This window comes from Melitaea cinxia, chromosome 14 (assembly GCF_905220565.1).
Source record: "Melitaea cinxia chromosome 14, ilMelCinx1.1, whole genome shotgun sequence".
Taxonomy (NCBI): Eukaryota; Metazoa; Arthropoda; class Insecta; order Lepidoptera; family Nymphalidae; genus Melitaea; species Melitaea cinxia.
In genome coordinates this window covers 6,584,788-6,873,145 of record NC_059407.1, presented here as the reverse complement: position 1 = coordinate 6,873,145, position 288,358 = coordinate 6,584,788, and the positions used below count along the sequence as shown (strand labels likewise).

The following is a 288,358-nucleotide window of genomic DNA, read 5'->3' as shown; positions in this document are numbered from 1 at the left end:
TCGGAAACGGCTCCAACGATTTTCATGAAATTTAGTATGAAGGGGATTTCAGGTGCGGTAAATCGATATAGCTAGGATTCATTTTTAGAAAATGTCGTTTTATCCCTGTTTTTAGGCAATGAAAAAATATCTACAATATCGCTAAAATACGAAAATAAAGGTAAGGTAAATTTCGCATTTGTCAATAAAGTTGTAATAGCTCAGGTGGGAAATCGGCCGGTCGGGATCGACCGAGAAGACTACGGTTCAAATCTCCATGTCCTATATGTTTCTAATTGCACTCATGATTTTTTACTTAAATAACCAGTTTATATTTTTTATTATTATGTCGATAAAGTCGGGAAATATTATCTATATTTTATCAATATGTAATTCGTATTTAAAAATAATTTCCAAAAAACACGATTTACTAAAAATACCGAGCTAAGGTCGGTCACCAAGGTACTAAATGTTTATTTACAGTATGCTGTACATCTGCCCATTTGTTGACCATCTGCAAACTCTATACGTCCATTATATTCTCAGAATTCTTCTGTATACCCACATTTCAAATACCTTTAATCGATTGTTCGTATTTTGAGTTAAAGTTCATGATTCGATACCGTACAGAAGAATCGAAAAAACGTAGCATCGCGCTAAACGCACCCTAGTGGAAATCTTTAAGGATCAGTTGCAGAAGGCAGCAAGTGGCGCAACTTCATAAATGCGTTGCGTACCTACTGTATCCGGCACTTAATTTCTACGATAGGATCATTTGGTCATTCTGGTCAACATTTATTTAAAATATATAAATTTAAATTCAATTCTTTAAAAAATATAAAGTGAATGTGTGAACATATAAAAGTTATTGAAATCGTTTCCAATGCACATATATGCATATGTCATCATCCAAAAATCATACTATTATGAAAAAGTCACTTGTCTATAAGCAATGATATCAAGTGTAAGCTGAAATATTATATACCTTATGATAAATAAGCATAGACTTTATTACCTGTTAAACCTGAGTGGGTCATACGTACGTCGTAGTTTACAATTATAAGAAGCACAGCAGTTGGACTGTTTCAGGTTTTCTCAGTGTATGAAGTATTTTCACGTCTGTCACTTTACTTACCAGCAACTATTACTGTATAAACGATAGTACAATAGGTTGAATACATAATTGTTATCCACACTAAATAAGTTTTTAAGTTTTTTTTTTTATTTTATTTTTAATTTCTTATTTCACGATATCAAAATTATTGTCGCGATTAATAATATGTATTTGTCAATAAATGATTTTTTCTATATATGACATGCCTTGATTTGACCTTAGTATTGTATCAATTGTAATAACTTTAATAGATCAAGTTAAATAAGCTACTAGGAGACATAGGTGTAGGTTGGCTTAGTATTTTTTTTTTTTTTTTTGTATCATACTTCAATGTACAATTTAGATTATTTACAATCGCTAAATCTAATTTGAAATAGACTTATTATATAAACATAAAAATAAATAATAGGATTATTTTAAAATATGTGTAAATGATACAATAATTTTAGAAATCCTATGTGAAATGGTAAATTAAAGCTTTCATCAGAGATTAACTAATCTTTCTAGTATCAATATGAATTTTGATGAAAAAAAAATATATATATATATATATTAGCGCTTAAGAATTCTACTTGTAAAAAGTTCACACTGGTCTTGAAAACTACTCTGTGAAAACTTAGCCTTTGGACATCTACAGGATGTAACCTAACGATTTCTTCACTATGTTTGAAAAACTTAACAGTTAATATAAAATAATGTATAAGTAATGTATAATACACCTCGTATTTCGTATTATACCTCAAACATTTTACATAATATATATTATATAGGTATAACTTACTTATTTCATATACGTGTATGATCCGCATCTTTGCGTGCAAGACGCGGGCAACTAATTCCACCATAATTTCTTTCAATTCAAACGCACACAAACATACAATCTTGTGTGAGTGTAAATGCGATTACGTCCACTGAACCGCGAGATATTTAATCTAATAATGGACGGCCTGATTGCTTTTCTTGTGCTTACTTTTATATTTATAATTCATATTTAATGATCGACACTAATGGCGCTGGATTAAACCGTAACATCCAGTTCACGTTGAACCCAGATTTTTGTGTAAATAAATTTATTTCTACGGCGTCGTGACGATTTGATATGTCGTAAGAAATTGGTGGACGTGAACACGTTAATTTCAGATTTAAGCATTTTCGTGTCGGTGTTACGAAACGATCATTCTATTTTGTTTACCATTGTTAAGTGTGCGACCTAATGTCTTTAAGTGGCGCTGACTGGCTATTAATTATTATTTATTTCAAGCCACTTGGATTGATATAACATTCATTTTATTACTATCAACTATTTATTCTGTTAAAACATTGTACTGTCGAGTTCATTTAACTCAACATCGTTACGATAATTCATTAGTTGTCATACTAAATACATAAAATTTGAGAAAGTAATACAAATGTAATGATTTTTATTATAAATATATTATGAAACATAAACGTGTTTTAGTGCTATGATGAAAATCACAAAACATATATATTTTTAAATGCTGTAAACAAAGTCGTTCCAACATTTATTTGTTGAGATATCACTATTTATTAATTTTTATACACGCTCCCGTATCGCATATTAGTGGCCGAGAATAATATTATAACCGCAATCAAAATATATCGCACGATTCGTTCAGATACACTTATATCATAAACAATATTAATTCTGTCATCGGTCAGGTGATCGTTATAAAACAGCTGTAAAATTTTTAGTGTAGACTCGAAAAATAATCCACATACTACAATTAAAAACATAAAATATTCTTAATATAAACCTGGAACGAAATATCATACGGCAGAAGAGTAATAACATTAATACTTATACATTGGGGCAGATGTGCCAATATTCTATTATTACTGGCTTTTCAACGCGAACGGCGCAAGCATTCCCGACTATTTCTACATCCCTAAGATGAATCATTAAATAATAAAATCCAAAGCATACTTAATGCGCCACAACACACGTACAGTTTTATTCATAACAACACTGCACTTACACGTTGGCACTCGCTAATCAGTACCAGATCCCTCGCGTTACTTCTCAATCGGACGCATTGCACACCGACGCACTAAAGCAACACCAATACATCAATGGATGATCTAATTGCGAACACGTAAACATACGTCAATGTGTTTGTTACGTTTGTAACAATGTGCGTGATCCCGTGATTCCGACCGGCTTATTAGAAGTAATTTAAAAATACAAACTAATTATAAACACAGTTCGAATTCGAATTTGGAATATATTGGATTTGACATATGGAACATTGTAAATAAGGGGTTCTTGTCCTTTGAACCGACAGCCCCGATGTAGACGTGGAAATCGTAGAACGATATATTTAAATGCTAGAAGTTATTAGCCACAAATGTCATATCGTTTGATGCATCAACTCGTACTTTGTTAATGTTGGCCGCGTCAAGATTATTTACAGGCGTAAATTAGGTTCACGTGCGTTTTAATGCATCCCGCAAGTGTTAGTGTTCTAGTTCGATATTCTTCGACGGGCGCATGGATCAGTCGGAGATGATTCATGCCTAATGTTCCATTCTATTGTTAGATTGCATATGGCACGCTGTAATTATGCAATGTCCAGTGCTTTGTTAGCCATTATGGTAGGGGTCGATAATTATACTCGCGGTTTGTATCACTCAGTCTGTATTGTTGCATTCTTCTCAAAAGTTTAGAGACTTTTAAATCGAGCGATATAATAAGTAGATCTATTTGATATGAAATTCCAGGGCAGAATAGTAAAAATCTCTAGCAATATAATGCTACGATCCACTTATAGATGCTATTTCAGCGCAACACATTAAATTTGATCGATCAGAGCTATATTTTTCATGTTTACCAAATATTTAAGTAACGGCCATAAGTCAGACAGTAAAATAATTCAAATGTGAAATTTCATGAACGCTCATAATGAACTTGGCAGGCGACCAAAAAACGTCTTATTTTCGATGTGGAATCTGGACCAATTTTTATTGCAACGCTTTGGAAAAGAATGATACGACCCTCTCATTGACTTAGACGATATATAGACATTAAACACGAAGTAGGCGGCAGTAAAATGTATTAAGATCAATATAAAGTAGGAGCGTAATATGTACATCTTCGTCGTACTTAAGTAATATAATATTGTTGCCAGTTGCCAGTGTTACCTGGTTACCAGTATCTCCTTATAATCGTTAGACATCGGTGAAATCCAGTGTGAATTTTTATCAGTTTTCTATAGGTATTGTATTTAAGTCTAACCCAGCTCCTCTAATACAGGCATAGTTTGTATCCAGAATGCAATAGCCTCGTTTACTATCGAGAGTAATCTAATGTAATATTCTAAGGAAATTTATCCGCCACTAAATTTAGTTGGTAATCTTCCGCACAGCCTATTAAATATACAATGTTTATTTCTTCATCGGGCAGTTTGTTGGTTATTACGAATACTGAAAATTTTATTTCTAACCATTTCATAATAACAGATACATTAAACGGTCCTCAATCATTTTATATCGCATGGCGTTTGGCTAAATTTTTGTTTTAATGGCATTCCTTCGCTAGATCGCGTCAGTGAATTACAATAAAAAACGCCCCGATCTCCTCACCTATGCTTTGAATACTCATAAGATTTATTTCTGTGACTTGAATCAGTTTTATTGCTCCTTCGTTCATCTGTACTCATTTATAGACTAAGATATTATTTTTTACGATTCGAAACGCTCTGTTTATTTTCGTTTTTAATTACTTCTTGCGTAGGCAGTTAGAAATGACAAAAAGCATTTGACCTAGAATAATATTTAAAATGTTATTATGAAATCTATTTTAATTTGCTTTACGGCACTAGCGCCAGTGAGTAAGACAAAACGAGTCGTCGAAACGACGCCGATATTAATTCGCTCTAAACCGGTGTGAACGTTATTCATCAAAATTAATATCACGTTAAAAGATATAGTGATTTTGTATATCCTGACAGTTTTGATAGAAGTGTTTGTGCCAACACTAAGCTTTCTGATAATAATTTCGAGCTTAATCCCAGTTTTTGAAAACAAACATTAAAGCATATCGAGATAACGGTTACTCGAATTCAGCCGCGTCATCAGAAAGCTAAATGAGCATTAAACCTGTTCAAAATGAATTACTGCATTGAATTTGCGAAGCATTAATGCGAGAATGCAAGCCGCCATCATCATTAATGAATGCATCTTCATCCTGCACGATCCAATCAAATCTCGCCTGACTCACAGAATCGATGCGTTCGCGTTCGCGCGTTACGACCGTCGGATGCGCCGAAGTGTTCCAGAGAGATTGTAAATATTTCTCTGTTTCAGAACACGACTAAAATAGAATAGAACGCGTGTTTCTAAATCCCCTTTGAAGATTACACACGCCAGCATTAGCTCTGGCAAATTACCCTCTAACAAAGATTGTATTAATTACGCGCTCTCGATAGCCCAATGTAAATACTATTTAAATTTAGAATTCAGCGAGTGCCGAGCGTGTGCGCAGCTTTTCGACGCCTTATATCTGTCATTTTTAGTTGGAATCTATCAAGTTTTTGTTATCGTAATGCGGTATTAATCGTTACTGACATCGTCCGAATGTTCGATTTGAACCAGATACAAAATGATTACTATTTTTCATATTAAACAACAGCTTCAGAATTACAAGTAACATTATAGTACAACATTTTTATATGTATCATGTTAATAATGAATGGGTGCTTTGATTTTAGTTTTCCATCAAATTCCGTTGTTTTTTACGTCGAACTACATTAAAACGGAATTTTGAAAATATTAAAATATATCCTTAAATAGATGTTGTGAACCGTATTTTGGAAATTAATGAATGAAAATTACATATTATTAAAGAACTTCAACACTCCACGGTAACAAAAGATAAAGAGGTCGAATTAAGGAATCGTTCATAATGTTACATTTTGCTTGATATCCACGTTATTTGGACTAAGGGTGGGTTATCTGATACCAAGATCTTGCGATCGGCAGCGTCGATTGTTTCGTTCTGGTACCTGCAGGATGTTTTAATATAAATATATGATTCGCCCGCGGCTCCAACTGCTTCGTCTACTCGTTTAAGATGTAATTATGAGAGATAGATCTGTAAATTATGTATTTAATTATTCAACAGAGAAAAGAGAAATATAATAAGGATCATATTTATTTGATATCTTTATAGTCAAACACTACAAGACCGTCCTGATGCGTCATTAATGCCAAAGATCGTAGTTTAATTCCCAGACTTACATTTATATTCATTTTCTATGTATTCATTCGGTCTGTGCTTATGGAATTTCCTAATGTGCTCTGGAGACAAGTCGAAACCGTCAATACGAATTGTTAGGTAATTGACTGTAATTGTTAGGTAATTGGTTGTAACTGAAAACGATTGAAAATCTCTTCATGTATAGAAATTATCTGGAAAATTTGTTAGCAATCAGCAATTATCAATTATTAGCAAGAGCCTCTTTTCATCGGTCAGACGGTTGACAGGTTCTTTTAATTCTTTAGTTGGTAAGACATACCTAAATTTAACATTTACAATATTATTCATGCAGAAATGGATACTGTGAAAAACTAACCTTGATTGCTTAAATTAAAAAGTAGAGTATACTACATTTTGAAATATTTTGCACGAAAATAAAAACATCTAAAAAATTAAAATTTGCCTTATGAAAGCCATTCAGAAGTACGTTTTTTTTTCTGGAAGCTACTTTTTTATATAATTAAATTTTCTCTAAATTAACAGTAACAGTCTATTAGGTATAAGTACTACATATACTATTTTCATTATATTATACTACATATAGATAATTATATAATTCTCTCATTTCAATTAATAAAACATAAATAAGAACCTATATACAAACATATTACGTAAACTAACTACGTTAATTACAGTCATAAATAATAATCCAATTTAAAGATATCTATCTTGCACACAAATTGTAACTTACACTTAATTACCCTCTAATATAAAACACCATCGCTGCCATATCTTCATTACTGCAACACAAAAATCCAGATCATTTCAATCGGATGCACTGATAACCCGAAATTACGATACATAACCCTGTATTAACAACACAAAAAGCAATAAAACGGCGTGAAATGGTACGAGAGCATTAATTCGATTATCAGATGGAGGTGCGAAGCGAGTTTCGATGTTTATCTAGGTATAAAGAGGCGCCGTATAAGAAATTATTTTACAACTGTAAAATAATAAAAACTCTCATTAGCAGTCATTAAGACCCCGCCTCCGCGATAGAGGGTTAGATATCGACGTACTGATGTTTATTTTTCTTAATGACAGGGTACGTGTTGTCTATTTATCGCGTGTCGTTCGAATGTTTCGTTTCGAGTGCAATGAAACAGGTTATGAAAAAAACGTGACAGAGGGCTGTTAGTTTCTATTGTAAACACGTCTTTTTTTACAAATTTTTGTGTTACATTTTTTGTATATTTTCTGTTTCAATTCATTCTTAAATAATATTTAAGCAATCCTCAAAGCCTGTGTGTATAAAAATGCCTAAAATGAAAATTCTACTTCTAAATACTTGTTGCATGTGTGCTTACCATGTTTTGTCATGTTAAAAATGATACCTACTCTGTAAGAAAACTCTTTTTCTTGTAATAAATAAAGAAATATGTTTTTTCGATAAATAACATAAATACAAACAATAACTATAACTATAAAAAATACCTGATTCAACGCTTTTACACATCACAAAAGATTACAACAAAAAAAAAAACACCAAAAAAGTGTTTTCTTGTTACCAAATGTTCTTGTTTATTATAAAAAATCGTATTATTATCGTTCACAAAGGAAGTCTTTCGCGTCGTTTTAAACCACAGATAATGACTCTAATTACTATTACAATACAATTAAAACCACAACAAAATAACTGGTATCTCCTTTATCTTCTAACAATACAACCTACTAGTAATTGGAGATTAATTCGATCCTTGTTACAAAGGCATTGGTTTTTTTTTATTAAATATGAAAAAATACAAATTTTTGTTCAATTTAAATACCAATTATATCAAAATGACTGAAGAAATCTTTCTTGTATAACAACAACATTCTTATATTTTTTTATTGTACAAAACGGGTGAATATTTTAACTCTTTTTAGTAAACTTAACATACAAAGACATAAAATAATACATTTGAAAATGAGGGATAAGTCTTTATATTTAGTACTTAATACTAATTTGCACAAGTTACGTTAGAAATGTTTAAAATTATAGCAAAATTTTAGTTTTTTTTTTAATGTCACTAGGTCGACAACCAAGCGTAAGGCTCACCTGATTATAAGCGATTACCGTAGCCTATAGACGCCTGCAACACCAGAAGCATCGCAAGCGCGTTTCCGACCCAATCCCCAATCCCAAAAATATTATAAGCTATAAGTTTCATTTTAACTGAGGTAAGGCATAGTGGGAAATTTCCTGCTCAAAATATGGAGCAGTCCGACTGGGGTAGTACCTCGAACTTACAGAAGATCACAGCTAAATAATTCTGCTTTCAAGCAGTGTTGTGTTCCTGTTGGTAAATAAGGTGACTAGAGCTCCTGGGGAGGATTGGAAATAGGGTTGGCAAAGCGCTTCGTGCTTCTGGTGTTGCAGGTGTGTATAAGCTACGGTAATCTCTTACAATCAGGTTAGCCGTACGCTTGTTTTCCGACTTAGTTAAATGAATAAAAAATCACAGATATACATGTAAAAGATTAGAATAGCAAATCGTTTGTGTACGATATAATTTTATCAGATAACTTTTTTCTAATGTTAATACAGATTAAATACGAGTACTAAAATTGTACAGCGTTTCCAATGAAAATATGTATAGAACTCATCAAGAGTAACGTTATGTTAGTTTTGACTTTAAAAAATTACAAACCCAATATTAATAATAATTTACAATTTTATGTTTTACGAATTACACTATAAATTGTAATATAAAATCAATATTGTGTATACGTAAATGTAGACTTCATCGTTCCTACAAAAACAATTGAGCAAAATATAGCCCTTTACAATTCCTCACCTTTTTTGTGGATATTGTTTGTGTAGAGGTGTGTGTTAACAGTCACTCACAATTTACCGGAGGGCAACTTGCAGGATCAAGTGAAACGCTTTACTTTAAATATATTGGTAGAAAGTTTACAATTTTTATTTTATTTTATCCTAGTTAACGTATTTGTGATTATTTTGTTATATAAATTACTTAATATACTGGTTTGGTTCTGAAGACCATTTTGTGAAAAAATGTTGTGCTAACAAATACACATAATATCGTAAATATAAAATAATAAATCATTACATGCTGGACATAGGCCTCCACAAATTTACGTCAAAAATAACGTGAACTTATGTGTTTTGCCCATAGTCACCACGCTGGGCAGGCGGGTTGGTGACCGCAGGGCTGGCTTTGTCGCACCGAAGACGCTGCTGCCCGTCTTCGGCCTGTGTATTTCAAAGCCAGCAGTTGGATGGTTATCACGCCACCGGTCGGCTTCTTAAGTTCCAAGGTGATAGCGAAACTGTGTTATCCTTTAGTCGCCTCTTACGACACCCACGGGAAGAGATGGGATGGCTATATTCTTTAGTATCGTAGCCAAACAGTACAAAATAATAAATATTACTGAATAATTGCTGAAAATAAGTGTCACCTAATTACATCAATACATATGTACATTTTTCACTATATAAATGCTAAATATAATGCAAATGTACTCCGAAATTAAATAATAATAAGACAAAGTCGGGTAAGATGGTACGGTATCGGTCAAGAACTCCGTTTCAGATTTCAGAGGTCATCAAACTCTTATAACTAGACATTCATACTTTCACTAAAATTGAATGTCGTTTCCATTTACTTTGTATCGACGACACTTAACCCTTACAATACACACTTGAACTACAATTAACCGTTTTGTATACGACGTAAGCCTCAATTAAACCTCTTTGCTTACTTGTGTAAACGTAATAAAGACCTCGTTATTCATATGAAACCGCGATACATGCTTTACACTGTCCAAATAACAACATACACCTTAAGGAAAAGCCGAAATTTAAAACTAAAGAAACTACAATTTTTGTAAGTAAATTGATCCTGAAATATCAATAAAAATTGACTAGCCCGTTGGCGCAGTTTGTAGTGACCCTGCTTTCTGCTCCGAGGGTTGTGGGTTCGATTCCCACCCCGAGTCTGGGTGTAATATAAATATTTATTTATATATTTATATATGTATTATTTATAAGTATGTTTATCGAAAAAAAAAATATGTAGCTATATACCAGTCGGCTGTTACCTATAACACAAGCATTAAGTTGCTTACTTTAGGAACAGACGACCGTGTGTGTATTGTGTAAATGTAAATGTATGTAAAAATGTTAAGGGTAGTCCACCTTAAAATTAAATTAAATTAAAAAAAATATTGAAACGTAATGTCAATTTTGTTAAATGTTGTCTCTAATAAGTGTTACTATACATAACAGTTGAATTTTTAAACTTTATGCCACGTCATAGAAAAAAAGTAGTTGCTATCTTCCATTCCATCTTTCCAGTGAACGGTAAAAGCTGTCAAGCATAAAAACATTCTTAATTAAATACAATAAAATGCAAAGTAGACAATAAAGCAAACAAATTATAAAAGCATTATCAAATCGTTTACAACATTAAAATTCTATTGTAATATATCAAGAAACGCGCCTTCCCCTTTCTCTAGTAATCTTAACAAATCTAAACATACGTCGAAATATTTATCTAAAAAAATATTAGTCCTTATTCCCTTGAAACAAGAATGTCATTTAAATTTTATTGAGTCTGACAATTGTACTTTAATTTTTGTTGAGTATAATTGGCGTTAAGTGTCTGTTATGATATAATGAAAGTTAAGTAGATAGCATCCGTGCACGTTTTATTGTACATGCAATTAGTAAGTATTGTATGTAAGGTGGGCCATCATTTCACGGACCGGGTTATTCGTACAAAAGTGCAATTAAGATAATGACGGAATTCTTGTAATTACAGTCAATCGAAACGTGAAATAATTATTTGTGTGAATAATAAATGTGTGCTCTGTTTGGTCATTTGCACTTCGTATTGTTGTTATAAATGTCGGTTTCACTACGTTCAAATTAAAGTATAGACGTTTAAAACACTCGTCATTTATGTTTCGTAATAGTGTTTATATTTAGCGTCATATAAAAATATTTTATTTCTAACATAGTACGTAAGTTTTTTTAGATAAATTTTATATAATTATTTGTATAAAAACATAATTAACGACCTTACTAAGGTCACGTAATTAAACTATAAGAGGCAAACGTCTTATAACTTTTTGTGCTGATAATTTAAACCTAATGCGTAGTTCTTGCGTCTTAAGAAATATATAAATAAAAGTATAAATTAGTCAATAGCAGCTCGAGAACACGTGCTAACAAAAGTAATTAAATCCTTTGATTGGACATACAAGGTCGGCGCACGTGTGATTTTAAAGAGCTTTGTTTGTACACGAATTTGAATACATTTATAAACTTCAATGTAATATTATTAATCTTCCGGACTTAATATTACAATGTATAATATTTTGGGTCATTTATGTCATAGCAACATTTAAATTTTTAGGGGTCAGTTTTACATTTGTATATTTTAGTGTTTGTTTATTTTGTGTTCCAAAAAACTATAGACTTTGAAGAAACTTTTAATAACCAAAACATCTGATGAATTTTTTTTTTTTTTTTTATTCTATCAACCTGTATAAAAATTACACTATGTTTGTAATAATATCTTACAAAAATTACAATTTTCTTATTTGTTTGTTATAGGCTACATAATACATTTACCAATTAGTCAAAGGAGCTAAACAGTAATTACATTCAAGAATAAAAGGAGTAACAAAATTAGATGCAGATGAAACTGGAAGATATTTCAAGACACAAATATGTTTATCATAAGTAATATGTTTTTAACGAACATTTTAGTAAACTTATCGAAATCTTTATGTAATAAAGAATGATGTAGTATTGGATTTCAAAATCAATAACTCGTTTTTTTGCCATATAAAATTCCAATTTAGATTAATAGCATACCAACGTAATAGGTTTTATAATTAATTAATATCCCGGGAAATGGGCAATAAAAAATAACATTTATTCAAATAAATGTAATTAATCATGGCAGTGATGACAACCCGTGTGATGCACTTTCACTGATTTAAATTAAGAATGCTTCCTTCACACGAACAAACGACAAACGATTAGTAATTAATTTGTCCCATAATTATCATTTCCTCCAATAACGTTGCTTCACAATGCCGCGGATCTCAATCCTACGCTTCTTATCAATAATTATAGCCCATTATTTACAACCACATAAAAAAAAGTAATTATAGCCGTGTCACAAAAAATAAATAAATATCGACTTTTCAACTTCTACGTTTTTCACTCTCACAAATTATCTATTCAAGATATTATTTTGTGCTAATTCCCTTGTGAACCACTTTGGTAATTTTTGTGCTTTGACCCGAAAACTTACATTACAAAAGATAATTCAATTTTCGTTGGGCACCGTATATTATAATGACTTTTTAATAATATTATAATGAACTCGAACTTTTTTCTTAATTGAGATCATCCCTAATACTGTTTGATAATTCTATATATCGTATGATGTAAATATCAATTATGTAATGCTATTTTACGCTTTTTTAAGTATGCTAATTTTTATGACTAATCTTATATATAAAATCCCACCAAAAACATTTTCATGTAAAATGTTGCCAAGACGAGATCATATGGCTCGCACTCAAAAAGTTATCAGATCTCATGTAGAGCCAAGCTTCTAACTCTACACGCCCTAACTCTACAAGCCCTAACTTCACAAACTCTACACCTTAGTCAAAATATGTGGCTTGGCCGTTTCGCTACCGTCACGTGGGCGAAGGTGAAAATTTTTTTCACTGTTTTTTACTTTTCTGTCATACAATAGTTCTATTAAAGAAAAAATAAAAAGAAGAAGAATAATTCATATACATGTAATACAAATAAAAATAAAAAGAGAAAATATATTTATATAAATGAGACAGGAAAGTCGTCATCTACAACATCGGCAGCTGGTAGTAACGAAACGGCCAAGCCACATATTTTGACTAAGGTGTAGAGTTTGTGAAGTTAGGGCTTGTAGAGTTAGGGCGTGTAGAGTTAGAAGCTTGGCTCTACATGAGATCTGATAACTTTTTGAGTGCGAGCCATATGATCTCGTCTTGGCAACATTTTACATGAAAATGTTTTTGGTGGGATTTCACTTCTTTTTGTAAGTTGCTTATGACAATATTATAGTTGCATTTTACCTCCGACACATTTTATACCATAAATATCATACAATCTTCACCATATTCGGTTTAAGCACGCTGCTTTTGATTTTATGTTGAACTGATATGCAAACGGTGATCTCCGCCAAAACTTAAATACCAAAATTACAAAATGTAAATTTTCGACATAAACTAATAACCAATTTTTATTTTTTATGTATTTTATTATTATTATTAATAACAAGGAGTCCCTATATCAATTTTCAGACCTCTAGCATCAAAATTTGCGGAAGTCTCATACAAACTTCCATCCCCTAGTTTAAGGGGTTGGGGGGGTAAAAGTTCCAAGTTTTAGAATTTTTTTGTTGTTTGTGTACTAATACTAGCTTACATACCAAATTTCAGCTTTCTGGGACTTCAGGAAGTACTCTAAGAATTTTGATGATCATCAGTGAGTGACGAAATCGGGGTTTTTTAGATATCAATAAAATCTAAAGTATAAGAGCTATGCAATTGAAACTTTATATGTTTAATAAGTTCACTATTGACATCATATCCCCAGAATTTTGTTTATCTAGTATAATCCAAACCCAAGTTATGAGGGTTCAAAAAAACGACGAAGCACTTCGAGAAAAGATAGGTAGTGCTTTTCGTTTTTTTTTTTTTTTTTTTTTGGTTCGTCTTGGCGGGGGCACTACCGTGCCCCCAGATTATCGCATCACCATGTTAATTACAATATTTCCCCGAAACAGCTGGACCGATTTTTATGAAATTTTGTGTGCATATCGGGTAGGTCTCAGAATCAGCCAACATCTATTTTTCATACCTCTAAGCTGGGGAGGGAGAGGGGGGGGGGTTAAGAGGATTAATAAAGTATATGGCAAAACAACGTTTGCAGTGTTAGTTTGTATTTTATAAGAATAACCTACAATGATAATGACATAAATATAAAAGTATGTCATTGTCAAGTAGGTATAATATAAAATCAAACAAATATCTGACAAAAGTTAGTATATTACAAGTACGTCTAGCAAGGTATTTTTAAAGAGTGTTCTTTACCTAAGGATAATATTAGTCTTTGAAACAGGTAATTCAGTTCATAACAGCAAGTATCTAGGTAATGAGAATGAGACGAAATTAACATTAATGAAACAAAATTGAATAAATACAATAACGCCTTTAATGTACGAATTGAATAAAACTTCATATGCCTAATGAGGTCATACGGATGAAACATAATATGCAGTAAACATATTGTATATACTAGCCGTACCCTGCGCGCGTTGCTACGCTTTATTATTATTATTTATTTATTTTTGTCGTACCAACTCAGAAACCTTTGTGGGTTCATGTATAACACTTTGCTGAAGATCATGACATGATCAAATGCAAAGTTTATGATTTTATTAAGGACATAAAGACAAACATTCATTTATATATATATATATGTGATATAATACATTCTATTATATATGTATTTGATAGAATGTCGCATTGGATCTGTCCTATGGAAACATATACTATGTGCTACTAAATGTATCAAATGAATTATGTTAAAAGTAATAAAATAGCTAAATAATGTCGTACTACCCTTTTAGAGCCACTTTTCTAATTATGACTCTCTCTTGTCTAGTTAGAAAGGAAACTAATAATTAGCGACTTTTCGATAGGTATGCATCAATAATTCACCTTACATATCTCCAATTTCATCTTGGAACATGTATCCTTTTATGACAGTATAGAGACGCAGTAATCAAAAACTCAAAGCCTGGTTTTGAACTCGCAATGTCAATTATGATTCACGTGTTCTCTTCACTGGAAAGATCGATCGAACCCGAGATACAAAGTACAAACGTAAGAACTTAGTAATTAAACGTTCACGGTTAACAGATTCATATTTATAAAACTGCTATCATCGATGTTTCTAAAACCAGTTTACTAATCAAAACAAACAATTTTTGTACAAAGGAAAAGGTTTAGGTATAGCTTTCTAATCCTCATCCATTTTTTAACATTCATCCCATTGTAGTTGTACTAAGGAAGCCTTGTAGACACAGGCATGTTTATTATAATACATCTTCAATGTACTCATGGCATATAAGTAGTCAGTCAAGCAGAGCTACTGGCATTTATTATAACCGCAGCGTTCTTTTGTTATTTTGACACAGGAAGTTATTAAAGCAATTAACTGGGGCACGGCTCCGCCATTATCATCTCCACGAGTGACGTGTTAATGTCAGACGGATAGTGATGTGACGACATCGATATAATTAAATTAATAAAAGAACATAACAGTGTATTTAAGATAAGTCAAGATAGTAATAACTTCGTATGAGATAAATCGTAAAAATTTATCAATAAAAAGACAAATATGACAAGTATCGGTACTATTATAGCATTAAAACTCTACTGAGACTTTTTTGATGACAACGCGTTGGCGCAACAGTCACAGCACTGGTTTGTGGTTGTTGCGCTGCTGCGGATTCGATCCCCGCACGTGACAGCCATTTGTATTGGCCATACAGATGTTTCCCTCGCGTTAGGACGGTTCGGATACGCTTAGGCGCAACGACCGTCCACAACTCGTCGCAGCGCTCCGCATAGCGCCTCCTCCATTCCGACGACGTTCTAAGCCGAGGTGCGATCTCACTAGGCTACTAGACACCCTTAGGACGAACGTCACCCCCGTGTCCTCCAAGGGCCCACATCTTCCTTGTGTGTGGGTCTTCCTGACAGGCCCGAGGATCTGTCTGGGTACAGGCCTCGAGGTTGCCCTCTTTACCCGGGCTTTCTTCACCGGGGCTTCGCCTCCGGGGTCACATCATTTCGGCCTAATTGAGCCAGGGTCTCAATGCCCTTGGGGCCTTCGGCTTGTATGTTTACTAATTTAACGTCGGTCAGTCCTTTAACGTCGGTTAGTCCATTTTACGACGGGATGTCCTCCCCCGCGTCGTAAGTATCATATAGTAACCGGCCCCTCTCACCGGTGGCGCTGTAAAGGCCAGTAGGGCCAACAGTAACAGCCATTTTGAAAAAAAAATACAGATGTTTGACATGGTCTGGGTGTTTGTGCAGTCCTTGTGGGTCTCCCCACCGTGCCTCGGAGAGCACGTTAAGTCGTCGGTCCCGGTTGTTATCATGTACACCTGATAGCGATCGTTACTCATAGTAGAGAATATATCCACTAACCCACATTGGAGCAGCGTGGTTGATTAAACTCTAATCTTTCTCCTATATCGGGTAAAAGGCTTATGCCTAGCGGTAGGATATTACAGGCTAAAGCGAGACTTATTTTAAGCATGTTCCAGGCATAACATTTTTGCGCCTAAATTAATTAAAAATTTAATTAAAAAAACTTCAACAATCGTTTTTTTTTTTTTGTTATTTATTGCGTTCCTTGAACACATCTCAAATAATCGTTAATTGTGAACATAATTTAAATAACTGTGAAACGAACACGGATTCTATTTTACTGTATCAAAATGCAAAATGAACTCAGCTGCAATCAAACGTATACTTTATCCAGAAAACAAAAAACAATTATAAAGAACTTCGCGTAATGCTGACTCACAATCTAGACAGACATCTATTTAAAAAACCAATTACAAAATTGTTTTGACGTTACGATTCACGCTTTCACATCACTAGTTGATCTCAAATTATATCAGTTCTTTAATTTTCAATCGGAATGACCGAACGAAAGCTACTGTTCGATCACAATGTACTCTCTCATACACTATGGACATAATTGATAGTCATACAGCCTTAACAATAATGAAATCACGAATATCATCTACTAGAAATTGAACTTTACTAGATTAAAAATAAGGTTCATTTTTGTGCTATTGATATGTGGTGTGGTATTCAAAAAGCAACAACCAAACTTAAGTTGCGTGGCTCCCGTACTTACACCGAACTAATTTCTTAGAGATTATTATTGTTTCTCATGATTAAATTTCATTTTTTTATCGCTGACAATAGACGCACGTAGTTAAACCGTTTTTTCTTTGATACGATGAATTTAAAAGTTAATTTCGTTAGTAGACCATTTTCTTTTATTATTTGATAGACAAGAATGATTAAATTAATTATTTAAGTTGTTTTTGTATGTAGTAAATTAAAATATATAAATGTATATTATTATTTTTAATCCACTAAAAGTTAAACCGATTTTAAACATAGCACGCATTTAGATGGATATTGGTATAAATTAACCGGTAAAAAATATTTATCCCATTTCTAACCGATTTCATAAAAGGAGGAGGTTTCGAGAATTCGACCGTATATATTTTTTCAGAATCACGTGGATGACTGTATATCCATGATTTTGCTTAGAAATTTTTTAAATTGAGGCCTTCGCAGGCGAAGTCCCAGTCACAAACCGATTTGTAAAACTACTTAATATTTTATCTTACTTTTTAATATGTAAATTGAAACATTTCTAAACTTAATACAGATGTACCTTTTAAATCTTAATTCATTTACCTAATTTATTTAAAACTCGACAAAAATATAATAATATCATAATATCATGGTATAATGTGAAATCTTTATCATTTAAAATGATTTATTATTAAAAACAAGTTTGTATTTGTTTTTATGTCCTAAATACATTTACAAACTGCCACTTCTATTGACATTTATTTGATGCATTTATGTTGCCACACACTGTGTAATTTAATACTAATATTTATATTTAAACTTTATTTATGCAAATTGATTTGAGAAAATATAATAATTACTATTATTTAAAATTATTAAATTGTCACTTTGTTTACTTTAATGAACTTAACTTAGGTAAAAACAAAACATTTCAATGTTATAGCGATTACCTCTAAATAACACATTTACTTATTCGAGTATTACCGTGATCTACCGAAGTCATGGTCACTGGCAACTATAACCCATGGTGTATTGTCAACCTTCGTGTTGTCGAAACATCGGGATGTTTCAAAATGACAATCGCGGTAACTTCCGTTTCTTGTATGTAGAAGTGTTTATAGTAACCCTGAAAATTATATTTTAATGTAAAACTGTATGACAGATGAAAAATACCCAGATATTAATCTAAGGTTCGATTACCTTTTATTAAATTATCAGTAAAATTTTATATTATCTCTAGAAATCACAATTACAACCGTCAATACGATAGAGGCCGATCAACACAAGTGTCGGTCACGCAGCCTTATTTTGGAGTAGTTTTTTTTTTTCGACTCCACTCTCCGTGGCCACATTAATTTCAACTTCTTTTTACTTGGTTTTTATCCCGACATAATTAAAGAAGTCTCGGTTACGTGTAAAAACTGGTGAGGTAATGACATTTTAATTGTCTGAGTGATTACTGGTCGCCGGTTCGTACACTGGGCCTAACATCCTTCGATAATCTTAGCTCTTATTACGATAGACATAAAGAAGGAAATGACGGAATGTTATTAGGTTTGTGTGGTCGTCCGTGCTGTCGCATTCATCCTGTTATTACGAATAATTGCATTACGCTTCGTTACGGAGGAAAAAAGCAAGTAGATTTAATTGACACGTTACTCTCTTTGTTCACGCCTAGCACGTGTTAGTTCACACGACGTGCTATATTTCAAAATATTTCCATACAGTAATACATGCCTCGCCGGTAACAATGTTAATAAATCTGTTTGATATCGACTGACAACAATTACAGTGATTTTAATTCCGTAAAACATAAAGGTGGTTAGTATACGTGTTTTGTATTAAGTTATTCTCGCTTTTTAGTATTTTTATAAATGTTTGTAACATTAAAATATTTTGTGTAGTGTTACATATTAATAAAAAGCATGTGTAATGGTAAACTTTTTTTTTTGTTGAATTTGTTAAAAGTAATGGCTTTATTCATATTTCTTTTCTGACGTAGGCTTCAAAATCACATTATTTTAAAATTGTAATTATATTAATCTATGAAAAATAATTATTTTAATACTAAAATATATAAAAGAATTAACTTTTTAATGCAACATATACCTTGTTATATTTTACTGTCTAATACGTCACTAACACAATGAGAAATTTTTACATTATTATCCAATTCCATTAAGTTATAATACGTATAGTGTCATAATACGCTAAAAATGATAGGGTTACGTGTAGTGCAAGTGTCACCCTTTAACGACATCTGTCTCGAGCTAACGAGCGGTGGGAAACAGAATGACTTCCTCCTACACTTGCAACTGATGACACAATTAGGATATTATTTTAAATTATAATATCATTATTTTATGACCTTAGGAGCTATTTATATTTTAAATCAGATGACAAAACATCTAAGTATTATAAAACAGAAAGATTCATGATTATGCTGATCCTTCAGGGAACCAAAATAAAAGAAGAAAAAGAAGAAAAAAATTATGCTGATGATTGTGTATGAACAACTTCGTTAGGTATGGACAGCAGGAAACGTCATGGTAAAAATCTGGAGCAACCTGATTAGGGAAGTCGACCATACAGAAATTCACAGATAAATAATACTGCTTTCAAGCAGTGTTGTGTTCCTGTGGTGAGTAAGGTGATCAGAACTCTTGGGGGGATTGGGGTTAAAGTCAACAACACACTTGTGATGCTTCTTGCAGACGTCTATAAGCTACGGTACTTACCATCAAGTGAGCCATACCTAGTTATATAAAAAAGCCATGCTGTAGCTAATTGTCTGTAATTTATTAACAGCTTAGCTGTTAATATTTCACTTCATATTTTATACTATATGCAGTAGCCCATAGTAGGTTTAGTACAGAGAATTAGAACAAAGTCAAATTTCTTTTCTTCTTTTCCTTCCATCCTGTTCAAGCCAGCCACACCTTTTGGCCCCCGTTTAACTTTTATCGCATATACAGTTTAAAAAAAACACGATTTTATCTGGTTTCCTTAAAAGTATCAAATGAAATAAATTTCTCCATTTGTACTCTTCATTTTTTATTATTGTAATTCATAATATTGCCCTGAAATTATACTTAAACAATGAAAATTTTCTGTTAAGTTCATACGAATCAATGTATAAAACATGATTTATTTATGTTGTACATTTTTATTATTACAAGAGAATTTAAAACTTTCACAAATTTACTTCATGACATGACATGAAATATATCATATACATTTGTTGACACATTTATGTAACATTATTATGTATACATATTTCTAATACACCTCCCTCCCTGAGAATGTCATCTCATGAATGTTTGTTGCCAAATCATTATCGGCTGTCCACAAACGACAACAGGCACCGTTTACATAAGTAATTAGCCAATGTCGGAGGGCAGATTGCTATGGATTACTTCATTCAATGTTTATCTACGTGCTACGAGACTACGGCGTAGCAACTTACGCACCAATACTAACACAATATTGAGATACTTAACAAACCAGTATTTATGTTACATTTTATAATAAACTAGCTTTTACCCGCGATTTCGCTTGCATTGAATTTTTTCAAATAAAAAGTATCCTATGTTACTTCTATACCTCCAAGAATATGTGTACAAAGTTTAAGATGATCGGTTAAGTAGTTTTTTCGCGTGAAAACGTAGCAAATAAACTTATATTCACATTTATAATATTAGTTGGGACTAGATGGTATGGATTCCGTTAAATTACCAAAGACGTATTTATTTAGCTCGATAGTAAAAAAAAAATAATTAAACAAAACTCAATATTTAACATAAAAAAAAATATTAAATTTATTTTACTTATGTTACTGTATACGATTACACACATGTGTTACTTTATTTTCAATGAATATATGGAAAATGCGATATATAGAACTTATAAGTATTAATAAACTTTTCATTTATATAATTTTTTAAATTAACTGTAAAATTAACTTTAAAATTTTGTGCTACTACTTAAATTTTGTAGTTATTGACAAAAGTTTTTTTTAAAACGATTCATTGATATGGATAATAGTAAAAAACTGTACTACACTACTTGAAAACACTACCAATAAATAAATAAATTTTCTATACATCTAATTCCGACTTCGTTAAGCTTTATGATCCAATATCCCATACTTCCAGACCTTTTTATCTTCTTTGGACAAAATGTATACAATTTAGTACTATTAGTGAGTACACATGCCCGCTTGCTGACACCGAGGGCAATTTTTTTTAATATTAATTATGTACGTAAAAATGGTAACTAATTTTATACATTTTCTGCTCCTGCTTCAGCCTGTGGGATATTTCCCACTACTGGGCATAGGCCTCTTTCCCCATGTAGGAGAAGTAATCTACCACGCCGCTCCAATGCGGGTTGGCGGATATATTTCCTACTATGAGTAACGATCGCTATCGGGTGTACATGATAACAACCGGGACCGTCGGCTTAACGTGCTCTCCGAGGCACGGTAGGGAGACCCACAAGGACTGTACAAACACGCAGACAACGGTAAACACCTGTATGGCCAATACAAATGTTTGTCATGTGCGGGGATCAAACCCGCAACTGCCAGCGCAACAGGTACAATCCATGGCTGTGACCGTTGCGCCAACGCGGAACATGCATTTTCATAGGGCTAAAAATAAAAAAGGACTGAGGGGCTTGAAACCTTACTCTGTTATACCTGTCACTCGAAATACTAACAATCCGATATCTATAAGGAACTGTTAAGACAAATACTATTCGCTTGTACTAATAACTTTTTTACTATTTGTATAAAATACATCAATTTTTTCTATTAGTGCTATCTTTACGTTGGGGTAAAATAAAATTAAAACATCTTACAATTACTTTTACACATTAAGTTACATCATAACCACAGTCATTCATATCTAAAATAAATTACTTTTTTAGTCTCCCATTTTTCGGAGTTCTAAACTTAACTGTAGTAGAATGTATTTAATTTCTGGCTTCCTTTATGATACTGCTCTAAGTTCTTCTTGAAATTCCAGTATTCCATTTGCAACTCGCTCTTGTACCTTTTTAAAATAATTACTTATTAATTATTACATCTTCATTTTTTTTTACCTTACGGCTTCGGTAACAAAATAATATTGAAGATGATTTGTCGTATTTGACCTTGTAAATATTTCCCTCTTTTTTCAAAAGTTGCCATAGCCCCCCATGCCCCCCCCCCCATAAATTATTTAAATTTTTGGGTGTTAATTACTCTATATATATATTTTTAGAACTGGACGTGACTGTACTCTATCGCACTTGAACAACGACTGACGAAACGTCAAAGTTGAAATTAACAGATTCTCTCTTTCCAAAGATCGATGTGCAGTATTTATGGCTGGTCTCTATAATATGATTTTTTGTTTCTTATAACATCACATGAAAGGCATTTGACTCCCTGACGTAATAAGACGTATGTGTTAAAACAACTCGTACAAGAGACATTAACCGAAAGAAACAAATTACAGCAAGCCGAGTTAATCTACCAACTTTTTATATATTTTCCTCGACTCGCGGCTATTAATACGAAACAGTGTTTAATATCTGACATCTGTTACAAAAACTTTTATTATAAGACTAATCCATTGCACACATATTATACACACACAGGCAAAAGTTATTTTTCCGGCGTAAAACGAGCTCACTCACACATAAGTGCCGGCACTTAGTTTAGGAACCTTGTTGGAGTGCAATGGTAAGTAGCTGTTAAATACTTTCCTTCTTTTTTTAAAAAAACTTTTAATAACATAAAAAATTATTCAAGATTTTGACAATTATAATTTACAATGTAGTTTCAAACTTATTTAAATTAGATGGTTATTAAATTTAATTTTAACTGTATTTAGGAAACATACATTTTAAGGTTATAAAAAATAATAAAATTAAATATTAAATGATAATAATTAATTTTTTATTTCAGCAACTACATACCACACGGCTCACTCTACCGCCCGTCGGCGCCCACTCTCATCTGCTAGTTCTTAATTAAGTTAGCTTATGTAACGAAAGATGGTCTCATTTAGATAACACCGTAACTTTCAGTCTGCAACTCCAAGTTGGGCTACTTAGCGCGTTCTTAATGCCTCTAAACTTGCTACCGAATCTAATTAGAAGTTGCTTCGCTTTATGACGCTGTGGAGGCAGCTGGTTACCATTGCGACAGTAAAGTTTTATGTGAATTTTGAATTTATATACGTGGAACAACAGGCTTGTATGGTGTGTTTGTGTGTCAATGTAATTAAATTTTATTTCAATTTATAACTTGTAAATACATTGTAATAAAATTTTATTTAAATTTAATACGTATATTAAAAATCCGTTTATTATGTGCTAAACATTGTTAAAGTTGAAATAAAAATCCTTCGAAAAGATTTTTTTATTAGCGTTTAGTTTTATAAAAAGGATACATAGTCGTAAAAGCAAGTAATACAAAACCTATCGTATAATAAAAAATTTAAGAAATTAAAACGTTAATTCAAAAAGCTTTACACGTTACTTTCATTTTACCGTTTATTATATTCAATAACATATTACATTCCATAATATTCAACTGATTTTAGAACATTTGAATAATAATAATTAGAAAAACTTAACTCACCCCTTCTCATTCTATATAAATAAATTTAAATCGCCGAAACGTATATAAACACGTAACTTCCGAACGATTGCACCAAACTGTAATTTTTTTTATTCGTTATCGTCAGAATAAGGTTTAAATAAAATAAAAATAAAAAAACGACGAAATTCAAAGGATCAGCTAACCTAGAATAACTAATAATTAACTTTACTTAATTTAAAATCAATGGTTGGAATATTATACATCTCTTACGTAAAGTAGGTATATATGGTTAAAATGAAAAGTTGTCTATTATCTAATATGTCCAATTGTCTATACCTTTAACACATCTGTCTTGGGTCGGCAATGGTCCACAATTTCGCAATGTATGTCAAGGTTGTTTAGCTTGAAACAATTTATTACTGATCTATTTTCACTTGGAAGTATAAATTTTATTTTATATCAGAGAGATGCAGATAAAGAATGCTTACAAAAGCCTTAGTTATCGTATATAATATAAAACCATTTATTTAACTGTAAAACAAATTTATACAATTTTACATAAAATAGATAAAATCTTCCTCTCTAGTACGTGCTTTTTTATTTCATCTTCTTGATTATTTTTTATTTTTACCTTATTTTATATTAGGAAGGCATTATTAATATTTCCGCACTTCATAAACTATTTTAGTTTCGGTAAGATGTCCTTCCAGTCTGCATTAGATATTCGATAACAAACCGTATTCAATTAACACCTTATATTTAAATTAAAAAGTTCATCATATGAGATTACTATAGTTACTATAGTATATTATTAGGGTAAGAAAACAATTCAAAGAAGTGTATATACAATATGGATACTTCAATAACGTAATTAATATTATCAATTACAAGTCATATCATGTTGCAGATACTACGTAAAAATATATTCTTGAAAGCAACCAATACGACTGAAATAAGACTACCGATAGGTAGGTTTCCATCAATTACAAGATTAATACCAATTCTAATCGAGTTTTCTCTCATTAAGTACCACGGTTACCGAGCCCTCTTTATTATGGTGGAATAATACAGCGGGGTAATATTGTGGCATAGTTAGTTAATCAATTCCTTTGTTGGTTGAATCGACCCCCGCAGTGGGTGGGGTTGATTAAGAAGAATATTGCTTGATTATGCCCTTGAAGTATAAAAGTATGACGTACGAAGATGTTGACGCTAAGAGCTGTTCGCTGGAACTGTCTAATTAATGTCGATCGTCTTCAAGGACTTTGAGTGGATCGAAGATGTTGCTTTCTTTTTTATTATGATACGGCAAACGATTTTGTTTTCGGATTATTTAATGTTTCAAATTAAAAGTGGTGAGTATATTTCTCGTATAATTTCTAATATGAACCTTTGCTATGCATAGTATTTAAGACACAGCATTAGTTTGTCGGTAAAATGTGTCTTAGCTAAAATAATATATTTTTGCAAATAGCTTCGTTATAATATTATTTAAAATATTAAAGTATGAACTTTTTTAGGTATTTTATAGAGAACTACACATCATACACGTGTCCCTTCTATTAAATTATATCCATTCGCATTGTCTCAGTCATACGCAATATTTATCATAGTGAGGTGACATCGCACTAGTGTGCGTCTAATGAATGTCTGACATCGATGAATGTCTCGACGGAACTTATCCAAGAACGAATATTGGCGATTTAGACACAATTACAGAACGAATATCCGATTACAATGTCATGAAGCTATTGTGTATATTAGATTGCACTCGTTTACAATTTGGCTAAATGATAACATTACCGTTTAATCACAAAACCATTTTATATTTTATGTCTTATTATGTATATTATGAGTTTAGGTGTCCCCGTTATTAAACAAGTATCTGAGTATTGAATTTATATTTAAAATCTATCTCAAAATTGATAATATAACTGATGATCAAGATAACTGAGGTAGGGCACAGCAGGAAATTTCCTGCTCAAAATATGGAGAAGCCCGACTGGGATAGTACCTCGACCTTACCGAAGACCACGGCTAAATAATACTGTTTTGAAGCAGTATTGTGTTCCTGTTGGTGGGTAAGGTGACCAGAGCTCCTGGGGGGATTAGGGATAGGGTCCGACAACGCGCTTGCAATACTTCTAGTGTTGCAGGCGTCTATAAGCTACGGTAATCGCTTAGCCAGGTGAGCCGTACGCTTGTTTGCCGACCTAGTTATATACGAAAAAAAAAATACTGACGGAAAATGTTTAAAAAAAAACTTTTGAAAAAAATGTTTCAAAAAAGGCTTTAAAAGAAATCTTAGAAATATATGCCAACTAACCCGTAACGGAACTGCGTAACGGATTACCTATACCTTCATACTCGTAGGAGCATGCCTTTAAACAACAGAGGAATACTTACTGGCTGTTACCAGAAGATAGTATCAGTTCTATAGAGTTTGCAGATAATAGCCTTCCTAAATCTGCTGGAAGTTTTTTTATCATTTAGAATAAATTGTACTCTGCGTAATTATTTAAAATGCGACAATTTACTTAAACTGTCATCTAAAAACTAAACAATCAATAAAAAAAACTATTTAACCCGTAGTTAACCCCGTTAACGACAATTCACAAAAAATCCTCCACATTAATAAAACGAAGTAAATCAGTTAATGAATGGCCTAGAAAATGACATCGTCGAACACAAAAGGTCCGCTAAACGTACGCAGGCAAAGATTACACCGGTTCTTTGTATGAATCCTTATCTCGCTGGCGGGAAATCTCACTAACGACATCCACTCATCTCAAAACGACACAATGGCCAGACGAATTGAAACTCTCCTTAGACAAAGCCAATCGTGGGGAAGCGTTCAGGAGCCTCGTGTAAATCTGACCTAACGATAGGGTCCGATAATTTGGTGAATATGATCGGACTGAGTAATGGAAATTTAGGAATTATTATTATTATGCTAGATGTCACTACACCCGTTTAATATAGTAGTACCTGGGTGATCGAGCTTAGCTCGGTATTTTTAGTAAATCATGTTTTTTTGGAAATCATGTTTAAATACGAATTACATATTTATAAAAAATGAATAATATTTTTTTTACCGAAAAAATAAAATATACAAGTAAATAAAAAAAAATCAAAAATTAAAAATTATTAAAAAATAATAATGATAAAATATGAAAAATATTTTTGTCATTTTAGCGACAATAATAAAAAATAAAAACTAGCTATTTAAATAAAAAATAACGAGTGCAATTAGACAAAAAAGAAAAAATAATAATCGATTTGGAGGATTTGAACCGTGGTCTTTTTGGTCGATCGCGACCGGCCGATTTCCCACCTGATCAATTATAACTTTATTGACAAGTGCGAAATTTACTTTCGTATTCTAAGGATATTGTAACCATTTTTTCATTGTCTAAAAACTGGGATAAAACGACATTTTCTAAAAATGAATCCTAGCAACATTTATTTATCTCCCCCGAAATCCCCTGCATACTAAATTTTATGAAAATCGTTGAAGCCGTTTCCGAGATTCAGATTTTATATACTCGTATATACAAGAATTGCTCGTTTAATAGTATAAGAGGACCTGGGTGACCGAGCTTAGCTGTACAGACTCATCACCGATGACTTAGTGTGATACACGTGAAGTTGCGTCATAATTGTGCGAACTCTTCTGTCCAGGGCATCAAGTTCTGTCTGAGTCCATCTGAGTACCACAAAGGTGTACAAAAGACTGGGCATAATCCAGCCATTATAAGCTCGCACCAATGCTCCGAAGAACTTTTGTCCGAAGAACTTTACCGGAACTCCGAAGAACTTTTGACAGCCGTCCAAAAAAGACTTCGCAAACTACCTCTTTCATGTCCATCTCCTTCACCCACAAGAATTATGACATACTCAAATACCTGTAAGATTCAGTTACAGAAAGGGTCTTGAAGGATGTTAATTCGAGACTAAGCTACGCTGATTACGTCACCTGACCCCTGTCTACATGCACGACTACATACTTATCCACTCCAAGCTGCATCCTGATGGAAAAAAGCTAAAATTCTGTGGTGATTTGATGCCAGCAATTTGAGGTCACCCATATAGAGAAGGTGGGAGATTTTAGTACCTCCTCTCCAAAACTAACATCCTGTCCCCGAATGCTCCAGCAGGGTGCTTAAAGGGTTCAAGGACAAGCAGAGCTCAGGCAAATCACCCTAGAAAATACCCCTGCTTGACTTAATTTGGTTATCCGCGCCCATTAATCGCTCGCCCTGGAGACAAAGGATCGCATTCCGTAATTGTCCTATACTCCGAGGATGTCACGAACTGCAGCAAAATATTGAACTTACCAATTAATTTCAGGAGATCTTACAGCTCAAAATGGACTTCAGTATCTTAGAGATCAGATTCGTTAAAGGGCCATAGTTGGAAGGATCGGCGGTATTGGCTGACTTAGGAGCTAAGCGTGCTCGCTGGTTGACAGTTGGGGGACTTCGGCCAGCCGGACGACACGACCACACACCTGTGATGGATGGCTTTGTTGTGGGCGAGGCCACCCGACCTTTGTGCCGGGGCCCGGATAATTCGTCAAGACCTACTGCTGGGGCGAGGTGACGAACGCTAGCACGATCCGTCTCGCCCCATTCAGGCGGAAGTTTGGTCATACGTGGTGTTTTTTGGTCAGTAAGAGTGTGATATAACCCCCTTGCCGCGTGGGGTTTTTCCCACGTAAAAAAATGTAACGTAAGTGTGTGATCCCATTAGTGAAAGGGTTCAGGAGTGTCTTCTGATCTATTTCCTCTTGGTATTGTCGAGCCAAAGTCGCATGTCAGACCAAAAATCCTTTCAGCCAATAGTGATCCAGTCTGTCGGCTCCCAGACTTTTCCAGTTCGAAGCCCGCAGTATCGCACCAATTACGTCCTTCGTAGAGATAGCAATCGGATACATCGGTTCGATCCAAGGGTCCTTCACATGCTCCACAAAAGTCAACGGTACTAAGTTTTAGAGAAACAGAACAAAGTATTGGGTTCTCCAGCTTTCTATAGAACCTTTTCTGATCACTCACGAAGAGGCACTTTTTTTTGGAAGCGTTCTACTCTCTCAGAATACCTGCGAAGGCCCTTTCCCCATGCAGCGATTTTCTGCTTCATGCCTTCGATGCGCTTCATTAGTCTATTGGCCATATTGGGCTGGCCGAGGTTGACGCCTGGCCCGTTGAAAGCCATTCTAACGGAGCGCACAATCCTTGTCCTTGTGTTGCCCAACCTGAAGTATAACAGCCTACTAACGAGAGCACTGGCCAGGTCGATTCGGCATTCTATTTTCCCCTTCCAGGCTGGTACATTGCTACTCTCATGAGTAGCGCGTCCAGTCTCCTAGGTCTTGACTACAATAAGGCGGTGCACCGCCAGAGCGGCACCGAAGAGAATAGAACCCGTATCATCTAAGCCGAGGCTACCTCCAAGTACGGAGGTAACAGCCTGTCAATGGCACTCCGCGTCGCAGCATTGAGGGAAAGACGGGAAAGTCGTGGTCTCTGTTCCAAAGGAGCGCCCCGAGTCTCAGAAATCGCCTCTTGCAAGATCCCTCTCATTCGTTCTGCTTTATTATTATTATTAATTATTATTTACATTACAATGACATTTCAATATTTTATTTGTTTTATGCCTTTCACAAAATATATGACCGGAATGCACAATATCTCCATATTCATATCTGGTTCCAATAAAATCATTAACACGAAAGAAAACACAATAGATATAAATATTACTAAAATTTAAATATTAATACATATTCAGTACCTCTTCTTAATTTATGATTATGTATAAGACATTAGATAAATTATAATTTAAGAACTATGTCTTGTCTTAACAAGGTGATCGAGATACTAAAATACTGAGCAGTGACGTAACAATACGAGTATGAGTGTTGTTTCGTGGGAGTAAATGACTGAATCACGTCTTAAATTCCTCATCGCCCGAAGATTGATCTATCACCTACCTGTAATATAAAGAGAGGTAATAAAATGCGTTATTCTGCTTTACGTTGAACAATAAGATCTACAAAAAACAGTCACATTCATTTTGAATTGTCAATGTATCATAAGCAATTATAATAGTCCATTTTAAAACCTTAACTTTTTATGAGTCTATAACTCAGCACAATACGAGTGGCCTCGGCGAGGTTTATAATTAAAGTGTTATTAGCGAAATTAAAATAATCGTCATTACACCGAGGTGGGCGACCGAAATCCGTGGAAGGCCACAGTGGCAGTCCACTAATGAGAAATAAATTGTCGCCGAGCAATCCACAGTAATTAGCGCAGAGTTTGCTCATTTGAAGCGAGCGTGACACTGCCGAGGTTTATTTAAATATTTGTTGTGGTACGTTTCTTTTGACGTTGCAATATTTTTCATATAATTAAGAATGCCTTTAATCATCGACCGTGGGAATCAGATTGCTGGCCACTTTCTACGTTACAGTCATTAAGGTTCGATTGTAAAACGGTTTTTCAATTAACTTTGTTAAGTAAAACTAATAAAAAAAATTCTTATAAGAAAACTAAGTTGTACAAAGTAAAATTTTAACACGGATATTTAAATGTTTAATTTTGTCCTAGTATAAAAAAATACATTTTTATTTATCAACTAAATAATGCATTATTATTGAGGTTTACAAATAAACAAAGTTTAGCATATCAAAATAATATACACATTTCAACTGTTGTGTATTATAAAAACTGCGGAACCGTATAAAAAATAATAATAAAAAAATTACACTGAATTTTATGCATGATAATAACAGATGGAAACAAAGCTTAAGCGGCATAGTTATTAAAATGTTTAATTACAGGAACGGTAAGCGGACGTAATCACCGAGTGTGCGCTACAGTTTTATCTAAAACATAGTCATTACGGAATGAAATTACACATAAGTGTTGCCCGATTACAACCGTAATTAGCCGCCAAAAATATTAAAAGATGTATTGTGAAGGTCGATTTGATCATTTGTCTTATTGAATGATGAAAACGTGTGTGTGTCTGTGTGTTTCATGAGTGCGCGTGCGTGTGTGTTTAAGTATAACATCTAAGCGGGCGAATGATTATTATTAATATGATAGATATAGAGTCTATACAGGCTAATTTGCAGTATACCATGATGGAACAGCATTGTGCCACGTACGAGGCATGCTCAAATATCAACAGCATACTTTTGTTTCAGATTCATAGTTGATCAAGTCGAATATTTAAGCTAGCTAGTAACCCATGCAAGTTGGAGAACGGTACCAAAATATTGGTGGGTAAAATTATTCTTGGTTCTGACCTAGACCGGTCATAAAATGTCCTTACGTAAAGTATTTGCCGAACTCAAGGAGCCGTTCGTCCAAGGTCACCTTGCCAGCTTAAGGACTATTCCTCAAGTATGTAGTATAAGGGAAGAAATTTAGTTACTTACTTTACTTTCCGTATTCTACTTTTTATAATTCACTGGTTACAGGTACTTTTAGGTAACTAGTCTTTGTGTCAATATAGACCACCGGTGGATACAGATGTTCGTATTTAAAAGATTATTTGGTATACATCCTACCAAGGTTCCTTTACAAAATCGTTCAATGAGGTCATACCACCGTTGATTTGTATGCTGTAACAGCACAATTAATATTTGTTGCTTATTATTTACTTCGCGTACGCTATCGAAAGAATTATTGCTTAAAGTAGTGGGAATGTAGTGTACTCTACGATTGATACCGTACACTGATGACTTTTTTTGCCAATTCAGCCAGCTACGATTTAACAAGGAAACGTTGCTAGCATTTTAGCCTAAAATCTGTGAAGTCGTAGTCTGATATCATAATTGCTGTGATTTCTATGTGAAACTATGTATTTATAACACAAAAGCGAATTTTTATAATTATTTTAACAACCGCTCTGATATAGTTGTGCGTGTAGTTGTCTAAAACACCGATGGTTTACGGATTCGATTCCTGCTAGGGATGGATATTTGTATTTGCTCAAATATATCTTTCCGGTTTGGATGTTTTTCCTTGTGGGTCTCTCCACCGTACTTCGGAGAGCACGTTAAGCCCTCGGTCCCGGTTGATATACCTGATAGCAAATGTTAATCATAGTAGGAAACATATCCGCCAATCCGCAGTGGAGTAGCGTGGTGGATTAAGCTCCAATCATTCCCCTTTATGGAGAAAAAGGCTTATGCCCAACGGTGGGATGTTACAGGAATGCGTAAATATTTCATCGTTTTTTTTAGTCAGTAGTTAACATCTCTATTAAATTAGTCCCAACTGATAAAAATGTTTTTTTTTTTTTTTTTGTTTTTTCTAGCCGCCGTTACCACATTACCCAACATGGAAACATTGTTTGGAAGAAATCACTCATACTGTGAAAGCGATGCCTTTTTATTATACATTAATATTTTGATTGGTATTATATTATAATAAAGAATTATAATGTCTTTTTTATATTTTATTCAATTTCATATATATTATATTTTATTAAATTATCGATTTCCATGGTTTTTTTAATAATTAAAAAAAAACGTTTTTTTAAAGTTTCTGTATAAGTGAAGTTAAACACGTTTCATAAAACACATTCTTTGGAGACAGTACACCTTAATTGTTTTCTTTCGGAGACACATGCAGATTTCCTTAATAATAGGTACTAATACAAACCTAGCACAACAATTTTTTTGAAGAAAGCTTTGACAAGTAGGTAATATATGTAGATTTCTTGATCATACTAAAACAAATACAATACGCAAACTAAAAAAAGCTCAACTAGAATTAAATCAACGATGTTATATAAGTAAAAGTTTTGATCAACGTGCCATCATTGAAATGAAATTATATATATATATATAAACATATTTTAAACACAAAGTCACCGGTCATTTAGCAAGTAACAAAGGCCCTTGATAAAATTAATTGCACGCAATCATATTTTGTTGCGAAAATGATACATTTTCTCATTCAAACATCACGCTGTGACGTTTGAACAATACGTTGAATCAGAGATGTAATTATAGTGCAGCTGTTTACAATGTGAATAATTACTACTGTTGCCCCCGTGACTGAAATCGCTCAGTTAATGGCCATTCAAAATGGAACGGATGACGAAAAATTGCTGACTCGTAAACTAGTTTCGATTCTGTTGTGACAATTATTATAATATGTTTATACTATATCGGAATATATTTAAAAAAATCGCTAATTGTGATATCATTAAAGGTCAGACAATAATTATTGCCTTCGGGAATGAGGTAAGATTTTGCAAAATGATAATTACACATAATTACAGTTATTATATCGCATGATTAACTAGATATATTTTTAATAACCGTACATTTGTAATATAAAAAGAAAATTTATTGCTTAAGTTACAAATCCCAAGCTGAATACCTCAATCATAATTTAAACATTAAATCTAAAGGCCAGAACAGAACCGATACATTTATCACATAATCCGATAAAGATAGAACAGAAAAGTTAGCATTCCTCCGAGATAACCCTCGCACCGTCTATATTTTAGTAAAGATGTCGTGTCGATGACACCGCATTGTGAAATATCGACCACTGTGCGAGGTGCAAACAACTCACTAGGAACGCCTACAGGCTACTATCTCGACAAAAAAGAAAAGCGAGTCCGTGCAACACACTGGGACGCAATATAGCACAATTTTTATCTTACAGATTTATACCGAGCTATGCACACACAGGCGTGCAGGCTGCAGCGCGCCGTGGTGTGCGTGGAGGCTGTGTGTGTGGCGAGATGCGAGCGCGAAAGTTTTGCATATGTGTAATGTTTCGAGATATACAGGTGACAGAGGCGATACGCGATAGGCGGGGCCAAGGGAGGGGTGAAACCTATCGGAAAGAGATGGCGGACTCGCTATGATAATGATGTTATAGCTTTCTTGATGTTCGCTCTTCTTTAGTTTTATTATTTCTCGATCTACTTATAAGGCGATATAAATGTTAAGTGTGAGCGCTTATAAAATACGTTTATTGTGTCGTTATAGCCTCGAGATGGAAGGAACGGCGAGGAGTGAAGATTATGGATTTAATTTTTGATAGTATAAGACGAGTCGTTTCGACGCCTGAACGAGATAAGACAAAGATGATTAAGCTGCTAAAGATGCACGTTTATAAATATAAAAGAGGTAAAGAATGGAAGATGTAAATGCTTATTTTGTAGCATGTAATGAATACATTGAATTTTCTACAGTAACAAATGAGAACCATATACCATGTCATAATTAATAGTAATTTATGTATTGCAATTTCGCTCTTATTTATTGTTATAAGCATAGAAAACTTATGACCACTTTTAACGCTTCTAAAAACACGCAACGTTTACGAGGTTAAATCTGTATAATGTTTTAAATCACTAAATAATCGATATGATCATAATTTATTGAATATTGTATAAGGTATTTAATGAAAATTCTATGAAGAGCCAAGTTTGTGCAAACTATAGGTATTCTGTAATTGACATTCAAACTATTATTTGAAATCTGACGTAATTCACAAGATCGCTTTGTTCTTTGTACAATTAACTTTAAATTACACTTCAATGTTTTAATATTGTAGACAACATTTATACACACGGTTGTCTGTTTCCAAGTTAGTCAACTTAATGCTTGTGTTGTAAGTAACAGCTAACTAATATAAAACCTGTATTTTTTTATTTATAAATATACATGAAAATGTACCTATGTTACACCCAGATACCAGGTGAAAATCAAGCCCTTGAATCAGAAAGCAGGCACACTGCACCAACGGCTGGCTCCTCAAATTTAATAATAATAATAATAATAATAATAATAACAGCCTTTATTAACAATCTTATATGTTACATTTCATCTTATAACTACTTATGCACTACTTACTAATACTGTAGTAAGAGAACAGAAAAGTGGACGAACGAAGTGATGGAAACCCAAGATAGGTATAAAAAAGAGAAGTAAAGGTAAGCAGCATCGAAGATGGGAGGATGATATCAAGGAGGTATAGCAGGATCATGCTGGATGAGGATAGACAGATAAACTTGGGGCCTATGCCAAAGATCAGAACAATCACGAAACCGGTGTCTAATACAAATAATAAAAAATTTAATTACGTGGCTAGTCAAATAACAATGATAAAAAATATACATATATAAATATCATACGCATTGTGAGGAGATTCCTCAGCCTGGAGTCTTAAATGCCCGTTTTCAGAGCCTCAACTCACCACCGGAGCAGTACTGTTATTATTTTTTAGAATATTTTTGTTTTAATTTTTTTAATGTATATAAATATATTTAAAATATTATAAAATAATACCTACTTATAAGAGAAGGTATGTATACAAATGAAAGCAATAATATATCTGTAATCGAATACGAAATGCGAAAACCATGGCCAAGTTTAATGAAACCTCACCTCAAGCTATCACAGAGAGATGTAAAGCCAATTTTAATTATGAAGATCCGTTGGTTATCACCGCACGAACCGACGCGTTAAGTAACCGCAGGCTAAATGAGTCGCAACACAGAAAACACGTGTACACTCCGACTCAATTACACCTGAACTTGAAATATTATTTCTTTTAACAAGTCTGATATAAGTATTAGACTTCATATTTGATTTTTGTTATAAAAGAAATATGTTTGATGAAATTTTTCTATTGTAATTTTTACAAATTTTCCATAACAACCGCAGTTCGCGGATTCGATTCCGGTTTAGAACGGATAATAATCTTGTCACAAACATTTTTCTGTGTTATGTGCTGAAACTGAAATAAATACAATCACATTAGTACTTATTAACCATTTATTGAATAATCTAGAAAAAACAAATTTAAATTTTTCACACTTTGTTCACTACAACATGTGGTCGAATGTATCTTTGCATTATAATATTACCCTTTGTGTTGGAAACCCTCATTAATGAATGTGTCCGCGCTGATGTGATGCGTTTTGTGCCTTTTTGTTGATATCACGAAACTTACACTGACTTGCAAATAACAATCAACTTCGTGATTATTACGATATTCAAAAGATTTTAAAAGATATATCGTTGTATTTTTAAAAATATATAATTGTATTAAAGTATATATTTCTAAATAGTAAAACATGAAACTAACTACATATTATATTTTCTGTTCTACTAATCTAAAGTTTGAAAATTTCAAATTTTGTCTTAATAACAGTATTTATACTCTAAGTACAGCCGCAAGGAAAAGCTGGTTAATATATTTATGAACGTTTACCTCATTGTTTTCGTATTTTTTCCTCCAAACGATACACTTCGTAAGCAGTAAAGACAGTGTATCTGGGCCACCTGGGACGGCCATCAATTTTGCACTTTTAATGTTACTCTTAAAACTTACTTTGTAACATGGCTTTGAAGGAAAACACTGTAAGTACAATAATTTTTAATTATAACAACAAATTTGTTATCTTGATAATTTAACATATTCAAAACAATTTGAGTTGAAAATAAATCAACAAATCCAGTAGTTATTTTTAAAAGGCCCGTTTTTTCTACATAATTACAGAAATATTAAATAGGCTCACAAAACTTCAAAGGTTTATGTAAAATAATCATAGAGTTAGGTATATAAATTGACAGTAATTTAAGTTAAGAAATTTAAAGTATAGGATACTATTTATTATATTATTTTATATCAAACAATTTTAGAATAAATAATAATAATAACAATAAAAATTTACAACATACACACACGGTCATCTGATTTTAAAGTAAGCAACTTAATGCTTGTGTTATAGGCAATAGCCGACTGGTATAGCTACATTTTTTTTTTGATAAACATACATATAAATAATACATATATATATAAATTATAAAATACCCAGACTCGGGGTGGGAATCGAAGCCACAACCCCGGTGCAGAAAGCAGGGTCACTACAAACTGCGCCAACGGGCTAGCTTTTACAAGCAAAGAATATTTTTCTTACTGATCATAATTAAAATAAAATTGGTTAGTAGGGTGTTATTTCTTCGAGCAGTATAGGTACTGTGTTAATTTTGCCTTATCTCCAAGAATTGTCGGTTTTGCGGACTCTGTTTTACGATTGCGGTAATTTAATAATTCCAGTGCAATGTGTGCTTGATGATGGCTCGAACTAAGTGCTTTTCGTTATTGACTAGTTCACTTATCATCGTGTTTTGATATTTTATGTGTTTTCAAACAACGCGCTATTTTTATGAGGCTCTATAGCGCTACATACTTTCAATCTGTTCCTTTAGTGATAATAATTTTAACGAGTGAGATAAAAAAATATTGCAAGTAGCGAAAATATTTTCTAATAAATTTTTTGAACTACTTATAATTAATATATGGACTATTATTATTGAACTTTAGTTAATCCTTTTGAAATTTAATATTAATAATAGAGTCATGTCATTAAGTAACTGAACTTGAGGATAGGAAAAAGAAAATCGTTAAATATAGTGTTGCTTTTATATCCGTTAATCTCAATCAGCCGCTGACATACATAACATGAAGAATATTAAGCACAGACCTCTGAAACCTCCATATATTTATCCCGTCCAGACAATGTCAACGTGAAAATATTTTTAGCGAGCATTCATCGTGATCCCGAACAATACTCGAACGTTTCCAACAACTGGACATTGTTATATTGTTTCTTTAAGTTATTTTTTTAAAAGGTAACGTTTAAGACCGGCCACCCCAGTGGCCCGCGCATCCCAACATTTCGACACTAAAACTTTGATTTACGACTTTCGCCCGACGATTGCGTACTAAAACAGCACTTACGTCACTTTCAATTTTAAAGGTAGCCAGCTTTAGACCCACGCGTAATAAAAATGAATACGCAACTTCATAAAACTAAATGGTATTTATAGTCATATGAATATCGTTATTCTATTTTTTCATAATAAAGTGAGATTAATATGAGATGTATATTCTATTCTATTTTGTATATAATTATATGGACATAATTCGGTGTATTCTGAACATGCCCTGAAGTCTAATGCTCTAGTAATATTTATTGGTGTACAAAATCTTTACTAAAGATTTTTAGTCAACAAATTTGAATAATAATATTCAGTGTGCTATCATATATATTTAAAATTTACTACAAACTGTTAAAGTTTGATTTTCATTAAATGTCATTATGTCAACTACAACTACACTTATTTATCAAAAAAAAAATTATAAAAACACATACTTTAAACTAAAATAGAAGTACTCATAATTCTTACCCATTTTCCTTCACCAATATTTTGTTTACATAGATAAAAAAATATCTATAATTTTCAATACGGACCACAATTACAGCGCCTTGTAACTGTCAGCCTTGACGCGGAGCTTTAACCGCTCGTAATAAAAGCTATGTTGCGATTGTCCGCGTTACGCAGTAAAAAGTTCGATTCTTAAGGGCTAATATATTATTCATATTCTAATATGACTTTTAGTTCGCGTCTGATCTATAAACGTTATAGTTACGATTTTTTTTTTTTTTTTTTTTTGTTTTTTTTTTTTTTGATATCGCAGGGTAACCCATTTACGGGTGATATCCAGGATGCCCGGGTAGGCATTCCTAGACCGTATGTCGGCTTAGCACTTGGGGGTGCACTACCGACCAAAACCCCTGCGGGAGCCTTCAGCCGCTTTAATTGGAGGGTCCCGGAACTGCAGGCAACAGGATCCCTCCAGCGACAGGCTGGCCTCGGCGAAAAGACCAGACTTCTCCTCCATGGGACTGTCCGGCTCACCTCTGAACAATCCCGACGACGCCATGTCTAGCAGGACCGGGTTCCCATCCCGGCCCGACAAGGGCACAGGGGCGTTACTGGAGACGCATTAAGTAGCGCCTCCTACGCACCCCCGTTCGTCGCCTGCGGACGGAGGCCTCGTCGGCGGCCCCCTCTCTCATCCGCTCGTCGTTCTCCTTCTGGGACATTACTGTCTCGCAGAAGGAGACCATCGCCTTCCAGGACTCGTCGTCACCGAGCATCGCGGTGATAACGCTCGGCAGTGACAAGTCCCCTCCGAGGACTGTCGTCAGATCGCGACGTAGCGCCGCCCATCTCAGGCACACCTCGAGGGTGTGCTGGGCAGAGTCCACCGCCGCGCCACAATCGTGACATTCAGTCGTCGGCTCCCTTTGGGCCGTCCGACACAAGTATTCACCAAAGCAGCCGTGCCCGGTGAGAACCTGCGTCAGACGGAAGGTGAGGGGTTTGCGCTTACGGCGCATCCACCGCTCAAGGACCGGGCGCAAGGCAGCCGTTACGCGTGTGCCATACGGCTGCTCCACCAGGTCCTCCCCCCACCTCCGCATTAATGCTTCTTGCCCCATCCGGCGCACCCGTAGGATCCCGTCCAACGTGAGGTTCTCACCGAGAGCCCTCCTACCCGAGACGTATGAGTAGGTCTCGGCAAGGACCTCCGCCACGAGCTCCCACGGGGGGTCGCCAGCTAGAGCAGTAGCTGCAGCCCACGATACCGTACGATACCCCCGAATCACCCTCACTGCGATGATCTTCTGCGCCGACCGCAGTGCGGCCTTATTCTTCGCAGTGAGGCGATCCGCCCAAACCGGGGCACCGTACGTCGCCATACTCCGGAATATAGCTGCCTGCAGGCGGCGCTGGGTCCTCCGAGGTTCGGGAGGAGTCTGCCCAGTGCACTCGCCACCTTCACGACCTTCGGTCCCACCATAGCGAAGTGTGGACCGAAGGTCCACCCTCCGTCAAGGATGAGCCCCAAATATTTCATTTGGGAGCTCATCCTGACCCTCCCCTCTCCGATCTGCAGGGTAGCCCCCGGTGGGGATCCCTTGCGTCCGGTCCCGCGAAAGAGGAGGGCTTCGGTCTTTTCAATTCTGACACGAAGCCCCAAACTCTTTATGCGGCTGATCACGAGGTCGAGTCCGACCTCAGCCAGCCGCGCCGCCTCCTTATAGTCTCGTCCCCGGGAGTAAACGAGAGTGTCATCCGCGTAGCAAATGACACCCATCCCGGAGAGGAGACGGCCTCGCAGGACCCAGTCGTATCCGATGTCCCACAGGATCGGGCCCAGCACCGATCCCTGTGGGACACCGCAGCCGACCCGCCGCCACTCCACGGACCCCGACCGATTTTCGAGGCCTACTTTGCGATCGGAGAGGTACGCCTCCAGCAGCCTCCCTAGATACGGGGGTACTCCGAAGAATTTGAGTGCCTCCCGAATCACTGCATGCGGAAGGCTGTTGAAGGCGTTCGCGATGTCCAACGACACCGCGAGCACCACCTCCCTCTTGTGTTCCGCTTCACCCGTCACCGCCCGTAGGCGTTTGAGGGCGTCGATGGTCGACCGGCGCGCTCGAAACCCGAATTGGGATTCCGAGAGTCCGGGTCCCGAGCCCTCCTCCAGGTGCTGAACGAGCCGGGAAGCCACTATTCTCTCCAAGAGTTTCCCAGCTTCGTTCAGCAACACCACCGGTCGCACCGACGAAGCCGAGTCCGGGGTCCGCCCTGCCTTAGGAAGTAGGCAAAGCCGACCCTCCTTCCAGGCCCCCGGGAACTGGCCAGATCGCAGGCAGCGGTCAAACAGTTCCCGGAGGCTATCGCCGAGGTGCCCGAGAGCGATCCCAAGTACTCTCCCGTGCACCCCGTCTGGACCCGGCGCCCTCTTCTTACTCTGAAGGCGGGACAGAGCTGCCTCCATTTCAGCCTCTGTGACGGGTGGCGGAACACTCTCCTCCTCGTCCGGCGTCTGCCGAGCCATCCTGGGGGGCATGAAACCCTCGGGTTCGTCGGGAAAGAGTTCCCCGACGATCCTTCCCAGTTGCTCCGGCTGGAGCGTTTCGCTGATGGGGGCCGACTGGGCGCGGAGCTTGTTCCGCGCCCAATTATACGGTCGGCCCCAGGGGTCTCTCTCTAGACCCCCAAATATAGTTACGATTAGACGAATAAATATTATTTATCATTTATATCAATACCAATAACTGACAAAATAATGAAAATTTACAATTCTTTTAATATCCATATGATGTATTTATTTCCATTATATTTAGAAAACATGTAGTAAATATATTTCAATAACGTCCCTACATCTGTTATGTTTCGTTGCATCTGTGTGTAAAGCTATATTTTAAGAAAAATTTTATGTTTCATTTCATACAGTTTATTTTAGTGAGAGGCGATAGTGTCTAAAATGTATTTTGGCTATTTTTTAACCATACATAACTATTATATCATAAATTCCAATATAATGATATAGACTAATTCCTGTAAACATTAGTTAAAACAAAAAATAATTAAATAAAAACTAATTAATTGTATAAGAACTATCATTCCGTAAGTAAATTTTCGCGTACAAAACAAAACAGGATCGAACTAAAGTATCCCTCCGGATGAGACGTCAGACGTGTATCTCATCTTCATTGTGATGGTCACTCAGGAGCACGTTTCATTATAATATTAAAGGGCCATACGATACCGACTTCCGCGGAACGCCATATGGCGAATATTCTATTTAATTTTTGTACTTACGTAACTGGTCGAGTGGACAACCATTATGAAGTAACTACTGGGCGCATTGTTGAACGAAATTATACGATTTCCTCTGACGTTAAGTAAATACAAGTTATAATGTAAGGGTAACCTTATTAAATGAATAAATTTATATTATGGCCGTTTTTCGTGTGTATTTCTTAGTTTCTTTTTATAATTTTGTGTTTTGATATTCGGTTATTACTATATGATACATAAAATGGTATGAGTCTACACAGGACCCCATGTTGAGTATAATTCTATTCTCCTACTCTGTTATGAATAGTTATAATTTAAATAACTATTCTCTGTTAAAGATAACTGTACTGTAAAACGTGCATTTTTTTTCACAGTGTTTATATACAAGACCGACGAAGGAGACGATAAATTTTTACCCGCGACTATTTGTTGAGTGCTGTTTCCACTGGACTATTTCGGTAATCATTTTCTATTCTAGTCTTTATAATGAAGCAGATGTATTTTATTAATTTATTTAGTTTTGTAATACATATTACATCTTAGTTATGTACAAATATTATTTATTTCCCTTTTCAAATGACCATAAACAAAATTCAAAAAAAAAAAAACTTAAGAAAACAAACCTCTCGATAAACGTCAGAAATATCCTCGAAGAACGGTCTTTAATATTTAATTACGTCCATCATTTGTTCGATCTGCCAATAAAACACATTCACTCACTCATTCATTAATTCTTTCGTTCGTTCACATGCGATCATAAACAAAAGATCCTTTATTCGCTTAAGACAGGTTAAACGGCCGGTAGTACTTAGATCTGAATGTTGGGCGGGGACCCGTGTGTCGGTACAAAACGGAACGAATAATTAAACGGTCTAACTTATAATTACCAAGTATAATGCGAGTACGACGTTTTTTGTTCGAACGATTCAATCAAATTTTACTTAATGTATGGAAATTCTAATCGTTAAAGATATTTTTTTTTATTTGGTTTTCATGATATACCATTTAAATAAACTTATTTTGATTGGTCGGATTAGTATTTTCGCTTTATATTTGATTATGACTGCCTACAGTATTTACGGTAACTAGTGACTACTAGTTTTTATTACCAATTATAACCAAATTTTTAATTTTAATTTTTTTTATTGTTTGCATACTATTCGATGAATTTAAGACGTTTATTTATTTATTAAATAAGTTTTTTAATAACAATATTTTTTTTATTCTTTAAATAACATCTATTGAAAATACTTCGGAATTTATTTTAACAAATCAATTGCAAGTCGAAATGAGTTCCATCATAACAAAATACTTTTCATATAATTACGCGCGTCTACAATATCTTTTTCCATAAATACCTGGCATAAAGTATCGTACAATTTCATTCGCGGACGAAGCCGCGATTTATCAGCGAGTGTTTACTCATATCTGTATCGAAACGAGATGAGGCGAAGTGAGATTTATGATTCAGAAAAATCTCTTAATGGACCCGTGGCCCGCGCATGCTCGTACGAGATAAATGTGCAATTTCAACTTTGAGAATGCGACCCAAGTTTTGACTTAACATGATGCATGTATTTGTGCAGCCATTGTTATTTTTTTTTTTTGTTTTTAATACCAGAGCACTTGGATAGTTTTGTGCTAACAAACGTAATTTTATTACATGAAACTATAGTTCTCAGTCAAACTTTTTGTTTGTTGAATTTGTTTTTTTATTCCATTATGCCATTAGGTCTTAGTAAAAACACAAATATTATAAAAAATGACAATAGGAAGTTAATGAAATGCAATAAATAAATTTCGATATTAATTTCAGTGTTTGTTTGAATTTACGTCAGCGAGATAATAAAAGAAGACCATAACGACTAAGCATATTGGGAGACTTAAGTGCCCCAGACCGATGTCATAAACAATGCGCATCGTTGTTTCAGGCAAAACATCGGTGGACTATAATTTTTCCACATTCATACAATAAGGGCCGCAGTCAATGAGTCTAGCCTCCTACTTCTACAAGTAAACTTTATACGCACACCGACGCACGCCCCACTCGTTTAAGCCTGAAGAGATCGCGTGCAGAAAGCTCACACACGCACACATCGCCGCATGGCCGGCGCCCTAAGCTGTGGTCAGTACTAACGCAAACTGTGTGACGGACACACGAAAAACGAGCTGAAAACGGAACGCAAAACGGACAAAATCAAAAGAAGATTATTCCGGAACGCATCATAACGTACCGGCGTGACAGACGTCGCCCGAGCGCGTATGTAAATGTGAATGCGCCTGTGTTCGTTCTTTATGATCATCTGTCAAAACTCGGATACATGTGACGTTTCGTATCTGAAATGTAAACAAAAGTTCACAGTTACAGTTCGAAATTTATTTAGACGTTATTTACGACGTGCGATGAGGGAGTTACGTGAGTTATGAACTTGAATATGTTAAATTAATTGCACCGCAAAGTGTCGCAAAGGAAGACTGTTTATTTGGATTATTTTGAATGAGTAAGTAATGTGATGTTGCTTGTTTAAAACGTATTATGAGCGATATTTCAAATAAACATCGTTATGAATAGTTGATAATATTATTAGAAGATGCAAAAAGTTTCCCGAACAACTGAAATATAAAGTATAAGCAATGATGAGTCACATATGAGAATGAAGTACTTTCGCAATTTCAGGAAACGATTTATTTTCTGCTTACATTGATAGCAGCTTAAACGTATGAATATTATTATTTATATCTATATAAAGACATACATGTTTTCAAATGCACACATGTTTTCAAACGCACACATGCTTATTTACGTATACATTCAAAAGGTTAAAACAAAGTCTATGTATAACCTTTAGCGAAAAAATTTGAACTTTTTGAATGCGTGAGACTATACTGAAATATTTTTAGTTAATACACAAAAGTTTATATGTTATATAGTTTTTGCATGTTTATATAGTTTTTCACGGTAAAAAACATTATTTATCATTGAAAAACTGGTAGATTAACTGTAAATATATATGAACGTAATCAGTAATTCTTCATTTGTGGCCAATGTGGTAATCCTATAGTCACGCCGCTAATCCTTAGGGGTGACGTCCGGTTACACAAAAGTGCCTTGTAGGGTTAACACTATAAGAGATGTATTAAATTATTTAGATTTTGATTCCATGTTCTATGCCTATAGATGTCATGCGATTGTTATGTAAATTTATTCATAAATAATGAATTATTAATACTTATAATAAGATAATACATAACTGGTACAAAATAATTAAATTGTAGTACGTACAATTCTTAAACATTGACTAATGCGCTATTTTATTTAATTAACTAGCGACCCGCCCCGGCTTCGCACGGGTGCAATGCTGATACTAAATACACTACAGAATATCTTTATTTATAGTGTGAAGCTAGCTTATAGCATGGTTATTAACATAATAACAACAACATTCAAATATGCGTCGTTAATCACACGTTGTTACAGAATGTGTTGAAGAAAGAAAGGTTCACTGTTCGTTCGATTGATTGTAGATCACCCCCCAAGTATTATTTAAAAAAAATATTCAATGAACAGTTTTGACGTTACTACCATTTCAATATTATTGGTTGCTCAATACTGTTGTTGTTGTTTTTCATCCAAACATTTGTTGTTCGACAAACATTTTTAATTATATATAAACGTTGTCTCAAAGATAACTTTCTTAATGCTCAACCCTAACACAGTTGTATACGTACAAATATTTGAATGTATGTGCAGACGACACACACCCCTACAAGTACACCAGTTGACACCCTGGACGGTTATAATTGCATTCCGCTAAAATATCATTTCTTATGCGCTATTAACTTTAAAACTAGACCCAAGTGTTTTATATTAAAACTAAGAAAGTAAATTGTTGAAATACAATTTGATGTTAAGACTTTGTAGCGACTTTTTTGTTTTTTCGCAGTTTACAAAGATACTGATGGCTTTAATTTCGCTTATAAGTGTACGTTTTATTTACATTGAATGTACTTATTATCAATAATGTCCCACTGATAAACGATTTTTGCTTCTTCCGTTTATTAAAAATAATAAAACTACGACTCTTCTATACTAATACTATAAAGCTGAAGAGTTTGTTTGTTTGTTTGAACGCGCTAATCTCAGACACTATTGGTCCAATTTAAAAAAATGATTTCAGTGTTTGATAGCCCATTTATCGAGAAAGGCTATAGGCAATTTTTTTTTCAAATTAACGCGTGTGAAACCGTGGGGCACAGCTAGTTTATAATATAATTTAATATCTGTTTTTTTATGTATAATGATGTATTCTAAATTTAAAATAAAATTACACATTAATACATCAACAAAAACAGTCAAAATATTTTATAAATATTACTATTTCGTAGAAAACTGTATTAATTTAATAGGCTAACTACGTATACGATCCATTATGGCACATTTCCCAAATTTTATCAACAACAGAGATAAAGAGCACGTGTTATTGCTCTCATTAACAAAACTAAGGGTTTTATTAGAAGAAAAACCATCTACGAAGACAATATAAGCAGCTCTTAAGTGGTTCGCAGACGGCGGACGGAGTTTTCTTAATTTCTTAACCGCCATACTCACGCGGCGGGGAGAAATTAAGGAAACATTCCACTTATACCGTCCGCTGATGTTCTTGTACATCTTCGTGATAGTATTTAATTTAAATTATGAATATGAAGAACGTTTATACGAATGATTAAAGTAATATAATAATTTTAGTTTAGGTAGAGGTGAGTATTATGAACAATAGGGTTTTCTGTAACTTTTGACAAACCAAATGTGTTTACTGTTAAAGACACTGGTTAGTTATCTCACGATGATTTCCTTTGCGGCAAAATTCGAAAGCAATCAGTGCTAGCCCGGGGTTTGAATCTGCAATTGGTATTTATGAATAAATTGGCTATCTATATGAGCGCTACACAAAAGTATTCTATATCAATTATGCTATATAGTTTTCGCATATTATTCCATATGTGTATGTAAATTTGTTTATTTTGAAACAAAAGTATATATGTGTATCTGTGTATGTGTATGTGTGTGTGGGAGTGTGTGTGTGTGGTGTGTGTGTGTGTGTGTGTGTTTGTGTGTGTGTGTCTTCCTTTTATTGCCTTCATTATTTGACTCTTTATAATCCTAAGCTGGTTCGTCTTCAGATGTCGTCAACAGTCTAAAAATTGTTAAACGATGTTTTTTTTTAATTAACGAAGTTTTCAGAGATATCTTTGGAAACACATATAATATATTCCATACCACTATTTCCCCAAAGGAAAACTCCTTAAGCGTAGACGTCTTAGCGTCCAGCCACGAAAGCAATAAAGAGCACAGGCTTCCACGTTCATTAATTAACCCCCGGTAGCCCCATCCCCCTCGCACTTAGGGTAACTATTTGTAAATGAGCATACCTCTCGCTTGCACCAGCTTTGCGCAAAAATTAACTACTACATGTTCCGCTTTCGTGCTCTCACACATCGCCCGCGCGTTGCATATGCACATGATCTCACACGTGTAAACGTCCCAACTTTATTCGCCGTTTAGGGAAATTGACGTTAATGGCATTCATAATACGATACGTTTTTCATTGTGATAATTTATTTGATATTTCCAGTGTAAGCGGCGCGGTCACGTGTGGTTAGTTTCCTATCCTCATGCAATAAATCTTGTAGTCCTCGTAATTACAATGTTCTTGTTTGTTGTATGTTTTCATTAGAGAGACACTTTCTTAACCATAACAATACGCTACATCTTCTATTAGAGATATATACTTGATACCATCGCTTAAAATAATTAATATGAATAAAGTGGCAATTTTTTAAAAATTAATTATTTTATATAACGTTCAAGTATGTTAAAGGCAAGTTTAACTGAGGTAGGGCACAGCAGGAATTTCCTGCTCAAAATATGGAGCAGCCCGACTGGGGTAGTACCTCGACCTTACAGAAGATCACAGCTAAAGAATACTGTTTTCAAGCAGTATTGTGTTCCTGTTGGTGAGTAAGGTGACCAGAGCTCCTGGGGGGATTGGGGATTGGGTCGGCAACGCGCTTGCGATGCTTCTGGTGTTGCAGGTGTCTATAAGCTACGGTAATCGCTTACCATCAGGTGAGCCGTACGCTTGTTTGCCGACCTAGTGACATAAAAAAAAAGTATTATTTTCTATTATAAATTGTAATTGATGAGAAATTAAGCAAGAATATGTCTTTGTCACAAATAATTAAATATTTTTTAGTTTAGACGACTGTAAGTTGAATTGTGTTAAAGGCAAAATATGTGTTAATGTAACAACCTGCAAAGGTCCCACGACTAACCCTTTTGCGATGAAAACAGATTGGAACTCAACCCGTCACACTACTCCTCAACTGGCGGTGATTATAAGTACAAAACACCCTGTTCACCGTGCACACCGTGTTCCTTATCAGATTAATTTTAAGGAAATTATCCACAATTAAAGTGCAGCTTAAAATTATCAAACGCAAAAACTTGTCTATATAACTTCGATACTTCGAAACAATACTATGAATCAAAATATCGATAATTATTCCTAAATTTCTATTTTTTTTTTTTAATCAACATGTATTAGTAGCTCAAAGTAGTAGGAGGAACATAATATTTATATGTTAATGATTTTCTTTCTTATGAACAGAAAATAACTAAATCTTACTTGTCATAGCATTCCTTGGCACCTCCATCTCTCCAAGATTATTATAGTTCACTAGCTATTGCCTGCGACTTAATCCGCGATGAATGGTTACTTGAAAAAGAAAACCCGATTTTGAAAGATTCTTCATTAGCGCTCCGCTCCTATTGATCTTAGCATAATGATATATGGCCTTTAGCCTTCCGCGATAAATAGGCTATCCAACACTGAAAGAATTTTTTAAATCGGACCAGTAGTTCCTGAGACACAAGTGAGAGCGCGTTCAAAAAAACAAACAAACAAACAAACTCTTCAGCTTTATAATATTAGTATAGATGTATTATTTCCACTAGACCGTTGACGAAGTTTGCACTGTCTCTACTTCTTCTGGGTTTGTGGTGTCGATTCGTGCCCCGAGTTTGAGTGTAAGATATTTATTTAGATATTACATCTATCAAAAAATATATATTGTAGATGTATCAGTCACCTGCTGTTACCTATACAGGCATACCATTGCCGTTCTTAGGAGCAGACTACCGTGTATTTGTGTGCGTGTCAAAGATAGTTATTTATTTTTTACTAGTACTTTAAAAACTCGTTGGCCATATTGGTCACAACAAGTGTCTGTCACACACAGCAAATGTGCTAGTCGCGAGGACTATTCCCGCACATGACTGATATCTGTGTAGACCATTAGATATTTGTCATGATTTGTGCTGATATGTTGTGATAATTTCTTGACCTTCAATATACCTAGTACCTATTCATACTCTACTGGGGCCTGTGAGAGTCAGACAGTTAATTATTATGATTTTTTACTTATTAAAAAAATAAGATATAACCTATATGTATAGATGATATGGGTTTCCCCAATGTTATACATCGTTCAAGAAACAACATTTAACATACAAATAATGTTACCCACTTGGTTGGACCCTTTTGCTTTATATTATTAACTGGGGTAGGGCACAGCAGGAAACATCCTACTCAAAATCTGGAGTAGCCCAACTGGGGAAGGAATGATACTGCTTTCAAGCAGTGTTGTGTTTCTGGTGGTGAGTAAGATAACCAGAGCTCCTGGGGGGATTGGGGGTAGGGTCGGCAACACGCTTGCGATAATTCTAGTGTTGAAGGCGTCTGTTGTGTGGCTATGGCATTAAAGAATATAGCCATCCCATCTCTTCCCGTAGGTGTCGTAAGAGGCGACTAAGAGATAACACAGTTTCATTACCACCTTGAAACTTAAAAAGCCGACCGATGGCGGGATTCATCCAACTACTGGTTTTGAAATACACAGGCCGCAGACGGGCAGCAGGCCTCTTCGGTGCGACAAAGCCAGCCCTGCGGTCACCAACTCGCCTGCCCAGCATGGTGACTATGGGCAATATACATGAGTTCACACCATTTTTGGCGCAAATTTGTGGAGGCCTATGTCCAGCAGTGGACTGTGATAGGTTGAAATGAATGAATGAATGAGGCGTCTATAAGCTATGGTGTTCTTGTGGTATAAGTGAGTTGTACGCTTGTTGACCGACCTAGTTGTAGAAAAAAAAATTACATATATGTAACACACCAAAGTAATTTATATTATTAATCTTAATATTGTTAACATTTTTAATATCATATCAAAAATCGACCGTGCCAGCGGGGATCGAACTTGCATCTCCCACTGACCGTGTCGGTGCTCTAGCCAATTAAGCTATGGGACGATGTACCCGCTAGATCGAAATTTTTAATATGATGATTTTATATTCGGTCTAAGCAACCGTGGTGCCGTCTATAGTGAGTTCTTTACAGAAACCCGTAATTATTCAAAGTTTCATAGGACAATGAAAATCTTAATATTGTTTATTTTCTATTTCTTTTCTCATAACAAGGATCGTTTTTTTCTTAAATATCACTTCAATATTGTAATATGTCGACAGTCTGTATCAGCTATTCATTAAGCTAGTCATACCCTTAAGTCCATTATCGTACACAAAGTTTTACTTTAAGAGTAAACGCAACCCGACCAGCACTCTATACGGGTAACGTACTTACGTCACAATCAATCACGCGAGCGCCGTCATGACGGTCACATCTAAGCCCATTCATGCTCTCGTCGCGAATTGTCTCCGAACTTATCACGCGGAGCTGCTTCCGCGACGACGGCGATAAATTTGCTTTCATCCTTTTCCCTACCGTGCACTCTAATTTATTTATATCGTTAATTTTATTAATTTTAAACCAATAACCTCACTAGCTGTCCTCTTCTGTCGATACGCGAACGCGTTGAAAGGGTTAGAATCTCAAATGCATTAAAAAAAATAAGTATATTTAAATTTGGAATTCAATGTCAAAGCCGTCTGCTCGGCATGCCGTCCCTGTCGCTCAGGCTGGGCGTCGGCGCGCGCCTGGGCGGGCGGTATGCAAATGCTATCAGCGGTGGTGAGGGTTGAGTCTGTGTGGGTGCCTTGTACCATTGGCCGCACTAGAACGGCTAACTTCGCCACCAGTTACGGTTGTTTTTCGTTCCACTTCTAATTAACTTTCGTATATTCTTGAAGTAACTTTTCTCATCTCGCTTCCTTATTTTTTTTTACAGTTTGTTATCGTTAATGACAAGTTATAATGTGGAATACTTTCGCGTGTGATATGCAAAAATGCGCTCTAGAAATAATTCGCGTGCGCCAAGAGTTTATTTTGGAACGCAAGCGTGACGGGTTTCGTTTTAATATATGTAAATACGCCTATTTCAGCGCTATCAACGTATTAAGCGCGAAGCTGACGTCAGTTCTTAGTGTCACAATGTTTACAAGTGATTTCTGAATGCGAAGGCTTTAACTTAACGAACGCCATAATCGTGGCTCGTGTTGCTAACTTTGCTAAAATGTTACTTTTATTGCTTAAAGAGTGAGATTTTACGAGCTTTAAAAATAAATTACTCGGCTCGGACGGTTCAAATCGTAATTTCCGAGAGTTCGCGGGTGAATATTTTATCCCCGATTAGTGTTCGGCGAAGGTAAATAAATCGTTTCAATTACGTTACTGTGCAATCTTACCAAAAATATTACAGACGCTCACAATCAATATCCATAATATATGTATATTATAATTAACAGCATTTACAAATTTCGATCACGATTTAAAAAGAATAACCAAAAAAAACTTATAAAATTAAAAAAGTTTTTATGTGAGTATTAAAAGAACGATTAAAATATTCACCGCGTGTTTTATTGCAAGGGAAATTCTAATTTGACGGGCATAAAAAAGCACGTCGGAAGGGCACACATGCATACACGCGACGTGCGAAAATGCAAATTCATATTCAAAAGGAATTAATCCCTCGTTTTATTGCAACATCAAGCACCTTTAATTGTTCTTCTGACGGACGTGGAAGGGCCGCGATTCGCATTTCGGGTGTGGTCAGTACTAAATTGAACATTGACAGTCGCCAATATATTTTTATAGTTTTTACGGAGGTGTTGTTTTTATTATGTTCCAATTTACATTTCCTCAGACGAACCGAAATGCAGATTAGAAAGTTTATGAACGGCCAACGATATATCGTAAATTAAGTTCGCGGGTTAGCGACTGCGAGATGCGAGTTTTTAAGGGTTATTTTAATTACACCGCAAGTGATTTATAAGTCATCAAAGCAAGGCATAAATCTTGATTGTGATGTTCAGCAAAACGAAGTGGGAACGAGTGGGATCGTCTCCACTTGGCGTCGTTCATTAATATTTGATGAAACGATGTAGCACCGTCCCGTTTATTTTAAGTTTTGAAGAAATAACATTTGAGGAGGTTTAATAAATAAATTCCATTTATACGCTGTTATTATCATCGATACAATATTGTATCGTTTAATACAAAAAAAATCCTATTGAAGCAAGTGTGAGAAAATGTAGTTAGTAATTAAAATAAAGCGGTACAAAATATAATAGATGTCTATTCTTATAAGAATTTTGATATTATTAGAATCGATGAGTAAATAATTTCTGTATAATCAAGTAGCACAAATACAACTGTATTTCCCTTAGGATTGTTTTGGAATCTTTAGAAAGGTTTTATTACTTATTTCCTTTAAAGACCCTCTCAATGAAAGTATTTATCTACTTAAGCCTTTAAAGAAAATATTTATAAAAAATTATTACACTATGCAATATGTGTAAATAGTTACTCTTATTACCTAAACTAAAAGGTAATAATTATTTTTTGTATAATTTTACTGTATCAAAAAGCACAACATCAACGAAAATGAAAATAAAAATAATTGAAGCGAGTCTATTGTTTTAAAAGCTCAGTTAATAAAATACAGAATGGTAAACGTAACATTTCTTTAACTTACGTTAAAAAGGTAATCGTGATCAGGCGACACGAATGATTCATATATACAATTTATCGATAAATCGCTTAGGCCAGTATAGTTCGATGAATAAAATAATAATAAAAAACGTGAAAGACGCCAGGCGACGAAAAATATTCGCAACGGAATGCATTTTTGCATACACAATGCCCTTTTGTTTAGAGAAAGTATTTCACATTTTAGCCTCTGAATGATTTATTTTTATATGATTTATAAGTCCCTACACTCTCTTACCTTCATTGGGGACTTATTGGAATCCCGGGAATTCTTATCGCTTTTGAATTCCTTACTTTTCTGACAAACATATTGTAACAAAACAATAACGTATTTCACATATTTTGTAACACAATTAAACTTTAATTAATTTTTATTAATAATTATAGAACTGAAAAAGTTATAGAATGTAATAAGTGTATAAACTCAGAAAATTATTTGGACATTTAATTTTATAAAACTATTGTTTATAAAGTGTTTATGGACAAAAGTGTATGACAAAGCAAGAGAAAAGTAACGCATGGCTAACTTAGGATGGGCAAACGCTGTTTTTTACCAGGTAAGCTTACATTTTACCCAAAATATTTACATTATAAATTAATGAACATGTAAATAATTAAGAAGAATCAGGATTCGTTTAAGCTGGATACTGCGTCTTGCCTTTGCATTAATTAGTTATTAAATTAGGAAAATAGACAGTTAATAAAGGAGTTATGGGTGACCAAAAAGATTAAAATATTGGAATTCTGAAATCAGTGACAAATAAAGGAGCTATGATTAATAGTAGTTACCAAAAAGATTAAAATATTGGAACTCTAAAACCAGTGTCATCGATTTATACATTTTTGTAATAAAGTTAAACTTATTATAATAACGTAACGTGCGAAACGTACATCAACTGAAAGAGATTTAAGCCAAAATATTTAATGATAAATTGATAAATATTGTCAGTCTTTGATATCGGTAATACCTATCTATAAATTACTTAAGATGTAAATAAGCTGAATAGTATGCTGGCTTTATTCGAATGTTCTAATCATAGGATTTTTTTTTCTGAGAAAAACTTGAAATTTTTCAATATTTTTTTTTTATTTATTTAAGAAAAGTGACATTTATTGTAAACTGAATTACTTTTCGAATATTTCTGCACTTTCCTACAATATATTCCGAATCAGTGGTAGCTTTACTTCTACAAATATAATTTTAAAGTTTTAATTTGTAAAATGACGATTCGAAAGTGCTCATAAAGCCTATTTTAATTTTTTTTTATTTGTTTATTTACAGAAGAAAAAAAAGATACAATTTATGTGATAAACAGTGCAGCAAAAAGCTGCTATTGATTTTGATTTTGATTTATAGCAGTGTAAACCTAATGTGTTAAATCATTGATTCAGTCGACAGAAAACTTTCAAATAATCTGTTTATTGTCACTATTGGTATTTTTATTTTTATTGAAATATAATCTGAATTTACAAAAGTGATTTTCATATTTTCTAATAAGAAATAAAAATGTTCTGAAATAAAGACAAATTTTCGAAATTACATCGACAATTTCACCTTAAATTAATCAATTTTAAGGTCTCGGGCGAATCCAGGTATAATTAATTGTTAGGAAAAATTAAAAAGTTGTTTCGGATTCACTTAGACTATTGGATCGGATGCACGCGATGTCGGATTTTATTTCTAAAAATTTTATTGGCAAAAGGTTACGTTGTTTTGCTTAATAAAGTCATTGTACTTTAATTCTTCAATATTGTATAAGAGAATTTAATACATCTCTCGCGGTTTCATTCTTGTTGACGGTTCCGCAAGTATGAGCGTGCTATTTCGTGCCTATATTGCTTCTGGATAATGTCACAGTTAAATAGTGAAATTTTAGTATCGATTGAGTAGTTAAAGAGTTTAGTGACTGATAAAGGATACTATTTTTCTTTTTAAACCAACTTCAAAAAAGGAAGAAGTTACTCAATTCGACCGTATATATATTTTTCTATTTCATTGCAAAGGTTTTGTTTGGGGATAGCTTCGTCTTTATGAACCGATTTTGATATTTCTTTTTTTGTTGGTAAGGAGATATCCCAAATATGATACCATGTTATCATGGTACCATGGTACCATGAACCAGAAATCAGGATGTGAAGATAGAATCCCAGAGGAATCGAGGGAAACTCTCGAAAATCGTAGTGACGACTAGTGCGTTTGTTAATTTTTTTCGTCTGCTTACGTTGTATTACTTGTCGATGTAATTGAAGTCGTTTTTTTTTCGTTTGCGAGCAAACACAATTATACGATATTAAGATAAAAGCACAAATATTTCTCGCAGAAAAAATTTTTTTTTTTGTTTTCTCTAAATAACAATTTACGTAAAACGTGACATTTAAAATGTTTTTGTATAATTTATTGTTTTATCTAAAAGCACATACAAAATTAATTAAAAAACTTATATTATCTTGTCAGTGTAAAATTAAAACAACGTTTGTTGTTTTTTATTCTAGAAATTATTTATATGTACCTGTTTTTTTATTCGTAAAATTAATTCAGTATGGTCGCAAAACTGTTTATATTAAAAATTAATTAAATTCATTTAAATAATTTAAAATTTATCTGACAGACTAAATCAGTTAATTGGTAACATTTTTCTTAAACAAATAGGCATAATTTACATATAAGAATCTTATGTAAACTAAAATTTTTTTTATTAAGCTATTTAAAAAACTTTACCAACCCAAAAAAAATTATGTTTTTTAATCAAATCAATCATATTTTTTTTCAATATTGTCTAACTTCCACTCAACGTTCTCACAATATATAATTGTCTCTCTACAAAGCATACATTATTTTAAAATTAAATACCGTTTTTGTAAAAATGCGAAGTTATAACCGATTCAAAAAAGTTTGTGATGAGTAGAATCAGTAAGGACCTCAACGTTTCTTAGAATCAGCAGAAACTTTAAAAAAACGTAAATATTATATGCAATCATTAGAGCTTATCAAAGTAAATTGCTTTAAATAAATAAAACCTATTCTCAAAACCAATGAACTTCATTATAATAATTGTATATATATATATAATTAAATTTGTTAAAAATATTAATTTACAAGAGTCATAAGGTGGATACAAATGACAGTAGGCGCTAACGCGACTCGTTATACGATAACCGATGGCTATAGAGTAAACAAATAATTAGATGCGACACTAATTATTATTCATAAATCGAACAGACATAATAATCGCTCGCGCCATCTTGCTAGCGGCGGTGGCCAAATGTTTCCGCTTTAATTTCTCCAGTAATTTCGAGTTTCCTGCCTCAGCCAATCCGTCCCGTCAGCCGACCGTAATTATATTATTTCGGCAATAAATTATCGACTTTTGAATACAGTAGGTTAATTTTGGTTAGACACAATAGTGCCGTATTTGAAGGTATTCTAAGTTTTTTTTTTTTAATAACAGTAGCCGAGATGCTCCTTTCATGTTTAAATAGTTCGTCAACTTTGCACTTGGATTTTCTCACTGCTTAAAATCAAATAATATTTCTACGAATAAATATAATTTCAAAAATTCCAAATATGATATTTAAAGTCCGCAAGAACTACTTGAGAGTACCTAGTATTATTTTGCAATTATCTTCTATAAAGGTACGGTACTTCTCCAGTCGGGCTACTCCAAACTTCGAGCAAGATATTTCCTGCTGTGCCCTACTTAAATTAAATTGAACTATCTTTATAGCCTTTTAATTATATATTTTGGTCCCGATTATTAAAAATCCTGTATTGGTGAAGCATAGTGAAGCACGTCAAACGGCACACGCACTAAAAATCGATACCAAGCGATAGTTTGATTCGATTAATTCTGTTCGAAATTAACGCGATGGGTAAGCAACGGGTATCGACACGGACGCCGTTGCCATGGCGACGCGCCCCATACTTACAACTCACTAATTACGCCACACTGATTGCTTTTCGCTTTTTTTGCCCCACGAGAATCTGACGCCACCCTCTCCTTCATAGTGTTTGGTATCGATTAAAACGTGTGTCGGTTGTTTTAGTATTCACTATCTATTAAATTATTCAAAAAGTTCGTATATATTATTTACATTTTCGGTGATTTGTTCCTTTTTAATATCTGGCACGGTAATATAGTACTAATTTTATCAATATTTTAAGATAAATAAAAAACCAATTTCAAAGTTATCTTGGTCTTGTGATCGCAAACATTATAACTAAATATCAGCATATTTTGTGACAAAAAAATACAAAACTATACAACCCTTCCAGTATTTTTATTTACATTTACTTACATATACACGCTCTATTTATCTAATTGTGATCTCGTAATCATTTTACTAATAATAAATATATCATCAAAACTCTTAACATCACAGAAACGTTGCATTCTAAATTTGATGACGTCACGTCGATCGATGGTAGGAAACAAGTCATTACTGTTTTTATTCGTTACACTGATTAATCAAGTGATTAATTATAGTTTGTATTGGGCCGTTTTTGTTAGATTTCAACCGCCCGTTGCTATTATAAATGCTTCGATAAAAAATAAAAATAAATTAATAATCCTAAACGTTGTTTCCTTTTTTCTGTTTCAATTAAAACGATCAAAGTAGTATCTTAATAAAATGTTTTACTAGATAATTTTTGAATATAGAATAAGTAGAATCGATTTTTAACTGCCCGTTTTGCGAATGAGGTTGACCATTGATCAGATAGCGCAGCCCTGACCTTGCTCAAGCCACTCACACACGCGCCCTACGCACGCAAGGTGCACACAATGCGAAAACGATACGTCAGTGACGTATTGCGTTATCATAATTATTGCTAACTTTATTATAAATTCTCACTCACGTTCTCAATTACAGAATAGCTCTCAATTATATAATTAGGAAATCTTATTAAGACTGAATTATAATTCCATTAAAAACTAGCTTAACGATAAAAACATAATAAAACTTAGAATTTACAATAAAATTAACATTTGATATATTGTGATTTCCAATTTATCGCGTGAGAATTAAATTTCACTAAAATCATTTTATTAATATTTTAAGCGACACGATATGTAAATTAATCTGTTATAAATTATGTGCACAGTGTAAGACTATGTTCTACAAAACTTAGTCGAAAACTAGTCTCATAACGACATGTTTACTTAAAAGAAAAATAGAAGAACGAATTCGTTTAGTGTAAATCAAGTCGTCGACAAAGCCACAACGCCCCTTTGCAAAAGTTTCCTTACTAACCCACAAAATAAATTCCACTACAGTAATGAGGCTCTAACGACGTTCGCGACTCAAAATCCACTCGTCACGACCAAGTTTCGCACTAATCTACCTTTTCACAAACATTTCGCTCAAATTCGAAGAAGTCAAGTCACCCTTAATAAAATCTCCCGAACCGATTAACATTTCAGGAATCACAACAGCTGAGAGACACGCGATCGACTCCCTCACGAAACAAAGAAAATAACTAAATCCCTTTAATATCCATAATATGTTATCTATTATTATTGATTTGATTATTTTTTCCATACTTTTAATGCGGGTTAACACAGATACGTGTGTAAAATTTTAGTGTATTCACAGCGCCGCGTCGTCGTGTGGGTGTATGCATTCGCAACACACATAATTAGTGAAATGGGGGTCGATATTATTAATGAGGGGGGAAGACGGGGTGGGAATTGTTATCTAGTCGAGCTTTTGTGTTCTTTTCTATAGATCAGCCGTCTATTGATTGTTTAGTCGATACGTTGGTCGCCGGTCTTTAATTATAGGGGCTAACAGGCTAACTGCCGCGAACACCTCGCTTGACACACTAATGGCGTCTATAAAGGGACGGTTATAATTTTCTATAATTATTCATTTGAACACGGTAAAGTTTCGATAGTTACGAGTCGTATTAAGTTTTAATTTACCGCCGTGTTTGTTATTACCAACGTACTATTAAACTATCCGAAGTGTTATCGACGTATGTTATCTGTTTTATTGATAGTCATTTGTCGTACACCAGTTATTATTTTTCTAATGATATTCACTTTGTACCATTTTGAAGACGATTAAATGTTAATGCTCGCATGATTGTTTTGTCCTACAAATAGTATCTTTCAATCTAGAGTTAATGAGAATGTTGGACCTTACAATTATGTTTTTATAATTGTGCTTCAATTATTAATTTATTTAGCTATATATAAGATCGCTGTTATCATTTAATAATTTATATCGAACGATATTGTCATTTTTAAATAAATGTATTTATTAATAAATTATAATGCAAGCCGATAATGACATCGATACTAAAATCGGCTACAAAACCTAAGCTAGTAAGACACGTCCGAATTCAAACAAGACGCTATGTTTCGTACAAAACAGACATGTGAAGAGACCGCTGGTACTTCACTGATTAATAAGATGGGGTTGCGAGCAAGGGGTACCCGCCACCCCACGCTGGCTCCCTCGCGCCTTACCCACAAAACAAAAAAATGTGACTCATCAACCCACACTGAGAAACAACAACTCACACTATTACCGTCAAACGCATAACGCATTACGTACCATTTATATATTCAAATTATCGACCTTAACACAAAGGGAAAAGTTCCTAATTTCAATAACACCGAAACGAGCAAGACGTTCTTAAGTAAAGTTAGGTCTCCTATAATCGTTCATTATCGCACACAAGCAAAGATTATTCACGTATTGTCCAGCACGCATACACGTAAGCGTTAATTATATCGGAAAGTAGTGGGTTGGGGGTTAGTTGATTTGATTAATTCCAGCTAGAAGAAATGGTTTTGCTAGATACGAACAAAACATCAACTCTTATATGAAATCAAAACGTAATCGTGTTGGAATTTTTTAAACTAAAATAATCATTCTTAGGCCCAAACTTTTCAATTTTTTTCTTAAAGTGAATATTCATCTTTTGTTTCTATATTGTTCGCGAAAATTACTTTAAATAAAAGCGACATGCTAGTTACTAAATACTTACAGTGAAAACAAAGTGAAGCAATCGAAAGAACAATTTCACCAAAATGAGGAAAGTATTTGTAGTATTCAAGCATCGGAAGGCGTTCGCGATTCTTGGCAAATTGCTCGAAGATACAGGGCAAATTCTATTCAGATACAAGGTCTATGTTAAGCCTTTATATATCCACATTGCTAATAATCCTTTTGTACTCAGTTTATGTTTGAATGTATGCTATTGTCTTAGTGTAAACTAATTTGTTTATAGAGTTTTCTCAAAAATTATCTTTTTTAGGATCTCTTGTCTGTCTCAGCTTATTTACTCGCAACCCACTGAACTATGTACATTGCCAACTACTCCAAATCGTACCATGAATAACATAATATATACAAACCTTAAACATAAATACTTCCATAAAGTTACATTCTCATATTATATCGTTTACACCAAAATTGTTAATGCCCGTATGATGATGATAATTAAAATATACTTTATTTAGGAGACCTGGTGTCCTGAAACACAGGACTCGAGCCCAGCTTAGGCACCAGTCTCTCACAATATTAGTGCTCATGTTACTATATACCTATCAAAAGTCATGTTTGTAATATTGTGGTGAGAAAATAAATAAATCTTATTATTATTATTATAATCTTGGTTTTGCGGAATGACATAATAAAAAAGTAAAAAAAGTACTGGTTTCTTGAATATATATTTTTTTAGAATAAACTCATAGGTTTAGGTAAATATAGCGAACAATACATAAGGTTTGTCAAGGAATGAACTACCTCCTGGTCTTACTGTAGGTAAAAATTACGATATGCAATACTGCTTCTCCTTTGCGTCTGTGATGCAACCAGGTTTTTCCTAAACACTTATTAGTGTCATATAATAATTTCAATAAGAGTTTTCATTGTGTACGTTTTAATCGTTGTTTATTGTTAAAATTAAAATTATCACTAGATATGAATTTTTTAATATCAATATTTCCAAAACTAAGATTTTAAGTTACTTTGGAAATGCATCGACCGAAAACCAACACCACTCTGAAAGAAAGAAAATATACAGAGTCATAAATTCATTTAAAGTGATTCGTTATGTCCACTTTAAATGCTCTTACTTCGTTACTTTGCTTTGTAAAAATATTAAATGTAACTTAAATTTAGTAAAACAAATTTGTAAATAATTACCTAACCTACCTCTATACGTATTTCTATAACAAGAGTCCTAGTTAAGCGTAGGGATACTTGAAGTCTATTGGTTAGATGTTTCTTGTGGGTCAATTATTTTCAAACGGAGATTTAATAAAATTGAGTTTTCTTCTAAAAATAGGTAGACCAATATGGGATTTAGAATCAATGGTTAAGCTTGTAACATCCCACTGCTGGACACAAAACGCTCTCCATGCTGGAGCAGGATCGAAGCTTAATCCACAACGCTGCTTCAGTGCGGGTTGGCGAATATGTTCCTTACTGTGAATAACGATGCTATGAGTTACCTATGATAACAATCGAGTTCGACAGCTTAACGTTATGTCTAAGACACGGTGGGAATTTCCACAAGAACATGTACTCAGAGTTCAGACCTGAAACAAATATCTGTTCAAACACAAAAATTCTTCCCGAGAAGGAATTGGGCCCGCTACCACTGGTGTTTAGGCGCGTACACGGCACACACACTACTACATCAGATCAATTATTTGTCAGTAATTGAAACAGTAACTCAAGATTTCAAATTTTTAATCGTGCAAAAATTAGTAGATAGTGATTATTTGTACGTAAACTTCCACCGAGTTTGTTATTTAAATACAATTCAGATTTAATTTAATAAATATACCTTATATTAATTACGCTTATTCATCACACGTATCAATCCACTATCATTGGCATAGTTTTAAAACAAATGTAAATATTCTTACATTTAATACTAGTCCAAAGTTAGAATCAAAATATCAGAAATGTTTTAGCAGTCGTTTTATCCGTCAGAGGATCATAAAGTTCCTTTGAAGAGTTCTGAACAATTTATGACGAGAATCTGATAATAAGAAGGTGAACAATTAATACCCTGAATTTTGGGATATTTACAATTTTGGGTGATTTAGCCTTTTGTGACGTTTTTTTTTCTAGAATATGTTTAATGACGTTAGACCAATGAAGAAATTGAAGTACAATAGATTTCTTAAATATCTGTCAACTTTTCTATCACTAGTTATTAAACCTCTTAAAATTATCTCTTAAAATCATGGTTCTTTGACGGAGATGTCACAATAAAGACAGGAGGTAGATACAAACGTATTACTGAAATGACAAGAGAATTATGGTGCAATAAAATTCCTTTTTCAATTTCATGAATGAATAGTTTGCAAAATAATACAGCCAAAACCTTAGGTCAAAAAAATAAAATAAAGAAAACTATAATGTTAATGTTCAGTACATAACATTTAATAGCCATTTTCATGTAGCAAAGCAATGAAAAGGGTTCTTTCTATCTACGAGATTTGAAGCCTAGTCTTCGTAGCTTTGCGTGTTTAATATTGCTTGAAGATGAAAAAAGAAAATGACATCAGAAAATTTTTATTATTGACTGAGCTCGACCCGATACGGAACAATGACAAATTGCTATTCTTTGAAAAAAGAATTCACTTTTTGTCTTGAATTTAGAACGAGTCGCGGCGCAGTCGCGATAAATACGTTGTTTTTTTTTTAATTGCATGTCAGCGGATACAGTTTAAATAGTGTCGACGTGTCAGGCGATTTGTAACCGAAAGTTTGCTTTTAGTTTTGCCAAAAATTTCAACAATAAATTTACGAAATTTAGTCAACCGTATCGTAAATTGTTTTAAGCGACTACTTTACATTACAAATTCTCATTAATGTTCCCATTTATTGTGCAAATATTCGTAGTCAACTTTTACGATTATCATAAAATATTAAAGGTATAATGGAACTGATCACGTGCGATTCACCCCTACACCTTAATGTAAACCACATTCGGAGAAGCGTTATCTGCATATGCAAAAATATTAGCCTCGTGCCGGACTTATGCAAATGTCATGCAATACATGACACGTACTTGCTTTAAATAAAGTATAAATTTGTGGCCCGTGCCGTTACGAGGATGTCTAATGTATGGTAATGCAGTATCTTAGATGATAGTCGATTTTACGAGAAGGTAATATGCTAATTCGCACGTGGACTCTTCTTATGCTAAATAACCCAAGGCCTTTGCCCTTCAATTTAGTAATATAATATAATACTATTGCATATAAACACAAAATCGCGTGATAAAATTACGTAGTGGTACTCAACTGAACGACACAAACGCATTTAATATTATAGACAACACAAAAATATATTAATGTAATATAATAATTTTGCCGTAATACACAATTTACAATATTTTTGAATTACTACCTCATACTGTAAACTAACAGCTTCTACTCTTATTTTCATTTGTATAAAACATATTAAAAAAGTAAGAAAATATAGTATTATGAAATTTTTCGTGCGTACATAATTTGACATATTTAATCCCAGACGTTACAAGCTACGTCGAGTCGTATCGCGTAGTTTGACAGAGAAGGTCCCACCTGTCCCTACAATCGTCACACCCGTACCTATACGATCGGTACAGCATCGATATTCTCGAATTTTGTATGTGTATCTCTAATTTCAATAATACCCTTCGCTACCTGCCATCTCATCTACATATCAATGTTCGCGTCTCTGAAATTTCTTTTCTCTCGCTAAAGTATGCAACGCCCGTGCTCCATATCATTACTATAGGAATTTCACTAAAATTGGATCACCCCTTACGCTGTCATACCCTTTAGTAATACTAACGGTTTCTTTTCATAACGAACTTTTTGTAATGCGATATTCGCGTTGTTTCCGCTAAGGGCCGGATTTGTTACCGTCGATCAGCGCCGCGACGCCTCGGCGATTGAATTACTAAGGTACTAACGAGTCGTGTGTCTAAGCAACTCGAGGAAACCTCAAATCCAGAAAATGTTAGTCGCATAATAATATAATGTAATGTACTTCGATGTTACCTGTAGTCACGGCGCGGGTATCACAAAGTGATCTCCAGATGCAATAATTCGTAACAATTATTTGATAAGTATCATCACGTTTACCCTTCTTCCCACACGAAGTCTGCGTTCAATAGTCATTTTGATACATATCCTCTATTATCATTAGCTTCCTCTTAACCCTTCAGCTCGTCTACAATGAGACGCCTTAAATTTATGCATGTAGGCAACAATGGTGCCATCGGTTGCATAATTTGATTACGGAACTTTTGTCGGCTAAGGGCAGGTATCGGATCGTAAAATTAAATTTAGACCTATCGTTGGTTAATTTTCGGAATATTCCAACCTCTCGATATCGAAGGGGACCGTGTATCATTCGCAACAACAGCTTTCAATCAATTATTATTTCTGGCGCACCTTTGATGAAATTTTTAGTCGCAACGATAACGGTCGTCACATTGTCACTCGACGTACGCATAATGTCTTTTAACATTCATTTGCATATATCGGTTATTGATTGAATAAATATTCAAATTCTTATTTTAAATCTCTCGGTCGCTTCGTTACGGTTCTTGTTATTCGAAAGTAACAACGGAAATTTCGGTTACTCAATAATGATCATATAAAAAGGCAATACAATGCATCGAATATATTATTATTCCCTTCAGTTAGCAACTTTGCAACAATGGTTAGCTTTACAGTAGACAATAGTTAGTTATTGTGAGACAGTGTACAGTCGGGCACAAAACTGTACCCGCGTCATACTGAACTGAAACCTAATTGTGACAACACGTTCGTTGAAAACCTTGCATGAAAACACGTCATAGTTTCCCGACGGCAATCGCGATATTTCTGAATGCCTTTTGTTCTTGCTTGTACAATACTGCGCGATATGAGACCAGTGCAGAACGCATCTAACACAAATCATAATAAAAATATCCATTTTAACTAGCTATTATTCCCAAAATATATCTTACGTGTTATGCAAAGATCTTTTACCCTATCAAGAGGAAGAATTTCAACAAAAAAAAGTATTAGTTTCATACATACGCAAATTCGTTACAAGAAAAAACAAATTATGCGCGCGTGCCTAGACCGCGTAACGACTCGTGCTGTAACTAGCATAGTCTATGATTTTCACACACATTATCATATGAAGAAGAATTTATATCTTAAGTACTTTGCATGCATTAAAAGAGACGCGTGCGGCCATCACATGATTTACATAATACTGCCGGGCGTGCTATGTAAATTGTTACAGTCTCCTAACGTTACAAATACGATAAATTGAATAGAAGGTAACGCGGTGGAAATAAAATATAAATTATACGCATGTTTTTGTGACAAATTTTATCAGAAAAATAGAATACGAGCTTATTGGATCTTCTTGAAAAAAATTTTTAAAATAAATATTCTTTAATGTACTTATGGATGTCGACTTAAATTAATTTCTTTTCATTGAAGAGATCAAAGCTTGTTGTTTCAGAATGTTCTTGTGAAATAACGTGTGATATGTTATATACCTTATACTTACTTACTTAGGCTTACTATATCTTATAAAAACATTGCTTTGTTTTAATATTCAAAAAACCATTATAACATATTTGAAAAATATACGTATGTTCAAGATAAGTTATTAAATGTCATTGACTCCATGACTTGACTCATAGAGAGATAAAACTTTCTGCTTTCATAATAAATAAACTATTTTGCATAACCATTTAACTTCTTTTTGAATTTTAAAAAAATCAGCCCCATCTTAGCCCATCTTCAGATAATTTAGCATAATAAAAAGATATGTAAATGATTTCTTACAGAGCAATGGTATATAGGAGCCACGTGACAAATTTATACAAGCTCGTGCAGATAAACGTGTGTTAAATCATCACTGCTATTTAGAATATACAATTGTCGTCATTATTGTTATTTAATCGCTACACTTTGTACTGCATTTTTATTTAACTGCAAAATTATTTCAACTTATTATATTTAATAGCAAAATAAATTTAATCATATTAAGAAATATATAAGGAATGCAGTTTGGATGGATGTAAACTAATTACTACGTTTAATTATAATATGTACGCATTACTAGTATATCTGAATTAGACGGACGCCATTACCACATATAAAACGAAACAAAATTTTTATAATCACTATGAAATATTTGATTCACTGTTTTATTGGATACGTTCAAATTAAAAATTACTTTAAACCTTATCTTTTTAATGATAAAACTACAACACAAAGTTTGACAACACGATTAGCGATGGACTGGTGCTCAAAAAAGGTATAAAATACCTGTACTATAAGTCACCAGGTCCCCCCGAAAGTTAACTAAATTAGTCGAAATGGAGACAAGTCTCGAGATAAACACTGATACTAATAAACTGCAATTAGAAAGCTATATATCCTCAAATAGTGTTAGGTATCGGAAGTAGTGATACGACAGTAACAATTAATATCGAAGCCTATTAAATTACGAGTTACGTTTCTCATAAATAGGTATTATAATCAATTTAACACTATAATTTAATGTTATTGTATAATGAACGAATTTTATCAACGTGCTGTAAAAATAAATATCGCGAAAATGGCAAAATTGCAATTATAATTTTTCGCTTTACAAGTCCCAATTTAAGTGAGGTTTACGACCGTAAAAAGCACCCATTCGAAAATACTTTTCACAGAAACTAATTAAATGAGGGAGCGAAATATCGTGCAAAATGCAAACTGTATTAGACCTGAATATTGAATAATTAAACTTTGACTTAGCGAATAACTATTTAATTACTATTATTAGCTCAGAGCTAATTACTCCTATTACTGCTTTTATATTGTTTAGTAAGTTTCGTCTATGATTCATCATCATTATTGCAGTCCACTGCTGGACATAGGGCTCCACAAGTTCTATCTCTCTATGATTATCGTCTATGATTACACTTTCTAATTATTATTAGTAGTCTCCTATAATTATTTTTCTCTAATTTATAATTTTATTCATCTAGGATGCATTTTTAGATTTTTTTTTTATTTTATTTCATCATTACAGCCTATACAGTCCACTGCTGGACATAGGTCTCCACAAGATTACGCCAAAAATAACGTGAACTCATGTGTTTTGCCCATAGTCACCACGCTGGGCAGGCGGGTTGGTGACCGCAGTACTGGCTTTGTCGCCTCGTCGTTGTATTTTATTTAATTGAACAATAAAATTTGAAAGTGTAACTAACACTAAAAGTAATGACCTATACCGCCTAAAATTACACTATTTAGTGTAGTAGGCCTTGGTTCGTGTTAACTTACTAATTTTATTTTATTGTTGCACAGAATTGCAATTTTCTCCTATAATCATACAAAATACTTAATGGAAATAAAGAGTGAAGGTAATATAGGCTAAGACTAATATAAGTTATTTTAAATCATAGATATCATACATAAATACAAAATATTTACTTCGTAAAAGATGCATACTCTGTTTCGTGAAAATAACAACAATAACAAACCAGACTAAAGCTTCAAATAAAAAAAAAAGTAATAATACAAGTAGTAATTCTAATCTTGTTTTCTAAACATATTTAGTGTTAATGTCTAAAGCCTGCAACAATGTCGCAACATAATCATAACTAACACATGCAAGTGTAAATGAGGCCTGAAACCCTATCGTTGCAGCGCCACAATAGGGCTTCGCAAATTACCTAGTCCAGTAATTAAATACACTATAATTACTTAATGCAATCAACCTTATATCCAACATTATGACGTCGGCTTCAGAATACCGCATCGTATAATTAATTACGTAATATTCTGAAGGTTGTGTTTTTAATTCTTCTATATTAAAAGGTGGATTATTTCAGTCTTGGTACATAAGTATATGTGTCATTGTCATGATCAATTGTAATGCGTTATCAATTCTTAGTTTGATTTATAAAAACTTAAGCTTGTTGATACTAATATATTTTAAATTACTTCTTGCAAGTTCAAACCGATTTTCAAAGATTCGTAAAGGGTGCAAGGGTTGGCAAAAGCAATATGGGACGTCCTCCGGCCCGCTTGACGGACGAACTACGTAAGATTGGCGTTGTAGACTGGATGAGGATTGCAGAAAACCGGGATGTCTGGTGCGAACTTGAGGAGGCCTATGTATGTGCAGAGGACTATAATATGCTGAACTGATACTTGTAAAGGCTGTTATACATTTTACCGATGAATGGAAGAATAAAAAGAATATACAATCTAAACAGGCATTGTCAATATGAAATGATAAGATTATTAATTTAGTTCAAATGTGAAAGAAATGCGTGATTTGTTAATATACTTAATTTCATATAAAAATAAGTCACTTTAATTATTCCAATCATCACCATCGCTTCCATGTTACGACCATTCATCAACATTTCTCTACCAACATAAATAACCAATAATAATGACATCCGGTGTAACTGAACTATTCGATTCATATTCGTATATATCATTTTTATAGTTAATTAACAAAAAGACACCAACTATTGATCGATATTATAATGGTCCGATCGGGTCCGGCGCCGGACGATCCATCGCGTCCGGTTAATTCCGGTTGTCCAACCCATGTCCGTCATCGCGTCTATTGTAAATGTTCCTATAATAATTGTCAACGTATTGAACTATTGAACAATGGATGGATTTCTTATATTAATTATTTCACTGCTCATTCGATATAATATAATTCAAAATTAATTGTTTCACAAATATCATTTAATAAGTATTAATTTTTGGTACGAAACTCTAAAAGTGATCGTAAATATTAAACCTATCTTAGGTAGGTTGGTTAGCACAAGCTATATACATACAGAGAGGATATTGATCTTAAAACTATGCTATTATTTTATTTATTATGTGCCGAAGTGAGTCGACACTGTTTAAACGCTGCCATTTTAATATAAAGCCGGCGTAAATCTCTGCGTAGGAGTGTGTACAAGTTCCTTTATACAGAACTAGACACAATATACATTATATAGGTACCCATTTTACGATCGACAATTTCTTTTATTTATGTTAAATAGCTATTTTTATAATATATCATATATTATTGTATAATAATAGGTTCTTTGACTTTAATTCTTAGAAAACATTAATTAAATATAATAAAAATATTATAGTCGAAATTCATTCGATGTCTATCTATTAAATAAAATAAAAATCTAAAATAAAATCGTATTTTTCATATCGTTACTTCCTATATAGTAAGGTTTCTAAATTTAAAAAAATAGTAATTTGATATCGAATTCATGGAGTGGTCCACGTACGTAAAAAACTTAAACCAAAAAAATATAGGGTAATAAAGTAATTTTAACGAAGAATAACCCAATACGTAACTGCTACTACTGTTTACTGCTATGATAGTTTGGTACTTATAATCTATTTCACATAAGAAGGGTACGGTGACATTTGATATGTTCCAATACACGCTCACTATTTTCAACAAATCGGATAAATATACATTTTTAAAAATCACCAATTAGTTTCCAAAGCAAATAATAATGCTTGATTAGATTGAAATTGTATTTATATATGCGTTTTTACATTTTAAACAAAATAAAAAAGGTACAGAAAAAATGATAACTTAAAATTACAGGCATGAAACGAAACGTTTAATGATAGGGATTGACACGTAGTAATCGGCTAAAATAAATAATCGTAACGGCTATCTTGTGAATCGCGTCATCTCACTGACTCGAGATATCTCAATCAGTACTTTCTGTCTCTTGTATGCTTCCCGTGTTTTGGTTTTGCCAGTTGCTAAAGTTGTATTTGTTGCTGTTTTATTGTTGTTAAGTTCTGTTATTATTTTTTTAGTTATTCATTTTGTGTGTGTGTACTGTTCTCTAAAATGCCGAAAAGAACAAAAGAAGACCGTTACAAACAGTCAATTGGTTGTCCGCTTTCGGGAATACTTTGAAAGGGAGTGAGAAAATAGCGGTCTATTACTATCTGCCAACCACATAGTGGATCGAGTTGCACAGGCACTTGAAATTAAGCGTAATACAGTGTCACAAATTACTTCAGCCTATCGCAGTCCACTGTTGGACATAGGCCTCCACAAGCTCGTGCCAAAAATGGCGTGAACTCATGTGTGTTGCCTATAGTCACCACGCTGGGCGGGTTGGTGACCGCAGGGCTGGCTTTGTCGCACTGAAGACGCTGTTGCCCGTCTTCGGCCTGTGTATTTCAAAGCCAGCAGTTGGATGGTTATCCCGCCACCGGTCGGCTTCTTAAGTTTCACGGTGGTTGTGGAACCTTGTTATCCCTTAGTCGCCTCTTACGACACCCACGGGAAGAGAGGGGGTGGCTAAATTCTTTAGTGCCGTAGCCACACAGCTTAGTGTCAAAAATAAGTAAAGAAAAGTATGGTGACACCAATATGGAAGATAATAAGTTATTGACTCCCAAAAAGAGGCAAAGGAAATAAATGTTTGGTCGTTGAGGTTGAATATGATTGTTAACGGAGAAATGAGTTACCCACAGTTTTACAATAATTAATGTCTTTGAAAGGCGCTAAATTATTTAATGGAAGTGTGACATCGTTATGGCGACTTTTAAATAAAATTGGATTTCCATAAAATAAAAAAAAAGTTAACAAACGGAAAAGTGCGTGAAAACTTTGAGACATTCTTAGAAAAGGCGAAAAACATTACGGATTGGAACAACGTAGTATTCCTTGACTAGACATGTTTGAACGCCAATCATACTGTTGGCAAAGTATGGACAGACGACACTGCTCATTCTTCGACTAAAGTACCGGAGGGTAAAGGCGAACGACTAATAATTTGCCACGTGAGCTGTGTTAATGGTTTGTCGATAGCTCATTTCTCGCGTTTAACACCACCCTTAAAATATTATTTATTCACTATAGCGATGATTAATTTTTAATAAGCAGTTAAAAAATTTTTTTATATAGTCGATTAAAGGTTAACCGCATTTGTACTCGATAATCGAATTACATCAATTAATTATGCATGGTCACCTCACTATAGAGTTAATTTGACATGTGTCACCGTACCCATCGTACGTGAAATAGACTATAGGCAACAATTTTATAAGTGTAATTTTTTTTGGTCATAGATCCAAATGTGTTTTGAGTAAATGAATATTGATTAGTACCTAATGCTTATTTTAAAAACTTGAGCAAATTATTTTAAATAATCTTATAGTTCTTTTTTATAAAAATATCTAAAGGTTTATTTTTTGTCACTAAATAACTCTTAACTATTATCTCAGCAATATATTATGTAGTATTTGTTTATGTAGTATTATGGCATATGTATGAAGTAACGTATGAGTAGTGTATATGTATATATATTATCTATGTGTATGTATGTATGTGTATATGTAAGTATATTGTTTATAGTTTTAAACTCCATACCAATTCTTTATCAACTCTTTGTACACTTTCCTACCGCTTCTCATTTTCTACGCCCTGTCCTATACCCTAAGGTTGTCTGGAAGAAATCGCTTTTAGCGATAAGACCGCCATTGTACATCTTTCTTTGAATGTAAAACTTTTTTGTAACTTTTTTTGTGGTGTTCAATAAAGAGTATTTATTATAATTATTGGTTCAATGACCTTTGTGTTCTAACAATGTTGCCATTTTTTAAAGTGTATATACGTAGTAGTGCATCTAGTAAGCAATATAAAGAAAAAAAATTGCATTGTATATTTCAAAGCCCTGACCTCGCGCTTCATATATCGATTACAATTGACTCACACCTTACATACAAAGTATATTTACTTTGAAGTAAACTGAACCCTTTGAAATGATATATAAATATAGTTAGTAAAAAGTGTAAAATTATATTGTTAATAAAACTAAAAATTTGATGACTGATGAAGTTACTTAAATTTTTTTTAGTATAAAGAAAAAAGTTGTCCGTATCATATTACATCTGCTTTAATTTAACTATTTTAATACATAATGAATACTCCTATTACCTATGCACCAATCTTTTATAATATTATAATGATATATTTTATAATGTTATAATGAAATTTCGCCTACAATTTGAATATCACTCGTACGAACGGAGGGCCGGTACAGGTGGGGCGGCTATCTCCAATCTTGACCACTTCACGCGTTTTTGACGCGATACGACCATCTGATACGTTAAAACACGTGTTTTTATAATAACCATTTTATCTATGTAATTTAAGTACTTCGTAATTTTGATAGATCGACCCAAAATGACTGTTTTGTCAACTACTAGACGCTTGTTACTTTTCGTTTTAGTTTTCTTTTTTTTTCGTGTTATGCATTAATTGAGTGTGGAATTAAATTGATAGTGCGGGGTTTATTAACCGTTTCTATTATTAAATAGCCATGGTTTTGAAAATTTAGAACGTTCGAAATTTTAAAAAAATATACATAAATATAGATACTTCTTTTGTAGGTTTTGCAAACATACCTTCCCTTGTTTTTTTTTTAATGTAACCTAAAAGTAACAAAATATTAATAACGGATTATTAAAAACATTAAAGATGGATATATCCGTTGTTTACATGACAGTAAAGTATAACTGTTACATTGAAATAAAAAAAAATGGATTTATCACCTTATTTTTTATTTATTTATATTCTATGTCCCTTAAACAGTATTTATAACTTTATTTGTCAAATAAATATAACCTTGTCTCATAAACTAAATAATATTTCACAATGGCGACCAAACAATCAAATATAGTTCTATATACGAGCTGTTAATGTCTTATTTATGGGTCCTTGTATGTCGAACACACTGTTTTCACATGCTTATAGACCCCAGTACCTGAGATGTAGCGGATTCGCGGTACATTATAGATCACATAGAGCTATAAAAATGTCAGATGTTTTCATTTTTTTTTTAAACTTATTTTATTAAAATTTAATGATTAAAAACTTGTAATTTTTATTTCATTTTACTTGATTCTTTTTTATTTTTATACAATAAGATTTATCATAACATAACTAATACGTACATAATGCACGTTCGATGAATCTTTTCAAGGAATAAAAATTTGTCATTATAACGTTTTATCCGTCTACGAATTAATGTACAAAAAACAATAAAATTCCAAATATCTACTTCATTATAATAGCTACTAATATATGTGTACTATAATGTATTTTTTCCAAAAAAAAAAGACATTAATTATAATCACTGTCTATTTTATCGTAAGTCTATGACAGCCGTGAGATTTTTTACGGTTTCCGAACGAGTGGTTTGTATCAGTACTATTTTAATACACATTTAGACACCCATTTAACCCTACAACTATCGGTACCTTATGGCCCATATAAGATGTCAGGAATGGTTATTTTACGGTTACGCTGGGGTGCCTTAGCGTTACTCTGTCATAACATTTTGCTTGCTATCTCAAATCCGTGACATGATAAAGCTGCCTTATCTAGTCTATGATGTTAAGAGTCTTGGTATTTATGCATATACAGAATATAAATTAATTGAATTATATATATTTATAACAATTTATGTATAGTGAATAATTTTTTAATCAATCATTTCAGGTGTTCTTTTCAAATTAAATGGCGTATTATTGAATTTATTGATGTTCAGTCAAAATATGACGGGATATATTATTCTACGTGTATATTTTATATACCGCTTATGGTACTCAATTATAATTTTGATAATAAAATGTTGGTGAATTTTTCATTTCTTAAATTCTTTATTTATAGAGGTGATTATACGATTTTAAGGCTTATTCTAATTAAATGAGTAAAAAAAATAAAAAAAAAACATAGAATTTCTTATGTATTGACCATTTATTTACAAATATTGCTATATTGTTATATAAGTTATACATAACAAATATTATAAACGTATATAAATTAACAATTATTATATACCCATACTGATTTTTTAAAAAAAATGCTAAACTACCGTCTCTATAATATTTAACAATAAAACATAATTAATCAACACAAAAGTAACGAAGTTAACCAAATTGTAATTTTTCAAGGAGAAATATTTACTTTAACATACACATTGAAGAAATTATTGAAGGGGGATTAAAACTGTAGCAGGGGTCCAAAGAAATAATATAAATATATCAGTTTACAGTACTAAAGCAAAGTTTGGTTCTCATTGTGGTACCAATCAATAGCGACTTTTGATTTCTATCAGTTGTCTTCAAACTTCTATCGTAAATTAAATGCATTTATTTAAACATCTAAATATTTTTAGTTATAAAACACTAGCTTAATTATGAAAATTTTGAAATATATATGTAATATACCTAATCAATACAGTCTACCTAAACAAGAAAGTTGAACAATGAATGAATTTGTAAAAAAAAAAGTTAACAAGTGTAATTACATATTTAAAATTTATTTTATTAATCAAATTAATTTAAGAATGGTGGAAATGGTAAGAATGGAAGAAAAAATGATAATTAATGAAATTGTACTTGTTAATTTTGATTTTATTTATCTTTTTGTGTAAAACTTTGAGAAACACATCGACGCTATACATTGACGATCACCCAACATAATCCTCGCAAAATCTTTACGCTTAGTGAACGCCGTTCAAAACACTTTCAGTTTATTAAAACGTCTTGTACATTGACGACAAAAATTACATACAAAATTCTTCAAAGGATAATATTCCCTATAGCGATTTAAATACATGCTTTATTCCTACAAAATTTTATCATTCAGTGCTACACTACTGTACTGTATTGTTATTAATCCGTTACATTATTAAACCTACCTTAACGGTAAACCTCGGCAAATATTTAAGCATTTGTGTTTTATATTAAAAAAATGTATTGATTGAGATGAGATGCTTTTTTTTAGTTTGAGAAGTACCTGCGTCGTCTTATAGATGGATATAAGTATGTACGCTATCTTTAAAAGCATTACTTTTTAATTTTCGCATTTCGAACTATATTTTCTTTAAAGAGATTGCATATTCTTATTTAATAATATTTTGCTTTCGGTACAAAACAATTTGTAGAGTCAAAAACGTGTCGAATACGCGGTGTATTTTCAATCGTTATTATTTTATAATTAAAGCAACCCTTTAAAGTAATAACACTGCGTGAAAGTTCTCAAGCACCGTGAAAGTAAAAGAAAACACACAAGGGTGCGACACATTGCAGCCGATAATTAAGGCGTATTCAAACTTCGATCGGAAACTATAAATAATAGAAATCCGGATCGACCGGATCTCCTTTGTGCGCAATTATTATAAGTTCCTTACAACCCTTACCGATCGATCGGATTGGTTTAATAACAAGGTTTAGATTTTTCACCTCCTATCCCGTCACAGGTGTGTGGAGTGAACGCAATCTTAATATTACTTATGACAAACATGCCTATACATTTAGTATGTTTTTCTTATGTTATTATTGATGTGCGCTTCAGCCTGTAATATCCCACTACAGGGCATAGGCCTCTTAGGGTCCATCTCCTCCTCATGAGTAACGATCGCTATCAGTTGTAGATGATAACAACCAGGACCGACGGCTTAACATGCTCTCCGAGGCACGGTTACCACAGGTCACCTTATTATTGGTATATTTTTTTATTTATATTTTTTCAATTTTTTTTCAAAAATACAAAATAAAATATATACACAAAACGACAGGGAGTGTTGTGGAAATCATTCTAAATATTTTTAAAATAGTAAGTAGGTACCTACTTACGTTATTTAACAATATCAAAAATAAAAAAATAAAACAATACTGCAATACTTTAATGACAGAAATTTATTTTTTGAAGAAAAAGTTTGTTGCCAGTACTTGTTTAAGACTATAACAGACTATTTTTATTACTATAATTAAAAAGCATTATTAATTTATATTGATGGTGATTTTTAAATAAAAAAAGTCTTATTTATCAAAGAGAAATTTTATACTGTAACTGTATAAAAATATGAATATCTTATTCTTCTATAGGAAGTATCCACTTCTTAGAATTTAAGTCCAGTGTCATTGTATGATGCTAAAAATAAACCATCAATAGTGTAGAATGTCAATCTAACGGTTTAAACAGAGCTTAAGACCGTTTTATTTTTAAAAAAAGGTTACAATCGAAAAAATAATCGACCTTAAAATTTCGCAACAAAAAAAACTGTTACAATTAGACAGTTTTTGTTCGTTGCATTGAATTAAAAAAAAAATCAATGACAAAAATAAGGAACACGGCACAAAGAGTGACATGTCAGGTTGGGGTAGATTTTTTTCGTCTCCCTGCGAAAGTGTTGGGTGTCAGTCGTGATTGCGTTTCTTGACGAATAGCATTGTTATTTTTTTATGACACAAAGCGATATCGTCTTGCATAAATTAACAGATGCGTATTAGAGCGACATGAATATTCCCATGTCTATTATTAGATTGTGCCCACCTTGATCGATTGTATGAATGAACGATCGGTGCATGAAATCGCACAGAATAAATCGACCACAAAGATAACTTTTTAACCGACTTCCAAAAAGGGAACGGTTCTCTTCTTTTGGACTAATTATGATAATTTTTTTTTAATCGAAAGTACTTGACTATTTTTTTCATCTTCCTACGTTGCATTATACCGCATAACTTTTCACTAGATATACCGATTTTGATGTATCTTCTTATTTTAATCAAAACGTGACTTACACGTGACTTGCTTTATAGTCCTATTTAAATTTGATTGAGACCTGGTCACTACTTTTTGAGAAATCTTTGATAACACGTGTTTACTTGACTATGCAAGCAAGGACAATTATTTTGCTATTAATATAAACACTTTTTATTATTTTATCTCTCCATAACAGTAATGACATGCACATGTATATAATAATACCTGCATGAATGTTACATTGAAACCTATTTTTTCTATTGTTTTTTTTTTTTTTAAACTAGAGTTCAATTAAAAAATACCATTAATCTTACTTAATAATAAATGATAAAAAGATAATTTACCTAGAAAGTTCGTTGGGCAAACAATGACTTTGGTTCCATTCCGTTTTTGTTACCAGAGCAAGCACGGTAACTATCAAACTTTTAAATATAATGCTAATGGCTTTAGCTCAACTACGTTTGTTTGGAGACCTAAGCTTGGAATGGGTTAAAAAAACCTGTATCCGTTTCCTTATCTGAAACGATACAGGGAAGGTATCAAATTTGACAAGTGACATAGATAGTAAAGTTTAAGATAAATATCAGCAAAATACACATATTTTATTATCAAATATAATTATTATTTTCTTTTAAACAAATTATTTTTTAATTATCTAATCCAGATTTGTATGTTTAATTCAGGCCCTGAATCTGAATGTAACATTTATACATGATGTATATTCAAAAGGTATTTATATCAAGTATTTATAGATGTAACGTAAACCAAAGTTTTAGGTTGCATATGCTAACATACACATGAACATACTTATATATCTATGCAAGCCAATGAAGTTATATAATTTTTATAATATAATCATAAAATAAAAGAACTGAATAAAAGAACTAATACTAATACTAACTGAAATAAAAGAACTAATATAATTTTTATAATATAATCATAAAATTAATTTTTAAAATAATTAATTTTATAACATAAATTTTATAAATATATTTGTTTTTATATCGTTCGGAAATCTTAAACAGTAAATTATTCCATGTTATATTTATTTGTTTCTTACTTAAATCTAACATTACAGATAGAGTCCAATTCATTAGACACAGAAAAAAAAGAAGAATAGAAAAAGACACATTGATAATTATATTATTAATTAATTAATTTACTAGTTATTGTACACATAAAAGGAAGATTACAATTTATAAAAAATCGATCGCTAAACAGCGATCTCTTCCAGACAACCAGCTTGGAGGAGATAATGTGAAAATTTATATTGATATAATATAATGATAATGTTACGTAAAATAAAGAATATTATACATAAGTAGATAATTAATATAAATATCTATAAATATAGCAAAGCCCACAGTCCGTAGTTTTATAAATTAGATAGCAGTGATCCGTTAATGCTCATTTGATGTTTCTTTCAGAAATTAAGACTTAAATGAAACCGAAAATAATACAAATATGATACGGAACGAAATACTGACAATGTTGCCAATATTTATTGCTCCCCATAGTCTAAGTGGACAAATTTATGACGCCCCGTACATAATAAATCATTTTCCACGGCGACGTTTTAAATACATTTTTATAAGCAAGCAAACGTACACCCGGCGACACCAACCGAGACGTCTATTTCGAATCAATAAAGTCTACGTTGCTTTAAATTTCCTATTGAGAGCATGTCGCCGATCGTACGAGAGTTCAAATTTATAGGTAATTCGCGAATAAATCTTGTCGACAAAGGGGATTTTTTGTCCTATCTCTCTACTGTACAATGTAAGTCGCTATTAACGTCTTGTTGCGATAATTGTCACACATATTTTAAAATATCTCCCTAAACGAGCCTCCTTTGTATCTGTGTGAAACAGGGATTCATTTACTTTTGTAATAATAAAATTGTGATTTTTTTTGTTATTTTGTTAAATTAAATGTACCAAAGTCTGTGAACTTTTTGAATAAATCGAATATTTCCTTGTTACAGAAGGTGAGTGAACACAATGCTGCTTATTAAGTTAATGTGAAATCCTGAATTGTATGGGTAAGTGTATGTTATAAATACAATGCAACAGATCTATTTATTAATTTCCATATTTATTATTTTTTAAGGATTCTATTGATTGGATATTATTCTTATTCTAATCTAAATGTAAGTCTAAAATACCCCAAATAAGTTTTATTTCTAAATTTTATTCTATAAAACTACATATTAAAACTAAAAAATGATCATCTATATATCTCATATATAACATATACATATACATAAATGAATGCCTGTCTGTATATCCTTTATAGAATCGTAAACTATGCATTCGATCATGTCATGATCTTCAGCAAAGTGTTATACATAATAAAGACAATCTGAAAAGAAGTTAAGGAAATCTGAAAAGAAAATTTGCAAATTATCATTTTTACATACCATTTACCCTTCTTTTTATGTGTACTCAATTTACCTATTTAGTAAGTTATATCTTAGTGTTGCTAAATTTAATAATAAATAAAATTTATATACAAATAAATGAACAAAATAACAATTTGAATCTAGTCTAAATTATCACATCACTATAGATTTGGAATTCATCTGTAACGGGCAGGAAGCATTTCTTTGTTTTACACCATCGGCCCCATGACATACAAACACACACTGCTCTCCATTCGACCGTACTCGATACATCCGCGGTATTGTTTTCTAAAACAATCGGACCTGCGACGGCTATAATAGATATTGTATATTCTCTTCCTACCTGACTAGGCGTTACGACACATTATCAACATAACATCATCAAATATATGATATACTTCTAGACTAGCCCTAGTGGTTGCCTAGCTTAGGAATAGGCAACCATGAGTGTATGTTAAAGACACTTTGCAATCGTTGGCGCAGTTCGCAGGTTTGCAATGATCCTGCTTTCTGCTCCAGGAATTAAGGTTTCGACTCCTGCCCCAAGTCTAGGTGCAATACATATAATTACGCCTATATACATCTTAACAGAGTAGATATATCAGTCAGGTGTTACATATACCATAATATACCATAAGCATTAAGTTTTCTAGCTTAGATACAGACGACTTTTTTTATATTACATTAGATTTATATATTTATAAAATTGTATCGATCTTACAAGTTCAGTAAACAAAGCGAAACATCTCATTAAACGATGGAAACGGTAACAGAAATCGCTACTAAATAATAGTCAATTTCATGTAACGACCGAGTCAGTTACAACAATAAACTATATACGGTATTATAGAATTAGACGTCGCTACGACGCCTGTTTAATTCGTAACCACCACGCCGCCGAGCGCAAGACGAGCGAAGCGTAAAGGCGAAGAACCGCCCCGCCTCACTTCCCTGCGAAATCGTCTCTATTTACGCAATCACGGTGCGTAATGACGATCGTTAGTACTACGCTTGTACTGTAATTGACATTATTTTACAATTCATTTTTTTCTTCCTGCATAATGAAATCGCGCGAAATCGTGCCCACCCGCCTGTGTACCGATTTCCTATGGAAATTTAACGCAACGTCTGTTACTTCTAGCCGTTTGTTTATTCTCCTCTACGATAAAATTGTGATTAGTCTGCCTAGATGAAAATAGTAATATGACTATTTATTAGATTTCTATAAATATGTTTTCTTCAAAACATTTTACAATAATTCGCAAAAATATTTCCAAAAATTTGCTCTTGCTCACAGAGTTGTCAAATGAATAGGACAATTTAGCACGGCCGAAACGGCGTGTAAAAGTATAAGAATCGACGTTCATTTAAGGAATTCCAATAAGGATTGGAAAGAATACAGACAAAAGGCGTCTCGTAATATCCACTACAATCTATCACCTACGAGCCACTACGAGGAGCAGTTAGCTCTCTCTACATATAATTTAAAGCCATTAAAGACATCTGCAGACCCCAATGAGCTCCGCTTACTTGGGATGCGTAACGTCCCTTTGGTGCCCTTTTTTGTGTTACGTGCGGGGGTGACTTTTTCGAGCAAGGGGTGAATGTGTGGGGTGGTATGTTTATGACTCCGATGTTCTTGACTCATATACCTCGTTTTATGAAAAATTCTGCGTTGAATTGCCGTTTTGAGTCATTATGTACTCGTATTATGATGTTCTAAGATCTCGAAATAGGTCAAAGATTTCTCCTCTTAACTACTTATCTTTTAGGTAGTACCTATATCTTAAATAAACATACAACAACAAAATTTGAAACCTAGTTACGCATCATTGCCATAATACAAAATAAATAATTATTACAACAACAATTACACTTAATCGCGTAAACCATTGTTCTGAAATTATCTATTTTTTTTTAAACTATGACTTTCAAAGTTCACACTATCGTTGTACCCCTGAAATTACGATCAGTAGGAAGTCTCGGTTTTCATAGCAGTTTAGATGGGTATAAAAAATGGGAATATATAAGAACCGTGGCGGATAGTGTTTAATCACATCGAACCCTGATTAAGGCGACCCTCGGCTATAAAAACATTATCGTTAGATCCCTCCGTAAAAAACATAAAGAACAAATACAATGGCTGATCTGATGCATCAGATATTGGCAGTTAGTAGCATCCATGCGTCTTCGCTGATTAGATCGAATAACGCCAATATTCCTTATAAATATTGCCTGGCGAGTTTAAGGAAATATCTATTTCATAATTTATTTCCTTACTAATGGACCACAAAATAACTAATTTACGATTCAAATCTCTGAATCTAGAATATTGAAAGGATTTTTTTATTGGCATTACGAAAGTAGGAACCTACTAGAAATAACTTACAAATAATTTAACCGTCTATTATTTTCGTTATGCCTATCACAAAATTGTTACCACCTAACTTCAAAGTACAATATGAGTATAAAAGAAGTTGATAGAATTCATTTTGTCAGTATATAACAGAATTAGTTTGTTTATCAAGAAATTAATCTCAAAATATCAAGAAAATATTTTTAAACAAGCAACTTAAGGTTTTGAGCCTATGCGCCAGATAAATTTTAATCATATAGACTGCTGCAGACAAGATTCGGTAGCGCGTGTGGGCTTTTTAGTTATTCATTGTTGTACTTAGAGTAATTTAATTAAAACTGGCGAGATGACCAAATTAATATGCATGCTGTGATCAATTGAAGTTACATCTTAAGAAAGTTTACAAGAAATATAAGAGAAAATTAGAATATCGGTTATAGGTTCAAAAAGCCTTATGTAAAATTAGTTGTAGGCCTATCAATTCATTGTACATTGTCATAATCAATTCTACCTATCATTTAATATTTATTTATGTACATTATATTTATTTTTATTACACATATATTTAACTATTATTATTTAATTTATAAAATATTATATTAGAGGTACCCGTAGTATTTGGTGGATTTGACATTAGCTCTTTGTCTCGCGATATTGATACAGACATTTATTTATTCATCTTAATGGAACGATCTAGAAAAACTTTACCATGCATGATCGAGAATTTTATGCGTAATTTTGTAATACAAGATATTTTATTATTAATAGCTAACTTATTATTTAATTGCTAAACAATATTTGTGCAACGCGTATAAGATACACAAAAAAGTTAGTGGTAAAGATACAAGTTATTGTTCTAAGAACCCAAACAATTGAAAGGAGTGTCGCACGTGGCAGCACTTTCAGATGTACCTACCTACGGTTATGTAACTAGTTGTATGTTAAAAGAACAAAACATCTGGCTACTCAAGAATTGAGCAGTAAATATAAATGTAAGCGATATCAAAATTCTCACCTGTTTAATTTAAGCCAATCACCATAACTTTTTAATCACTTTATGATATATTTTTTATTATTGTTTTTTATTTTACCGAGTCATTTGAGTGGTTAATAAAGCCTTTAACTTTTCACATTTTTACACAGATTAAAAAATTGATAATTGTATTTGCTCCCAAATGAAAAAAAAAAACGACTACAATAGACAAGTAATACAGCGTAAGTTGACGAAACAAAAATTAACAAATGCACTAGTCGTCACTACGATTTTCGAGGGTTGCCCTCGATTTTTCTGGGATTCCGTCATCAGATCCTGATTTTCTTATCACGGTACAACCCTTGGGTCATTTTCTTTCCAACAAAAAAAGAATTATCAAAATCGGTTCATAATCCCTGAAAATACATTTAATATATGTATATATATAATGTATACAGTCGAATTGAGTAACCTCCTCCTTTTTTGAAGTAGTAGTATTTGAATTTGATGATTAAAAAATGTTTTAAAATAATTTATTATTGCAAATGTATACCCATTAAACTAATTTATCAATACACTACACTAAAATGAAGAAATATTAGTTTCACATCATGTACCTATTGAAACAAATGACACTTTTCAATTGTGAAGTCGTTAGCCTTCATAAATAGGTTACTTAGGTTTTATGGCTTCAGTTTATCTGAAGTTAATAGCTCTCATGTTGCGAAAATGTCAATTAATACTACGATGATGTACCCTATACCTTATTATTTATTAGTTTACCTCGTTCTCTTTATTTTAAAGTATATTGAACCTGCATGCAATTTGAAAAAATGATCCATAAGCGCAACACGTAATTATTGAAAGTCTTCTAAGACTGTTTTTACAAGAGTTTACATTTAGGGCACACACCACACTTTCTCATTGAATATTTTCTTCAATTACAAAGATGGCCAACGTGAATAGCCTGAGGGGTGGAATCTCAAAGCGTCGAGAAAAACAGTCGGACACATTTCTGACGATATGCTTAATGCACCCCCACACAAATTATCGATTAGACGCTTTTTTATGCAAGAGGGAGTGCGTGGGGAAACTCCTGGGGCGAGTGGCTGAAACAAAAAACACGAAGAGTGAAATAAAAAGTTTAAACAAGTAATGTAATGGCCCCCAAGACGTAGGAAAATCAATAGTCGATGCCGCCGATGCAAATCTTCTGCAGATGCAGTGAGATTTGAATTTCAATTCGGTTGATTTGAGACGATGTATTGTTTGCCGCTATCTTATATTTATTTCGCATTAAAATTCCGTATACCTATTCAAATTAAGCTAAAATACAGTCCGTCTATTTCACGTTTGTTTTCTTTTTAAAATGGATTATTAAGAACTTGGAACAAATAGTGAGAAAATAAAATATTTTTATAACTGTCAATTATGTCTCATAATTAACGTTTACCTATGATTAAATTACCTACAATTAATACCTATTTGGCTACATTATTTCTACTAGTGGTCGCCTAGAGGTTGGAATTCGACCACAATTAAAAAAAAATAAAAAACCAAAAAATTATGAAAATAAAGAACCTTTTTTTAATATTTCAATTTGACTACAGACTTTGACAATCAACAAAAAAGAATAATATGCGTGTTTTGTCAAATACATGGTAGTGTGTAATGTTTTTTTATTATTATTATTAATTTAATATATTTTTATGCATAATTTTAAAAAATATTAGCATTCGGCACTCCTTCTCTATATAAACTATAAGTGTACGAAATTTCATACTTCTCCGTCCGCACAATTTTCGTAAAAAGGAGTACAAAGTTTTAGCTTCACGTATTAATATATAGATATTAAAAGGGTAACAAGCAATTTTAGCAAGAGTTCCATATTTTCCATTTTTATCCAAATTAATTGACACAATGTTCCCACTCGATCTTGTATACTGTGTAGAATGAATACCATCAATCAACAAATATATAAGTATTCTGGGTACAGAAGCAGCACACTCGGCCCAATTAAAGCACCCCCGGGCTCAGATGTGCACTCTTCTTGATCGCTCGAGCGTCATCTTTAAATTTCCGTCGTTAAGATTTAATTTTTATCAAGACCCGCCCGAGGAGAGAGGCGAGGGGCAACCTGTCGCGCCAAATATTTTCCTCCGTAGTTTTTTCCTTCGATGGCACTTACTCCTCCCCTCGTACGCATTTTTTTATCATTAAAACTCCGAGGGTCGCCGAACCTGCGTTGCCAGCTCGCGCTGTCATAACAAAATGCAATCATACAACCACGCTCCAGATATTGCAACATCGTGTTAATTTTTTATGACAACCTGAGTCTATTTCAACCTTCAGTTTTCCCTTACAACTAAATTTTAATTTTTCGTGTCTTTTTTTTATTCTTAAATCTTCAAATAGCTTTATTATAACAACCTTATCTTAATATCTAAGATTTTTATTTTTGTGTTACCCACATTAGGAATTCTAAACATTTTGAATATCATATCAAAAATTGACCGCTCCAGCGGGGTTCGAACCCGACACGGCAAGTCGGAGACGCGGGTTCGAACCCCGCTGGACCGGTCAATTTTTGATATGATATTCAAAAACCTTATCTTAATTTTACCAAAAACAATTATGTTTTAATATAAATATATCAGTGGAATTTCGTAACAAAAACACAAACTTCGCTCTGTACATCGCGCATTCGTTATACGTAGTTGGTGTGTACAATGTCGGCAAGGTCAAGTGAAGAAAACATTGGAGCAGATAGCAGTCTAGCTCGCACGTTTCGTCGGTAAGCTCTCGAATTTGCTCCGCTTGGAGCCACTTATCACTCCCCCGGTCCATCGAGCTTGGCCACTAATTGCGTCCGTTAATTAGGAAACGTCATGAGTGTTTATCGAGAGAGCTAAGTGTGAAGTTCGGCCCTCGCTAATGCTGGCGTGAAATTACTTCCGACCAAGTTGAAACTTTTTGAGAAAATCAACTTGGCGGGATTAATTAGCTGATGGGTGGGATTAGACGCTGCGTCTGCGGTCTAATAAGATTATGGAAGTTTTGTTTCTTGCGAGTTTCCAACTTTACTTACCTTAATTCGACTGGCGCCTGTTTAATACGTACCGGCTGTTGATAACAAACAAAAAATTTACTCTTTGTTATTTTCAAGAGTAATTTTGCAAACACAAAAGTATAATGTGTAATAAACATCGAACCGAACACTGAATTAGTTTCGAAATTCAAACAACATTTAGATATTTTTATTAATTGTTATTCGTTAAAAGTACGGCCACACGGATCGCCTTAATAGGGAACACAAATGAAGACGGCTCGCGGAGGAAATGGATCGTGGAGGTGTGTCGTGGTAATTAACACGTAGCGGCTTAATTACAGCCCGTATCGAGGCCGAGTGTAATGTGTCATCGTGGCACACTTTATTGACTCGTGCGCTTAAATTGACGTTGCTTTATTGGAGGATTTATTAAATCTACTGAGTTATTCGTTTTCATTTATCACGTCCAACAGATATCTCGAACGAAAATATTCAGTCGAAGAGAGCGAAATGATAAAACCGCAGTTATGAGAATTTCCATCTTAATTACGTATTCATTGGTGTCCATCGAGACTGACAGAAAAACAGCACTCATAGTCATGTCTTATTAACATTCCACCCCCGTGCCTTTTCCGATGAGTAATTGCTTTCTTAATTCGCGTCATCCATCCTCAAAATAGGGCAATTTTTCATTCGGCTACACAAGACTTATATGGACGTAATAGCTACAGAAAAAACTTCCTCCACTCATATTTACTTATAATTCCCAAAGATTTATAAATGTCGTTTCTTGTGAGTTTAATTACTAAAGTAAAAAAGAAATTCGCTACGTATTTTTAAGCTGTTTCAGTGTCGCGTAAAAACTGAAGTAAACATTACAACTCGTAATAATGGTTGTAAGGTTAGTGAGACGCGGGTTTTAACAACGTGAAATCGTTAGTCGTTGTTTGCGGACCGGTGGCTTTCTTTCCCTTCCTAGGCCTTAATTTATTCCCCAAAAATATAAAAGGATTCTGGGGAGACGGCGAACGTCGTTAGCGATATTGTAATTTTATTATTTGTGTTTTTTTCGAATACTTTTAATCACTAGGGCTCAATTCAATGGGCGGGAGGGAGCAAATCAGATTTCAATTTCAATTAGCGAAGGTTCTAGAACGATTCAAATCAAGAAAATAAGTATTGAGATGTTCGGTGCTTAATATAAATGAGTTATTTACGAGTAAGTACGATGCTCAATCAAGTCTTTTGTTTCAGAGCCGTTTTGATATTACAAGATTCTAAACGTCTAAGTTTAGAATCTTGTAAGTAAGTAAAGTTAATTTTTTAATTGTGTAATTACAATTCGATCTAATTTCACTTGAATGTTGTCAACAGTACCTACTTATAGCTTCAGTACAGACTTTTATTGTTAAGATTTAGGAACAAAAATTGCAACATAATATATGAGACGTGAAATTAATATAAAATTCCATACGTATATCATAAACATATCAGTCGGCCACCACACTTTTTTTTACCACATTAGTTCTCATTCGATATGACCTGTAGATACAGGTCATATTGAATACGAACCAATTATTTTTTTTAACAACTTTACGTCATTGCAACAAGATAATTAAGAACGATATCACGCAAAGCACAAATAATTAATTAGCAAAGCCATTCTACAATCACTTTGACTGTCATGTGCGACTTTTAAAACTGAAGTAATTACTAAACTGAGGCAACTGAAAGGTTAGAAATAATTGGATAATAACCGGTTATGCGCTTAAGTGACGTGAAGTTGCGATAGTAATGTGTCGCTTGTGATAAAAAATTTAAAACTTTGATTGACATTCATAGTGGAGGTTAATCACTTCTTACGAGACATTATGTGAAATTATAAAAAGTAGTGCATTTTATAACATACACAATAGGCTATAGCATATTTTTATAAATAAATAAAATTAGACAAACTCCTTTTACATGCTGTATAAGTAGCCAAGCAAATTCGGGTAAATGAATTCATATCAAACATGAGACAGAAACAATTGTTATTAAATATTAAAAACATGAGATAATTTAAAATTAATACACCAAAAACATTTATTTTATTACATCCTTTAAAATAAGCAATTATTGATAAAACGATTCAATTAAAATTTTCAAGTTTTAAAATTAAAATAATCACAAACGATTTAAAAAATCCCTCACAAACAAATTACAAATCGTCTTAAAAATGTTTAACGAAATTCAATTTGTCCAAATCGTCGACACGAACCAATTAGAGTACCGGACGTCAAGGAAGCCGCAATTAAAAGGAATTCTCGAATATCTTCCGACTTAATGACTTCTTTGCTTGTTAATTCCTTGTCGCGAAGGAAAAAACCGAGTCGGATTAATTCCAAGTGCGAGTCGATTGTTTGCATAAGCCGACGTTGGGGAAGCATCACCTCTTCGCCACCGGCTTAAAAAAATAATTAAAATTCGTAATCACTCTTGAGTCGCCCCGCGGGGGCGCGTCGTCTTCCGTCGTCTTTGCGGGATGGAATCGTGATTTGAGAAACTTCAACCGCTCGCCGCTTTACATTACACAAATGACTTTGTTACGAGCCACGAGTCACTTCGCGACAGTCTCGTAGTAATGTTTATAGTCGCCTTAAAATTTTTACATGCACGCTACTTCGGAAGTTTGGCCTCTTCGTTACGGTTACCCGCAAAATATGAAAGCTCATCCTCGCATGTTCGCCGGTAGTTTTCTGCCCTCTTAACAACATATTTGGGCATATTTCGATTACCATAAAGCGCTCGATGTGATGTATAGTACGTGCATTTATTGTTTTGGCATGGAATGGCATGAAGTTCATACGTGTACGGTTATTATAAAACATCTTTTATCGGCGAGACTTTAAATTTATTGTATTTTGTTCGCAGTCACGACAACCGTAGGCAGTGGATGGATGCGATATTATAGTTTCATACATTTATATTATTTTATACATTTAGTTTTTATTAGAATACTATTCAACTTTTAATTATTTTTTGAGTAAGCATTTTATTCCCATACACAATTAACATAATAATTGAATACGACGTGTATTCACAGTTTTGTAAGTATTTTATAAAAGTACACATAGTTTTGACAACGATTATTGGTTTTTCAATGCAATATTATATAATTTGAATTATTTAAAAGAAATGCTGTAAATTACTTGATTGTAAGTAATGAGATAATTTAAAACGAAGGCCCTGTATTTCAGTGGTTACTTTAGAATTTTCAAGCGAACGCAGCATGTAGAGCGACTCAATAGAATGTAAAATAGCCAACAATGGGCAGACATTTCCATGCTTCATTCAAAAGAATTCGGGCTTATCACGGTCTTAAATTAATAAGCATTCAAGTTGAGCCAAGTAAAAATGAATAAAGCTCGTAACACCGAACAATAGCGTAATAAGGATGGTGCATTTTGTCCCTGAGAGCTCGCTTGCAAAACAACAATAATTCTTCTCCCCGTGAAAAGATTTTCAGCGTTATTCCACTTGAAATTATTATTATTTTTTTCTTGTCGTCGTCTTGCCATTGTCTCGGCGAGGTAAGTAATGAAAGAAATTGGGGGTTCTTAGCTCGGACGGAGGGACGCCAAGATTTGCGTGGCCGCGCGCCGTCTAATGCCGAGTAATGAGACAGCTTTAAGATATCCCGCTCAGCGGTCGGATTTATTAGATTCAACCGAACGGAATTAGCCATCTTGCAAATATGAATGTTTCATAAATTATAAGTATTTAATTCTCTTCTGTATACTGTTATAAATTTATAATTTTCTAGTGAATTTCCCGGTATTGCGGGGACGTAAGATGCTTTATACTAATGACGCCGCGGAGCTACCGTATCATTTTAAATTTGAGTTTTTTTATCAAGCGCGTTAAAATCATCTTATTTTCTACGTGTTCTTTAAAATATTCACGAGCAGCTTTAATTCCCAACAAATGTTTGAACTGTTTGATAAACTCATACAAAGTCATATTAATCTTGAATGAGAGTAAACAGCTTTACGAAAAGTTTTTTTTTTTTTAATTTACGCCGGTTATTTATTTTACAAATAGTCACTACATTTTAATATTAAAAAATAAGCAGAAACTACTACAGACTCTTTTCTGCGATTTTGTTACGATAATTTTACATCCCACCAAAAACATTTTCATGTAAAATGTTGCCAAGACGAGATCATATGGCTCGCACTGTCAAAAAGTTATCAGATCTCATGTAGAGCCAAGCTTCTAACCCTACACGCCCTAACTCTACAAACCCTAACTTTACAAACTCTACACCTTAGTCAAAATACGTGGCTTGGCCGTTTCGCTACCGTCACGTGGGCGTAAGGTGAAAAATTTATTCACTGTTTATTACTTTTCTGTTATACAATAGTTCTATTAAAGAAAAAATAAAAAGAAGAAGAATAATTGATATACATATAATACAAATAAAAATAAAAAGAGAATATATATATATATAAAAATGAGACAGGAAAGTCGTCATCTACAACATCGGCAGCCGGTAGTAACGAAACGGCCAAGCCACATATTTTGACTAAAGTGTAGAGTTTGTAAAGTTAGGGTTTGTAGAGTTAGGGCGTGTAGGGTTAGAAGCTTGGCTCTACATGAGATCTGATAACTTTTTGACAGTGCGAGCCATATGATCTCGTCTTGGCAACATTTTACATGAAAATGTTTTTGGTGGGATTTCACTTCTTTTTGTAAGTTGCTTATGACAATATTATAGCTGCATTTTACCTCCGACACATTTTATACCATAAATATCATCCAATCTTCACAATATTCGGTTTAAGCACGCTGTTTTAGATTTTATGTTGAACTGATATGCAAACGGTGACCTCCGCCAAAACTTAAATACCAAAATTACAAAATGTAAATTTTCGACATAAACTAATAACCAATTTTTATTTTTTATGTATTTTATTATTATTATTAATAACAAGGAGTCCCTATATCAATTTTCAGACCTCTAGCATCAAAATTTGCGGAAGTCTCATACAAACTTCCATCTCCTAGTTTAAGGGGTTGGGGGGTAAAAGTTCCAAGTTTTAGAATTTTTTTGTTGTTTGTGTACTAATACTAGCTTACATACCAAATTTCAGCTTTCTGGGACTTCAGGAAGTACTCTATGAATTTTGATGATCATCAGTGAGTGACGAAATCGGGGTTTTTTAGATATCAATAAAATCTAAAGTATAAGAGCTATGCAATTGAAACTTTATATGTTTAATAAGTCCGCTATTGACATCATATTCCCAGAATATTGTTTATCTGGTATAATCCAAACCCAAGTTATGAGGGTTCAAAAAAACGACGAAGCACTTCGAGAAAAGATAGGTAGTGCTTTTCGTTTTTTTTTTTTTTTTTTTTTTTTTCTCGTCTTGGCGGGGGCACTACCGTGCCCCCAGATATCTTTTAAAATTTTATCGAATCAAGTGAACTCAAAAAAATCACGTTATCATTTTCGTTTAAAACAATTCAATCTATGTATAGAGGTATATTTATTATATGAAGGTAAAATCAATAATTATTTGATGCGAATACGTAAACAAAAGCATCTGAAAATACACATTCAAATTATAAAACATTCAAGTAAAAATCCTTACGTACGTATCGATTCTATTCCTATATGTCTATCCATCACGTAAATCGCAATAATCCGACTAGAAGAGCGTCCCAAGTCAAATATTCCCGCTGTATACGTATTTACATAGAAGGAAAGCGGTTTTTCGTACTCCTATTTCTTGACTCGACTACCATACAGCATTTTTAATCTCGTTGCCAGAACACGTGGCCCTACCCTCTATGTTTACCTTCTAAAATAGTTTAACGGGAACAATTTGCATATACCAATGCATGGTCCGTCCTCGCTTGTTAGCTATGCCCTTTTTTGTTTTGCGAAGCCGAAAGCAAATTTTTTGTCGAACGTAAGGAATAACGATGATTTTATTTGTTTCGTGACTTATTGGAGGACTAGTTATCGTGTTTATATTGATGATATTTATTGACGTCGACTTATTTATACTATATATTTTAGACTTTTATATTTTTATTTTTTTATACAACTAGATCGACAAACATAACGTACGGCTCACCTGATGGTAAGCGATTACCGTAGGTTAAAACTAGGTAGGACTTGGAAATATTGCATACACATTTACTATTTTACTATATAAATATTTATGCAAATAATTTTTGTTGGAAAAATGTTATATTTTAAAATATTTTAGTACAATAAGCAACAAACAAAAAGTCAACTTAAATCATGTAAATACGTTTATCGATAAAAATATGGAAGTGGGCGCAATCCTATGTAAACACAAGTGCTCTACAAAGATATGGGCAGGTTAGAGACGTGGGTCTAATCGATATCCTTATAATGATTGCCGGAGGAACTCGCATACGAAATAAGGAGGGAGCTTGACGTCGGAGGTGTCCGGGGGGCGGAGGGAGAGATATGAGACGATTTAGATTTTTTCCCTCTTTTATTCTTTCGTTTTTTTTGGGGGAGCCCCCTCGGAAAGGGTGAGGAATTTAAGACGGGCCGATCGATTTTTCGCGTATGCATTGGTATTCTCGTAATGTCTTATTCGAGATTAGAATTATGCTTTTTATGTCCGCCCTTCGGCGGTCCGCTGTGCGTTTAGGCAAATACGATTCACGAACATATTTGAATTAGGAACGGGCTATTTTTATGTATCTATTATAATACGTATTGTTGTTTCTAAATAAACTTACTTGGCAATTCTTTGTTCCGATACTAAAACATTACAGCCTGCCAAAAAATTTTGCGGAATGGCTATGAATATTCAATTTATGAAAACTATTCAGCAATGGATTATTTATCGATACATCATTTTTTATAGATATAACTAGATCGAAAAACAAGCGTACAGCTCCCTTATGGTAAGCGATTACCGTTACCTATGGACGCCTGCAGCAACAGAAGCATTACAAGCGCGTTGCCAACCCTAACCTCAATCCCCCCAGGAGCTCTGGTCACCTTACTCACCACAGGAACACAACACTGCTTGAAAGCTGTATAATTTAAGTGTGATTTCTGTATGGTCAAAGTACTTCCCCAGTCGGACTGATCCAAATTTTGAGCAGGATATTTACTGCTGTGCCCTACCTCAGTTAATTAAAAGTTGCTTTCCTATACTTTTGTATTTTTCAAAAATCCTTCATATATTTAAAAAGAAACAATTTTTGGCACGTGTTCTATAATAGTGTATTAATATGCTACTGCAGAGTATCGCATTCAGCCTGTAACATTCCACTGTTGGGCATAGGTTTGTGCCTTCATGTAGGAAAAGGGTTAGAGCTTAATCTACCACGTTGCTCCACTGAGGGTTAACGAATATTTTCCCCACTGTGAGTAACATCGCTATCAGGTATTTATGATAAAAACCGGGACCCACGGCTTAACGTGCTTTCCGAGGCACGGATCTCTCTCACACCACTACACCAGAACAGTTGTATTGCAGAGTATACGTTTTTATAAAGGGAAACAATTACAAATCACACAGAGCCCCTGGGGGGGATTGGGTATAGGGTCGGCAACGCGCTTGCGATGCTTCTGGTGTTGCAGGCGTCTATAAGCTACGGTAATCTCTTACCATCAGGTGAGCCGTACGCTTGTTTGCCGAACTAGTGATATAAAAAAAAAAAAAAAACATTGACACATTCTTAGAATTTAAAAAGAAAGAATGGTGCGTCTTCTAATGTTTTCCTAATATGTTATAGAAAAAAAGGGTTTTAGTAACCCGGATTTATGTGAGTCTTGTCCTTCATAAGACACATAAGACATACCTACTTATCACTAGGCCATCCCGACTCATTGTTTTCTTAAACATGCAAGTAAAATAATGGATAATACCTAGATCAGTAAATATTATGTTGAAATCGAAAAATATTACTGTAGGTCATGCGCTACGCAGTCCACTGTGGTTATAAGTCAAAAAATAAAACAATATTTTCGTTCATTAATAGATTACCGGCGAGCGAGCACAAAAGGCAAGGCGCGAGCCGCGAAGGGGCTAAAAGCCTTTCGGCCCACAAAAAGTCTCAATTAAAAACCTGACGGAAGCTTTTAGAAGGTAATCCTTCAAATTGTTTCCAACGCCCCCTCATTAGCACCGAAAGTGTTAAAAAATAAACTTTTTAATCTTTATTACTCGACGACTACGTTAAACGACTTAAATTATTATAGGACAAGCGGTATCTCATTTTTTTTCACTTTTTAACCCTTCCTGATATAATTTATCGGTGGCTGGTATTTTCTTTGAAAATTTTAAGCCCATGTTTTATTCTGTCGTCCTTTGTAACTGAGGGTGGTTTTTGACTTGGATTCATCATTAACATTCTTTCACTAAATCTTAATTTAGAACGATGTTAATGATCTTCGTTATGTTAACTTTAAGTTTAAAATATTTAAGTATATGTTTTTTTTCTTTTGTCAAGTTGATTTAAAAAAAAATACTATTCGTAGAGTAACTTAAAAATCGGCATATTAAAATATATGTATATAAAGCAAAAAAATATGTACCGTCGGCCAAGAAAGTGGTGTACCACCCTAAGGTTAAATGCCGCTTGCAGATTCATAGGTGATAAAGATTAGTTTCGCTTGCAGTTCGATCTGACAACTTCTATTGTCGTCTTTACCTGATTAACGATATTATTTATACCTAATAGAGTTTAAAATGTCATGTATAATAATGATGTATGAATACTTATCAATTAGGTTTACGTCATTATTACATGTCTCTTTCAGTAATATCTTTTAGTAACGAACCCTGTTTTAATTTTCGTTGACCAGGAAACGAAATCAAAACTGGTACACCACTTTTTTGGCCGACCGTACCTATACAAAAACTGAGATTCTTATCGCTTCACAGCGATCTCTTCCAGATACACGTAACTTAAAGTATTGTATGGTAAGTAATAACTTACATTAGTACTGTCAAGTTATTATAATATTGTTTGCCAATCGTATCACAAGCAACTAATCCAGTAACTAATCTGAAATGGACAAACTTCGTTAATTACACGAATAAACCCGGACAATTCGCGAGCGAACTCTCTCGCAAACAGAACGAACGAATTAAAAAGAAAAAAGCATCACCAGATGGAAAGAAAAAAAATATACTTTTCCTTGACAAGTTTTATTTACCACAAACATTGTTACAACAAGTCGCCGGGGCTGGCGATGAAAAGTTTTACGTCATTAAATTCATTAATTAATTCAAATGAAACCGCGAGAAAAACATTTGAATTCCCCGCTTCTCTTTTGTCTTGCGAAATAAATAAAAACTAAGGACGAACGCAAAGTGTAGACCGAATTGAATTTTACCTAATTTCTGTATAAAAAAAAACTTACTACTTACTTTTAATTTCAACACAACTCTTACTTTTTTTGAATTTAAATTAAATAAAAATAACGATTTGGCTAAAAATGTTAAAAATTTCAAATTTAAGAAGAAAGTCCTAATACTTATTTTTTTCTTTAGATGCTTATTTTTATTATAAAGAGATATAGACATAGATGTTGCCTTATTAAAATCACTTCTTAAAAGTTAAAAGTTATTAAAAAATAACCTCAAAGAAAACATCGACCGACGCGTCTTTATGAGTAGTAGTTAGTGAGTCGCTGCCCTAAAATTTTTTTCACAAAAAATCTGCGAAATGGAAATGAATCGTTTAATAAACTCGCCAGTGTCGACTAGAATTAATTAATACTCCGGCTTGTCTTGCAAGTTTTTTGCCCCTCACACTCGATATCATTGCTCAAGGGTCGGCGAGGGGAGTGGCTGTACTTTATAATGGTGCAATAATTAAGACAAAAGCCCTCGTTTTGCAGATAATTCGTCTAATTATTCATTTGTGTTCAACATAGACATTTAATGATACGATAATTTGTATTTCATTTACGAGCTCTGTATTAAGAGTCTTCAATTAAAATATTCTCGTTTTTGTTTTACAACAAATCGTGTTTAAGTTAATAGCGCGTATGTCCCGCAACATGTAGACAACATTTTTATTTGTCAATAAAATTACCGAGGTAACTGCGCGCACGCCACACTTTTAGAGTGCCTTAAATTGGTTTATCTACCGCTCGTATAAGGAATTTCATGGCTGTTGAAGGTTGTTTAGTTTCTTAATTAGTGTCTCGACGTGTATCGTTCTTAACTCACAGCGCGGCCGCAGAGATTAGTTCGACGCTAGTTTAAGTAATGTCGTATTAGAACATTTTATGACTATTCATTTTTTACGATCTCGTTTTACAGATAAACGACGCATATATCCTGAAAATAAAAATGATAAAGCTATAATAATATAGTAACATCTGCCACGGGGAACATAATCTTAGCGCCTACGCCGCATTGAGCGAGCTTGCTTACATCACGACGGAGCGTGAAGGAATTAAAAAATTCCGCACACAAAATTATCTTCGCATAAACGCCATGTACGAGGCTCGATCTGATAATGTGGCCCATTAATTTGAACAAAGTTCGCGTCGACACACCGCCGTTCGCCTTATAAAGGTGAGACGACAAAATTTATAAGTTCGATTACTTTAATCTCGGTTAACTTATGCGAGTACAATTTCAAAGCTGACAAAAGAAATGCACGCAATAAATCGTGACTCTTATCTTTTAAATATGCCTGTATTGTTTGTAAGGGGGGTGTCGTATAATCTAAAACTAACACAGGGTAATTAATTTAATGAGGCATGTGCCAGACACGCGAAGTTTTTCATTCACGGCTGTTTGTTCCGGCGGGTGTCTTCGTGTTTTCCGATTTTCGGACGTGTACACCGTGTAAACTTAGCATTCCTTAAACTGTAGATGTCTGCCCTGTATTAATACTCCTTTTTTATTATTTTTTACAAGAAAGGCGTACTCGTTGACTGAAGAACATACCGAAGAGCTTATACTTAATCAATTCAGCACTAATGAGGGCAATACGAATCGCGCTTCTTAATCCCTCGCTGGCAGGTCTGGCGTAATAAATAAAGGCATAAAAGCACGAGCCATAATTCTCGATTAAGTGCGAAAGTGCACATTCGATCGTGGCAGTACACGAAAGAAACTGTTCAAAGATGTTGTCAACATTTCATCGTGCGATGGCAACAGCATTGACTCGTCTCATTGCTTGCTTAACGAGCGATCTATCATGCGTGTTACATTGTGTGCGTGAACGCAAGCATTCGTTCGGCTTCGTTTTGTACACAGCACAGTGGTAGGCGACTCATTACGGCGCGGATTGGTCACGCGAATCAGATCCTGCTGTCCGCGCAATTATAATCACTGCTTTACGGAACTCGTAATTCTAACGTAATCAAAGGTTCAGTCATCTGTTTGCAAATGTAGATGAAATGAACCGGTGAAATGATCTACTGTCTATGTGAATGCTATTTAGAGAAAGCTGTGTACAACTAAGACACACTTTCTTATGTCTAATTAGTAATTACTAAGTATAATCTTTCTTCCTGTAGTCATTTTTTTGGTTCATTAATGCACATATTTGTATTACGTTCTAAATCTTTTCATTACAATTATTATGAGAACTGTACACGCCGTACGCATTGTGCTCTGCATATAAATAAGATCGAAATCTTAAAAATATGATCATTGTTGACACTCCATCTCCATAATCCATAAGAAAGCTTCTTATCATAAATAATACGTGTAGTGCTAACTATAAAAGCGATGTGCGTGGGCGCGGCCGGGATCGACAGGCCGATCCTGATTGTAAATCAGTTGCTATCCCACTCTATAGAACTCTATAGCTAGAATGACGCTTTAAACATACAAACATTCATATCGCTTCATAAAAAAAAATAAAAAATAAAAAACAATTTAATTTTCCATATTAAAATTTATTAATTTTACAAAACAACATCCGTCAACTAAAATTATTTTAATATTTAAAAAAGACATTAATATAACAATACGTAAAAAAATTTAAATATGAATGCCATAATGTATCCTATAACAAATTAATAAATAAAGCTATTATACCATATATGAAATATATAAAATAAATATTATATATTTCATGTTTATGTGAATTTGCTTAAAAATTGCATTAAAATAGTTGAAAAGCTCACGTAATCCGACCGACGCCGGGACACGACCGGCCCGTGTCCGCATGAACAGCTCTGATTAATGCGTTGTGTACTCGCCTTAATGTTTCCTATAATGTTTTACGAGACAAACGAATGAATTTGTTTCACCCGTAACTATTACTTTTATTTCATTGCTAATATCACATCTCAATATACCATAAAGATTGTCTGTAGCGCTTTATTCATTATCACATTTATTCGATCTTTAAAGTGGACCATCGGAAATGTAGATATTACATTCCTAATTTTTTTTGCTCAATTGATATTTGAAAAAAATCTGGCGCCAACAAGGTAGTCAAACATAAATATTAACATTGTTTGCGGAACGAAGCGAAAATAAATATGTAACGGCTAACGCAAAAAGTAGGGTCTTCCGGTCCGATAATTATAAAAACCGTCAATTATATACATAGATAATTTCAATTAAAACATATTAGTTTCTATATCAATATAATCTACTTTATCTTAAACACTCATTTAAGAATTTTAATTTGTAATAATTAACATTAATTTAAATAAACGTCGAGATAATATGAGGATACGGATATAAATGTACTTTAAAAATGTGCTTGATAAAAACTGTCAAAATACTATTGCACCTCTTAATAAAGTGATCTCATCTGGTCACCGTGATTGGTATTAACCAACTTTACTTAGCATCATAATACCGGAGGGCGTTGAACTCGCCTACTTATTACCATAAGAGAAGGAACATTTATTTAACAATAAACCTAATTTTATGTTTGAATGAGAAAAGGACACATATTTTATTTTTTATATCTCATGTGAGAATCCAGGTCACCTGGGCCAGTGTTGCTCTCGCAACAGTTAGCTTGGGTCAACTTTTTAACCTGCTGTATTTAAAGAACAAGAAAATGTTTTTAATCGTACTTCAAACTCATATTATAATGAGTTTTCAATACCTTTTACAAAATACTTATAATAATTTCTATATATCAGAACACGTAGTAAATGCTTTATTGGTTTATTTCTTCATTTAACTTTTTTTTTTTAAATGAAAAATTCCAATGACAAATTATTTTAAAATCAAATTCTTACTTTATTATTTATACAAAAATCAGAACACACAAAAGGCGGAAATAAAAAAAGAATTATATAAAAAAAATTTAAAAAAAAATTTCATCAAAAGCTTTTCGTATAGTGTAAGTGGGCAAAGATAAGTACTAGGGGCGTGGGTGGTTAATAGAGAAATTACCTCGCTATAAAATAAACATTTAGCTGTATATCTGCGAATTGATAGCGCTCTCCACGTGCGAACGTGTCCGTCGTGTTGATTGTAATTTGTAGTGCGCGAGCGCATGTCCACGGGGCTCTGCGCCGATGAACATATTTTATAAACAACAAAAATATATTTATTGTTTTCTATTATATTATATAGTTTGATATTATTATATTTATTGTTTAATGTTCGGTCAATATTTTACTGCGTATCGTTAAACTATGAACTAGTTTAAATTGAAATTGTGTGCTAAGTTGTTTGCGATTTTATTTATTTATTTAAAAAGCACTCATACTCGTACCTACAAAATTTACAATTGGATAATATATAATAATACGAGTAATGTATCTAATATACATGCCACTTATAAGTGTACAAAATACTTTAGAATTCAAAGATTAAAAATATAAAAAATGACAAATATTTTATATAATATAATATAATATAATCAGAAAATACTGACTAATTGATTATATTTTATTTTTAAGTTATCGTCATTAGTATTCTTTCGATATAAATATTTCATGATAGACGCTAATGAAAATCTATTGTAACTATTAAAAAAATTAAATACGTTAAAAACGTTTAAATACATTTTTGATTATCATTCTCGTGCATATTTAATGTTTTAATAATTAATATCATGGACTTCAATTTTTTTTTAATTATTTTAAATTTTTAAAGTAAAAATAAAACAAAAAACTTATATATATTGCTATTTATTACACTTTAAGGAAATTTACTATAAAATGCTGTATGATGTTGGTATAAATTTTATCACAATATAAACAAAGGTGTTCTGTTACGGAATGAGTCCGGAGAACTTAATCTGCCGGGACTTAAGACGTTATGTACCACTATTTCAACTCGTTGTTAGCTTTATGTAACAATACTCCGAGACAGTTTTATATACTTCGACTATGTAAGATTGCATAACATTTAACATAACCTGAAGATGTTACTTTTTTGTTTAAGGTTTTTAATTAAGGTTGTCTGGAAGAAATCGCTTACCTAGCAATAAGACCGCCTTTGTGCATAATATTGTTTTGCAAATTTTATTTTTAAAGATGTATGTTATGTTTGCTTGTAATATGCACAATAAAGTATATTTCTTCTTCTTCTTCTTTTTTTTTATAATGTTTTAAAAGACAAAAAAAAGTATTTATTAATATAGTACATTATATATTATCTACAATATAAGTATATGTATTTTTTATGTGTGAAATACCATTGCATGTTTGATTACAATTTTTTTTATACCTGTATACCAAATATTTAACCGAGGTAGGGCACAGCAGGGAATATCCTGCTCAAAATCTGGAGCAGCCCGATTGGGGAAGTACTTCAACCTTACAGAAGATCACAGCGAAATAATACAAAGTAGTAACTTTCCAGCAATGTTGTGTTCCTGTGGTGAGTAAGGTGACCAGCGCTCCTGGGGTGATTCGGGGTAGGGTCAACAACGTTTGCGATGCTTATGATGTTACAGGCGTCTATAGGTTACAGTAATCACTTACCACCAGGTGAGCCGTACGCTTGTTTGCCAACCTAGTTAAAAAAAAATAAGATTAAAATTAGTTGAGAATTTTTTTTCGATAGAATTTTAAAAATCTAAACATATTTAATTTTCATGTTGGTAACAAAGAAAAGCGGGTTCTCTCTGAAATCTTCGTTTCATGTAAACAAACTAAAAAGTTAAGTAACAAAAAGTTCTTATTATAATCTGTGTAGTTACAAAGTATTTGCTTAATCTTTGCTCTAGAGTACGACCCTTGACGACCCCTCTAGAACCTAGACAGTAATTTAGAACTATTGAGGCTATCTTTGGAATTAGTTCGTTAGGGGATGGGTTTGGAATAAAAAAGCTTATTCATATTTTGTATGAATTGAATCAACCTGTAACGCCCCATTGCTAAGCTATGGCCTCTTTGTTCATACAGGAGAAGGGTCGGTACTAGTTCGTTTACGTCTTATACTAACTATATTTTCTAAAATTAAAGAAATCGATGATATACAAGAAGGTACAACTGTGTAGTGGTTGGTTGTTAGTATATAAACGTATTTATCTGAATTAAAGTTATTACTGCCCTAACAATGTGCTGGTAAACTTTTACATACGATATTAAAGAAAAATTGTATCTCTCCCATTACTTCGCATTCAAGATTCTATTTAAAAGCTAAATTATAAAATACACAAATGTATAAATAAATAAAGTTACATTTTATTGACGTGACGGACGTTATGTCGAAAAACACGGCACACCCAGGCTAAAAAAAGTCGTCGCAATCATGTTTACAGTATAATTACAAACGGAAATCAAAATACAAGAAAAAATTAGCACAAAACCAGTCACAACGATTCCAGTACGTTCATTAATTAATTCATTCACTTCTAGAATCATTGATTATAAAATCATTGACTAGCCCAATGGCGTAATTAGCAAATAGGCTTTCTGCTACAGGCTTGTGACTTGTGAGTTAATACCGCTCTAAATTAGGATGTAGTATATATATATATATATATAGTAGTATAGTAGTTAGTATATATATATATACTAACTACTTTATAGATATACTAACTACTATATACTATATATATATATATATATAGTATATAGTAGTTAGTATATATATATATATATATATATACACTTATTACAAAGATATAATATGTATAAATGTAGATCATCGGCTGTTATCTGAGGAACAGAAGACAGTGCATGTATGTTCATTTATGTTATTTTTGTCTTTTACATACTTATTCCTTATTTAGTATGTACGATTTTATTTTTGTGTTACCCACACATTAGGAATACTAAACATTTTTGGATATCATATCAAAAATTGACCGCTCCAGCGGGGTTCGAACCCGCGTCTCCGACTGACCGTGTCGGCGCTCTAGCCAATTAAGCTATGGAACGATGTACCCGCTAGAGCGAAATTTTTGATGTGATGATCGCTGATGATTCGCTTGCATCGAGATGATGATTCGCTTAAACCTAAAAATAAAAATCCTTATTTAGTGTTTTTTTTTTGCTATCATACTTTTATTATTATTGGTATCACACATAATACTTGGTGTGTGTCAACGTGTTACTCGTAACCAGGTAATTTAACGCACGTTACAAGCTGACAATGTAAACTGGCAGTGGTCTTAGAGCTCCGAACAAATCGTCTTCATATATCACGGTGAAGACTGCCTTTTATGATGTCTTAACTGTTAAGATAGTCTTGTAAACTTATTTACTAGCCGTTTAGAACTAGTGACACTGTAATGGGACGGTTTCAGCTCTTTTTTAGTGTTCTTAGATATATTTTTTTGAATTTTGTTTACCCTGTGTATATAAACATGTGTTTAATTTAAAACATGCAAAACGTAACTAACGAAAATAAATTGATATCTAAAAACTGATAAAAATTTAAATCCTTATATAATAATTGACACCGCGTTGGCGCAACGGGATGCGGGTTCGATCTCCGCACATGACAAACATTTGTATTGGCCATACAGGTGTTTGCCGTGGTTTGGGTGTTTGTACAGTCCTTTTGTATCTCCCCACCGTGCCTCGGATAGCACGTTAAGCCGTCGGTCCCGGTTGTTATCATGTACACCTGATAGCGATCGTTACTCGTATAGTATATCCGCCAACCTGCATTGGAGCACTTATGACTAACTAATGTCCATAGGTGTGTAGTACAGCTATGATCAGAAAAGAGATTTGTATCGTAAAAAAGCACACATAGAACAAATGCAAGATGAGTGAAATTAAAGTATTCAAGTTTCATAACCCTTCATAATAAATTATAAAATAAATATAAATAAGGATTGGAAGCACCGACTTTCAAAACATTGAAATATTTTTAATTTTTCGAATTGTCGCATAAGGTCGGTGGGTCATCTTCTTAATTGACTACAAATTCATCTGAATTGACTACAACTAAAACCAAAAAGTCCTAATCATTCGTAAATAATAAATGGGTAGCGACTCGCTATCTGTTAAGTAGTCAAATATGAAAAATATGAAATCTTGTAAGAAAGCCCGACTACACAGAATAGTATAAACAATGTTTTCTGCTTTAAAAGTTCATGGAGATTCAAAACTAGAAAGAGTTTTGAACAAAGATGTTATAAATTCCTAATAGAACAGTACGTGTGATATAAAAACTAAAGGATGCGTTATATAAACCCTTCTTAATATTTGTGTCAAGATGAATAGTGGCAATAAAGTGCTGGGCTACCACATCATTTTATCGATAATGGCGGATCACGCCTACATACGAATTAATTAACACGTGCGTGACGTTTTCAAGAAACAAGTTCTCGATATCGATGTCAATGGTCCGGTGAAATGGAACGGAACTATAAAGACAACATCGACATTTTTATGATACTGGATTAATCTTCAATGACTCATTCTATGTGTCCCGGCGTTATGTATAGGTGTGGCGCAGTACCAAATCAAGGATATTTTTGGACTAAGTGCTCAGATGAATGAAACGAGTTTACAGTTACAATGGCGTAAAAGAAATCGACGAACATAAGGTTTTACAGCAAAATTTTACGACCGGCTTAAAATGACATCATTTGACATCAAATTATTTTGGGCATGCAGCGAAAATATTGATGCAGTTTCTGATGAAATCCGTCACGAGATTGTAGTACTTATATCTAAAGAGTAAAGATGATATTTGCGTAAGATACTGTTAATACTGAGTTGCTTTCTTTCGCTTAATTTAAGTCATAAACCGAGAACGAGATTATCGCGATTCAAAATGGAACCTGATCCCCATCATTAAACAGGTAAGTGTGCCAGATATATTCGAATATCCTGACGTTAGCCGAAATTTTCAATTAAAAAATTCAAAATTCGTTCTCATTTATTAGCTTAATATATCGTTTTGGAAACACCTAAAAACTCATAAAATAAATATCCAATTACAAGAAATATATAAATACAACATGGTTACCATATATTTAGTGTATAATTACAAACTACATTTAAGAAGTTGTAACTAACACCGTAGTAGTTTATCGATAACAAAAAAAAATGGTTAGAAACTCGAATAATAGTAAATATCAAACATATTTCGATGTTGTAAAGACCACTAAAAGTTATGAATGAACCGAGTTGACGGGCCAGCCGGACACGCACACGGACGCGGGCGATGTGTGCGTGTCGATTTTTTGTGAATGGTCTCCGATATCCGGTCCTACGGTATCGGCTACAGGTTTTCTTATCACCTCTCGGGTACTGTCTAAACACGAGATATAAAAATGGTGTTTTATTACTTTTTACAACTCTTTCGAACCATGAATATCGATGAGGCGAGACGAATAATAGGGCCTTCGAGGATTGAATATAAGCGTAGGTGTCAATGAATGTCGCGTACGTTCATTTGAGCTTTAATTTAAGGAATAAAATTTAAAATTTTATACATTAAAAAATGTTGCGCTTGTGTATTGGACGTTTGTTAAATCAGCTTTTTTTTTTTGGAGCTCGTGTAACGTATTTGAGCGCTGCGGCAGTGCTGGCCCTCCACGCAAACAGAGCACTCGAATATTTGGATTTAAGTAAAATAAATGAAAATCAACACATACTTACGATGACCGCTCTGTTGCAATGGTGCGTGTGCCGTGTCGACGGCGCCTAAACACCGACGGTTGCGGGTTCGATTTCCGCTCGGAGATGGCATTTGCGTTTATACGAATGTTTATTTCCGGTCTGTTTCTTAGTCCTTATGGATCTCCCCACCGTGCCTCGGAGAGCACGTTAAGCTGTTAGTCCCGGTTGTTAACATGTACACCGGATAGCGATCGTTATTCGTAGGGAATATATCCACCAACCCGCAGTAGAGCAGCATGGTGGATTAAGCTCTGATCCTTCTCCTACATGGAAAAAGAAGCCTATGTCCATCAGTGGGATATTAGGAATCTACGCTTGATTAAATCGCTAATATCAATTGTTTTCTCATTTGCTACATTTTAAGTATAGAATATTGAAAAATATAAATATGCAGTTTATGTCTGTCTATTCATAATTTAAAATTATTTCATATTTTAGTAAGAAAATTAAAATTAAAATTTTCTGCTACCGTGTCGATTCACTAAGATATCAAGAATTTACAGAACCATGCATTTTAGTATTTTGATATAAGCTGCTTCATCATTATTCTAAAGGTAAGCAAATTTAAATCTGAATTAAAGATTCAAAATTTAGTAAAAAGCAGATTTGAAGAGAAAAAGAATTCGTCTGCTAGACCGTTCGTATTTTATCCAACGTCTCGGTTTTTCTGCACTTCAAAGATCAATTTTTTCATACTCGAAGCTAAAGACTAACAATGTAACTCGAAATCGTATCAACGCAAAAAAAAATCGAGGCGTCAAAACGCAAACATCCAATCATCATTCGCGATACCATTTTAGCGAAATAATAAATTTAACTTTAGCACCAAGAACAGACAGCAAATCGAAACAAAAAACCGCCACCCTTACCAAATGAAGTCCGGACGGGAGTTAGAGCAAAACAGGGACTTGCCTTATCAAAATTTAAATTTGGGAAAAAAGCGGGGGCCATCTCATTTCAATAACCGTTATACGGTCCCCCCCTCGGGCCCTGTCGCCGAGCGCCCGGACCGAACTATGGGTGATTGATGGCAGCACAGAAACAATAGCCACTCAGAGCCTAACCAAAACGCGAATCCTAATAAGCGCTTTGTTTTATTTTCGATCGAATAACGAGACGTATATAAATATCAACATCGCCTCAGACTCCGGATAAAGCGCAGCTGCTGGATTAGGAATCGGAATAAACCCGAGACTACTTATAAAAACTAAATGATGTAGGTGGCTTCTATTCTGTTTAATTTTTGAACGTCACCTTTTTTACTCGCTTTTGCGAATTCACAATAGATTTTTACATACTAAAATTGTAAAAGGCTTATAAATGTTTTTAACGTCTGAATATTATATTTATTTATGCGATTTAATTTATTAACGTTCGTTTTAGTATTTTTAATAGAACTATCAGAGCTATTGTATCTATAATCTATACTAATATTATAAAGCTGAAGAGTTTGTTTGTTTGAACGCGCTAATCTCAGAAACTATTGGTCCGATTTGAAAAATCTGCCCATTTATCAAGGAAGGTTATAGGCTATATATCATCACGCTAAGACCAATAGAAGCGGACCACCAATGAAAAATGATTCGAAATCGGGGTTTTTTGTCCTTTTGAGAGCTTCCGCTGCGTGAGCTGCGTAAACAGTTAAGGTTTCGCAAAAGTCATGTATGACAGAATTGTTCCTATTCCACGCAGACGAAGTCGCCGGCAGAAGCTAGTACTGTATAATAACATACTTTCCTCTAAAATGTATCTTATAAAACAAATAAAATCTACGCATTTAAGACACAAAGTTTGAGTACATTGTTACATACATGTACATATATTTATTCAGGTAACACAACATCATTCATTATCAACATGTTATGAGGCCATTCATTAAACGGATAGTGATGGCAAAGTGCGGTTACTTGAAACACATTCTGTTATTAAATCTAGCAATCTCATAATATTCTTAGAATGTGTCATCAGCTTTCAAAAGTTAAGTATGTAAACGCATCACTTACATTACCAATTACATCTATTTTCCTGTTCAGTTGCTATTAAGTGGTGTAAAAAAACTGCTAGTGTAACTACCTCATGCGTGTAATTTCGCGTCTTGTGTTATTCGAGCGCATCGCGGTAGTGTAATTCTTAGTTAATGTAACGACAATGTATCGTCACTGTTTGTTTTATACCTAAATAGAGATTATTAAGGTAGAGCACAGCAGGAAATATTTGCTTAAAATCTGGAACATCCCGACTGAAGAATTACATAAAAGCTGTGAACCTTATAAAGGAGAATGACTAAATAATGTTTTCAAGCTATGTTGTATTCATCACTTCAGCCTAATACAGTACTGCTGTTCACAGACCTCCACAAGCTCGCGTCAAAAATGGCGTGAACTCGTGTTTTTTGCCCATAGTTACCACGCTGGGCAGGCGGGTTGGCGACCGCAGGGCTGGCTTTGTCGCACCGAAGACGCTGCTGCCCGTCTTCGGCCTGTGTATTTCAAAACCAGTAGTTGGATGGTTGTCCCGCCATCAATCGGCTTTTTAAGTTCCACGCGTGGTAGTGGAACTGTGTTATCCCTTAGTCGCCTCTTACGACACCCACGGGAAGAGAGGGGGTGGCTATATTCTTACTGCCGTAACTACACAGCACATGTTGTGTTCGAGTGATGCTATGCACGCGAATAGAAACGCTTATACGTCAAAACGCTACGGTAATCGCTTAGCATCAGATGTTCTTTTACCTAATTTATCACGCTAGTAGTAACATAATATTTAAAATACTTTCTTATTATAAACCTGATAAAGATTTTATGAATGAGTATATGACACATATATATACGAGAAGTGCAACAGTTTTGTTAACCTTGTCGTTAAAATTAACAAAACTATCGCACTTGTCGAACTTGCTGCAACTGTCCGCAAACAGAAACAACAATTTACCTGAGATCGTCTGATTATTTTAATTTTTTTAATTTAATGAACAAATAAAGAAACAATATTTACAAATTCACAATTATAAGTAGCTAAAGAAAACCACTAAGGCTTATACAATGCTTCAGTTTGAATTTCATAATGGTAAAAAACGTTGTTGTTGTTGTTGTTGTTGCTGTCCTAAGGTACCCCAGTGGTACAAAGGGCCCTCGTGAGACGTCTCCATCCGCTCCTGTCCTGTGCCTCTCGCTCCACGTCCCTCCAACTAAGCCCGGCCGCTCGCAGCTCGGCGTCGATAGTCCGCTGCCACGTGTGCGCCGGCCGGCCCCGTCTCCTACTCCCGCGCGGCCTCCACGTGAACGCGACCCTGGCGGCGCTGTCCTCTGGTCTTCGGAGGGTGTGTCCTATCCACTTCCACTTCCGCTGAACAATTTCTTGCTTGATCGGGATTTGGTGGCATCGAGGTAAAAAACGTAGTAGTTAATAAAAAGTAGTTAGAACGTACATAAACCTAATAATGTATTACATAAAAATTACTGTATATCTTACAATAAAACAATTAACACATTTCTAAACAAATTTGTAGGTGTTGGAATTTCCCATACTAATAAGCTTCCCTTAATACACATTAAAACAATTAAGCACTTAGTTCAGCGATAAAATCATTAATTTAAATATATTAATTTGAATTTAAATGGACATCGTCTCCCATGGATTTACAGATATTTCTAAATTCGATATAAATTAACAATAATATTTTATTATAATTAGCAAATGACAATATATTATAAAATAGTATGAATAGATCGGCGCACCTCTTAATGGATCATAGGTCAAATAAAAGACGATTTGCTAAAAACTTGTCCGTTACGAAAGCATCTGATAAAGGAATTCCGTACTTAATTAAAATTTTAAGGTGATTTAGAAAGTGGACATTTTTTTTCCATAATTTTGTCACCCATTCTTATTGAATATTGTTAATATGTTAAATACATAATAATATATTAGTGAAAGTAAGCCTATAAAAATCAAACTAACGTGTATTTTATTTTATTAGGCAGATGTAAATGTTGTTTATATTTATAAAAATTATTTTTTGTCTTATAAAGAATATATATACAAATTTAGGTATTTAAAATTGACTGCTCTATACTTCTACAGCCTACAAATTTTGACATACTATTTTTAGTAAAAACATAACTGATGTGTAATTCACAAGATGTGCCACTTGAGGATAGACAGATCTCTTATATACATTTTACCTAAGACAAGCAGGTCAATCCTTACCGTAGAATCATAACGTGAAATAGACTTGAATTCAATAGTTTCAGCTTTAACTTATATTTTCAACTTTTCAATCCACATTTCATTTACTTTAATCACTTCACGTATAAACAGACAAGAAATTTGGTTTTCTCAAAACAAACCATTTACCAAAACAGCAAACGCATTACCGTAATAAACTTTATTTATAATCCATAATAATATGAATTCCATCAAAACAGTATATTTAAGATTCTTAATAATTATTGACGTTTAATATTTGCTATAATTGGCAATAAAATATAAAAATTTTTTGAATATCGATAGATATAGAATTTTCATCGTCGTACCACCTAATGAAGAAAATGATTAACATGATAATACAATAATGACTGTACCTGTAGGCTATTAAATATTATATTACGCAATTATATTCCTTATTACCTGAACAATAAACGACAAAATGAGGCTCATAATTAATACACGTCGTCGATCGTATTAATGACGAGCGTAAGGCAATTAAAATTTTTATGTTAATTTCTTGACAATTTTCGTCAGACTCAGTGTGAGACCGGTCTAACATGATTTTTTATTATAAAATTTATAATTAATTAATCAAGACAATGTATCGTTGATGACTTCCATCTCTATACTTCATTAGAAGAGATAACATTTTTATGTGAATACCAAAATTATATATGAGATAAAATCGTGGGTCAAATGACAAACGAACACGATAAAATCGGGCTATATTTCTTGTAACATTATCATAAGTTGCACACGTGACAATATTTTTCTGACGCCAAATTCCTAATACAATAGCACTTATAAAAAGTCAATTAGTATGACAATAAAATTAAAATATTTTAACAGGTTTAACGGAACTCAATGGAAAAACAATCGCTAAATGATCATAAATATTAAACGATAAAAATCGTATTTAAATATTTAAACAAAGCTCTCAAGTCATTTAACTTATGTCTCTAACCAGGGCCGTGCCTATATTGAACGAATAATACATTTTTGAAATAAAATTATGTAGATAATTATAATGATATTAATAAACTCAGAACTTTCCGTCATCAATCTTAACAACGTAAGCAACACAAACAACGATAAAAGTGTCCTAATTATTTAAGCGTACGTTATGATAGTAAATTACATCTAATCAACGTTAATCATTGTATCTCAAATTGAGGCTCGCAGTTATTACGGTAATAACTCGGGTGGAACGTACAAACAAACAAATATGTTGGTAATTAAAGAAAGGGGTTCCATTTGATAATGGGCCGATAATTTCGTTCTGAGAGCAATTTTCTACTATTATAAGCGTAAGTGTTTGATTACGTTTGGATGTTGAACGTGATAGATTGCCATAATTTTAATACACTTACACGTTAACCGACATAATTAAAAGTAAATTATGTATACACAGGCAACGATCTCAAATATTTCTCAGGTATAAAATGATACGAGTTTTAGCAATATTTTTTCTTGAATTTAATGTCTCAGTTTGAGTTCATCTTGATGGTTTCTTCCTTGAGATATTATTATAGCTTTGTTTTCATCTGCGGCTCCACCTAACATATTGTGTATGTATATTGGATATGTTGTATATTAGATATATACGGTTATAGTTTACAAAGTCTATTTACACTTTCATACACGTTCTGATGTAACTTGCAAATCATTTAAATATTAAAGAATAATATAATTTTTCAAAATAAAATTGTACGTAGAATATGTTTACAGTAATCATTATTGTAACTTAGTAGAAAATAAAGTACTTTATCGCGTCAATCCCAACACATACCTGCACTATTTTTCACCCAGTTCTTTAGCTGTACCTAATAGTCCACAATACAGGTAATTTAAATCACAATCATAAATACATTCACAGCCTTATCCATCAAAGCTTTTCTTCTTCCATTGTAAATATAAACATCGTAAATGAAAAAAAAATCTTTATTCAAAAAACAAAAAACGAACAATAATTTTAACGATGTAATTGGAAAGCTTTGAAAAATCCGTGACGTAAATACAATTAATTCATTATATCATCAAGCAATTAAGGCACGGACGGTGGCGCTCGAACAAAGGATCTGTTTGAAAATTTCATTCGTTCTCAATTAGGTCGCTTCAAAATTGAATTTTCTGACAATTATACCCGGTTATCCGGATACGGGCCGGTTTACAGATTCCAGACGAGGAAGGGAGATGGAAAGCGAGAGGGAAACGTGCAACAGGTGGCCTTTCGAGCAATTAAAAGCGGGTTTTAATTAGTGGGGGAAGTTGATTATTAGCAAATCTCGGCGAGTTTAGCGCTTTTCAGTGGAATGTAAACCACTTTGGAACTGGGGTGCGCTGTTGTTCTACGGCTCGGTTTCGGGGTCGGATGTAAAGATCTGTTTAGTGACAATTAAGATGTTTATTTGTTACAACGAATTAATTGATATTTGTAATTGTTTCCTACTTCATAATGCAAGACATATCGTCATGTTATATTAAGTTGATCCTACTTGTATACACGAAATGAATATGTTAAAACTTTTCGACAAATAACAAATTAAAAAAAAACTTTTTTTTACTTTTTTTGCCAAAAATGTAGGTTATATATAATTTTAATTATTTGTACCACATACAATACTTTTGTATCTTAACATAAGTATATTAAAAAGAGTGCTGTAGTTCACATAACATTTCCCAACACTGTAAAGCCTTACAAAAAAGATTTCGAGATCCAAGCGAATGTATTTATAAATGGGCCCACGCGTAGATTATGACATCCTTCCCTAAATACCGGCACTCTGCGTTTGAATGCTTATTCGATACTTAGCTTTTCTTGAAATGTCTGCATTTCCTTATCAAAGGCCTCCGGGGAGAGGGGGGCTTTTTAAAGGAAGGGGTGTCGGGTGGCGGCGAGCGTGTGTGCGTTCCGCGCGTGTGTTACTACTCATCTATATGTGTTAATGCGTTTTCTTTTTACCAATTTTTGGGGTGTCCATAACGTTTTATGAAAATATGGAAAATTTTGATATTATAATTTTATTTTGAGTTTTGTTTATTAGAAATAAATGATTATATAAATAATTATGTTTATAGATATAATTTGTTAACAATTAGATACATTAAAAGCGTTGTTTTTCTTAAATGTATTATCAGATGCGTAGGTACATTGCAATGTTATAATAACACCTTTTAATGTAAAACTTATGTGACATGTAGATACCAGTATGAGAACTCACATAAATCAGTGTGCTATGGTTTTTTCATTTGATACTATATAACGCATTTATTTATTGTAACATCATCATAATAAGCTTTCTTACTTTGTTTAAAATTACAGTATTGATTATGTTATTTTATTTAATCGTTTAACAAATTATAAAATACGTGTGTTTATTAATACTTGTAAAACGCATTTCATGGTCACCCTACCGAAAGTCTTCGCCTCACACGATCGAAGCTTGCATATTATTTGGCCGCACACACCCCTGGCGTGTGTGTGTGTCAATCGCTATTCACGATTTTCGCATCGATGGTGTTAGTATTGATTTCGTATTGTCGTTAGATTGCGACATGTAAAAGAAAAGGGGTTTTAGGAACCGTATACACTCAGACTTAAAGTAAATTTACAAGAATTAATAAAATTTTAGTAGACTTACATTTTTAAACTTGATTTAAATCCTCCTTTGAAGGTAACAGTGAAAAATAATTTATAGGGAAAAAAGATCTTAAATGTTAATAATACACATCTAAATAATAAATACTTGAATGTGAAGATACTATCGTATACTAGTTGTAATATATTAATATTTCAAACAATCTAAAATTAATGAAATATGAAACTTGTGAACAGTCCCTCTAAAGAGAAAAAGGGTCTCAAACACGAGCGCCATTAGAAAAATGTCGCGATAAGGATGTTCAATCATTTCGCTACCAATAAGGGGCGCTATCGATTTTGTGAAAATGTCACCCAAACGATATCGAATGTCGTAAATGCGAACGCCACCCTTCTAGACTATTTTTAAATTATATTTTTTTTCACGATTAACATACGTTTGTGACCTGCATAATATATTACCACATTATCGAACGTAATTTTCGATTGTAATATCGATATATAAATATATTCATATATTCAATGCGTCCTATAACATGCCTTAAGAATAATTTCATCTAAACATATAAATTTGGAAACAACTATTGTTAAATTAAAAATTCACATTCTAATGAGATGTTATTTCTGTTTCAGGTACTTTCTACAAACTTACTCAAAAGTTACTAACTTCAATTGAAGCTAGTTACGGTAAGAACGCTAAGAAACCCCAAAATGTAGACAACCATAACAATAACTGCTATAATGTTACGATTCTCTCATAAAAATAACGAATAAAACGATCTCGTCTACCCACTAAGAGATGGCAGCACATGCTTACTTAGTAGAAATGGTTCATATCTGTGTTCCACACAAGCTAGACAATATGCGGATGAGAGTTTTCTTAAGTTTTCTTTTTGTTTGAAAGGGTGGTTCATTACTAGACGGTTATTAGTTTAGGAATTATCGTATAGGGGGCGGTAGTTGTTCGGTTTTAGGTGTGCCCAGTGGTTTCGCCCGGGTTAGTTAGAGAAAAAAAATACTAAAATATTTTTTAACCATTACTGTGTAACTCGAGTACAAGTACATGCGCAGCGAGACGTAGCGTCGTGTCATTTGATTTTACATTATCTCCTATCTATTATGCGTCCAAATTAAACGCTAAAGACAAAGTTAGTCCTTCCAAAACTTCCTTGTCGATGAAGTATCTTTCATTCGTAAGAATTTATATGCCTGGCTAATACTAATGCAATAAAATCACCTTTTCATTTTTTGTGATCAGTGATTTTTTGTAGAGTTATTTTAAAACTATGTTATCTTCTAAGATATTCATTGAAATCAAATGACGTCAGGGACAATTTTGTTCAAAAATAAGTACTATTAATGAATAAAGTATTTATTTGGATAAGGATATATCATATTTATGAAGTCAGTAAACATTACCTATTAAAACAGAAGAAAAGGTCTTTGAATGGATTCCTAACAGCTATGTATATTTCTAAACATATCTTTATTCATCACATAGTATTCTATTTCCGTGAACGTACGTCGCTGTTTAAAGCGTAAAGTCACGGTTACATCACTCGGTACAGTTTACGATACGCCAAGGTCAGGGGTTGGTTGGGTCAACGGCCGCCCGCATTGCTTTGTTGAATAGGCAGGTCAACTCGCAGCGCGCGAATATTTTCAAATTTCGATTTTCGAATGTGACGTTTCCGAACGGTTCAGAAATGAAATGAAATGCATAATTATGTTAAACAATTTACACAGTTTATAATTAAGTATAAGTTAGTTATGTTTGTATAACTATTAGATACACGGATAGTTAATTAAAAAAAGGAAACAGTATACTAAAATAATTTCATTTTTATTTTTTGTTTAAAACTAGTTTATTTACAATCTACAGCCATTTATTTATTTTGCTAGTCGCTTGTATAAAAATATTGGCGCGTGTGCGTACCTAAGTGTGTCAGTACATGATAAATAATCTAGACTCGTAAATAAGTACCTGTCATACCCTAGTTCTTGAAAAGTGCACAGTAATTAATACGTTCCCTTTACTAATAAATTATATATAAAGTAGTTACATTTACTAAATGAAAATATTGTTTAAATATTATTTATTCGTACGCTTTGGCTGAGTAACATGATATTGTACACAGTATGTTTTTGATAAAAAAAAGGTAAAAACTGGAAAAAAAGCACTTAAGCGCTTTTAAAACGATACGATCGATCGCGTTTCATTATTGACAACGGGGATTGAAGTACAATTGGTATACCTAGTTTTGTTTCACGCCTTTTTTCTTCGTTGCGTCTGGACTTTTGTTCTAATACGTATAGATACTATACTATATTCCCTTATTAACTTAAAAATAAATCTAATTCTATTTGAATTACCTATGTTATAAGTACATAAAAATAGTCATAGAATGGAATCCCACTTTATATAGACTTGTAGCTTCGTGTTTTTCAATGATTGTCAAATTATTTATAAATATAGGTAAATAAGTATATTTGAAGTATTTACTATAAGTCTGTTACGTCTTAACATTTGATATAAAGTACTTACCTACTCGTCACCTTACTACCATGAAAAATGTGATAACAGATATTTATTTTTTTGCTTAATCAAGACAGATCGATTAGGTCTAGATGGGCCCAAAACTACTTTTGCACTACCTTTGTTCAAAAATATATTCTTATTAGATTTACGTGGGATTAAAAAGTAACTGCTTAAACTTTCACGATCACTAACACTATTATTAAAACGCAAAATGAAATATTTATTATTGACGTTACCATGACGGCTGGAATATTTCGGAAATATCGGAAGCACAGAAAGAGTAACGATAAACTGTATTATAAATTGATTGAGGTAGGGCACACCAGGATATATCTTGGTCAAAAACTGAGGCAGACCGTGTGTGAAAATACCTCAACCTTGCAGAAGATTACAGTTAAATAACTGACAACTGCCTTTAAGCTGTGTTGGGTTCCTGTGGTAAGATAGCTTCTGGGGAGGGTCGGAAATAATGTATTGGTTAATATTTAAAAATACCTACCGCATTTTATACCCATATTTGAAGTAATAATTTAAATATTTTTGGAATAATAATTCTAAAGATAGAATCTCTACAACGTAGCGGTTACCCGCCAACCTCAAGAAAAGTAAATGCATTGCCCAGCTTTGGAACACTTGAAGTTACAATAAAATAGAAACAGTATAAAAACAAGTCTGTTACCTAATGTGCATTTTAATTAATTTGTCGTATCTCCTGATGTACCTTAAGCCTAAGTAGAATTTACGTTATTCAAAACTTTTGGCTAAAATGTGGATGTAGAAATTTTTAAAAAAAATATACGTATTTATTCTAACTTATTAAAGTAAAACTTCTTTACGCGCGCTTGACTTAGGGGTAAACTGATGAATAGATGATGAGGGCGTTACGAAAGGTGTGATCGGGCGAGGAGAATGGAGAGTGAAAGAGAGAGATAAGTTAGTGATGATATAAAGAGAGTTACGCATCGTAAATTTTACTTCAGTCGTGTGGTCTAAAGCAAGTCGTTTTTTTTTTTTTTTTTTTTTTTTTTTTTTAATATGTATCATTAAAAAGCAATAACTTTAATTCAGTCAGCCCAGTATTTTCCATTTTAAATTTTAAAACATAGGTAAGTATTTGTACAATTTACTCAACAGTTACACTAATAAAAGGTATCCAGTATAATATTTTTAAACTTTTTTCAAGTTCTCTCAAGACGCTTACAATATCAACTTATATATCAACAGCATAGTTAATACCAAATTAAGAACACTTAACTCCTATTTTAGGGATAAATATCTTCGCATTGAGGTGGTATTTTCCACTGAAGGTCGTTCCTCAACCAATAACACTCTCTTACCGCAGGTGCAATGAAGGCGTACTGAATATTAAGTACAACTACAAAAATATTTTTTGTAACAAACCAATATTGGCAAATTGATATAAGACCTAAATTAATTTAATTACTATAATCTATAACACTCGAGACATTTTGGATTATAAAATTTTACGTTTATTAGAAATAATTGGAACCATCAATTAAGCTGACTCGATTGATATGGTGCTAATAATGTATTTATTTAAATTTAGTTTCGTAATTACAGATAATCTGCAAGTTTTATAATGTCTTCATTATAAATTCTATATACGCCAATAAAAATTTAATTAGTAGAATTTTATTATTTTTCTAGACATCGCAGTCGACTTGTTGAAGTAGTTTTTTTAACAAAACGGCTAGCACTTTCATTGAACGATGATATTTAAACAAACGTCTAAATGACTATTAACCGCGTGATAGAACACTACAGAACACGCGATGATGATGACCAGCTAACTCGATTGAATGTCAGTTCATAACTTTAGGTTCTCCTTTACACTTTATTAGGTACTAAATTAAGAAATATATGTATTAATTAAATGAGCTTGTGGCTTTATTTGTGCCGTAACTATAATTATATTCCAAAACTAAATGTTTTCGAGTTAATGGTATTGTTATTCAATGGAAAGGCTAGACGATTAAAGAAAGGGCTATTTAAATTAAATGACTGCGGCATAGTATATAATTAGGTATACAAAAGTAAGGTACCTGTAGCAGACATGACATTACAAAAATATTGCAACTGCTGATGCTGTGTTTATTAGTTTTACAGATACTAAGTGGAGGTACTCGTATCTTGCGGTTACATATGAATGAACTTATTCATTTATTTTAAATATTAAAACTTTGTTGCATACAGAAAAGATACAATTTAGAACCATTAGATACAAAACAAAAAGTATGCAAAGGTGGCCTTATCACTTAAAGCGATCTCTTCCAGACAGCCTTTAATAAAAGTAGTTTAGGAAAAATGTGCCGGGAAGAGTGCGTAAACAACAATGCCAAGTTTATTACACATACTGAAATACACTTAAAATACTAAACATAGTTATGTTATATAATATTCATACATCAAACGATACATACAAACATATCTACATACATATAAAAATACACATAGAAACAATATACCACATATATTATTTAGGATAGTGTAGGTAAGACATAAGTAGTATTTGTGCAAACGATTCTTTAAGATTTTTATAGACTCTGCTTGACGGAAATTAGTGGGCAGGGAATTCTAAAGTTAACACTTTTTACTTAAACATAAATCATTGCGTGATATATTGTAGCATACTGATTTAAATCAATAGGTTTTACAAGAGAGATTAAATTTTTAGGAATTAATAAATCTAAACAATAATTTCTTGAATCAAGTATCTTGTATATTTCTTGTATCAGTATTAAAGGGATTATCAAATTGTAATTTTACAAGGTATTTATAATTATAAAATGTAGTAGTAGAATTTAGATTCTATTAAGATTAATTTGTATTATATATTTAGATTAGTATAAAATAAAAATAAATTAATCAATTCGATAACAAAATTGGTTAATTTTTGACGTGACAACGTACGCTTGCGCCGCATCTATCTCTCTTCCTCTCGATTGGCCTATGCGACCGAGGAGATGTTTTGTTATGACGTTGTCATATTAAACTATCGTCCGTGAACTTTACAGACAACCAATTTTTTGAAATATAGATCTACTCGCATACATTTATCGAGATATTCGAGAGGTGAGTTCTTTAGCGCAAAACAAACATTACTAACAAATACGGGAGCCTATTCAAACAATGACATTTTCTGACAGGTGGCGCTAGTGGTAAAGTTTTTGCGCGCGCGATGGGTGGCCCACTCGTTTACTTATTTATTTATTGCTGCCACTTGATATACGTACTATGTACTAGTAACATAATATGTTAATATTACATATATAAAAACAGTGTTTGTTTGTTGCACTAAAACTCGAGAATAACTCGAGCGATTTGGCTATTTTTAGTCTTCAAATATTCGTACTTAGTTGTCCAAGGAAGGTTTATAATGTGAAATTGCAAGGAAAGTAGTAAATGTATTAATTTCATTTTCCCATACAAACTGTTCTTAGCTGCCACCCTGCGTTCAGTAATTGTAAATTGTAAATCACCTATGTATTTGTTTGTTTGTTGGAACACGCTAATCTCGGTACCTACTGGATCGAATTGAAAAATCATTTTGGAGTTGAGTAGTCCATTTGTGTAGGCTATAATAGGCTATTTAATATTTTACTATACATCAGATATTACATTATTACGCAATGTCTTTCAGAACGATCGCTCTAGAATACCGTCGATTTTAATGTATGTAGCGTTACCATGGTTTATTTATTTTTAATGGAAATGTATGAAGGGGGTATGTTGTTGTGTTTGTTGTTTTGTAAAATTATCGGTGACGATATCGCATGCCGATATTTCTTGTGAGATATCGATATTGTTTTTTTTTTAATATGAATACTAAAAATATATATCCTATTTTTAGTATACAAGTATATTAAATTATTTTACAAACATTTGTACACTTTCTAATCACTGTTACTGAACCGTATACAAAAGAATGTCTGGAAGAATTATATTTGCTCTTTTAGCGAAAAAATCGCCTTTGCAAATTTTACTGTAGATAGGTATATATTATAAGATAGGTACGTACTGTGATTATTTGTGTATTGTATACCTCATTACGTTTTCAAATAACACAAAGGTTTAATACCTTACTTACCTTATGGATTATATAATAATATAAATATATCTAATAAACGTACTACACCAAGGTTTATTCCTACCTACTACTCTCCACTATTACACCTACCTTTTGTTAAAGATAATAAATTTATCTTGAAAATATTAAATTTGAACTCCATTCAATGTTAAATATGTTTACGCGTTCCAATGAAATATTTACCGTTACTTACAATAATAATAGATCACAATAAAAAACTCCAATTTTACTTCTAAACTTTTTTATGAATCACGATCGAACGCGTTTAGGCGTTAAATCGAAACTAATAGGCTATGATAATTGTTTATTACAGGTATATACTCTATAATATATATTTATAATATATATTTATAATATATATCAATATCAATTCTGATCTCAAGAATGGTCAGCGCAGTCATATAGTGTAAACAAATGGGCTGTAGTATAAGCTGATGCAAGTTCGATCCCACCCAAGACATATTATTTATTAATTTTATTTATTTAAGTTTGTTTTAAGTGTCACAAGCGCCAGACACAAAACGGCCGTGTACCTACATGTATGCGCTTTTAATCATTATAAAAAATATTTTTCAATGATATTAAAATATAATAAAATACTAGTATATAATAAAGTAACAAAAATAAAAAATAAATTAATTACTAAACAAATATTAAATATTAATGAGAGCTAAAATCGGTTAAATTTGCGTGAACTTGGGGAGGCCTATGTTCAGCAGTGGATTGCGATATGGTATTATTGTTTTTATATATATTTTTTGTAATCTACGTATTTTATTTTTTTATTTAGATAAATATTACTTGTATGTTCGATTATAACTAGTCAAACCGTATGAAATTATAGTTTGTATCAAAGATTTGTACATTGTTAGGTTAATATCATATGGTACCTACCCTTCCGTTTATTACACGAAACGTGGCTAACATCGCATGTTATTTATCACATACTATATGTTTGTATCTACTTAGTGACAGCAGTGTTGTGCTCCTGTTGGTGAGTAAGGTGACCAGAGCTCCTGGGGGGAATAGGGGGTAGGTTTGGCAACGCGCTTGCGATGCTTATGGTGTTGCAGGCGTCTATAGGCTAAGGTAATCGCATACCATCAGGTGACCCGTATGCTTGTTTGCCAACTAATTTATACATATAAAAGTAGGAAAAGATGTCTTCCTGGGTCTGAGTAAGTGTGAGTGCACTCATTCATAGAGATAGTTAAAAAAATATCGTTATTTTGTAACATAACAATATAGCTTGAGAATCGTTTTTATTTTTATTCTGGGGGTTTGTGCCTCTGATTGTGTTTGTGTCTGATTCCAGACTCCGGACACAGGATTTTAATCGTACTAGGGTGAGTTTTAGGCTTTTATTAATATACCTACAATTTTATATCTTATATAAGGTTTATGTAACTGACACGGTATGATAGGAAAAGTTTACAAATTAATTACCAATATATAGCGGTATCTATGAGTATATAGTTATTTATATAAAAGATCAAAGCTACAAAGGAGCTATTGGGTGTAATTGAACCGAACATTACGTTTATTGATTGCTATCGGAATTTCATACAAACGGGGAAATTATTTTATTTAACTGCTAATGCATTCCGGTTTTGTTTGCATATATATTTTTTTATTTATTACATTCTTGCATAAATATAGTCAAACACGTTTACATAGAAAAACTGAAAAAAAACTAAAATTAAACAAAAGGTAGTTACAATGACAACATGCAAAGGCGGTCTCTTACTGCTCTTCCAGACAACGAGGTAAAAAATTATTTGTAACAAAGTGCGGGGTTGTACAAAAGTAGATAAATGTAAAAAGAATTATAAATACATAAAACCATATATACATACACATATAAATGAATAAGATAAACATACAAAATCATGTGAATAAATAAATTTACTTAAACCTTACGTAAGAATATAGATATTAAAGACTTAAAATATACACCCAAATATATACATATTCATATACATTATTATTATATTTATATTATTATATTCACAATATTATATATATATTATTATATTCACATACATATACAACATAAGTACACAAATGCATATCACAAAATAATATAAAAAAAATTTAAAGAGATAGATAATGTTTATATAAGCTATTCTTAAAAATTGGCATATTTATTAATTATATATATATATATATAGCAAGGTAATTGTTTGTTTTTGTATTGTTCTCATGCATATTTATAAATTATATATCTTATAACTTTAATCTCTTCGGTAAAGCAATAGTATAAATACCTTTTAGTAAGGTACCTACATAAGTAATGTCTAACTTTTATATATTTATTCTAATTTAAAATTTTACTAACTGCAAACATTAAAGGGAAATTCGTGTTATGTCTATTTATTTCTTTCTACCTTACACAGGTGACTTGAATACTTTTGGAACTTATATTTTAATTAGCTTCTGCCCGCGACTTCGTCCGCAAGGAAGAGTTACTTTGGGTTTGCTGGAAAGTTCCCAAAAGGAAAAAAAAAAACGATTTTGAAACATTCTTCATTAGTTCTCCGCTCCTATTGGTATTAGCGTAATGATAGCCTATAGCCTTTCTCGACAAATAGACTTTCTAACACTGACAAAATTTTAAAAATCGGAACAGTAAGTAGTTCCTGATATTTGAGCGTTCGAGCAAACAAACAAACAAATTCTTCAACTTTATAATATTAGTATAGATTTTAAGACCCTATAAAAAACGTAATAAGGTAATATTTTATTTATTTTATTTTCTTTAATTCTTTTAAGCAAAAATATATTTAATATGTACCTACATGGTACATACCTAAAAATTGAAATTACGAAAATTCGAAAATTCGAAAAGTCAATTTTAAAATAAATAAAGACAAAATGAAATTATCGTTAATAAAATGAAGATTATAAAGACCTAAACTTTTTAAATATAATTGAATAAATTGCTTGTAAATTTTACTCAAATAAAGTTCAATGTTTTATTAATAAATACATTATACAGTAAAACTAGATAACGAACGCTATTACTCTCGTTGTTCTTCTTCGATGTTTTAATTTTAATCTATGTACTTTATAATCTATGTATATTATTTAATTTTAATCTATCTATATTATATATTATTTAATCTATTTTACTTATTTGGTGAAATGTTTTTGTGATTACTTCACCACTATATGCAACTACGTCGTAACGTGCTGTTTTAAAGCCTATGAAATTCTGTGTTAAACAGGGTTTTAACACCACCATAATTTTTACGTAATAATAAGTAAATATAAGTAATTGAAGTACTTTTCATAACATTTATTGATTAATAAGGTAGTAATACCTGAGTACCTAAACGGGTGTGAATAAACTCTCTTTAAATATTTAAGAATATAAATATAGATGCATGCGTGTACGTAGAGTGAAATATAAATGTATTTACAGGTGATATACCTATGTGTCGGTATAGTGTATGCTCACTTGTACCTAATCACTAGGTAATTTCATAAATTACTAAAAACGTTTCTAATATAATAGTCAGATTTTTTAATGCTTGTCTTTCACAGATAAACATACAAAATTCGCTTTATATACCTATATTTGTCGATGAAAACGATCAACATCTTTTCTTAATTACGCTTATTTATTAAATATTGTATCTATACGTAAGTAAATAAAAACCTAAAATAAATATAAGTTGATAGAATATAGGAATGGGTTAGAGACCTATGGTTAGGTAGTCCTACTTCATACGGGTAGAAGTTGTCTCATTCATCTTAGTATAATAAGTAGGTAAATACTGTCTGCAGATAGGTACCTACCTGCAACATGACCTAGGTAGGTAGGTAGGTATTGTTTGTTATCTTGCTGAAATAAAATTTATATAATAGACACCTACATATTTATTTATATCTCGTGTGTGCTAGATATTTACATATAATTTCGGTTAGCTTTAGCCACTTATGGGTATTTTATAATTATATCTACTAACGAACTGGTAGTTAACGAAATGCAAATTTATCCGGTTGTAAACTAGTTTAAGAATCGTTAAACAATTAAAAAATATATTTAATTAATATCTTCTTAATAAGCGTCGTAAAATTTTTCGACAAATTTACGGCATTCATTTTTATTGTGATTTTATATTTCCTAATTGACATAGATTTGCATAAACCAGTAAGCGTTTACCTCTTTACTACATAGTAAATAAAACGATGCTGTACGACAGTTTTATGGACAATTTTAATTTACAATCCATTGTGTCAGTAAAATGATTTATCTCGACTGTGTCTCAGTGTACTAATTTGTTGTACGAAGCTAATTATAAATGCCATGTTACATTTTTTGTCCAATTAAAGCGGTACGTCGACCGTCTTGTGTTATGATCGAAATAAATTTCGAATCGCGGAATCCGCGTAAAAACGATTGTGCAAAAATCCTCTTCAGACCACAATTACCGCGCGTAATTAACGTCGAGGCGGGGCCGTGCTAATGAGGGACGCTCCGAGGCGGCGGCGGACGTAATCAACATTAAAGATTGGCGGGAGATGCGCCCCTCCACCCTCGCCGTCCCGCGCTCCCCTCATTACTTATACAAAATACTTAAGACGAGCGTCGTCCCGCTCTCCGCGCTAATAGCTCGCGCCCACTCTATCGCCGTCCCGCTTCGCCCGCTAAGCGTAATTAAGCTCGCCTCGCCTCGCAGCCCCGCCCCCGGGCGCGCGGGGGAGAGCGCCCCGGGCGGGGGGCCTCGGCGACTCGGCGCTCAGTGTGCCGGCGACCGTTGATAGTGCAGTGTCGCGTGCGTCCGCCCGACAATCGGAACGATACAGAAAGCGACAACACCCTCAGTTCCTCATTAACGGTTCAGTGTTATCGTGTCCCGAGTTTTGTGTTTTGACTGACCACCGAGTGTTGTTTAGTTTGCATCCGAATACTGGACGAGTGCTTGTGACTGCGTGAAATGTCGCAAATACGTGTTTAGCGGCGTTCTGCGGGCGATGCTCACAGGTTTATATTTACGTTTTACAATTACAAGGGATTCCCACTTTGCGATACACTTACTATAGTGACTATCCGTTGGTCTCTTTTATTTGAAGATCATTTTGTAACGAATTTAAAGTTGTGTTCGACTAAACCACGTTGTTCATTAATCGAAAAGTTTTGAAGATAAAAAGAAACATGTCTTATTTTTAACTAATAAAAATCTTATTATTAATAGTGTCAATGGGTTGTTATTCATTATTTTTATTAAATTTCGTACCTCAAAGAATAAAGTTTAAATACATAAAAGCAGATATGCTAAGTCTCATATATAAACATTTTACGAAAGATTGAACATTTTTATAAAATGTAAATATCCTGTAATGTGTATTCTCATACATTGTCTACCAAAACAAGAATTTATTTCTTATTGGAATATAAGGAATATATATATATGGAATAAATATATATATATGGAAATCTTATTGGAAACCAATTATTAACGACATTAAGACCTTAAAATAGTTCATTTTAAAATTTTAAATACTATTTTGATAGAAGAAAAAAAAACATGCAAAAAGGTTTCATATCTAATAAAAGTGGTTGAATAAATACTTTGTATTGTTTTTTATAAAAAGTGAATGTTTGGCGAAATAATCTGTAATCGCCGTCGCAATCTTCAATAAAAACAACGTTCTCCATTTAAATAAGATATTTTAAAATGGAATTGAATCACGAACGGAAACATTTTAAAAAGTTTTTTTTTTGACTAATAAAAGCATGTATTAAATCGTAAAAAGTCAATTTTAAATTTTTTAATTTGATAAAGTAACATTCAATTCTAATTGGATCGAATGATTTTAATTAGAATCAAACAAAATAATTTAATGACGAAAACAAACAGATACATGTAATAAGGTTACGGGACTTTTATTGTACCTGTATTTGTCTTACTGATACATTTTGATATTAATTATAATTATTATATACAAAGGGCTATAGATAGCCAGCAGATAAATATATAATTAGAAAAATTTGTCAAGACGTTAAAAAATAACAATATTTGTATAATACACCTACCTCAAGTTTTTCTTACTTTGTTTGTGTTGTTACTCGTGGTGATAAAAAATCATTCATTCTCATCTCACTTCATCAACATTTAATATTTTATAAAAAAAAAAAAAAAAAAAATACTATACTTTTTTTTTAAATGTCTTGTATTTTGCAATCATGTTGACATCAACATAACCCGTATGTCACCCCAAAAAAAATTTTAGACATTATAAAACGTGGTCTTACCGTAGTATGTCAAACTTTAACAATAATTACTATTATGTTTTTATTTAAAACAATTTGTGGTTTATGAGTTTGTTGATTTAAGAGGGGGACAACGTTTTTAAAGATTCGAAGAAGACAATTTAGAGAATTGATATTTATTTTTAATGCTTATGGTCTGCAAATAGCAAAACTAAGTGACTATTGTTTTTCCAAAGTCATTTTCCAAGTAATCATCATCATCATCGTCTTCTTTAGATAATATTTTGCACTTCAAATCTCTCACCTGTTACCTAATTCAAAACAACCCACCAGAGTTCACGTCAATGATCATGTATATCTTCTATTTTAATTTTAAAGCATGGATAACCGCATAAAAATATCTGTTTCAATTATAAAATAAATAAATAATTACAATCCTTTGATTACAGTTAACAGTGCTATAAATAACAATACGTGTATGTACAACGGGGCACAATGTAGGTATTCCTGTAACTAAAAAATGTAAAAAAAAATTAGAAAACATCTCGAAAAATTACTGTATTATTGGAAAAAAATTGTGATTCCTTAACATAGTAAATAGTGTTATGTATATAAACGTGTTTTTCGTACACTATGACACTTTTTGTCTTGTATTAAGGACCTTTTGGACCTGTGAAACGTGTATAAACAATGATTAAACAAAATGTAGAAGGGTGCCGTTTTATTGATGCGATGCTTAGCTTTGTTATTTTTTATATAGGTATGCAATATTTATATCTTAGTGCATAGTTATGTATTTATTGTTGTAATAATTATAAATAACGTGTAAATATATTTATTAAATAATATAATTTTAATTTTCTTATATAATTATTTCATTAATAAATTTCTTCACTATAATGCATAATTATGTAAAAATTATGTTAGAAATATTCTATCTGTCTCTATCTGTACTTAAAATATTAAAGTAAGATTATTTTTGTGCATTTATTTCAGTAGGCTGTATATTAAAGGTTAAAGGTTATAAAATAAACAAACGCTTCACACTCGACGGCCCACAGTAGAATTTTCTCCTGTGTCGGGGGTCCGGAAACATACACAATACACAAGCACAAACGCCCAGACTACGACAAACATCTATATGGCTAATACAAAAGTCCGTTGTGAGGGATCGAACCCGCGACCGCCAGCGCAACAGCCAGTGCTGTGACCGCTGCGCCATCGCGTCGTTACATTATTCTTAAAAGCAAGGTCACCAAGTTAACAACATGGGTCCTATAGCATCTTTAATATTGTACATACTTGATATTACTGTGATATGTCAGAAAAAATCCAAATATTTTTAATGTTATTCTAAATTCAATGTCAGGAGTTTTTAATTTCTTATTTCATACAAATTCTATTAAAAAATAATTGTGTTTGCCGGCAAACGAAAAAAAAAAACCGTCTTCAATTGATTCAAACCGTCTTGAATTCGATGAAATTTAAATGTCACCACGTGACAAACATCAGCTTTCGATTTAATTAAAAATTATCAAAATCGGTACACCCAGTAAAAAGTTATGCGAATTTTCGAGGGTTTCCCTCGATTTCTCTAGGATCCCATCATCAGATTCTGATTTCCTTATCATGGTACCACACCTAGGATATCTCTTTTCCAACAAAAAAAGAATTATCAAAATAGGTTCAAAAACGACGAAGTTATCCGCGAACACACACACACACACACACAAATATACATATAATATATATACGGTCGAATTGAGTAACCTCCTCCTTTTTTGAAGTCGGTTAAAAAATGTTTGCTTAATAGTAACATTTCTATATACTATTATTAATACAAAGCTAATGTTATTTAATGCTGAAATTATTAATATCAATTTCTACGTATTTAACTTGACGGACAATTTCATACAAATATTTTGCATACAAATTTTTTATGATATCGGTGCAGTTTGTATACCTTACCCTTTTCTTTGTTAGGTTGGTAATACAATACAGTATCAGTTTCAATGTTATTTTTTTTGTTTTTTTTTTCTTTATTTGTAAACAAGCATAAAACCATAATCCAAAAGATCAAGGAAAAAATTTCTTTCACAAGTTTTTGTGCATATTTTTTTTTATTCATTAGTAGTGATTTAAGCTTCTAACAAAGGTCTATTGTTACTTCGTCGCTTTGACAGTTAAAGCTACCGTTCTGTCGATGTTGGTCGAGTTTTGGAGCCTATGTTAGAAACTGGATGTTTTAACTGTCTAAAAGCGTTATGTAAACAAAAAATGCAATTAGTAGCTTATTTATAACAAACAAATTTATCATTCTCTAAATTAGCAGGTATAGGTAGAGAGTAGGTAGATATACCTATCAATCTAAACATGTTGTTTTCTAATAGTCAATGAAAAAATTATAAATGAATATTATAGGATATGTTTATAAATGTTTATTTTTAACTCCTAATAAAAAAACACCAATAAAACAATGAAAAAAATACTAAGTTGTTTTCAGATACGCTAATACATAGATAGATAGGTACGTAAGTATTTTATTTTATTTTATGTACGACCAGTAAATAATATCTACCATATTTTGTCTAAATAAAAAAAGATGAAAACATAAATAACTTCTTACAACTTAATTCCATAGTAAAAAAAGGGTAAGTTAAAAAAAACGATAACATTTCAAATTTAGAAACATTAAAACAAACGTTGCGCGAGCGTCGCATTCTTTCACAACGGGGCGGCCATCTTGCGAGATCGTTTCGATCCATCGATAGCCAGACGATATTTGGGACAGATATAGTCATTAATCAAATACGGAGAACGATATTGATCAAACAATATTAAATATATTACGGATTGTATAATTGATAAAGTTGGTAAACGTGCGTAGGCGCAAGCTATTGCGAATAGCAACAATAGCGCCACCGTCGCTATGCTAATCGCTATAGTTTGCATTGTTTTGTTACAAATACAGATCACTATGAATATTCGATCAAATCAAATCAAATGTTACGAGTGAAAGAGATCAAACTGGTTTCACTAAAAATAACTTCTAATATTTGTCATGTCAAGTGGGAGTTCCATTTTTGAATTTCAGGTTTTTGTTTTGTATTGTTGCTATTGTACTGTTGGTATATACTTAGAGCAATAATTTTACATCACATTATTAGGTGCTTAACACAAACGTACTAAGAGTACTACATACCCATATGTAGTCTAAAATTTTATATTTTTACGTTTTAAAAAATATTTTATTGGATCGAAGTTCCTTGCGGCAGGCTTGACATTTGGCTGGGCGACCGAACTGAAAAAAATGTGATACTAAAACCGTAAGAAAAATATATAACGGAAGTGACGTACTATTAGTCACACGACTGTATAATATGACGTTTGTAAAACTAAAATATTACTAGTAAACTTTTTTTAAAATTATTTATGTAATTTTATACTATCAACAAAAATAAATAGACATGTTTTTTATTTCACTTAATAGTTTGAATTATTATTATTATTTTCTAAAATAGTAAGTTTCCTAAATACTTTTATGTACTTAATTAAAAACCAATCAACAAAATTAAAAAAAAAATCAAGAACTAGAAAATATATATAAAATTCAACTTTTCAAATTGTGTTGCTTCTATACTATCCTAAGGAACTTCGTTCCTACCTGGTGTCCCATGACACCACATAATTTTATTTGAAATAGTCAAATTATATTTCAAAATTGTTAATGAATCAACAAATATATTTAAGAGTTTCATAAATTTGATAAGAGTTAAATATAGCACATCTACGATGTATGAAATATCTCGAGATAAATTATAAAAGTACATGTTATATCTATGACACTGCGTATGAGATAAACTAAAATTTGTCAATAATTTTTACAAATAATCACCTCAGTGGAAAATTTACGAATATTCCAACCAGATAATTGTTATTATTGTCGAGAAAATGTGTTTTTCTTTTAAATATTTTTTTTATTCATTACTTAGGTACTATAGGTACTTGTTATAGCTAACACTTACAAATAAAGACAGTAAAATATATGTATAGTTGTATGCATATTAATAAATATTTACTAAAATTATGCTAAAACCTAAAATCAATTTTATCAATAACAGTACGTGTAGTCTAACTAGACAAAAAAAGTATTTCAACTTAGATATTTATTGATTTCGTTTGAAGTCATTATTGAGATTTGTAAAATTATATACTAAAATAGCTTATTTAATATTCTATAAATAAATAAATACAAATTAATTTTATAATCTATCTGACAATTCTCCATGACGCCTAGCGCCATCTGTCGGGCGGTAGTGGCACTAAGTTTATCGGCCTGGGAAATGCGCTGCAGACACTTCACAGATAAGGGCCATCGTGACGGCTCGTTGAGATGTTTCGAAGATAGGCAGATAACGCTTTTTAGTGCATATTTTGTTTTTGAGAGTAGGTACTTAGATTAAAAATACTTTTTAAATAGTTTAAGGTAAGGTTTTATTATAGAATTATTTACAAACTCATTTAATAATATTTATGTAAAAATATTAAGATCTTATCAACATGTACTACAAGCCTCATTGTAAATTAAACACTTATATAACTACCGAATCTATTGTATCTTTGTCAAGTAGATCATCTTTAGTTGATAAAACTTGCAGTTTCCACGCCTAAACATAAATGCAGCATAAATAGGTTATTTAAATTGTTTGCCTGATAATACCTTCAAGTCACCGACCTGAGGACGTCGGCATTTCGCCTAGATACATAGTACCTATTACACGCATCCACAATAGCGTTCGCAGATTCAACAGATCCCGAACAAACCTTCGGAGCTAGCAAGCATAATGCTACACGAGTTTACATAACAGGATGAGGTCGGATCTGAGGTCGATCGTACAATATAACCGACTGAATGAATTCCGAATTTCAATTCGTGATGTAAGCATGTAACCGAAAACCGTTGGCGCGTGTGACCCGTTAACATTTGAAAAAAAAAAACAAGCATTCTATAATCGTTGTTGCGTTTTCCAAATTCAAACGCGAGATCATAAATTTTTGTTCCACAACGGCCGCGATCGGTACACAAATGTCAACAAACATGGCTGTCGAACGAATCGATTACCGAATTTTCAACGCCGCGTTCTGACGGTTATTATTTACTAAGTTATTTTTTTTTGCATAGTGTTTTGTAAATATAATATAGTATTACACGCATAAATGAATAAGTAATATAAAGTAGATTGCCAACAAATTTTAACAATATGTTATTTTACTGAGCGCCTGTTATTTGAAGATGTCATTGAAGTCAATTGTCGAAGTAGGTATAAGAAAATTTCAAGGAGATAGAATAATTCTAACGGTTCTTGCGACGAAACGTCTAATTTATTATTTATATTGTTTGACCAACGGCTGCATATTCAAGTAAATACAGTGTCCACTCACCTGTTCCATTTTCTCGTTTAGCACCATTTATCTGGGTCCGGTGACATCAATAATTTTTTCGTTTTCGTACGTGCTTATATGGGTATGATAATTTGTTTCCGGTGTGTGCGGCGCGTGCGCATGCCTCGACAAACTATTACACACATTACATTCATGGCGTTAGCACGATTTGCATTTGAAATATTTCGTATGGCTCGCGCCTAGGACTCACAATGGCGGAGAGGCGTCTCGACAGTTAATGCCCTGTGCCATATCAAATTTCGTGGTTTATTTTTCAGACTCGTGCCTCGGGTAGAAGGTTTCTTTTGTAAGAATGTGTGATAATGGGGCGCATATCGTGACACACGTGTCCGTAGAATAGAGCCTTACGGTGTGTAAGGAATCGTTCGCTGAGGCATTGTGACTGATGATTATGTACTCCACTTAACTGGTTCCAAATAATAAATTTCTTTATCCGTCCATAACTAAAGTACCTAAGTACTACTTACATTATTATATTTCATTTGAAAACTTGCATTTAATAATATTTTTTGTTAATTATTCTCTTGGCTAGTGAAAAACATTAAATTAAAATGCATATTTTCATTCTTAACGAATCTCACACGTAAATAGGGAAATAGTTTGATTACATCTCTCATCATCAATTATATACCTAACACATACGTCAACTCTACTTAGCTAATCAGGACACAAAACTTTAGACTCAAAATATACGATACACATATTTTTTACAATTCCTTATACGTATTGTAACATGAGTAAGTATTAAATAACCCAAATGGTTAAATAAAGAGCAGGTGAAATTCACTAATTAACCGAAATTAATCTGACAGCATTTCTCGTGACGTAAAGGTAGAGATGCTTTTGTTTTATTGAATAATTGCCGCGAGGTGTTTCGGACGAGACGAACTGGTTCCTCCAAGGCCAGCCGTCGAACTTGCCGGCCGATGCCACTATTCTGTGAGATCGATTTCATTTCGTACGCTCGATTGGCGAAAATTACAACGAACGCCTATCGTTATCCACTATAGCGTGACATCCTTATTCTGGAATAGGATGTAAATATAAAAGCTCGATGACTCGATTAACAAAAAAAATAGGAAAAAAAAACAGGAGATCAATCAAAATACTAAAAGTATAAGTGTAAACGATGAGACTAGATCGTAAATTTAAAATTATCCCGATTAATCGTCTAGCTCGGTTTAGGTGGCATTAAATAAATTTATGTATCCGAAACAGCTATACACGTATCTCAAATAATAACTGTTCTGTTATTGAAATCGCCCGCGGCGAATCGGCGTGGCGTGGAGCTTCTCATTTCGCGTTGACACCGTGCTAACTTCGACGCCTCTATGTAATTGCTTGCTTTTTGATCTGATACGCGTTGAAGTTATTTTGTTTTCATGACATATGACGTCACATATCATTAATATTTCGCACGTGCAACGGTAAAGTAGTTTTTGTTTTACACGATTTTATTAATAATACATGTAGAATTAAAATTCAGTATATTTTTTTTATTTTTATAATCAGTGTTGAACGTTTTATAACATTTTATTTTGTGTGTATTTTATTAACTTAAGTACTTTATGAAACCGTTGACCATTTTAATATTAACCAGTAAATAATTCAACGTTATAAATTGTCAAAATTATAAAATGTAATAAAACTAAATAATACTTTTTATGAATAAAAAAAATCTAAGCTTTATTTGCAAAAGTGACATAGTTTCTGTGTAAAAAAAAAACTAATTACATACAATTTTATGTGCAATATAATAAAGCTGTTAAGTTTATTCTCGAGAGTTGTTAAGAGAAGTTGATCTCGAGAGTAGGTAACCTGTTCATTTAAAAAAAATACCATTATATACCTAATATGTTAATTGAAAAAACGTTAATTAAAGTCATAAATTGTCCTAGTATGACTTATGCAAAAGTACACTAGAAGATAAAAAATTGCTATAACTATAAATAGATACATGAAAAACCGAAATGGAAATTTAGTTGTTAATTCAGATACAAAAAAAAGTCAAATGACACGCATATAAATTTGTAAAATCTAATTCTAGATAAGACACATAATCCCTACTATATTGCCGTTATCAATTGATAGATATCGGTTTATTTGTTGTCGCGAGTAATGTAAAGTACTAATTGCATTTTAATCCTATTTAATTGTTATTTTTTTTTACTTTTAACATTTTTTTGTCATAACAAATATTGATATTAATTTAAATTTCGAAAGTTATAAAGATATTAATAGCGATGACGATAATTGTGTACAGTCGAGAACTTGAAACGAAAATATCCCGGAAATTGTAACTTGTTGAATTCCTCCTCCATTCAGGTATAACTAAAATATCTGACTATCCTTGTATCTCTAACACCAAAATATCGATTGCAAATTTCGCACTTACAACAAATTTATTGATACATAATAATTAAAACAATGTTAAGTAACCATTATTGTTGAAATGGTTGTATCGTGCTAAACAAACAAGCACGAAAGCGAAGCAGATTAGCCAAGTGGGCACATTGTCAAGGCACTTCACTGCTGTAATAGCTGGGTTATCTCCCAATAATTATAGATATACGATAACTTCCCAAAACGTTATCTACAATATTTGCTATTAAATAATCGATACCACGCTATGTTCGTATTCGATAAGCGGTCACTGCTTGTAACAATTACTAAAAGTATTGAAAATTAACCGTTACTATCTTATAACCTTTTCCACTGAAAATATTTCTTTAAGTTTACATTTATTTATTTCAAAAGTCTAAAAGTAGGTACTTACATTTTTGTTCTGTCAATATTAACAATACCTAAAAAAATTAAAGCCTTAAAGCGACACTGCACTACATAAAGAAAACTCTTTAAATAAATTAATATCAACGACAATATTTTTCACGACGCATGCTACCACCACGTATTGACAATAATTTATAAATTCTATTAATTTAAGCTGCCGTGAGTGGTAATAATGTCAAAAACGCATCGATGAGAATATATATTGGTATTTTTTCATTCGAACGGCCATCTGTTACAGCTCTATTATAGGCAGCGAGGGGGTAAAAAAATTGAAATTAGCAGCTCAATTTCATTGTTTAAGTTAATAATGTCCTTATAAGCACGTCGAGACGGGTCCGAAGACAGTACGCAATGAAATTTCCGCGGCGCATTGTGTACGTAAACGTAGCTCTCGATTGAACGCGAATAATTTTATTATGCATGCGAAGTGTCAGTTTAATTAAGTTTTGTCGGCAGATGCGGTGCTCTTAAAGGTCTCTTGTAATAGTTCATTGCGAGCATCGTAACTATGATGTACTGTAGTCAGTATTGGCTCTGCCGTGTGTCGAGGTGACGAGAAATCGGCGTAAGCAAATATCAAAACGAATGGTGTCAACTTGATTAAGGTTATTTGCTCTGTAATTAATAAAGTTGACGTCACCGGTATACAGCCGTAATAAAGGCAGATGGCGGGTTATAATATTTTATAACACAATTAATTCATAAAATAAATAACTAATCAGCTTAATTTGCGACACGTATCTCAATATCGTTCGGAATTTTACATTTTTATTGATAATTAATATTGACGGCAATTAATAGTTAAGGCCCATAATTACCTACAGCTAATTTTAAATTACGTTGGATTAGCGTTCGCTTCGGCGTTTTTAGTAGTAGTTACCTTTATCTTAGTTTATGGTTTAATTACACGTTAATATTGGGGCTCGTTATATCGTATCGGTGCGGACTGGAGGTGTAAAATTGAATACGGCTCTATATTTTAAACTAATAAAACTGATCGCTCCGTCGTTCCGCTGCTGAACGAGCGCCTCGCTAAATAATCGCTGGAATTATTGTTAACGCTCCTCGTTAAAATTTTGCGCGAAACAAATTCCAAACAATTGAACTAAGTTTATAGTTACCATCTATTGATCAAATATCATAGCCACAGTCGATTTGCGTCGTTCGTAAAAATGGCACGGTCCTTGAAACTCACTTTTTACGGTACAAAATTTCAAAATAAACGAAAAGAAATGTTGCACATGTCCACCGACCGCCGAGAGCTAATCCCGCCCGACGATTACCCTCGCGGCCGCCATTGTTCAGGGTTGGCGAAGCTATAAAAACTACCTTAAGACAATAGCACCCCGGGGCTGAAACAGCCGCAAAATATATTCGCATGATAATTATTTTTGAAAGTGTACGCCTCAAACGCTCCTTGCTCCGAACAGGTGTGGTTTTAATAGCCATTAAAATGTCCGTATATTTTGAATACCAACATACTAAAGATTTTCGGTACGAGCAATATTTGAACGGATTGCATTAAAAAATTTCGATGTTCTCATTCACTTCGATATTGCTCTCCGAATTTAGTATCGTATACTTGCCAAAATGTATGTTGATTCGACTTTTAACGTTACGATAATGTAGATCTTACAACTTAGCTTAATTTAATTTGTATCGAAGCGTGGAAAAATCGTACTTAACCACTTCAGTATGCGGTTTATATAATTGCAATATGGTTCCATAAAACGAGTTTGATATAACGATTCAAAATATAAACAACCAACATTCGATGTATCATATTTAGTTAATATTGATCAAATGAACGATTTTGATCCTAGACTTCGATAGTTGATGTCACACCTCAAACTTGTTTTTAATTTCGAGAAATATTAGAAATTAATAGTAAGTTTTCTTGTTATATTAATTAAAGCTATCACTTGTCTCATGGCAAAGAATTCTCAACGGGTGTTGGTTAAGTGCGTTTTAATAACGTTTTCGGTCGCAGAGGCTCGTAATTACACTTTATAACATCAACACTGACCCACCACAATTAAGTTAGTTTTTTGAGAATGCGCGACAATCACGTTTTGATTACCGTCTTCTATTGTTGAAACAGCTACGATTTTTCTTCGTAGCAATATATATTTCGAATATTACATTTGAGAATTATAAATATAATATTTGTTAATTTATAGTTATTGTAAAAAATTCAACAAAGTATTACCATTTAATATGTTTAAATATATTATTTGCAAATAAAAAATATTTTCACGAAAATTGAATATACATATATTTTTGTAAATTTAAAATAAAGGTATTATTTTAAATTTACAAAAAGAAGCAGTATTTTATTTTAAACTCTCAAGTCAGTCAGTAATCAACATTAAAATTAATAATTGAAATTAAAACGCGATACCTATATCCACCCTATTACAAAGCACAACAACATGGAATCTCTATTTACTAATGCTCGTTTGTAAGTACAACAATTTAGTTTTCCGTCACATTTAGCCGTTACGTAATTGGTGTTGAAAAAACATAATTTCGTGTCCCACGAAATTGTCCACATGGAGATCGTATCGTGTGAACTGAACTTAATATTAATAGTGTGTGATCGCCTGTGTTGTGAAACAATATTTAATTTTTTATGAATTTTTCCACGGATGCTCGTGAGTGTAAACAAACCAGATCATAGGAGGAATTAAGTGGATTCAGTATGCAGTTATACTTGTAACTTATTATATTGGTTGCAGTAAAACCATTAGATGGATATTAAATAAACTTCAAACTTATTTTCCTAAATATAAGTCACATATTCCAACTATAATAGATCCTTCTAAGTTTCATAATTAATACGATATCCAATCAAAAGATTAATTAGTGCTGTCCCTGCAACACTTAACCGCTATCAATCTAATAATTAATATCTATAAACAAAATCAATTTAAAACTAGTTTTCGATTCTAAAGTGGATCCGAGGCGTCAGTGATTACTCTATGTAGATTTATAGAGATTATAATCTTGCTAATGATGAACATATTCGCATATATCGATTTGTGGTGAAAATAAATTAGCGTAAACTTTTAATTAAACTGCCATTCGACGCGAGAGCGGAGAAGGTAATATTGTTCGCCTCAGCCGAAGTAACGAACACAATAAGGATAAGCATCGAAAATATTTATATATGTATATTCATATTTTATCGATACTTATTAAGGCCGGCTACCACTCGCGTCGCGAGGTGAGAACGATGGCGCCCCCTGCTGGGAGCGTTCAGAGCGAGATAGGAACAAACCGAAAGGAATTCAAAATAAAATTATGGCCCTAAATTATTTTTTTTCCTCGTGTTATGTTTTATTACATTATTGTGTGTATGTGTATAAAAGACACTTGTGTTTCGAAGGCACGAGCGAATCAAAAGTTAAAGTTTAAGCGAGCCACATTAATTACAGTAGCGAAGCGGTCGTGTGAATCTGACGCCGGCAAACAAGTTGGCCACTACGCCATTAGCTCACGAGTTGTTCAAATATCGAGTCACTGTTTGCAGTCGTCGTGTAAATATCGACAACAGAGTTTGCGTTACGCATCACCAGCGTGTGTTTGTCGACGCTCGCGTGGTACACGGGAGCAGGCGTAAAGGGTTGCCCACTCGAAGAAATCATGATGATAAATATCCTCGTTTACCTTGTTACGCTAAGAAAATAATATTGTCGAGTACGAGTTCATTTGAGTGAGTTCTAGCGATGCATTGACTTTCTGCAGGAGCTAATCACACTTCATAGACGAACGTACGAGATATTTATTTTCTTGTGCGTCGTCTTCGTAGGAAAAAGGAATCCTTTTATTTTCCATGCGACTGAGCAATCATTTCAAAGGTTGCATAAATCATAATAAAGTAAATTTCATTTTATAGATTATTTTATTTCGAAACGTAAAAAATACAATTTCACGTCGATTGTATAAATTGATTTCCTTTGATTCGAATCAAATTTAAAGAATTTCATTTGTAAAATAAATAATTCACGAGTCGTTATTATTGTTTCAAAAAGTAAACGAAATGCTTAATGCAGCGATTTAGATAAAAAATTGTATTAAGTATTATGTCACTTGTCTAATAGATTTATTATTTAAATGGGAATCGTGTTTGGCTTTAATGCGTTTAATCAATCATAAGCCACGATTAATTACTTAGATACGTCCATCTCTTCGATTGTTAGCCGAGTGTTTGAGCTGTGGATATAAATAACGAGGTCCATTGTCCAGTTCTCAGTAATCAAAAGTTCAAGGTTTTGTAATAAGATGTTTATTAATTAGTTATGTTGAAATAACCGGCTGTTTAACTCGTACGAAATTACCATTGTGAAGATAACAAAGACGTGACACGAATATTCTGTTACAACATTCGAGTGTTGTCACGAAGTTTTAATTTATTTCGATTATATTAATAACGGATTATATAAATTTTTCGTTCTGTACAAAGGTGTGGCGATCATAACTTACGAGTTACGGCACCGATGCGTGTTTAAACATTTTCTATTTTAACACTTTTATCATTTGAAAAAGTATGTATTTCTAAATTAGCTAAAATTATATGGGTAGGTATTAGCAAACTTAATACAATCAGAAGAAATAAAAGTCGGTTTTAAAAGCTAACACAAAAAAGTTAAACTTCTTAACTCGCACAATTTGATAATCAATTTATTCTTATAGTAAGAGAATGCCTACATATATATTATAAGCGTGATGGATGAAATGAATTTTCTTTTAATTATAATTATAAATCTAATGCAGACAAATCAAACATTAAAAAGTTTTACAGCAACTGTTATCTCGTAAGAAATTAATTAAAAGATGTTTCGATTGAAATCACTAAGAATGTGCCATGTAAGTATGGGGCGCGCAGACATTAGACAAAACGATATTAATCACATCATAGAACATTTTTATACTTAATACTATAAAACAGAAATGTTGTCTTTCAGATTTTTATCTTATTACATAGGAAATGTTAAATACTTATTTAGAATCAAAACGTTTCAATATAAGTTTTTTAACTAAAATAGCGACAATTGATTGTAGATATTAAAGAAACTAATACGTCAAACTAATTTAATAGTAAATCAATGCGATCATATCACACGCTATTAAGACATCTCAACATAGTAACACTGATACAACTTTGTTTGTCTAATGTTTACACAGTCCTAACGGTACGAGACTACCGGCTTTACGCCATGGATTTCTTATTACTTCGTTACAATCTCATTTGTCGAAACTATTCATCCTCCTTCATACTTCTGCTTTGATAGTTATTTTAAATAGTATGTCGGGTTTAACATTTTGAAGGCTAGTGTTTTTTAATTAATTAATTTAAATTAAATTAATTATATTAATATTTATGATCAAAATAATCCCATTAATAGATAGGTCCATTATCACATAGGTATAAAAATAAAACCTATGTGGTAGAGTATTCTATTATAGAATCTGTACTTTTTTGTGTTTCTACTTCTACCACAGTAGGATTTAGATATAGAAACGAATTCGCTACATTCTTTTTTGTTTACAAAATAATATAAATTCTTATACTCTTCGACTAGCCCGTTGGCGCAGTTTGTAGTGACCCTGCTTTCTGCTGCTGGGTAATATGGTGTATATATATATATATATATATATATATATATATATATATATATATATACATATATACCATATTACCATATTACCCATATATATACGTATCATTTATAATATATTTATCGAAAAAATATAGTATAACACAAGCATTAAGTTGCTAACTTTAGAAACAGGCGACCGTGTGTATATTGTTTAGATATTTATTTCTCTCAATTCGGTTTTACGTGTGTTAAAAATTGCTACATAAGTATTACCTATCGAGTAGGTAATCTCACAATAGATTATTTAACTAGTCCTCGCTAAAATGACGTCATCGAAGACATAATTCTTATATGTAAGAACGTGAACGTGTTTTACTACTGTCTGATGTTCCATACTTAAGTCCTTTAAATACCTTTAGGTAAACGTGTTTGTAAATGCTTCACGCGTCGTTCATTCATGTTACACACTAGTTCATTGACAAACTTGTACTCGTAGTTTGTCAAAGTTAGGCAACGTATAATATTGGTAGCAACGTAAAGCAAGGTACCCTAAAGAAGGGACTAGCAACTGTTCATTCATAGACAATATTTTCTTACAAGAATGCAACTTAGTAAATCGCACATAACAAAAACTTACGTTTAACGTGTTACTTAAAATATGCTTTATTTCTATGCGTGTAAAGGGTAGTTTCCAATATGTTTCGGTCAAAGAGCTATGCACATTGGTAGTCCAGTATGAGTCAATGTAGGTCGCTATAGATTAACGGACGACGTTGGTGGCTACGGCTACCGGTTTTACGTCCAAACCGTCGCCGTATTATCAAAACACGAAACTCCCGTGTCAAAACACTTACGATCAAACAAAATAAATGCAAACAAATTAACCTACAACGATTTCATGGTTTGTATAAATGGTAAATTTTATTATTTGACAGTGTTCAATATACATTTTTTATTTGACGTTTCGTGCCAAATTTTTACGCTTTTGAAATACCTTATGTTTATATTTTTTATTACACGTAAAATAAATTGAGTCAATTTAATATCCCTTATACGAAATTCAATAATACTTGAATAGCAACAACTTTAATTTATATAGCATGAATAGGTAAGTACGTGTTTATTAGCTGACGATAAACGTAATTTCTAAATAATTACCTACATATATATACATACCAGTTTGAATGTACTTAAGAGCAATTATTTACACACGTTATGTGAAAACTCCTGCTGTAGTCTGTGACAACATAAAATTACCTCTCAAATTATATACTGTATAATGATATAATAAATTAAAATTTCAATTGTGAGATCTTTTATATCTCATTTGAAATATATTTCTGATCGATAAATTAGCAAATATATCACGTACTGTAAATACACTGAATTGATTACGAAAGACAATGAAATGGTCACTTACGAATGACATAATTGTCCCGGCGAGCTATATAGCATTTCAATCATAATATAAACACATAAATGATTTATTGGACGTAAGATATGTATCGTACCTTATTCAATCTATTTTTTTAAAAAAAAATTTTATCGGTACGTTCGAACGAAATTACAAATAACCTGCTATTTATTATGTAGATGCGGATTTAAAATCCGGTAGCTATGGTACCGCGGCGACCATCAATTCAAACATTTAAATTCGTCCGACGGAAATATCACGCAGAGATAAATTATTTACGATCTTAAAAACACTTAGAAATATCAAAATCCATTTCCATTCATAAGTCCGAACGAACACGGACTCTTTATAACCCGCGAGCGTTGCTCATAAAACCAGTTTAGATTTTGATAATTTTATTAACGATCGAACGCACGGTGCGGGCACGCCAGCCGTGGACCCCTGAAGTCTCATATATTACGGCATTAACACAAATTATACGAGTTTAGAGCCACAACATAGAACGCGTGGGTGTCTTAATGTTAAAAAGTGTCGTCTGTAATTATTACGATCCGGGGAACTTTAACGTCTTCGAAATATCACCTTCTTTATTACAATAGGATCTCCACTAAACTGGATATATTGGATCTATTATTGTATCACAACACATTTGTTTAATGTTGATAATATAAGGCCTCGGAATTCGATCTGAAGCATTTTATTATTCGTTCTAGTTTGAGAATAAATAACGCGACGATACGCACCGAAGCTTTAGGTACTGTGCTCCGTAATTATTGTTGTCCATTCACTTTACATCATTACGTGGTCTCCTACATCTTCTTTATGCGTACCCATATTTGTAACACTGTCGTTGGAGCTCTGTGTAGCGTAAATAATTTCTTCAACCGTCCCCACATTCATTAAATGCACATTGTCTCGAAGAGATTTTAATAGCGCTACCTTCGAAATAACGACCCACGTTATTACGTAAATTAATTCTATTTTGATGTCATGCATCGACCAGTGAACAAAGTCTGACTAATTATAAATACGACTTTCCGACCTTGGTAATGATGTGCTAAAACGTACATCACAATTAGGTAAACACAATACGTACCTAGCACTATTAGTATCCACTTACATAACGACAGTATCAACAAATAATCCGCTAATCATCACTCGCTTTGATCGTTGCAACAGTTAATTCTTCAAATTCCTACCACAAACACACGGGATACTGAGGCTGTTTGTTGCCACACAGCGAATCAATTGAACAAACTGCTTTCGGGCACTAATAGGAAGAAAACGATCCAATCGTTGCGTCAGAAGGCAGATTAATTAAACTTCTTACGACCAACTATACGTTATTCCATTTAAGTCTCGGCGGAGTAAAGTACTTTAATTAGTAGTTTTCCATTTATCGGACACCTGGTAAAAGCTATTTGACTTATTAGCTGACTGACGTCTATCGTCACACTCTCGACGTGCGAAAAGAGACCCTACGTTGTAGCAATAGTGTACAAAAGAGCTTGTTTCCTTGTTCGTTTTTATTATTAAGACAAGTACAGTTTTCAGAACGATCCCATTGGTTGGCGTCATGTTAACGCGACAATCACGAGTTAAGCATACTTATAGTCATAATTTGATAGTTTTACGTGATTGTCAATTGTGGGTTAAATAATATTTGTACGCGAACATCGAGTTTGTGTGTCATCCCGTTCCGTCCACTGAATTCTTTGAATATTTTGTTCTCTCAACAATCGAAATGGATCATCAGTCATTCGTGACGTGGTACTGCGTTTGAATATATTGTCTATTAGTTCCATGTGAATCTGTTATTAAATTATTTATTATTATATATTTTTTTTCTTATTAAATTGATTTCTAAATATCGAAAGAGGTTAACATCATTTTGATCTTAACTTTTTATTTTATTATGGGCTTCTTTTATGTGAACGGCGGTTACATTAACTGGGCAGTCTAGTCAGTTTCGGTGTCACTCTAATGTTGATAATTACATTTTCGAGAATAGACACGTTTTCTCTTAATAAGTGTTACACGAAACATTGACTTTTTCGTCGCGTCAACAACAATTAGCATTAGAATGTGTTAATATAAAGAATTTCTATTATCGGTTCATTTCAAACCAAATGATGTGATGCTTGTTGTCCCCGTTTAAAGAAAAACTGGAGAGAACTATTTTGTGACGAAACAGTGAAATATTTTAAAACGCTGAACATGAAAACCGCTAAACTAATCCACTGTGTAGCTTAAAGATAAGATGTAGAAATCGTCTTGTTTAGTATTGACGAATATCACGTATTGGCTAGAAAGTTAAAAATAAACAAACCCTCCGTCACGAAGCTAGAGTGGCCAATCTGTAAGCGCACCCATTGAAATGTTAAAGTACGCGGTAACGGTAAAATTAATTACGCGTTACTCAAATCGACACGTTCACGAATTTATAAGGCGTATAAAAGTGCGTAAAGAATAAGTCGTGAAGATTTCTATAATTTTTGAATGTAGAAAGAGTAGAAAATGATTGACCAAGGGTATTTTTTCCATGGGCCTTAACTTCCATAATGATAGTAGATTTATTTAAGATGAAACCTTTATACATTTTTATCTCTGCTTTAAAACCCGGATTTTATCGACGTTTTTTTATCAATTCAGTGTTTTATTTAGCTTTTACAAAAATCGTGTTACATTTGAGAATGAATGCCCCATGCGACTTTCAGAGTATTAAACCTTAGTCGTTTGCATTGTAAAGAGATCGTAAGGACCCATAAATATTGCTTTATCTTACGTCCGGAACACCAAAAATGTGGGACGATTTCATTTCGGCATTACGAAGTACAACGTGACTCCGTAGGGCTGCCAACCTTGCATAGGTATCAGTTATGGCGACAAAAACCGATCTCATTGTAGTTTTACCGGTATCAACAAATCGTGAAAGGTAATTTTATACTGCATTTTTCGTTTTACACGGCTTCACAAGCAGTCACTCGCTCTAGTATATTTTTCACGTCAACAACGCTATTGCTACTAGCTTTTTTATTTGTAGACTAGCTGACTGACAGACGTTATATTCTCTTTGACGATATTTGCAGCACGCATTCTGTCAATTCTGTCAAACATAAACGCTAAGCTTAAATTAGAAATAATTTTATATGGTGGTTAAGTTATTCTTAAATTTAATAATTTTCCGCGCAGTTTTCTTATTTTTTTCTTTCATAAGAACCTTCTCCTGACAGTAACAAACACAACAAATAAAAAAAATTGGTGAAATCGGTCCAGTCGTTCACGCGTGATGGCATGACCAAGGGAAATAGGGTGAATCCTTATATATATACATAGATTTTTGTACTAATTTATGTTTGATACACAAATACCTATTTTGATTTTCGTAGTAAAGTTATAAATTTTAAAAGAGATGATAGTTCTTTTTCATTTATATATTTCAATGTTCAGTGAAGAATACAGCAGATGTTATATTCAATAATCGTATTATGAAATATCCCAATTAGTTCCAAATGCAGTAAAAGCACACACATGTGACATTATCACTATTTTGTCTTATTGTTGAGCGAAAATATGAACCCACACAATTTGGGGAATTTGTTATAATCCGCGCCGCGGCTATTGTTATGCATCGAGTATTAACGGGGATGATAAAACTGAGGGGTGCGAATTTAATCGAAACGAACAGAATATTACTATTTACGTTACTTTGGAAACCGATCGATCTTAAATGTACACTAACTTTCAATAGGTCTTAAGATTCGTAAAATTGCTCGCATCGGTGTAGTCATTAAAAGATGCTTTGAATAAATTAAGACGCTTTATGGTACAGGTGGATGACGCTTTAGGCAAAGAGTGGGATGGGAGTCCCTCAGACCGCGACGCGTTTCGAAGAGCGGGCGAGTTATTAATAATCCGCATTCACGAGCAGCACGAGCGCGGCGACCGGCTCGCGACGACATTCCATCGCATTGTCCCGCCCCGCTCCGCCCGCGACACTTTTGTCTATTCACACCGATAAATCACGGTCCATTTCAATGTAGGCATTATTTACCTCTAACGACGATCTCGTCGCGCTACATCGATTAATTAGTGTAACACTATAGATAAGATAGTGGGGAAAGCGATCGTTTTCAATTTCCTCTCGAGGGGCACTCGGCGTAAAGTACGCGTTAAGTGCGGACAATCGGAGATAAAACGTGCGAGACAAGACTTGTCCTTAATCCGGTGATCGAAGATTGCGAGAAAACGTTTTGTCGTGGGGTGGCACGGTCCAGTCGGTCGCATTGTTTGCGAGCTGGCTTCTAATTTGATTGCTGCAGAAGAACGCGTTAACGTCACCAAACTCGATACACGTATCGAAATCCAATGAAGCCTATGAGACCACATAACAGAATATTTTACGATGAAATCTATTTTTATAGTAGGACGTTTGTTGTGATATATCAAATAACATGTCAGTAGTTTCATAGTTCTAAACTACATAAAGAGAAACAAGAAATTATTTATAATTTTTAGCCAATTTTCACTAATTCATACAAAATAGTAACCTTATTAAATAGCCCGATAGGTCGTCGCCACACGCGATGTGAACTTCCCAGACGCAGTGTCGTACTCGGTACAACGCGAGAGCTTAAATTGATTGTAATTTGAATGTGTTTTGAACAACTGTGATTGGAGTCAGAAACGTCTTCTGACTTTCATTATACGTTTACATGGTCATTCCTCTTTGACCCCGCAATGAACGAGAATACGTAGTCACGTGACTTACTTCGCAAACAATATTATTATAAGCCTTATAAGGTATATAAGCAAGAAAAGCCCGAGGCGAGTTACTTATCTATACCATCGGCCTGATTAATATGCTTATTAAATTATGTCGATGGCAAAAACCGAGTCCCGCCAACCTTAGCTTTAGGGAGTAATTAACAAAATGAACCTTATCCTGAGATTTAATCACCGCCTTTAATTATAACTTTAGGACACGAACTTGTACATAATTAAGCCTGTAAAGTTTAATGTGACACTAATGCTTTTAATATAGAGTCATTTATTGAATCATAACTACCTATATCTAAATTGGTAACACAGTTTTTATTTATCTGTAGCTACTAATAGTATAGACAGATAATACAATGAACTTTATAAAATAGATACAAGACCATTTAAACTACATATACTAAAATTTTGTGTAAAACAAAGTCCATTGAAGTCAAATACTATTGTTAGAAATGAACAGTGATCGGAATTAGGGTCAAATCTTATTGATTAACGAACAAATAATTGTGATCCTGGGAACGGTCGCTACTGTATTAACAAACTTTGCATATCAATACCCGTTTTAATATCGCCACGCATCATTACATTTAATTACATTTCCTGAATGTCAGTACGTACATCATATAAGTATTAGTAACTATAGTTTAGTTTGTACATATTAGTCAATATTAATCATGCTATACTCGACTCATTAAATATTTATAATGATCTCCACGTTAGTTACATGTCAATTAATTTAGCTGGAAAATAATTGACATAAAAACGTAATCAAATAACGGGTCTAGGTTTACCATATACGATTTGCACTTTGAATATTGACATGCATTTACCAAAAGCAGTCGCTAGAAGTTTTTTTGCCGCAATTCGATCGAACATAATTCGCATTTCATTGTAATTTTCACTACTACATAATTCAATAGTTGCAAATTTTACAATGCCAATGATTAGTGCAACAACATCAAACTCATAAATGTGTCTTGATTATGCTAAATAACAACAAAATTATCTTGGCCCAGTTTTAGTATCCATAATTTTTAATAACCCGCAATCTGACCATAACGCTCTAAGTATATCGGGAACAGTACCTAATACGGCCTGTCATCCTTATTATATTAATTGTCATTACATAAACTTCGTAGAAAATCGTCACATTTTTGCAATATGATTAACGTAATCCCTTATGTATAAATCTAAATCCGTGTTTCAGCTGTGCACTTTGTACCCTGTATAAAATTACCACCAACCGACATTGGAATCTGTTCAAAAGTGTTAAATCGGTTAATATAATGATGATGGATGCCGTCCCGGCCAAACAGCCCACAGCGGGGGTGTTTTTACCCCACTATACAAATAAAATATTTTTATTATTAACTTGTCTTCTGTCCTTCTTCCACCCACAAAAGAGCCTAATCAAGTCCTCCCTATCGTACAATTTAATCGAAATCATATTTCTGTTTTGTCATTATAGTATCAAGTTTAGAGAGTTCCTCTCCTTTGTCCCGGCTCGCTAGTTTCTTGTTACCGATGCAGCTTTAGTTTTTATCTTGTTTTCCGATAAATAAAACTTGTTCACACTCCTTAGAAATATGAATCTTTCGGATAATCGACTAACGTTTGATTATCGCGTAAAAAACTGCACGGAGACATTGCCATCTGTTGCCTAGTAGCCGAACAAACATTTTTTTTTTTTTATTTAATTTTACCTATGAATGACACGCTACTAAAAAGGTGCAACCGTGACGGGATCGAGCGACGTTGTTTAAAATCTAAGACAGTCGCTTGTGATTTCCTTTCATCATCACGGCTATACCTGTGGGGGTTCACAAAAAACGCGGCAGGTAGCCCATTTGTTTGTTATTAATTCTCGCGTCGAATCTCGTTTTTTCCTCGGTCGCCTGCTTTAATTCTGTAAGAATATTAATTATAATTATAAACGGGGCTCGTCGCGTTCGTTATAAGGTGCTGGAACCTTAAGTTTTGCTCCTAAATTTAAATCTGATCATTTATCATGCGACACTGTCGGTTATCTGTTTCTTTTTTATTTTGTTATTTATAATTTTATACTCGGGAGTGGGTGCCTGATGAATTACAACCTAAGGCTATGTTTACAATGATATTAAATTAACAACTTTTTTTCAATTTATAATTGAGGAAGAGGTTTTATCAATTTACTGTGCCGATCTCTTATGATTGTTACATTCTGCTGCCATAATTAATTCTTATACATTTTTTGCCTATTCTTAATTGGAAGATATACTATTATGGGACAAAATGAACAAGATGTTACGGTATGTACGCAAGCGCTGTCGACAAGTCACCAAGTGAATTATCAGAATACGCCCGCGCACGCTTTCTGAACACGGTAAAGAGTAAAACTAATACTTAGTAACCAAATAGTAGACTAGTATGTTCTGTGGGCCATTATATGTTACATTATTACGCTACTACTTATGTATATAAAGGGTTTACAATGTACCGTCAATGGACTTAAACCTTTAAGCAAAGGTTATGCTAACTTGAGCTGTGCGAACTCGTGAGCCTATGATAGCTCAATGCATTTTACTATATGTATGTATGTAATTGAACACTTTTCGTATGAAGTTTATGTTAATAATTTTATATATATAAAGCAGAATCTTATGCACTTACAGAATGATACTCTTTGATTTTTAATTTCGAACTGTAAACAAATCTTAAGACCATTATTGATCACAATTTAGTTTAAAATAATTAAATTTTTCGACATAAGACTATTTTTTGTACTTATTTTGCAAGTTCTGCCACAGCATATGTGCGAGTTTTCTATGTATTGTACCTTTAACAGTCTATAGGTAAGCGTCACACTGCTAGGAAAAGGTTTTTATTGTCTATATTGAGATAGATCACACAGTCTTACGTATTGCTCCAATGTGAGTCTAAAAACATACGAGTCTAAGAATTACATCCTAAAAATGCAAGTTTTCCATGAATCCGAGATGTAATTATTGACAAATGCTCAAATCTACAACTCAAAACTTAATTGTTCCATTCAATATTTTAACATGCAAAAGTATAATATTATGATTTACGTGTTAGATAAAGTCTATCCTGGCACTGAATTTGTACTGATAATTAAATAGTAAATTTCTTTATTAAAAATTTAATGAAAATTTAAATACCAGTTATGAATAGAATATACATATTTAATTTAAAAAAAAAAAACATGCATAATATTCTATAAATGGTAGATACATTCATTACATACAGGTAACAAAAAAAATTAAAAATATTAAAGTTCATATTTTTATATACCTAGGTAGGTAGTTTTACAACATTTGTCATTTAAAACATTACTTGTAATTGTAACATGCATGCTGGTGCAGCGATAGTGCCCACATCGACAAACGAAACCTCTATACCTTACATTACCTTAATTATTTTATTATTTATCATTCATGCAGGTAAATAGACAATCTCACCTTGATAAAAACTCCAAAAGTCGAGAACTATGACCTTACCTTAGTTTTATAATCACGATGTACAGAGTCGTGATCGTGACAAATCGAAACCGAAGACCTATCGATATCCTTGACTTTAAATTTAAACAATACTATTATTTAGTTCGATGTTTTAGTCGCACTATCTCGTCATAAAATAGATTATAATTAGCACAGTCATTTGTTATTTTGCATAACTATATCCATATATTAATTAATACGTGAAGCAAAAACTTTGTGCCCCATTTTTTGCGTGGACGGAGAAGTATAAAAATTTTTGTACACTTATAGTTTATATAGATAAGGAGTGCTAAATGCAATTATTTTTTTAATTATGCTTAAAAATATTTTATATATTATTTAATCGGTAAAAAAAAACATTTCACACACTACCATGTATTTGACACACACACGCTTATACCTATACTCTTTTGTTTATTGTTATAAAAGTATAGTCTTTGACAACAGAACCTTAATAATGTTTAAACTTATCAGTTAGTCAGTCAGTTCAGCCTATTGCAGTCAACTGCTGGATATAGGCCTCCCCAAGTTCGCGCTAGAATTCAAACTTATAATTTAAATTAATAATGATCGAATTTCGACCACTGAGCGACCAGTAGTAAAATCAATTGTGTATTTAAACGAACTGTTAAATTATCTGTATATATAGCAAAGAAGTATAAATCTTATACTAATAAACGAGCAACTCTCGTATATATATAATATAGAATCTGAATCTCGGAAACGGCTCCAACGATTTTTATAAAATTCAGTATGCAGGGAATTTCGGGGGAGATAAATAAATCTAGCTTGGATTCAATTTTGGAAAATGTCGTTTTATCCCAGCTTTTAGGCAAAGAAAAAATGGCTACAATATCGTTAGAATACTATATAGGTAAATTTCGCGCTTGTGACTAAGGTTGTAATAGCTCAGGTGGGAAATCCATGGGCCAGTCGTGATCGCCGAGAAGACCACGGTTCAAAATCCTCAAATTTTCGGATCGATTATTATTTTTCCTTTTTATTTTTTCTAATTGCACTCGTTATTTTTTATTTAAATAGCCAGTTCTTATTTTTCATTATTATATCGGTAAAATCGAAAACTATTTTTCATATTTTATCTTTATTATTTTTTAATTTCTTTTTTATTTTTGATTTTTTATATTTGTTTAATTTTTTTATTATTGGCGGTAAAAAAATATTATTCATAATATTTTATATGCAATTCGTATTTTAAATATGATTTCCAAAAACACGATTTACTAAAAATACCGAGCTAAGCTCGGTTACCCAGGTAACTTACACTAAAACGCAAAATAGAACCAAATCATTAAACCGTTTACCATCAAGTAGACATTTTATAAAGAAATCAAAGTTCCTTATACATTTATTGTATGTCATTAGTACTCTATACAGAGGATAATCCTCGGCATATTCGGAGCATGTGCGCACTGTGCACCCAAATATTTATATACTCACTAACTGTACCTTGGGCGTGTAGCTGCGTTTTATTTATTTATTTTTTTTTTTTTTTTATTTTTTTTTTTTTTTTTTTGTCGTACCAACTATAAAACCATGATAAGAAAACAATGATCTGACGATGGGATCCCAGAGAAATCGAGGAAAACTCTCGAAAATCCGCATAACTTTTTACTGGGTGTACTGATTTTGATAATTTTTAATTTAATCGAAAGCTGGTGTTTGTCATGTGGTCATATTTAAATTTTATCTTTGATAACGCGTAGTTACTTGACTATTTTTTCGTCGATCTACGTTGTATTACTTGTCGATGTATTTGAAGTCGGTTTTTTTTTCGTTTGCCTGCAAACACAATTATGTTGATCAAATGTGTGAATTTGTGCTATATTTTATTTATAGTTTTAAACCAGAATCACGTCGAATTATTGAACTTCTATTTGGGTGGAAAATGTTAATACATGAATATATTAATCGTTTCCAATTATTAATTGACGCCGTTGGAGCAACGGTTACAACCATGGATTGTACCTGTTGCGCTGGCGTTTGCTGGTTCGATCCCCGCACATGACAAACATATTGGCCATACAGGTGTTTGTCGTGGTCTGGGTGTTTGTGTAGTCCTTGTGGGTCTCCCCACCGTGCCTCAGAGAGCACGTTAAGCCGTCGGTCCCGGTTGCTATCATGTACACCTGATAGCGATCGTTACTCATAGTAGGGAATATATCCGCCAACCCGCATTGAAGCAGCGTGGTGGATTAAGCTCGGATCCTTCTCCCACATGGGGAAAGAGGCCTATACCCAGTAGTGGGATATTACAGGCTGAAGCGTTCTAATTATTGAGCGTTAAGGCCATGTTTACTAGCACTGTTTTATTTAAATTTATTTATTTGTTTAGTTAAACCCTTTTGCACTATAAATACTGACAAAGTGTACGACTAATTAAATAAAATCAACTGCAGTGACAAACTCGCAAGCAATGACTCAAAAGCTTTGAACCACAGTGCTATTAGATATGTGCATAAAACATTCGTGCCATATGAAATTTATGATCTATCTGTTTTTAATCGTTTACTGTATTCGTTATTCTGAATTAGATATTTATGTGTAGGTACGTAAAATGATCTGTTATTTTTTTGTTTGTTACCTTGTGACTCTATATTTCGCCAACAGTAAAAACTGGTACATAAATATCAACTATTGCTGATTCTAATATAAACAATAGTAAGTATATAAAAAAGAGGGCGGTTGACGCTCGACGTTACTTCTCAAATTGAATATTAGATTGAAATTACGTACTCGGGTGGCACTCTCCTCCACCTTTGTTACGCGAATGATATATAAAGCGTGCGCGCATACAAACACGGCAATAAGAATTTTAAATTAGCATTCTTTTTGTGCTCCACGCCACCCCAACCCTCGCCCCGCCGTCTTAATAATATGAAGAAATTGAGTTGTTATACACCCTTTTCGGAGGAGGCGCGGGTGCAGCGGCACACCTCGAAGAGAAGCCTTTTTGTAATTGAATTTAGATATTCTCCCGCCGTATATAACGACAGGAAGGTGAAACGCTAGTTCCGCGACTAGAATAAGTACTCGTACATATTTTTGTGTATAATAATAATGTGATGTGACATCTCCTATTACCTTTAAATATATTTCTTTATTCATGCGAATAATAAGAACGATTTAAATGAAAATGTAAATAAATGCGTTGTTGTTGTTATTGTTGTTGATATATTAATAACGTAAATTTAATAAAACTCACCGACTGAAAAGAAGGACTGTTCGACTGGATTGATTTTGAGTGTCCCAATGTAACTTCTGTAACAATGGTTCATCTAAATATATTCTATTAATTTGATCAACCTTCCGAGAACGAACGATAGCATGATACTGCTATGTAATTACAGAAGGCTACCTATTAACATCGTCCGTGTACAAACATGGCGGCTGATTGTGGGTTTCATTTTAATTGCGCACACGCATCCCGATAGCAAGTTAGACCTCTCATTGATTTTAACCTACAATATTGTTGAAATCGTGGGAATTTTAATTGCTATCGATTTTTGTTGCCCGTACAACGAAAGGAGGCAGATAATGTTGGAGATAAGCCCATTCCCATCGACCTTATGTCAATAACACATCATAATATGTTTGATCAACTCAATTTCAAATGATAACAAACAAGTCAAAAGAATTTTCGCTTAAGCTTTCGTTTTAAGCTCAGGGTACTTAAAACCTTACAAATTCAGACACTACTTTTATACGACGATTAGAAAAACCTATAACAATTATTTAAATTATCGTTAATGACACATCCTAAGCAACGTGCCCGCGTCACGCTCATCATCGAGAAATAAGTTTAAAAGTAATTCGAGGTCTCCCTAAATTATAGATGTCCAGAGCAGCGGATGTCGTCGCGGCTTCAGCGGCGCCGGCGCAATCAAAAACCGCACGTCATTGTTTTTTGTGTTACAGCCCCAGGCGCCTTAGGTTCCGATCCGACCCCGGCCGCTAATTAATTATTTCACATGTATCGATCATTAATTACATACGACGCTCCGGCCGATACCGTCCACCCGTTATCTTTTAATGACGCCCGGCAATTTGTCGGCAGTAATTATCTTACAAATCAGACGAACAATAATTGTGTTTGCTCGCAAACGAAAAAAAACCGACTTCAATTACATCGACGAGTAATACAACGTAGATCGACGAAAAAATAGTCAAGTAACTACGCGTTATCAAAGATTACTCAAAAAGTAGTTATCAGATCTCAATAAAATTTATATGTGACCACATGACAAATATCAGCTTTCGATTAAATTAAAAATTATCAAAATCGGTACACCCAGTAAAAAGTTATTACGGATTTTCGAGAGTTTCCCTCGATTCCTCTGGGATCCCATCATCAGATCCTAGTTTCCTTATCACGGTACCAAACTAGGAATATACCCTTTCCAACAAAAAAAGAACTATCAAAATCGGTATATCCAGTAGAAAGTTATGCGGTATAATACAACGTAGGTCGACGAAAAAAGCGTCAAGTAAAAACACATTATTAGATATAACTCGAAAAGTAGTTGTTAGATCTCAAATAAATTTAAATGGGACCAATTGGCACACACGACCTTTCGATTAAAACAAAATTTGTCGAAATCGGTCCACACGGGCAAAAGTTCTGATGTAACATACATAAAAAAAAAAAAAAAAAAAAAAAAAAAAAAAAAAAAAAAAAAAAAAATACAGTCGAATTGAGAACCTCCTCCTTTTTTGGAAGTCGGTTAAAAACTGAATATAATGATTTAAAATTTTAACACGATCGAGGCATTATCTGGCATAACCATTAATAGCAGAAAGCATCGAGATCGAATCAATCTTAATCTCGTACAGAAACGTAATCCAGATTTATTTATGACGGAGCTGCGCGTGTGCTATTATACTCGTCTGCAGCAATTTGCCTCGGAAATTGTCTTAATCGGCCGCTCAAGGGACTATTTATGTATAATTATTTCCAAATTCGACGCTCCGTTTGATGCCTTTCCGCTCTCTTTGAGGTGGTTCGACAAAAAAGTCATCTGTGGTAACAATTAAGCGTCGAAAAAATAGAAATAAGTATCGAAGGGTCTGCAATAATTACAGACGCAAATTGAAGGTTCCTAAGAGTATATCGTTCGAGCGGCGCCTGCCAGCTTACCTGCAGCTCCGCGCGACGAACATCTAAAACAAATGACTGATCATTCATTCATTCATCAAATGAATAATTATAGATAATCAGTTGCTAAAACTAGCAAAATCTTATTTATATAGCTACACTATTTTATACAGTCAATCTTTCATTTGCTATGCAAAAGTAACATTGACACTGAAGTGTGGAAGTGCAAGTGGTTTTGCACGTTATTCTTTCTACTTTATTAAGCCATTTTCGTTCGTTTTTTAAATATATCTTAAAAGTGATATCACTTCAGTCTACCGCAGTCCACTGCTAGACATAAGCCTCCACAAGCTCGCGTCAAGCGCTTTGTCGCACCAGCGCAAGGCGCTGCTGTCCGTCTGCGGCCTGCGTACTAAGCCAGGCAATGATAAAGTGATATGATTCTATTAAACACTTTTACGAAAAAGTGAATATTAGTTTTTTTTTTTTTTTTTATTAGTTCACACACACTCAGTTCCACTACTACCTTGGAACTTGAAGAGCCGACCGATGGCGGGATAACCATCCAACTGCTGGCTTTGAAATACACAGGCTGAAGACGGGCAGCAGCGTCTTCGGTGCGACAAAGCCAGCCCCGCGGTCACCAACCCGCCTGCCCAGCGTGGTGACTATGAGCAAAACACATGAACCCACGCCAGTTTTGGCGTGAACTTGTGGAGGCCTATGTCCAGTAGTGGACTGCGAAAGGCTGCTGTGATGATGGTGATGATGATTTTAATTAGTTCTTTTATTACTCCATATAATCATTTATGTGTCTTATAATTGAACTGAGATCTAATTACGTTGGCGAAAATGTTTCAAAATAAGCATATGTACATATTTAATTAAATCTACATTCGTAATGAAATAAGCAGCCGCCATTGGACGCCTAATTGTCGTAATTAGTATTATTCGTCTTTAAGCGCTTTGTAATTACTAACGTACTCGGGTTCATGTGTGATTTCTGCTACGTCACTGTTTCGAGTAAAAGGAGGAGTTATTTTAATTACAACTTTCTCTGACTTATTTAAATACGAAGCAAATAACTCATATTTACCAGCACCTAATGAATGGGTAATAGCAAAATAATTCTCGTAAAATCTCTTTTCAAATTCTTTCTTTTTCTTTCTGTCGTTGTGTACTTGTGAAATCATTCCAATTAGAAATATAGTTTAAAGTTACGTCATCTTAGGCAAGTTATCTAAGGCATTTCTAAGGGATTTTATTCTACAATTCTGATGTAGTGTTTTATAAAAATTTTAATCAAAGCAACCATACTGATCCCGTAACATAAATTCAGTCTCATTATCATAAGTGGTCGTCTTATTTAGACCCTGATGATGCTTAAGTCTACCATGTAGTAGCTACACCACCAGCTTTCCCACGTGTAACAAGACTATTTATTACAAATAACATCGAACTGTGCTTGTTACTGTAATAATTTCAAGTAAAGCTTAATATCCCCTTTGTTTTGTTTTCCCTATTTCGAAAATTTCGGTTTATTACTTGACAACGCGTTTGCTATAGAATTTAGTTGGTCATTATTTAATGATCTTTTACGACATTTTCGTGAAGAAAGCTGGTTGAGCATAATTATTTAGCTGTGTTCTGTGGTTTCGTGCGGAATCTCGTGACTTAATGAGGGCCTGTGATTATTAATATGGACGTAATTTACCATATGTCTTGTTACAGTGCTTTGTTTTTTTATTGGAATGTCTAGAGATTTTTCTAGCGCTTATTTTTTCAATGTAATTTATATTCAAAGTATACAATCTAGATGACATTTACGAGATTTTGTTTAGCGTTTGGGGACGTGATGGGAGGAACAGGGTGTAAAGTCCCTTATCCACCATCGCAAAGGGAGGATCCTCCGAGCAGACGGGTGATGTGTCTGGTGAGCTACTGGGGTGCCGTGGATGCTGACTGGCTTTATGACTCGCTGCTCGAAAGCTTGAAAAAGAAATGACGTCACAATAACGTAGCTTTGCGAAGGCTGCGCTGACTTTCATGCTCTGTGCTGTGTGGCTACGGCACCAAAGAATATAGCCACCCCCTCTCTTCCCGTGGGTGTCGTAAGAGGCGACTAAGGGATAACAAAGTTCCACTACCACCTTGGAACTTAAGAAGCCGACCGATGGCGGGATAACCATCCAACTGCTGGCTTTCAAACACACAGGCCGAAGACGGGCAGCAGTGTCTTCGGTGCGAGAAAGCCAGCCCTGCGGTCACCAACTCGCCTGCCCAGGGTGGTGACTATGGGCAACACACATGAGTTCACGCATTTTTGGCGCGAACTTGTGGAGGCCTATGTCCAGCAGTGGACTACAATAGTCTGGAATGATGATGATGATGACTTTCATGTTCGGGGTCACCAGTTTGGGCGTGTGTGAGGAACAGGGTGTACAGATCTTCATCAATCATTAAAAAGGGAGGATTCTCTGACCAGCCGGGAGTTGGGTCTGGTGGGCTACTGCCCCCCAACGGTTGTTGTCGGATTCTTATATATATGTTGTCTTCGGATAAGGTAGTTCGTATTTTGCGAGATAGATGTCGCTACAATAGTGCCAAGATGACGCAAACTATTTCGCCAATGTCTTTCTTTAATCTAACATTCCTAGTTGGAATCTTTCATCCTTGTACCGAATTAGCTACTAAAAAGTGTACTGAAAACGTAATAATGTTATGTGTACAATTAAAATGGTACGTCTGACATCTCTGATTCCAACTGGAATTCTATTATAAAATAGATTTTGTACGCTAACCAATTTAGTTCCTTTTTGTTCATTTTGATTTTTATACCAATTCAAAAATATTCTCAATAAATAAACGAATCGGATTAGCTTATGAATACAGTTATTAGACGTAATTGAACATCAACAAAAACGATATACATATATACGTTCTTCCTATCAATAACATTGTGGGAGCCTCATTACCGAATTGAAAAGCGCACATCTTCATTATGACGGACTTGATAACTATTACAGGAGACTAATCCGATGCGGGCACTTTGTGTGTGCGCGTACGCAGAGTGCGCGTGTGTTGATTAATTTCAAACAACGCACACTTGAAAAAACTGCGTTAGTGTATCATTTGCTAGTACAATTTCTCACGCTCCCACATATGTAATGAATATATAATCAGCACTTATGTATAGGTAAACTTATGAATTGGAACTGATTCATATGTGGCTGCTTTTGAGAAATGTCCATGTAAAATTATTACTAAAATTGAAAGCTTTTGCATAGTTTCCTATTTTAATAGTATCTTATCGACTTTACTTTGTATTCATTTTATTTGTTAAACGGAAATTGTAATTATATAACGATTTTCATATACCTATATTGCTTTTAAATCTTATTAATATTACTAAAATAATGTTTTACAATAGTTTGAACAAAACATATAAGTAGAAAAAACTATATTTATACCAATGGAATTTGTGAAATATATTTTTTTATAATAAAAACAGTCATATCACTTGTAAACTTTAAACGTTTTTAAGATGACTAATTTTCTTTATATAAGAATTTGTTACAGAAAAATGAAGTCGTCATTATGATCTATTCAACACTTTCTAATAACTATTCCTTCTCATAGTTTTCGCACTCATTGATACTGAGAAATGATCTATACTGCAGTTGAGTGAAACAACTGCAGCTGTATGACTAAACATAGGTAAAAGTCATTTTACAATATCATTATTATATGATAAGCATCTTTATACATACACACATACATATGCATTTTATAAAATTAATATTTCTAAATAGTTTATAAAGTATTCTATAAATGAATAATACGAGTGATCCTCGATAAATTTAATCGGACAAGGGGCTTCTTTCATATAAAATAACTGTCGTCGGAGTCAATATTGACATTGTTATCAAATTTTTATGTAATATAATTTATCATTTAATCATTTACGGGTCGCGTTAGACCGTTGGAAATGCAAACAAGTCAATAGGAGTGTCTCTATGTGAATCAAAGAATCGCTCAAGGTCACTTAATTGTTGAAAAAAATTTATCCAAATTTGTATAGTTTATCTTTAATGTTGACATCCGTTCCAATGATAGAAATAATATTTATGGTTAACGTTAATACCGATACTCATTATCGGTCGCACATCCTGCAGTTATTCACTCATTAGTCAGAGTGATTAGCAAAATGCGAAACGTTACTTAGTCAGCTCTACATAATATGATATAGTATATAAAACATGATAAATTAATTTAAAAATCATCTATCATATTAATCAATCACAATTCTCTATCAGCACTTGTTCTAAAAATTAACACTATTTGTAAACAATAAAGCATTTTTTAAATATTGTGTTAGAAAATTAATGAATGAATTATTTATCAATACGAGATTATATCTAAATCTAAAAACAATTGTTGTTTACTTTTTTAGGTAGTTTTCAATTCAAATAGGTATTAAAGTTTATGTTTTAAAGTATATTTTTTTTTTACTAGATGTACCTACTGCTAATCAAATGAGAACATCGATAAGCATTATATTCAAATCTTATTTAGGTATGAAGCGTGTAGTGCGTACCTATAGTTATGTGTACTTGATAACACCTTAGATAACAGAGATGACGGCTTAATCTCATTTTTTAACAAATTTTTATTCTAGATTACGTACTATTTGTCGATTTTGTTATATCCACTTAATGTTAATATATTTAAGGAATAAATTCGTAAAATTGTCTGATTCATAATCGTGTAATCTATATTTGTCGAGTTCCTTTAATATTGGTTGCTTAATTGTAAAAATGTCGCTTTTGACAGCGTGGACAAGCTGTCATTCGGATAAATTGATCACAGTTGTTTGCGCAAATGGTAGATAAGCGATTATTATCAAATATTTTAATTTTAACAACGACACATCACATTTTATTAGTTCTCATTCGGTGAAACGAACGTTTAATCAAGAATTTTTTGAAGTTTCCTAACGTTTTTTTAGTGTGTATATTAGTATAAAATAGGAAAACAAAATAACTAGGTATATATATAGTATAAAAGGTTATCTCCACCTATTTCCGTTCACATTGTTGCTTTATACAAATGTATTCAATACTCACCTCTAGTTGAAACTGGTCCGTGAGAAAATAGTTTGTTAGGTTAACACAATTAGATTGAATATGCATTGTGTTGATTTAGAAATTTGCATTTTCTTAAGAGGAATATCTGTTTACAGGAGAACATGTGATGCCGGCCCTTGACGCCCGGCGCCATGCCCACGCCGCTGCAGCCCGGCGGCCCCGCTAGCGGCCCGCCTCCGGAGCGCAAGCGGCGCCGCAAGCGCGACGATCCACAAAGCTCAGCTGCGCTCGAACCTGACGACGACGACGACGGCGAAATGAGCCCAGAGGAAGAGCCGCGCAACGCTCCCGCGGCCCCAGCGGCGCCCACTCCAGCGCCTTCCTCTGCACCAGCACCCACCTCACCTCCTGCCGCTCCAGACGCCGTTGACCTCACCTCGCGTCGTGATTCTCCACCCCTCTCTTCCGATGTTGAACATTTCGATGGCAAGATCGTCTACAATCCTGACGGATCTGCGTATATCATCGAAGATCCAGAAATTTCTGAAGGTGAAACGAGTCTTTCAGACTTGCCGAAAATTGAGCCCGGATGTATTGTTGACAGTCGGGACAGCAACGTAGTGGAAAGGCAGCTTGAGTTTCCTCAAATTGCGAGTGCATTCTACGTGTCGAGAAATCCTTCTTTGTACGGCGCTTTGTATGGAAGATTAGCAGCCGAGCGAGTGCGGGCGAGGCCCGATGCACCTGTGATGCATAGTTATCGTGTGTTTAGTTTTCGTGGAGGAAAAGACGCTCCTAGACCGCAGTCTCCTATTCCAGAGTGTCCTGTTAGCGTGCCAGTGAAACCGATTCTTATGTGTTTTATATGTAAATTGAGTTTCGGATATGCTAAGTCTTTCGTAGCCCATGCCCAATCAGACCACAGCTTATCCCTTCTTGACTCTGAGAGAGACGCTTTATCCAGGGAAAATGCATCAGCAATAATCCAATGTGTGGGTAAAGACAAAGAACCCCTAGTCTCATTCTTAGAGCCTGTCGGAGCAGCAGCGCCACCACGTGCCTCTGTTTCAGGGAGTCCAGCAAATATATCTGGACTATCAAGTCCTTCAATAGAGAAAAGGCCAGACACGTTGACTCCAGAAAGAGAAAATGATTTATTGATACCCAATGGATTGTGCGACGAAAGAAGACCTAGTCCACCTGCGTGGAGACCGCCGAGATCCATGGCTGAATCTTTAATTCCTCAACATTCCATGATCTCTGTGGCACATCCTCATACAATAAATGCTTCAGTTCAACCTCGCGCTAGTCCAAATTCTTCCCCACCGTTCCAAACAGCGCCCCCCGCATTCCTATCTGGAACAACAATAGGTGTGTGTCCAGATCATCTTGGAGGGCGACCGTCTGGTGCTGATTGTCCGAAATGCGAGCTTATTTTAAATTCAGGAAGACTTGGTGGTCCTTTGGCTGGAATGCACAGCAGAAATTCTTGTAAAACTTTGAAATGTCCGAAGTGCAACTGGCATTATAAGTATCAAGAGACATTAGAAATACATATGAAAGAAAAACACCCAGAAGCCGAAACAAGTTGCATTTATTGTATTGCTGGTCAACCTCATCCTCGATTAGCAAGGGGGGAGACATACACGTGCGGGTACAAGCCTTACAGATGCGAAGTTTGCAACTACTCAACGACAACAAAAGGCAACTTGAGTATTCATATGCAGTCTGATAAACATCTAAATAATATGCAAGAACTACAAAACGGTGGTAATCCGGGAGAAAGTAATTTGCCACCAGCTCAACATACACCACCAGGAGCACACAAACCTCCCATACCACACCACTCTCCTCTGGGCCAGAAACCAAAGCCAACATTTAGATGTGACGTCTGCAATTACGAAACCAATGTTGCACGAAACTTACGAATACATATGACCTCTGAGAAACATACTCACAATATGCTTGTCCTTCAACAAAATGTTAAGCATATGCAAACTTTATCAGCTTTACACCACAGGCAACAAAGTCAACAGCAACTGGAAAGTTTGTTGCACTTTCACGGAGGAGATGCTCCACCGCCTAACCCAGAAGCTGCCTTAGCCGATATGGCGTATAATCAAGCACTAATGATTCAACTTATGACTGGTGGCCCAGGACCATCGCCACCGGAACTAGGGGCACACTTGGACGTTGGATTAAATCCAGAAGCAATGGAACCTCCACCAGAACCTGCTGATCCTGAACCCGAAAGAACCTTCCATTGTTGTATATGTAATTGCTTTTCGACGGATTCTTTGGAAGCTTTAGGTCATCATTTAGCACAAGATCGCACAAAAATTAGAGAACAAGAAATATTGGCGTTAGTGGCCGGACATTATGTATGTAAATTATGCACATATAAAACTAATCTAAAAGCAAATTTTCAGTTACATTGTAAAACAGACAAACATCTTCAAAGGCTACAACACGTTAATCATGTAAAAGAAGGTGGTCCAAGAAACGAATGGAAATTAAAGTTCTGCGGTGGTGTTGGCACTGGTGGTGCAGGAGTAGGCGGTGTGCAAGTGAGATGTTGCGCTTGCGACTATTACACAAACTCAGCGCATAAACTGCAGTTGCATGCTGCTGGCACCCGTCATGAAGCAGCAACACTTTTATTAAGACATTTAAGGGACTGCGCTTCAAGGATACCACGAGACCGACCCCGTGTTTATCGCTGCGCATTGTGTGGTTTCGGTGCACCACATCGCCTGCCACTCTTGCAACACGTACGTTCCGTCAAACACTTGCAAATGGAACAAATTCACCAGCTCCAACGTCGATCGGAAGGCAAAGACCCCACCCCTGATGTTGCGGAGCTCTTCCAAGTCATCCCTCAGCCACCTGAAATGCCGAGCCCGTACGATCAGCAAGAAAATGGTGAGTTTTTTAACTTTTCTTATTGGAAAAAACCCACTATATTAAATATTATTACTTCATTCTTATAAAATTATTCTTATATATTCGTTCGACCAACCTTTGAAGTTAAATAAGTTACGTAAATTAATTAACGCTAATCTTGTGCCTATTGAGTCCGTTCATTGTCTTTTTTCATGTTTATTAGAGTAGTAATAAGGAAATTGCTACTCGTGTTTGCACTAGTACCTTACCAACCGTGACTATCCTATTGTTATTATTATTGTGAATTTACTTCCTCCAGTCATTGTCTCTTTAAGTAACAAATTTTAATTATATCTGAGATACGAACAAAACATTCCTATGAAAAAATACCTTTAGGTACAAGAGGTACGTAAAAACTTGTGGAACGTATTCATAATCAGATGCGCGTGCGCTTATCACTTATACTAGATAGATAGACATACTTTTACAAGAACGTTGTAGGTAAAGTGCGATTGAAAAAAAAATTAAATGACGAAAACATGCTATAATATTACATTTCGTAACCACATTTCACAATTTATTCTACATGGCATGGAAATCCTATTAAAATTAATTTATCTTAAACTATTATTGCTGGTCATATCGATAAAGTAATACTGAACGAACTTATGAATGTGATTTCAAAACGTCACTATCGGTTTCCAATTTAGTACGATTCGTTCCTTAATCAATTTTGTACTGCATTTTTTTTTATAAACATAGCCTTTGTGCATTACTAAGAAAACCGAATATTTAAGTGTTGTATATTTTATTTTTATAATTTCGTAAACGAATACAATATACTCTGCTCAATTATTTTCGAACGCTTCATCAATGTCACATAGGAATTTACACGTAACAGTCGCTTCGCATCGCATTCGAAAGGCAATCACCATTTAAAGCACTGAACATTTAGCGAAGAATTCGTAATCACAATAATGAGATAATTACACACGAACCAAAATTTAATTTAAAGCGCGCAACATTAGAACAGGTTTCTTTAATAACGTACGCCTTACACGGTGTCGCTACAGTCGAAGTCGTCATTGGTCGGTGGCGGCACGCCCCGCGCGCGAAGGAGACGGATAGAAGATTTGAATTGAGAACGCGAATTTTCCATAAGTACCGCACGCGGGACAATGACTCGCATTACGTATGTGGCCGTTGCGCATTAAGGATGATTGCTCCCTTGTGATGAGGCAGCTTCATCATCTTACAATGTCGCCGGCCGCAACGCCTGTAGTTTGTTTATTGCCACATAGACGTTAAACTGCGAATGAAATGTCTTTAACACACATTACTTAAATCTAAACATACATAACTTCATTATAAACAGCCCTTTAAGAAAGGCCGTTTTGGTCCATCTTAAATAAACAATCAAAGAGTAGGTACCCACCGTATAATGTATCCAAAAATATTAATTAATTTAATGTAAATAAACTTAAAATTAAAGACAAATGATGAAAAATTAATAATTAAATTATAAGAAAATATAGGTATCTATCATCGGATGCATGAAAAAGAAAATGAGTGTATCGAAGCGTTTTTGCTCTTTAAATAAATCCTTAAATTTGAAATATATAAATAGTATTAATGTACATTATAAGTAGATAATGTTTTATAAATATTTTATTTATAAATCTTGAATTTAGATTGCTAGTGAAATTGCTTGCGTGTAGAGTTAGCATGACAGGTTGGCGCAGTGGTCACAGCTTTGCACTGTTGCGCTAGAAGTAGCGGGTTCGTTCCTCGTTCGTAAAAAAGAGTGAAGTAAATACGCATTATCAAAGATTACTCAAAAAGTAGTCATCAGATCCCGATTAAATTTAAATGGGACCACAAAACAAGCATCAGCTTTCAAATAAAATGAGAATCATCAAAATATGTATGCCTAGTGAAAAGTTATAATGTACAATATATCGTAGGTCGACGAAAAAGAAGTCAAATAAATACGCATTATTAGATATAACTCGAAAAGATCTTGTTAGATCTCAATTAAAATTAAATGGGACCAAAAGAAACAACACCATACGATAAAAAAGTCATCGAAATCGGTACACCCATTTAAAAGTTCTGAGGTAAAATACATAAAAAACCAATCGAACTGATAATCTCCTCTTTTTTTGGAAGTCGGCTAAAAATACAAAACCAGTAACCAAAACTTCATAGGCAAGATGCCCGATGTTTCGGATACTTTACAGCAACCATGGTCACTGGAGGACCATGGGAGAGTCCTTTAAAAAAACTTAATAAACGTGATAAAATCTGATAAAGTTTGTTTCATTATAATGAGTGAAATTCGCGTAAACATTAGAAAAAAAATATATTTTTCATTTGTGGCGACATCTATCGCGCGAATTACGAACGACTACAAATTACGTAATTAGAGAAAAAACTGACGTATGCTACATCGCGCTATCAGAGTTTTCAAAGTGATTAAGTATATATACAAGATCCCGACAACAACCGTTGGGGACGTTAACCCACCAGACACAACACCCGTCTGGTTGGAGAATCCTCCCTTTGCGATGGCGGACGAGGAATTCAACACCATGTTCCTCACACTCCCAAACTGGTGACCCCGAGCGTGATCTGGCAACTGGCACTGGCCCGGCAAGCATCAGAAGATCTATGGACTATCGACCTCCGGTCTCGGAAAGGAGTGATGTGGCGACATCTATCGCGCGAATTACGAACGACTACAAACTACGTAATTAGAGAAAACTGACGTATGCTACATCGCGCTATCAGAGTTTTCAAAGTGATCAAGTATATATATATATATATATATATATATATATATATATATATATATATATATACAAGATCCCGACAACAACCGTCGGGGGCGTTAGCCCGCCAGACGCAACTTCCGTCTGGCCTTTTCTATGGCGGACGTGATTCTTCACACCACGTTCCTCTCGCTATCCAAACATTAATTAATTTCATAATTTGATAAAAAGTCAAATCTCACGAGAGCACGGTATTTGATTTATTTATTAATAATATTTATTTTAATATAATATATATAATATACTAGCGGATCCGGCAGACGTTGTCCTGCCCGGGAAACAGCGCCACCTATCGGGTCCAATTGAAATAAAAAATACCCTATCTCCCAAGTTGGACCAATTTACAGGTGCTTACAAAATTAGATAAAAATTGATTCAGTAGTTTCGGAGTTACATCCCGACTAGAAAAAAGGTCAGGCTGAATCAGATCATGTATCTAGACCGGATTAGGATAGAATGAGGCATTCCAGATCCGGCAAGCTCTATCAGGACCAGGTCTGGTCCAGATCAGGATAGCCCAAAAGAAATTACGCAGACTGAGCCTGAATCGCGCTATCGATGTTTTTAAGCGCACTTAGTATATATTCAGTTATCAGGACAGTCTAGCAGGGAGTTCTACACAGTGGAGCGGTCATAAGTAGTAGGAAGTAGTTAATTACTAGAAGTTAATAAAATTTAATTAATAATACAAAAACAAATAAAAATAATCGATATTTAAAGTAAAAACAAAAATAAATAATCCATTGGAAGAAATAAACGGAAATTAATATAATAATAATTATGTTAAGTAATATATTTATAATATCAATTCACTTTTTTGTCATTAAACATTTTTTTTCAAGAATATACATTCGTATTTCTTAAAAGGACCGGAACGGGCATACCCGACCCGGACCAGGCAAGGTATCTTCTGCGTTACATACCTTATCCGGTCCAGATCGGTCTGGTCCTTCTAAGGAACATGAAAAAAATTTTTATTCGGGATACCGATAGCAGTGCCACCTACCGGGTCCAATTGAGATAAAAACTACCCTATCTCCTCAGTTGGACCAAATTACAGATGCTTACAAATTCGATAAAAATTTGTTCTGTAGTTTCGGAGTTTATCGCCCACATACATTATGGCACGAAATTCTTACATATAGATACATTTTATTATTTTTCTGTTTAATTTTATAAAATTATGAATTACGCGTGTATTCCATCATTCATTAACATAAGTTTATAGCAATTGAAGTTCTCGAGCGTCCTATATGTTGGTATATTCAAAACTTTTTTTTTCAAAGTTGTATTGTCTTTAACAAAAGAGCGGTTACGTTTTGTAACTGATACGGTACGTACATAAATAGAGTCAATAAAACGTTTAAAAATCTCATTGTGCTCCCAATACCACGTTGTAAATAATCGTAAACTATATATCTCGAGAAACAAAACTCCCTTCACAATACCTATTTTACAACGCTATAACGACGTGCCTGCCGTCTTCAAGAAGAGACCCTCTGTACATGAAAAAAAAACGTCGTTCCTTACTATTTTCGATTTTCGTCCAGTTGAATTTGTCACGAAGTTTTGAAACTAAATAATTTGCGTACACCGGTCACTCCAGTCTTCGATTAGGGTCAGTTGCGTTTTGATGATTATTATTATATGCCCTTCTCACTTATCCGACCTCCCCTTCATTAGATGTAACGGTTTTAACTGCTTAAAACTATGAAACAGGTTCCCAAACAGGGGACATACTGGTTCAGCTGCGCCAGACTGTGAGATAATTTCAAGTTTTAATTAAGTAAAAAATTGATTCATTTTTACACGTTTTTTATTACACAACAATGTTTTATATTTTTTTTTTTTTTGTCTAATTTACTACAGATCAATATTGATTAAAAAACAACAGCAAAACATATTTGATTACTTGATAACGTTTATGAATAATTTTGATTGTTTTTTCATGGATTTTAGGATTTTTCTATTGCGAAGTATTTATCCCGTCACTCGTTTCTTTTACCTTCCTTATTTGAGCGTAAACGATTCGGGCCAGCTTTTTTCACACGCTGCTGTGGACACATCCCTGATCAAACAATAATTCCACGCATACATCCTATTTTTATAGCATCGCTTCTCACTCACACTCATTGTTATGTATTTCGATCATCTAAATGCATTTGATTCGATACGAAACTAAAAATTTGAGACCTTTTGTTGAAATATATAGTGATTGTTTGCCGGTCCTATATGTCCCTTTGTACACAAAATTACAATATTCTTAATACGTCGTGAGTTTACGTGTGCGTACGGAATGAATATACCGATAACTGTCTTGTTGGGATGTTGCAAACAAAAAGAGACCTCCTAATAATATAAAAGAAAAGAATTTTTTGCTAACTTCAATACTGAAAGTAACAAATGCTTAACGTCGAACAATAGCTAGTTTTCTTTATAAATGTAATATTTTTTGTGGATAAATCTCACGTAAATAATCGAAGGTAGGTACACGTTGCCGGTTATATATGACCATGCCCGACTGATAACTATTTATTATATTTGCGGATTTCGTAAGAAGAGGTTTGTCGAACGTCATTTGTAAATTATGTTTAGTTTGAATGTAAATTAGTGTTGGGTTTAACTTAATATGCTTTGTCAACAGATAATAAGGAGCCAATCGATCAAAAACCAGAACTAACTCAAGAACAGAAGTTGTTGCGATTTTTAGAGCAACACCAACAGCAACAACAACAGCAACAACAACAGCAACAACAACAACAACAACAAGTTCAACAACCACCACAACAAAGTTGCAATGAGAAGGAAGAAGAACAAGACATGCCTGGACCACATACATGTCCGTATTGCAATTTTAGCTGTGGAAATGAAAATAAGTTGAATTCGCATGTTAACTCCGTTCATGGTGATACAGTACGACATTTTATCTGTCCTTTGTGCCAAGACGCGTTTAAAGAGAGGCCGGCACTGGAAAGACATGTTATGCAAATTCACTCAGTTAACTCAGAAGGGCTACAAAGACTTCTTCTACTCGTCGATCAAAGTCATTGGCTTAACGGTGGAAGTCAACAACAGAGAGATGACCCGAGACAAGCAGATGAAAATGACCGAGAAATATCATCTCCTCGTTCTGAAGGCAGCGTTGATGGAGAAACAGAACGCTGTTCAACGTGTAATCGCACATTTCGTAACGTCGATGAGCTGTGCCAGCATCAAAACGAATCTGGTCATCTGGAATTGAAACAAACTCCTCAAGGACCGGGCTACGTTTGTTGGAAAAAAGGATGTAATAGATATTTTGATACCGCGCATGCCTTACAAAACCATTTTAGAGAAGCGCATGCCCGTAATTCAATTGCAAACATGTCAGTATCCGAGAAACATGTATATAAATACCGATGTAATCAGTGCAGCTTAGCATTTAAAACAATAGAAAAATTACAACTACATTCTCAATATCATGTTATACGCGACGCTACTAAATGTGTTTTATGTGGGCGCAGTTTTAGATCTGTATTAGCTCTTCAAAAACACGTTGAAACTTCGCATCCGGAATTATCAGAGGATGAGTTAAACGCTTTTAAGCGTAGCCTTGCGTCTAATCCTTTGCTACAGCCCGGACACGGTGCGGCACTAGACGCCGCAGCCGCAGATTTATTGCGAAAGGAAGCCCTTCGAACGCCAGAAGACGAACTTGGCGAAATGGAAGACAGAGATTCGAGTGCCACTGCTGCCGATGAATCTGGTCACAATGACGCAGAAAACTCCGATGACTCGATTATTTATAAAGACCAACAGTTTCTCGAAGACTATTTAAACTCTCAGGCTATGGCTGAAGATTCCTATAATGATCCTAATAGAAAGTATAAATGTCACCGATGCAAAGTTGCCTTTACGCGGCAGTCTTATTTAACTGCACATAATAAAACGCTTTTACACAGAAAAGGAGAGAAACTGACTTATCCTATGGAAAAATATTTAGATCCAAACAGACCGTTTAAATGTGACGTTTGCAAGGAATCTTTCACGCAAAAGAATATTTTGTTAGTTCATTACAATAGTGTGAGTCATTTGCACAAGTTAAAAAGAGCGATGCAAGAGCAACAAAACAATAATAATCCTCCCGTTTCGCCCAGTGCGGGCACTGCGCCCTCGAATTTAACTTTAACACCTAAAAGTACGTCTAGTGAGGAGGAAGATCGTAAACGCTATAAGTGTAACATATGCAAAGTTGCGTATACACAAGGAAGTACATTAGACATTCATATGAGATCAGTTTTACATCAGACAAGGGCGGGAAAACTACAGGAGCTGGCCGCCGCGGGCCACGTAGACTTAACACGCCCTCTGGTAGAGCAGCCGGAAAGAAACGATCCCGCCAAAATGCTACAAGACGTATTGTCGCCGAAAAATACATCCCCTTCTAGTACTAGTAGCGGCGGACCGCGCTCGTCGCCCCCCGCGCACCCTGCTAGTCCTCGGTCCCCTCGCACAGGTAGCACCGCCTGCGAACGCTGTCACACGTCATTCCCTAGTTTAGAATCACTCGATGCGCACCGAGTGACGACGTGTCCATTTAACGATGCGCGTGCGCATTCGCCGCTCGCTGACGCTGAGGCGGCTGCTATTGATGAAATAGTGGCTAAAGGGAATCCGCCTAAACGCAACTCACAAATGTACAAGCAATTACTTGAAACATTCGGGTTTGATCTTGTAATGCAATATAATGAAAATCAGCGGCGAAAATTACAAGAGGAACGAGAATTGGCCCGAGTACCTAGTCCGCCACCGCCGCCTCCTGAGGAAAAACCACCCGATGAAACGAAGTCGACGTGTCAATTTTGTAATAAAGAGTTTTCAAGTGTTTTTGTGTTGAAGACTCATTGTGAAGAAGTACATAAAGATAAAGTACCACTCGAATATTTGGAACAGTTTGCAGAACACTTTAAATCAGAATATGAGAGGAAATCTGGTGCTCCGAATTCGCCCCGTGCCGCGTCTCCTGCGCCTCAGGGCGACAGGTCGCCTTCTCCTCGAGGTGAAAATAGTGGGAACTTCAATGAGAATGCAAATGGCGCGGGCGAGGCACAGGCCGGTGCCTTGCTCGCGGCCCAGGTTCAAGAGATGCAAGCCGCTCTTAACATGCTGCAACTACAACAACTGGGACAATTACACCCGATGATGGCTCAAATGCTGTCGCTAGGTCTTCCATTGGGGCTTAACATGGGTGCGCTAGCGGCCATGAACCTGCAGCCACCCCTAGTATCACTCATGTTGCCTCCTCCGCCGTTCGATACCATGCCATTCTCGCATGATGCTCAGCTCAAACAACAGCAACTTATTCAGCAACAACAGCAGGTGGGCTAGTGTTTATTTTATTATATATCTATAGTATTTTTTACGTTAAGTTGTAATACTGTGTCTCTGTAAATAATATTACACAATATGCCTACCGAAAATACTAAATAACTAAATAACAAAACTAATTAAATAATTGTTTTATCAAACTGTTTACTTAGTAATTTTAACAGCGTAGTGATTAACGTGTATTTAATTCAAAGGTGATATTATTATAGTAACAGAACGTTAATGGAGCTATTTACACACAAGTTTAGGTTTTTTTTTTTTGTACAAAGTAAAACAAATTTTAATAACTATTTTTGAAAAAACACCGATCGACTTACATTTATATCTATACTAGCTGACCCCGCAAACGTTGTTTTACTATATATGTTATTAGCCCCCTTAATACCCTCCCCCTTATAACTTAGGGATATGAAAAATAGATATTGGCTGATTCTCAGACCTACCCGATATGCACACAAAATTTCATAAAAATCGGTCCAGCCGTTTCGGAGGTGTATTGTAACAAACATTCTGACATGACAATTTTATATATAAGATATTAATACTTGAAGTAATAACTTTGTAACCCTTTGGTAACGGAGGAGTGTGAAATTTCGTACACTTATAGTTTATATAGAGAAGGAGTGCAGAATGCTAATATTTTTTTTCAATTAAAAAAAAACATTACACGCACTACTATGTATTTGACAGAGATGCATATTATACTCATTTGTTGATTGTCAAAGTCTGTAGTCAAATTGAAATTTTTTAAAAAGGTTCTTTATTTTCATTATTTTTTGGTTTTCTTTAATTTAAATTTTTAATGATGGTCGAATTTCGACCTCTGGGCGGCTACTAGTATTTATAAATAAATAATGAATGTTTTTATTACTGTTTCCATTAAGATAATTGATTGAAAGAAATATATTTCTTTGATTTTTTTACATGTTTTATGTCACATTTACGTTATGTTATTATAACTGTGCCTTCGTTCATTGCGATAGATACCTAAATGAAATTAGACTGTCATATGTGTGGAAAAATTTGATGTACAGACATCATACATCGACACATATTACATATGTTCAGTATACGTATCTTAGTGATGTTCTAGAAACTTCTCTCTTAGAAATGTTCTATATGAATAAGAAAAAAATTAATAATATCATACGTATATTATTAACATTCTATACATACTTTACTATAACAATATAACGATATTTTGCAACAATAGTATATAAAAATAGTTAAAGTTTAAATTGTATTATTTGTTGGCCACTATTATTTATTATTTACTAGTGATCGCCCAGAGGTCGAAATTCGACTATAATTAAAATTTTACATTAAAGGAAACAAAAAAATAAAAAGAACAAATAACCTTTTTAAAAAAATGACTACAGACTGACAACAAAAAAGTATAATAAGCTTTGTGTGTGTCAAATACCGTGGTAGTGTGTCTAATTTTTTTTACCACGCTTAAGTTAGCCTAGGTTGTATGTATGTAATGGAATCTTTGAGCATAGTTTTCACCAACTGCCAGAAGTTTGATCAATTTGAAACTTTGCACACCTATCAAGGACCGATGACAATGCCATAATTCAATAGCAGTATCCCAATATTCTTATTAGAAGCGCCAGGATTAATAAATTCTTTCGTGGATCCCCTGTAAGGAAGTAAGAGAGATAAAGCTAGCGCGCGATCTGCGCATGCCTGCAGTTTCGGACTTACTCTTTCGCTCGGGCACTCGGCACAGCACAACGGAGGCAGATACTTTTTCAGGCTAGTTGCATTTTTACCTTGTTTATTCCTTACTAGCTGTTTCCCGCCCGCTTCGCGTGGCATAAGTTCGTGACTTCGCTCCGCGCGGAATAGTTATTATGTTATCGTTTATATTAATAATGGAAATAAATAAAATTTCTAAAAATAAAAAATAAATTATAGTTTAAAAAAACGAAAAAAACACGTATTTATAGCTAATCGAACTAACAAGTAGAAAATAATTTTTAATAACAAAGAGTTTATATTACAGTAGTAGAAGATCGAACAATCAATCATAATTAATTACTTCAAAATAAAATTATATAATAAAATTATAATATTGGCGCTTGAAATACCTATTAAATATAACAATTATTCTACTTGCAACTATCTATCTATGTACGGAGTTATTTTTTTTTTTTTTTTTTTTTTTTTCAAATTCACCTCGTATATAAACTATTCGTATATAACTACTAGTGTGCAAAATTTCTTACTCCTCCGTCCGCTTAATTTTTGTAAAAAGTTACAACTTTTAAGTTACAAGGTACAACGTTTTTGCTTCATGTATTAATATATAGATTTTTATATTACCCACACATGAGGGAATTCTAAACATTTTTAATATCATATCAAAAATCGACCGTTCCAGCGGGGATCGAACCTGCATCTCCGACTCACCGTGTCGATGTTCTAGCCACTTAAAACTATGAGTATTGTATATGTTTTACTAATTTTTTTAAACTTTATTATATTTGCACTAGTCATTTAAAATTACAAAATTAAAAATAAAACATTTTTAAGAGACATAAACTGGCCCTCGTAACAAAGATAATACTAGTATAGCGGTCAAGGTCAACCTCAATTTCAGTGCATATAAATAGTAAATAACGATTTGTGACTTTAATATATGCATGTGTGTGTTGTGTTTTTAGAACAGCAAAGCATTATGATTCAATGATGATGAAGTATTCCGTACCATAAAGCTTATATGCCTAAAAGTATTTTCTTTATTTGTAAAATGTTTTCACAGAACTAACAAATATTTGTTTAATTATATTTACAAGTTTAATTTTTTTTAAAGATATCGAATCATTAACGCTTTTAATGTAATTCGGACAATATAGAATATAAAATATCGAAGATTTTTAGTAGTTTTTATGATTATTTATATTTTTACTTTATTGCATGCTAATTACATATGAAATTTTTAGCCTTGCATTTTATCAGTATATATATATATATATATATATATATATATATATATATATATCCAGATACATTTTTGGCGTCAAGCACGAACTGCGTTATTACGACGTCCCTCAGTTATGCTTACATTTTATATGTTTTTTCTGCGAATGTTGCTTATTTTTTTCATTTTAAATTCCGTGGGTTATATCAATTTCTTTAAAGTTCTTTTTTGAGAATATTCTGCTTACAGTTGTGCCCAACCATTTATGAACCCCTTTCGTGATACTTATGTTATTGCTTCCTCCATATATCCATATAACCTCACTTAATGCACCGATTATTTAGCGTCCTATATAAGTAATGATGAAATGAATGAGAAGTAAGCTGAAATGCGACGTTGCCAGTTTTCTAGTAGGTGTGATCATCTATCGTTAACTTAAGAAATAATTCTATAACGCTCGTTGAAATTTTAACATGTAACGGTCATAGGAACACCTCCAATTTTTCATCTTATAATAGCTCTCTTAATAAGCTGCAACATATATTTTATTTAGGCTTTTAACATTTTAATTATTGACGACGTAGCACATCATCAGAATAATAATATAATAAATAATCATTTATCGTTGTGTCCATTTGTTATAAGTATTCTTTGACTCAAAGAATAATAATAAATAATGTTCCCTTATCCTGCCACGGATACTTTCTGTACATTGAAGATATTTAAAAAAAGTGATACGGTCTATGAATACAGGTTACTGAATCGAACATTTTTTTTTATATGTTTGTATGTGTCGTTGTGTCTTCATCACGCCAAAACAGCTAAACGGATTTCAAGTAATTTTAGAACATGGGTAACTGGGTATCCAAGAATACGAGGATATTATTTTTTCTTCTTCGCTGACGAATCTTATAGGTTAATTAAGTTTTATAGCCACAAATAGTTGTGTCACCTGCTTTTACAAACAACATATTATTATCATTTTCAATATAAAAATGTCTCATGGCTAAAATATTTTTTATACAGACTAAATAGTCTAACTACTTAACTCTATTTCACTAGAATGATTTACCTAAGTCGTCGTCTGGCAAATTTAAACGACGTCAAACAATATTTACTTATAAAATATAAAGTATATCTTTTAAGTAGGTTTCTAATTTTTTTTAAGTGGATAACAATAGTTTATTAAACATTATACATATTTACAATTCACAACTTAAGAACTAAATATTTACAGATAGTTTTGGTATAAATCATGTCCGCGTGGAATCGTGTCAAGAATGCTGACAGTATTTTCTCGTTGAATCGATATGCCGATTCTCTGCGCAAAAAAAATGCACCAGCCCTCTTGTCACCAGTGGAGGCAATAAGGCGAGGAGTTATCTCATTTAAAAAAAAATTTAGCACTGCTACTTCAAGGTCCAAGTGTTTCGACTGCAAATGGCACAAAGATGTTATTTGAAATTAATGACGAATACTTGTGCCGTTTAGTCGTTTCAGCTTTTTCCGCTGTGGCTCCCGCTTTTAAGGCTGTTTCCCTGACATGAGAAGGAGCAAGTGTGTCAACGCAGGTTGCGTCCCACAAAAGCGCCCGTCCCCTTTCCCAGGGAACCAACGTCAATCCATCAGGTCTCTTGCCATCATTGCGACTAATTCCAGTAGGCTCGATAAGAGCAGGAACGTCGATGGTGGCAAGAGCTTTTTTATGGTATCGTTTAGGGAACCGTGGCGGGAAAACCTACCTGAACTCTTGTTACAGGAAAGCCCGTGTAGTCCGAAAGAATCGACCTCTTCTCCGCACGGAGATCTGTGTTCAAAGCACAGTGGAGCTCCCAACCGGAGACCGAGAGCAATTCTAAAACTTTCATTCTCTAAAAGTGTCCCAAAGTTTTTTGAAGGCATTGCGTGTAGCCTGGATTGGGTCAAAACCCAGAACAGCTGCAAAAAAAAAAACTTCGTATCCTTAATAACAGTATGCGTCAAACTAACGTCCGTATATGTGTTACGTATTGCGTAGCCCTTACCTTATATACGGACGTCGTAAACCTGTATACCTACTATTCGAACCACTACATATTCGACGTCCATGACCAAACCGTCACTAAACAAAAAACACAAATTTTCAGTAGGGGCGCTCAGTAACCAAATAAAAAATCATTGAAAAAATGTATTAAATGTAACAGAACCTTTGTTTTTTCAAATTCAAAGACTGTTACCCAGCCTGGCTTCCATGTGCATGCAAAAAAAGTATAGATAATGTATATTAACTTATAGAAATATTTTTATTTTTATGACAAAATAGTGTCACTTTTCCGTTTAATATGTAAATTCAATTCGTAAATTCGTTAAAGCCTCACTTTTTCCTTTTAAGTGTACTTTTATTTTATTTTACTACTTAAGCAGTATATTGCAACCGAGCGTCAAATAAGCAGCGACACGTGCGTAGCAACTTCGGCAAACTGTTTTTAAATAATTTGTTTTGACTTAATTGAATATTTCAAAACCTTCAAATACAGTCAGTTTGGCAACGTCGCAATAGGACGTCAAATAATCGGTTGTATCGGAAGAGTTTTAGTAGAGTATACGCTCTGTCGATATACGCGCTAGACTAGCGCTGCACCGTTGGTGCGGAATTTCGCGGAAGTTTTAGTTATACAAATGCAAATGTCTCAACGATTTTTTGGCTTCCGGCGATTTTTGTTGTACAGGTAGCTAGAGCCAAAAGGACTCATGGGACATCGATTAAAAAAGTGGCGTCCGATATGCGGACGTCTAAAGGAGGTGGACGCCAGTTTAGATGCATTTCGGCCCATGTGGGACGCCTAATTATTAGCAGGATGTATATATATATATATATATATATATATATATATATATATATATAATCTGAATCTCGGAAACGGCTCCAACAATTTTCATAAAATTTAGTATATAGGAGGTTTCGGGGGAGATAAATCCATTTAGCTAGGATTCATTTTTAGAAAATGTCGTTTTATCCCTGTATCGTTAGAATACGAAGGTAAATTTGCATCGTTTAATTTAGTTGCAATAGCTCGGTGGGAAATCGGCCGGTCGGGATCAACCGAGAAGATCATGGTTCAAATCCTCATGTCCCTGATCAATTATATTTTCTTTTTTTTTTCTAATTGCACTCGTTTTTTATTATGTCGGTAAAATTGAAAATATTATTCATATTTTATCATTATAATTTTTTAATTATTTTTTATTTTTTATATTTATTTATTATTATTATGTTTTTTATTATTGTCGGTAAAAAAATATTATTTATATTTTACAAATATGTAATTCGTATTTAAATATGATTTCCAAAAAACATGATTTACAACAAACGTACAGTTCCTATAATTTTAATCATATTTACATCATTAAAATTATAATAACAGAAAACAACTTAATAGTTGTCATTTGCTGATATTTATATTAAAAATAAATACCTAATTATGTTAAATATATTTCATACTAGACACTTATCGATGAAAAGTTGTGTGTGAGTCCTGTTTTAAAAACAATTTTTTCACACAACTTGTTATTTAAGACTAGTTCTTGTAGTAAATAGGTATATAACAAAATAATTGTTAAATAAGCGTTAACTATCTATTTATTCACACTGACAGAACGTCCATTGTCACCTTTCTGAGGGACAAGGTTTATTGAATAAAGAATTCGATTGTTATTCATAGTTCTCTGTAATCAGTAGACTCGTATTAAGCCTATATTTGTTCGTTTATGTCAATATATATTTGTATATATAAAAATATAAAACATGAGTTATCGGTCATGTTTGTAACATTTATCATATAATTTGTTATTAGGTAGTTAAATATTTCAATGTTTTATATTTTGTTTTGTTTACAGGCAAATGCTGCAGCTGGTCAGAAACGTGCTCGCACTCGCATAACAGATGAGCAACTAAAGATCTTACGGTCACATTTTGATATAAATAACTCACCAAGCGATGAAGCAATTGCAAAAATGGCTAAACAATCTGGACTTGCAACGAAGGTAATTAAACATTGGTTCAGAAATACGCTTTTCAAAGAACGCCAGCGAAACAAAGATTCACCTTACAATTTTAATAATCCACCATCTACAACCCTAAACCTGGAAGAATACGAAAAAACCGGTGAAGCTAAAGTTACAACATTAGATTCCTCAGCTAGTTCTGATGAAGGTAAACCTCCACCTGAAAAAAAACCAAAAAATGAAGACGTGTCTTTGATAAACCAGCAAGAAGTAAAATCCGAACCAAACGACGAACCTTCAATGGAAGAGAAATATAATTCTTACGATGATCGCCACCAAGAAGATAGAACATTTAATTTTCAACAACTTCCATCTCAAAGTCCGGCCTTGAATAGTTCTGACAATCTACAGAACATATCAAGACCGCATACACCGACTCATATATCGTTGAATTCTTTAATTCAGTCACAATTGGACTCAATACCTGCGACAAGTATACCTCAACCACCTCATCCATCGATGCTTCCACCAAAATTAAATCCGAATTTCACGTCCCCAAACTCCGCGCCCCCGAACGTCCTACCTTTGACCCCAAATCGCAGCCTCAGTCCTGGCAGGGGACCGGCCGATTTCGGACTTTCCGGGGGCAACTCGAACGGATCCAACAGCTCGGGGTCTTCTGGCAAACGCGCCAACAGAACTAGATTTACTGATTATCAAATTAAAGTATTACAAGAGTTTTTTGAAAACAACGCATATCCAAAAGATGATGACTTAGAATATCTTTCAAAATTATTAGGATTAAGTCCAAGAGTAATTGTAGTTTGGTTTCAAAATGCGCGCCAAAAAGCAAGAAAAGTCTATGAAAACCAACCAGCCGCTGATCCACCAGCGGGATCAATGGATGATGCAAATAGATTTCAAAGAACACCTGGCCTTAATTACCAATGTAAAAAATGCCAATTAGTTTTCCAAAGATACTACGAGTTAATAAGACATCAAAAAACTCATTGTTTTAAGGAAGAGGATGCGAAACGATCAGCACAGGCTCAGGCGGCTGCTGCTCAGGTCGCTGCTACGCTAAGTAGTGAAGACTCAAACTCAAGTACCGTAGAACATCACGTTCCGCATGTGCCAGTATCACCGGCACCACCTCGAACCCCTACGCCTGCGACCCACCCTATATCACCAGCTCCGCATACACCAGTTACACCACTAGCACATCAACAAAGAAAAGAAGACATAGAAAGACAGAAGGTTGAAAAAGATGGTAATTTTCAATGTGATAAATGCAATCTAGTATTCCCGAGATTCGAATTGTGGCGAGAACATCAACTAATTCACATTATGAATCCAAACTTATTTCCTACATATCCACCAGATTCCCCTTTTGGGATCTTACAACAACATGCTCAATTACAACAGCTAAATGCTTCCCTTACGAATGATGAATCACGACATCCATTAGTAACAACCACTCTGCAAAATGCAACAAAAAAAAAATATGATGAATTCGAGGAGGCAGATACTGGTGAACAACCGAAAGATAAAAGATTACGTACTACGATTTTACCAGAACAATTGGACTACCTCTACCAAAAGTATCAAATTGAATCTAATCCTTCACGAAAGATGTTGGAAAACATAGCTCGAGAGGTCGGTTTAAAAAAAAGAGTAGTGCAGGTTTGGTTTCAAAACACACGAGCTCGGGAAAGAAAAGGGCAGTTTCGAGCTCACGCTCAGGTCATAAATAAACGTTGCCCATTTTGTCCAGCTTTGTTTAAGGTGAAGAGTGCACTGGAAAGTCATTTAAGTACTAAACACGCCGATCAATGTATCCGTGGTGAAATTAATGTTGATGCTCTTCCAGATGAAGAATTAAGTACAGAATCGACACCAAGCTTTGGCTCTCAACAAAGTGATAGGCAGCAAAATTTTTCCCAAGCGGGGGCTCCCATGTTGCCCCCTATTTTTCCGCCTTTTCATTCAGACATGGAGAAATTTATCAAGCAGTATAGTGAAGAATCAATGAAACGATATGTAAGTGAGCTACAAGTACTACAGAACTGTAATGGAGGCAACGAAGCTGAAAGACGTACAGAACATGGAAAATCGGAAATCCCATTAGATCTCAGTAAGCCTGTAGATTTATCACGACCAGGATCAGACGCTGATGAACGTTCAGATACCGCTTCTGAAACTATGGAGTTCTACGACGATGACGAACCGACTTCGCCTTTACCGGGTCAGCAACATACGCCTAGGCCACCTGGTAAACGTTTTCGGACTCAAATGTCTTCAATTCAAGTGAAGATCATGAAATCTTTGTTTAATGACTACAAAACTCCGACAATGGCCGAATGTGAGGCACTCGGACGAGAAATTGGATTACCAAAACGTGTGGTTCAGGTGTGGTTCCAAAATGCTCGAGCTAAAGAAAAGAAAGCGCGTCTCGCTGCTGGACTATCAGAAGTGTCAGACGCACAGCCTCTGGAGGAATGTAGGGTGTGTGATTTTAAATACAGCCATAAGTACTCCGTTCAAGACCACGTGTTCACTCGAGGTCATATTGCTGCTGTGCGTGCACGCCTAGAAAGCAGCGCTGGCGCTGGAGAAGATAGCACACTTCAACTAATGCAGATGGCAGCACGGCTGGAGGGCGGCCTTGGAAGCGAGATACACAACGCGTTTCTACGACCGCAACTCGCCGGCAATGGTGAGTGCATTACTTGACCGCGGTCCAAGTCGTCTAGTACTTGCGACTTTAAATTACCTCGCAACGGCGAGCTTCGCTCACTCAAAGAGTCCATATTTTATGTTTATTAACTTTTATAATTATGATACTGCTGTTTGGAGCGAAGCTCAAATAGTGCCGTGACGGTCGTTGATTTATATCCTACTAGAGAGTCATTTTGTAAATAGTTAATATAGTACGCGATATCGTTACAATAAATTTTTAAGTGATGTTGAGAGTTCAATGCGTTTAATAATACTTTGTTTTCTTTTTTCTTTTTGAATCAGTTCAGTTCTTAACGTCCAATATGTGTGCTTTAGATAGGTTGTTCTGATGTAATCCTCATTGTACTGTATTAACAACACGTACGTATCCACTTCAATCTAAGAAATTATTTCGTAACCCTAATTATTACCCGCATTAAAATGTAAAAAAGTTCTTGTTTTTATTTTGTTTATAAAAATATTTTTTGATAGATGTCAAGAATTTGTATTTTAAATTCTCCTTTATTATTAATGTTTTACATTTTATTGATTCTATTTTATATTTACGTGTTTTGGAATTTTATATGTATTTTGCTAGGAGTACATTGTTTTATATCATTATTATTCTTTAATAAGGAGATAGCGAAGATCTTATCATTACTTCAACCATCAAAAATCTCATTCGCTAAACTTCTCCTACATGGGGAAAGAGGCCTATGCCCGTAGTTGGCGTATTACAGACTGAAACGTATTCGAATCGTAGCAATACCGTGACCAAAATGGTATAAATATTACTCGAGAATAATTTTTTAACCGACTTTAAAAAATGAGGTGGTTACGCACTTCGACCGTATATATATTTTATGTATGTTCGGGGATAGCTTCGTCGTTTATGAAACGATTTTGATAATTCTTTTTTCTTAGAAAGGAGGTATTTCTGGTGTGGTACCATGATAAGGAAACCAGGATCTGATGATGGGATCCCAGAGAAATCGAGAGAAACTCTTGAAAATCCGCATAACTTTTTACTGGGTGTACCGATTTTGATGATTTTTAAGTTAATCGAAAGCCAATATTTATCATGTAGTCACATTTAAATTTCATCGAGATCTGATTACAACTTTTGGAGTAATCTTTGATAATGCGTATTTATTTATTTATTATTTATTTTATACTTTATTGTACACCACAAATATATTACAAACAAAGCATAAAGATAGTTACAGACAGTGAAGTACAATGGGCGGACTTATGGCTAATTAGCCATTTCTTCCAGACAACCCATACATAGAAAGGAAACTTATTATCTAAATTGGGTAGGTGGTGTAGATGTATAATAAACTTACATACAAATGTCTACATTCAAATACTTATAATAAAATAAAGAATTTATTATTATCATTAGCACTATCATAAAAAATACATAAATAAATAAAAAGAAGAATAAAAATATAATATATATATATTCTATTATAAACTAATAAAGTATGTAAGAAATGAACGTAAATTGAAGATAACAATTAAGTGAAATGATATAAACACAAATATACATATATTATAAACAAAATGAGAAGAAAAAAAAAGAAAAGTGTAGCATATATTTTTAATAGCACGTAGTTTCGTTCCTGCTGATGTATAATAGCACAGTTATGCATTAGCGTTGCTATTTACTTTTTTTTCTAGGCGACTGATTTAATTTTTGGAATACCCTCGTATTGTATTACGTCGCGGTTCACCTTTGGGGGTAGTAGTGTCGCGTCGCGCTGGGTTTGCTGTATATAAGCCTCAGGGCGAGGGTGTGCGGGCTCTTTGTTGGATTCTCTCGCCGACTTAAGATCTGGGTGCTACTGTACTGGGGTAGTACCTCCAGTCGGGCTGCTCCATATTTATGTCACCCGGTGATAGTGTAGCTTCCCAACAGTGATAGAATTTTTCAAATCGTTTCAGTAGTTTCGGAGCTTATCTTTCCTCTTTATAATATTAGTATAGATAAATAAATAGTTTAAAATGAATTATTAACTAGTAAAATACTATATTTTATTGCAATTTGAAAATATTAATGTTACATTAGCTTATAATTAAGTTGTTATTGTTTATTTTTTCTTGATACCCACGAATTAATGCATCGAGAGTTGTTTAATCGATTGCGTAGTTTACGAATCACAAGCGATGCTTTCGAAAATAACCTCTCGTCTTCGATGCGATAAAGATGGCAATGGCATCTTCATCATCCCGGTGATGATTGGTTCTTCGATAGGTTCTCGTAGTCGATAGTCTTCATACAACTGTTCAAACCGTCTTAAGCTTATTTCACTTTTTCCCCAAGGCGTCATATCAAAAGTTTCCAGTTTGTGTTTTTGATCTGTAATCAAGGTGGTGCAATAAATCTAATTTGTTTTTGTATAATGCTCCAGCATCTTATCTCTGACAGCTTGAAACCATAAATTAGCTGTTCATCAATCAATTCAGAGCGCGGACTTTTGGTATACAAGTAATACAATCATTCCTATAATAGACTCAGTCCTTCCTGTCATAACCCATATTTTCAACGAATCCCTAAGTTCCAATACATTTCCTACTAGCTGGAAAGACGCTCAAATCATTCCCCTACCTAAAAAACCTAATTCCTCTACGTTTTCCGATCTTCGTCCGATAGCATTCTCCCTTTCCTGTCCAAAGTTTTAGAGCGTCTTGTCCATCAACAGCTAACTTTATTCCTTTCTTCCAATGATCTCCTAAATCCTTATCAGTCCGGTTTCCGTAAAGGTATAGTACGGCAACGGCCCTTGTGAAAATCACTGACGATATTAGGCGGGCTAGACTTTAGCAATGCGTTTAACGCAGTGGATTTTGATTTACTGCTGGCTGTTTTGTGCTCACTTAACATATCTATCTCCATCAGCAATTGATTGGTTTCATAGTTACTTGTTTGGTCGTCGGCAGCGCGTTCGTGTCCAGGATTCTTCCGCAAGGTGGCGTGTTGTCCCCGCTCTTATTTTCGATCTTCATAAATTCAATAACTCTCCGCATATCTTCTCTCTACCACTTGTATGCCGATGATCTTCAAATTTATTCTCACGCTAAGTTGACAGATTTACCTACATCAATAAGCAATTTAAATAATGACTTAAAGAACATATATAGATGGAGTAACTCCTACGGATTATTCTTTACTACGGAGATATTCTTTATTGCTTTATTCTTTACTACGGAGATATTCTTTATTGCACAAAAAAAATCATAATTACAAGTCATTTTTACAAAAAATGTTGGTAAGGGCGAACTTATCTCTGTAAGAGATCTCTACCAGTCTACCCATGGTGATGAGAGAACATGTTATCGCGGGATTCATAAGCGCATTTGTGATAAAGTGAAAAAAAAACTGAACAAAAAGTTTAAAAAATAATAAAAAAAAGCCATATACTTAATAATAAAAAAAGCTATATACATTCAAAATTAGTGATATAAAATACATATATACTTAAATACATACACAGTTACATGCATACATACCCACATGCATACATACCCACATACATAAAGACATACACATATACATACATACACATATACATACATAAATACATACATACACGCATACATACACATATACATACATACACATATACATACATACACATATACATACATACACACACAAACATACATACATATATTGAGAGTACAGCAATTATGAGAGGTTCATAGCTTCGGAGAGAAGATGTTTCCTTAGCCTGTCCTTGAAAGCATAAATTGAAGTGCTGTCTTGGATCACTCTCGGTAAATGATTCCAAAGTTTTGCAGCGCGTATTGTGAATGAATTGTAGAGGAAGTTGGTGTTATGTCTGAGGACTTCGAGTATCGATGTGATGCAAGACCTTCTAGATCGTGTTGGGGTAGGAGAAAGAAGGAAACGGGCCGAAGGTAGGAGGGAGCATTTTGGTCATGGAGTATGTTATAGAGAAAAGAAAGGATGTGCATATCACGGCGAAGTTGGATTGGAAGCCACTTAAGTTGAAATTGGGTGATGTGATCGTATTTACGTAAACCAAAGATGAAGCGTATCGCAAGATTTTGTAGACGCTCTAATTTATTAAGTAGCTCCTTTGTCACATCTGAATAGCACACATCTGCATAATCGAGGATAGGTAAAAGAAGGGATTGCGCAAGCAGAATTTTGGTTTGAAAGGGAAGAAAGTATTGGAGACGCTTAAGAGAGTGGAAGGTGTAGTGCATCCTTCGGCTGACTTCGTTGACATGAGCTATCCACGATAAGTTTTTGTCCAAAATCAAGCCTAAGTTTCTAACTTTGTCGCAGTATGGTATCAGTGTGCCACAGTACAAGACTGGAGGTACTGTTTCCCAGGCAATACGGTTTCTCAAACGGCTGCTACCGATAATTATTGCTTGAGATTTTGCTGGATTTATAATAAGTCCAAACGAATTGGCCCATTAACAGATTGCAGCTAGGTCCTTGTTAAGGAGATTGATAGTCTCATGCAACTCAGCCAGTCCAAAGTGACGGTATATTTGTAAATCGTCTGCATACAGGTGGAAGGGAGAAGAAATATCACTGGAGATGTTGTTAGTAAATATAGAAAAGAAGAGAAAAATAGAGTAACGGGAAAAGTACGCCGCCTTGTGGGACACCAGCAGTGAGGGTCAACCAATTCGATGAGTTAAAATCAGTCGTTACAGACTGCTGACGTCCCGAAAGATATGAGTAAAACCAGTCAATGCAAGTGGGGGAGATGTTAACTGCACGAAGAGTGCCAAGAAGTATGTCATAGTCTACAGAGTTGAAAGCGCTACTGAAGTCTAACAAAATCATTGCAGTGAGCTTGGTGCTATCCATAGCCCACCGAACATCCTCCGTCACATTCAAAAGCGCTCTAACAGTGCTGTGAGAAGGACGGAAACCGGATTGATAGGGGCATAGTAGAGAGTTGGAAATAAGGTAAGAATAGAGTTGTTGGTGAACTATAGATTTCAGGACTTTGGATAAAATGGGAAGGATAGATATAGGATAATATTGAGCAGACAGGAGGGATTTGAGGTTTCAGGTAGTGGAATGACAACTGTCTTCTTCCAGAGCGAAGGAAAAACATTGCATGACAGTGAGAAGTTAATTATGTGCATGATCACAGATGCAATGTCCTCCAGCACTGGAAGAATCATCTCAAGACTGAGATTGTCACTACCAATGGCCTTGGTGGAGATAGAGCGGACAAACTTCTTTACCACTTCTGCATTGACTGATTTGAAGAAGAATTGAGGTAGGTCGGTAGGAGCCTGACTATTTAAAATGGAAAGAGTGGATGATTTCACATTGGCGTCTAAAGTGAGAGGTGGAGTGGTGAAGTGAGTGTTTAAAATATTAGGATCCACTGAGCTTTGACAAGCATCAGAGGGTTTGCCTACTCCTAGCGACCGTAAGAATCTCCAAACTTGCGCTTGGGTACGATTCTGAACTGAGTTATGAATGTAGCGACGTTTTGCATCCCTACACATCCTGTTGCAGAGGTTACGTAGAGTTTTATATTTAGACAAATTATCAGCCGTCGGCAATTTTTTATATGCAGATTTGACCCTGTCACGTTTAGCCATGGTCTTTTTAATGACAACCATGGGGCTGGCGCCCGTTTCATTCGTACTGGTCTAATGGGGGCATGTACGTCATAGATCTTAATCAGTTCAGCAGTTAATGATTCAACCATGGTATTGATGTCACTTGCATTGTATATAGTTGACCAGTGGATGTTCCTCACATCCTCTCTTAAACGTTCCAGATCCATCTGCTTAAAATTCCGCTGAAGGAGAACTTTGTCTCTGATTTTGGGAGGACGTATTTTGTATGTTAGATCCATGAGATGATACAAGATTGGGGTTAGAGGCAAAGGCTAAGTCAATAAGGGATGGTCTTGAGTTAGGGAAGTGGTGAGTAGGAGCAGATATAGGTATCAGGTGAAGATCAACAGAAGAGGTAAGCAAAAGTAATGTTTGTGCTCTGCTGTCATTTTTTAGAAGGCATGTGTTAAGATCGCCCATGCAAATTATATGCTCATAATTAGGAACTAAGCTCTCAAGAATATCCTCCAGGTTGTTAAAGTAATTAACTTTGTCATTTGTCTCTGATTTTGGGAGGACGTATTTTGTATGTTAGATCCATGAGATGATACAAGATTGGGGTTAGAGGCAAAGGCTAAGTCAATAAGGGATGGTCTTGAGTTAGGGAAGTGGTGAGTAGGAGCAGATATAGGTATCAGGTGAAGATCAACAGAAGAGGTAAGCAAAAGTAATGTTTGTGCTCTGCTGTCATTTTTTAGAAGGCATGTGTTAAGATCGCCCATGCAAATTATATGCTCATAATTAGGAACTAAGCTCTCAAGAATATCCTCCAGGTTGTTAAAGTAATTAACTTTGTCATTTGTCTCTGATTTTGGGAGGACGTATTTTGTATGTTAGATCCATGAGATGATACAAGATTGGGGTTAGAGGCAAAGGCTAAGTCAATAAGGGATGGTCTTGAGTTAGGGAAGTGGTGAGTAGGAGCAGATATAGGTATCAGGTGAAGATCAACAGAAGAGGTAAGCAAAAGTAATGTTTGTGCTCTGCTGTCATTTTTTAGAAGGCATGTGTTAAGATCGCCCATGCAAATTATATGCTCATAATTAGGAACTAAGCTCTCAAGAATATCCTCCAGGTTGTTAAAGTAATTAACTTTGTCATTTGGACTATAAAGAACCCCCAATAGGAGTTTTCTGTGGTTGATGATAAATTCTACAAAAAAATATTCAAGAGTCCCTGATACATGCGAAGTTGAGCAACAAACTAGAGTAGCTAGGATGCAGCTGCGAAGGAAAATTCCCACGCCTCCGCCACCCTGATCCGTACGATTATTACGGAATAGTTGGTAGCCAGGAAGAGAGCAACTAGTGGACGGGATGGATGGTTTAAGCCAGGTTTCAGAGACAAATATGCAATCAGCAGTGCTAGTGCTAAAAGATGTGAGAAGATCAGAATAGTGAGCAAGTATGCTCTGCGCATTGATATGCACCAAGGATAAGAAATTCCGCTGATTCATAAAAACATGAGATATTTGTCTGCTAGTGTTTCGGAATCAGAAATAGAGGTGTTGCAACTATTTTCCGCACTCTCGAATTCATCCGAAGAACAAGTGAAATAATCATCTTCAATCATATTTTCTCCCAAAATAATTTAAAAAAGATCATCATCATCATTATCATCATTACAGCCTATACAGTCCACTGCTGGACATAGGCCTCCACAAGTTTACGCCAAAAATAACGTGAACTCATGTAAAAAAAAGATATGTGTATATAAAAAAATAATAATTTATAAATATGAAATAAGAGACCCAAATAAAATACAAAAAATAAAATAAAAAATAATAAAGTATAAAAACGAATACTGAAATACTGAAACTAAAATACACTGATACTGACTGAAATACAGTATCCTCACCCATGGGTTGACTGCAATAAATGCAGTTAAAAACAAAAAAGGAAGAAAAAAAAACAATTAGTACACTAAATTATCATACGTATGTGTGTGATGTATTGTGCTGTATATGTATGTGTATTTGTACTCGATAGTTGATGTTGTTCTAGGTGACACTAATTGTCACTTCTCTGTGTACACTTCCCTACCGCTTTTTCACTACGCTGTGTCCTATATGCCCAAAGGTTGTCTGGAAGAGATCGCTACTCTAGCGATAAGACAGCCTTTGTACACTGTTTTTTTTTTTGTAATATGTTATTGAGTTGATCGTTGTTGTGTACAATAAAGAGTATCTATCTATCTATCTAAAACAAGATAGGTAGACGAAAAAATAGTCAAGTTAATATGCATTATTAGATATAACTCGAAAAGCACTTGTCAGATCTCGGTCAAATTTAATTAGGACCATTGAAAAGTATCACCATTCGATTAAAAAAGAATCATCGAAATCGGTGTACCCAATAAAGAGTTATGAGAACACACATTAAAAAATACAATCGAATTGAGTACTTCCTCCTTTTTTGAAATCGGCTGAAAATAATAATAAACAACGAATAGTTTATTGCAGTCTGCAGTCTTGGTCTTGGTCCCGCTTTTTCGCAAGGCCAAGACCAAGACCTTTGCTGGCTGAAAACGGAGGAAGTCCTCAATTCAACTGTAGTTTTTTTACTTGGTGGTTATGAATATTCTTGTTTTTTTTTTTGTCATCTAGTGATAGTGCGAATTTGACCTCTCATTTAATTACTTGTCAATATAAATTGAAGTCGGTTTTTTTTTTCGTTTGCAAGCAAACACAATCATTTTATACCTTAGAGTGCGAGTGGCAGACCGCGAACCTTGTTCGAGAGGTGAAAGAGGCGTGCCAGCAAGTCGTCAGGCTGGTGGGCCGGCGGGTAGTCCTCTCTAAGTCGCCGCTATTTAAATCCAAACGAAAATAATTGTATTTGCTCGCAAACGAAAAAAAAACCGACTTTAATTACATCGACAAGTAATACAACGTAAGTAGACGAAAAAATAGTCAAGTAAATACGAGCTATCAAAGATTACTCAAAAATTTGTTACCAGATCTCGATGAAATTTAAATGTGACCACATGATAAACATCAGCTTTCAATTAAATTAAAAATCATCAAAATCGGTACACCCAGTAACAAGTTATGCGGTATAATACAGCGTAGGTCGACGAAAAGATAATCAATCATTATTAGATACTAGCGACCCGCTCCGGCTTCGCACGGGTATAAAATATAATTATAGCCTATGTCATTCACTGAAAAAATGATTAAAATCGATCCAGTAGTTTTGATTAATTCATCGCTGCCCGTGGCCCGCACGCGTTAACTTTAGAGTAAAAGCCAGCCGGAACCGCCGCAAACGCTACGTCCCGCAATTTTTAAATCTGTAATATCTTCGAAAATATTCATTTAAATTATATGCTGAAAAGGACCATATAGATCTATATTAAATCAACAATGTATTTAAGGTATTTAATTAGATAAGGATTAATGCTGTATTGGTTAAAATCGCTTCGAAAATTAGCCATTATTTGTCGTAAAATATAAATGACAAAAAAAAATGTTATTGTAGGATATCCATAAGAGATAGACATATACCATAGCGGAGCTTTCTGTAGACCTTTTCAATGTGTACAATACTTAGTACATTATTTCGATAAATCTCAGGTTCAGGCTGCGTTTGCAATGTAAGCGGAAATAATTGTGTTTGCTCGCAAACGAAAAAAAAACCGACTTCAATTACATCGACAAGTAATACAACGTAGATCGACGAAAAAATAGTCAAGCAACTACGCGTTATCAAAGATTACTCAAAAAGTAGTTATCAGATCTCGATAAAATTTATATGTGACCACACGATAAACATCAGCTTTCGATTAAATTAAAAATTATCAAAATCGGTACACCCAGTAAAAAGTTATTACGGATTTTCGAGAGTTTCCCTCGATTTCTCTGGGATCCCATCATCAGATCCTGGTTTCCTTATCACGGTACCAAACTAGGGATATCCCCTTTCCAACAAAAAAAGAATTATCAAAATCGGTACATCCAGTAGAAAGTTATGCGGTATAATACAAGGTAGGTCGACGAAAAAAGCGTCAAGTAAAAACGCATTATTAGATATAACTCGAAAAGTAGTTGTTAGATCTCAAATAAATTTAAATGGGACCAATTGGCACACACCACCTTTCGATTAAAACAAAATTTGTCGAAATCGGTCTACCAGGTCAAAAGTTCTGATGTAACATACATAAAAAAAAAAAAAAAATACTGTCGAATTGAGAACCTCCTCCTTTTTTGGAAGTCGGTTAAAAATGTAATTATTTACGACATCACATTAGAAACCTCAAAACTAACAGTATTTCTCCACTATTTAATGGATGTTATTATACATATAAACCTTCCTCTTCAATCACTCTATCTGTTAAAAAAAAACCGCATCAAAATCCGTTGCGTAGTTTTAAAGGTTTAAGCATACATAGGGACATAGGGACAGAGAAAGCGACTTTGTTTTATACTATGTAGTGATAACTCGAAAAGTAGTTGTTAGATCTCAAATAAATTTATGAGGACCAAATGACACACATCACCTTTCGATTAAAAAAAATTCGTCGAAATCGGTCCACCCAGTCAAAAGTTCTGAAGTAACATACATAAAAAAATACAGTCGAATTGCGAACCTCCTCGCTTTCGGGAAGTCGGTTAACAACAACGGTAGGAGTTAAGACGCGTGAAAGACGTCGTATATCTAATGAGACCTATCTGGCGCACATGCATTTCTTTCTACATGAATTATCAATTATTTAAATTTTTATTTTAGTCTCTTGAAAATTTAGCATATTATCTAATTTCTTTATCTCTATATATGTACGATTTTATTTTTGTGTTACCCACACATTAGGGATTCTAAACATTTTTTGAATGCCATATCAAAAATTGACTGCTCCAGCGGGATTCGAACCCGCGTCTCCGACTGACCGTGTCGGTTCTTTATCTCTATTGTATTATTAAATCGTCATATTTAGCATTGAAAACCAACATCACATTCTTGTGACAAAATTTACTAGTAATATGTCGCATAATATTATTATTCACACTTGCTCATATTCAAAACTCCTATTAGGTTTTAGAGAGTTATCAATGTTGTAGGAATTAATAATGACCAAATTATATATTATAGAGAATTTAAAGTCAATATAAACCTTTCTTAATAAGATAACGATTGTAAATTATTAACGACATCTAAATTGTAAATATTTCGTGATAGTGATGTAAAAGTATACTATTAGTTTAATTTTAGATTCGTTCGTGGTTCATTACTTTTATTGTGTTAATATTATGTCAAATATAATTAAATAAATGTATTGTAGTTCAATAGATTTGTTCTAAAAATTTGTGATATAACTATATCTAAAGGCCTCGTACAATCTTACACAACAGTAACAAAAATAAAACAGACATAACAGAAAGTTTGTCACATTTAATTAACTGATGATTATTTCGGTTCCTAACGAATTTACATAAGATTTCAAGTGTGAGCTAGCATGCCCTATTTATGCTTTCAAATGCAGATATTGCACTTTGGAATCGTCCACATACTTTAGGTACAATTTAAATTATTATTTTTTTCGGTTCTTTTTGTTATGTTTGCATTTATTTTTGTTATTTTTTTTATTTTTTATTTTCCTCATGTTATTCTTTAAGTTATCAAGTAAATACATTTACTGTATTCTGCATTTACATTTGTGGTATAATTTCGAAATGTAATTCAATGCTAATCAGTAAATCTTTTTTTTTATAATTTAAAATATCTGGTTAACATCACTGTAAAAGAAAAAATCTTATACAGTGAAGCTATTAATAATTATATTATCGAATTGTTAAAATAAATAAAATATTTATATATTTTTTTTTTTTTTTATTCCTTGGTTCCTTTTCCTTTTATGTGTTATAGTTTTGTTTTTTTTGTTCTTGTTATTTTTTTTTATATATAAAATAGTAACAGTAAATTTACTTCTATATTGCTTGTTTATCGATGATCTCCAGCTAAGATTTTTAAAAAAAGAACTAAAGAAAGGTGACCATTGAAAGGTAAAGTAAGCTGAATTGAATACAACTTTAGTTTACGCATTATAAGTCGTAGTTTACCTGTAATTTAAAACAAAAGGTAAACTCTTAAAGTTGAGAAGACATGTGACAAAAGAAAATTAAAATATCCACAGCGAGTGACTCTATCAGAGAGTTCTTTTTTTTTTAAATTCATCTTTATGATAAACATAACAGTTTCTTTGTTACAATTGTTTGTAACACATTGACTAAGCCAAACTTAGAAAATAGAACTCTAGGTACAAGATATTATAATTAGGTAACAACGATCGTGACGGCATGCTTAAAATATAATTGCTTCATTTATTTTAGTGGCGGAGTGTTATCAATTTTTTATGCCTAAAATTAATATTATAATTAAATCTGCTACACGGAACAAATTTGATAAATCAAACGAATTAATCCTTAAAATTGAAAACAGATAAGTAATTGAATCGTGAAAAGTATTTACGTTACTCGCAATCAGAGTTGAAATAAATGTAAGAGACGTTTTCGTATCGATGAGTACTATTCGCAGTCATCGATACAAGATCGGCAGAACTTCGCTCAGTCTACAAAAAAGATAAAAACTTCGTGCCCGCTTGCAGCTGAACGACTAAAGCCAATAAGTTTGTAAGCGATATCACCGGCTATCATTAAAAATTCCCTTACTAACTGAACGCACATTTTTTTAGTCACCCACACAGTATTCGTGATTACAAAAAATATTAAATTACACAACCAACAAAGAAATAAAGCTAATGTTGAAAAAAATCTCCCGTTACCGAACCAACTAATTATTTCATTGTATAACAGAATAATGTAGACGTGCTCACTGGAAAACAACTCTTTTTGTTAAACGACAAAAGATTTTTTCCACATTCCAAAACGATATCATGACGATATTAAACTAGGCACCTACCTATATCATTGAGAAACCACATAAAATTAGTTTTTTGAATTACTTTTTTAGAGTACCGTACTTGAAGGGAGCCGTCGAACTCTATTCGTAAAGCGTGCTCTTCTAATGTGGATCTATCATAGGATTGTATCGTTAGAAATGGGATAGTCTGTTGCGAATTACGCGATTTATGTACAACACTCTAGGGCCGCTTTAACAATAACTATTAAAAATAAATAAAAAATATGTAATATAGTTGTCGAGGTATATTTTTCTGATGTTTTGAGTCAATAATAAAAATATATGTTAAACAGTTCAAAATGTTACGAGCCCTGCAGTCATAACGAACTTCGATGGATAGGTTTTTTTAAATTAATTTATTTATTTTCTAATACGAAGAATATTTATGTAGGTACCTATATAAGACTAAGAATTGGACTTCGAATTGATACGATTTGAAAACGGTACAAGTCAAAGTTTTTAGAAATAACTTTTATGTATTTAGAATAAAAAATGAATACGCAAAAAATGTAATTAACTGTGAGGTTTATTGTTTGATTTATAGCCTTTGCTCGGCCAGTATATAAGGCGACATTCGCCCTCTAGCAACCTGTAATTTTAGATCAAAATATACATATCTACACTTTTGCTCGTTCTATCAATAAATGAGATTTATTCGCTTATGTTCCGTCAATTTTATTTACGAATTTATCAAAGTCTGTAAAAAAAATAGATTTGACATATAATTACTCCATATCGTTAGTAAACATTTTTTATAAAGATTTACGATCATCAGAAATCACTAGTATAGATGCATTATTAAACCAGTCAGTAAGTACAGTCTTGCAATTGTAGGTAAAATATCTTTTCATTCTTTTTGTGATAAAATAGGTTTGTTACTAAATGCATATTCGAATTCAACTATAGTTTTAATGAAGGTAGGTACTATTACCTATTTGTAACTATTTCTAACTATTTATTAACGCTATTCTTATATATAAAATTCTCGTGTCACAATGTTAGTTATCATACTCCTTCGAAACGGCTGGACCGATTTTTATAAAATTTTGTGTGCATATCGCGTAGGTCTAAGATTCGGCCAACATCTATTTATCATACCCCTAAATTATAAGGGGTAGAAGGATTAAGGGGTCTAATAAAAATATATGGTATAACAACGTTTGCTGGGTCACCTAGTATATATGTATAATTATATACAACTAAATACTACATTGATCGGGTGTAATGACAATCGGAATAATAATAAACACCTCATACACTCCCGCTAGGATTTCTCCTGCTTCGGAGAAATCGGATACAAACAATACAAAAATACAAAAGCCCCAAACAACCTGTGTGGCCTTTACCAATGCTTGCCAAGTCGGATCGAACCCGCGTTCCTTAGCGCAAAAGCCAGCTATGTGGGCGCTGCCGCTGTGCAAAAGCATCTTCTAAAATTTACGTAAACTACAACTGTACCTATATAGCCCTTTATTCATCAGAAATTTAATTTAAAAAAGAACATAAATACGTTAAAAATTCATATTAAATATAGTGCAGTAATAAAAATAATTAAAAAAAAAACCTTTATAGCTATTAGTTGGTGATTAAAGATCTAATAATTTTTAAGTATTTGTTGTTGTTTTTTTTACATAAAGCGTTAGCTTGTACTGGGTATTTTGTTACGATTTGTCATCACAGAATGTCGAGTAAGGTACTGTACTGAAATATTTAATGTAAAATGCAGTCGAGAATTTAAATTTACAAGACAGTAATATAAAAACATTAACTTTTAAATATTTAATATACCTACAGACTACCCTATACTACTTTTATTAAGGATGCCTGGAAGATATCGCTATAAGCGATAAGGCCGCCTTTGCATACATTATTTGTTTTTATATCTAATCGTTCTAAAATGTATCTTCTTTTTAGTGTGCAATAAAGTTAAATAAATAAAAAATTAAACGACGACGCGTACCGCAGCGGTAAGAGCACTAGCTGTTGCGCTGGCGGTCACGGGTTCGATTCCCGCTCACGACAGACATTTGTATCGACCATATAGATGTTAGTCTTGGTCTGGGCGTTGTGTTTGTGTATTGTATGTTTTTCCGGACCCCCAACACAAGAGAAAATCCTACTGGGGGATCTGAGTGCGAAGCGTTTGTTAATATTAATTAAAACATATTTAAAAAATTAATACAGTAATAATTGAAAATAACTTTTAATGCAGTAGTACGTCGCTAGCTCCGATTGGGTACAATAAATACGTAATTCAATTATTAGCAATTTTTATATTGTCTTGATACTTATAGGAATACTATTTATGATAAACAAGGCGATGATAATGATAAATTACAACAAGAAAATGAAAATGTTGCACATTGTGAAAATGTTCTATTACGAACTACGAACTACGACTTCGATTATATTTTGAGACCCCTTCCAACATTACGATGTACATTGAACCATATACAGACAAATAATTTAATTTAAAAAGCCTAATCCGCCACGTTGGTCAACTATGAATTGACAAATAGGTATAAAAGTCTCGTAGGGACAGAGAAGTTTAATATTTAATAAATCAAACAAATTTTCGAAATATATTAAAGCTTAATAAGAATAAGAATTATAAGATTTTGTTGTTTTTGTCTTCTGTATTGAATTCGGTATTCGACACATAATGAGCTTATTATTTTAGCTTGTTCAAATAGATACCTATTTATCATATATTGTACGAAATTGCTTACAAACTAATGATTATTATTAAAACTTAGCTCGCGGCATGTCAAAATTTAGGTAATACTAGCGGCCCGCCCCGGCTTCGCACAGGTGCAATGCTGATACTAAATATACTACAGAATGTCTTTATTTAGCTTATAGCATGGTTATTAACATAATAAGAACATTCAAATATGCGTCGTTAGATTACACGTTGTTACAGAATGCGTTGAAGAAATAAAGGTTCACTGCTCGTTCCCCGTAGGTGATAGCGTGATAATTTGTAGCCTATATGTTGACCCGACTTCTTAATAATATTCGTGCCAAATTTGAAGTAAATCAATGCAGTACTTTTTGAGTTTGTCCCGGACATACATATACAGACAAACAGACAAAAATTCTAAAAACTATATTTTTGGCTTTGGTGTCAATTGTAGATCACACCCCAAGTATTCTTTTAAAAAAATATTCAATGTACAGTTTTGACTTTCCTACCATTTTATTATATGTATAGATTAAGTGTCTCGACAGATCGCATTAAGTAGCTGACGAAGATAGTCGACGATACCAGTAGAAGTAGACGCAACTAATATTAACGAAGTTAGCACCGTGGGACATGCATTTGATTGTTATGAGGTGTAATTTACATTCCAGTCTAAGTTCGCACATTCTATTTAAAGTTTAGTGGCGCGCCGAGTGAGCTGCAAATTTAGCTAAATTGTAATAATGCGAGGGCAAGCTTGCGGCTGGAGGGGCCGGCGGAGTCACGTCGGGTCCCAGCCCATTACCCGTTCCAAACCGTATCGACAAATAACGCCAATTATTGGATCGCTCTACAATCTTTTTACAATTTCTTCACCGTCCGTTATTATATTTCTATTAAGCCTTTTTTGTAATCAAACTACTAATGATTCGATTCCATTTCCTAGGCGGACGTGCCGTCCCCGCGATGTTAATGACACTATGTAATTAGATCCGGATGGTTTGAGGGCGTTGACTTAACGCGGTGCTCATCTGCTAGATAATGACGAAGTGTCAATTTTACTAAAAATATGGTAATTTACAGCGTTCTTTTAACGGTTAGTGATAAATAATGCGCACACAACGGAAAACAACGGGTTTACTTGGGAATTAAATTCTACACTAGAAGTAATTCGCAGTTGTAACAATTTTGACATTAACACCTACTATTCCGTAGTGATTTTGAATTTTGATGGTATAAAATAATTTACTTCTGAATAATGCAATTAGTCAATTAGTACCAGTGCTTTTAGCTATTGAAACCAAAAAAAAAATTATAGTTGGATGAAACCCATTGTAAAATGAAGAGAATACAACGGAAATGAAAAGAAAAATAAATTACAGGTGATCTTAGGTCGGGAAGTGATAGGGAGGGGGGTTAAAGAGCAAATAACGGTTTATCTCGATTTCGAATCAAAAAAATTACAATATGTTTGGAACATAAAAAGGTAAGTTTTTACCAAATTTCGTAACAATATTTTTTTTCATGTAAAAGATAAAAATGAAAAACCAATTTTGAGGTTATGTGAAAAAAGTGTAAATTCAAAAGTCGGAAATCGAGCTAAACTGTTTCTACCTTTAAACCCCTCCCTACCCTTCCCGACCTCAGATCGCCCGTAATTTATTTTTTCTTTCATTTTCGTTATATTCTCTTCCTTTTCCAATGTATTTCATCCTACTATAATTTTTTTCACTTTTTACCATTTTCAAAAGCTAAAAAGCACTGTTCTAAATTTTCTGATGGAGAAACAACAATTAAATAAGTTTCGTTTACTGTTTACAGATATAATGAAATTCTCTTTATAATAATAGAGTACATCGATATAAAATTATCAAGTATTTAGTCCTCCTTCATATATATATCAAATATAGTGATAGTAAACGAACGTTCAAAATATTAAATTAAGTAAGGACACAAAAAGTTAAGACAGAAATTAACCATTCGATACCTAACATCACCTAGCCTTAATTACATATTTAATCGCAATAACAATAATTTGTTTTACTTTTCTAAATTCTAATATAAAATGAAACGTAATAACGAAAAATTTAAATGAACTCTACGAAGTTACTCTACATGTAACTAATTCCGCAGCTGCGTGAGTTAAATCAATGATAAACACCAACTCGTAGTTCAATCACCGTCGTGCAGTCAGATGAAATGAAAAAAACTAAAGGCGGTCATGTTTCAATTTGCCAAATTGATTTGTGGTGCGAACTTGCGTTACAAGCGTTGATTCTAACGATACTGATTTACAAGTACGAATTAAACGTTTTACTCAAATAAAACTCAAATAACTCAAAAAAAAAATTTTTTTTGTTAATTTTACATTCTTTTCCTTTCCGAAGCGACTTTCTAAAAAAGTGTAATAACGTTTATTATAAGTGAAATGTAAGTACACATTTCATTGAAATAAGAATGAAAAAGTACTCTGCTGATTTAGAAAGCTGCTACAAATGCATCAAAACTTAGTGAAATAGAAATAAAATCATAAAATTAACACGAACGTAGGCTTCATTGCTACCACTCTTAAACAAACAAATTAATTTTGAAACCGCTTGATTTATTTTATTACACGCTGAAGTAATTGCATTCAAACCTTTTAAGTTAAAGAACTCTTATTACAAACCGTACTTCCGCATAAACGCTCATTTATTTGCTAAATAACAGGTTGACAAAGCAACGGGCTGGGATAGACACCTAGTTATTACTAAGGGCGGGTTTGCACGGTAAGTGCGACTGTCTACGATTTGTCAAAACACTGTATAGATATATATTCTTGTCCAACTGATTTCTTTTTTTATTTCTAAAAATATTTTAATAAATAAATTATATTTTCAAATACTTAGTTAAAAATTTGTTTTTTTTTTTTGTGAATAAGGGTAACTACGATATTTAAGGCACGTGTTTTTCGTAGTTACCGTAGTAGTTAGTATAAATAATAGTTTAACAAAAAAAAAACACTTTAAAAACACACAACACAGAAATAACACATTAAAATATACCTATTTGTTGTATTTATATAATTATATAAACAGTTGGGAAAATTAATTAGCATTTACATACTTAGATTGTACAAAACCTTAGAGAAGTTCATTTCATATCATAATTTTAATATAATTTGTTTGGTACTCTATAAGAAAAAATACTAAAATTATATAATTAATCAGAATTATATACATTAAAAACTCCTTTTCCCAAGGTTTCTAAGGAGACGTAAATGACGTCGTTGAAATCATGAAAAATTGAACATATTGAAAAACAATATTGAGATAAGAAATATTGAATACAAAATAACCAATTATAACTTGTAGGTATTGTTTGCACTTTTCGTCACTAAGCGTAAGACCGAAGTCGCACGCAATCGCTATGTTCGCTCGCGCCCTAAACCTTGTCTAAACTGAAGAACGTCTCATTAGAGTATATTAAAGTCGTGATTTTTATTTTAATCGTTTGCCTAACAAAGAGAAATAGCTGCTTAGATTAGCGGTAATTATCCGTACAGTCGCCAAAACATATACACCATGCTATAATCCTTATCACATAAAGGGTATATAAAAGGCGACTATAATCTAAATATTTCGTTCAGTGTATCACTTCATGACGTGAATTTTTTACAGGACCTCATATACGTTACCGGTTTTATCTTTAAAAAGATACTATGTAGCTTAATTACACTGTTTGAAACTTAAATTATCAGTATAAAAGTAACTTCAAGTTTTCTAGAAACAACTATTAAATAATACATTATAAGAAACGTGAATAAAAATATTAATAAATATTAATAATTAAAAAAGATAAAATTATCAACATTGAAACTAACTACAAACATAAACTATAAATATAAACTATAATAAATACCCATGAACTAAAATATGAATGAATGAATAAATGTGAATGAATATTAATGAAATGATATGAACTAAAATTTATATCACATGTAAAAACTTTTTTTTCGGCTTATACTAAATTACTTTTACACGTGATTAGAATTGTATTACTCTATCCGAAGCTTTATTCAGTTGGCAACGGTTAACAAAAATTTTTGAAGCGTACGCGTGTTATAAATTAGTTTGGCTCATATCCCACTGATAAGCCTCGTCTCGCCTTGTCTACGTACAAAGATTTACAAAACAGTTAAATATTTCTCAAAAGCAATATTTATCGAAGTAATTTTCATTGCAACAAAGCTTACACAATATTAGCTACTTAAAATAGTTTTAATAACTACCAGTACATTCTTTGTTGTTTAATAACAAACCGACGCTACTTTGCTTGCTTCATGATTTATGGCTACCACTCCGTAGCGTAGTCTTCAAACCAAGGCTATGACCAGATATAAGTGTCAATATTATGCTTTATTTCCTCAAAATCATTTAAGTATTATTTTATGCTTCACTCATTCGAAATAACTAAAAATGACTATATAGCTAAAATGTTTAGGTAACATTGATATAATTTCTACGTGCAATTATTGAATTCGGTGCAATTTTATCATAAGCAACTCCATTACAGTATTACAAAATAATACCAAAGATTTAGTAAGTAGTAGTAACCAAGAGATATTGAAATAACGAGACAAAAAAAATGTGTTCATTCGTAGGAACTGATCAAAATTAATATAAAGAAATCGTTGTACAAATTAAAAAATCGGTAACAAAGTAGCACAAGCTCCCGCGAACGAGCGAGCGGTTAACGCAAACCGAGCCCCGCCTGCAATATTTTCATTACCGCCATAAATACCACGCAATCTTCGACTACCATTGAGGTTGCAACTTAATTACCTTTCATGGTATCCAACGCGTCCCGACAATAAAACGCTTGACGTGACATTAACGCCTTGAGTACGTATTGTTCTCGAAAAGAATTTCGATTTACACACAATCTCGTCAATAACAGCCATTCTTAAAAAGTTATTTAAATGATAAAATTTAAATTAAGAATATTAAGAACATACGAGTATATACATTTGCTATGCTGTGTGGCTACGGCACCAAAGAATATAGCCACCCCCTCTCTTCCCGTGCGTGTCGTAAGAGGCGTCTAAGGTATAACAAACTTGGAACTTAAGAAGCCGACCGATGGCGGGATAACCATCTAGCCGCTGGTTTTGAAAGACACAGGCCGAAGACAGACAGCAGCGTCTTAGGTGCGACAAAGCCAGCCCTGCGGTCACCAACCCGCCTGCCCAGCGTGGTGACTAAGGGCAACACACATGAGTTCACGCATTTTTGGCGCGAACTTGTGGAGGCCTATGTCCAGCAGTGGACTGTAATAGGCTGAAATGATGATGATGATACATCAACGATCTAAGTTTTTAAATTGCATGTACCTATTTGATTATTTGTATACATTACATTGAAAAATCAGCAAAAGGATAAGATGATATAATAAAAGATGTTATAACAAATTTTCTTCCCACGACCTTGACCGTGCTATTGGAATACTCTACTAGTTTTGTATTTATTCTAGTATAATAAGGATATGATCATTCGCACGCGATATTAAAATTAAAAATATTTTTTTGAGAAATCGATGTATCCTTCAGGAAGAAAATTTCTAGGTTCCTATATTAAGAAAAAGAATATTTTTTAAATATTCACGCAACGAATCATTAAAAATAACAGTTATAGTATTACTAGCACCCCGCCCCGGCTTCGCACGGGTATTAAACAAAAATTTCAATATATTTTTTTCCTAATTTTTTTGAAAATATAGATATCCTATGTCCGTATGTATACCCGCGGTTAGAGTAGCTTCCCAACAGAGAAAGAATTTTCCGAATCGGGTCAGTAGTTTTGGAACCTATTCAATGCAAACAAACAATCACATCTTTCCTCTTTATAATATTAGTATAGATTTCATCATCATTACAGCCTAAACAGTCCACTGCTGGACATACGTCTCCACAAGTTTACGCCAAAAATAACGTGAGCTCATGTGTTTTGCCCATAGTCACCACGCTGGGCAGGCGGGTTGGTGACCGCAGTACTGGCTTTGTCGTTCATAGTAATATGATAAATATCTAAACCAACGTAGGTGACACCGCGACATTCATTTAGCCATTAACAAACTCTAAGTTAATAACAACATGCCTACACCATAAACAAGACTTAAAATAAAAACATAAATAATTGTTCCAATATTCAGCCAGAGTCAGCTTTGCACCTGAATTACCTCCGAGGGTATTTAATTGCTCCGTAAACGGCTTACGTGACTCCAACGCGTTATATCTTAAGTACACATTGTTCACGAAAAAATATTGCCGATTTAAACTTAAGACACGGATTTAAAAGGACTTTTAAAATTTTTGGTAAAAAATTTATACGACCGGTTTTGTAATAATCACGGGGAACCTGTTAAAGAACGTAATGAATAAAGACATTTGTAAATAAAATATGTTTATAACTTCTTATAAAATAAATTAAAGTAAACATGCCATGAGTGTAGTTCTTTATGCAACTATCTCTACGTATTGTTTTCACATAATATGACACAGCGACTTGAATTTTTCCAACATTTAAATAAAAACAAAAATAGTTACAATCTCTACTTTTATCACACAACATTACCTATATATCATCGATCGCAATATCTAACCTTCTATGCTTTATTAGTAAAGAGAAAAATAAGGTTTGCCAACCAATTTTAATATCTATTGTAATATTAAAGAGTTACATCATCCAGAAGTAAAAGAAGCCATATAAATAAAAAAAAATCATCTATTTAATAAGCAATAGTAATAAAATCATATTATTTACTATTGCTTATTAAATAGATGCTATTTCAATATAAATTATCTTTTCATATGTAGTACAAAATTAAATTTTCTACTTCATAAATTAATTGCGAGCGGACTACTGCTTATTTAGTGCCTCGACTAATAAATGATCTACCGTCTAAATTGATTGAAAGTATTAAGCCAATTGATTTAAAAAGTAAACTTAAAAATCACTTTCTTGATACAACTGTGACTTGATAGCTCCGATATATTTGATTGTGGGCATCTTTTTGTTTTGATTTTTTAGTCCCAGCTTGCTTCTACAATAGAAGGGTGGGTAAATGTGTGATTATTTTATATTTGTTGTCTCATTGGTTACTAAATAACATTGTAATAAACCTGCGTAGTAAATAAGTTACATTATTGTTTATTTAATAAATAAATTTTAAAAAATATTATTATCATAAGTACTATTATATTATTATGAGATTATATATTATAAGATTATTATTATATTATTATTATTATAAGAACAAATATGAAAGATATAACTTACAACCCGACTACAAAACCGCATAACCGGTGATCCCTTTATAAATATTTTTTGCTACAAAAATGACTACTTCCATTCAAAAACTATTTTTTAAAAAGTACACCGATTGGTATTGAATTATTAAATAAATGTACATAAATTAATTCCTTCCGCCTTGTCACGGGCGTACTATCAATAATGACTCAATTTCAGACACAAATTCAATTTTTTAAGTGAGAACAGATTAGCCGATGATACTCCGTGAAATAATATTTGCCACAATAAATTGAAAAATCTTTATTTGACATCTTATTATCAGTACGATGAAAAATATAAGGTACGAGTGATTTAAACATTTACAATAACACAATAATATACTTAGTTATGATCAGTTTATGTGATTGTAATATGAGGAAGTAAGTAAGGATTTACTAATCCTAATTTACCGTTGTCACGCCATAATTTGAAAACGACTCGATCACAGTCAACTTTTTTTTGAATTTTCTCTAATACTTTGTAGAATCTTACTAATTTAAAATTAAGACATTTACGCAGGAAATTGAAATGTTCAACCATAATCTGTTTGTACTCCAGTCTACGTGACATTGGCGGAACCAACCGTGCTCCACTGGCACAACTGAAAGCCATTAAACCAATCATTCTATCAACTATACTCTGTACTTAATATTATAAAGCAGAAGAGTTTCTTTGTTTGTGTAAACGCACAAATCTCAGGAACTGTTGATTCGAATTGAAAAGTTATTTTTGTGTTGGATAGTGCATTAACCGAAGGCTATAGGCTATATAATACTATAATACGCGGGTGAAATGGAAAAGTAATTATAATAAGTCGTTAAGTAACATTAATTAGTTAAATTGGCCATTGTTTGGGTAATTGGACTTTAAAATACGACAGTATAAATATTACAGAAGTAATCACAAAAAAGCATTACAGTACAAAAGGCAAAGGTTTCAAATATACTTACGAAATAGTTATCGTTAGAAGAGAAATACAGAGTAAAGAAAATAAAGAAAAATATTCGCTTAGTTACTGTTTAAGAGCAATAAATGTTAGTACCTGAGTGACCGAGCTTAGCTCGGTATTTTTAGTAAATCGTGTTTTTTGGAAATCATATTTTAATACGAATTACATATTTATAAAATATGAATATTATTTATTTTACCGACAATAATAAAAAATATAAGTAAATATAAAAAATCAAAATAAATATTTATTAAAAAATAACCAGTGCAATTAGAAAAAAAAAGAAAAAATAATAATCGATCTGGAAATTTGAGGACTTGAACCGTTGTCTTTTCGGTCGATCGCGACCATCCGATTTCCCACCTGGACTATTACAACTTTATTGACAATCGCGAAATGTACCTTCGTATTTTATTCGATATTGTAGCCATTTTTTCATCGTCTAAAAACTGGGATAATATTACATTTTCTAAAAATAAATCCTAGCTAAATTTATTTATCTCCCCCGAAATCCTCTGCATACTAAATTTCATGAAAATCGTTAGAGCCGTTTCCGAGATTCAGATTCTATATATACATATACATACAAGAATTGCTGGTTTAATAGTATTAGATAAATACTAGTGGTTGGTATTAGAAGTTCTTTACAGTTAATCGTTTTCGAACTTATATCTATAACTTTACTATCTGACCCGAAGACTTGCAAACCGTCAACCGCGTAGAGTTTAAATAGAAAAAAAATCTGAATAGGGACACCCTAATTATCTAGGGCTATAAAAATCACTCTACGACCTATTCTGATAACTGCCGGATATATACAAAAAATCATAAAAATCATTCAAGTCCTTTCTGAGGACAAACGTCGTTTCACGAGATTTTTATAACATAATGAGAAACCATACATTTTTAACAACGTGACCAAATTCAAATTTTGCTTCATAAATAAATATTCCTATTAAATATGAAATCCGGTAACATTCAGGACTGCAGTATGGTATTTTTATAGGAATTTAGTATATTCTTAATATTTAGTGTTAATATTGATTACAATAGACCGAGTTATTTATTAAAAATATTTTAAAAATTAATTTTAACTTTAGTGATTACTAGAATGTATAGATATATGTATCATCATTTATATCTTTTTTCGTATAAATCACTATTTGCAAAATCTTAGTCACATTAAAAAAACAACTATCATTTTATATTAAATTTTAAAGAACATGAAATATTTTAATTTACTTCAGGCAACATATAATTAAACATAATGAACGAGGCGTTCCACATTGAACAGTAGTAGCAAACTGCTAGGTATATTGACTGAGTACAGTGTAAACAGCCCTCGACTTTTGATATCATACACATAATATAATAATGAATAACGATCAGCAGGAGTCGCCGTGACGGCAATATGGCCGCCACACATTGATAGTCAGATTGGTGATTTGCAGCTGCATTATAATCGATTCTGTGTGTACTTTATATTCCTTGGATATTAAATGAGCTACAAAATCATCACAAATTACCGTAAGATTTGACTGTGAGATATATTTATGACGTGTCGGCGCGAGCGAAATGTTATTTTTGATTAATTCATAGTGGAATATTTTGGTCGAGTGGAACGTTCTTGCGATCGAAAATTCACGAGTTAACTAAGTTGTCTCCAAAATAGAACGTGAATGTTAAATGTTAGCACCTCGCTGTTTACACAATATAACTGCTAATTCCTCGTCCCTCGGAATCTCTACTATTCCGATGACTCTATCTCTTACTGAAACAGTTAAAATTACGTAAACTTAATTATATATCTCAAAAATTAACTTACATTAATATATTTTTAAATAAATGTTAAAAAAAACAATCAAAAATTAATCCTGTAACAATAACAAATAAATCTAAAACAAAGTTTAACGTTTCTTTAATGTAGCTGTTGAAATCACTCGTACACTAATAAGAGCGGGAATCAGTGCCGTGTGCGGGCTTAAAATGTAGCATCGTTATTTATTGCTACAATATTTACTTTACTTGAAAATTATTACATACATTTGCTTTTCTTGTAAAAAGCAATTGATTGACCGTGTTTATGTTTAAATATTCCTATGGTAGCTAATAACGATAAAATTCGTCATCGATAAATATCTTTGAAATGATAGTTTCAAATAAAAGCATCTATTATTTAAATATTTGCAGTGGCACGGTATGTATTCTACACAACAATATGTGAGATTAAATTGTATTATTTGTAATAGAATCATAATTTTTTCATCTTTGTAACGTTTATTTCATCTTTACTCTATCGTGAACCAATTTTAAGATAATACACAAGTTTATTTTTACCATAACTATTATAGCAGGCCTCGTTTATATTTCTTAGAGAAACATATAAAACTACCCATATGGACAAAATTAAAGTTAAACAAATCCTGTTTCGATATTATAAAGTACATAGTAGATAATTAATAACAGTTGAAACATCGTGTGACATTTTAGCGGTTCGTCGTAGCAAGGGGCCCGCATATCCGCCTGTCCTAATTGAACCCATCGCGCTAAATAGTCGAGCGAGATTGTGGCGGGACGGATTGTTATCTGATTGAACGGTTTCAGAACGATGCAATAAGGAAGTCCTGTTCGCTCCTTGCTCGAGGATATTGAAAATTAGACGTATTGTTTTTTTGTTGATTTTATTTTCTTTACTTAATTATTTATATTCTTAATTTTAATTCAAATTATTTCCAATGACAGTAATGAAAAGAAGTTCCAATACCATTTCTAGCAACGACAAAGTTAAACAACAATTAATGTATGTAACAAATAAATAAAAAACACTTCACTCTCAACTACACACTAACAGATCAACATCAATCAATTCTTATGATAAACTGGACATTAAAAACATACGTAGGTATATCTTTTATTATTAGACTTGAAATTGTGAGATTTCTTCTTAATTTTTTTAAAACTAATTTTTCTTTTTAAAGAAAACGAACACCCTGTTACGAATTAAAAACCGTTATTTTTTTTTACTGTGAGAAAATATCATCCATTTGACGTCAAAACTAAACAAAGTTAATCTCTGCCAACTGCCCATTATAAAAAAAAAAACATATTGAAGACGCAATATCGGCTTGATTTTAAGGGCTCTTCACACAATACCCTGGCCTCATTATGAGGGTCCTTTGTCCTAAGAACCAGTTCTTTTATTTCATTCTTTTATTTTGCACAAGCTACGGGACTTTCAATAAGTGTATCAAATCAAAATGTCCCCTACGAGCTTCTTTATTCATGACCTCTTTAAACTCACTCGCCCTGAATGGAGACTTAACTTACTTTTAATTAAACAGGATTGTCTATTAAGTATTATTATACTGCAGTTGATTTATTAAATATAATATAACTATACACATAAATAAAATTGGAGTGTCTGTTTGTTATATTATAATAACTGCTTTTTACTAAATTCATATGTCATATATACCAACCCGCCCAGCGTGGTGACTATGGGCAAAACACATGAGTTCACGTTATTTTTGGCGTAAACTTGTGGAGGCCTATGTCCAGCAGTGGACTGTATAGGCTGTAATGATGATATGTCATATGAATTTTTATCTGTCTGTCTGTTTGTTCTGGCTAATCTCTGAAACGGCTGGACCGATTTTGACGGGACTTTTACTGGCAGACATTCAGAATAGTGCACAGGCAACTTTTAATTCCAACATTCGCACGGGTTCCGGATACACGAGGGTAAAGACGCGAGGCGTGGCTATACAATAATCACATGTTTGATTACTGTTTCTTTATGGTCCGTATAAGAGTACAAAAATAAGTTAAAAATTATCTTTTGGTTTTGTTCAAATGTTAACTGCTAAAATATTAGGTAAATACGCTTCTATTGTAATGTAGGTTAAGTCACGAATAAATACACGTTTTAAATATACATATAGTCACTTAAAATCAAATACTGAATTCTTGTACACAAGCCAACTTTTACTATAACAGAACATTGTCAATCTCTTTGGCTAGAGGCCGGTAATACAAAGTAGCATAACTGTTAATACTTACCATACAGAATTTTACACATTATATTTACTTACAAGAAATAGCATTGAATATAACATTAAGCAATAAAGATATGTAATGTCTCTTCAAATTAAAGATTAATTCAATAAGTTAAGAGTCTTTATAATACCAACATTTATTAATTTAATAGGATTTGAACACTTCAGTTTTTTCTAATTAAATTCATTGTTTATTTTGGACAAATGAAATAAACTTAAGAAAAACTTAAAAAAAAGACCTTTTTAATCATAACTATTAAATTCTTGTTTACAAAACTCGTAATTCGTAAATGATTTCTTTATTTACTAGCTGAGCCCACGACTTCGTCCGCGTGGATATTAAAAAAAGTTATTGTTCAGTTCGCAGAGTTATAAAATGAATTTTCTATAATAAAAGTAGTCTTAGTTACTCCTTACTACATCAGCAATCTGCCAATGAAAATCCCGTCAAAATCGATCCAGCCGTTTCAGAAATTAGCCGGAACAAACGAACAGACAGACAGACAAAAATTAAAAAATGTAATTTTGGTAAGTATACATCTGTACCGTGTACACGTGAATTTAGTAAGAAGCGGTTATTTTAATATTACAAACAGACACTCCAATTTTATTAATTTGTATAGATTTACTCTTTATTATACACTTATAATAAATTAAATGAAAATGAAATAACATATAACAGTTGCGTCTTCCTTACAAGTCGCGCCCTCACATTTTAGTCACAGATCGCTAAAACAGCGATCTCTTACTTTAGCTTAGATAACTAATAATATAGAGATACAGGGATTAATAAATGGTTAAAAAAATGCAAATCTTCATATTATAACACACGTTGATCAAATAATTATCTACCGTAACAAAAGAGTAAATTCCTATACTAGAAGCTATCATTAAAAGGCCTCGTGAACAGAACGACGCGGTCGCGATTAATTGCACGTTTAGCAAGTTTCACTTCAAACGGATACTACAAACAGACAAAAGCTAAGACTACGGTCTAATGCAAGTCAGCGTCGCGTGATTCCCCCATCACATTATTGTTTACACAGGCTTTATTCACTTAATGAGCCCTGTAATGAGGTCTTCGTGACACTGTAATTAATACTCCTCTACTAACATCACTCGAGTACTTTCACACATTTGTATTTATCGATACATTGCGTTTTTCCTGTACATAAATTTATAATGAGTTCTGAACGAGGTGCAATGAATGTCGCGTTATGCATTTCAATCAGCAGAAGTAACAGTGAATGCGATATTACATTCATACGGTACGAAAGCTTAGCGCTCCATTTATCAATCTGATCACGCAAATATGAACAAGGATGCATTCGAATACCGTTCTAATAGCTTCTAAATTGCTTTAAATCACTTGATTTGTTTTTTTCTCGGTTGGATGTACACTATACAATTCTGGAAAACTCGTTGGCAGTGTAATGAATCCAGATGAACGTAAAGATTGTTAAGTTCAATGAAGAAAATTAAGTAAACCTACAATTTTAATGCAACTTCTTAAAATTGCTCCTTCTCTGTATTTAATTTCATTAACAGTTTCACAACCTATTGATAATATGTGTGACAAATGCCTCGCAAAGGAACTAGTCTATGTAATCATACCTACGCCTCTTAGTTAATAGCCGTTGCATAAAAAACGTTTAATTGCTGTGTTTTTGTCGCAATTACACGCATCCGTGCATCGAGGGCGACTGCGTGATAAGATTTCACTTCTGACCCGATACAGAAACCTAATTGTAAATTAACGAAACGTTTAAAACACTCGGCCTCTAATGGCGAACGCGTCTCGGGAATGACTTTTTTCACAATTAACACCTGTAAAATACGCTATTGACACGTTCGTATTGTTACACGAAATGAAAACCTTGGACGTAAAAAATCCTCAGTCAACAATAACAATGGTCGCGAATTTGTCGTTACCGGAGAACGTGACTGTAACTCAACCAGCGCGAGCACCACGCATATTTCGTTTATATTAATATCGCCCTGAGTTTTTGCTATTTTAGATAAATGTTTTTGTTATTTTTTCAAGACGACGTGATGTCCTCGTGTTTTTTTGAAATCGGTAAAGAATAATCGAGTGTCATTTCGCGGAACCTTCGGCGAATCTACGTGGATTAGCATAGGACCTTGTGATTCACTCACAGCGCTCCGCCGCACGAGCCGCCGCCACGTAAACACCGAACTAATGAAACTTTCATAATCATACACGTGTAATAGATTTATACTTGATAGGAAAACTTTTATCATATAAATAATTGGTTAATCTTTTTTTTTTCAATTTTCTTTAAGAAAGTTTTTCTGTTTTTATTATTTATTAGTTTTTACATAGTCTTAATTATATATATATTTTTTAAACAGATGTATTTTTGTTTGTAAGATAATAATCATATGTAATGGCAAAAGTTTTAGTTCAAGTAATCATATTGTATGAAAAGTATAGATATATTAATAGCACTATACTAAAAAAATAAGTATTATATTAAAACCATGAAAGCAGCAGATGTCAAAAGTATACTCAAAATTAATTTTTAAAAACTTAAATTTAATATTTTAATATATAAATTAATAAAGTAATAATTAGTTAAATAAAACATTGTATATTAAAGTCGTAATAGTAAGTAATTTAAATATTTTATTTAATTTATAATTACTTATGTTCTTCTTTTTTGTTTCATGTACCCTCCTATGACGTCCATTTTAGTATAAGGTACATACCATTCAGATTTATTATAATTTCTTTTAATATATAATCGTTATTTTAATACATGACATTGCATATAATATAATAATTTGCATTATAAGCGTCTACAGATAGGAAATCTTCAAAATAAATCTTAAAAATTAAACAAATATATACGAGTAACACAAATATGCGATGTCAAACTGTTTTGTTTTCGAGGTAAAACTTAAATCGTTCACTTGTCAACCATACATACCGACTAATAAAAAATGTCTGAGGTGAATTAGCATTATCTAGTTTATTCTGAACACTCGTGCTTCTAGATTTATGATTAATCGATTATTCAAACAGTTGAATTTTTAGTAGATATGAACGTAATCATAGCCGTATCACACGCTGTTGTAATATGTTTTTTACATCTTATTACTGTCCTTCGAGATCTTTTGCCGTCATTGTAATTTATGTTAAAACATTTATTCATTGGAAATTGGTCATCACGTTACATGATCAGTTTCAAGTGAATAAACAGATTCATGTTCAAAACATGTGTCGTAAGAGATCTAAACTCTACCTAAAGTTCTCCGAGATTAATAAAATTCATTTATTGTTTTATTAAATGTAATAATGTAACTCATTTAATGTAATATAGGCATTTTAACATGTATCCTACATTCGAACGCGGCGCGGAGTCGGCTAGCACGCCGCAGCCTGATTATTTGATGAGCGAGCGTCCACCTGTTAAGCTCGCATGTTTCTAAGAACGAATAATTTTATTTCACATGCTAAATACACATCGCCGCCACAACTTTGATGTCATTTAGCGAAAACAATGGAAAGATCCGAGTGCTCAGTTGCATACTAATTTGGACATTTTATTTAAATTAACTTATTCTTATTATAAACGTGACACTCCAGTCCAAATGATAAGACGTATGAATCTATTTTTACGCCAAAATGAGTCACGTGAGATCGTCGCCAAGTTAAAGAGACCACCGATCAATCACCATTTGGCTGAGCAATTAAAAGTCATTTACCTTTTGACCGATTTGCAAGTCGTTTTCCTTATTGTCTCCTCACGGTACTTAGATGATTTCTCTACCGTTATGAAGATGCAGAAGTCGCTACGGTCGGTCACGCACATGTAACACTAGCATCCGTTATGCGCACCTTAATTCTCGATTTGCATCAGTACCTTATGAGCTTTCCTGGCAGTTTTCGCTATCATAAAGTGATCAAATAAGTGATCAAACGCAATAAATCAGTCGCTGTGGGACTTTCCCCGACTGTCGTTACGATTCGCCGCGCTGCCTTATGCTGCATATTTTCTGACATTTTGCCAGCTTTTTGTTCTACGTTTTTATGCGTATATATAATGATGGGCTGTTAAGTTCTCATAGAGTACTTTAGTGGCGCTAAGGAATGTTAAATGAAACAGTACATACATTTGTTTATTGGTTTTGTTTTCTTACGGCAAGTTACTATAGTCACACAAGAGACTGCTAAATCCTACTATTATCTCTCTTATTTATATTTATCATATCAATATACACTTAATTCTTCATTTTATAACCCATATATATGTATGATTCATCTTCAATTTTAAAAGTTTCAATATTAATAGTGGAACAAAATTAATTATCATAAAAACGAAAAGTCAATATATGTTAGCCTGTATAAAACATTACAAGAAGTATGTTAATATTCAAGCCCTATACGTCGATAGTACATTAGCGAATAAATATAGTTGATACACGGAATATTTAATTGGATTCAGATCTAACGCGACAAATGAACACCGTCTTGAAATCTTGATAACATTACGATTGTAAAAATGTAGGTAGTTTGTTTAAGCCTTAGATCATTGGTATGCGTCTTACGAACACACGAACAAAAGACGTTATAGCATCCTGTTCCCGCGACATTACTTCAACTCTTATTATTATACTAATGACAAAAATTTATAGGTCCTTAAATTTGCCGTGCTGCAAATATTAACGCCTTTTTTGTATAAGAGAAATGTGTAACCGCAATGCTAACACAGACAACCATTCTGTTTCTTGTATTCAAGATAGATTTGTGTAATGCTGAAATGCTTCCTATCTTTGGGGTAGTTGAACTTTTAACAAGCCAAATCAAAGTTGAGGAATTACAGTCAATAAACATTGACGTGTGTACCTCAGTATAACAGTCAATGGAAAATTACCATCGAATAATGAATTTTATTGCTATTCTATTTCACGAAGTATTTTTTCTGTCTACTTACCAAATTTTATTTCAATTAGTTTTGTAGTTTTTGCGTGAAAGAGTAAGAAACGTCTATCTAAACTTTTGTATTTATTAAAACCGTTCCATATAAAAGTTCCATATAAAATTAATATCATAGAAAAACTAGATTCTGGTCACTGTTATTTCTTATAAGTAGTAAATCATAATACATTAGCAATCATAAATCTTATTCTTAATCGCACCATATTATTTGATACTTATGTTACAAATGTTATATTCAAATGAACCGATACATATACATGATTTATACCAAAACTATCTGTAAATATTTAGTTCTTAAGTTGTGAATTGTAAATATGTATAATGTTTAATAAACTATTGTTGATTAATGAACCGTAAGTATGAAAAGTAGTGACGATGACATCACGCGTATCTTTTCCGAATAAGAAGTAATCAAAACTTTTATTATGTTATACTTTCAGAGCTTTAGTTGATACTGTAAATGACAGTTGTTAACAAAAAGCAATACATTACGAAACTTTAAGTAACAAAATGATACCTACTAAAAATTTAAAAGTATAAGGTTATCGTTTGATGGTTAAAATAACTTAGTAATAAGAGAAAATTTAGCTGAGCGCTTTTCTCAGATTTCATTATCTAAAACTGTTATTAGTGTAAACATTTCATAACAAACAAAATTAGTTTGCTAAAATATATTTTGTCTGGATAATTTTAGTCGTGTTATCAATGAAATAATAATGAGGTGCAGTAGTTTATTTCAGAACGACGGAATTGTTACACATATTATATTTTCATAAGACTGAAAGTTGATAACTCAAAAGTACTACTCTTACTGTTTAATTTAAAAATCACATTCACAATTCAATAATTAAGTATCCTTTACCGCCATCACTCCACGTTACTGTACGTTAAATATTTCCTGTGTTTTGATAATTCTTGCCATTGTTTCTGAAAAAACAATAAGTCTTTCAGTCAGTCAGTTCAGCCTATTGCATTCCACAGCTAGACCTCCCCAAGTTCGCGCCAGACATCCCAGTTTTCCGCAATTCTCATCCAGCCTACATCGGCAACCTTACGTAGATCGTCGGTCCAACTGAAACAATTAGTATTTACTAATCCTAAAGATGCTCTAAGATTGAAATCCGTTTTACTAGCTCCTTTCCCAATTACTTCAATATGTGTGGTAGGTACCCAAACGCATTATTGATATTTATATAAAGATATTTGTCTAACCTGTTAAATAATTATCTCAGCTCTGAATCTTGAATTATATCCAAAAATTTTAGTTTTACAACTTAACCGCATTGAAATCTATTTTACTTAGAATCACAGGACATCTCCATTCCATTCAATTTTGTTTAGAACATATAGTAACTAAATTACATGACTAAAAAAAATTAAGAAAATCCGACTAAATTCAATAAAACTATCAAATACAATAACTTTAACAATTTATTTAAGACTATCATCGTTGCTGCCATAAATCTGTTAAGCCACCTAAAATGTAATTCATGTATACTTTAATATTACTAGTTTGAAATATAATATTTTCACAGTACATGCGATAAAGTACGAGCTACTTGTATAGGAAATATCATTTTTATGTTATTATTAAGTTTAAACGTAGTACATATAACCGAATTTATTAGTAGACATACCTATATAGATATGTTTCTAAAATGATTAGGCTTAGGAAAATCTTGGCTTTGTTTTTAAACGGCTGTAACATACTTATACCTACATCGTAAGCTTACAATGGTATATATCGAACGGTCAAGCCAAGCTCACCCCCGAGCACGCAACATATTAGCGATGTATTTCATATCAATGTCCTCATCGTGCTCTCAGAATCTGCATCAAAAGCGTTGCGACCGCTCCAGTGCGCGTATTTTTATGCAAATCTCATACGATTCGAGATTGAATGTCCATCACTCGTCGGCTCGGATTGTTTTCGTCTAATTTGAATGTCTAATATATGCATCACATTAAAGTTTTCTCTCATACTTATATCTATTTACTTATGTATCTATGGTACATTCGTTTAGTATTGCATCACAAAACAATTTTGAAATAAATTCAATCTGGGCGGTCTTCGATTTTACTTTATTATTAGGTACGAATTCTATACTCGATAAAGTAACCTACGTCTACGAGGATCAGATTTCGCATATTTCAAGATAGGAACTGTTCTGTTTAATTTGATAATAATAATAATAAATACTCTTTATTTTACACCACAAAGAAACATTACAACAAAAGTGATACATGAAAAGAAAGATGTACAAAGGCGGTCTTATCGCTAAGAGCGATTTCTTTCAGACAACCTTTGGGCATAGGACATAGCGAAGAAAAAAAGAAGCTGTAGGGAAGTATACAAACAGTTGATAAAGAATTGAGAGAGAGACAATTGAAAAGTTGAGAAAGAATAATTTCGCCATGTATAAACTTTCGAAAATATCAAATACGCTATCTCAATCATATAATCTGAATATTCATAATGAGAGTTTAATTAAACTAATATAATAATGAATTAAACTAATATAATAATGAATGAAACCATACAGAGCTCTGCCTACACGATGTATTCCTTTCATTGGCGTCATGTTACGCAAAAAACAATTTATTTTCTATGTATGCTCGAGCCGGCGTTGAAAGAGCTGTTTTCTTAAAATTCCCGTTGTATAATCAACGCTTTCCTCGCGTATTTTTATTGATTCTACGGAGCGGGCTTCTCCCACCGCCTCCGAGGAAGCTGGGCAGGGAGCTGCCTCCTACCGCGCATTCATAATCGTATCGACACACACGACACGTTTAACACCCAAAAAACTACCTTAATTTTAGCCCCGTACAGCCTAGTATGGTAACGCAGAAAATCGACTAAAAGAATGGAACGGAATCGTGCGTTACCAGCCACGAGACATTAAGCGTCATATAAATTACATTTGCATATAAATAAAGTATTTTGTTGTCGCTCTGGCCGTAGTACTGGCTCGGTTCTTTTACGACGTCGGGCAGGGTTAACCCGGCTGTTCTTGTTCTTTTTAGATAAATCCACGATCTTAACGGCCGAACGCAAGTACATGTTATTGATATACATTTATTGCTTATTGCAACTCATAAATAATTCTCAAAATAAACATGAAATTAATTCTATCGTAGAGACATATTACTACCTGTTCCGGTGCCTCTATGTATCAATGAAATAATAAAAACAATAAAGCTAAATAAATATCATTTCAGGAAATTATAAAAACACATTTCTTTAACAAATGAGCGGATTATTTAAAACCTCGCTCGTAACCATCAATAATTATTCCACAGATTTTTCGTTTCATTATTCACGAACAACACTGTGAAGTGACGAAATGATTTTTACATATTTATATAACATGACATAATCTACAGTATAATTAAATAAATTAAATTGTATATGAATTAGACTTTTATAGTTAACTCGATAAAATAAAATGATGTAACACCTACGTATATTCCTGCGTGTATTTTGTATATAACTTGTGAGAATTCCATATAACGTAATTAAAGTTACAAAGTTACCGGTTGACGAGAGTAATCCTGAATATCATTATATTTTTTCAAATAACCCGAGATTGATTTCGCATAGCTACTTATCGTTAGGTTTGCCAATAAGCTATTACTTTTAAAGGCTTCTACGTCATATTACGTATTCGAGTAATAATATTGGGTAAGAAATAATACGCATTTCGTTTAAGAATCAAATTGCCAATTCAACTAAAAGATAATGTGTAACCCTCGCGGAATATTCCCATAGGTATGACGCTTAATCATTGACATTTTTTTTTTCTTTTTTCTCCGTTTTCTCTTATTATATGAGTATAAAAGGGACATTTTACATGTTCGGCGAGCTTTTTATAAACACTAAGACGCTTAGACGACATTCCGTGTGATCAGATATCTTCTCAGAGATCAGATTCTTCATTTACTCGTTTATAGCATGAGATGGTCTTGATGTAATACTTTATTGTATATCTTTTTTAATATTTTGCTATCGAAGCAAATTATACAACTAAAACTACATACATATGATCAAATCGAAACGTTGATATCCGAATGTCATTTGTCGATAACTATGAATTATACATAGGTACAATCAGGCAAATACAGTAAATGCATAATAATTGTGTTTGCTAGCAAATGAAAAAAAATCGACTTCAATTACATCGACAAGTAATACAGCGTAAGTAGACGAAAAAAATTAACAAACGCACTAGTCGTCACTACGATTTTCGAGGGTTTCCCTCGATTTCTCTGGGATTCCATCATCAGATCCTGGTTTACTTATCATGACAAGTAGAGTCGAATTGAGTAACCTCCTCCTTTTTTGAAATCGGTTAAAAATAATTCAAATTTAGTGTTTTTTGAATTTCGAATCTGAATAGTTTTAGTAATTGACGCTATCTTGTTTCAAACTTTTACAACGTTCGTATATCTTAAGAAAAATTATAACCCTGATACATTTTTGCGAGATCGAAATCTCTTTTGTAGCATAATTTGGGTTCGGGCGCGACATGTAGACAAATGAAGGTCGCGTATATCGGTCGCTCCCACCCTACACACTTGATTGAAGGAAAAATGGGTTCCGATAGCGATTAAATGTTAGATGTGTTGTATTACAATATATGACTTGAGCGTGTTTTATTTACTTTTAGATGTATTGAAAAAAACTCTCGGCTAAATAAGGAAATTTATTGAATTTTCTTCTACTTAGTTACTTTTTATAGACAATTGGTAGTGATTTAAGTGTAATATTGTTGTAGTATGTATGTAAATTGTATTGTAGTGTAGATGTCGATTAGTAATGCAAAATATTATTCAGAAATTATTAAAATGTTTTACATACACGAGCCATAAAAATTCTTATTCTTTTTTTCCGCGGACAGCTTTCTATGGCAATAAACAACTTAATCGAAAATCTTTGAAAACGCCCCAATAAAAATGAAATATTCAAACGTCCCTAGAAGTCTTCATTATAAGGAGAACACACAAAGACATTGAACATTGAACACACAAAGACATTGAATAGGCGAAAAAATTGCCTAGACGAGAACAAATCAAAAATATATGCACCCTTCCCTTACGTGACTTGTGTCTGAAGGTCTACGTGTGGGTACCTTCAACTCGCGTGCCACGATTTTTTATTTAAATCATACTATTTAGATATGTTACAGGGGAATTTTTCTTCTCATGCGACACCATGGCCTAAGGCACAATTTTTGTTTCATTTGAGGCGTGAATTGAATATATTTCAAGAAAAAATCCATATACAAAAATCTTTTGAAACTTACGTTAACGTTGGATTTAGCGGGCTTTGTTTATCAGTACTAGGTTTTACGTTTTATGCTAAAATATAAACCTCAAAAAGTTTAATTTTCTTTTGAATTAATCACATTACAAGTCACTTTGTCGTTAAAACTACTTTGCAAAAACTTTTACTTAATCTAACTGAATGTCTAAATTATTCCATTTAATTCAAACGTAAGACGATATATAAGGAAGCTAACGGAGACGCGAGAAAAGTTCAAAAATCCCATCCCCAACGTATTTCTCTTATAAGCCTCTTATCTACGATTTCAACGCCATTACATTTGAATGTTATGTCGTACATTTTGCGTCTTTATTATTGCACTTCCATCATACAGTTTACTATTTTTCTTTTTCTAATATTATTATTTATTAATATATTTTAAGTATATATACTTAGAATATAAATAAACTTGGCTTGACTTCGCTTGTTCGCGTTGACATGTAAAGCTTTAGGCACTCTACAATCAGAGACATAAGTGCGGCGTCATCAAAATTACTCAATTTCCCGCCTCTATATAGTATTAATTTATATCATGACACCGTCTATCTAAATAAAAATTAATTGTCATATAAAATTGCTAATTTCCTAAGTATACAAAGCAACATACCCTTTTCATAAATACACTGCGATACCTATCTATTTTGGTAATACCTAAAGTGTGCAAAATCACACCCCATACAATCGCAAGCCTATCAGCGCCTTCCTAATGAAGGCTAGGCGTCGATGAGTCCTTGTTTCTTCTATAATTAAAACGCAGCACGCATGCGCAAGCCACGCCTACACAGCCTCCGCACCCCCTCGTCCCCCGCCCTTTAATTACTGCCAAGACATTACCTCCGTACATAACCTTCGCTTTAAGGGAAATGGAATTACCCTACTTTCGATCCGGATATATGTAGCCATTTCGCTTTTCGAACGAAGGACATGTGTAAGTTTATTTAATTTTCTAACTGTCAAAGTTATTTGACTAAAGTTAAGTCGTAATAATAATTTTCATTTTAAGCTACTGCATATAATATTTATGTGTAATATCATTTTTCGTAATAAAAACGTCACAAAATCGTGTAATTAAATACTCAGTAGTCAAGTCATTTAGGTCAACTCAGGGCTAGTCAAAAATGTAATAAACATATGTGCGGCGGGAGCAGTACAGCGACGGAGGAAACTCTCATTTGTTACGGGAGCAGTAGCTATGCGGCGCACGTCCGTAGCTTTCTCATTTTTCACTACATTGGTCTTAGGCGTGAATTATTGTTTGGTGCTCTTCGGTCTCCTTCTTTAAACGTCGGGAGACGTTTGTTTTACAATTTCCTCCCCGTCTCGTTTGATACAACGCGGTAGCACGGAGCACGTTATTACCATCATTCTTTGTGGAATTTTGTCGAGACTCGTTATCTTGCTTGCAATATAACTCAATGCTTCATCGAAACAGGAATCTAGTACATGTCGAAAGTTTAAATGTCACGCAAATAGATATTTAGTTCGACGTGATCAAGTAATTTTTAATAACGATAATCGATATATTTTTATATACCCAACAGTAATGACCAACATTACACAAGTAATGATGAATACCTACCGATAAAATTAACATCGCTCGCCTATAGAAATAAATTAAGCACTTTAAGAATATCAGCCCCGAATAGTAATGACAGGCATTAACAACGTAATCGAATAAATTCTTTAATAATGCAATAAATTAACCGAAGAAAAAGGCTAAAATTGCCACATTAATATTTAAAAAGGCCATTTATGTTTCGCTATGTCCTAATACGAGGCGAACATACTAACGTATTCACGCGCCGAACAAGAATGGTTCCGCCAACAAAGAGGCTGAGCGCTTAACTGTCCAAACTCAATCTAAATTTCATTTTACGCCTCAAGTATCACGTACGGGCATATAGAATAGACTACCGTTCTTCGTAAGAACGTTCGCTGTCAAATTTTAATTTCTCTCTCAAATATTTACCGAAGGAAAAAGGATTCCCCGGCGGGCCGCGCTCTAATAAGTTTTCCATAAGCGTAGGGGGGCGGGGAGGTGGAAGGACACGGGGGACGAGGCCGAGAAGGCTCTTATTGTGTTTGCTGAAACCAGCGCATCCGAGCGCATACCTAACAAGATGAATATGTACTCAGCCACCCCTTTCGGACCGCCCTCGTACCGTCTGAAATACTGCACTGAAATTGCATTTTCGAATACTAATTCCGCCGTTCTGTTCGTATGTCATTCTCGATCATGTTCCTTTTGTGTCGTATTTCTGTTTAACTATATTTTCAAGCTTCGATTTATATGCGTATTATTATTTTATGTAGTTAAGATTTTTTAAATTATAATAAATTTAAGCATAAACGTAATTGATAGATAAACTTAGTTGTTACTCAGATTTTTGGTGTGACTATTACTTTTTTATTATAAATATTTCTAGTATTTACTTTAAGAGTAAAATAAGTAAAAATTTTCTAAGTTACAGTTACATTATAACTTTAGTGCAGCTCGTGAGCACTTACTAAGTCTCAAATGACCGACGACGTGTTGAAATTATAAACGTCGCAGTAAACTAATCTACTTTTACAACACATTGGTTTACTGCAGAACAGAAAGTAGTTAATATTATTGTTTTGTTTCGAAGGTTTTTCCAAGAAAAATATTTCATGAAATAAAAATAAAAATATAAATAACTAACAAACTGTAGAGTACGTACTGGAGAGTACGTTTAGTTTTTACTGGTGATTTTAAAAAGTTTTAAGCGTAATAGGTTTTTATTCCCCTTTGTGTTCGACGTTGTTAAGTATAATATTCTCGTTTACAATATCACTTTTACAGAAATTTATCAATTTCAGGCCAAGTTTTAAATAATAAAACAATTGCTAAACCGAAGTTGAAAATCTGACACAATTTACACTTGATTTCTAGAAAATGCCATATATATTCAGTTTAAGTAAACTTCTATAGACTCGGTCAGATTTATTTCCTTATTCTTTAACCAAAAAGATACAAAAGTCTCTGTAGAGTCACGTCCTCGTGCGATTGTCACCACCAAATCGGTCCAATATAGCTTTTTCCCTTACGATTATTTCAACCAGTTCTTAATGTTTTTATTTAACGCTGAGTATTGAGTGGTGTCTGCTTTCGCCGCTCGTCCTAATTTATGGCGCTGCCTCGCGATCGCCGCAGTTTTTGTTCACGTCCAGACCGCCCCAATGAAAGAGACCAGAGGACTGAGAGCTATCTAAAAAGTAGCTACGTATACAATCCATTGAACGCCTGGAATTTTTCACCGATTTTTGATCATACTCAACGTTTTATGGACAACGAACTGCTTCATTTATTGCCTGTTTGTGGGATTATCGTGATACAAAAAGGCGATCGTGAAGCGAAGACTGCGCGAGCCGTGAGCGAGTTTTTGCTTGCGTATCGCTTTAATTACCCCGTGGGTGCAGGAACGCGTCGCGGAGATATTTTGGTATGTGCCTCCGTTCACACAAAATTCGGACTAAAAACGTCCGATGTTTAAGAACTTAATTACTTAGATTTAGTGGACTCTGCGCTGTTACTTTATTTAAAGAAAGGACGAAAACCAAATAAGTCATTCCAGCTTTTTATAATTTCGCCCAAATACTTACGTTTTATATATTTATAATTGTATTTTCAGGAAAGGTAGTAAAATTAAACTAAAAACACTACTAATTGAAATAAAAATAAGTCTAAAACAAATTCAAGTTCCTAATCTTAGATTGTTACTGAAAAGGTGTGGATGTCTACATACATGTGACATCGTCCAAGCAAAACCTCCCCTCAAGGAGGCCTCAGAAAACATACATTTTTAACGTCCTCTCCCGACGGAGGGTGAGAAGGGGGAGAATTACAAAAGAAAACAGCCTTAATTTCCAATGTCATCTCCGTTCCACCTAATCCTCTTATCGTTTTATATTTTTGGCCTTTGAAAATTCATTTATTTTCGTTTGTTTAAGGAAAACGCCCTCGGAGTTTAGGCATTTCGCAACCTGTTTTATTGATTTGATACCAACGATCTACTTTTTAGTGATCCTGGAGAGCTTGACAAGAAATTAATTAGATCTGACGTTTATATCGTTTTTAGGAAATGTAATAATTATAAATTAAACGAATTGTTAAGGGAATTCAATACACATGTAGGTAAAATAACGTAGTTTTTATTTGTATTAGCTATTCATGGCGTAGGTAAACAAAAATATATTGGCACGGGATACTGTGTGCGTCAAATTTATACAGCTACAGTGTAGGAGTGCGTGAGCGCGTGAAGAGGTACATTCAAGTGGGGTTTTGAAGATTTTTGCATTTTATGTAAATATTGCATGCATCAATATTTTGCTTTAAAATAATTAATTTCCTATGTTTACCTATTTCTTATAAGACTGCTACGTTACTGTAACATAAATCATAGTAGTTACACGCAAGACAAGTTGAACAATCTACGAAAATATGTACCTATCTTGATTATGATCCAATGTCGGATACAAAACAACCATAACGAAGATACTCGTAACGTTTTCTAATTATTTACGAGTATTTTATTTAAATTGCACTCTTCATTATTCTCTACAATTATAATGTATAGGAACGTGTTATTATGAAAAATAAAATTAAGGACGTATCAAGGAAATATCCTGCTCAAAATCTAGAGTAGCCCGTCTGGGGAAGTGCCTCGACCTTACAAAAGATCACAGCTAAATAATACTGTTTTCAAGCAGTGTTTTATTTCTGTGTTGAGTAAGGTGACCAGAGCTCCTAAGGGGGATTAGGGGTAGGTTCGGCAAGACGCTTGCGACACTTCTGGTGTTGCAGGCGTCTATATGATTCGCTTGTTTGCTGACCTTGTTGTAATAAAAAGGCAAGATAGGAATCGTTAAACAACGCACCTTGTTTAACGATTTTTTTTTTTTTTGGGTCACACAAATGATGTAAATTCTATTTTCGTAACAAATGTACGTATCAGTAGTATAGGTACTATATAAATAAATCAAACGTAAAATATCCCAGGCTCAGGTTGGGAATCGTACCCACAATACTGAAAGCAGACTCATTGCAAACTGCGTCAACAGGCTAGTCACATATTACATATTTGTAGCTATAGTTACTTTTCTAATAAACAAAGCCTTAAGACTATGGGATATCTATAAAATATCACCGATACGATCTTAATAGACAACTAAGCTGTGTGAAAATGTAACACTTGGCTCTACAAATTCTAGTATGTACAATTGTACATTGTGTTCGAGCAGGAGTCGAATATTTTGCTCTGTACCTGAAAACAATGTGCGACCCGACTGTACATTGTATCCAATTATTCTTTACTAAAAGCTACAGATATATAAACAGGAAGTACTAAGGACATACATCATCGTTGTTAATTTTGTGTAACTACAGAAAATATTGTTTTAAATCAAAATCTGTTATTTTTGGGTTTTCTTTAAATGACTATTATGAACATATTCTTATATTTTTTTATCTCTACTAACATTATAAAGAAAAAGGAACATTTGTATTTTCGAATGTTTATAATGGACAGACTCTATCTTTAAAAACTGATCGACTTCAAAAGTTCTTTCACTATCAAAATCACTGATTGACATAGACTTTGACCAGATGAAATGAAACAACCAAAGTCATAAGCATAAAGCATAATGATAGTTTGTTTTATTTGGGTAATCTTTTTACTATTGTCTATTTCAATCACAAGATTTGTACGGAATTACTACAAATCATAAAAAACTCGAACATACAAAACTGCTAATAAGCAATTCAGAAATAAAACCACATAGGACCTATAAGACAAATCCCGATACTAACACATTCCGGTCGATCGTTCTTTTCCATCTTATTGGACGATGCAGATCCAAGCAGACAATAGCACGTCAGTGCGGGATGTCGCATTAATCAGCTGTAGTGCAACCATAATTCAATCAATATATAGGCACCGCAGTCACATGCTGTACGTATGGAATGACCAATGTAGGAGATGCGATAACCGTGATGGATACGTGGTTCGACGGTTCTTCGTCATCGGGCGTATGTGATAAGATTTTAATCTTCTCAATCGATTGGTACAGTGCGTCAAAAATAATTCAGAAATAATAAATGATTGTTTCTTTATACACTTATGTGTACTGAGTATATCTAACACTTATTAAATTAATTCTAATTAGTCAAAAAATATTTATAACTACGGGAACTTGAAACTTGTATATTTATAAATTCTGACTTCTACAGCTTTAAAGCCTTACCCTTACTCACTCGTAACGAAACAAAACATAAATTCATATTAATGAGATTGTAAACTTAAAGGCATATCTTAAACAATTTATGTCTGACATGACACAGGCTTTAAGTGTTTATCCCCTAGTTCCAGTGCCGCATCCATCTCGGTAGTTATCGGGCATCGGAGCCGGGAGCGGAGCGGGTTTCATATTTTACATAGAATACGCACTGCCAATACGAGAGAGTCCAGTTCCAATCATTCAGCTCGATATCTATTTGAGCATTTGCAAATAGGGCCAATGATAACGTTTCCGTCTGACTACTGATTGACGGAGACCATGCGTCGGACCCCAGCGGACCCCAGGACGACGCTCGAACTCTCCATTTGAATTTCTAATTGTGTCGTACCATCTCCAAAAATTGGATTTATTAGTGACGTAACATCATAAGCCGAAACGGTAAACAAAAAGTAAAACATCTCGTAATTTATTACCGCGAGGCCGTTCCGAGAATTAACGATATTAGACGTCATTAATTGGACTAAACCAATAAAGACGACATCCCGGGACACGTGTAGAGCCTTTATAATAGTAAAAAATGAAATGGTGGCCGCGGCATCGTATTCTAAATATTTCTTTGGGAGGCCGAAGCTGGCTTTTTAATTGTTGTTTTTATTCGAATTCCGTTTTTTGTGATTGATTCAGCATGCAGTTGTCATTGTGTTCGTTCAAGTTTTGATCACGTTTTTTACCGGGGGTTTGTATATTTTGAGGAACACAGCCGGACTCGTTCTTCATCTCGGATTTATGGTAATGCAATATGCTTAATGAGTGACGGATTTAAATTTTAAATGATAACTGTTATCCTATTGTTTGATTTTACTATAAATAAAACAATATATTCTTGTCTGAATGTTTATTTATAGTATTACAAAATGTACAAGACAAATGTTAATTGGATACATTCGAAGGCATATATGAATAAAATTAATGGCAACTACAGCGAAAAAAATCTTTGAACATTTACAATATTAATAGGTACATATATTTATTTTCATAAAGTCGCATTAACAAAAATATCACGCTAAACGGGAATCGAAGTCGGGACATCGCCAGTCATCCAGCGAACATTCATCATATCGACGCGGCTGCACCCTAGCATTAATACTGCCTTTCATAATATTCATTAAATGGTAAAGCTTCACGATACGTGATCTACGGCAAAGGCGAAGGTGCATTAGCGAAATGTACTTTTAACCAAATTGACTTTATGGAGGTTACGCTTTAGAAAATTTTACAATATAAAAAATTGTGTTCCCCTATTTCTTCTTATATGGCTGTGTTTTATTTTGCATCGAGTCAAAAGAGATTTTACGAGGAATCTACATTTTTATGTATAAAGATGTTATTGACTAGAGTTTCACTCTATAAGCAACATTTCATATCATTTTTTGGTGATTTTAAATAGATAAATGTAGAATTAGTATTTCGAGTGAACTATTAAAGTTAACGCAGCTGCCTACACTTGAAACAGCCATACACTTAGAGGCCTGTTAAAATATACATTTTTACGACTAATCGAACGCAACAAAATAATCATTCCGTATATTTGCACGAACAGATCTGGGCCAATTTAAAAGAGTAATCGTAGTAACCAGAACAAAACATAAAGCGGTTTACGACTGCCCCCGTTGATTTATTCCTCATTCATAATTTGATGTTTCGGTACATCAGTGGATTTAATAACTTCGGATAGAGATCGCTTAGAGCGACGTAAAACTGTTCGCGTCTTGTGTAACAATCATAAAATACACATTAAGACGCATTAAGAATAAACTTCAGCGCGCGCAGAGCCCGAATCTTTCACTCTTAATCTAGTTATTTTAAAACACAGATTCGACGCTTTATTGACTGACGTCATAACTGCTTTTATTGCTTTTGTCGTTATTACGCCTACATTATTTTATTATGGCTATTTCAATATTCTTAGTACAAAAACAAGATAAATATTATTATCTAATCAATATTTTAGAGATGAATCCTCTTTTCGATACGGTTACGACTAGTTTAGTACTTGGGAGTTAATTTATTAAATGAATAAATACAATATTCGTTTGTGTACGTCTCGTTAGGTGAAAGCGACATGTGACAACAATTGAAGGACACGGATGGAACTCTCGTTGCATATGTCAACATCACCTCCAGCGAAGGTAAACATTTAATTAACATCGTAAAGTACCAAGACGCGGCAATCTCCCAACACTTATCAAACGTCCATAATAATTTGAGACGCGTTGTTATGGCGAGGTGCAAAAGTGCCTGACCTGGCATCACGCCTGTGACCCTCGCAGTTCAGCCGTCCCGCTCGCTCGCGTTCGCCTCTCTCGCTCGCACATCACGCCCCCACCTTTCATAATCATCTTCTTAAAGTCACATGTTTTCGTGACGTCTTTAAATTAATGAACTCTAAATCATTGAAGGTAAATACGAATTTGGATCGAGTTACACGGCCGGCCGGAGTAAATGTCTTCGACCATCACCGTCCTCTATTGTTGCGTTGTTTTCTTCGGCTTTATAAACAATCTTTTATTTTCACCTACGAATGTAATCGGCGCTCGTGGAATTTCTTCTTTATTCTTATCGGGTGGTCGTTGCGCCGAGATGTACGAAGATTGTTCGATGCCGAGCGTGTACTTGACGGTCCCTCATGATTATATTATCATGGCGCAGTTACCTTAATTACAAATACTTCTAAGTATTTCTCCAGCTCTACATGCCAAAAAAACTTCATACAGTAACATCAATGTATTTTTGACTACAATAAGTAATAACAATTAATAAGTCTAGCCGTATGTGCACTTAAAATCTGCAGTGGCAAAAAAGTTCTTTTATTTCACTAGCTCTTTGTTATTATATATCTTAATAGAAAAAAAAATTAGTTTTTACATTTAATTTCAGTGATAAGGTAGTAAACAAAAGTAAATGATAACTTCATCCTTCCCCCCTCTCTACCAGTTAAAAAAATTATTGTTTTAGCAGGTAGAGGATAAAAAAATAGTCTGAATGTATCCTTTTCGTTTTTAATGAAAATAGAAAGATTTTGTGAAAAAAAATGTACATAAGTACATTAATTGGTAAAATGTCAATAAACAATAATACTAATAAATCTATTATTATGTGTATACATACTTTGAATAAGAAACGAAAACACGACTAAAAAAACTAAACAAAAAACTTGTCTTTTGTTTAGATTCTTTTTTTTTTTTTTTCTTAATTTGAATGACGTTTTCATACTTCGAATGACTTCTTGCTTTACAAACCACAAGACACCTGAACTTGTTGTAAGACCTATCGTCCAACAAGTTTGCCATCAAGCAGTAATATTTGACAAACTCGTAAAATTTGACAAATATTAAATCGCTCGCTTTGAAAGAAAATTTAAAATGTCAACAGTACAATAAATAAGACTGTTCTACAATATTGCTACTAATGTTTTTATTGCATGCAATTTGTCATCTATTCAGCTTAATTCTTCTTTGTTTTTGTAAAAGTGTATTATCTCATTTTAATCGCATTCGGAGACATAAAGTACGGTGCACACTTGGTATAAAAATATAAATGTTTGAGTAAAACATAAAATTACAAAAATATTGTTATTACCTATCAATATATCAATAAAATATTAACTACAAAATATTTGTCAATGAATATATAATAAAATAAGTATGGTCGGTCATGGCATTGGCTGCTGCGCTAGCGATCGCGGGTTCCATCCCCTTTTGTGACAAATATTTGTAGAGACGATACAGATATGTTCGTGGTCAGTGTTTCAACACAGGATTGATTCTACCAGTAAGAGTACCTTTGCGTGTAAAGTATTTAAATTGTTGTTTTTTTTTTAACATATTTCTTAAATTTTAAATTTGGTATAGACTCAATCAACACTGATGTGTCTGTAGTCGATAGCTCCCGAACGTAATCTGTAACACCTACAGAACCCCCCATTTGAAGAAACGCAGTTAGGAGTCGAACACACTGCATAGGATACATTATAAAAATTCCTATTTCAGAAAAAATACATTTAGTTTGATTGTTGCTTCAATCGCTTTTATTGTATATACTTTTTTAATATTTTCAATATTAATGAGTATTGACTAAAAAAAACCGATCATAGTAGGTATGCGCCACCGTTAATGCTGATTCAAGAATGCGTCTATAATTTGTAATGAGGCAGAATCGTGAGATGCTTCTCTACGCTCCGCCTCTTAATCGTTTCGCCTTGTTACACCGTTCCCATGCTCATATCTCCGGACTCCCGGAATTTTAGGTTAAACTTCTTGTTAACATCTCTTTACTTTGTACCTGGATAGTTCAGATGTTCAAAAGAGTTAGTGGTATTGAAATTCACATTTTTTTTATATCTATAACGAAAAAAATAATAAAAATAACAAAAGAAAAAAGTTACGCTCTGATTACAAAAAAATAGTTTTAAAAAATTAAACATTTCAATTTTGACTTTAATAATACAGTTAATTAAAATCGAATCAGCTACACTATAATTGTAACTACCTCTAACTATCGTGAATTTATTTAACGGCTCTACTAGAAAGCTTGCGAACAATTAGTTCTAAATCAAAATATCGGAAAAGCGTGATCAATTAGTATACTCGAGCAATTTAACCTATTTCCTACAGTGTTCCTGTTTTATATACATGTACTCAACACCGCAAGATAACGGTAACTGCACTGTACCTAACTGTACATTCTCTGAACATTATTATTTAACGTTATTTATAATTAAAAAAAAATCATTAAAAAAACGTCTATTAAAAATTAATTATATATTATATGTAACAAAATATTTTGCTATATTGCAACATAATGCATAATACATATTAGAAAAGTAAGCACTATTTAACTAACCGAACCTCCATTAATATTGCAAATCAATCTTTTATTAAAATTTTAATATAATTACGAATTTATTCGTTCAATATATTATTCTATATTTTTAGTATATTCATATTTCACTCACACGAAATGGGGGCTAATCGCTAGTTACAAAAACCAAACACGACGTATAAGAATAACTAGCATTGTTTAAAAGTCTTATGTCTTTAAAGCAAAGCATCGCCATATTGAAACAGTCACGAATGAGAAGTTAGAAAGAAATTAAACACGATTGACGTTTAGAAATTTCGTTAAATATTTAAAGAACTCGTCCGAATAGTCTTAATACCTTTTCGTTGAATACAAATATAATAAGTTTGTTCTAGAACTATGTAAAAATTATGTAAACCTGACTAAGGTATATGTAATTACAAATTATAAATACATTTTATATAAAGGATAAATTCTTTTGCAAATATAAAAAGCCTAAGACAAATATTTGTATGGGTCTTATAATTTGTCATGAGTCATTTATCCAACCATCTTGAGGTAAATTTGACAAGGTGTAAAATGTATGATACCGCAGCTAAAAATGTATAATAACAAAACCATCAAATGTCAATCTAGAGTCCGATCAAAAAATAAAAACAAAAAATAAAAAAAAATATTCAAGTCAATCCTAAAACCAATATGATAGCACATTAATCCACGCAGAAAGCTTACAGCGGAATGTATTAAAAAAGTCGAAGAATGCTTGAGACGTCTCGCTACGTGTCTATCAGTACATACCGGCGACTAATCGTGTCTAATAGAGATTGCCAGCAGTAACGTATTGTAGGCATTCTGTAAAATAAGCGGTCATTATCGTTGTGTTCTTAGACTAGATGATAGTGCTTTCATTATTACATTATACTAGTTTTTGTTCACATTTCTACGTTGATATTATTTGTAAGTATTTTAATATAATTACCATTAAGTTTTAAATCAATGAAGTAAATGTAGGAACATTTAACAACAACGTAATGCAAGTTACATGGAACAGAACCTACTAATGTAGAGTCAAATAAAGCTAAAAGTGTAGTACGTAGAGTTAACATGTTCACACTTACATTATATGAATATATATTTGTGAGCATTTCAATACGACGATTACTTTTGAATGTATGCATATTAAACTAATAATACCTTTACTACTAATTTCATTTTTCTTTTCCAGGTACGTGTCTTCAAAGTAATACCAATTCAGTGCTTTTTGTAAGTAATTAAGAAATACAACAAGATAATTTATTTAATATTTATTAAAAAAATAATTTAACGAGAAACTATATGAAAACATTAAAAAGGTATCTTGTATCTACGGTATTGCAAATATAAAACAAAATTTTCATTTTGTACATTTCAAATATGAATAATATTAGAACAAAACTCGCACAGTTACTACGTAATCTATATATATATATATATATATATATATATATATATATATATATATAAATGAATGTTTGTTTGTATGTCCTTTGTAGAATTGTAAACTATGAACATTTAAGCAAAGGTTTGTGCGTGAGCCCACAAGGGTTTCTGAGTTGGTGCGACCAAAAAAAATAAAAAATAAAAAAATCGTAGCACCGCGCGCTGGGTAGTATATTATAAGAAATATTTATTCAAATACGTAATACACTTTCTTCGTTATTCTTTCAATTTCAAATATTATACAAACATATTTACCTATCTACTAATCTAATGTAATATTTAAATGTAATACTTTATTCATAATCACATACTAAAACAATAACATAAAGAAATACTTTTAACAAAGCTTACGCTAAACTTTCTTAATAACGGCAAACCTTTTACTCCATACAATCATTTGACGACGCGTTGGTGCAGTGGTCACAGTACTGGCTGTTGCGCTAACGGTCACAGTTTCGATCCCTGCGCTTGACAGGTGGTTGTTTGTCGTGGTCTAAGCTCTTGCACGTGTGTGTTGTGTTTGTTTCCGGACCCCCGACACTGGAGAAAATGCTACTGAGGGCCGTTGAGACGGAAGCGTTTATTTATTTATCATTATTTGCGATTTTAAGTGGGGTTTGTTAATTATTTTATGTTAAAAATGAAAAGTTATTAATAATATTCATCGCGATAAATTAATAAGTAAATAAGTACGTACATGTGTATGTATATCATGACTATAAAATAGGAGTGTGCCTACCACACGAGTGAAGTAAAACTTTTTTAGCTCCATCTAACTTGTATCTCCCTCTCAACTTCCGTTCGCGTCGCCCGAGCACAATTTCGCGCCTTAAAATTTATTTACCGCCTTAAATATTTCTTATACGAAGACGAATGTATATATATAATTACACATCAAGCTGCTGCCCATACTAGAACAGTAACCATTAATGTCAAATAGATCGAAAATATTTTTTCTTAAAAGTTTAGGTGAGTAGATTTAGATAAGTAACTACGAATTATTAAGATTTCGTATTAAAAAGTCCAAAATACAGTTTTTATGATCCATACAAACAAATTATACATTTATTTCTGAATGGCGAAGCAGTGGCAACAATATTGCGCGGGCATCAACGCGGCCATTAGGTGTCAGGCATCAGACGCATTGTTCTGGAAGCAGGTCCCCTGAGTTAGTGCCCATAACGGATATAAATGTTAATTATATAGCATACTCTGTGGTGTGCGAGAGTGCTTCGCTCGACGTTGTTTATGGGACGCGGTTGACCAATGACTTCGACACTTTATATAATATTTTTGAATATGTGAAATATGATTATATAATTTTTATAGTAAATGTTTTCTAGTCCTCTAATAATGTTTGCTATAAGTGTTACAATTTTGTACTAATTTACTATATTACTTGTACGTGTACGAGCCTCTCTATAAAAAGGTAATCGTTATAAAAAATGTCTACATTTGTGTAGTAGTGTTCATACGATAAATTTTATTTTAAAAATAATGCATTGTTATTTTAAAAACAATTAAATGCCTACACACAAGTACACAGTGGAAAACGCATTCTCAGCTGAAGAATTGTCATTATTTCGGATATAATTTCGAGAGTCGAACGTCAGACGATGAAAAACCACACACGACTTTTACGGCGACAGCAAGTATGCTTTATGTTCCCGCGTCAGCCCCGATCATTCGATTTACATAAAAACTGCAATTAGCCGACGCATTCATATTGTTGCAAAAATATTCTTACACATGCCACAGCTGATTAGTAAACACCATAAAAGGTGGTCCAAATGAACCTAGAAGCCCTCAGTATTAAATTTACGTTTGTAAGACTGTCATTTAATTTAATTTAATATATAGTTTTTGAAGTTAAAAAAATTTTTGCTGTTAATTAACAGTACGAATGGTTTTGTACATTCGATTTTTTCAATATTTAAAATTTAAACGACGCTACACACGCTTGAACGTGCAGCTTAAAGTACTTGAATTAGTGGCCTACATAACTCTAAGAGTGACAATTAAACAAGCACTCGAAGGGTTAATAAAACACGTCCTCTCGGTGCTAACAATGCATCGAGCTAGCTCTGAAACATAAAAACTCTTGCAACGTAAAATATTAATAGAAATGCACGTGTGTTCATTGTCAATAAATTACCCAAGTGACAGGGCAATAAAAAAGTATTTTTCTTGTGGAGTGAATGGGAGGCTGCGAGGAGGCTTCGATGAGAGGTAGCCAATAAAAGTGGCTGGCAGTCGGTCGTAAACTTCCGCCGTAGACTGCGTGGCGAGACGCGGTGCAAGGCCGCGGTATCCTCTTCACTAAAATAATACTTAGACTTAGACCCGCTTCAAAAAAACTCCCTTCCACCATACCTTACAATTCGAATAAAAACAAATGTCACGCGATCTATTTACTGAGGCGACGATCGACATGGCACAATAACAATCATTAATTCATTTCGGAACCGACTAGATCTACTTCGCAATTCATCTCTCGCGCTATCGTTATACCGCGACGTACTAGAATCATCCGCGTAACATCGCAGCGGCCGACGCTTAATTCGCTCCCTAACGTAATACAATAAGAAGCATGAATGTTACATGAGTCACGTGTAGCGGTTCGATAGGTTTTTTCCAGAGCCAAGTGCAACACCGAAAGGTCAGGCGACTTAAATTAAATTAGACTAAATAAATAATTTGTAGAACTCGACAGTGGATGGACGGTTTGACGTCCGCGAGATACGATCATGACCCGCCGCACCGCCTCACCTTCTAATCTCCACGATTCATCTCATAATAACTCGTCATGTTTCGTTACCGAACAAAAAATATTTAATGCTTTTAATTAGATTAAATTGATTTATACTGTATCGATCGGCCGTTAAGATAATTTCGGATGGCGAAGGTAATTAATCTCTGCAAATAATGACCGTAGCGAAAATACGATAGTCTATTGTTGAAAGATTCTAGGGATAATTATTGCTGTTTTATCTTTAAATGAGCTTTTCATTTACATACAAATATGTAAGGAATTCGATACTTTTACGCGTATTAACTTTCTATGAGCAGGTACGAATCCATAGTCTTTATTGTTCCCACTACAGTTCGAAATTTATGGTGCCCCAGATAATTAACAATCATTTGTTTGGCAAACCATGCACACTGGTTTTGCGCTTTGTCGATGCCGACAAAATGAACAACTATGTCGGTTTCTAGAAAAATAGAATTTTTATTTTATCAAAAATATAATCTCTATATAATGATATGCAAAGCAACAATATGAAACTCTTTTTACAAAAATTGCGCAGACGTAGGTGTATAAAATTGCCAACACTTATAGTTTATATAGGGAAGGGGTACAGATTTTTTTTTTTAATTATCCATAACATAATACATTCAATCCATAAAATAAACATTACACACACTACATGTATTTGACACACATACGCATATATAATCTTATTTATTACTAGCTGACCCGGCGAACTTCGTATCGCCTAACAGTGACTTTTAAGTATTATCACAAATCTTTTGTATGGGAGTATAGAAAAGTGTTGTTTTTAGACTTTTTCAGGAAATTTAAATTTTTTTTTTTTTGAATTTTTCTCTCCGTAAGAACCATCCTCGTACTTCAAGGAACATTTAAAAAAAAGAATTAGCGAAATCGGTCCACCCGTTCTCGAGTTTTGCGCTTAGCAACACATTTTGCGATTCATTTTTATATATAAGATATATTTATTATTATAGAAATAAAGTCTTTGACAACAGAACCTTAATAATGTTCAAGCTTATAATTTAAATTATTTATGGTCGAAATTCGACCGCTGGGCGACCATTAGTTTTATTAAATAAAAACTTTATATAAAAATGTTTCGTTGCATTCATTGTGTACTCTTTGCGTATTTCTGAGAATAAAACCAAACTGAAGACAATATAATACAATACATACGCATATATATACTTGTCCATTAAGTTTACAATAAGATTACCGTATTCAATAGAAGAATTGTAAAAAAATTAGAGCAAGCTTAATAACAATTTATATAAATCTAAACCCGAAAAAAAAGACAATACCACCCAGTTTTATTGACAAAGTTTCTCATGTATTTGACGAAACAATAACACACGTCCGAACCCTCGATCGTGATCCATAAAGCGCGAACTTAGCTAATGAAAACCAAAAAAAATAACAACAGAGAAGTATGCTTTTGCAAATTACGAATCAAACTAAAAATCATTTTCGCCTTTGAATTTTGTTACTTATGGCTTTAAAATAGAGCACATCTTGTTAGCGAGGTAATTTAATGAGGTGTTGAATTTAATTTGGTTCTGTGCGCCTACCTGCGTGCGCTTTAAGCACATTGTCTACCTAACTCCGCTGAATGCAAACTTAGCAGCCGGCGATGCATCAATATCATAAGGGTTGTCGATTACTTGTCTTGAATATCAGTATAATTTTTAATATATTTTTACCATCACACTCCTTACTCAACTTAGATTCCATTATACAAATCTTTTAATAATGGAACCTAAATTAATCTTTAGTTATTTGTAAAAATTAGTCTTTTATATATATAATTTAATAAAGTAAATAAATTTTATTTTGTTTTGTATTGCCCAATTTCTTAATAACTTAAAACAAAACAGATATTTTATATTTTAGATCATTGGCCAAATATCACGTGATTAGGTATAATTGTGTTTGCTCGCAAACGAAAAAAAACCGACTTCAATTACATCGACAAGAGTAATACAACGCAGATCGACGAAAAAATAGTCAAGCAACTACGCGTTATCAAAGATTACTCAAAAAGTAGTTATCAGATCTCGATAAAATTTATATGTGACCACATTATAAACATCAGCTTTCGATTAAATTAGTAACACCAGTAAAAAGTTATTGCGGATTTTCGAGAGTTTCCCTTGATTTCTCTGGGATCCCATCATCAGATTTTGGTTTCCTTATCACGGTACCAAACTAAGGATATCCCCTTTCCAACAAAAAAAGAATTATCAAAATCGGTACATCCAGTAGAAAGTTATGCGGTATAATACAACGTAGGTCGACGAAAAAAGCGTCAAGTAAAAACGCATTATTGGATATAACTCGAAAAGTAGTTGTTAGATGTCAAATAAATTTAAATGGGACCAATCGGCACACACCACCTTTCGATTAAAACAAAATTTGTCGAAATCGGTCTACCCGGTCAAAAGTTCTGATGTAACATACATAAAAAAAAATACAGTCGAATTAAGAACCTCCTCCTTTTTTGGAAGTCGGTTAAAAAGTAAGTAAGTAACATTCATTCATTACGTAAGGATGATTTTGCCTATTTTTGACCCCCCCCCCCTACCTCCATGCAAGGGTACGTAAGATTTATCAAACCCCTTTTCCCTATTCTTACGTAAGATCCAATTTCGTTTTTCAAAATAATAAAATGTTATTAGAAAAGAATCAGTTAAACTAAAATTTGCAGTTTAACGTAAAGCAAAGATTCTTAATTTTCCGTGCGATTTCTAATATAAGATATCGAGCCCTCGGGACCCTTAATTAATGAATGGCCCTTAAGTATTGTTATACTTTAACTAAAAAAATGAATACATCGGCGCAACCCTACAGTTGTTCGCAAGAACAAAAGATTGCGTAATTTTACACTTTTGTTAATCATCTCCTGAATTAGTTACATAAACCAAGAGTTTTTTTCATCGAAGGAAATAGTTTTGACTTGCATATAACTTACTAATGGGCTTTATTAGTAGGTCATAAAACTTGGTTGACTAGCCCGTTGGCGCAGTTTGTAGTGACCCTGCTTTCTGCTCCGAGGGTTGCGGGTTCGATTCCCACCCTGAGTCTGGGTGTAATATAAATATTTATTTATATATTTATATATGTATTATTTATATATGTATTATTTATAAGTATGTTTATCAAAAAAAAATATATGTAGCTATATACCAGTCGGCTGTTACCTATAACACAAGCATTTAGTTGCTTACTTTAGGAACAGATGACCGTGTGTGTATTGTGTAGATATTAATTTAAAAAAAAAAAAAAAAAACAGCAAAACAAAAGCAGCGTCTTCGTTGCGATAAAGCCAGCCCTGCGGTCACCAACCCGCCAACCCAGCGTGGTTACAATGGGCAACACACATGAGTTCAAGCCAAGCAATAATATAGAGAGAATAGAGATAAACATCCATGAAACTTTTTCATCATTTTTCATCATCATTTCAGCCTATCACAGTCCACTGCTGGACATAGGCCTCCCCAAGTTCACGCCAGTCACCCCGGTTTTCCGCAATCCTCATCCAGCCTACACCTGCAATCTTACGTAGATCGTCGGTCCAACGACGGGCCGGAGGACATCCCACACTGCGTTTGCCAAGAAGCGGTCTCTACTCCAGGACCAGTCTGCTCCAGCGGCCATCGGTCATGGCCAGCCCACTGCCACTTCAACTTGCTAATTCTGTGGGCGTTGTCGCTTACTTTTATTCTCTCGTGGGTAGTCTCATTTCTAATCCTTGGATGAGCTAGGCCAAATGTTGGCCGGCCTACACGAGTCCTCCAGACATGTCGGTATCGGGTATGAACTTTTACGAAACGAAAGTTATGTTTGACAACCAAGTCATATCAAGACCAGTTGAGGATTCGGTTGGGCTGGGCGGCGTTTGGCAGGCTTCGTCGAGTCTTCACTTCGAAGATTCCGCAATGCTTGAAGACAAAAGTCTTTCGAGCAATGCGTCCTGCCTTTTTTTTACCTGGGGAAAATCCATCATGGATACCCTCCAGCACGGGGGTGCCAGAGGGTTATGTCAGACTCCTACTGACTAAAAACCATCCACGTGTGAGCAGACCTCCGCCTAAGTGGGGCGAGAGGGGGTCGCGTTAGCATGCACCACCTCGCCCCGGCCCGAATGAAAACATCCGGGCCCCGGCACCCAGAGAGGGGCGGCAGTGGGTACAAGACCACCCCTCCCGACGACGCATGGGGTCTCAAACCAGCCGAAGGTCTCCCGACCCTCCGGCCGGCCACCCCACGTAAGGGACGCTCAACCAGACCAGTCTACCGTCTGCAGAATGGGGTCACATGTCAGAAGCGTCCCCCCTCCAAGCCAGGCAGGCCTGACCTCCAACGCCCGGCTGCACAGCGTTGGGGGTCAGGCCCGCCCGACCTCCAACGCCGGATCGCACCAAGCAACCGAGCAAAACTCCAGGGAGCCCAGCAAGAACGGCACTCATACATCAGGTCTGCCGGATTGCACCAGCAATCGAGCATAGCTCCAGGGAGCCAGTGCAACCCGGCCGGCACACCGCGCTTTCGCACCACACCGCGCTTTCGCGCCACAAGGTGGGCGACCGAACCACCCGCCGCATCCGTTCGCTGGTTTTGTTCCACGGGGTTCCAGGACCTAAGACCCCTACCACTCGCTGGAACCAGGCGAGTGGCGTTCCCCCATCCACCACCTAAGGGGGACGCGCCCAGTAGGAGATCCGGCAACTCCTCCTCTTGGGCCTGGGAATGCGTCCTGCCTGTATTAACATACGGAGCCCGGACGTGGACACTGACGTTGGGACTGGTCCACAAGCTTAAAGTCGCTCAACGTGCAATGAAACAGGCTATGCTTGGGGTTTCTCTCAAAGATAGGATTACAAGAAACATAAAACAAATATTAATTTATACAGTACAGCATTAATTGATATTTGTCTACAGTAATAAAAATACGCGCAACGCACCCCTACCGCTGTTCATCTACGTACGTCTAACAATAGATTTCATAATTATTATTTTTCATCTGGCACTTTATTGTCACAGTTATCAATCAACGGAGAGATCAATAGTTCCTCTCTTTCTACACTGCGCGGGTTCATATCTACTTATCTTCTTTCTTCGTCAAACAGTATAATTATTGAACACCTGGGCCCTAAAGAATGTCGCACAAAGAGACAAGTAATGACGATCCGAATCTAAGATCGGGGATATTTCGTTACCGAGAATACCTTTTGCTTCATTAATTATGAAACACAATACTCTTTACAATTTTGGAAAAATTATATTCTTTGAATGCTGTCATATTTTTTGATAAATCACCATTGGTTTTTGTTAGGCTTTCTGTTTAAATTTAAACACAACTCTCGAGTTAACAACCCTTTTAATATCCGTGTTTTAGCGTCTTGCTACTGTTTTGCTTTCAAGAAATGTCTCTTGATGTTTCGACTCGCTAAATTACGTGGCCAGTGTTAAATCATAATTTCTTCTACTGCTATATTGAATAATAAAAATTGGAGATCGTCGATCTAAACACCTTCGAAGAATAAAAAAATATAAATACATAAATTGCTAACACAATTATACAACAACACTAGCGTTATCCTTAGTAGCGTATATAATATCTCTCTATCTCCTGCAGAATTCTTACCAAAAACACGGTTAACCCTCATTAAAATATCTTATAAATCTTTTCCTTAAAGATCATTTTGAAGCAAACACAATTTAGTTCAATAAATAAAATCTCTAAAACTTTATTCTTATAATAAACAAGACAAGCTTTACTTAAAACTATGATTGATCTTAAAAAGAGGTCTCGTAAGTGTAGATGCAACAGTGAACCCTAGCTTTAATCCAGAAGTGTGGATACAATAAACTGTTCATAATTCACATACTTACAGAGAACATAGTGCTGTGTATAAGGCAATAAGATGACGAGTTGCGCGCTGGCACGTCGTTAATGAAGAAATATTGCAGGCTTTTGATAATTCTCGCGATAACTGCGCCCGCGCCGAAGCTGCGCCGTGAGCGCGCCAATATTAATTATACGACTTGAACTTATTGTACTAAAACTCTTACGTTAGCTAATCTGATTAAACCTTTTGAATGAGGAAGAAAAGCAACGCGTTTTTACGTCCCCGTGTGTATTTATGTCTATTGTTTAGTTTAAAATCTTGAAAACAATAATAAACCCTTTATCTTTTGTTCTTCTGTTGTATTAGTTTTTTAAAGTGAGATTTCTTTAAGCGCATGAGAGTAACATTTTTACGGATGAAACGGCAACGTTTTGATAAAACGGCAACGATAAATATAAACGAGACTTAATTACTTTGCCAAAGAAGTTTCACTTCTGAAATGTGTACTTTGTACGCACGCAGTTTTTTTTATAACATACACACACGGTCGTCTGTTCCTGTGGTAAGCAACTTAATGCTTGTGATGTACATAATATATACAAATATTACACTCAGAGTCAGGCGGGAATCGAACCCGCAACGCTCGGAGCAGAAAACAGACCACTACAAACTGCGCCAACGGGCTACTCAGTAGTATTTTGTTAAAAAAAAAGTATGGTTTTAAGTCCGCCTTTTGATCAACATAATTTGTATAGTTATAATAGTAAAAATAGATTACAAATTTATTAACAGACATTTATTTATCTGTGCTTGTTTGAAAGGATACAATTTTTGACAGAACATATTAAAACTGATGAAATTTTCGGCGTAATAAATTGAAACTATATCGGCGGTCAGCAAATCCCGAACGTGTTTGTTTAGGGCGAAGCCACCCTAAAATATTTATTTTATCTTGGTTTGCCGGAGACGCGTCAATAGTTTCTTTCCATTTTTACCCCGCGTTAAAAGATAGGATATTATAATTTATAAAACCATCGGTCGCCGTGTTTACACGTTATGAGAGATATGTAAAACAAACATCTTCAGAACAAACGTTATCTAAACCAAATAGTTTCGCCGAATTAAATTTCTTTGTAGTTATTGATTTTGTATCTTCACGGCGTTACGATTTCCGGTTATTTGATCCCTATACGTAGATGACATCTCGGTCAAGCGTTTATCACTACGCTAAGATTTGATAAGCAATAATAGTCGGGCAATACGATAGTAATTTATACGATAAACACATATTATTTATACCTAAATCATATATTTACTGTAGTCACAATGTATAAAATAAAAAAAAACTAAAACCTTTTTTTTAATTTATAAAGCCAATACACCTATATAAGGTTAAGTAAGCTTATTGCTACATAATTACAAATTATGCATTCAGACTGAGATCAGTTGTTTCCTTCATTCTAGAGAATGTATATAAAACCAAATTATGTGTCTACTATTATTGCTAGCGAATTCAGAACTAAATACCTACAGAGTGAAATAGGAACATAATATCTTGTCGGACATCGGGTATCGTTAATTATTTATTTAATAGGTAGCTTTATTCTAAGTAACTCATTAATTTTACATTCTATCAAAAGGTGCATTAGGTCCTCCTTCGTATTACAAACAACACAATTGGGATAAAATTAGTCAATTTTAAACAAATGAATAGCATATTACAACTACACTCTGAGCGCACATCTTTCTAAATATATTTTTAATGCTTAATTTAAACCTAATGTTGTGCTACACTGCTGTGCTAACAATTTTCGGGTTTGGATGCCCGGTTGTTATCATTTACACACACCTAATAGCGCCAACCCGCAGTGAACTAGGCACTACGTCTTTTATTTCAAGGTCGTGACTAATTCAAGTATTATATGGATTATAGAATAAAATTTGTTGTTTACAAAAAATAAGTATGAAAGCGATACGTAGCTACTATTCACAAGAAACTTCACACGCGTGAATTTAGCTTACATAACTAATTAACAAAGAAACTCATTATCATTAACTAAAAAAAAGCATAATAAATTCTTTAGATTTAAATAAGAAAGGAAATATATATGAAAATTTTTTTTATCACCATTGTGTGCAAAGAATAACCCTTTTTTGAACTCTTTTGTCTAAGTCTAAATATTCTGTTGCAGTTTAAATCCTTTAACAGGCGGCATCTTTCAATTTTTAAGTTACTATGTACAAATTACCTTTGTTTCTGGATTAAATTCGAACGTCTTTTGTTCTGAAACAAATAAATAAGGGATGTGGCTCCATTGTGCTTATTGAAGTCTGACTACCTAGCAGTTTTAGAGATGTTGTAAATATTTAAGGATGTTAACAGGAACCACAAACATAGGCACGTGGACGAGTTTCATGCAGCAGATAAAATTTTCGATATTTTCAAGAAATAGTTTAAGATATTTGTTTTCGATGTCAAATATTTGATGCAAACAAATTGTGACTTTTACGTCCCTATCTACGGTTCAACCGATTCGACGTACACGATGTTAATACCTTAAGTAGAATGTATCACAGTTTAAAGTATTAAATCTAGCCCGTTGGCGCAGTTTGTAGCGACCCACTCTGCTTTCTGCTCCAGGGGTTGTGGGTTCAATTCCCACCCCGAGTCTGGGTATATATATATATACCCAGTGTCTTCTTATATATATATATATATATATATATATATATATATATATATATATATATATATATATATATATATAAGAAGACACTGTGGCCTGTAACACAGCTTTTCTTAAGCTAGCACAGGTCGCAGGGCTTCTAGATAATGTAAACCACATAATTTGAGCAAATAAAACTATTTTATTATTATATACATTACACCCACCTCGAAAATAAAAATCTAGCTATACCAGTCGGCTGTTATCTATACCGCAAGCGTTAATTTGCTTACTTTAGGAACAGACGACCGTGTGTGTGTAGATATGTATTTAAAAAATAAAATAAAAAAAAACCCTATTAGGTTTTTTTATTATTTATTATACAACTAGGTCGGCTAACAAGATTACCGTAGCTTATTAGACGCTTGCAACACCAGAGGCATAGCAAGCGCTTTTCCGACCCTACCCCAGGAGCTCTGGTCACCTTACTCACCACAGGAACTCAACACTGCTTGAAAGTAATATCATTTAGCTGTAATCTTGTTTTTGTTATTATTGAGACTTTTAATTTTATCGTCAAATCTTTGATTTGAAATTGTAAGATGAGGGATGTATTGTCATCGGCGTCGATGTTACACAATGATGCGCAGGAGCAGCTGTTTAATTCTATAAATAGCTCATTTTTTTGCTTATTTTTTGTTAACTATCTAATTTTTATAACCGTCATTGTTTTAAGTATTCAATGTCCGTTTTTCTTTTTCTTGGTCCACAACTAGCTATGCAAGCTATTTTTTGCTATGAATAGCTATGAAATTTGAGGAAACAATAGCCTTTTCTCAGTAAATGGGCTATTGAAAACAAAACAAAGTTTAAATGAACCAGCACCTAGTTGAGATTAGCGTGCTGAAATAACAACACAACAAACAACAAATAACAAACTTTTTAGCTTTATAATAATAAACGCTTCACACTCAACGGCTCCCAGTAGGATTTTCTCCTGTGTTGGGGGTCCGGAAACACAATACACAAGCACAAACGCCTAGACCACGACAAACATCTATTAGGCCAATATAAATATCTGTCATGAGCAGAGATCGAACCCGCGACCGCCAGCGCAACAGTCAGTACTGTGACCGCTCCGCCAACGCGTCGTCGTTATAATATTGGTAAAGATTATAAGTATAAGATTGGCCCATAGAACTTGAACGATTTCTTTTATAGTTTTTAAATTTTGTTATTCTACCTAGATCATATAAAATATTATCTTACTTGGATTATGGCTATAGATAATTAAAGATAGTCTTTTTGACATTTTTGTACTTGTGTACTTAGATTTTTCACTTTTGTATATTTCAACAGTTACCATATATTAATTTGTTTTTCAGCTTAAAGCCCAGATACTCGTCGTAGGTTCATACACCTGTATGAAACTACGAAAAGAAACATAAGAACATAAAAGAATTCTTCAAATCACTTGAACTGATGAAAACTGAACTTGAATACTGAAACTTGCATATCTTAGCATATATTAAATCCAGCTTTTGACCGCTAATAATCAATGGATATATAGATACTATAAAGTTTCTCATGAAAAAAGTCCATTCACAAAGGTCATTGTCTGTGGCCACCCCATCGACTCACCTGTACTTAATGGGTCGAGAGTTCTTTGTCAGTGGCAGCTCTATATATCATTTGGGACAATTATCATTGTCTTTGCCACCTCAAAAAGTGCGGTTACTTTGCTTAAAGGACCTTTTGTGTCTCTTTTGTATTTTTTGACATTTTTACAACGATCTTTGTTTTTTGAAGTAATTACTTCAAAGTTTATAATCAATTCTAAAGAATTGCACAAAATTTTTTATGAACCTTTTTTTAAACTAAATTAGGAAACAATAGTGAAATTTCGAATAAATCTCCGTTAAATAGCAAGAGTAGCCTTTGAAGGTATAATAAATACGTCGATTTCTCTAAGATTTATAGGCCGATTCGCGTAATTCTTTTATTGTTTGTTAGTGTATATTATCTATGTGCTTCTACAAAAATACCATGTAGTACCAATACCAATACCACACACACACTGCAGCTTATTGCAGTCCACTGCTGGACATAGACCTCCAAAAGCTCGTTCCAAAAATGGCGCGAACTCATGTATTATGCCCGTAGTCACTACGCTGGGCAGGCGGGTTGGAGACCGCAGACGATGTATAATGGTTGAATAATTAAGGAGATATACGTGAGACATTGTCGAAAGTTGTTTTAAACTAATACTTGTATTTAATATACGTTATACGTATTCCAAGAATACATTTATAAAATAAAAAATACTTAGTTATATCAGCCGGCTGCTACCTATAACACAAGCATTAGGTAATAAGTTACTTATCTTAGGAACAGACGACTATGTGTGAATGTTATAATAATGTTATTGTGAATTATTGTAGAAAGTTAAAAGTAATCAAGGATTATACTCAACAAAATAACTGCTATAGGATTAAAAATTATAATATAAAACTGTCCTTAACAAATACTACTTATAATATATACACTTAAAATTGTTTATACATATGTATGTTTTTATTTCCATAATAAGACTAACTTAATGACCCTACTGCTACCTAGGCCACTGTTCCCATGTAGGAGAAGGATGAGAACTTAATCCACCACGCTGCTCTAATTAATGCGGGTTCGCGGACATGTTCCCTACTATGAGTAATGATCGCTATCATTTTTACTACCTACATATCTATAACTTTAAACGAGCAATTCTTGTATATATATCTATATAAAATTTTCGTGTCACGATGTATGTTAACGATAAACTCCAAACTACTAAACAAATTGTTATAAAATTTTGTAAGCATCTGTAATTTGGTACTTTTTATCTCCATCGGACCCGGTAGGTGGCGCGCTATCGGTATGGTACTCCGAAATTGGTGAATTGAAATTGGAATTGAAATGGATATGCTTTTTTTATACAATTAAGATACATCCACGGACTTTTGGAACCCATGCCCTTTTTTATTCGTAAAACATGCTATTTTTTTATTTAACCGACTTCAAAAAAAGGAGGAGGTTACTCAATTCGACCGTATATATATATATATATATATATATATATATATATATATATATTTTTTATGTATGTTCGGAGATAACTTCTTCGTTTATGAACCAATCTTGATAATTCTTTTTTTGTTGGAAAGGAGATATTCATAGTTTGGTACCATGATAAGGAAACTAGTATCTGATGATGGGATCTCAGAGAAATCGAGGGAAACTTTCAAAAATCGTAAGGGTGACTAGTAAATTTAATCATGTTTTCATTAAGTACTATAAAGCACTACTATTTAATAAAGGTCTGGAGTCGATCGATCGATGGAGAAGATAGTCGAGGGAACTCTTCAACAATTTATAGCAATTACCTGCTTTTTGAACTTTATTCGTTTCTATTGATGAGAACTTTGCACCAGTATGAGTTATAAGTGCCATTACAGTCTGATGATGGAGACAAAAGTTAGTCGAGGGAACTCTTTAGCGATTTGTAGCAATTACCTGTTGTTTGAACTTAATTCGTTCCTATTGATGAGAACTTTGCATATATATGAGTTATAAGTGCCATTTCAGTCTGATGATGGAGACGAAAGATAGTCGAGGGTACTCTTCAACGACTTATAGCAATTACCTGCTGTTTGAACTTAATTCGTTTCTATTGATGAGAACTTTGGACCTGTATGAGTTATAAGTGCCATTACAGTCTGATGATTGAGACAAAAGTTAGTCGAGGGAACTCTTTAACGATTTATAGCAATTACCTGCTGTTTGAACTTAATTCGTTCCTATTGATGAGTACTTTGCATATATATGAGTTATAAGTGCCATTTCAGTCTGATGATGGAGACGAAAGATAGTCGAGGGTACTCTTCAACGACTTATAGCAATTACCTGCTGTTTGAACTTAATTCGTTTCTATTGATGAGAACTTTGCACCTATATGAGTTACAAGTGCCATTAAAGTCTGATGATGGAGACGAAAGATAGTCGAGGGAACTTTTCAACCATTTATAGCAATTACCTGCTATGTGATCATCTGTGTCGCAGGACCAGGTTTGGTGATGGAGCCCATAAACACTCGAGGGAATTTCTTAACAATTTACAGCAATTACCTTTTGCTGTTTGACGACCGCTTTGATATAATGGTGCATGTGCCGTGTCGGCGGCGCCTAAACACCGACGGTCGCGGGTTCTATTCCAGTTCGGAGTGGATATTTATGTTTATATAAATATTTATTTTTGGTCTAGTTGTTAATCCTTGTGGTTCTCCTAACCTAGCCTCGGAGAACACGCTAGGCTGTCAGTCCCGGTTGTTATTACGTACACCTGATAGCGAACTTTACTCATAGTATGTCGACGTGTTAGCGCAGCGGTCACAGCACCGGCTGTTGCGCTGGCGTTAGTGGGTTCAATTCCCGTGCACGACAGACATTTGTATTGGCCATATAGATGTTTGTCATGATCTGGGTGTTTGTGCTTGTGTATGTTTCCGAACCCCCGACATAAGAGAAAAAGCATCCTTGTTAGGTCTACCCATCACTAAAAATTGTAAAATAAAATAATTTTTAACAAAAAAAAAAACTGACTTCAAAAAGGAAACTAAAAAGTGAAAAATAAATTTACTTAGTACAAAGTAGTTCGTATTTTGATTTAGTTAATCAGAAATGATTAAATAAATATTTTATAATTTTGAAGTTGGTGCCAAGTAAATACTACAACAGCCTGGCTACAATAACAAATACAAACAACACACACACAACAAACAAGTACAAAAAATATTATTAGATATGTCAAAACAATAACAGAATAATAACAGTATTCAACCTAATAGTCAATGAAACAAATTATAAAAGAAAACTGAATACAACTTATGAGTATATTCTAGAGTAGTTATTGTTTTATGATGCAAATTTATAATATTTAAATATATATATATATATATATATATATATATATATATTTAATATATATATATATATATAAATTGTAACTATTCTATTTTTTATTCACGCTGTATAAATTTATCTGTTTTTATTTGTTTTTTTACAATTATTTTATTATTTTATTTTATTTTATTATTTTTTTAGCTTACATTACCTACACGAACAACAAATTTTCCTAATAATAATATATTTGTATCTAACATATAATCTTACATTATTTACGAGAGTAAACATTTTCTTAAAAAATACATATTTTTATATTTTATCCTATCACCAGACACTGCCATTATGGTTATACTGCCTCAGTTGGGAAATCGACCGAACCTGAAACGAGAATACCCCAGTTCAAATCCTTATGTCCCTAGATAGTTTTTTTTTTTTCATTTTTTTTTTAAATCGCACTCGTGATTTTTTTATTTAAATAACCAGTTCTTTTTTATAATTATGACGGTGGTCGAAAAATATTATTTATATTTCATCTGTATGTAATTCGTATTTGAATAAAATTTGCAAAAAACACAATTTACCAAAAAAAAAAAAACGAGCTAAGCTCGGTCATCCAGATACTACCTAACTAATTATAACTATTTCATAATTTATTATTTGGTAACTTAATATTGTTTGATATCAATATTATTATCGTTATTTTCTAATTGGAAACTGAATATCGATTTAACTTATTTATAAATTTGTCACTTGTATCACTCTCTCGCTCTCTTTAATATTTAATCTTTAGTAATTTATATATTTTTTATTTTTGTTAATTATATTTATGCTTTATGATATACTAGTATTTAAGTCATCGTAATTTAACTCGAAGCAGTCTGTGTAAGTCCCCGCACGTAACTGTAGCGCTAAGTGATAAGTAGAAGGGATAGCTGCGTATGTGTACAATCGCGCACTCATGTGTTATATCTAAACTATTAAACAGTATGTTGGATCTGTCAAAAATCACCAGTACTGGAACGAAGTTCCTTACGCCAGGCTTGACATTTGGCTGGGTGACCAAACTGAAAAAAATGTGATACTAAAACCGTAAGGAAAATATATACCGGAAGTGAAGTAATATCAGTCACACGACTGTATAATATGACGTTTGTAAAACTAAAATATTATTATTATTATTTTGTTTGATTTATTTTATTTTAATTTGAATTTAGCCACCCCCTCTCTTCCCGTGGGTGTCGTAAGAGGCGACTAAGGGGTAACAAGGTTCCACAACCACCTTGGAACTTAAGAAGCCGACCGATGGCGGGATAACCATCCAACTGCTGGCTTTGAAATACACAGGCCGAAGACGGGCAGCAGCGACTTCGGTGCGACAAAGCCAGTACTGCGGTCACCAACCCGCCTGCCCAGCGTGGTGACTATGGGCAAAACACATGAGTTCACGTTATTTTTGGCGTCAACTTGTGGAGGCCTATGTCCAGCAGTGGACTGTATAGGCTGTAATGATGATTTTATTTTACGGTATTTGTTATTTTCTAAAATACTAAATTTCCTAAATACTTTTATGTACTTAATTAAAAACCAATCAACAAAATTAAAAAAAAATCAAGAACTATAAATATATATGTTCAATTCAACATTTTTTTTCAAATTATGTTGCTTCTATACTATCCGAAGGAACTTCGTTCCTACCTGGTGTCCCATGACACCACATAATTTTCACAGCATACTTTTTGTCTTCTTTTGTTCCTTTTTTGAAAAAATTAAAAATAATAAAATAAGTGTAATGATTGATTTAAAATAAATATATAGCTTGTTTTGTGCCAGTGTTCTTACGACATATCACGCGCTGTATTTTTTTTTAAATTTATTTATTAAATTATATTGTTTTATTCAATAGAAATAACCCTTACGGTAATTGGTAAAATATAATTTATTGTACAATAAATTAAAACAAGTGAAAAATATTCAATTTGCTTTCATTAATAATTGTGTTTGCTGGCAAACGAAAAAAACTGACTTTTTTTCATCGACAAGTAATACAATACAACGTAGGTAGACGAAAAAATAGTCAAGTAAATACGCATTATCAAAAATACTCCAAAAGTTCAAAGCAATCAGATCTCGATGAAATTTAAATGTAACTACATGATAAACATCGGCTTTAGATTAAATTAAAAATCATCAAAATTAGTACACCCCTTAAAAAGTTATGTGGATTTGCGAGGGTTTCCCTCGATTTCTTTGCGATACCATTATCAGATCCTGGTTTGCTTATCATAGTACCACTCTTAGGATATCTCCTGTCCAACAAAAAAAGAATTATCAAAATCGGTTCACAAACGACGAAGTTATCTACAAAAAAATATAGTCCAAATTAAATTATTAAAATAATGGTACAATTATTTAAAAAAAAAAATTTCGGATTCTGATAACGGATGCACGCCTTCTATTATAATAATAATAAAAGCCTTTATTAACAATCTTATATGTTACATTTCATCTTATCACTACTTATGTACTACTTACTAATACTAAATTGGTTGTTTATGAAAGCAACGTAATTAATTTATTATTTGTATTAGACACCGGTTTTGTGATTGTCTTGCTCTTTGGCATAGGCCTCCCCAAGTGTTCTCCACAACGATCGATCTCTTGCTATCCTCATCCAGCATGGTCCTGCTACCTCCTTGATATCATCCTCCCACCTTCGATACTGCCTACCTTTACTTCTCTTATTATATCTAGGGCACCATTCCGTCACTTCGTTTGTCCACTTTACTGTCCTACTTCTTGTTATGTGTCCAGCCCATTTCCATTTTAGTTGTTTAATTTGGTATTTTATATCTTTAATCTTAGTTCGTTTTCTGATTGTTTTTAAACTAATTTTATCTTTTAATTTTATGTTGAGTATGCTTCTTTCCATTCGGTGTTGACAGGTTTCTAGTGATTTGATATTTTTCTTTGTACAACTCCATGTCTGGCATCCGTAGGTCATGCTTGGTAGAATGCATGTATTAAATATTTTCTTCTTCCCTTCTATTGGTATTTCCGAATTTTTCATAATATCTTTTAGAGCCCAGTATTTGTTCCATCCTAGGTTTATTCTATTTTGAATTTCCTTGGTTGTGATGTCTGTTGGGGATATTATTTGACCTAAGTATGTATATTCATTTACATATTCCAGTTCAGCAGCATTTTCAGGTTTAATGGGAATTTTGATGTGATTTGTCATTAACTTTGTTTTACTGGTATTTATTAATAGTCCTACCTTTTCGCTTTTATTTATCAGCTGTTCGATCATAATCTGCAGAGTGTTTGGATCACCACATATTAATATAAGATCATCTGCGAATCTTAGATGGTTTAGTAATACTCCATTAACATTAATACCGTATTCCTTCCAATCCAATTGTCGCCTTCTATTAAATAAACTTAAATAAAATAAATTTAAAAACCTAATACAATCTCAGCGAAATAACACAATAATACAAAATTCAAAAACACCAACTTAATAAAGAAACACAGAAACAAGAAACAGCGTGACTGTACTTAAGATGTAAGCGGGACGACGATTGGGTGTACAAGACAAGGAACGACTAGAGAACCAATCACAGCTCCTGTCCGATACGCTTGACCCTCCCGCGTGCCGCCCTCGCCCCTCCGATACCATATTTTGTACGTTTGCGCAGTAACGGTCAGCGCTATACTTTCGTGCCGGGATCTAAACCTACTACGTACAGCCATTTGTGTTTAGCGCGTGCGACACTCTTAAAACAAACTTGGTTAAGATTTCAGAATCTTATAGTATTTAATTTTAATTTTTTATTAAATATTGTATAAATAAATAAAATTAATAAATACAAAATACATTACACAACAATTGTGTAATCATGAACGAAAAACAATTACAAGTCATCTGTTTTGTGTATTTTTATCATAAAATTGTCAGAATCGGTCTATATTTGATCTGTCTTGTTACAGGTATTATTACCTCACAGTATTTGCTCTATTGTTATATATACAATTAATGCCTTGGACGGAGGCTTTTAACAAAACTGTTATTTGAATCGACAGGAAACAGAGACCTGAGTTCATAAATGAAATGGTTAGATACCTAAAGCATTTATCACTTAACAAAACTATTTTATGAATATTTTTTTAATGTATTTAGATACAAAAAGTTCAGAGATCGAAAAGTAGAAAAAAGATTAAAGATGTGTAAAAAAATCTCCGAAATTGAAAATCTAAAAATACACAGTTAAAAATATTTGTGAAATCACAATAGTTTTACAAACCATAGTTCGGTGAAAGAAACCAACTAATGTTTACCAATACAGAATTATAATGCAATTCCAGTAATTTTTCAAATTTCATGGTAATATAATCACAAAAATATGTTGTACTTTTATAAATTTTATGTATAAACTACACAGGTATTGTAATTTTACAAAATAATTTTCTAACCTAGTGCCCAAATGTCGCTACTAGATGGCGTTCATTAAAAATGTTAAAAACCTGCATCACGCTGACTAGATTTCAATTGAGAACTACATATAGTTTCTGTACTTACTAAACTTTGAATTTGGTTTCTCCTCTAGGCGCGTAAATTTTTCCCAATAGATTCCCGTGGAGAGAAACACTCAACCAATCAATACTATTGTAATTATATTAATTTCAGTTACGTTTAATTGAAATTGTATGGTCCAATTACAAAGATGTATAGTGAAATTACTATTTATTTTTTATTTGTTTGGTTCTATTAGTATTTGTTTGTACAATTACCATAGAAATTTTTAACAGTATACGGAAAGTAACAATATTAAAAAAAGGATGTATGCGCAGTATCAGTAAATGAAAAAATACGTTTTTTTTTAAATTTAGTAACTTAAAAAGTAGGTGTAAATTTCAGATTTATTATGATATAGGTACCTAACGCTATTACGTTACTGGCTGGTATATTATTTATATTGAGTGTAGATTAAGAAATGGATTTAAAACAATTATTAAAAAATAATGTAGGTACGTTCTATCTTTAAAGAGGGAAGGGGTAGTAGGATTTAGAATCGATTTAATTTCGACTGTAATTTATGACTGACGATAAATAAAAACGAGCTGAATGGACTCGCGCCATTGTCGCTATTTTTTTAAACCATTAAAAAACTCTATCGATGACAAAAATCAATCGAAACCCTCTAATTTATAGCCATCTCTTTCTTTCCTATGTAAACCAGTAATGATTATAACAAATAATAATAGATTTATGTGTATAAAAAATGTTTTAAAAAAAATATTAACGCGCGTAACAAATTTCTTTAAATAAGCAAATAAATTGCGTTTCGATAAATGTGCCATTGCATTGTTACCAGTGGGTGATGTTGATTTATATGAATATTCATATAGATTTTAATTTTTACAACAATAACTTATCCGTATTTATTATATGTTTTAAATTGAATGCATTGAATTGATATAAAATGGCATGACATTAACGAGTATGGTGGTTGCACGTGCACTCGGTTTATTAGAAATATTTATTTATTTCTATCAAATAGCCGATACAACATCGATGTTTACTACTTGAAACTTTTTCTTGAAAACCTACTTTTGAACGTTTTTTAATTATATTTTCACACTATAATATTAAACTTCATAACTCAGTAATATGGTTACTATAACTCATTATATTCTACTTAATAAGATCAAGTAAGAGCGTCCTTATCAGTTAAGACATATACGAGTAAGTAAGAATCTTTTTAGAATTATTTTAGTATAAGGTATCTAAATATTTAATATTTATCACAACTGTTTTATAGATATTTTATGATTTCTGTATTCGAGATAAGTTCAATATCCAATAAAAAGCTGCTGTAATAACACACTCAATATTTCCTTAAAACCAAAAGAAGTTAAACCTTATTGCACCGATATAAGGTCTTTCTCAATGCACGTCGAGGTTGTAAGCCGTCGGATGCGCGGTGCACTGCGTGTCATGTCTAGAAACGATTCGTCGCTAAACAAACAAGCTTTTTAAATGCTACCTAACTTGTCTTTTTTATATCGCCATTTGAATATTTCGATCGTTTCGTAAGGTTCGTGACACGACGCGGCACGGGCATCACGTGAGAGATATTTATAAAGAAAAGCGGTGTATCAGCAATATAGCATTATTTCCAATTTAATGATTGCTAATACCAAATCGGCCCCGGCGGCACGTCAGCCGATCGTCGTTTATTATCGTTTCGTATCGCCCAATTGTTCGATTGATAGTTACTAGCTTCACGAAATTACACTTTTTTATCGCAGCTACCGGCAGAACCCATCACCTAGACAGTTAATCAATTAGTATAACATCTCGTTAATAATGTAAAAAGATTAAAAAAATCGTTGAACATATTTCACGCTTAATGTCAACACTATGCAAATTATTATGTCGTGCTAAAATCTAACACTTAAAAAAGAACAATAAACCACCCCTTAGCTATAAACGAGTAGCTTCTGAAATGTTTAACCACAAACACTAAATAAAGCTATAGAGCTCACCATAAACATCAAGAAAAAACGTTCGAAAAAACTTCATCAACAAAAGTATCAACGCAAAAAAAGCCCCGCGATCACATGCAAATGTCACCGCGCGACTCCGCTCATTACTGTGCTATAAAACCATAACAACAGTCATTACGCGCACAATTAAAAAAACTTCACAGTAACACTGGGCGAGTGTGACGAAAACCGCTTACTGCGCTTCCCACATAGTTTGTTTTCAACAGAAAAAAAATACAAAAAAGAGGGCCCTCCGTCTTATGCAAAAAAAACTTCTTACGTATTCACCCCTCGTGAATTTCTATTTTTAATGAACGCTCGTCGTTTTTTTTTTTTAATACTTGACGCAGTTGTTTTGACGGATTGCAATCTAGCCACTAATTGCTTTTCCTCCTCGGGGTGAGCATTTTACCTTGCGAAATTACATTTTATTAATTGAATAATATTAATGATACTTCCTCCGGGCGATCAATCTTTAATGACGTTTTTATTCGTCGTCGGAGGAGTGACGCGACTCCTCTCTCCTTTAGAACACTCGAGTTGATTTTTTTTCTAACGACCGAGATCGATGTTAATTACATATCTAATGGCTCCCGTGATACACTTCCATTAATAATACGTCGGACGACATCGTCCGCTCTTCCAAGATTTAATAACTACACATCGCGCACGAGATTAATAGTGCATCTGTGCCGTGCGTTATTATAAAAATATGGGTGTACCGTTGCCCCATTACTTCGCGTTTCTATTACGCCGTACCTAATCTCACCGCGACTTTCCAATTGCTTTGAGAGACATATTACATGAACGATTTCGTTTCAAATCCAAACTTAACCACCAAATGCGCGTAATTATAATAATAAAAAGGTTAAGTTATTACAAAAGCGGACAAGCGAAACAAAGTACCTCATTATAATACAGTACTTCACGCGAATGAATTTAATCCAAAAAATTACGACAGCTGCCGCGTGGAAGCCGAGCGCGAAATGTCAAAAAGTTTATCTATGTCGAGCTAACTAAACAAACCTTGATTCATTTCCGAACGACTAAAATGCCGCTATTGTTCTCGGTCGTTATTATAACTTCGTTTTATTTAACCATTTCATTTATTATTATCATAACGATTTTTTAGCAATGGATCCGCGTCGGTATAATTTCTTTTGTTCCGCACGCTGACATTGTTTCTTTTTGTATTTTTTTTTTCGATGTACGTACGTGTGATTTATTCTCCCTTTAAAAACAACACCCGTGCGAGTTACGATTAGCTCGGGAACCTAATATCTAATTACTATGTGCGAGCACGTACGAACATAACTCGCATGTTTCCTCCTCCCGATGTGGTTTATGGAATTGGATCCTCATATTTCGGCAGTTTTTCGTTGTTTATACACACTTTCTCAGTGACCTATGCTTCCATGCTACATGATATTAAGTTAAGATAAACAGAAAAAGATCAGTTCGTTGTCTATGCAAATTAAGAATTGTTTTTATATGCAGGCTCGTCTCCCCGGGGCCGATAGCTAATGTTGGTAATTCAAAATTCAATCATCTCAAACAAAGGAGGTCTCGCGCGGCTAAATGGCGTTTTTTAATCGGATATTATAATTAATGTTCCTTTTGTCGCGTGCTGACGTGCCCCGCGCGAACAATGGGATTTCTAATAGAAGGAGATATAAATACTTTTTTCTCAGAATTAAAAAGCTACCTGACGATAAAACACAGACGACGGGATCGTCCGAACTGTAGGGAAATATATTCATCAGGCTTTTGAATAATTTTAACGAAATTTATATCGCTAGGAATAAATGAATGGATCTCTCGACCGCTGACGCACGTTTGACGCAAAATAAACAAAATAAACGTAAGGATTACTGATCCTCAGACCATTAAAAGTCCCATACGCAAAAGTGTGTAAATTTTTTATCAAGCGAACTAACCCCTGACCGAAGTCCGAACCCTTCTTATCCTAATAGTTTGAATGTATAATATGTAGTCAGTATTTTTTTCACTTGTGGGTATAAAGAGTAAGCAATAAAAAACTGCATTATATCACAGTACCCTCCCTTCATTACGTGTCGCGAGGGTCTGTGGATGGATGTATGGGTAACATTTTTATTTTATTCGAAACTATTCGCTAACGCGTCGATGGCTTTTGGTGTTTACTAAAAAACTGGCCAAGTGCGAATTAAAAGGTTTGTGTAAAAATATAAAGGTTAAATAATACGTTAAAATCGAGATGGAAACACAGAAAAGACACTTTTCAAGATATTGCCTGTAACTAGCACTTTTTTTTTAATTGTTTTTATTGCCGTCACAGTAATTCACGATTTTATGTATGCCTTATCCTTTTTTTTTAATAATGAAACTTATTTATTTAACCTTAAAAAGTGCGTATATTATGTGATTAAAAAGTATATAAATTGCCTTCATAGTTAAACTGTTTCATTAATTCTTAAACATATTTAGTTCCAGTAAAAAATTAAAGCTTAAAACTTTTTAAGGCCTATCGCGTAGAGTGCGGTAGAGCTGCTACATAAAGGTATGAATTTTTACTTGACCTGTAAAGATATTCACATTTAAATAAGTTTAGTATATTATTCAGTATTGATAATAAAGATTAACGCGGATGGCACGAATTATGGTGATATTTTTCTCAAAGCAATTAAACGAGTACCCATAGTCCTATAAATTACGCTTTGTGTCCCATGTATTGATTCATGCCCTTTTTACAGAAGCCATAAAAATAACGACTGCTTCTCAATTATTATAATCATAAATCGAAAGGGGATATCGTTTATTGATTTTCCTTTTAATCATTTTAATCCATTTGAAGTTTCTATTTCAATATTCCTCGTTAATGTCGCGTACTCTGCTTTGTATTTTAATATCGTATTCCGATAGGTTTCATATTTTATTACTTACATAAACTAAATGTTGTTAATATAAAATACACGTGACTTGTATAAACTCGTATTAATACACTGGGATGAATGAGCCTTAATATAAAAATTAAGCCAATAAAATAAAAGCCATAAACAATATAATATTAAATTCCAGTAAAACAAATAGACATTAAGTCCGAGACCGTACCGTATCGCCATCCCACGCCATAAAAATAATCAAATATATTCGTTCCATCTCATTTGGCGGCGTCTTAAACGATTTCTCTCGTCCGGCCTTTATTACCGAAAACATAACTTCTCATTTTCTTTTTTTATCCCCTACCCGTTGCGCCTCCCGGGTAAAAACCTACACAGGGGTTTCCTACTGCATATTTTTATGTATCCTCAAGGATTTTGCCTCATCTCGACAACCCTTAGTACATAATGATGTCGTTCGCTACTTAAAAACTTTTTTTAAAACTTTCGTACGCTCTCACGGATGTAACGAGCATAATCGAGGAAATTAGCCCTAAAATGACTAAAATATTCTTTTAACTAGATTTGTAATTCTCATTCTTATTGCAATAAAGATGAATTTCTTTTGGCAATGGAATTGTCACATCAATTGACTTAGTCATATACATTTATATGAGTATGTATATAAATATAATAATACATTGTTTCATTTACGCGAAAAACCGTACATATAGTGTTTTATCAGTGGGAGCTCACATATTGCAAGGGGACGGGATTTTTTCCTCGCCTAATGCGGTTAATTTCCTTTTTCCTCTTTATTTATAGTAATCCCTTTATAAGGTGATTACAGAGATGTGTTTTGTGGACGTAAAAGAGCGCAGCGTGGGGTCTTAGACATACCATCTTATACCAGGTTTTTTATGCGGCAAAAAAACTATAAACAAACAAGGATTAAAACGATAGAAAACATACTTTTGTCAAGAACTTAATAGGGTTAAAATACAAACATATACTTATATAGGATAGAAGTGTTTTTTTTTTGTTTGCTTGAAAATTAGTTATTTGTGATTGGAAGTATCACTCCACTGTTTTATTATTTACCTATTTATTTCTGTTACCAGAAGTTTAAGCTTTGTGATCATTGTGGTTTTATTTATGCAACTAGGTTGGCAAACAAGCGAACGGCTCACCTGGTGGTAAGCGATTAACGTAACTTATAGAGGCCTGCACCATCAGAAGCATTCCAAGCGCTTTGCCGACTCTACCGCTACCCCCAATACTCCCTCAGGAGCTCTGGTCACTTTACTTACTAACAGGCTAACTGCTAAAAACAGTATTATTTAGCTGTGGTCTTCTGTAAGGTCGAGGTACTACTCCAGTCGGGCTGCTCCGTATTTTGAAATTGCAGCTGCAAATTTCCTACTGTGCCTACCTCAGTTAAAGTGGTTTTCTTTTGGTTCATATAAAATTATTCGAGTCGTATAATACCTTAAAAATCTTTAATTTTTGTTATCTGTTTCGTATAAATGTATCTATGTAGATATGGTTTTTTATCAAACGTTTTTTTTAAGTCTATGTTTAATGTACGAGCCACACGGCCGAATTCGAAAGCATGCATAGAAACGTGAGCCGAAGACGAACGAAACATCTCAGCTACATAATATGTCCTTGAACGACAACGATTCATATTAATGTTATGTTAGTTAGATGTGAGCGTCAATGATAAAAAAACGCCTTAGTTTTAAGGAAAACAGCTCGAAGGATCCGTACGTTTGTGTACTCTTGAGCAACATTGTATTTGTATGAAAAAATTGTCATTTCCCTGTATGACGTGAGGAAAAAATTTTAATATCGAAATTTTTCAGTATCGCGACTGAAACGTAAATATGTTTTAATATATACCTATTGTAATTCGGTGAAACTGTTACATAGGCGGCATATGAGTTTGTAATTCCATTAAAAAATACTTCAAATTGTCTTTTACGAATTTTATGACAGTTATATTCATGTAGAATTACATTTCGGTATTGATTAATTTTGACGTTTCCTTTTTTAATTATCTTATCTATCTATATAAATAAAAATGAATGTTGCTAAGCGCATAATTCGGCATTAGCTCGACCGATTCGGCTAATTTTTTTTTATGTTCCTTAAGCCCCACTGAAGGTTTTAATAAAATAAAATGTAAAAATAAATTAAAAATAAAATTGTTTTATTTAATTTTTACTATGAACTTTTGGCAGAACGAAGTCTGTCTGAGCAGCAAGTTATATATAAAAAACAACGTGTTAAGGGCAAAAATTGCTTGTATTTTTTTATAATATTTCTAATAAAAAGATGTAGTTTAATACACAAAGTACTATTAAACTTTTACATAGCTACGTAAAATAATGTAATAGTAACAAAATTATAAACTTTTCAAAATAATTTTCCGAAATCTTTCGTATTCATAGAAAATGTCCAACAATATGTAGGCGCTAAGAATATATTATATTATGAGATATTATAGGATCAATGTGACCTACGGAACGCTTCTCAATGCTCTAAGGGTCCCGTCGTATCCCGTTGGATGACATTGACGAAGAGCCTTGACCCAATGGTTACAACAATTCATTGAATTTTGAGTGTTTTTCTCCTCGTGCCGGACACTTGGAGAGCAATGTTATTGCAAAATATAGAAGTATAATTGTGTTTATTTTTGCTACCATATTGTTAAATTTTTGCTAAGTCTTCGTTACTTTTGTTTCAAGAAACGAAATTTAAATCCAAAAAAAAAAAATAACAAAGAAATACGCAACTCAAAATATTTTTGTACTGTCCCTTATAAAAAGAATTACGTCAGTAGGTACATAGCGTTATTTCACAAGAGTGCCTTCACCCCCTGCATATAATTGCATGTTTTTGTCTAAAAATATTTCGCCTCAAGCTCTGATTTACGCATCCAAGGTGTGCAATAATAAAGCTGCCTTAGAAAATATTATCTGTGATTAGTGTGATACACGAATGTGTGTCTTAACACATGACGGTTAGGTTCATATCTCTTTGAAGCTGACTGAGAAAACGTCGTATTTACAGAAAACCATTGAGCAAAGAAACTGTTTGGGGAGTTTCACCACTCTAGACCCTCGTTTGTTTCGAATTTTTTTCCTGCACTTCTTTAATTATATAGAAATTGTTTGCTTCACGATGCCTTTAGCTTTTGATAGCACCTCTGATCTAAGTGAAATTTTAAATGTAGCTAGCGTTTTCAGAGATCAAAGAGGCAAAAGAACTAATAATTTAAATCTGAAAATGTATATCTTATCTAATTTTGCTTAGAATAGGTATCGTATACATAATCATAGCTTTAGTTTGATTGCTCGTTAACTTTTACTTATAAATATGATATTTTAACTTGTTCAATTTCACGTTCTAATATAATAAACGTATAATGTATAGAAGTAAAGAAAAATTAAAATTTAATAAATACCCACAGGGGGTATCTATTGATGTTATATCTACAACCTTATAATCTACAACATTTTGTATTGAAAAATAAATATTTGAAAAATTATATTTTCAAAACAAAAATAAAAAAGCCTCGAGGCTTAAAATAAATTTCTTTTCTCTACCATAATAATAAGATGTAGGCGCCTCATTCTTGCGGTGACTTTGTTTAGCACAGTCGTTATTAAAACATACCCATCTCCCCTCCTAAGAAAGTTGACTCATAATAAAGGCCGGTATAATTTTTTCCTTTTAAAACTTTTTGATTAGATGAAACGGGGAGGTAGGGGTGTATCGAAGGGCGCTCGCGGCGATGCTCCAATATCGGCTATTCTAATTGTTGTATTCTTTTACAATTCAAAGAAACCTCTTGTTTGTACTTATTTTGCTTTAAAACTCTCTATCGAGGAGTGAAATCCTATCTAATTCATCCCGTTTGAAGTACGAAAATCGATATTCTCAACCCTCTTGCTAAAAAGCCCTTCAATCGATTAAAATTGAAAACATCGACAGTTGAGTTTGACATGCTTTTATGTGCGAGTTGTCGCTTGCAAAACCTATTTGTATCGATTGGTTTTAATTTATTTTATTTGCGCAGCGGGGCTCACTTACACCTTAGTGACAGGTTCGCTTTGATCAGAATAAGTAAACAGTATTAAAAACAAACGAGACAGTCTCCGAAAAAACCTAATAAATGTCAATTTGAACACATGTCACATGTTTATTTCCATTTCATTTTTAATTTAAATATATATTAATTAATATATTATACATTTATGTATGTATCGTGTATCAATATATTTCAACATTGAATAAAATTGTATTAGTCTTATGATAATATTTAAATAACATGGAGAGTCGAGTATAGAGTTAAGTACAATTATTAGTTTACCTACACTGATGTAAATACACAACACCCACTCTACTTTTAACTTAAAACCGTCTCTAACACACTGCAGTTTTTTTTTGTCCAAAAGTATAATAAATCCCTAAAATATAAAATGTCACGGGCGTAACATCATTTAGGGTTGTCCCCTGTTTTTTTTTTCAATTTAAACCATTTGACAAGGCGAGCGTCGATCGCAGTGGCCTTTCCGATGGCATACAATACAAGTTTTCAATAAGATTGGTTACACTACACTAAGCAGCACAATCAATCAAAATTGCATCGGTCTATCGGCTCCGGCGCACAGCCCTACCCCGTACCCACGCGACTACATGCGCGGGAAAACCATTATTACATAATGTTACAATAATACATTTTATACAATTTCACATTAATAATTTCAGACCCATAAAATGTAATAAGAAGTCAGAAAGCGTCTAATGAAATACTTTTTTATGTCCAAAAGAGGGATACAAGAAAATTAATTGAAATAATAATATGTTTGTTAACAATTAACGAGGTGTATCGGATTAACGAAGTATGAAATGATAACAAAAACGTTAAGATGTTTACACGGTGTATTACAATAGACGTTTTTTTAATTAACACCTTCATATAATTAGTTCATCAATTAGCAATTCCTAACAATTCCCGTCAGTTTTCATCATAATGTTAGCCACTCGCAGTTTCAGAAAGTTACTTTTATATTTATAAATGACATTGACTTTATGATTAAATAAAATGTAAAATTTATGAATTGTTTTATTTATTTATAATGTAACATGATTAGTTTTAATATAAAATCAATTTAAATAATTTGTTACACCTAACAATAAACAATCATTCGCGTGACCTTATTATAATTGAGTTGAAATGCGATCACAACATATTATAACATACATATTATACATTTTCATACTTATTATTATGTTAAAAATATTGAGGTAGAAATGTTTTTTTTTTATCATTAATAATTTGTAGCCGTAGAATGTAAGCCACGGGTTCTCCAGAGGGGTTATAAAGAAAACTATAATTACGTGAACCTTGATAAAATTAAAAAAAGAACAATAACTAAGTCTAACGGGCCGCTTAAAAGACAAATGAAGAAAGGTTCCGAAACACGCGGAGGGCGGGTCCCATGCATAAATAATTGACTAATTTGTTGGATCTACGGCACGAAATTATACCTTACAATTATATTAATATTAACAACGCTTCTGTGTGACGTTGAATTTTGTAAAGTTTTATTTTACAACAGGAGTTTGTAGCATGATATACGGTAAAATATGTAGCAGAATTTACATGAATATGTATTTATAAAATGGTTGTCATTTGCTGAGTACCTACTAAGTAGTATAAGACATAATCCATATTTATTTATTTTTTCTGTAAAAAAATGAAAAGATATTTTCATTGAACTTAAGTTAAATCTTTTTAATTTTTCATTTATAGACAAATTACTTGACTCATTTGTCAATTATGTGTTCCTATAGATTTTAACATTATAATCACAACACCATTAAAATCGTCAAGTCGTAGATAATATTCGATACAAACAATAGTGAAGCATAAAGTCGATCATTTTCACTTTACCAAGTCCTCCACTAATGGAGTGTGAAAAGCCCCCATTCATGCCATAAAAACAATCCCAGCAATAACCGCAAAGCGCTTTAATGCCTTAATTACCAACACTGACCTACCTTCAGTTTCTCACGAGTTTTCCTCCCTAATTGCTCAGCCCTAACGAAGCCTCGGTTAACCCTGCGAACATGCAAATTAACCCTTTCACTGCCGCCTGTTTACAAAGCCTTATTGAATTAAAGCGAACCGCAACTTCGACTTAATAATGCAAGGGTTGAGGGATAATATCTTGTTTGTAAGAAGATTCCGAGGTTTTAATTAATGACTCAACCCTTCTGCTGCTCTGTCATTAGCTGACGTTCGGAGTGTAATTATAGATGGCGCTAGGTACCGGGTCAGGGTGTTAATGTGTTAATAGCTGTTTATTATTTTAAAAAGGGGTTAATTATAAGATGAAATATTACTGAATCAAAATTTGTAGTAACATTTGTTTTATTTAGACTATTAAATCTTAAAATGGCTTAAAACAAACGCTACAAGATTGGTATAAGAAAAACAAAACAAAAATCGGAATAAAAAAATTGTACGTAACAAGTGGATATCTAAAATAATTGTTCAAAACTAAATTTTAACAAAGATTTCCGCTACAAACATTTTACCTTGAACTTGTAGCGAAATACTAAACGTAATACAACAAAAGTGCCTCATTTAAAACCATAATCTAAATATCAAAACTCAGTTGAAAGTAAAAATTAAATCAAAGGAAAAGCAAGCGAGAATCCCCGCAGGCGTCGCTTGGAAAAACCTCTAAAATTCAAAGGAAAATCAGAGCGAAGCTAAATGAGCGAGTGTCCGCCCCAATTCAGTTAATTGCTTAATCGCCTCGTAGGCGGGCTGGTTAATTGGCCACTGACCGACCGCTTAAATCCGACAATTCTCGACAACTTCCGACGAGTTCCGACAAGTTTAAGCGTCGGTAATTACAAGGCGAGATGTTTAATTACGCTCCGTCGGGCGCTCGGACGACCGGGAATTAATTAGAAGTTTGAAGTTGGGGAAAGCGAGGATTGAATAAGACACTGGGAGAATTGCTTAAAAGAAACAGATCTTACTTTTTATGGGACGTTTTTCATTTCAGATCAAACAGGCATTACAAAAAGTCTTTTGAATATCTCCAACTATTTATTCTTCTTCGTCTTGTTGACATTGATAGAGTTCACATTAAAATTCTAAGGGTTTGAATATTAAAAATGTTAGTAGTACTTGCAAGTAGATTTTAGTGATGCTTAAAAGTAAAGAGGAAATTAATGTCATAGATTACGTAATGGTATTTTTGGTAATCGACTGCTCTCAATTGTTGGTCGAATTGACAATCAAAATGCACATCTAGGTGTATTTTACGAAACACCAAATAAAATTAAAAGAAGAAACCGTAATTGAACAGACCTCGATTACAAATTGCAAAGCCCAGTGTCAGTCCGGCGACTGAGCTGATTTAAGGAGATGAGAAAAAATCTAATTACACCAAGACTTTCCGTAGCTGCTCTTTAATTGAGAACTTTTAGCACGTCACCCTCCACTCCAGTTTGCATTCCCCCTAGCTGAGTTCCGGCGTCGATTACATTTTTTTAACATTTTTTAATTCCGTTCGAGGTTTTAATTTTCTTTGCACCCGCCTTTCTTTTATGCGGCACGTTTTTTCTTTCCGTTCGCCGAGAGATATTTTTCACCGCCATTATACGGGCCGTAATGAGATTTTCTTTCATTATGTTTAATCTTCCGATTAATTCAAATGTTTAATCTCTTTTCACCTCGCTCCTTTATAGCCGGTACGCAACCGGAACGAAATAGCGAAACGGGCGTCGAGACGAGCCGCGAACTTTCATTAGGAAATAATTAAGTAACGTGACCATTAAGGAGTAGATAGTCTAAAATGCCTCGTCGAGCTCACCGGGGAGGCCGGAAAATAGTCCGATTTGGTTTTCAATAATTTAATTCAAACGAATTCAAAACGCCGGACGGCCCGAGATAGGTAGCGAGACGTGTCCGGAACGCCAATGGCTGGTCTAGGAGTCGGCAAATTGAAAACACCTCCGGCGAGGCTGTAAACACGTCACGTGATTTAGGTTTTAATCAAGTAGGGACGCGCAGCTCGGCGTAATTGTGACAAATCCTCTGTTTGTCCGAGAGGAGAAAACTTTTAACTCGACTGCGAAACGGCCGTAACGGCTCCTCGCACGTGATAGCCGAGGGAGGCGGTTTTTTTTGTCGACACATGTGCTCCCTTCCGCTCGGTCCCCGACTTCGACTCGAGCCTTGATTAATTTTTAATATTTTTTCTTTCAGTTCACGTACACAATGTTCACTTTTCCGATTAGATAGCCCTTTCTTCAATTTAGTGTAGCTACGCGTCACGGGCTTATGTATTGAATTATAATTTGTGAACTTATATAGTTAGCAATGTAAAGTTTTTATCTGATTACTGCTAATAGAAGTCAATTGTGAGCTAAACGCATATGTCGCCCGCGCTACACCTACATAACTCATTAGTGAATTAACAAGACTGGCAATTGTGTCAGTAATAAACTCACAGAATGCTAAATACGGTAGAAGTGTCTTTTACTTCCAATATTTTAAATCGGTGTTTTAGTGATTAGTTTGTAACATAGCGAACAGAGCTATACTTGTTAAAATTGCTTCTTATAGTTTTTTTATCACATTATATTTACGTACAGAAATTAGAAATGAAACCAAGGGCTTTAAATAATTTTGCAAGAAGTGTCATATCTGCGCAAATTAATGTTGTTTGTGGCGTAACAGTAATCTGTCGCAATTATCGCGTGGCGCATATCCCGATTAGACGGCGCGACGGCAATTAGGTCGGCGGACATACGCGTTAACCTGCAATGAGGATACGCCTAAACACTGCTTCATTGCCTCAAACTAACCGCTCTTCTATTACTCCGCATTAATAACTTCAAGGATCTGACCAAAACCTGAGCACCGGTTGAGACTCCCCTTTATAAATCACAGTCTCGCTCTTTGTAAATTCACCTTCGCAATCCACCCTCGGAGAGTTCAAAGAGTGCGCCGGCCGGGGCAATGTCCAAATTATAAATTCGCATTAGAACGGACGCGCACGGTTCGTTTACCATTTCATTTTGGTTCAATATCGCCACTCTACTTTGTTCCACACACACCCTCCCCACCCCGTCCGCCCGCGCCTTAAGACGCCGGGAAATATCTGCGTTTTAAGCTATATTTCTTTCATCCCTCATTTTTGCAGTTCGTAGCAATCTGAAATCCAACACGTCCCCCGTTGGGGTCCTCCTCCCCCGGGTGGCACCCCCTACGTATTCTCGTACCCGGATAAAAAAGCGATATCTATTTATAAAATGTACGCAAGCATGTACGTAACGCATATGAACGTGGATTAGCGTATGTGTGAACGCGGTTGTGTGCGTGCCCCACTCATTTGCAAACCGTCTCCTGAGATAACGTCCTTTAGCTGGTTATCCCGCTCGTATGTGCCCCCTACCACGCATTATATTATTTTGATTACTTATATGAAAGTTAGCACTGAAATACATATTAAATTATACTAAATTAATAATATAAATTAGTCTTGAGATGAGAAAAATGATAAATTAAGTTTTCTTTAAGTGTAGCAATTAAAACTTTAAACAGTTCTCGAAAGCACGAGAAGGAAAGCACATGGAGCGGTCGGGCGCGGGGGAGGCTGCGACGCCGGTGTCGACGTGGCGCTGCCCGCGCTCACGTATGAACGTAATTATAAAAATTGAAGGCAACTTAAGCTCCCGGCTCTCCCTCGCTCCCGCGGCGTCGTGCATTTTTTCGTACATATTAAACTCCCCGCTCCCCGCGCCGTTTCGTCCCGCGACTCCTCTTTTTAATCGATTTTTCCGACACAAGGGGTGAGTGCTCTGGGGTGAATGTAATTTTTTATGCGTTTTTTTCCATCAGAGGAAACCGTCGCCGGAGGTGCCATTACGCCACGGCTTGTTGAGAATATTTTAATTATAAGGCATTAGCGCGTTTTATGATAGCACTCCCGCCCGAGTTTATAAATGATCGAGAGCTAAAGTAATTAAATATTTGAATGCGGTGAGATTTCCGCGGGGAGTCGGAAGGAAGCGAGATAATGGACGTTTCAAGCCACTCGCGCGGTGCCGTGATGGATATAAAATTCGATCAAATTATTGCTTAATGGTTGTTCAAATTACTATGGGGAGTGGACTGAAGAATGACTTCTATTTTTTTTTTGTACATTTCGCACTGTAATACACTTCATACTTTATTAAATAATTTAATTTATAATTTTTGCAACACGACATAAACCAAAATATAAAACATAATTCCATAGTTTATTCATCGTTTTTATTATAAACGAATTGGTAAATTGTAACAGCAGAATTTTTATGTTTCATATAATAAAAAGACTTAAGAAGTGATGTTTACATAGGCACCCAGATCAAAAATAATCAAAATAGAATTTGTACAAGATAGTTACAGAGAGTAACAAAACAGAATCGGAAAAGCGTAGTAAAAACTAATCGTTTATTTGAACCCCTCCCCTGATTGATGACTGTGGGAAATCTATAGTTTTCGGATGGCTTTTTGTTTGTTTACAAACGAAAGTAATGCCGAGTATCTAATATTAAAAAAAATTAAACTAGACATTTCACGTGGTTTTTATCCTCATTTCGTTTTGAATTTCTATACTTGCTAGATCATATCCATAATTGGCGACTGCTAAGCTTGTTTAGTCGTATGGTGACTTAAACTAAAATATTATTAGTGTATAATAGAGTTCATGAAATTTACGTTTAAACAAACAAACAAACGCGTTATCATCATAATTAGTGTAAAATAAAAAAGTATTAAAAAAATAACTAAAAAGACATAATACTCGTATATTCAGTTGAAAACTTAATGAAGTATGAAAAAGAAACACACATGTACGAAACAAATATTAACACGTGTAAAGTGTACATATTATATGGCTTTATGAACACCATCCTTGACGCACGAAGTATACAAGAGCCGTCCCCATTTATCACTTCCAACTCCACAATACCGCGGCGTAAACTCATCAAGCTAGCGTGAGCCTGGTTAATTCTATTAACTTAAAGCGGATCTTAGTATTTACACGTATAGTTCCGCAAATGCCTGACACCTATGGTTTCTCGATGTTCACTTTTGCTTGAGCAGACACTGAGGAAAATGTTGCACTAGTAATAGCTTTGTGAATGGTTTCAAGTAACATATGTCTACAATTTAATAAGTATTACCTTATTTTGTAGTGTTTCTAAGATCTACGTGTTACGATTTATTTTTTCTTTTTTTTTTTTGACATTCAAAAGAAATAAATAAACAAATGAAATTAAACACACTGGAGATTTTTAATGATTAATGGTTTATTATTTTGGTTTATTATTTTCATCAAGGCGTGTACTTACTTTTTTACTTTTCATTTTAACGAATCTTACATAACTTTTTTTTTATTTAATAAAAATAAACAGAAAATTCCACCGAGTTTTAGATCAATAACGCTACCGTTTACTTGCGACAACAAATATATACTCTTACTCTAATCTTTGACAATTACTTAAAAATTAAAGCATTTTTTTAGTTAGTATTTATTTACTAAAAAAATTACGTGCAGTTTCGTAACTAAAACATATCTGTATTTTTAATCATAACAAAAAGAAAAGGAGGAAGAAATTAATTAATTTATTTTTCTAGGTAGGTAACATATTTGTTTATTAATTATAATTTCTTTAGTATCCATATTGAAACAACATCAATTAATAAATTTTCATCATTTTAATTCACTCCCAATGGTGTCGAAGTAGTGTGAACTGTAGGTTTAAGTTCTAACTAGTCCAAGCCACTGGGACCAGTGTAATGGCATTAGTTGTTAATGTAAGTAGTATTAACATACTATCCTCAAACTGTAATTACAGTATTTCCTACACACGCAATGTTATTTAACGTTACTGATTATGTGTCACGTGTTTACATATTTTTACTATTATTTTTGATTAAAATAGATCAGAATGTAATGATCGCGATTTTTTTCGAATGCAGCCTTCTGATTCTATAATAATATATGTACCTATATATATTCAATGTTGCTTATTATAATACGGTCCATAATTAAAAAATGTAACATTTAACTGTTGCCTATAATCTTTTCGTTAATATGCATCATTTCCGTTTATATATAGTTTTCAGTCAAAATTATACACTTTTGATATAATTACAGATTATATAATTATGCAATAACATAGATATCCTCAAGCATATAAAGCAGAAGAACTTTTTTTATAATTGTGAATCCTTTCTGAAATGATTACATTAGTTAGGCAAAATAAAAAGGTCTCACGTTTCAAATTCTCTATTTTCACTATTTCGTATTCTCAATGCACTAAACGTACAAACTAAAACCGAATAAATGCTTTTCTTATTCCTTTACTCTAATTGCTTGGACTTTAGCGACATTGATGAGACAGTGAGTTCCTTCGTCTCCAGGAAAGGTGATTCTTACTTTATATTGAAAATTCAACTTTAATCCTTAAATCGTAGGAGCTACATAGATTTGTAAGAGAAGGTTTGGTCCCATCGATGTAATGTTTAGAGATTGATTTGAAGATAGACGATATGTTTGCTTAATAGCGTGTTTATGTGAATAGGAATGGAATTTACTTCAACTGTATCAAATTCGAAATTTAAAAATACTTTTTTTTAATAATTAAAGATTGGAACAATGTTTAAAATTAAGTAGCTTTGTTTTATGTTAAAAAGTATACAAAAAAAAATTTTACTCGTTATTTTCCTAATTTAGTTTAGTCGTAAATCGTAAATATGCTTAGTATAATAATGCAAAAGTCGTAACATTTATCGTACTTATATCGAAACATTAAGTTGGTGTACGAGGGGAAAACAACACACAAACTCGGTGACACTCGTGACCCTGACAGTAACTTAGAGAGGTCAGCGCGGTCTCAGCACTTGTTTGGCGATCCACTTTAATTACCATCCATCAGGCAGACGGAGCTGTCTCTACATCGCAAATGCGTTGACGTACCTGATACGGTCACGGGACGGGCGTAATTGATGTCGCTAATGTAAGCGTCTTCGTCGACAGGAGATGTACCCCGTACTCGTATGTAAACAACTTTAGTTGTTTTCTTGAAGATATGCCTTTAGAAATAAAAAAAACCATCCGTGCATCGAGGGTTCCGTACAAACAAAATTATAAAAAATATTTTTATTATATGATGTAACTAAAAACGTATGCTTTTCGCAATTTTTCCTTTATCTGTGCTATAAGACCTTGCTTCGTACCAAATTTCGAGATTCTGAGTTCCTGGGAAATACCGAAATGTAGATTTTGATTCCCTTGTGAGTGTCGAAAATTTGCAGCATAAACGGCTGCATCTTTTGTTTGCGTCGGCTTAGAAGTTTGATATTTTCACTGCTTTTAGGGGGACAGTAGACTTGAGTATTTGGCATGAATTTCAGCTTGATACGTGCGGAGCACGCTCCAGAGAAAAAGGGTCTTGACAGACAGGCGGACAACAAAATAATCCTATACGGGTTCCATTTTTATCTTTTTGGGGTACGGAACCCTAAAAACATTGTTTTACAAATAGTTAGACTTCTCACAACGCTGTTTTTAGTTTCAATACGTACGTACACGTATAACGTACACTGTATAAAAAATGTTAGTTTGCTACTTTTTTAATGAGAAATAAGTCATCCTTTATAGTTAACAAAGCACGAAAAGTTGATTGGCTATAAACCGCAACAGTCGGGCATTGTGGTCTATTCCAAGAAAATGTACAAATGCTGAAATGTTTAAGAATCGAAACTGCGCATAATGCGTGGCGTCCTCTAGTCCAATAATAGTATCCTTAATGAGATGTAAATGAGCGAAGAAGTAGCCGACTCCGCTCGTGTTATAATAACGCGTAACGACCTACAAGTCCGGATTAAGAAGCCCTTTGACTTAAACCTAGGCTCCGAGTGAAATCGCCCACATACTATTCTAATTTGCTTATCATACTAGACTTTACTCTGTAGCACATAAAGCCGATTTTGAATTATCACTTATCGATTATTAAGTACTACGCGGCGGCTAGCTGCACAACAGTGTGGATATTTTGAAACTAATTGGCAGAGAGGGTTGCGAATTAACGTCATGGCCACGGTGTTGTGGTAACCGGCTTTGAGCTTCCCGAACCTGATAAATAGTTGAGTTTACTTTCGATTATAACTTAAATTTAGCTTGCTATTAAATACGTTTAATTGTAAGATCTTTGTTTTCAGAATTATTAAACTATTGTAACTAATCCTAGAATCTCTCTTCTACTTCATGCAAATATATTCAATAGACGTCAAACCCGGCCCCGTTTGTGTTCATTTAATATCCTTTTGGACATGTCGGATTCATTATCGTGAACATTGTTAAGCGCAATGTATGAACAATCTCAATAGGTAAGGTCTCATTACGGCAAACACGATCGTTCAATCAGGCGAGCGATTGTTAGCAGTGATCGAAAGCTACGCTCCGTTTCGCACAACATTATTCAAACAGATTCCCGTGCACTATTAAATTGACTACCTATATACCTTATCCACTAAATATAAAATATATTCAATTATAATAAATAGTTTTAAAACTTATACTTTAGCACATTTAATTTTTTTTTTTATAATTTCAAGTGGTACAAATTTTCAAGCGATCTATAATAAATTGGATCAGATTAAATGTATTGTGACATTTAAAACTACCGTGTACCTACTGACAAGTGCATGTCTTAAACTATCGGTAAAACCAGATGCATTATACATTCGTGAATGTAAGACGCATAAACCAGAGTCCAAATCAATTATAGAGGCGGGTAGGGCTCGTTAGAAACGCATCACGCATCTGCAATCGGCCGCAGTAAGGTAAACAGAATATATCTGGTGTTAAGGCCAGGAAAACAATGGAACAGCCAAATTGGGACTTTGTAGTTGGAAGCAGCCTGATTGATGCTTCTTTGTTTTATCTTTTTGGCTCAATGATACATGCCAATGTGTTTGTGATGATAATTTAGGTATTTTATGAAGTAGTTTCTGACTTACTTACATGTTATGAACACAATGAGAGTATTCGTTTCCTGCAAAAAAATATGATAAAATTTAATAAAGTAAACTTGATGTTTTTGTAGTAAAATTTTTTCGAAACGCCTCACTCCAAAAATATAAATTGGTTTTTATTGTACAGAGGCTCAATGCACTTAACTTACGATTTATTTTTATTAATCATACAATATGTATTTATTTCTACTGTAGGTCAATATACGAACTAACTCTTAAATCAGATATGTTTCAGCCTGTAATACACCACGGCTAGGCATAGGCCTCTTTTCTCCATGTATGAAAAGGATCAGAGTTTAATCCAACACGCAGCGTGTTGGATTGATCAGAGTTTAATCCAACACGCAGCGAGTTGGCGGATATATTCCTTACTAATATAAGAGTAACGATTGCTATTAGGTCTTGATTACGGGGCCCGGTAGCGTTGCACTGATTTCTCTTTTTAAATAAAACTACCGGGTTTGAACTTTGGTTAAGACGACATTTCTTGCACTTTTCGTTTCTTAATATCTTATTATATAAATCAAATGATAGCGCGATTTAATCTACGAGTGACGCCATCTTGTAGTGAATAATAAAATTATATTAACTAACAATATAACCAAATTATAGCTCGATTTACGATACAAGTAACGCCCTCTTTTAATGAATAGAAAAAATTATACAAAATTTACTATATAAAAATGATCACAGGTTATATGATAACAACCGAAACTGACTGCTTAGCGTACTCTTCAAGGCATCTACGAGGACAAACAACCAAACTGGAAAAAAATATTTGTATAGTTAAAAATATCCACTTCGAGCGGGAATCAAAGCCGCGAACGTCGGTGTTTAAGAGGAAAGGGTACCGGGTCTTTCTCCATACAAACGTAGTCGACTGTTTTCTCCCTGGATAATGACACTAGATCAAATATTTTTGTGACATAGAACTCTTTGCTGCCATGACCATGCCCCTATGTTTTGATTTTTTTCATATTCTTATTATCATAGGAATTAGGAGACTTCAAAAACTCGAAATATTGCATAATTTTTTGTACATTTTCAGACACTCATTAAAAAAAATATATGCATAATTTCAAAAAAATGAAAACATAGGGGCATAGTCGAAGTCTTCTTTTATTTTCTAAAAAAAAAATTTTTAAAAAATTGCCATTTTTTGAGGAGAAAACAGTCGACTACGAAACACTGTTTTGGTCAAAAATTATGTACCTAAAACGGTCTGAGCTGCAGTTGTCCCTTTCTTGCTTCTTGGGGGATAGGTCTGGGGGAGGGAAGGGTCAAAGCAATACGTATATACGCCAGCGAAGTGATGCCTCATAGTCGACAATTATATCGATACACTAGTGATGTTATTTTTAGTCGATATTTTCTAAAATTCGTATTAACAAAATTAAATAATTTCTTTTTCATAACTACAATAAAACCGTATTTGTATATGCGGTTTTTATTGTAACACTGTGCAAACCTGGACTAACGAAGGGTTTCGCTAACAAATAACAATGATAATTATGGTAAATAACTGTGTTGTTTGTTTTTGGTATCAAATGAAAGGGCTCAATACAAGGATTTCAAAAAAGTATATTATGATTATTATTACCGTAATACTAATAAAAAATACAATAAGAAAGTTTAAAAAATTAGGACTGCTCTTTCCCATGCCTATGCCAAGCAAGCTGCGAGCCGCGCTTGTTCCTCGCCTCCTAGGCGAAAAACAACTTCGGGGTTTACTCTTTCCCATATATTTTTTTATCAATTTCGGAATACTCTGTAAAAAGCTATGCATGGTCAAACGTAAATAAATATAGGTACGTAGCGACTTTAGAACCTCCTCTGTTTTTTTTCATCGGTAAAAAATTGCTTAGCTGTTATCTTGACATTACTGAGGAGCAGATTATTAAATTTGGTCGAATCTATGTACCTATGCGATTCGTATTTGGACTTCGCAAATAGAATCATATTTCTGAATTGCGTAAAAAACTCAAGTGGCACCACTGGCGTAGCATTCCTTGGAACCCCGGGAACCTTGGGGCCCTATATCAAAATTAGTGGGGGGGCAGGCAAATGATGGGTAAAGATTTCCCACAAAAAATGCTTGCATTGAATTAAAATAAATATTTATTGATTATAAGTTATAACTTCCTCCTAGAATAGACAATGGTGAGTGTAGTCTGCTGTAGCTGTTCCTGTTCCATCGAAATCCTTAGGTAATTTTTTATCAGTTTTAGTTTTGAAAAACATCAAGTTAATACCTCCGGAAAATTGGATGCAAGGCTATTGAATTTTATCAGTAATAATTCCATGAGTTCTTTAATGGAATGAATGTTTTGAATTTCGGATTTTAAGCTAATTTAAAGAGCTTGTAGTTCCAAGCTGGAGAGTTATTAGCCTTGACCTGCAGCAATAGATGCGGGGGATCGTTCGCTTCAGCCTGTGAGGCCAATACTATTAGTGAATTCCTATGAATCTTCCGCATCTATATGGGGGATTCACAGGCGCATAACCTGAAGAAGAGATTCAACGCTGCCTCCAGGTCTTACAGGTAGTAAATCGCTAGGGCAAAGTTCAAACACAGCAGAATTGGCGAGAGACTAGTGGGCTTTCCAAATGGAACCCGTGCCTTTTGTTTCTTACAAAAGCTGGCGAAGGTAACTTTTTTAGTCTACACTTCCATCATTGCGCGAACCTGAAGGCTCTCTGGCATATTATGCGAAAAAATAAGCGAAATTCTTTGCACTTTTTTTGCGTCGAATTCAACTCTTGACGATGAGGGAAAAGCACCACCGAGCATTCCACGGTGCGAAAACGCGATGCGTAATGTGCACTATGAGCAGTGTCGTTTGTCGTGTTCTGCATTCTTTCGATGTCAAGGAGTCTAGTGGTGCTAATTATATCCACCAGTGGTTTGCAACCAATGTGCGAGCTTCGTGCGCAATGTTTCCGCGTACATTCAAAGTGTGGAATGACCTTGCTAAAATTTGGGGGTTTTAAAGCGTCTAGTGTCTACATCTTTTCTCTAAAGGCCATGGGCGACGGTAGCCGTTATAAATCAGATGGCTTCGTCTGCTTGTGTGCCCCATTCTTATATAAAAAAGATTAATTCATTGTTCATAATGATTAACTGAATCCCGAAATAAACGATACAGAATGTTATCAACAATTGGGCGCACGCTTGACTCGGATAAAAGGGGACTGCTTTTCAGACTTCAGTCATTTCTGAAGTGAAAACTCTATAGGTATGTATGACAGTTTTTTTATTCTTTTTTCCAGGAAGCACAAGATTAAGTGACATTGTGGATAACATTTTACTAATTTTTGCTTACACACCTTAGGGGGCCTGTAAATAGGGGGCCCCGTATCATTGATACGGCTGATACGGCAGTAGTTACGCCCTGAGTGGCACCCAATTCCCTACTTCGGGAATACGTATATTCTCAACTTACTTTACTCTATTCTTTTTAACCCTGTTGTACCTGCTTATCTAAAACGACGATTTAAATTTCTTAGTGATTCCAATGAACGCAGTCTTCGTTCTGAGGAAAGCTTACTTCTTGAATTTCCCTCTCACTCCTCTTTCTTTTATACTAAATCTTTCACTGTTCAAGCTTGTCGACTTAGGAATTCTATAGACGTGTAAAATCGGTTTCTATTTTTAACCGACTTCCAAAAAAGGAGGAAGCTCTCAATTTAACTGTATTTTTTATGTATGTTACTTCAGAACTTTTGACTGAGTGGACCGATTTCTACAATTTTTTTTTAATCGAAAGGTGGTGTGTGTCATTTGGTCTCACTTATTTGAGATCTAACAACAACTTTTCGAGTAATATAAAAAATACGTTTGTACTTGACTATTTTCGTCGACCTACGTTGTATTATACCGCATAACTTTTTACTAGGTGTACCGATTTTGATGATTTTTAATTTAATCGAAAGCTGATGTTTATCGTGTAGTCATATTTAAATTTCATCGAGATCTGATAACAAATTTTTGAGTAATCTTTAATAACGCGTATTTACTTAACTATATTGTCGTCTCACTTTGTTGTATTACATGTCGATGTAATTGAAGTCGGCTTTTTTTCCTTTGCGTACAAGTCGAACTCGGTCCACCCACTCAAAAGTTCTGAAGTAACATATATACAAAAAAAAGAAAAGAAAAATACAGTCGAATTAAGAACCTCCTTCTTTTTTGGAAGTCGGTTAAAAATCAATCTGATACGTATTATTATTTTCTGTTGGTGTTCAATAAAGTGTATTGTTATGTTATGTCATGTTAATCAACCACTCTTTAAAAAAATTCAATCGATTACGTAATTTGCCTAACTAAAAAAACATAAATAAAATAATAATTGAAAAAGTCGCCTTCATGATTTTTGTAAGTGTACAGTACATAATGTTTGAAATTGGTGTGATTTATTTAGCTATCTTTGTGTAATTATTGAATTTTTATCTTGTTCCAGCTTTTTCAATTGACTTTCTAATAGTTGTTCTTCACGCAGGCGGCTTTTCTTGTGTTTTTTTTTAATTATAATATTACTTTTAACCATTGTTATATCGCCGCAATTATATGTTAATTAATATATATAACCTGTACCTATGTATTAATAACTGCGACAAACATGAGACATTACAAATTATATAGGTACTAAGGCAAACATTTTATACTGTGTATGTACTACATTACATATATATACTATACTTACACTTATACTATGTACTACATGTATACACTATAATTATGTATGTATTTCATTACCCATTCTTACACACACCTCAACCATGTAATTACATACCTAATTCATAAATAAAGTACCTAAGTATTTCGATAATTACCCACAAAAATATAGACATGTATCAAGTCACAAAGAGTATCCAAGTCAAAATAATAAAACATAATAATAAGTAGTTTACGAAATTCAATAATAGTAAGCCGAGTCACAGCAATACGATGCAGAACAAATTCAATAAAACAAGCCAAATTCAGAAAAATAGCACTATGCGCTATATGTACTCGTAGTCAATCACAAACGAAAGATGCGAATACTAAAATATTATCATCAACAATTAATAGCTGAATAGCCGGCGCACGCACACTAACAACACGACAGTCACACATAGAAAAAACGGGGCGGAGATGGCGCGGGGCGCGGTAGCGGCATGCAGCGCGACAGAAACATTTTATTCAAATACCTATTTTTGAAAAGTCTCTTCGGTACCCTTTCCTCTTAAGCGCCGCCGATACGGCACACGTACCATCACAACAGAACGGTCGTCTGTCAGATACAAGATACCTATATACGTTACATATTATAAAACGTGTTATTAATAAAATATTATTCATTTTCAATAATAAAAATTTTAACGTTGTTTTTTTCTTCTGTTATAGGTGGAACCCCTAACTCAATGCAACCGCAACCTCAACCTCAAGGCTTGATTGTGGAGACGGGCAACGGTGCCAGCGTACTACAACTACCGGCAACGACCCTCGAGCAGATTCGACATATCGCGGCCGATCCCGGCGCATCTACCTTGCGCCTTCCGCCACCAGCCACAGAGCTTCCCGCCGGAGCCCGCGAATCCGACTTCGACCTCTGCTACGTTTGCAAGCATTGCAAAGTCGCATTCCCAACGGCTGCACCCCTGCAGACTCATCAAGCTCGCTCGTGCTACGCCGGTCGAGAGGCAGTGCGCGGTGTGATACGAGTAGTTCAACCAGCGCTCGAGTGCAGGACATGCCCTGGTGAACGATTCCGCACCGCGGCTGACTTCCGGCGACACGTCGACACCGAGTCCCACCTGCGCCACAACGCGCCTCCACCGCCGCCCGTACCGGAGCCGCTCAGCCACGAGATGGAGGATGTCGTCAACCAGATAACGCTCCTGGCGGCGCGCGCCGCGCAAGATGCCACCTCGCCCAAGGATTCCAACGTCACCTTTTGCGCACCGGGGACGCGTTTCCCGCAGCCGGGCGAACTCCCTCTCGCCAGCGCTGGCCATTAATCCTAACTAAGAAATGTATAGTTACTACTACTCGTAGGGCTCCTCGCTCTCACCGTTGTTCAACAACGCAACAGTTCACTATTAGCTCTTAACGCTTCGTTTCGTTAATAAATGTCGTCGCAAAAGCGGCACTCTCTTAGTTATACGTTTAAAGCTTGTAGTTGTGTAAGTATAGGTTAGTAGGGAGTCGGCCGGCGTTGTGAGTTTTTGTACGTAAAGCAACGCAAGGCGCGCACGCACGAGGCGTGCGGCGCGCGGCCGCTCCCGCGTCGCCGCCGCGTACTGGGAGGCGGCGGCGGCGACCGCCCGGCCGCACGGCGGCGCCGCACTTCATATCATACGTTAGACAGGTTTTATTATATACGTTTATCGTTGCGGCGCTCGCAGAGCGCGGCCGGGCTGGGTGACTTGATTCTTTACCATCTTCTCCCAGGTAAACAAGTTCCTATCTATATGGCATATAATATTATCGATATTGATAATTACGATTTAATTATTGTTTAAAGCTATGTAATACATACATATAATCGTTCTAATTTTAGGCATAGATACGTTCTCGTAAGAAGTTCCTGATGCATCGTAAATATATGAAGATATATATACGTATATGATTTTTTTAAACGTGAGGCGAAATTAGGTACGTACGTATGTTAGGCAAGTAGTGCGGTCGTCCTCTCGCGCGGTTTCACGCTCGAAAGAAAAGTGTCCCTACGAAATTGAATCCAACGTGACCCTCCGTATTAGCCGAGCAACCGAGTGGCGTAACTTTTGACGATCGTGGTGCCGAGTACGAACGTACTCAGCACTGAGGTAAGGATCGGAGACGGGAGGGCGCGAGCGCTCGCACTCTCGAGAGCCGCCCGTGGAGACGCGACGACACCGCGTAGGCTTATAGGTAATGGTTAATTATAATGATTATTATCGTAGCAAACTTTTCCAAAACGAACGAACTCGAAACTCGGGCTGCGCGCCAGCGCTCAGCCTACCTCGCAAACAAGTGAGTTTATTTTGGAACTAAGTGTGATTCTTGAATTTTTATTGATATTGTAATAATTATTAGTAGTGGCGTAAGTGAGTCGAAAGCAATGGAGGTACATGCGCCGGCAGCGCGGCGAGCGCCCGACGCTCTGCGTTCGCTCATTCGCATGTATATTCATCCCTTTTCTGTGTGCGTGAAGTCCCTTATATTTTCGATGGCACAGATCACGTTATTAAAAATATTTTACATATTTACATTTTATCTAGTGGAGTGTAATACAAAATTTTATCTACGAGCGAAACCTACTACAACATTGAGTTTGTTCCTTTGTAAAGTGCAATGTTTTATTCCACCGGTAGCCGGCGGTCCTTGTTATTTGTGTGTGCAATGAAGCGATGCCTGCGCGCGGTGCGTCTACTGGCGGCCGTTTGACAACACTCCTGACATAAAAATTTGGCGATACGCTATTGTTTGACAAACTATTGACTTGCTACATCACAACACCAACATTGTGTAAAACAATCTGTAACATTAAAAATTATATTTGTACAATTCAACAAATTGATGAGATTCAAGTAAATGGCGAAAGAGGAGTGAGTGTATGAAATACTTTTAAAACATGTTTATAAAATTATAATATAAATACGTATACGAAGTTATAGTTCATCAAAAGCGTGGTCGAGTAGCGCAGCGCGCGCACGCGGTGCATCAGACGCGACGGCGCGCGTTTTACTACATTATTTAGTTTACTGCGTTAATAAGATTATAATGTAATATTTATTAAGAAAATCCCCTATTGTTTGTTGAGGCGTTCGCAAAACTCCACCGCGTAACCCCGTCCTTCGGACGGTACGTTGAAGAAGATATTTATTTTATCAGTTTGTAATCGGGAGTATACAGTATGATACAGTACGACGTGTAAGTTGTTAGCGTAGGTGGACAAGTCGGTAGTGCGATGTTGTGTCTCCGCGGACGACAGCCCGCGGAATGAATCATGGTTCCTATGTATATTTCAATATTATCGCATCTAGAGTTTCACTATACTTTCCGAATACAAATTTTAATATTTAAGATTAATTCGGATTAGTCTGTTGTATCTGCTACTAGAGGTGCCGCCACGGCAATGTTGTTTGTTTATTTATATATGTTGTTTTCTTTTGTTTCTATATTTTTGTAAGGAATATTCCGCACTTTTATATTATCTATAGAAATTTTGTTATTTTTAAAATATTTATGTATCGCAACCTTCATCATTCTCTAGGAGTAAATGGTTACAAATATAAGTTTACGATTGTAAAAGGTAGCACTCGCGTCTATCATAGTTCCTATACTGTATTGTAATACTAAATTATTTTGAAAATTCTTTCATAGTGAAATATTATACCGTTCCTATATTGTAATCTCTAACGAAATTTTATGTAATTGAAATAGACCTTGTGATGTTTAATACAGTTTACGTGTTTATTCAATGCCGGTTTATTTGTGGTAAGTCGATTTACTGTTTATGTTAGTTTATCGAGTAGTTACGACCGTGCAGCCGCGCCGTAGACTCCTACGCGCGAGCTACGCGCCTACGACGCATGCCACCCGTAGCCGACAACAGATTACGAATACATTGTCAAGTGTAAATGGTAAAAATAAACTCAAAGTTAGTTTATCAGATACTGGACTTTTATTTTTATTATACCGCACATTCACTCCCTACAATCGTGTTCAAGGATATAACAAAATATTTACTGAAAAGATTTTTGATTTTCGTAGTAGGTACAAAAATTAAAAAGGATTATTCGAAAGTATTTCTATAAAAAACTTAATAATAAGCTTTTTCCACAATAATGAACAATTTAGGAAGTCGTATATTATAGAGAATATATAAATAATATAGAGATAATTCTTCCTTGTCCTCTTCCCTTAAATCCTTTTTCCCATACCGTTCATATTCTAATGATACATAAAAAAATGATTACAAATTAAAAAAATTATAACATAAAAGCTAATTAAATAATTAAAATAATTAAAGTTATTAAGTCTCAAAACTGGGAAATTAGAAAGAACTAGGTTATTAACACTAAATAGACTTGTTAACATTATATAAATAAAAAAATTGAAATAAAAATTTTGTAAGCATATTCAAAGAAAATACTCATAATTTGAAGGTATATTTTTATAATCATGTAATTAATATATTTAAAGACTTCCCAGTAAAAATATATTAGATACATATGGTAACCACAATTGCTAAAAGTAAATAAATGAAAAACTACATAAGCTGCGATCACAATCGGGAAATTAGATAACTTGAGCACAATTACGAATATGGAAAAAAAGCAAAAGGTAGTTTCCCAAATGTCTAGATAGAATTTACAAATCAACCTTTTTTTATAATATATGTGATGTAATGATTTGCTACTAAATAGTACTAAGGGATTTAGCTAGTTTAGCTTAATTCTAAATATTCTAAAGTACTGCGAAGTTATCGAATGGCATAAAAAAACGAAATTTTATGAAGTAGCAGTAGCTGATTTTTGTTTAGAAGATTTATTTATAATGAGTAAGTAGTATAAGAGCGACAAACAAAGAGAACATACAAATTAAGAATATATATATATATTCTTAATTTATAAGTTCCAACACACTTTTGAAGCCAGATTTTTTACAAAAAATTTATTTAAAATAATTTGTTCAAAATACGATTAACATAATTTGAACGTGAACCTTTAAAATGTTAACACTTTTTACAATAAAATACAAACTTTACATACGCATAAAATTGAATATTTTATGTACAAATTTACAACTTTAGTAGGAAGAAAATAAAATAAAATTTTATACCTTTCTTAAAAACCTGTGAAATATAAAGATATGGGTGTCACACATATAATTTCTTAAGACGCTTATCAAAGATCAACAAAACTTACGAAATTCAAAGAAAAGTTAACATAAAGTTCAGACACACACACACACACACACATATATATATATATATATATATATATATATATATATAAAAGTTGTCTTTTTATCTCTTTAGACAAGGAAAAATACTACGATTTGCAACTTATGCATCATGAATATAAACAAATTTCTAGTAAATAATACGTCTTCGTAAGCCGAGAATAAAAACTGAAAACATAAAGGAGGATCCGCTTTAATGATTGTACGTGATCTTATTTAAAGCCTATATATAGAACTCACTATAAATGTATAGAATATATATATATATATAAAATGACCAAGCTTCTACAGTTACAACCGGTGCCTTGTCACCAACACAACGATTACTTTTCACCTTTATTAACCGACTTCCAAAAAAGGAGGAGGTTCTCAATCCGACTGTATTTTTTTTTATGTATGTTACATCAGAACTTTTGACTGGGTTGAGCAATTTTGACAAATTTTCTTTTAATCGAAAGGTGGTGTGTGTCATTTAGTCCCATTTAAATTTATTTCAGATCTAACAATAGCTTTTCGAGTTATATCTAATAATGCGTTTTTACTTGACGCTTTTTTCGTTGATCTACGCTGTATTATACCGCATAACTTTCTACTGGATGTACCGATTTTGATAATTCTTTTTTTGTTGGAAAGAAGGTATCTTTAGTTTGGTAACATGATAAGGAAAATAGGATCTGATGATAGGATACCAGAGAAATCGAGGGAAACTCTCGAAAATCCGCAATAACTTTCTACTGGATGTACTGATTTTGATCATTCTTTTTTTGTTGGAAAGGGGATATCCCTAGTTTCGTACCATGATAAGGAAACTAGGATCTGAGGATAGGATCCCAGAGAAATCGAGGGAAACTATCGAAAATCCGCAATAACTTTTTACTGGGTGTACCGATTGTGATAATTTTTAATTTAATCAAAAGATTATGTTTATCATGTGGTCACATATAAATTTTATTGAGATCTGATAACTAATTTTTGAGTAATCTTTGATAACGCGTAGTTACTGTCTTTTTTTTTTCGTCGATCTACGTTGTAACATATTACTCGTCGATGTAATTGAAGTCAATTTTATTATCGTTTGCGAGCAAACACAATTATTGTAAGCGGACACCAAAACCGTTTACTAACTACTACATAAACAAATAATAGACGTAAGAAAAAATAGTCAATTAAATCCACGTTATCAAAGAATACTCAAAAAGTAGTCATCAGATCTAGATTAAATTTAAATAGAACTGCATCAGCTTTCGATCAAAACAAGAATTATGAAAATTGGTATATCCAATCATAAGTCTCGTAACCCGTCGTCGTAGTAACTCGAAAAGCACTTGTTAGATTACAATTCAATTTAAATGGGACCACATGATACGTACCATATTGCGGTTAAAAATCGTCAATATGGTCAGTCAAAATTTTTGAGGTAAAATACATTAAAAAATACAATCGAATTGAGATCCTCCACCTTTTGTGAAAGTCTGTTAAAAATTGATTGTCGCGGTACGGCAGACGTTTGAGTTTGTATTGTTTGGGCTTTCTGACCCCTGACGCAGGTTTCTCGTCCTACTGGGAGTTTACTCATTGTAAACGATTATGGTAAAATATAGAAAAAAAATGTCTTAATGAACCAACTTACAATTAATTTTAAAAAGAAAAACTCTAAAATAAAAATATAAATTGACACTTGCTATTCATAGTGATAAAGTAAATGCTAGTATACTATTACACATATATATTAAGAGTAGGTACATAAAAAGCTAAAAGCGCTGGAAAACATCACTTTCAGCATTATTAAGCATCAACGTCAACAAGCGTCACGGTTTCCTTAAAACTACTTTATATAAAACAAAAGTCTCCAGCGTTTGTCTGTGTGTAAAATCCTCAATAATATTAATTGGATTTTGATCGGTTTTACTTTCTCATTCGTAACAGTATTCCGTAGATTTTAAATATTTCATCGCTCCGACACCGAGGCGGTTCGCTTATTTAAAATGTACATTTCAAAGTTGAAATCCTTTACACAGTCGCTATATGTGATTAGATGTCGTAAGTATTGTATTGTTCTTTTATTTTGACATAATGTACTGTAAGGCTCTTAGACACTCTTATTGCATAACGGATTCTAAGACTCTGTCCTTAGCAAATGCTAATTAAATAAAGGTATTCGAGCGTAATCTCTAAAGTTTTTTCCTGGCGGATTTGTACATCATTACATAGTATAAAACAAAGTCGCTTCTCACTGCCTGTATGCTTATATTTTTAAAACTATTCAATGGATTTTGGTTCGGTTTTCTTTACTAAATAGAGTTATTCCAGAGAAAGCTTTATATGTATAATACATGCATAATATAGTAGAGGAACACTGTATTTGCAACCGTGCGACGTGCGAAGCCAGGGAAAAACGATAGTGTATAATAAATGTTTTAAAATATTAGACAAAAGATATAAGTGCGAAGACGTCAAGGCAGGAAAACTTTTAATAAATTAAAGACACAAAACTTTTGTGTTCTTAGTACGAAAGGTTCACCTTTCATTTACAATATCGTTGTTAATACCCAACCGGTTCAGCTTTGATCACAACAATATACATTTGTCATTTTAGTTTAATTACTTAATAAAACTCTGCCATTATCTGGCTATACAGGAAAATTTATATCATACGTAATATTTACAGATCTTGAGATGTTGTTAATGAGAAACACCATTCAGTATATAATTAGTTTAAATATATAACAAAATTATCAAAATAAAGAAAAAATAATTCTATTTGCTCGCAAACGAAAAAAAACCGACTTCAATTACATCGACAAGTAATACAATGTAAGTTAGACGAAAAAATAGTCAACGCGATAACAAAGATTACTCGTTGTTATTACTAAGTTATTATCAGATCTCGATGAAATTTAAATGTGACCACATAATAAACAGCTTTCGATTAAATTAAAAATCATCAAAATCGGTACGCCCAGTAAAAAGTTATGCGGTATAATACAGCGTAGGTCGACGAAAAAATAGTCAAGTAAAAACGCATTATTAGATAAAACTCGAAAAGTAGTTGTTAGATCTCAAATAAATTTAAGAGAGACCAAATGACACACACCACCTTTCGATTAAAAAAAAATTCGTCGAAATCGGCCCACTCAGTCAAAAGTTATGAAGTAACATACAAAAAAAATACAGAATTGAGAACCTCCTCCTTTTTTGGAAGTCGGTTAAAAATATGATAATAATGAAGAGAAAAAAGCATAATGAACCCAGTTCACGTACCATTTGAATACAATAAAAAGATTTATTTTATATTTTTCAGTGTAACAAATAATTTCACGTTACATGGAAGCATGTTGGCAAAAACGTGAAATATTTATTTAAATGTCAATACTTCAGTTTAACAACTTTTCAGTTTATTTCAAAAACTAACATTTACATAACATTAGACTCTTTTGACTAAAAATTGCACATCAAAGCGAACGTCATTACAGGCAAGTGTTAAATTATCCATTCGGGAAACAAAATCAACATCAAAAACCTTCGAGAATGTTCTAATCAGGCTCTGTTTGAATAAAAAGCACAAGTACTGGCTTTTGCAGACGTGAGACATCACTAAGACAGACGCTCGATCAAAATATCATCGTGTACAAAACATACTGTAATAAGATCCAGTGACAATATTACATTAATCTTACAAAATACCTAAATTATTACATACTATTAATTGTGTATAAATAATCTTATAAAATTATAGATTTTATGTCATTACATACACATTATTAATTTTAACAAAATTAACAGTTATTTTGCTAAACCAAATATTGATTATATGTACATTTTTTTTTATTAAAAGTAATTATTATAACTCTTAAGACATTAGTTAAATAAACTATCCTCATGTATTATGAAGACTTTTTGCAAACTCAATATTGTTGAATGTTTTTTTATACATTTTAAGAAATTGTCTTGGTCTGTCGTTTGCACGAGCAATCACCCGTTCGATTGGAGGAACTGCCACACGGACGGATGCAAAGGGGATCTCACTAAGTTATTGATTATATCGGAATAAGTCGCGGGGGTCGCCCCACACCCCCGGGGGGTTAAGATCGGCCGCATTATTTTACATACATGAGACATACTTGCAAAAGATTTACCGAAGTGTGGACGTGGGATTGTGTTTCGAATGCAGTTTCAAAGATATTGAAGAGAAATAAAATATTTATACGCGCATATGTTGCGAAAGAATATTTTTAAGGATTTATTTAATTTCTTTATACTATAGAGATATATATAACAAGGAAGGACAATGGTTTAACTATGAAAATCAATTTTCCATACTTCAACTTTTCGATTTAATTTAAATACAGCTACCACAAACATACTAACGTACATTAAGTGTAATAAATACCTATATAAGTTGTAAGAATCGTAACAAAGAACAATCAAATAAGTAAATTGGGAATAGCAGGCTATTGAACACATATGAGAGGGCGGACCGGGAGGGCCAACCCTTCACACGCTCACGCCGAATCTTTAACGCGCGATTTAAAAAGAAAACGAACGAGCGTGATGTAATCGTGAGCTGGATTAGGGTGGAGACAGACGAGGAGTCCCAAACGTGCGACCGTCAGATGAACTCAACAAACATAGTGTGTAATTCATTTTTTTATTAAATTGTAACATAAATCAGAGAAGTTGTAGAAATGAGCTACATTTTATAACAATTGTTATCTTTACAACATAACTAGCTGTGTCCGCGACTACGTCCGTGTGGAATTTAACAATAAGTTATTGTTCAGTTCGCAGAGTTATAAAATTAAAAAAAAATCTAAATTAAAAGTAGCCTAAGTTACTCCTTATTACATCAGCTATCTGTCAATGAAAGTTGCGTTAAAATTGGTCGAGCCATGTCTGAGATTAGCCGGAATAAAACAGATAGACACACTAACAAAAATTGTAAAAAAATATATTTTGATATATGTACCGTGTATAATATATCCATATATATTTAGTAAAAAGCGGTTATTTTAATATTGCAAATAGATACTTAAATTTTATTTATTTGTGTAAATAACATGAGTGAACATTCAATATTTTTAAATTGACAAAAAAACAGAAATTAATAATAGTGTAATTGTGCACTGAAAGATAACTTATTTATTAACTGATATAATATAATAACGTGTATAAAATGAAAGTTTATCAATTTTTTTTAATTAATTTTCGCATTTGTGTTACAAACTTTTCTACAAAATTTATTATCATACTATAGAGGTAATCTTAATTTTAATATTTACCCTAACATCACTAAACGACGATGAAACGAGAATAAAAAAAGAGAAAAAAGTATGCAAAAACTTTGAATGATTATCATAATCCATCTTGAAGATGGCATGTAGGAATGTCTCATGCAGTTTTATCCTAATGCAGAATAACCCAAACCGCGGCACCGAACCGATAACTCCCGTTATAACGATGGGGAGAGAATTTTAATGTGCCACCATTTTGGCGCAATGCTCAAATTTTACGACCGCCGAGTCATTATGAGGGAAATTATTGGCGCTCTGATTGCTTTAGCTGTGATAAAAATTCTCAAGTCGGCAATAAGGTGGAACTAATTCCGTGTTGGATTGAAATGACCTAAATGGTATTACTTTTCATAGAGCACTTTGTTGTAAGAAATATAAACAAAAATCACACTAAAACAACTAATCACTCTTGAGCCTTAGGATTACGAAAAGTTACTAGCGAACGTTTGCACAAGCGACTACTTAGAGTGTAAAGCGTATCAATGTATTAAATACAGAATTGAATAATTAAGTTAATATTATTTTAGAGCCTACGTCGACCACCAGGTTTTATATTTAAGTTTTAATAATATATATGAATAAAAATGGATGTTGCCAAGCGCATAACTCGAGAACGGCTCGACCAATTCGGCGAAGTCTCTCCGGGCAGCTAGTTAAATATAAAATAAGATGAGTATTATAAAATTATTAACTTTCCACAAAAACTTTTTAGTTAAAAAACTCTCTAAATATGTTGGCACTTCAAACGAATTATATTTCAAAATTATCAAAATGAATCAAAGATTGACACGTATTTGCATTTGCAAAATCCCAAACATCGTATTCGAAGACGACGACGCGCGACGTTAAGAATAAATCTTAATAAGTTTATAGGTAATAACTAAAATTGCTTATTACAGAAAACGTTGATATTGAGAAACAACCTGACTAACCTACAAGTCACAAAGAGAAGATTAAATCTAACTTAAACAAGATTAACCTTCCTGAGCTTTTTATCAAGACGAGACATTTTCATTTAACATCAAAAAGCCGTTACTAAACTATGTTTAAAATTTCATAAAGTTATCATTTTATCATACTCATAGAAGTGTTCTACAGAACCTAGAGTGTAGATATTATCAAGGACTAAGTACTTTACAAACTCTCGCGATAACAATACCGCTTGCTAAGATATATTACTATTCAACTTACTTAAAACTCAAAGTCCATCAAAAGTTCTGAACAAAGCTTAAAAGTTAAAAGAAAATATTCAAGTCAGGTGGAGTCTGGTGAATAGACAAAGTTTCTCGTGATTAATGAGGGCTTCTGTTTATTCTGAACATTCTCAATGAGGATTTACTTGCTACGCTTAAATAGTTCTAAAGCATTATTTTTTAACGTGATATTTTAATTTATTTCTGAATAATTAACCGATTTCCAAAAAAGGAGGAGGTTCTCAATTCGACTGTATTTTTTTTATGTATGTTACATCAGAACTTTTGACCGGGTGGACCAATTTCGACAATTTTTTTTTATCGAAAGGTGGTGTGTGTACTTTTCGAGTTATATCTAATAATGCGTTTTTACTTGACGCTTTTTTCGTCGACCTACGTTGTATTATACCGCATAACTTTCTACTGATCTAACGATTTTGATAATTCTTTTTTTGTTGGAAAGGGGATATCCCTAGTTTAGTACTATAATAAGGAAACCAGGATCTCGAGGGAAACTCTCGAAAATCCGCATAACTTTTTACTGTGTGTATCGATTTTGATAATTTTTCATTTAATCAAAAGCTGATGCTTATCATGTGGTCACATTTAAATTTTATCGAGATCTGATAAATACTTTTTGAGTTATCTTTGATAACGCGTAGTTACTTGACTATTTTTTCGTCGATCTACGTTGTATTACTCTTCGATGTAATTGAAGTCGGTTTTTTTTCGTTTGCGAGCTGACACAATTATATATATATATATATATATATATATATATATATATATATAGTATGATAACTCGGTCGAAAAAATCGAAACCTAAACTATGGCTTCGTTCGTTTTACAAACCGATATACTGAATAACAACAGCGACATCAATCATAATACATTTCAAAAATTTCCTTACCCTTCCTATTTATAATTCAGAATATACACAAGTACTGTGCCAAGTTTGTGCCCTCAATTACATAGTTACTGCAAAGTTAGCTAATTATTTATCAACAAACGCTTATTTTATAAGAATGTCTCTAGTTAAAAAAATCAATTACAATCCTTGACTAATAATACGAAACAGAAGTGAAAAATAATGTTTTATGTTTTAGTGAATAATAAAAACTATAAAATACGTGTGTAAATATTTTTAAAGCTTTAAACAACTAGGTCTTGCTACACATAATGTGTTTATATAAGAGTTTGAAAAAAATACCACATACAATCACAGAAAAGACATACATAAATATGACAAAAAAGTTGATAAGCCGAACAATTTATTATATGTATAATATTCTAATATATATTTACTTGCCGCATTCTATTAATTAATGTGTCTGAATGATACCATTTTCGTACACTGTAACTTTGGTGAAGCACCCTCGGTAAAGGGGTTGTGCATTTGTGTAGTTGTACAAATTGAGTGGTGTTTATCTCGACCCGGCCTCTGTGCCTGCCGTATTTATCTTCAACCCTTGATACGGCTGACTATCAAGATTGTTCCATTTATATTTCTCCCAATTTGTTATCGTTAAGCTAAATTAACATTTATATTGTTTTATTCGTAATAAAATAAGCACTGTTTAATTGTACTTCATTATTACCTATAGTGATTCAATGTTTTTTATGAATTCAAGTGTTTCAAAATTATCGAAAAAGATACATATATGCATACTATAAAAGATTTCATGCATGTGTCAGATTATTTTATATTAAGTAACGAAATAGTTAAATGTCTATAGAGTTGTTTGAAATTGTTTTTTATAAAATTAAACTGTACACCTACCGTCAATATATCATCTACTTTGCTTTTGTAAATTTTTTGTTTACTATTTATTGT

At 33.7% G+C, this 288,358-nt stretch overlaps 1 protein-coding gene across 1 annotated transcript; it reads left to right on the top strand.

Moving 5' to 3' along the window:
- The first annotated feature begins 158,392 nt into the window (after nucleotides 1-158,392).
- Nucleotides 158,393-276,106, top strand: LOC123659705 (zinc finger homeobox protein 3). The gene is made up of 4 exons (XM_045594892.1): nucleotides 158,393-161,123; nucleotides 166,560-169,273; nucleotides 176,085-178,908; nucleotides 275,493-276,106. Exons 1-4 carry the CDS (start codon nucleotides 158,393-158,395, stop codon nucleotides 276,104-276,106), a joined length of 8,883 nt encoding a protein of 2,960 aa, XP_045450848.1.
- Nucleotides 276,107-288,358: the final 12,252 nt, after the last annotated feature.

What these genes read in the sequence shown, in the direction of transcription:
- LOC123659705 (XM_045594892.1), top strand. Translation starts at nt 158,393, where the DNA reads ATGCCCACGCCGCTGCAGCCCGGCGGCCCCGCTAGCGGCCCGCCTCCG. An exon ending in TTATTCAGCAACAACAGCAG is followed by an intron (nt 169,274 to 176,084) that starts GTGGGCTAGTGT and finishes TTTTGTTTACAG; the next exon opens with GCAAATGCTGCAGCTGGTCA. An exon ending in ACCGCAACTCGCCGGCAATG is followed by an intron (nt 178,909 to 275,492) that starts GTGAGTGCATTA and finishes CTTCTGTTATAG; the next exon opens with GTGGAACCCCTAACTCAATG.